At 42.9% G+C, this 288,358-nt stretch overlaps 1 protein-coding gene and 1 long non-coding RNA gene across 4 annotated transcripts; one reads left to right on the forward strand and one right to left on the reverse strand.

Annotated features, from left to right (window-relative positions):
• Positions 1-7,047: 7,047 nt before the first annotated feature.
• Positions 7,048-179,880, reverse strand: NRP1 (neuropilin 1). Of its 2 annotated transcripts, none has more exons than XM_054990732.1 (17): positions 179,006-179,880; positions 175,663-175,837; positions 110,989-111,170; positions 103,387-103,614; positions 87,949-88,104; positions 84,462-84,628; positions 53,686-53,841; positions 46,010-46,154; positions 42,806-43,131; positions 34,521-34,665; positions 33,190-33,273; positions 27,125-27,184; positions 19,938-20,075; positions 17,276-17,547; positions 16,128-16,221; positions 13,393-13,449; positions 7,048-11,427 (listed from the first exon to the last, which is right to left on the reverse strand). In XM_054990732.1, exons 1-17 carry the CDS (start codon positions 179,070-179,072, stop codon positions 11,135-11,137), a joined length of 2,745 nt encoding a protein of 914 aa, XP_054846707.1. In that variant the 5' UTR covers positions 179,073-179,880; the 3' UTR covers positions 7,048-11,134. The 2 variants fall into 2 exon arrangements, with proteins under 2 accessions (XP_054846707.1, XP_054846706.1); XM_054990731.1 differs by having other exon boundaries at positions 33,169-33,273.
• Positions 35,924-58,546, forward strand: LOC129337208 (uncharacterized). Of its 2 annotated transcripts, none has more exons than XR_008597795.1 (3): positions 35,924-36,170; positions 57,414-57,817; positions 58,101-58,546. It is a non-coding gene; the product is annotated as an uncharacterized LOC129337208 (long non-coding RNA). The 2 variants fall into 2 exon arrangements; XR_008597796.1 differs by having other exon boundaries at positions 57,414-57,533.
• Positions 179,881-288,358: the final 108,478 nt, after the last annotated feature.

The raw sequence follows: 288,358 nt of genomic DNA on the forward strand, positions 1-288,358 counted from the left end.
ATGGGATCATTTGCTCTTTTGACTCGATCTTGTTTTCACTTGTGCCCTGCAGAGTAATGTATCACACCTATGCCATGGAATTCTGTCTCTTCTGGCCTCCCTTGCCCATAGCTCTCTCCCTGCCTGACCTGCCACCTTCCTTCTCTTTGTATCTGTGTGTATTTATATTCTTCAGAGCATTGAGTGTAACACTTCCTGCATGGTAAATATATCATGAATATTTAGCATTTCATTTTAAACCTTGGGAAGAATGGTATGCATTTATTTACTTCATTTATAGCATGCCTTATCCTCCCAAGCAGCTTACACTATCCCCCTCACCTCCATTCTGTTCTTACCACAACCCTTTGAGGTTGTGCTGTCGAGATCTGTTATTTGTCTCAGAGAATCCTGTGAGAAGAGCAACAGTCCCCTTGTCTGACAAGGAAGGTATGCGCTCAGCTTCCATTTCCAGTATTAAATAGCTGTTCTGTGAGATGAATCTACTATTATTTATCCAATGCACAGTAGAAAGAGCCTGTTTACCATCCACTTTCATGGATAAGAGCAGGAGGATGCTGAAATGAGGGCCAAATAAGTCTTCCTTCCAATAATCTCTGGAGAAACTTCACCAATGAACTTTTGTAGAAATGTATACACTTTTATTAAAAGATGTGATGAATGTCTTTTAGCCACTGGATTTTGGCATAAAGTGTAACATTGATTTCATTTTAAAATGCCTATGGGTGATACTATTTTTATTTGGATCATGTTAATTTACTTCAAGAATATGTAAAATAGTGGAGTTGAAGCCACTTGCTTGTGGTTTTTTCCAGTGTTGCTCTGGAAGTATGTATGAAGATACCACGTGAGCTGGCCAATGACAAAATTTCCTCTCACCCTGCCAGTAGGAAAATGCGAGTTCTCATGGGAAGGGACCCAACACTGGTCTTGCCTCTTTGGTTCTTTCATGTACACATTTCTGGAGCGATGTGGAAAGAAAGGTTCCTACCTTGGTTGTTGGACAGTTTTAGTCAAACCGTAGTTGTAGGAAGGTATTTTAAACTGCAAAAAACTGGGGTTTTACCCTGCCCAACCTTTCCCCCCAATATATCAGGAACTGCCCCAATCAGCGAAACTGTCCTGTGTGAGGTAGTGAATAAAATTCCTCTTGGAATGACTCAGTGGACAAGTTTTGGTTTATGTTCAAGGTATTGAACACTGTATCTAGGTTCATGAAGAAAAAATATCTTTTCTCACATTATTATATGAATATCCTACCCCTATAGAGTGTGACTCATTTTCTCGAGTCACCCTGGGCCTTTTTTCTCTGCAGGTATCATTCTGCAGTGTACTTGTTCTTCTTTGAACTGGATCAAGTGTATTGATTTATGGAGAGCTGGTGTTACATGGATGACTCCTTCCATATTGCCCAGAACTGGACTGGATAGTCTTTTATTTCCTTCTAAATCTATGGTTTCATGATTTGTTTGACTCTCAGACACATCTGCCCTAGATATCTACTTCCCCCCTAGTGTTTTCCATGCTTTACAGCCCAGATATTGCCAGGTATTTCCTGCAGCCTCAAGCTGTCTTTTGAGAGCATTACCATTATCCGGAGTTAATACTTTCCCAAATTCTAAGCATGTAACTATACTGTATCTTGGCTGTGGGTCTAGTCTGGATATTTTGTTATCTCCTCCACTGGGGAGTCCAGCCAATAATTCCTTTGGTTTTTCTGCAGAGACTGTCACACCTGTATTGCTGCCAGAGCCACACCATTATTCTTAGCCTCAGAGGGTAATAAATCCTTCAGATTTTTTGTGGTCAAGTCATTGGGAGGCGGGAATGCTTGATCTATCCTACTATTCAAGATTTCCAGTAGTTCCCAAATAGTATTAATTGGGTGGCTTTAAAAGTCTGGAGGAGAAAAAAGATAAAACAGATGATGATCAAAGTGCCAAAAGATGCAGGCATTAGTTGGAAGGAAGAGGAGAATTAATAGGATTGAGTCCCCTGACAAAACAAAGCTCCAGATTTCTTTTTCTTGCATAGTGTGAATGTGTGCGTGCTAAATCAATTGCGGGAGTCTATCTAAGAGCTGAATGTACATTCCATGGATATTCACATAGAACTCTTGGCATACATACTGGTGATTGGTGCTCATAGTGGCCAATTCACACACATTTAATCATTATGGAACACTGTCCCACCCCCCTCCATGAATATACTAAAGTGAAGCCCAATATGATCACACAAATCGGTACAAATAAAGCCCATGAAGTAGCTTTAGATTCATGTTTCTGTCAGTGGCTGGAGACGACTAAGACTGGAGACTTCCCAGAAACTGGGGTGAATCCTTTTTCCTTGAGCCTCTGCACCTCTTTAGCCCTGTATACAAGTCATGAGTGTAGAGGCAAAGTGTGGAAAGGCAGGTATGGGAACCAGGCCCCCTGGAGCGAGCCCGCATGACGTCCAGCCTAATGATGATAAAAGATACTGTTGCTGTGTCCAAACAAATGGGATACATCCTTGTGATATGGAATGCATGCTGTTTTTCCAGGGCTCTTGGCTGAAGGGAGAGAGCCTGCGTGTGCGTAGTTTGTACATGTGTATGCTCTGTGCCAATATGATGAAAGCGTGTAAATGGGGAGGGGAAGTCCAGTGGTCATGATCCTGCTGCTCCCTCAACACCTGTTGCCTTACACACTTAGGTCTCTCAGACAAGGTTTTTGGAAAACTATAGGCCTTGGGACCAGGTTGCTGTATTGACTCCTGGCCTTGTTTTACTCTGGCCTGCAGTGATTGGCCACTCTTCTTTCCTGTCACTGTTTAAATCTCTCCTTTGTGTTAGCAGACTTTAACTTAGCCATCATGAGCAGCTCCTGAGGTAAATTTGTTTCTGGACTGTCTCAATTCAGACTATATGACTGAATACTTCTCTGCCCACATTTAGAAAACTGGTGTGCTGGGGAGGAGGCTAGGCTGGGGCTTCTCTCTTTCCTTTCTAGTTTTTTGAGCAGGGAATTTATTTGCACTGTGTATGGGAACCTGCAGTCTGAAGTGATACAGTTTAAATATATTTTATTTATTTATCAGCCACCTTTTCACCTTTGAGGAGCTCAAGGTGGCTTACAATAGAAAAGAAATACAAACATAAAAAACACAATTTAAAAACTACCAGTATGTTAACGAGAGGTTAAACAAAAGCCATCCTAAATTTTTTAAAAACCTTCAGCTGCCTGCTGAAATAGAGAGTGAGGGGTCCAGATGTGCTTCCTTAAGGAGATTGTTTCATAAGTCATAAATTCCAAACATGGAGCATCTCTCTCCATGTTTGCCAGGACAGCATTTGGGGAACTGATGCCTCCTGTCCTGTCCTATGATCTTGCCTTGCCCCTCAGCTATATTCCTTGGCCTAGTTCAAATACTCCTTCTCTCTTCTGGACAGGCCTTGACTTTGCAGAGGGGCACAATATGGGTTCTCCCTTGTGCATAGGGTTGCCAGGTCCAGGTCGGGAAATTCCTGGAGATTTTGGGGGCAGAGCCTGAAGAGGGTGGGGTTTGGGGAGGGGCCTCAGTAGGGTATAATTCCATAGAGTTCACCCTTCAAAGCAGCCATTTTCTCCAGGGGAACTGATCTCCTTTGCCAGGAGATCAGTTGTAATTCCAGGAGACCTCCAGCTTTCCCCTGGAGTCTGGCAAGCCTAATTGAGAAGCGATATCATGCCAGCTACAACTAAATTCACATTCCAAGATTATTGCCGTCTTTCCCCTTGTGATGATTCAGGCAAGAGTGGATAGAGAAAGCCTGCAGTCCTTGAGCAAGGTCTGCAGAAACATCAACAAGAAAATGCATGTGTCCCTGACATCAAATCAAAAGTAATGAATTGCAAAGTTTAATTTGGGTTTCTAGCAACTGCACAGAGTTTAATTAGTGTGTGACTGAAGGGGGAATTTAAAGAGACACATGCTGTCAAAAGCGATTCCTGTCAGACATAGTGTACAGGGTAACACAGCATAATTTTGTTGTCTGTGCCCTAGTGAGTGCATGCCAAGTATACAGATGTGCTTCAAAAATCTTGCTTTTTGCTTTCAACGAGAGGCTGAGAAGTTCTTTTGGTTAGGACCTTTGGCTATAGTCCATAAACATGTTAACAAGTTGCACTTCATTTTAGATCTTCCAAGGGAAAAACGAACTAAAGACGTTAAAAAACAAACTCGCTGAAAATTTTCCCAGGAATTATTATTCAGTCCTTTGTATGACAAACTGAATTCTATTAACTTTTGAATATGGGATTCTACAGAAACTAAATATCCACTAGGAAGCTGTGTTCAGGAATCACTTATGGTACCAGTCATTAATTCTATCATCCTCGTTAAGGAATCGCTCGATGGAACAATCTCTTCCATGGACCCCTGCAGAATATTCTCCAACGTTCTCTGTTCAGCGAGTCAGTAATTTTTAATGTGGTTTGCCCAGTCACTGAATAACAAGGGCTATTGGCTCCAATTAATTCCTGATACTACTGATCCTGTTACTTCTAAAAATCGATTACTACTCACAATAGTTGCGGCAATGCAAGTTTTGTGGATGTACCAAATCAGCTGCTCTGTGCCTTTGAGGCATATTATCTGGCCCACCAATGATCAACCAAGTTCCAAATGAGAGGTATGGAAAAGTCAGTTTTCTTAGCAGAATTCGGTAGCAGGCCAACTAATGGGTGGAGCATTGATGACTTTATCAAGGTGCCTTTTGACCAAACTAATTGTTGAGTAGAGAACATTGTGTTGTGTAATACTTGATTTTACAGTAGTCCTTTTATTTTATTCACTGTCAAGAGCTTTCTCCTTTGACTGTTATTGATACTGTTATGTATGACTCAGATCTGAACAAAGGGCATATACGTATGAGCCAAAACTCTTGTTTTGATCAGAGCGATTCTTACCACCAAAGAACAAAATTCGGGTCCAGTAGCGCCTTAAATGACAAAACTGTTTTTTGTCATTTGTAGTGGTGTGTTAAACATTATCTTTGTCTGCCATTTATTATCTATAATTACTTTATTTGGCTTTTTTTTAAAGGTCGATCCTTCAGTTTTAGTTTCCCTGGAGCCGTCATTTCTAAACTTGGTTTTGGCCGCTGAATACGTGTTAATACGAATGGTACTTGTAACTTGTATTACAGTTCATAATTACCATAACTTGCTCTTTGTGCCTAATACCATATCAAATCATACAGCAGTAATTCCTTGAAACTTTAATTTGTCCCTATCTGGCCTTGCCTCCAGTTACTCATAACCACAATTTTAAAAATCGGAAGCATTAACTAAATTATAATAGGACATAACTTTTACATTCATCTGCCTAAAGAATATCACATAAATTGTTGCCTGCTCTCAATTTTTCTGCTTCAGCAGAGTGACTCACACAATATCCTGATCCAGAGGTCAGAGGATATTCCAGAGCTTGCATGACGTTCCCACTTGAGCAGTTTCTCCCACTCTCTTCAAAGAGGCAGGAAGTTTGCTTGAGCAAATGTTCTGTGCGTACATTCATTTCAATGGAAGATATAGCTCCATCAGTGTAAAAGGTGGCTGCCATATTTATCAAGCTGAATCAAAGGATTAGTAATGTGCCAGCACCCAGTTTCTACAGAAATCTGGCAGATATGGAGCAGACGGGGTATTGCCTCCTTATTCTTATTCTTGTGAATATAACAACACCTGACACCCCCATAACCGGAATGAACTAGTAGGACCAACCACAAACCTATTCTCTAAAGTACTTCCTGGTCTACTTTCTGTACAGATGGCGAGACAGCTTGGACAGATTTTTGGACGTATCTCTAAAGTGTACCAGACCTCAAAATGGCAGTCAGCACCAAATAATTTATTCTTTGCACTACCATACTAGGTTGCCAGGGGAGAAAGCTGCTTTTGTATTCTCCACTACACTTCAGTACCACCACTTTGGATAGCCAGAGCATGATATGGCAGTTACCTACTCAGTAGGGGCCAGATGACTCAAGGAGTTAACAAAATACCACCTTGTCCTATGAAGTCTACAGAAATGATGAGAACACCCTGGTTTGCTTCCTTGGTCTGAGCTGCTGTCAGTCTGCCTGACCCTGATTATTCACTTGTTTGCTAGATTGTCCTCTTGTTCCCCAGCTCAACTATTTGTCTAGTGGGTACCTCCATGCTTCCAGCCTGTTGGATCTGATGGCGGTTTGCTGCTGTAGCATAGTGGTTAAGTGGTTGGGTTGCAAGTCAGCACTTCGCTAGTTTGAATCCCACTACTGCTATGATGAGCTCAGTAGGTGGCCATTCTTCTCAGCTTCAGCATCCCAGCTATATTGTGGTGATAATAATTAACACTGACTTTGGTCACTGCTCTGAGTGGGGCACTAATCTGTCTAGAAGAGCGGTACATAAGTGCAGTTATTATTATTTTTCTCCCGATCAGTGGGCTTCTGCAAACAGCTTATCTGTACACAGGAATCTGTTTCCACACAAAGACCACCAATGTTTGTAGCAAATCCAGGGCTTTTTTTCAGGGGGAACGCGGGGGAATGGAGCTCCGGAACCTCTTGAAAATGGTCACATGGCTGGTGGCCCCACCCCCTGATCTCCAGACAGAGGGGAGTTTAGATTGCCCTCCGTGCCGCCGAGCGGTGTGGAGGGCAATCTAAACTCCCCTCTGTCTGGAGATCAGGGGGCGGGGCCACCAGCCATGTGACCATTTTCTCTGAGGGCAACCCACTGAGTTCCACCACCTCTTTTCCCAGAAAAAAAGCCCTGAGCAAATTCATGCAGTTAGTGGTCTGCATTACAAGAATTTCAATTTGACCTGAACATCTGACAGCTAATGCTTATCCTTGTAATATCATGTGGGGTATTCAGAGGTAGATTTGAATGCCACTTGGTTATCTTCTGCGTGACAAGATTCTTTTCTAACAAATGAGAGTCCAAACATCTGTGCTTGTTAAAAGGTACTTTAAAAACGGGCAAGCTGTTTTAAAACGAGTACAGCTGTAAGCGTAATAAAAGTCATGGAGGTATGGGATATTTTATGAAAACGTTTAATTCAACTGTTTCTTTGGAATGTAGTAGTCATTGTTTTGGAAATTTAAATTACAATTCAATCCTATGTGTTTTTTTTTAAATGCTACTCAGTGTCCGAGAATACAAACGTCATTTAAAGTTAAGGCTTTGCTGTTCATTTTGAAATAACAATTTAAAAGTGTCATATTGTCATAGAAAATAAAAAATTTCTGTAAAAAAATTTTGCACAAAATTTTATGATGATACAAAAACATGAAGCAATTATTATACCAGTAAAATGAAATCATTTTACTACAGAAGTTTTTTATAGGTTTTTTTTGAGAAAGAAAAAAATATGTTATTTTTACACTTTCAAAATTATGAAACAATCTAAAACAATATAAACTGAACATTTTGTAACACTGCCTTTACAAATTAATAACTTTATAAACATATAATTTTTAAATATATTTATCAGTGCAAGATACCTTTTCCCACTTAAAGTTGCAGTATCGTTTTTCCTTGGTTGAAGGGCAATTTTCATTCAATCCCCTTTTGAAGAAATCTGGAATCTGGAATCCTGATTTAACATTAAATGCCTGCTATGACGGGGGTCTCCTTTGTTTGTGCATGTGATTGACGCACTCGGCTTCAGATATCTGCTTGCCGTGCTAATGTCCCCATCCTGATGTTCAGAGGGATGCAGCAAGCACATGTGCTTCACATAGGTGTTAACATGCTGGCACAGCAAGGTTTTGAAAGGAGCCAAAAGTAGATGCCAGGCACCAAGCACCAGTCTTGTACAACTTGGTTTCATTGGTACGTATTGAAACGGATGGCAGATACACAGCAGCAAATGGATCACAGCCAAAAGCATTTCTGTTCCAACTAGAACAAAACAAACAGCTGAGCCCCCCACATCTATTAAAACAAATCGAAATGTTTGATTCTTTTTTTCCAACGGGGGGTATGTGGGCGTTAAGTATGCAGAAGCCCGTTCGTGCTAATACATTTCCATGTTGTCAGCTGAGAGCTTCTTGTGATAGAATTCTTCTTATGTGCAACTTAAGATCCATGCAAGATCATTTAAAAGGATTTAGTGATTTTATGTCTTCTCCAGCACCGAACATGTCGCTTCTGGGTTCTGAACAATGCCTAGCACACTGTTTTGAACTAAATAAATGCCAAATAGTAGAGTTTGTCATTCGCAGGGCAATTTATACATGTGAATTTATCACATGTTGAATATAGCATCAAACAATTACTTGTATGTGTGAACAAGTCACAACAGATCAAACTTTCACCGCACCAGGCATCAGTTCACACAATACTTTCCAATACAGACAGTTCACACATTTCTCTTGAAGTCATCAAGTAAGTAAGGAGATAGTTATCTAGATGCATGGGTGAAACCATCCTGTTTGAATACCTAGAGGCATGCCAGAGTCCACTGCTTCTGGTATTCTGTGAAATGCATGTATTTGTGCTGAAATTTAACAACAACAATAATAATAACATTCGATTTATATACTGCCCTTCAGGATAACTTAACGCCTACTCAGAGCAGTTTACAGAGTATGTTACTATTATCCTCATGACAATCACCCTGTGAGGTGGGTGGGGCTGAGAGAGCTCTGAGAAGCTGTGACTGACCCAAGGTCACCCAGCTGGCTTCAAGGGAAGGAGTGGGGAATCAAACCCAGCTCTCCAGATTAGAGTCCTGCCACTCTTAACCACTATACCAAACTGGCTTATCCTTTCAAAGTGATGTTTGCATGTCTTAAGGTGCTCATTTGACAAGCAAGGAGACATAGATTATTGCAGATTGCAAATGAACATTACAAGAAACAAGTGCAGTTGAAAACTGAGCTTGATCTTCTCTTTGGGATAGTTAACTAGCAGGGCATCCTAATTATTGCCGGTCTGATTCTCATGATGCTTTTTTTACAGAGTGACTTTTCTCACGGTGAATAAATATTTAGGTTGAGCACAACCTTCTTGGGTGGTAATGCGGATTTACCACACCCAGAGCAAACCCTTGTTTCCAAGAGTTCATTCTGATACGGTAAATACCGACTCTCACCACGTGAGGATGCATTTTAGCAAAATATTCACCACACAAAACTGACGTGGCAAAATTGCCTTGTAGTTCCTTGCAGTTACTAGTATCATTGTCATTTATACCTGTTGGTGCAATCCAAAGAATGCTTTCCTGGGAGTAAGACTCATGAAATAGACTTTAGAAAGTTTTGAATAGACCTTTTAAGGATTGCACTCTGTCTGTCTTAGGGAGTAATCTAATTCCTAAATATATTGCATCCATTATCTGTCTCTTTGTGTGGACATACTTTTTAAACATGAAATCACCTGCTTCTAGAAAAAAGGAAGGGAAGATGATAAAATAGACAGTGGTTTGTTTTATCTAGAAGAAGACCTCTCTGGAGCCAAACTCTCATGTGGTTAACTCTGGCCTGGCATATTCTTGCATTTAGGATTTTATGGGTATTCAGTTGGTGATGTTTTAACCCAGTATAGTATGAATGATTTTTATTTAGCAAATCAGTGTTGGGCAAGCCAACACAGCACCATCTGATTGTAGCAGCATCAGCATAACCCAGTTTAGCACGAACGTTTCTACACAGAGATTATACTGGATAGCCTTGGTAGACGGAAAGAGCTTAGCAACAGAAAATCCCTTATTGCATTCCATTAATATGAATGCCTTGTGCAGAATTTTAAAAAAGGTTTATGTAAGGACTTACTAAAGAAAAAAAAAGATACTGTCACTTTATGCTGTTAACAAGAAACCCAAAGTTCAACTTTGGAGGGTAAAGTTAAGAAATCTCCCTTAGCTTTTTTTCCTTAAAAAACAAACAGAAAGTCTAATAAAATTGTTCTTGCCATTCCCAGCAAATTAAAGCTGCATTTGTCTTTCCTTGACAGTGGCAAATGCCTATGCAACAAGCTACTCAGAGACAAAGAGGAGAGTGAGAGAGAGCGCTTATATTTGAAAATACATTCTATATGAAAGAACTCTAAAAGGAGAAGGGAGGGGGAAATATTGCAGCTTTGTACAAAAATGGTCCAGAGACATGAAACTGAAGTACAGAAAGTGGAAGCATCAAGCCACCCAATTGTCAGATTTCCTTAGCCCTTGCCTTCTCAAGGTTTACTTACGTGAAAATATACTTTCTTGTTAGTCAGTGAGTCCTCAGGATAAGTAAAAAAACCAAACCAAAACAAAAGGACAAGGTATTTAACTGGAGGGAGACAAAGCTGTTAATGTTAACACAACAAGAAGCATTACAAACAAAAAGGCACTTGAGAGGACATACACTAGCCAGTGCCAAGGACTCTTGTTTTTGTTTTGTTACAGTTATAGGCAGTTCACTTGGTTTGCCGGTTGTTTCTGGATGATGGCACATATTTTTTTGTATGGAAGTCACAAGCACAAAGTTTAGTACAACACTGAGAAACACCAATAAAATTCTGACTGTATTGCTTGGTAAACAGAGCTGACACACTATACCAGTACTGATGCTACAGTACTTTTCAAAAACACCCTAACCCTTTCCTTGCCTATGCACAACACAAGCAATTATACACAAATATAGGTTCAGGAATCAACTAAGTTGCTGTTACTCCAATATTTTTTTCTGGGCACTCAGCTACAGACAGCATGTTCCTCCAAAGGACCCCCCACACACCAAAATACACTTTGTGACAGCATCTTGGATTTTTGCACAGTAAAAAATAAAACATCCTCATAGAAGGGGAAAGAAACAAACCCGGGGAAGGAGGGAAGACAGAAACAAAACAAAACACCCCCTCTTAAGCCAATCATACTTGGTCTCAACACCAGCATTGGATTATTTCAAATTAGAAACAGAAGTAGACTGTACATGATTCAGATTGTTTAACACAGATGGTTGTCCATGTTTTAGTATATCTGGTACACTCACTGAAGCTCCTGAGAAAAGCCTGGCTCAGCGTCCTCAACGCAGATTTCAGCCTGTACAGTAAAAGAAGATCCACAGTTCCCAGCTTAAGCTAGTGATTTGTCCTTCTGTCTCAATTTCTCCAAAACTTCGTCAGCTGCTCTTGCACCTTCACGCCTCTGAGTAAGTATTCTGTGTGTTCAGTTTGTCTTTTTTTAATTTCACGCCATCCACAAGTTCGAAATTGTAGTTCTCCAATGCGGATAAGTTCCTCTCCGACATCCCATTGTGCCAACAGGCGCAATACAGAATGACTCCGCAGATGGCTCCTAGAAGCACCCCTAATGCACTCATGGCTATGATGGTGATGAGAATGGGATCAAGCGTCTTCAGCACGTTGCCTGGTTTTCTGGAGATGTTATCGTTGTAGGGCTCTCCGTTTTCATGGTTCTCAGGTGTCGACCCTGCAGTGGAACAAAAAGCGGCAGCTGTGATGTGGATGGCAGCACCTCTAATGCTAAGTGAATGTGAGGAGAGGGTTGACGGCCTTGAACGGAACCTGAATGTTTATTGGCAGCAGCGGATGGAATTCAGTACACTGCTAAATAATTGAAAGCCGATTCATTTCTGACACACTGCCTTCTGTTGCTTAAAAATACCCATTACACCGTGGCAAACGGCTCTGGGTTTTACAAGTCATTTCCTACATCTGAGTATCTTTTGACATGCTCCACCCCATTAGAAAGAACAGGCTGAAATTTCTGCACACAACACCAAACAATGGTGGAAACTATACAGGCCATAGTTGTAGGGGAAAAAAAATGCTTGTATGCATTTTTAAAGCCTGGTTTTCAAAGAAAATATTCTTCAGTGAGGTGAATCAGTACTCCTGGTAGGGTGGGGCATCCACTACTCCTACCCTGGCTATGGCCTTAGATTACCTGGTTGCTCTGCCACGCCAAGCACATGCTGTACCAGAAGAGCACCTGTGTGGCATTCATGAGTAGGGCTAGCAAAATCTGAGGTTGTGTCCTTATCTAGGGAAGTTGGAAAGGTTCTGTCCCCGTATGAGGGCATTTTGTTTATTTATTTGCTGGTTTACTTCATTTATACCCTACCTTTCTCCCCAGTGGGGACCCAAAGCTGCTTACCTCCTCCTCTCCTTTATTTTATTCTCACAACAATCCTGTAAGGTAGGCTAAGTTGAGGGCATGTGACTGGTGCATGGTCACCAGCAAAGCTTCTGCAGCAAAGTGGGGATTTGAATCTGGGCCTGCCAGATCCTAGTCTGCCATTCTAACCACTACTCTTCAGTGCCTCTTTCTTTTAAATGAAGACCTTGTTTTCAGTAAAGTCCTAAAGCTGAGGGCTTAGAAGGGTACAACTTTGCTTAGGATCACACGGTTTGTCACTTAACGAATCGTAGCACAAACAAAAATGTTTGCATCGTGGCATCTAATATGGCTTTTGAGAGCTAGGCCAGCTTCTATTCAATCAACAATGCTTCCCGTCCCAGGGGTTCCTGATCACTGTAGACTGGGGATCACATTCCCCTGGTGGGGGTGGGCGATCCCCCACTTTCACCCTCCCCTCCACCACTCACCTGGCCGAATTGGGTCCATTTGAAGCCGAAATCGGCCACTGCAAGGTGCGTGCGTGCTCCTGACCCGTAAGTGATGTCACCCAGACGTACTGTCATCAGAAGTGGCATCCTCGCACACGTGTGGGGCCGCGCATGCAAAGTGCCCAAGTAAAGCATGCTGAGCCCACAAGCAACATAAGCGCCAGGTCCCCAGCCTCCTGTCAGGACAGTAAGGGGACCAGGCAACCCTACTGTAGACATTTCGCTGAACATGTAGAGGTCAAGAGTTGGGATAGCACACACAGTTCTAACCTCACAACCTTTTCTGCAAATCCAAAGTAATGTGTGTACATGGCTAGAAAAGTTTCAAGTTATCAGAGATGTGCTTTGAGAACCAGACAGCTAGATTTTTTTTGGAATCTGCTCAATGCCTCCTGAATGTGCTAAGTTTCTTCCTGTTTTTGCAGTGGAGTAACATTTATTTACAAGTATCAGAATCAGCCCGTAGGTCAGATACAGGGAAAACAAATCCTTGTTTTGGCTTTCCATATAATGAGTACTGCTCATGGTACAGTTGATTCCCTGGAGAGTATTTAGAATGATGGCACTGCAAAATCTGTACCTATTACAGCGATGCCTCTTGTCTTCTGTTGTCTGCAGCCTTAAAATCTTGTTAAAGGACTTTATAAATTTTAAACACGTATAAAATTTAACCTGCACCTGTATGCAAGTAAATAAAACTCTACCTGGGTTAATAAGAAAGATTTTATTGTAATGGGGATTGAATGAATCATGCCAAAGCTCACATGAAAATCAAGTCCATTTTTAACTAAAAGAAACTCCTTACCTGTTTGATTAATATCTGGCTCTTCTTCAGCTATTTCATTTCCTGCATCATCTGACTCTAACAAAGCAAAGAGAATTGACATTGATTATCAGGGTTACAAACACTGATTGGCCATCATGCTGGCAATAATGGTATTAAGAATTTTACTCCTGTCTGGGGGCATGGGCTTGTCAGCTTGATAGAGCTGTTCATTAACCTGGGCTCCCAAAATTAGCAAAAAAGAAAGAAAGCTTTAAAATCCCCTCTCTGCCCCAATTTGGCACAGTCTTAGAGCCCTCAGCATGAGGTTTCTTTTTCTTGAAAATGAAAATCAGTAGGCGAAATTAACATGTTTCATTCATTGTATTTATAATCTCACAGCCCGGCGCTGCAAAACCCTTAATCATACATAAGCAGCACTTAACCACAAGAAATAGATCTGTTGACTGCAGTGTGAAAAGGTGGATTTGAGCAGCAAAAAACTTTTGATATGAACTACATACAGCCCTTGACCAGAATCTTGCCTATGAGTAGCCCCCCCGCCGCAAATATGTGAATAGAGGAGAGAGCTTTCTAAGGAGTAAAAGATCTGGCCATTTCAATTCACTAGGAACTGCTTTAACATATTTTTTTCCTCATAGAATTAGATATTGTGCCCCATTCTTAATATTAACAACAGTAAGAATGGAACTAGAGTTGATGGCAGCAGATCAGTGTCTTCTACTGTGGGTCACTGCAGAACAGGGCCGATTCCAGATGACTAACCTGAAGATGCTGCATGCCGCCATGTTCCGGATCGCGATGGGGAAAACGCGAACATGGCGGCATGCAGCGCCTTCAGGTTAGTCGTCTGGAATCGGCCCAGTTGTGAAGCAGAAGCAGAAGCAAAAAGTCAAGCACAAAAGTACTGCGCGGGAAGGGGGTGCTAGATCCTCTTCTTTCCACCATGTGTCCTCTGCATTCTCTTCACATTCCCTCATTTTCAGTCTTAGGAACCAGTGACTGAAGAGGAAAAGTAGCAGAAGTGTGAGTGGAAGAAATATTCAGCATTTCCTCCACATGTGCTGCTTTTCAGCTGGTCAGCAATGCATAGGGTTGTCACTAAACTGGCTCTGGCAGGATGTCTCCTAGCGAATCTCACCGTCCCCTGCCCTCATTTAATGGTGGGAAAATGAGGGGGAACAAAACCAACCAACGTCACGATGCTCTAGGACTTTTCAAATCTTTGTGGTAAAAACCATAGTGGTTTGAAAACTCCTAGAGTGTTGTGATTAGGGTTGCCAGGCCCAGGTTGGGAAATTCCTGGAGATTTGGGGGTGGAGGCTGGGAAGGGCAAGTTTTGAGAAAGGGATGGACCTCAGCAGGTATAATGAAATAGAGTTCACCCTTTAGAGCAGCCATTATCTCCAGGGGAACTAATCTCTGTGGCCTGCAGATCAGTTGTAATTCCAGGAGATCTCCAGCTATCACCCTAGCTGTGATGTACTGTCCTGTTTTGGGAGTGTTCACACCATCAGGACACTCTAGGCATTTCCAGGTCTCTATGTTTTTTAAAAGAGATTTTAAAGTATTGTGATTCCATTTTTTGATCCAAAACTGGACGTGGCATCCTTGCAGCCTCTGCCTCCCCTACCCCCTGTTCCTAGGGATTGTCAGCTGAGAGCTGCTGATCTTAGTTCAGCACAACTCACACCTGAAGCCAGCGGTCTGTGTCGCCATCGCCTCTAGTGCCTGAAAGAATATTAGCAGACTCAGCCCTCCCAATAGGCACCACCAGGGCTTTTTTTCTGGGAAAAGAAGTGGTGGAACTCAGTGGGTTGCCCTCGGAGAAAATGGTCACATGGCTGGTGGCCCCGCCCCCTGATCTCCAGACAGAGGGGAGTTTAGATCACCCTCCACGCCACATGGCGTGGAGGGCAATCTAAACTCCCCTCTGTCTGGAGATCAGGGGGTGGGGCCACCAGCCATGTGACCATTTTCAAGAGGTTCTGGAACTCCGTTCCCCCACGTTCCTGCTGAAAAAAAGCCCTGGGCACCACTACCAGACTCCCCACCAACTAACACAGCTTGCAGGGTTGTGGTGGCTCCTTCTCGGCCATAGATCCTGTGCTGGGTCTATGGCCATGGATGCCTGGCTGGAGTGAGGTGGCTAAGGGCAATTTGGGGTATGCTGGGTCCATGTGTGCCCAGTTTGAGGGGAGCACTTCAGGATGCACCAGGAGTCTGCTCAGCTTGAGTGTGGTTCCTTAGGCCCAGGTCAGGGCACATTTGGCACAGCAACTCTGCACATGGGTGCAGAGTTGCTAGCTGGCCATGGGTGCTGAAAATCCTGTCCTGAATATGAGAGCTAAAGAATATTCTGGTGTTTAATGCCCATTTTAGTACTGCAATATAAATAGCAAGTGTGAGAAATGGACTGGCTTTAATGAAAGGGATCCATTCCATGGTCCAATCTCTGCTCGGCCTAAAGCAAACAAGCAGTCCAATCCTATGCAGAGTTCAGTGTTCATAAGGCCAGCATGAGGGACACATTTCCTATACGATTGGACTGTTACGGTCTTGGACATGTAGCTTTCAACCTGAACAGTCTCATAGGACTTTGGTGACTTATAAAGCACTTTGCATACTAGAAAAAGGCTATAGAAATAATTAATGCTAAAAGGAAATGACTCACTATGTATTTACAAAAGTGCTATAACAAGAATTAATAACATTCTGTATGAGATTTTTGTTAGCTCTTGGTGAGTTGTACTTACTTCTGCATTCCTCCTGTGCTATGTGGTTGTCAATGTTAATGTCATCCACTGCAATTCCTCCATTTCCTTTTCCTATTTCTCCTTCCACCACCACCTGGTATAATTACATTACACTGGTTTAGAGCTAATGCCCACAAGCACACCTTTGGCACTCTTAGGCAAGAAAGTCACTTAAACCGTAATTCTATCATTTGTTTCTCATTTCTCACAGTTGCAGTTTCCAGAGTTATAAACAAACAATAATAGTGATTGTGATGGTGCATCTCAGGTATGCAATGTAATCTGTAAAACGGAGCGGCCTTCATATCTGCAGTATTGTGAGATATAGTCCTGTAGGTGCATACATGCAGTTACGCTATTTGTGATGCAAACAGCAACTTGATTTTACTGCCAGATGTTGACCTCAGGCATTTTCACACTTAATGCCATAAACTGCCTTTGAGCCTTGCTTTGTCTCTTGCCGTGAAAACCCAACCAAGGGTCGCCATAAGTCAGCTATGACTTGAAGGCAAGATTTCATTTCATCATAAACCCCACTGAAGCAAGAGTATGAAAATGCCCCAAGACCTCTGGGGCCCATCAGCTGTGGCAAAAACTGGGCTTTTCTTGGCTTGTAATGGACTTCAACAAGAATGCAAAAAATAGTTGCCTTTCCTCAAGGAACAACCAGACCCAAGACAGTCCTACACCTTCAAAATTACCGTTTTCATTTTGGATCACTTTTTTCTGCCGTCATTCCTGCAAGATTTAGGACAGTGCCACAGGAATCATGGGTGACTCCAGAAGGTTTTGTGAGGTTCCGGGAGCCTTCAAGAGCTTTTTGTAACCAGGGCCTCTTAAATTTTCTGTGCTTAATCCACTCTGTTCAACACCCCTTGAAGTGCACAAATGTTGACAACTGCTAAGTCCTGGACTTATGGACACAAATGAAATAGCTGCATAGAGAGTCAGATTACTGATCCATCTAACCTAGTATACCAAACCCAGTCAGCAGGAGCTTTCCAAGGTCTCAAGGCAAAGGTCTTTCCCAGCTCTGAGGTAATTTTTACTGGCAATATCGGAGATGGCACCTGGAGCCTTATGCATTCAAGACATGCATTCTCCCTCTGCACTCTGGCTCCTTCACATCTTTTATTCTTGTTGCCTACCTGATAATGTTTCACAGATTTGTGAAGAAGAACGCGTCCTTCTTTCCAGCAGTTCCCCTGATTTCCACTCAGAGTCAAGAGGTCTTGGTCATAGTCTTCAGGCGAGGAATACCTCAGTTTAATTCTTAGAGTACCAACATGGGGACCAGACATGTGGTACCAGAAAGTCATGCAGTGCGCAGAGTTCTGTGGGTTGACGATAGGGCTGATGAGCCGTGCAACCTTGCCTTTCTGGTTTTCATCAGCTTGCGAGTAAATGAAATTGCCATCTCCTGCTGTGACGAAAATACGGCATTAGAAATAATGGCCCACTTTCAGCCTGAAACTCCAAGCGTTCCAAAACGGATCTGGCTTTTTCTAAGGATTTGCAATAGGCTTGGAAAAGGCCTAACCATGCTCCGTGCGCTGGCCTTATCCTCCCTCTCCCAATGAGCCTATAAACTTTTCTGACTCAGTAAAAGAAACACGATGTAGCATATGATCTTTCAGGTAATAGTGAAAACAGCAGGAGCAAAAATCTGGGGGCAAAGACACCTATCATTGAATGGGTAAGAGACGCTTGGAAGGACCAAGGTGCATTATGCCAGAGGGGCACAAAGGTGAAAGAATATATATTTTTTCCCAGTAAAGTAAATCCAGGTGGAGAGGAATGGGGGTGGGGATTTTGCCAGAATCAAAGGTTTGGGGGTGCTTTCTTGAAATGGTTAAGCTAGAGCCAATTTAGACACTTGGTGCTTTCAGACGAATTGGTCCTTTATCACCCCTGAATGGGTACCGGAGATAGCATGATTGACTCTCTCTCTCTCTCTCGCACACACACGTGAACACACACAGCCCACCCCCAGGGAGTTCAAATTTCTTATCATAGAAGGCTTCTAGTCGAGTCTTCTCTCGGACTGGCTGGTTTTGTGGCTGCTCTGATATGTGCTTGATTTTTGCCTTCTCCTGGGCATAGAACAAGCGTCTCTAGGGGAGGAGGCTGTGAATTTCCTGCATTGTGGAGGGGGTTGGACTAGACGACCCTTTCTGTCCCTTCTAGCTCTATGTTTCTATGTTTCACATTCATCCAAATGCAGTGCAGCTGACACATGCTGTCTGAAGAGGAGGGAAGATGCAACTCATTTCCTGCTGTCTTATGGGCTTTAAAGGTGTGTTTCTAAGCCACCTTATATGCCAACTTTTGATGCTGTCCAACTTAATGAAAGCCATCTGGATGAAAAGCAGGTCTGAATCCTGAATTTTCCATTAGCATTCGAGAACTCTTCTAGTCTGATCCCAAATACTTGTGTTTCTCAGCTTTAGGTGGGTAGCCATGGGGTTCTGCAGTAGAATACCAGGATTTGATTCCAGTAGCACCTTAGAGACCATTAAGATTTTCAGAGTGTAAGCTCTGAAGAAGACACCTGCCTGAGGAAGGGAGTTCCGACTCTCAAAAACTTACACACTGAAAATCTTGATGGTCCCTAAGGTGCCACTGGACTCAAATACCTCTGTGTTACTCAGCGTATCTGCTTCCACTTCTGGAATAATTTCCTGCAATGCCACTGTGAATGTTGGCACAGTGATTTAGAGAGTTGTTAGAATGGGTAGAAAAAAAGAACAAACTGAACTCAAGCTGCTTCTGGAAAATCCTCCAGATTACAGCTTTGGAACACAAAAGGCACCTGAAACTCTGAAGCAAGTGTGGCGACAACAAAACCTAATTTAAGGAATATAATTTTTTTCCCTTCAGTGAGAGGACAAGTTGTGCCTGTCTCCAGACACTGGTGGCAAAGTTCAAATATTTTTCATTTCAAGAATATTATTGCAGCTCCAGGTCAGGAACTCTGCCTTCTTTGTCTTAACGAGAGCTCAACTTGTGCATGCCTTTTAGATTTTGTCAGTCCTTGGCTAACATGGCTTTTAACCTCCTTTCAATGTCAGATCATACTGAGCCATTTCATTTTACTTTGCATCAATTTTTCCCATTATTGCAGCCTTCATTTCAGCTAACTGCCGTTTGCTTAATTTGATGCCATTTATTTGTACAGTGCCATTTATAGTCAAAGTATTTAAAGTTCTTTTTCTATCCCCTAAAACTAAATGTACTTGTCTTAAGATTCAATTGAAAGTGTCTCTAAATTTAAGGAGTCCAATTTTGTCTAATTTCCTTGTCATTCTCATTAAGTAAAGGGGGAGGAGGAGTTTGCAGAAAGTGAAAATTGAAAGGGATTGGGGGGGGGTCACTGCCAGCATGTTGGACTTATTTGCATAAATGAAAAATAGAACAATAATCAAGAGAAACGCAGGTCACAATATGCCCTTTGCTCACTACCTTTTCTGCTGGCGTGTTGAGCAACATACATTTCGGCAGGCTGAGTTTCTCAAGTTGTACTTTGAGGGCTTTTCAAAGCAGGAAGCCTACCTAAGAAAATCCTTAAAGTACTTTAAAATTAGCTTGATTTGAGCTTGGAAGAAGCCCTGGAAGTTACAAACAAGGCAATCGCTCTGTCATAGTAACTCGAATCAAAATGTAAAGGAGGCAGTTGTTTTGGCCAGTATCTATTTTCAAAGAATACCTAATTCATTTGAGGTAAAATGCCATTTGCAGCAGAATGGTTGATAAACACAATGCTCCCTTCATTCCCACCTACAACTGCTTCTGTTGTGAACTCTACATTACCTGTGTGGTCTTGAATGGGCCCCGTTTTGCTAGTGAGCACTGCCCACTTCAGGTCCAGACGGCTGTCATGCTCCCAGTGGCAGATTGTCTTCTGAGAACTGTAGCCAAATTCACAGTTGAAACCATATGCTGGGAGCTCTTCAGTAATTGTGGGGGAGAAAAGATATATACTTGTAAGTGAAGAACCCCGTTCTGTTTCCCTTAGCAGATCAAAATGTCAGCGCATGACAGCTCTGTTCCTGTTACATATCCACCCAAGTTGCTACTAGGTCAAGTGCAACGGATCACTCTGCATTTTTTAAGATGCAGAAATCAATGCAAAGTAGCAGGTTGTATCAGCTCCTGGTGCCTTCTAAAACATCCTTGCTTCTTCCATGGTTTTGCATGTTATAAAACTGGATCTGAAATCTCATGCAAGTAATAGCTCCTTTTTTTGGTTTTGGTAGGACTAATGCTATTAATGACCCTGCCAGGGCCAGTCATCACCTGATATCACTGATGGACGGTAAACCATGACGATCTTAATTGGGTTTTAAATGACAATGTCCTTGGGAAAAACCTTAACAAATTACGTACTTCCCCAAGTTCATTCTGTCATCTCAGCCTGGCTGCTCTGACTGTAAGTAAAGGCAATAATTTTATTTATTTATTTATATTTGATTTATATTCCGCCCTCCCCACATCAGCGGGCTCAGGGCGGATACATACACACTTTCTTGATGTGCTTCAGAGCCAATGTATAACTGGCAGCTGCAAAAAGATATCAACACTGGATGAATTTCTGTGCTGTTTTCCCTATCAGATTTATGAGATGGGTCAAGAGAGTGCTGCTATAAGGGTTTCTTTGCATCCCGCAACATTTATTCGCTGTTTTCACACATCTTACTGGCCATGCAAAATCGCACAAAACTCTCAGAATGACAGTGTCTTCCTGGTGCAATTTCATGCCATGACTCTGGTTTGTGGTGCGAATTGCGCCACAAACCGGAGTCATGATGGGAAATTGCACCAGGAAGACGCCGTCATTCTGGGAGTTTTGTGCAATTTTGCAGAGCCAGTAAGATGTGGGAAAACAGCCAAAATGTACTTTTGTGACCCAGTCCATGAGCGGGGTGAGCTGCATACAGTAGCAGCTTCCATGGGCTTGCTTCCACTTGCTGGGTAGTAAATCGGACGCATAGCTCAATGTTTGTCTGTATTATGATACCTTTTTGTAACATCTAGAGGGGCCTTTCTCTGCATGTCTTCATTGAGAAAGCTGAGGTTATGGAACAGGGCCTTCTCAGTGATTGCCCATCTGTAGTGGATTTCTTTTCCCCAGAAAGTTCACCTTGGCCGTTTCCACACATGTTGAATAATCCACTTTCAATACGCTTTAGTTATCCTTTAGAAGTGGATTGTTTGTTCCACACATGGAAAATCAGTTACAAATGTTCGCTAAAGCATATTAAAAGTGGATTATTCAATGTGTGTGGAAACGGCCCTTGTCCCTTAACTTTTGACTTTCCAAAAGCTGATCCAGACTGTTTTTTTCCACAGGTTATTTGACGGTTTCATCTCTCAATAGGTTTGCTGATCCATTTTATACTTGCTGATTTTAGGGGTTTTCTCTATTTGTTTTAATGCATTGTTTTTTATGCTCAGTTATAGCTGTAACAGTCTTGATTTTATTTTTATTGTTTTAATTTTTATCCATGTTTATTTTTATCCATGTTTCTTTTCAGTTGGGTGCACATTTTGATGAACATTCCCACTGACAGTCTGTCTCCTGTAAAGCTGGATCAGGGCATTGGTTTATGCAACTGTAGTTCACAGTGTGAAACAATTAACTCAAGTGGAAGGATCTCTGTGCAGATGCATAAGGTAGCTTCCTCCTTGTAACTCTAAGCAATATACAGTAGGAAGTTCCTTTGAATGCCTGCTTATTTCCTCCTTTTTGCAAAACCGTTACTATACTATATGGCTGCTTAATGACAAACAATCCAAAGTTTTAACATGCTTTTCAACGGGCCCACAAGATGGCAGCACTTAAATTACTACATTTGGAAAGAAAAGCGAGACCAGAATAGTTTACAGCCAAGTATAAAATAAGCTTCAAAAGAACCTCTTAAACAAGGAAAGTCTGGTATTGTGTAGCTCATTTTGACTAGGATAAGATACTATCTTGTTTATGGCTTCTGTTGAGTTCTGCCTAAATGTTTTACATCCAACAATTTATTATTTTTGATAGAACTTGATAAAGGAGGGGATGGGGGAGAATTCTTCGCATTTCAGGTTTTGCCAAGCACATTCAAACTATGCCAAATTCCTTCCTTGTTGTTGGGAACATTTTGAGTAAAATGCCCAACTTAACCATGCACAACTCTCAAATTAACAGCCCTCCACTTTCAACAAGATAGGACTAATAGGGTCAAAGCCTGAAGACATCAGTCAACCTTTTAACTTAGCCTTAGTTTTCGAAAAACAAAACGAGCTCCGTGAATCTCAGCTGCAGCTCTGAGCAACTCATGTTTGAAGGATTGTTGTGCTGTCAAGATATATTGTGCTTCGGGCTCAACTAGGAAGAATGATAGCTCAACATTTCATTCCTCTTTCAGAAACCCCATACCAGCATCATTTGGGTGACAGTGAAAACATGATGTACTGCAGTTGGTTTCAATTGGCAGATTGTGACCCACAACTGGAAGGCTGCATCACACCATTTTAAAAGTTTTTTTTTTTAAAAAAGAGAAGGTCAAAGAAAGAGAGGAAGAATGAAAGAAGTCAGACATACAGAGAGGGAAATACTCTTGTTTTTTTTTTAAAAAAAATTAAATGTGGGTAGCCTGTTGCAAAGTGGAGTAAAATATTGGTCCTGGGGTCTGAATAGGTTGAAAACTACAGTACAGATGGACTTCACTAACACTGTGATCCATCCACACTATAAGCAGGTGTGCCAGTTCTTGAAAGCTGGGAATGCTTCTAGACGCTTGGTTTTTTTTTTTTTAATTAGTAAAGACATTGCCCGAGATGAAAGACAGCAATTCCTGTATATCATTTGGAGGAATTAAAGTGAATATCCACAGTGATTCTTTACCTATTTTTTTTCTTGTTTTTGAATTAATTTAAAAAATCAGAAATATGATCCATAGCACATTTGATACACATAACACATTTGAACACACAAAATGGATCTATAAGTACTGATATTCTTATTTTATTAAATACTAATCAAATTACCAAAAGGAAACAACACAACAGGTTTCCTGTTGTTCCCTATTATAGCTCAAATAGATTCATTTTGTACGTGTGTCTATCATAGCTATATTTCATGTTTTACAGTGCAATCCTACACTCTTCTAAACTCATTAAATTCCGTGACTTATATGGGAGTAATTGTTAACAACTACAACACATTGCCTGTCAGAATTAGCTGTTCTTAAATGGAGTGAGTATGCCAACATTTAGCATTTACCGATTTTTAAAAAACCTGTTCCGCCTTTGACCTGGGCTGAATCCACACACCTGTGGAGTATCCCGGTGTTGGGCTAAATGTTCGCTAAACACCCAGAAGTGTAGCGTCTTTCTAGCGCGATTCAGAAATTGTGCTAGAAAGACGCTACACTTCTGGGTGTTTAGCGAACATTTAGCCCAACGCCGGGACGCTCTGCAGGTGTGTGGATTCAGCCCGTATCTTATAAGTGAAGAGGGCATTCTTCTCTGAGGGGAAAATCCTCTGTAAATTAATGTATAATAATTTAAAACTGCCCCTTTACCAAACACATATATATTAAAGAAAAAAAACACACAAGGAGATACCTAAAACACCTAGTTAGGTTCTTTAAAAGCAGATTTATTGCTGGTGAATGCCAATTCTAGTCCGCATAAGCTTGTTGTATTGCCTTCTTGGTTGCAGAGCTGGAACTATGGAAATCCCTCTGCTCTGGTTCACAAGAAGTTTGTTTACGGGGCCCTATTCTGCTTTGCTTGGGGACGTAATGTGTGGGGTTTTTGGTTTGTCAGAAGTCTAAAGAAAACCCGACAAATGCAGGAGTTCCGGCTGCCCCACAAGCTGTCTGAATGAGAATGAGTGATTGTTGTGTTGCAAAACCTCCCCAAGATGCTTTAAAAGCATGGAGATCCATGGCATTATGTCATTAAAACCAACCTGGCCTGTGTATTGGAATGTGTATTTCTTGGCCACATCTTTCTCACAGCTGGAATGGTTCGTAATCTACGTGATCCAGCAGTTGGGCAAACTTCTTGCAGCACCATGGAGTTTCTGACGCATTTTGACAGCTCTACTAAATGCAAGGACATGGTGTGCATTTCCATTTTGAACCTTGGGAGAGATGGAGGAATTAGGAACCTGCCTTATATTGAGTCAGGCCAACGGTCCATTCAGCTCAGTATGATCTACACTGGCAGAAAGAGAAAGGTCCTTCCCAACACCTGTTGCTCGAGATCCTTCAGCTGGTGGTTTCATGGCCTCAGCCTTGGGCAACTTTGACAAACGATGTGCCCTAGCATTGAGCTATGGCCATTATCAAGGGGGTAAATCCCAAAGTAAGTAAAATAATTGAAGGGCTAAACACAAAGCAGTGTGCTCTGCACAACAATTCACATTTATCATGGGCTTTTATTTCCTAGAATCTCTTGATGCTAGGTTTATACATGGAAGCCAGTTCAAATCAATCCATGTGGTAGCTGTCACCAAGCGGCAGCAGCTCACTGCACAGACAGGCTAATTTTCTCCATGCCCCTGCAATTATCTCCTTTGAGAGATGCCTGTGCTAGTGTGGCGAACACTACTTGATTTCAGTGAGAAGCGACTACAACGTGACAGATGCCATGCGGAGTACTATAATCTAGTGGCCCTAGAAGTTTACAGACTTCAAGGATGCCAAGAGCACATTTCAGAGTTACGTTCAATTTCTTTTTCAGGCAGGTTTCTGGGATAATTTAATTTCCTTCTCTAAAAAGGATCACTCTTGTCCAAACTTCCTGAATTTTGGACGTATACTGTATTGGATGCAGTTCTTGTTTGCTGGCAAAGTCTACCCAGCTGATCGCAATGTCACATGCTTTTCTTGTTCACTAGAAAGGAAGATTCAATTTAAGAGCTTGCTCTTGACATATGCCGGCTTTGCAATTCTTGTATGAATGGGGGGCGGGGGGGGGGGGGCGGAGGCATGCATGGAATTTAGCTCCAGCCGAACCCACAAAGCTGAGCAGACACAAACCCTGCCATACGGGATGCCATTCAGCGGATGCTAGCAGGGCAGGCTTGCCTTCACATTTTTCAACACAGACTTTCCATTTTTTTTTTTAACCAGCTTCCCCATATTGTGGAGCTAAGGGTTAGTTTATCCATTGGTAATATTGACTATGCTATACATAAAGGGCTTTAATTTTTTTTCCCGTATGAGATGCAGTGTCTGCAATATGTAATCAAATCTGCAGATTCCTGGTTGGAAAGGGAATGCAATAGTTACAAATCTGTATATGAATACCATCAAAACCCGACTCCCACATTTGTACATATTTACTAGCAAAATGCCAATCATTATGGTGAGGTTTGTGAGCAGCGCTTGCAGGAATGCAGATCTTGAAAGTCAGTGTGTTGGGAATGGTTAGTAGTGGTTAGAGGGCTTGACATACAGTGGTTGCGCAAGAAGCATGAGATTTCAGTTGTTCTTGAAAATGTGGGAAAGGACTTTGAATCAGAAAATTCTCTAGTGACACAATATTTTGTTACACACTCCAGACTGCCCACATACTGGCTCAGGCCCATTAGTAATTTCTGTAGAAAGAAGGGATTTTCATACATGGAGCATAACTTCCTCACTCCTCCTTCCTGTTGCATCCCATAATGGCTCCCCAATATCTGCTCCTGAAGGTCAAGGGGCTTCCAGGAACAACATCAGGGGGAAACTAGTGAAAATCACACCCTTGATCCCCCTTCGGAACCAAGCCACTGTAGTGAAAGGATACTCATTCCATAGGGTGGACTGCACTCAGCCATATATTGCCTGAAGAACTCTTTTTACACATTGGTGCTGTGAAAGCAGTCTGACTTATCTGTTTGCCTCAAGATATAAGAGGGCAGGAAGTTGCTCACAATAGTATATGCTGACTGAACAATCTTAGAGGAAGAAAATATTTTGAGGCAGGAGAAAGCATTCACCTTTACGACATGGAAATGCAAAGGTTAAAAACCACAACTTTGAAATTAGCTTTTTAGGGAAGGCTGATCAGCCCAACAACACTTTTGCCCTTAAGGACGCATTATTCTTACTAGTACATTTATTTTTTTGCTTGTAGCGAAACCTCTAGTGTCCTGTTGTAACGGAAATTCTCTCTCTCACACACACACCCTGTTAATAAATTACTTTGGAGGCTGTGCCTGATTGCGGTTTAATAAAGGAAATGGGAGTAACTGAGGACTGACCTTTTCACCTCCTCTATAGTTATTAACACAAAGCATTTAAAAGCGCTGATGTACAGAGTACTTTGAGGAAATCTTTCTTTTATTCTTACTTGTTTGCTTGACTTGTTGGCTTATTTTTTGTTTTAACACCCAGGTTATTCAAAATGACCAAGACTTCCAATGACTGCAAACCATGAAGATTTCCATAAAGTTATTGGCGATTGCATGGACTGAGGAAAGAAGACCAGCTGTTGCTAACGGCTTCTTTCCCCAATGCCCAAATGTGGGGTAGCACTTTGCGTAACCCCCGGTATTCCTGCACTCAGTATTGTAAAACTGTGGAAAAGGTGGCAAACCCTGCAAGAACGAGGGGGGATATAAATGGGGTGGTGGCCTCCATGATTTCTCCTTACAACCATTTCCTTCCACTGTTTGCATCCACATTTTGGATCATAGATGAGCTACAGTTTATTTATTTTGCTCCAGAAAGTGCAATCCAGCCAATGGAATTTTTTGGTAGTATTGTCACTGTTTGGCATCTACTGTTGCCGACGGGAAGCCAGCTCTGTGCTGCATATACATGTGGATGAAAGGAGTAAAATATTTACTGTACTGAGCTTGGAGACCAGATGCTACTTTATACTTCAGAGACTTTGAAGGAATAGAAAGCCAGAAAGTGCTGCAATTCATTATATTTGTCTTTGGCACAAGATGTGATTGTACAACGTACTGTATTTTAACCAGACACCTTTTTATTAAAAAAATCAACAACCCATACCTGGCTGTACTGTAATGTCTATTGCTGTCGGCTTTTCTGTTATCACTGCTGTGGTACTGCCTAGAAAAGGAATTGCATATGGTATGTCACGTGGAGCAGCGAAGATGGATGCATAAGAACAAGTTCTTTGCTTGGGGGTAGAAATACAAAGACATGCAAGCAAAAATGGCCCCCTACTGTGCATGCAGTTCTCCTTTTCCTCCTTTCTCAAGAGATCTCCTATTGGAAAAACTTAACATTGTTTTCTTAAGTATAACCTTTAAAAAAAAAATAGAAGGCATTTAATGGGTGTTATTGAATGGTTAACAAAACCCTGGGATTCTCCTTCCTTACAAAAGTTAAGAAGAAGGAAGAGTTTCTGAAAATCCTACAGACAAACTTTGCCCAAGATGAGCAGAGAAAAAATCCATCTCAAAGAACTGTACTAAATATTTGTATCAAAACAAATGTTTCCATCCTCTTTCACCTGCAAAACAAAATGAACTCTACAACAGAGGTTTGAAAGCCTTAAATGAGTGGGACTAGCTTATATTGTAACCAAGGTGGAGGTTGAAAAAGGAATACTTAATGATCTAGTGTGCAGGGCTTTTTTTCTGGGAAAAGAGGTGGTGGAACTCAGTGGGTTGCCAGCACAGGGGGCAACTCCTGGTGGGAAGTGATGCCCCTGGTACCACATGTGTGAGCACAAAGTGCGCGCACACTCCCAGGACCGCACAATGACGTCACTTTGGGTCAGCTGGAACAAGGGGGGAGTTTTTCAAAATTTAAATTGCCCTTGCTAAAAATGGTCACATGGCCGGTGGCCCTGCCCCCTGATCTCCAGACAGAGGGGAGTTTAGATTGCCCTCCGCGCCACTTGGCTGGAGATCAGGGGGCGGGGCCACCAGCCATGTGACCATTTTCAGGATGTGCCAGAACTCCGTTCCACTGCGTTCCAGCTGAAAAAAAGCCCTGCTAGTGTGTATGATCAGAGTAATTCCAGGGAGGCTCGGGGGGGGGGGGCGCGTAGAAAGTCTTTGGAGGCTGATGAACACGTACCACTCTTAGAAGAAAAGTGTTATATGTTCATCAGCCTCCAAAGAGGCTAAGCAGAGAGCCTTGTTGAGAGCAGAAGACAAGACAACTGGCATGAGGATAACCTGGGGCTTGGCCAGGAGGAAACTGCATACGTAATTGATTGGGAGAACAGTCACAATGGATCATAGGCAGTCATTCTACGTGGGTCATTGAGACCTCCAGGTTTTTACACATGCAGAAGTAGGAATACTCTCAAACTTGCTTTCTCCCAAAATACACACTTAAGGAGGGTTGATTTGTTACTAGAACGTCTTCATCTATTTGGTGACCCCCCACAATAGCTTTTCAGAGAAAAACTTTATTCTTGTAACAAACTTCCTTTTTGTTCCTCTAAATGTACAGATAAAGGAAAGAAAAGAGGGCCTCAGGTATCAAGCAATAAGTGGCTGATGAGTGCCAGCCGAGCTTTCCTCTGTCCCTGCAGGGAAGCATTTGAAGTGGTCGAGTGAATATGACTGTGATGAGGCTTAATGAAGGTGACCTGCCCAAACCGTATTATTTTCAGGCCTCGGAAAGGGTGATGTAATAGAATATGCAATGCAGGTGTGGGTGAGACATTCAAGATATAAGCAGGACAAAACACACATGCATTTAAAAAGGCGTGTCTTTGTTAACAGAAAGACTTCATTTTGCTGGTAAAGGAAGCAACTAGCGCAAAATGCGGTTGCAATTCTGCAAGTTTATTGTGATACCCTTAGATAATTGAGCTTTTAAGACTGTGTGCAATGAACAGAGCGATGTGTTTGAGAACACAGCATCCCAGCTCCTCCAGGTAACGAACAGAAATAGCCTGAAAAACACCTTTTGCTTGTCCAATCCCTTTCTTTACAGGAAATATGTATGAAGATAAGTAAATAGTATTTTTAAAAAATAATCTTTGCCTGCTCAAGCTAAAATATAGTATATTAGTGAAATAAATATAGTTTTAAGTGTCTCATGGTGATTTTTAAATTTTAAGCGGCTAAGTTGCTATTGTTGCAGAAATAATAACTAAAAGCAAATGCTACCAATATTGTTACTCATATCTGAAAAGGGCCATTCCCACACGGCTTACCTGAACCCGGAATGCTGCGCAGCATGCCGAAAAAACCACGGAAGATCGTGTTTTCTCTCACAAGTTTTGCGCGATGTTGTGCAACATCGCGCAAAACTCGAGAGAGAAAACGCGATCTTCTGCGGTTTTTTTGGCATGCTGCGCAGCGTTCCGGGTTCAGGTAAGCCGTGTGGGAACGGCCAAGGTCTAAGATCTGGAGGTTACAAATAAAGAGGCCATACAGGTTGTTTCCACATGTCCTAACATTGCACAACACTCATGGACCGAGGGCGCCTTCATGGCGTAACTTCTGACATGGCGCAATGACGTCAGAAATTGCACCATGAAGACTCCCTTGGTCCGCAAGTGTTGCACGATGTTAGGAAACAACCGCAGTCTGGTAAATGCCTCTTGAGTGGGTTTGCTGTAAGCCCACTGGGGGCAGGAGATCTTCCACCCCCAGCAGCCATTGGTGGCTCTTCAGTGGTCAGTGGGAGAAAAAAAAATTAAAAATTGCCATTGGCAACAGTGTGATGTCACTTCTGTGAAAAATCCGAATCTGGAGTCAGAACCCCTTCTAGCTATAGGGCTACAGACTGGCTTCAGGCAGTGTGTTCCAAGGACGCATCAGTGGCTGACTATGTAAAAAAGCATTCTTGTGAGCTGTTCATGTTGGCAAAAGTAACACTTAGCTGTAAACCGAGGCTAGGTCACAAATTCAAGCCACAGCTTGGCTCCCCCATGCTTTTAGAATGGAAAAGGGGGTATCACTGAGGATGGATGAGCTTATATTTGTGTGTTTCTTTTAGTTGTGGAAGTTGGGATGGGATATAGAAGAAACAGATCTCTTCTTCCCCTCCAAGTCCAGTCTATATGTATAACACTCTCTGATAGGGTTTTCCACGGGTTGTGTATTGGTTCCTAATCTGGCTTTCCATCATTTAGTCACACATCAACTACAAGTTCCTTCCTGGGAACTCAATTTCCATGTGATTTGGAATGGGACTCTGTTTGTTTGGACCTCCAAGGCAACTGGCTGGCCACTGTGTGAAGCAGTATGCTGGACTAGATGGCCCCCTGGTCTGATTCAGCAGGGTCTACTAGGGTTGCCAGCCTCCAAGTGGTGTCTGGAGATCTCCCGGAATTATAACAGACCTCCAGAGCCCAGACTATGGAGATCATTTCACTTGGAGAAAATGGCTTCTTTGGAAGGTGAACTCTATGGCATTATACCCTGCTGAGGTCCCTCCCCTCTCAAAACCATGCCCTCCCCAGGATCCACCTCCCCCCAAATCTCCAGGAATCGCCCAACCTGGAGCTGATCTTCTTAAGGGTCTTCTGCCTTTCCCCCAAGCTGTTTGCCAGATTTGGAAAAGCATGTTTGCTCCATTGAGGGGCTGCACAGGAATTGATGGACTACACATTCAGCCGTGCAGTTGGGTAAATTGCACCTCCCAGGTGCTCAGGAAAACAGGGTGGGGGAAGGTAGAAGCCCCTTCTCTGAATGTACCACAGTCCTGATCTGGGTTGGGCCCCCACACCCTTGGGAATTGAGTTCCAAGCTAGAAACTCACAGCTGATGTTTGACTGACTCACTGAAAGTCAGTGAACCTAGACACAACCCATGGAAAAACATGACATGTCATTTGGATCTGAAGTGTCAGGTAAGCAGAACTTGTACTATGAAAGAGGCAAGCACCACCTAGGGAACTGAGAGGGTTGGGAGCACATGGAAGACAGTTGTTATGTGTGGGGTTAGTTTAGCCTGGTGTTTTTCCAGACTCATAACTGTCACGAAAACAGGACAAATTACTTCACACAGTTAGAATACTGAAAAGGCAAAATCAATGGGAAATTTGGAAACAGGTTTAATACATTTTTTAAAAATCCATTGTTTTTGGCTTCTTATTCTTAACAAAAGGGCAGACTTGGACTTGGGTTGAAGAGGTAGGGATTTAGTTTTGCAATCTAGGGCTTGTGCCAATGGTTAGAGTATGTATGGCTTCCCTTCCATCTTAAAGCTGGTAACCAGAGTTCCCCCTGCTGAACATTTTCAAAAGAGAGTCCATAATTTCCCACTTGTGGCACTGAAGCAAAGTTTGTGCTTCCATGGTGACAACATTTCCCAGACTTAGGAACTTGCTGAGCTTCTAACCATTTGTGCAGCTGAATAGTATTTTGTTACTTTTGACTTACTGCTTCCATAAGAAGAAAAGGCAGCCTGATAAACTGTAATTTGAAAAGCACGCATTGTCACTGTGTGGTGCTGTCTTGACAGATTGGCACTGGTTCTGCTCTTTATAGAGCGGGGAGCACTGAACATTCAGGGAGAACAGAATCTTGCATTTGCTTCTGCAAGTTTTCCACCAACTAGCTATTTAATTGCTCACTAAAAGAGAAAAATTAAACCCACAGCAAGCCCTTGAACATCTCTTTAGTACCTGGCTATGGTTATCTAAAGCCCTTTGAGCATATGTTGCCAGATTTGATCTGTGTTGGAGACATAGCTATGTAAGCTATATAGGAAACAATAAACATTTAGCCTTCTCGCACATGAGGGAGTGATCATGCAATAACTCGTAGCAGCATGAAAATGAGGCCACTTATTCGTTAGGTATCTAGCTCTGTCTAACCGAGAGGCCCTCTTCAACAAGGCAGACACGGAGCCTTATGGGATAAGAGAGTTCCAAACAGCAACACAAGCCAGCATAATTATGGCATATAAAAGAAACAGAAATACTCTGGTCTTCATAAAAGTGAGCCCATGAGAAAGGGCTGCTTTCTGCAGCTTCTCTTTCCTTGCTGAGACTCAGCAATGTTATACAGACTCAGTTGCATCAGTTTAGGTAAAGTGGCACATAGTGAAATAGGGCAGAAGTTCCCCCCTCGCTAGCCCTAATGGTTTCATTGCTAAATGTAAATTTTAAGGTAGAATAATCTATCCCAGGTGGCAAGCAAGTTGGACTTTGGCCAAGAGACTTCTTAGAATTCATTTGCTTATAAGTTCAGTTCCTGCACAGAAAAGGACAATTTAAACGGGAAGTGATTAACCTGAATCTGTATCAAAAGAATGCTGGAAGAAAAAATCTTTGTGTTTGCTGACCCATCTATGTCTTTTTTGGCCCACCAGGGTTGTTTGGCCATTCTGTGAAACAGGGTGGTTGGACTAAATAAACCACCTGTCTGGTTTAGCAGGCACTTCTTAAGCTCTTATCAACTGTGTCCTAAACTCAACAGACTGAACAGTGAAAACATTCCATCACAACTGCAAGCTTTAATCAGTTTAACTGCTAGATTAATTGACTAATGTTTTAGATGAGGCCAGTTTTAATTAGTGGGATGAGAGGTTTAAGGCACACCTCTGTGGGGTTTTCTTAAGCTATTTTGGTTCTGGTGTGTTACTGCAAAGAAGATGGAAAAAGAAAAGATGAAAGATGAAATTAGGAAATAACAGGTATCATACTGAGTTGTAGCAGGGTTTAAATATCGGCACTTGAAAATGCAATATATCTGAAAATGCTGTTATTATATTATTATTATTTAAATAATAATGCTCATATTTAATAATGCTTATTTTAATGAAGAGTGGTAGATTCCTTTTATTATATTGTATGTACTCTCACTTCCTTTAGCATCTCAAGAAGGAACACATACTGAGGCTTTGATAATATGCAAATGTGTTACAATGTAATCAATTCATTAAGGGATCAAAGGGCAAATGAATGATCTGGTAAAAATCCTTAAGCGGGTGAAGTGTCCGATTTTCACATGCATCAAAATGGTAATGAGGTTCCAACCATGGGGATCCAACAGAAGTTGCACGCACAGGTTGCAGCTTTTTTGCTACTGAGTAACAAAGGCAAGGCAAGCATAACAACTGGGGAATGACTGAAACAAAAATGGTGCTGCAATGGAATGAGGATGGTTTCTGCACCTGTCAACTGGAAGTCATCACCTGTTCCACTGTGGCAGTTTGCTTGGTCGTCATCACACTCGTCCACAAGATTGCTGTCCGGGGTGGTGGGGACTGAGGTAGGCACTGAAATGGAAAACCTTGAGAGGCTCAGCTAAAATATGCTCTGCCAGCAGTTTCGTCAGCAAGCAAGACAAAGCCATTTGTTACAGCACAGAAGCAAGACTTTTTTTCTTTCACAGAGGAAACTTTCCTTTCTAGGCATCGTCTCCTCATTTCCTGCCCTTTGCCCTCCCATTAACATGATGTTCAGACTGAAGGGTGGGGAATGAACAAGGGATTCGGTAATAGCTTCTCTCTCTATCCATTAATTTCTTTTCTTAGCATGAAGGGAGGGGAAAAGATTTGTGGCTTATTCCTTATTCCTACCCCAAGTATGCAAAGGCTAGAAGGATCATATTGAAATCAGTTCTATGGAAGAAATAAAACCCTATTCCTTCCATATTTGGAAATGTGGTTTTCAGCTTCAACAATGGGAGATGATCTGAACATCAGATGAACTTTTTGTATCTCTTCCAAACCCAGATCTGGCAGCAGGATTTTATGTACCCTCCAGCATGGGATGTCCTTTGGACTCTCCATTCAAGCTCCCTCCAATGAATATTGTAGCCCCCATTGTGGCTCTGTCCCCTAAATTGCGGCCACTGTACCTCAGTTCTTTCTTCTTTGTGCTTCACTGCGGCTATGCTGGTGTGGGTGGGCTCCCCCCCTTGAACACCACTCCCCACACACTTTGAACAGCATACTCATGCTGTAATTCAACTGCTTTTGAAATTTCCCTCTGTAGTTTCACGAAGTAGTTTGTCATGCAGCAAAAATTCCAGATTTTTATAATCTGTATAAGATTGTTAATACTGTTGCCAAATGGAATCAAAGGCCCTGATCCAGATAACATATGGAGAATGAACAATTTTTGGACTGGTAGGGTACAGATGTCAGGCCCATTAACAAGGAAGAAATCCTATTAAAACGAATAATTAATTAATCTAAGTCCCCAATTCTCATTCGGTCCAACATTCATCGCATTTTAAACAAACCCAAAGCTGTTTTGAATTACTATTTCTCCCCCACCCCTTTGTAAACTCCAGTGCTGAAGCCAATCAGTTGGCAGTTTTAAGGAAGGGTTTGGATTTTCATCTCTCAAATTATAACTACAGTTATAAAGGGCATTACTACGTCATTAAAGGCTAATGTAGAACAGAGAAACCAAGTATTTCTTATTCAACAGTAGCATAAGCAGCTTGTGTGTGTGTGTGTGTGTGTGTGTGTGGAAACAATTAATGCAACAGTTTAATCTTACGCTGCGCAATTACCTTCAATTTCACAGCCCAGCAGTTCCATCCTCAGCCCCAACCCGCCCAGTGTGGCTCTTTCAGGGTAGACACGAATAAACCTGGTTGTTGTAGGCTCAAAAACACGAAGCTCAGGTGTGTCGTAGTTGGTGTTTCCTTCAAAAATCTGCAGAACACACAAACAAATCATTGTAAGTTCACTTTTAGCCAGCAGAGATTTTTCATGCTGCTAGTGTTTGAGCCAAGTGACAAGTAACCCAAGTCCTTCTCCTAACCATTTTATCAAGTGGCTGACACAGCAGTCTTAAATGAGAGGAAGGGACAGCTAGTTAAAGTGTCTCCGAGAAGCTGCACATTTCATTTTCCACAAATCAATCTGTCAGAGGAGTGGAGTGTTTTAATAAGATAGGTTTTAAATGAGGCTCCAATCTGAAATTTACATGGAGTAGGGAGATTTCACTGTGGACTGGATTCTGCCATATATATATAATCAGACAAACTCTCCCAGACAGAACCTTCAACTCTGATTCACCCCTCTTGTTCGGAGGCTTAGAGACTCTAATATTATTTCAAGGGAGCAAATGAAATGTAAGAAGCCATAGCTGTAAAACAGAATTTTGTAAAACTATTCCTAAAAAAAAGAATTAATTTATTATATGCTTACTAGGACATAATAACAAAAGGTCTACATTTTGGATGGTACATGGGAAACCTGGTCAAGGAAGGGATTTTTAAAATTTAGATATAATTCACTCTTGGGGATGGGGAATGTCTATAACTGAGATCTCACCCAGGCCTGATCTATGTATTTGACAGGCCAAGCAGACTCCTCAGTTAATGGTTGTAAAGGAGCAGCAAATGTAAAATAGCTCAGGATGAAGCCATTACAGCAGGAGGAGAATTCATATGGTTATTCCTTTGCTCACAAGGGATGCAAACACTTCCGTCCCTAACTTGCTTAAATGTGAGAGTACGGGCGAAACAGCAGATCATGAAGAGAAGCGCCTTTCAAAATTTGAATAACCATCTCTGGAAATGCAAGATTCAAGTCCAGGATCACTTTAAAGACCAAAAAGATTTCCAGGGTAGGAGCTTTTGTGAGGCAAAGCTCCGTTCGCCAGACGAAATCTTGTGGGTCTTTCCAGGTGCTCTTGGACTTGAATCTTGCTCTTCTTCTGCAGACCAACAAGGCTACCCACCAGAAAACCATCCCTGGAAACGTAGCTATTTAAAATTAATGTTCTGATGAATGCACATTTTCCTGTTACTGTGAAGAGAGGCAGTCTTAAAGCTTTGAGGGTGGGAACTAGTTTCTGGGTGAGGTGCAGCTGTGAGATTTTTGTTTGCTTTGTGGTTAAGAGGAGGTCATTTTTGTCCAATATACCAAACACTTTGCATTCGTGTGTGTGTGCTTAGGCTCTACCTTCAAGTTAGCTGATACAAGGGAAGAGGAAAGGAGATACTAGCAGCCAGAAGGAGACATGGTGGGAAAGGGGCTGACCAGATAAGGAGAAAAGGGCATTTACAGGCTATGTTCATTCCTCCTATTCCCTTCCAATCTCAAAGGGACCCTCCTAACCCGGCTGGTCATTCAAGTCGAAAAGTGCTGCCGCTGAGTGCCAAGTGAGAAGGCTGACCCAGATGAAGTGACCAACCTAGTGTGCATCACAGGTAAGCGGGGAGGAGGAGGAGGAGGAGATCTCTCCCAATGGTCCTCTGCATCTCCTGGTGCGACATCTTGTACAAGTAAAAAAATAAGTGGAAAGAACAGCATGCACTTGATTTTAAATTTAACAAGAGCTGGCTCGATTACAGCAGAGTTCTCTTTTGGAATCAAGATGAAAGGCAATGGTGGCATTTCAGGGAATTTCCACTCAGGCAGTTTGAATCTTTTTCTTCCTCTCCTCCCCCCCCCCCCCCGCACCTTCCTTGCTTTGATAAAAGTTGCAGCTGCTAGGTACTAAGCGCTTTAAGATGAGCACAGCATACAACAAAGAGCAGTACATTCCTCTTAAATGAACCAGATTCTGACAAAGCAGAGGGGGCCTCACAAAAGGAGGAATGCAAACCCATCTCCCCCCCCCCAGCCTGTTTCCCCCTTGTTTGCAATGTAATGGAAGGCCATGGAAAACAGCCAACGAGTGCTCTCTCAATGTTAGTTTGTGTTACTCATTGCCCCTTCAAAGTTTCTATACTTTCCAGTTTCTGTGCTTTCCAGTTTTTGGATAGGGTGGAAATGGCCATAAGATATGGCACTAAGATGTTCACTTGCTTAAGCTAGTGCCTCGCAGATTATTGTGATAGAGAGCCAAGCTACAAGTGATGGATTACACTTGCCTGGCAAGTGAACAGACTCATGTGTATTCCTCCCTGTTCACTTGCTCTCCACTTGCCCTCCACTTGATCAAGTGGAGTGCAAGTGAATAGGGAGGAATACACGTGAGTCTGTTCACTTGCCAAGCAAGTGTAATTCATCACTTGTAGCTTGGCTCTCACTCTGCCTGTTCTCACCCACTGTAGGCTATTTGAGGACTTAAAGGGCTGGTTCGCCTGGCATAGCAATTGATCTCTCTACCCTTGATTACTGTACACATGAAAACTGGCAGTTGAATGTATGTACTGAGTCCAATGAACAGCATGGCGGACAAGCAAATACCAAATGTCTGCAGAAGAAAATACACTTGTTCACACACAGGGCCTCCCTACAAGCATTTTGGTTGCCTCTACAAAGGTCAGGAGTGAGGGATGATAAGCACAACCTTGCCTTCTGTGTGTGATCAGTATAAACATCTGCACAGAGTTACTATCTCATATCCTTGGTTCCCCCTCTACAACACAAGAACATTCAGCAATTGACCTCAGTGAGTTACGACTGGCATAAACTAGAGGCAAAACAAAATTTCTATAACAGCTGCTGTTCTAAAAACCCCCTCAGACCGCTTCCATCAGCAGCCATTCCACCTCGCTGCATTAGAAGGAGAGGTGGGATGGGGAGGCCTCCTCCACTGGTCTGCCTGGGACAGCTGTCTTTTGGTTCTGTGCCTCCCAGAGCTGTCTCCCGCAGCAGCCGTTCCATCTGGTCATTGTAGAACAGTTGCATGACTTATCCAAGAATCAGTGGTAGAATTGCTTGTTTCCCCCTTTTCTTTCTGTCTCCATTGCTTTCTGGATGGAATGTCTCATATTGTACAGGTTAATTGAAACTGCTTCTAGGGTCTGGTTTAGATGCCCTACAAATTACAGTTTGCAAATCATTTTGTGCAGTCCCTCCTGTAATATATGTTCTGGTTAGTTGCTGCCTAGTTTTTGTGTTGAGCAGTCAGGCTAGGCTCTTGAGGAAGGGGGCTTAGTTCAGGCTAGCTTCCAAGGGGGATCCCCGGCTGAGGCTTTGAGTGTTGAAGTTCAAATAAAGCAGATTTATACCCTTGCCCTGGTGCTGTGGTCTCCTCCTCCTTCGGGTGAAATTCTTCTTCTCCCCTCCCTTCACAACATTAACTATAACAACGACAACAACATTTGATTTATATACCGCCCTTCAGGACAATTTAACACCCACTCAGAACGGTTTACAAAGTATGTCATTATTATCCCCACAACAATCATCCTGTAAGGTGGGTGGGGCTGAGAGCACTCCAGAGAGCTGTGACTGACCCAAGGTCACTCAGCTGGCTTAAGTGGAGGAGTGGGGGATCAAACCTGGCTCTCCAGATTAGAGTCCCATCGCCCTTAACCATTACACCAAACTGGCTCTCACACCAAACATGGCTTTGCACTACACAAACCATGGTTCATGCAAACCAGGATGCCTTGTAACCCATAGTTTGCAAAACTTTTTCAATGTTAGCTTCAGTTTCTGGTTTGTATGGGGAAAATGGGGAAAAGTTAAATTGCAGTTGAGCGGGACAACAGAAGCAGATTAAGTGGGCACAACAGAAGCAAAGTAATTTACTCTTGCTACAAAGCATAGAATCAGGAATATAAATGTTAGGAGTTCCACAGGCTTAGTTCTAAAAAAGTAGCATCAATTGGAATATAGGGAGCATTCAGTAAACACTTCTTATTAAAGGGAATTGAGAGGGCATGGATCCAATTAATTTGTAGTTACTAGAGTTTATTTTATATTTATGTGTTACTTGAAAACTCATAAAAGCCTCCTCCTGCACAACAGAGAATATGAAATGAAATGCTATTTATAGCATAGGCATAGGCACATGTTACTATGGAATCCAGGCTTTTCCATAATTATTATTTAAATAGCAATATATAATAATGGAAACTTTTCTATAAAAGGTTTCGGTACAATGTAGTGACACGCAGGCATAGAATTCAATAGACATTTAATGGTCCCTTGAATCCTAATTATACTGAACCATTGTCTTGTGTCATCTGTACAGTCTAGACCTATCTGTGATTTAATTATGACTATTCATTCATATGCCCCAATCATTTAAGTGTGGGGTGAATGGAGGAAAGAGAGCATTATTTCCTGTTCTACCGCTTACTTGGTTGTATAGAGAAAAGAGAAATTAAAAATACTTGAAACAGAAAAAAAAGTGAGTTCGTGCAAGACTAGAGAAGATTTAAGAGATTTCAGAAGCTAGTTCCAGCTAACCAGTACTTGGATAGAGGAGACGTTTGTACCAAGAGTGGCAAAGTATTGGAAGAAGAAAGAGGAAAGTAATGACAGATGAGTGGAGAGGTCAGGAAGGGGCACACAAAAAGAAATAAGGTTCATGAAGTAGACGGGTCCACAGAGGGCAGTTAGTGCAAAACCAGCTACACATAAATGGATTCCTACAATGATTAGGGAGCAGGTTTGTTGTTTTAGACCCAAAGGTCATTAGAACAGTCCAATCCAAAGCCGGGTAAAGACAAACAGTGTGTATCAGCTGATTCCAGTGGACCTTGGGTCAAGACCTCTGTGTTTGAGATAGAGGGAAAGAGGGTAGAATTATACGAATAGGAAGGATTGAAAATTGAGGTGAACCATACGGGAAGAAAAGCAAACTAATTCGTCTGAAGATTAGAGTCACAAGGGACAATAGTTCAAACTATCTTAAGGCTGACGGCTGTGATGTCAGCCCACTCTTTTTTGCGCTTAGTTCAGTGGGAGCTCTTCTGACAGAAATACGTTTTGGGTCAAGCACAGTATGCTCAGTTGTTAAGGAGTCCTAGGGGAACTTCTGCTTTCCTTTAAAGTGCAGCAGGCCTTGAAGTGCTATGTCAGTATTCCTGATGTTGGCAGAATGCCTATGCAGCAGTCAGAACTCTGAAATGATTAACAGTAACAAAAACCTTTATTTCTGGAACTAGCAAACTGGATAGAAAAGTCTACCTGCCCTGACAGTTGAGAAAGACTACAGAGTTCTAAGAGCATCATTCTGCAAACAGACAAGGAAAATCCCCTTCCGAAAGAAAGTACTGCCCTTACTGTCCTGTCTTAACTACAGCTCGCTGCCCCCTGCAGGATCGTTCCTTCTTTATACACAAGAAATTGCTATATTCCAACGTCTAATGCCACAGTCCAGACTACTGAAATGATAGGAGCAAGAGTCCAGTAACACCTATAAGACTAAGAAACTTTGTGCTAGGGCATGAACTTTTGGGAGCCACAGCTCACTTCTTCAGCTCATACCCTACCACAAATTTTGTTAGTCTTATAAGTGTTACTGGACTCTTGCTCTTTTCTACTGCTACGGACAGATTAACTTGGCTACCCATCTTGATCTATCTCCAACTGGGCCGATTCCAGACGGCCCTCCCTGTCCCGAAACGTCGCGTATCCGTCGCGCGGAAAACGCGAAATACTGCGTTTTCTCGCGCGAGTTTTGCGCGTCGTTGCGCAAAACTCACACGAGAAAACACGATATTTCGCATTTTCTGCGCGACGACGCACAACGTTTCGGGATGGGGAGGGCCGTCTGGAATCGGCCCTGGACTGGTAAGAACGCCTTGGTCAGATTCTGGAGAGTGTGAGCTTTAAATTTTTCAACGCATAAACTGGCTTTCTTGCTCATAGCGTGGGGGAATGTCCCAGTGGGGAAAAATCACAGTATCATCTAAGCACAATATTGTTTAAGCACAAGCACTGAGTAAGTGGTTAGGGCTCCCAAGGTTTCTGTGAAGCAGCTCTCCCCAAGAGCCAAGATGCTTTTGAAAGTGAACTGCATTTTGCCACTCAGGGGGTGCAAGTGTATCCAGTGTTGTTATAGTTTTAGAACAGAACTGGGGAGACTCATTGGCCATGAAGTTCTCTGGGTGAACTTTTCCATCATCATTTCTAAAGCTAATCTCACAGGGTTGTTTTAAGGATAAAATGGGAGAAGGGAGAACCTTGCAGGCATCTCTGAGCTCCTTGGAGGAAGGGAAGAATAAAAACATAATAGTTAGAAAGGAAGCTCCGCTTGGGAGCACGTTGCACTTACACACGCATAAAGCATTTATGCAGACCCTATGCCTTGATTGTGTGCTGAAGTGCATGACTGGTATCCTGGGAAGCCACAGCTTGCTTTTCACATTATTGCACCAGGGCTGGCCTGAAAGCCGAGAAACAAGCCAAGCGATTGATTGGAGTAGCAGCATTTATTAGACTTGCTGCAGCACATCTGAACAGCTTAGCTCCAGCATCCTCTTGGAGATCAGTCAGCCTGAGCCATTCATGGTACTGCTTGGGGGAGCAAAATGTCTTAGGATGTCCCCATATCATTTGGTTCATCCCTTTCAACAAAGTAGTGATTAAACTGTGTTTAATTTCAGAAACAGAATGGCTTTTAATTTAGGCTTTCCGTCAGTGGAGTTACTATTGTGTACAGCCCAGCTTGATTGACATTATTAAAATACCAAAGTCCTGTTTTAAAATCCACCAGATTTCTAAATCCCAGGAACTGATGAAATTCCTTTATAAAATGTTTCTCCCTTGTGTCACAGAAATGTTATTAAACATGTTGAAAATTTTAATAGGATTACACGTTACACAACGTCCAGGTTTTTTTTCAAAGTGCTAATCTCTAAAACTTATTTTTCTTAGCAGTGAACATTCTGAGTGGACTTAATATGTTTGCCAGCATTCATTTTCATCATGCCTGCTTATTTTGACAGTGATGGCAACTGCCTTGACTTTAATATCAGAAGGCCAAGCAGCATTAAATTTGCCACATCAAAAGCATATGGTATTCTATTCCCCGCTTCCCCAGGTTTGAAAGAATATGAAAAATATATATATAAAAATAAGTAGTTAGATCTCAGTGTTGATTCATACACTCTTCACACTTTATGGTGACTCCTTCCCTGGGTGCATCAAGGGCATTATAAAAACAGATGCACTGTTACATTTATTCCCAAGATTAATGATGAAGAAATAGTTGTTTTGGAAGTACTGCAGTGCATCAAAGATTCTGCCTAATGTTTATAATGACTTTTGCAAGGAAAGGTGTTATGCTTTTGGTTAATTTAAAAGCAAAAAGAAGAAGAAGTAGAGATGTTGAAAACTGAAGGCTTAATACGATCCCTGGCCTAGTAGACCAACTGTCAACATGGGGAGGTGTTTAAATGGCTGTGGGTAAAAGAAAGGGTATTCTCCCCAGGGTGGAAATATATATTATATGTAGAAAAGATGGGGGCCAATGCAGGATGGAAATGGCTCTTTATCTCCCTCACTTTATTCCTGGTCTCCACCCCAAAGCTGATTCGTTATTCGAAACTGACATAAAAAAAATACTGTGCCATGATACCTTGAATGACTTTTTTTTGCAGCCAATGCCACTTTCCAGAGTTTGGTGAGTTCTGATGTGTAACACCGACAGGCAAGGACTTCTGCTGCCCAAAGGATTCTTTAATGATTGCCCCGTTATGCCATATAATCCAAACACGTTTACATTAGATTACAGGATAAAGGAGCAAGGCAGAAGTTGTGAGGAAAACACACCATAAATGGGCTGATATGACTGTGATATTCTGCGACGCAGGATCCCAACTGGAGAAACACCTTTGCAAGGCTTGGTCAGTGGTGAGAAAGAAAGCTCTAGTTTGCTTGAAGCAAACCTCTCATGCTTCCCCAGGTTCTCTGGGATTCCACTGCCTTTCTGCATGAAATGGGAGTTCTGTTATACACCGATGGAGGACAACTACAGGGCGCTGTAAAGACGTGACCAAGTTTTTCTTATAAAATGCATATTTATCTACTGGCAAGCAAGTTTTCCCTAGACAGCACATAACATGATAAGAAGTCTTCTATTTAGCTTCTGCTCAAGGCAATAGCACCATCACCCTTTCTCCCCCATAGCATCACAACCTGATTACAATCTCACCTTGACCTTCCTTTTGCTTGGGTCCATAATAAATTTCCAGTCTGATCCATTGTAGCTGTATCCAATTTTGAATTTTCTCATGAAGACCTTGTTTTCTCTGTGCTTGCCTCCCTGAATAATTATGCCTCGCACGATCTTCTCCTCACCAAGGTCTATTTGGAGCCATTCCTTTGTATGAGTGGTTGGAGGGAGCGCCCAGCCTAAGCGGCTTGTTATAAGACGAGCATTTTCGGGGATCCAGTTTCGATTAACTTCACTCGATGCTGTTATCTGAGAGTCGGTGATGAGGCCAGATACCATACCCAGCATGCCAGAGCAAGGATAATCTAAATTACAACAATAACAACAATAAATATTTATCCCAGGCCATTCTTAAGTATTTAAAGCACTTCACATACATTAAACAGTGAACTTTAAAATAACCTTGTAAAATAGCATTTCTGTCCGCTGTGAACAGAACACTACTTCAACGGATAAAGATGAGACCCTCCACAGGAAAGGGATACTTTCCATAAATGAAAAAGAAACTTCTGGTTCTATACCATGATTTGGATCAACACATTCCCTTGCACTGCAGAGGGAAGCTAAGGGAAAGATGTAGAGGATTTGAAATAGGGACTTCATCATACATATTGTTACTGCAGCTTGCTGTGTTAAATTATCTACCCATGGAATTACCTAAGCGCCACTTTCCTGTGTGCTATATCTGTTTACATATTTTACGGGATGTTCTGCCTGGGCCAGGAAGGTGGGCCGTTCTGTTTCATTTGTCTTTAGAATTTTGCCAGGTCTCCTTTTCCCAAATGGAAAGCCTCCATTCATTTATACACTGGTTCCTCTGGAAGAACCTTTAATTTCCAGAGATAACGGGCGAATGAAAACAATACATATAACGTGCTTCAATGCATGGATCTATATCTAATTACATAAATTCTATTTCTTTGAGAATCATAGAAATAAGAACAGGAATGACTACGTGCTCACTACAGTTTTCAAATGTGGATTCATCAGTCTTAATTAAATAGAGGTTGTTTAGATGACATTTGATTTTAGCTAAGACACAATTAGCTCCTTAACAAATCCTCCTCTAATTATTCAGCGTGCCTGAAAATCTACATAACACCTCCCCCTGCTTCTAAAACGCTTTCTTTGTATGATGGGGGAGGGGAATCAATTGTCGCTTGTTCATAACCATCCCATCGAGAGCCATGTGCGGCACCCACAATGAAGAGCTTGTGCTAACAGATTGTCACATTCACTTGTGGGCAGTAAAATTGAATATGCAAAGGGATCTGTGTTCAGATCTTCCTTTCCACTGATCTGACTGGGAAAATCCTTAGAGGTGGGGGAATGGCAATGGATTGCTAGCCAGAAACCTCTAATAATTGCCATTGCTCTTCTCTGTACGTTACCCGTGGCCTTGATTTGGAACTTAATATCTCACATAAATACAGATATCATTCTTGTACACAAGATACCAGGCAAGGTGGAGGCAACAGCTTTGATTTGTTCATCTGCCATCCACTGCTGTTTCTCCCTACACTGATGGCCAGATACCCAGATGTCTGGGAGGAGATGAGATCCTTCACTGATTGATTTATTTCGCATATAGAGTAGACTAGATATGATTAATATTTCAGGTTGGAATAGACAGATACACTTGCCATTAAAGTGCTAGCATTTGTGTTTCATCATTTGCAGAGTTGGCACGTGTGTTCCCTGTACACATTGGCTGCCTTCAGATGTCACACAAACTCACTGTTTAGGAACCTTCGGTCTGATAAACTTTGTCTGTGTCATAGTTATTAGAAGAAAGTGCCATATACTAACAGAACATGCAGGTGCCCATATGATAAAGTTGAAACCATTGAACACATGATTACAGTGTCCCATATTTAATGAGTTGAGGGCGAGCTTAATTATCCCTCTGTTTGAAAATATGGAACTACTTAATATGAGAATTCAGGCGATGCAGTTATTATCAGATACAAATGATTCCGTTTCCCTTTCTGTGGCAAAATATATGGGGGCAATGATTAAATATCAGAAAAATAATACTAAGTAAAGTTTTTCCCATTTTAATCTCTGCTTAAGGTGATAGTTGTATGAGCAGTACCAGACAGACAGACAGACAGAACTTTGTGTGCACTCTCCTTAAGAGAAGTGCAGAACAATAGAAAAGCTTGGTGTGCCTGCCTGCATTTAGCTTCTGCATTTTCTCTTTACACCCCCTTACTTCTAATGGCTCACCAAACAAGAATGTGCTTCAGAGACTTTAAGGTCTTTCAAGAGGAAATTTAAAAGGCAGGGAAATGGGAAGGAGGGGAGATGTGCAAAAGATCTATTTTGTTTAACCTTTTAAAAGTTTAGGAATTCAGTAAAACAGTTTAGACAGGGGAGGGCCAAGAGCAAGGAAGAGGCAACTTGCCTTACTCTTTTTTGTTCCTGACCCCCATTTCCCTCCCATTTATTGCAACTGACCAATAGGTAATGGGCTGTACATGTAGTGAGGCTTTCTTAGCAGCCTGGCAATGCAAGTGAGGTTAGGATAGCATTTGGGGATTCTGCCTAGAGGCAGGAAAAGAAGCAAGCAACAGACAGAGTGGCTGGGATATATGAAGAAACTTTGATCCACACAGTGTACATCTGGTAGACTAATCAGGGTTTGGGCAACTAACTGTGGCTTCAACAAACTACAGTTCATTGCAATGTTTGAATCCATCCATTTGGTACTTCTCACGTCCTGTGTTACTTCTATGTAGTCACAGTGTATTAATCTGGGGAGAGTGATACGATACAAAGAGTAGCATAAGCAGCTCAGCTATGGAGCCAACTGATGTCCAGCAGGTCCATAATATGGGTTATATTCCTGGGGAACAGTAATGGTTGAATGTAGTTAAAGGAAAGGCATATAGCTTGAATGGCATATATCATTATCAGACATGCTTTTAAAATCTTTTGTACTACTCTGGATAGCTTCAATGGTAAAACCGACTGATATTGCGATATTTATTATTGGTTGCTTGTGCCAGCTGTATAATGATAACGTGACTTCATATAAGCATTTGTGTTTTCTAGATTATTCAGAATATGGATCAATTAATGATCTCATTCTCTGACAGTTATTTTCTCTTCTGCAAATGTTTGTAATGCAGAATAGGAATTTATAACAACAATAACAACAACAACACATGTAGTCCATACCTGTAATTTTACAGCCATATACTTCAAACCTTAGGGAAATCCCAGTTTCCCAGGTTACAGGTCTGATTTTCACGAAGCGTGTCAGAACTGGCTTGGAAAAAGTTCGGTATACCACGTCAGTTGGGTTTGTGTTGCCTGTAAACACCTACAGAAAGAGAGGAGGCGATGATGTTTGTTTTAAATGCATTTTAAACTTTTGCCTTATTTATAAAAAGGTAATTACTAATAATAAATTAACTTAGACTTTAGGGAGCCAGGAGAGGAGATGAATCAAGAAAGATCATACTTTGGTGTTGAGTTCCTGTGACTCCTTTGACTGCCAGCTGTGGGTAATCAGAATAAGGGCATAACTAAAGTGATGCTAGAGATCTGTGATCATATCTGAAGACATCTTAAATTTATTTAAAAGTAGGTGTGGTTAGGGGATTTGGATTGTGGCTGGGACTAGGGCTCATTTCGAGGGGGAACGTGCAGGAACGCAGTTCCGGCAGTTCCCCAAAGAGGTCACATGTCAGGTGGCCCCGCCCACTTGACTCTCGGCCATTTTGGGCCCGTTTCAGCCTGGGTTGGGGCCGAAACAGCCCGGATCAGGCCTCTGATGGGTGGTGGATCACTTTCCCACTCAGCAGTGGCCCGATTCTGACCATTCTGGGCCCCTTTTCGGCCATTTTCAGCCCCTTTTTGCAATTTTGGGCCCAATTTCAGCCCTGAATGGCCAGGATAGGTGATGTCAGGGGATGTGGCATATGCAAATCAGTTATGCCAATGACACACTTCCGGTGATGGCAAGGGGCATGGCATATGCTAATGAGTTATGCTAATGAGTTCCTCTAATGAGTTCCTCCAGCTCTTTTTCTACAAAATGACCCCTGGCTGTGACGCTGTGTTGAATAGGGGGTTCTCTTCTATGCTTTCTCCTCAAGAAGAAAAGCTGCTTTTAGCCAATTGGGCAGGGAAAAGGGTTGCTACTCTTCCCCCCCTACTAAGCTCAATAGCTGCTGGGGGTGCAGGAATGTTTTCTGTCTACGGTACGCCACAGAAGGAAAGTGTTAAGCACCCAGCCCAAATCACCTCTCCAACCCCATGACTCCTTTTAAAGAGAATTAAAGACATCTGGAGGTTCTGTCCTAGAGCTCAGCCATCTGATATAATGGTGTCATAGTCTATCACAGAGTCAAGTATTGCCAACCCCACTGATTTTAATGGCCCTACGAATGGTTAACTCACATCCGTTAGTCCTAAATATACATAGGATTGCAGCCTTCAGGTCCTATACAATATAAAAGTCCCATGTCTCTGTACCAAACCTTAGCCAGTTTACTAGATTTTAAAGTTTGGTCAGCTAACTTGACCAACCTTATTTTGTGTTTAGGCCCCAGTCTCCCCACAAACTCCTCCGCTTTGAGAAGCCTGTTTACCGGCATGTGAATGTGACATTCTTTTGTCTGCCACCTGATGACAAAAACTTCAAATATCTTGATCTCTTCTACATTATACTAAAGGAGAATGTTAGAAAGTGTTCTGGGGATTTCCTTCCAGCCAGTCAACCCCATAAAGGACTATATCATTCTTAACGCCTTACTAGATCTCAGAATCTCTCTACTTGAGACATCTGACATGTGAAGACTACATGTTGGGAGATGCAATGTTAGCCGGGAAGGGTAGTTTAAAAAGACAAAGCCAGCAGTAGGGCAAAGACTTTGCTATACACTGGAGCTGTGTAAAAAGGCTGTGAAATGCCAGAAGGGAAATTTCAGCCTATTATAACCTCTCCAGGTCCAAGCCCGGCTCTGGAAGGCGGCTCCAGCCCATTTCCATTCCTTGCTGCCCTCTGGTGGTAATCCCACAAAGTTTTAGGCTGGAGAGGTGAAATTGACAGAGCCTTCAGGGAGGTGAAGATGAAATTAGCAAACCCTCTGAGGAACGATCTCCATGGCTCTGTCTTTTAAAACTATGTTTCTCGACTAACATTGCAAACACAAGCCGAGGCATCTTGTGTAGAGAGGCTCTCAGGCGCTTCATTCCTCTGCATCGGTGTCAGCATCTCATTAGCATACTCCCAGCACACTGGCCATTTTCTAGTCTCTCTCTTGTTGGGTAAAGATTCTTTTTCACTTAACCCAAAGGGAGAAGCCCAGGACTTTTAAGTTCAGCAGCTCTCTACAAAATGGTATCTGAAGAAGTGAGCTGTGATTCATGAAAGCTCATGCCCTACCACAAATTTTGTTAGTCTTATCAGTACTACTGGACTCTTGCTCTTTTCTACTGCTACAGACAGCTACCCATCTTGATCCACAAGATCTCTACAAGTTACTGCAAAGATGAAGGCATGTGCCTCTATGAAGATCAGCCATGAATAGTTTATCTTTCAGTGCCTGCTGCTATTTTTATAAGTTTTTCGCTTTTTACCTGTATGCACCATGTAAATTCTGCTTTCCTTTTAATAAGAAATTTATTTTTAAACTTTATTTTGGATGCCTGAATATTTAAATAGTGACAGATTATAGGTGTCTGTTTGTGAATGGTGTGATGACAGAAGAACTCTTTCCATGAGAGCCACCACCTAATTTGCCAAGGTGGGACACATGAAGAGGAGCACAACTGATAATTTTAGTACATAGACACATTTTGTCTTTCCAGAGGTGGTGGTTCTTCAGATATTCTGGGTACCATTATCTTATAACAACAACAACAACAACATTTGATGTATATACCACCCTTCAGGACAGCTTAACACCCACTCTTGATCCACGGTTTACAAAGTATGCTATTATTATCCCCACTACAACAATCACCCTGTGAGGTGGGTGGGGCTGGGAGAGCTCCAAGAAGCTGTGACTGAGCCAAGGTCACCCCGCTGGCTTCAAGCAGAGGAGTGGGGAACCAAGCCTGGTTCTCCAGATTAGAGTCCTGCCGCTCTTAACCACTACATCAAACTGGCTCTCTTATGGATAACTCCAGTTTGCAAAATTGTTTAAGGAATATAAAAGCTCTTTTATCACCTTTCATGACATGGTCCAGATTCATTTGACCCTAAGAGGTATTCATTCCATTCTTCTCTCCTTGATGCCTGATGCTGTCATCAAGCCAGACAAACAACAAAACTAAGGAAAGATAAGATGCATCTGTTTTGGCAATTTGAGAAACTTCGACCATAAGAGAGTTAAATTCTCCAGTGCTTGAATTCAAGGAAGGTGACTAACTTCCTACTCCTTCATTGAACAATGCAAAGCTTCAATTTCCTTTTCTTACACAGTTCTCCTTTTATGGGCACTGGTTTCTTATACCTTTCCTCCAATTTCCTGCTTGCACTTTACTCAGAACAAGGGAAGCTGGCAATGTCAGTGAAAAAATTCAGCCATCCAACTTCTGCCCTTGTGCCCTTGTTTTGTTTGTGTAACTGAAACCACTATTCCCTGTCCCTTCTGGAGATAAGAAACGTAAGTATCCCAAATAGTCTCCATTTGCATTTTCTATGTCGGGGCTATTTTTGGCGTCAGAGTCTTGCTGAGAATTGTGCTTCCCTTTTTAACAGGAAGGAAGTGGTCTGCAGGAAGGAAGATCAGTAGAAATGACTAGCAAACATGGGCTACATTTATGGCATCTGTTTAGCTTATTAATATTAATTACACAGGACTGTTAGACCAAGGTCAGTAATAAAGCATGGCTCTCTTTCAATATGTTACAGGATGAAAGAGGCTGCTGTCTACATGAGTGATAACTGCAGCAGGAGCCCAGTTGTTCCTCTGCTTTAAGACTTTTTAGAAGTGATCTAAGCCCAAAAGGTACAATGGATATTTTGGGCGTCGCCTAGTTACTATTTCTGATTGTCATGGTACCCACATCAAATTAAGTCCATCTGATTCAATGATGAAATGCTGACTTCCTTTATTCAGTTTGTTCACTTTACTGAATGTGGGGAAAAAAGGTGTTACAACTTTCAAAATAACTGAACTCAGTTACAGCTCTAAGCTCTATATGGCTTGGGTGTAGGTTATCTGAAGGTCCTCCTTCTCCCAATTTCCTTCCCCCTGAGATCTGCTTTGGATACTACTAGAAAAGCAAGTTAAGGTAGCAACACAAAATGCATTCTACAACCTCACTCTAGCCTCTAAGATGGCTTCCTATCTTGACATGGTCATAGATGCAGAGGAGTTAGCCGTGTTAGTCTGTGGTAGCAAAATCAAAAAGAGTCCAGTAGCACCTTTAAGACTAACCAATTTTATTGTAGCATAAGCTTTTGAGAATCAAGTTCTCTTAGTCAGATCTGGCCACCTGGATCCATGCTATGGTAACATCAAGTCTTGACTATTGTAATGCACTATACATAGGTCTTCTGTCTAAGAGCTAAACCACATGAGACAAATTACACAAGGATGCTCAAGTGAAGGAAGACACAATGTTAGCTCGTAAGTGTAGTTTGAATTTAACCTCTTTCTACAGAGCTGGCTAGATTGCTCCTCAGAGGGTTTGTTAATTTCACCTCTCTATAAAGCCAGCAAAGATGGCTCTTCAGAGGGTTTGTTAATTTTGCCTCCCTGAAGGCTCTGTCAATTATTAACAAAAACTCTGAGAAATTATCTTTGCTGGCTCTGTAGAGAGGTGAAATTAACAATCCCTCTGGGGAGTGATATAGCTGGCTCTGTGGAGAGAGGTGAAATTCAAACTACGCTTCCTGGCTAACATTACATCTCACTTCACTTGAACATCCTTGTGTAATTCGTCTTGTGTGGTCTAGCTCTAACCTAGGAGACTCCTGTTGCTGCAAAATGCTGCAGCTTGGCTGTTATTGGGGGCAAGCAGGAGCATGAATATCACTCCCATTCTGCAGTCACTCCATTGGCTACCTATCAGTTACCATGCTCAGTTCAAGGTATTACCCTACCAAATATCACCCCGTGACCAACTAACTAAACTTAAATAAAACATTACTAAACTTAAATATACCAAAAGTGAAAAACAAACTTTATGGAACTTCTTCACATTACTCTACTTGCAGCAGTTAGCTATCCAAGCTCCAAATACTGGTGAAAAACATGTGCTTTCCCAACCGATGAAGGGAAGAACACACAATCCTCCCAGCAGAACACTTGCTCCCAGAGTAAACAAAATTATTTATATTGCACACAGGCAAAGACAGTTTAGAACAATATCAAAAAATGGTTGTTGTGGGTTTTCCGGGCTGTATAGCCATGGTCTTGGCATTGTAGTTCCTGACGTTTCGCCAGCAGCTGTGGCTGGCATCTTCAGAGGTGTAGCACCAAAAGAGAGAGATCTCTCAGTGTCACAGTGTGGAAAAGATGTTGGCAGGTCATTTATGAAGATGCCAGCCACAGCTGCTGGCAAAACGTCAGGAACTACAATGCCAAGACCACGGCAATACAGCCCGGAAAACCCACAACAACCATCGTTCTCCGGCCGTGAAAGCCTTCGACAATACATCAATATCAAAAAAGGCGTGAATAATTCAGAAAGAGACCACTGAGGGTCTAACAATGGTATAAATGCTCCCAGACTTGCAACAGACATATAGAGGTACAAAAATTACCCCACAACACATCAATTTGTGACAATAATATTTCAAAGATAAATTATGTAACTGCTGACGGGTTTGCCAGCAAGGGGTTCCTGTTTCCGGATGCCCCTTCCTCAAAGCAGTTACAAAAACCACAATTCAAACAGATGTACAATCTCAATAAATAAAGCAGCAGGTCAAAAAATATCACAGCCTCTGAAGTGCATGATAGTGGCTTGCTCAATGGCGTAAGCCTATGGGATCGCCTCTCTCCCTATCTTCCTCCATGGCACCTTCGCTCATCCGAACAGGGTGTCCTGTAGGTGCCACCTTGCACATGGGCAAAATCAACAGCTGCCCGTACATGTGCATTCTCTGTGGTGGCCCCCACCCTATGGCATGGCCTACCTGAGGAGGGCAGGAGAGCCCCCACTCTCCTGGCTTTCCAAAAATGATGCAAAACTGAATTATTCAAGAGGGCTTTTTACTCAGATAGGAGGGAGGTGGTCTCAGAGAGGTGCTTCACTAAAGAGAGAGGGACCACAGACTTCACCATTATGTTGTCTTAAGTCCTAGCTATTGCTTTAAGCATGTGCTCCTATGTACTACCTGTTGCTTTAACTACTGGGTAGTTCTAGATTGTTTAATGTTAGTCCTAGAATTGCTTATGCTCTGTTTCAGCATTTCTTCAACTCTGTACTGGATTTTTGCTAATGTTATGTCTTTGTAAACTTGCATTTATATACCCTATGGCATTGTTTATTGAAATGTCCTTGATATTCACTTACTAATCTCATACTATGTAATCCGCCTTGAGTCTCAGAGAGAAAGGCGGACTATAAATGGCATAAAAAGATGATGGGTACCAATCTGGGAATGGGATCTGTGGTTGCTCCCCATAAATGGAAATCCACCCCAGATCTTTCTGTCTTTTAAGTACTAAGTTAAGGCTGTTCTGTTCTGCTGCCTATTTAGAGGCTTATCTGTCTCACTGCTTCTCATTGCTGTTGTTTTATTAAATTTTGTTTTGATGTTGTATTGGCGTATATAATGCCTTACTGGTTATATGCCACCTGGGAAGTTTGCATGGAAAGGTGAGAGGTCAATATATTAAATAAATAAATTTTGCTAAAACAGAACACACGCAGTAAAAACATGGAAAAAAATCAAGAGTATTGAAAAAATTACAACTAGCTAGCATAAAATTTCCCCATGATGAAAAAACATCCTATAGATAACTATATAGGTGAGACGTACTGGAAGTCTGTATGTACCTTCATACTCAAACGCCTCTTAGAACTTGCTCCTTCCCTTAGTATACCCAACAAATGTTCCTGTCTCCATTTTGTAGCAATCGAATTTTTATTCTAGGAATACCTGGTCACTCTGTTCAACTTATCTGTCAATGTCTTGATATATCTCGAGTTAAAAAAGTAAAATGATTGAGAAAAAAATTGGGTTGGATCCAACATTTGGTTTCTTTTAATGGAAGGCAACTAGTGTTACCAAATCCACTTAGCCTCCTGGCAGGAGGTGAGCGGCCTGGCACTTACCTTTTTGCCAGACCCATGAGCCTCCTCGTGCATGAGCAAAGTGTGCACGAGCCCTTGCTTTGCAGTGGGCTGATTTTGGCCTCAAGTGGGCCAAAGTAGGCTCATTTGGGGCCAGAATTAGCCTGCTGCAAAACGCAGGAGCGCTCTCGGGGTGGCACAACAATGTCTCTCCCAGGAGTGACATCATCGTGCCGCTCCGGGAGCATGCCTGGGAGGCCCATTCCCATGCCTTCCTCCCCCACCGGCCAGGTAAGTGGAGGCAGGGGGCTGAGGGTGAAAGCAGGAGATCCCCTGCCCCCACCAGGCGAATGGGATCCCTAAAGGCAATAAAGCTGAACTTTCCCAACTTCCCCCATCGAATGCATTTCTTCTCAAAGGCCCCCTGTTCCCCAAGAGTAGCATTCTTGCTCTAATTCTTCAGTGGCTGGAGAACTTCTCTCTGCTTTGGATATTCTTTTATTTATTTATATTAAAATGTGTATCCTGCCTTATCCTGCATTCAAGCCAGTACAGATAATAACAATCTAAAAAGAGTAGAACAGTGAAACAAATCATAAATTGAACAATCCACAAAAATTTCCACTTATAAGTATTAGGAAAAACCTTACCAAAGGTTTATTTCCATCTTTAAGTGAAATCCAGTCTTCTCCATTGGAGCTGATATCTACACGGTATGTTTTCACATAGTATTTTTTCTTCGTTTCTTTTGAGATGGCTCCCTGCGTTCCAATGGCAGAAACAAACCGGAGAAGGCCCAAGTCCACCTGTAAGAACAGAGGGACATGCAAAGGAGTGAAAAATCAGTATTGATTCTAATATTCCAACTATCTCCCACCATGTGTGGTGGAGCCATTTAAACCAGGAAAGCAGCTGTTTTATGCATGCAAACTCCCACTGGAACCATTTGTATGTGAGAAAAATGAGCAAAGCCATTCATCTACCTTCTGTGTGCAAACTGTCAAGAGATTCTGCCGCATGTGGAAAATCACAGCATGACATCGTTTTGCTTTCACATCAGCTGGGCAGGTGTATGCAGACTACTCAGGTGGTCTACTCTGAAATTCACCAGCGTCTAGGTAACAGCTTCTACACCCAGATGCAAATAATTATCCACCTGTGATCTGTGTGCCTGATGTATTCACACTGGCCTGGATCCAGAGGTCTGCATTTAGTGTTCTTTACATTCACGGGAGTTTAAAATCTCCAGTCTGCAAATCTGCTGTAAAGGGAAGGGCAGGGCTTTTTTTCTGGGAACAGAGGTGGTGGAACTCAGTGGGTTGCCCTCGGAGAAAATGGTCACATGGCTGGTGGCCCCACCCCCTGATCTCCAGACAGAGGGGAGTTTAGATTGCCCTCCATGCCGCTGGCACAGAGGTCAATCTCAACTCCCCTCTGTCTGGAGATCAGGGGTGGGGCCACCAGCCATGTGACCATTTTCAAGAGGTTCCGGAACTCCGTTCCCCCGCGTTCCCCCTGAAAAAAAGCCCTGGGGTAGGGACACTGTGGCACAGAATTGTATGATTGCTACTGGATGAAAAAATGGAAAACTATGTTCCCCGTATGAGCACATGAGCGCACTTTACATACATGCCGCTCTTTGAATTACACTTCTTCACACACAAGTGCTTAAGTCTCTTTGGACCAGTGCATTTATGATGTGTGTGTGTGTGTGTGTGTGTAAAAAGCTTATTTTGAACAAGTTTCAATGAAGAGGGGGGGAAATCCACAAGCAATAGTTCCTTGTATCAGGAATTTGTATTTGTTTTTAGTTCTTGTATCATTACTGCAAAATCAATCACACTTCTTCATTTTATGTCTGATACGAAAGTATGCAAAAACATTGAGGTGACCAGTCAAGAGGAAAACAGAAGTCGCTGAATTTCTAAAATATCTTTGCAATGGAAAACAAAATGTTTTCTTTCCTCTTAAAATGGTGGCTTTTGAAATACCTGGTGCACGTTCCTGATGAAGTTCTCAGGACCAGCTTTATCTGCAAGCATTGCCCTGGGTGCATTAACTCTGCTTGTGTTAAATTTCCCCTGTACGTCACAGCCTTTCAAATTGTTTTTGAGACTTGCAGGATGCAGATTGTATGTCTCTAGTGTCCCACAAGCATCCTTTTTCCTGGAAGTATGTCATACACCCAAAAGCAAGAGTGGGGTGGAGTGGGTGGGTGGGTGGATTAAATCAACATGCTCTGCATTCTCTTTAAAAAAATGTGAAGGAAGCCTCATTGAAGAGAGAGGGGCTGCTATTTAGATCTGCAGGAGAAGTATACAAAACACTGGAAGTCTTGAACAATAGTATCTCTGTGGAAGAAAGGGAAGGGGAAAATGGAGCTCACTTTTGGTGCCTCTTTTCAGCTTCTTAAAGTTAGTAAAACCTATTTATTTATTTATTTATTTATTTATTTTTGTTGCATTTCTAGACCTCCCTCCCTGTCAGATGGGCTCAGGGCAGTGTGACAACATACAATTAATAACATACAGTTTAAAAACAATAAAAACATTATAAATAAACATTAAAACACTATTACATATACAATAAAAATTTCTCAAAGGTGGATATAAATATTAAAATACAGCATTTTAGGCACAGGGCTTGGTTCTTACATCAAGCCCTGCATCATATTTATGGGCTCCTGCATGGGTGGTGGACGGTCTTCAGTGGTATGGCCAGTGAGAGGACAGCCTAGCCCCCACCAAATACCAGGTGGAACATCTCCGTCTTGCAGGCCCGGCAGAAAGATAGCAAATCCCGCCGAGCCCTAGTTTCCTCAGACAGAGAGTTCCACCACTATGTCTACATTATACACCATTCACTAAAATCCCACCTACTGTGGGCCAAACTGCATGTTGAGTCTTTTAACAAGTTGGGTCCAGGTTCCTCACAACCACACAGAAGCTGAGTTCCCTCCCCTCCCCAAACCCTGCCTTTCCCAGGCCTCACCCCACAAATTTCCAGGAATTTCCTAACCTGGAGCTAGTAAACCTTTAGGGGTAGAGAGTGCCCTCAAGTCATCGCTGATTTATGGCAACCCCTAGTTGGGTTTTCCTGGCAAGCAACTAATAGAGGTGGTTTGCCATTGCCTGCCTAGTGTTTGTCGGAGGTCTCCCATTCAATTACTAACCAAGGCCAACCCTGCTTAGCTTCTGAGGTCCGACGAGATCCGGCTCTCCTGGGCTATCCCTTAGGGACAGTTATTTTCCCATTTCTGCTGTGCCATAATTACAGAATATTCCATGTGGAGCAGTCAATATGGGGAAATAATTTAGCCCCAGCATTGTTTCAGCATGGAAAATGGCTGGGGGGGGGGGCTTCCTCCTCCTGAGTGGCATTCCAAGCTCAAATGGGCTGTCCTTTATTTTTAATCAACTGTTCCCTGATTGTTTGATTTCTTTCTCAACAAAAAGTGACCTTAGAGGCTGGGAATGGAAGATCTCTACAACCCTTTCCCTCACAGCCATTTGTCTCCAGAAAATGGCCTTCTCAGCGGATTTCCCACTATTCTGGGGAAAAAATTCAGGAACCCACCCATATAGCTTTCCCTGGAAGAGAGTTCTATATCCAAAAGCAAGGATAAGGAAAATTTGGGGCATGGGGTAGGGTTTTGATTTTGAACAAACAAATGGCAAGAAGAGAAAGGGTTAAGCAGCCCCTCTCCCTGCCTCTCCTCCACTCCCATCTGCAGCCTCTGAAGCCGTTTTTCATTTATCAAAAATTCAAAGCGCCAGGGAAAGAACCATGCAACTGGAGCCTCGTGTGTTGCTGGGCCTGAACAACAATCCAGGGGCTAATATAATGCCGAGCAATCTCAGTTTAAGTCGAAATGCTCTCCAAATTGCACGTTGCTGATTGTAAAGTGCGCTGCATTTTGCGTCACGTCCACTGACTACATTGAATTCCAGGTTGAAGGACTCTCAAAAATCTAGAAGGCTGGGATAATGTAGAGCTGAGTTACTTCAATGAAACGCTTTGCTCAGAAATTCAAACAGCTCTTCAGTTTTGAAATGATTAGCATCCCAAGCTCATACTGTTCAAAGTGATTTGAAATGCCTCTAAATGGGATTTTCGTGCCAGTATTTTTGCCCCTTTCTTATCTTTCATTCTCCTCCCCCTTTTTTTTTAATAAGTAGTAAGTGCTTCAGTTTGAATGAAGTCAAGAGACAGTCCATTATAGTTTAAATTGGAAATCATACTAAAGCTTAACATTGGGGACAGGGGTTAGAATCAAGAGGGGGAAGAGAACAAAAAAAGTTAGATTTGGCGACTTCTGCTTCCCGTTGTCTGACATGCGCTCATAATGTGAAACAGTAATTATGAATTTGCTTTACAGAAGCAGCTGATTAGCAGTGCCACAGTAAGAACATTATAAAAAAACAACCCTTCCTGGAAACTGCACAGGAGATCCTGCCGTGAGTCTTGTTCGGGCTGCAGTCCTAAGTGCATTTAATGAGTAAGTCCCAAGGAACGCAGCGGAGCTTACTTCTGAACAAACTTTTAAAAGGATTATTCTGCAAGAGATCCAAGCTATCCATTTTTAAAAATAACATTACCGACCTTTGACATGTCTACAGATTAATAACAGTGTTTTATCTATTGAGAGAACAGCCGCCACTTTGGGGATTGTGTTTTTGTGTGAACCCTTGGAGAAGTCTGAATTCTAGTCAAGCTGTAGCTGGATATTTCCAAAGCATAACCCTGGTCAGATGCGGATGCTCACTGAAATAGTTTCCAGAGGTATCATCTCTAAAAGACAATAATTCTATAATGTCATTATTCCGTTAGATGTCCTTTTAGGGTGGCATTCCCTGGAATAGGTCTGCCTAAACACTGAAGTATGATCAATGGGTACTCACTTTGACTCAAAGCTCTCTCAACATAAATGTCTAAGGTGGTTGGTTCAGTTTTATCCAAACACAAAGAACCTGTCTCCAGTTGTGATAGTAATATGATTACTTGACAGCTGTTCTCCCCCCCCCCCCTTCACAATCTGACTTTTCTCTCGTTTTCTCCTGTACAGCATTCTGCACTTTGGTTGGATGACCGTCTGTTTCACATTAAGATGAACAATAGAGGAATGTGGTGATGAAAGAGTGTGCATCTGATGCTAAACATCAAATATGTTTGCAAAAAAAACCCTCCACAATTGTTTAAGCCTTTTTACTCAGCATATGTGTGTGCGCACAAGAGACAGACAGAGTAAGACTGAAAACATAACATCTGGTATTTGTTTTACGGTACTATTTTGAAAATATTTAATGGACTTCTGTGGCTGTTAACCTGAACTATTTTCTATACTTGCCAAGGCCATACTAATGACTTGGTGCTTTGTTTATTGGGATGTTTTCTTTCCTTTGATTCAAGGCCAGTTTATAAACCACTTTGTTGTGGGCATTTTTCTATCACAACAGCATCATGCATTTCAGAGTATGATGGGCTGAATTGTTAAAGATCCCAAACCCTTATATCTTTACATGCTACCATAAAGCACGAAGCTTCCTAATACCAACAGAGTGTAAAATTTATCTGTGCTTCTGGTAAACCTTTCAGACATCCTTAATGGTCAAACAAGAGTTAAGCTTGAACAGATGTGAGTGCTCTGAGAATGCAATGTGTGGATAGATGTTTTACTTTGGTACAACAAGAATTTCCAAGCACATTTTCAGGGAAGATTTCAAATACTCTCTTTTTACTTGTGCCACGCGTGAATGTTACTAACATGGGATCTAATACCAAAACGAAACTGAACGTGCATTTTAGTCAACATAACTTTTGCATTTGATCAACTAAACCAAAAGCCCATTTCAATTTCATGTGAGAAAACATCCTTGGAGCTGCTTACTAGTTGAGATGCCTGCACTGCAGTACTGGGCCATGGCGATGCAATCATAAGACTGACCAAAAAACTTAACCCTCAATTGCTGAACACCCATTTTAGGGTTTCCAGAAGGTGGCTTGGAGGGTGTTACAAATTTAAACTAGTAATACTAATAAGAGCTGCATGCAAATACTACAATGTGTAGAACAAATGAGAATTAAAATTGTTGGGCTTTTGCAGGAAAGCATACTCTGACTTGGGAAATTCCTGGAGATTTTGGGTGGAGCCTGGGAAAGGATGGAGTTTAAGAACGTAAGAGAAGCCATGTTGGATCAGGCCAATGGCCCATCCAGTCCAACACTGTGTCACACAGTGGTCAAAACCCCCCAGGTGTCAACAGGAGGTCTGTCAGTGGGGAAGGGACACTAGAAGCCCTCCCACTGATTGCCCCCCCCCAAACACCAAGAATACATAGCATCACTGCCCAAGACAGAGAGTTCCATCTATACCTTGTGGCTAATAGCCACTGATGGACCTCTGCTCCATATGTTTATCCAATCCCCTCTTGAAGCTGTCTATGCTTGAAGCTGCCACCACCTCCTGTGGCAGTGAATTCCATGTGTTTAATCACTCTTTGGGTTAAGATGTACTTCCTTTTATCTGTTCTAACCCGACTGCTCAGCAATTTCAATGAGTGCCCATGGGTTCTTGTATTGTGAGAAAGGGAGAAAAATACTTCTTGCTCTACCTTCTCTATCCCATGCATAATCTTGTAAACATCTATCATATCACCTGTCAGTTGTTTCTCCAAGCAAAAGAGCCCCAAGCGCTTTAACCTTTCTTCATAGTTCCATCCCTTTAAAAATTCTAGTTGCCCTTTTCTGCACTTTTTCCAGTGTTATAATATCTTTTTTGAGGTGTGGTAACCAGAATTGTACACAGTTTAGAGAGGGGAGGAAGTTCAGGTGGGATATGATGCCATATAGCCACTTTCTAAAGCTACCATTTTCTTCAGGGAAACAGATCTCTGTAGTCTGGAGATCACTTGTAACTCTGAGACAACTCCATCCCTGACCTGGAGGTTGGCAACTCTATCACATGAAAATCCAAAGCATATATTTTCCCTGCCCATCCCCACCCTACATACAAAGGATAGTCAATGAAAGACAAACAGTTCCTCTTACTTTTTGTGTCAACCGTTTAAAGCTATTTAGGCCCATTGGAACCAGATGCCTCTTGATAAAGACCAATTCTTGATATATTTTTATAGCTATTTTTTTAGATGCTGCAGGAGATACATGTATGAGAAAGTGACATGGAAAGATCTGCAAGAACCCTTGTGGCCCACCAAGCCAGATATGACTCTCAAACTGTAGCAGAGGTTCAGTAAGCCTCTTGTTCTTGCTGCCTGATGGCGTCTTGAAAAATCCCTCGCTAAGCACACTTTAGGACATAATACTTGCCTGATGGGTACAGAAACACTGTTCATGCATTCACTCATCTAGAAATGAATGCATGGAAGGGTAGAGCTGGGTCATACATGCTGGTCCAACCCCCCGATCTCCAAACTTGTCAACAGAACCTACAAGTGTAGAAGCAACTTAGGGTTACCAGGTCCCTTGAGTCCCCCAGCGGGGGACTAGGAACCTGGTACTCACCCTCCGCTCTCTTCGGTGTTCCTTCTATGCACGCACGTGCTCCCAGTGTGCACGATGACATCACTTCCTGGCAGTGTCGTCATCACACAGGTCAAAGGGCAGCCCAGCGTGCGCTCCTGTGCTTGCCAAGGGCTGAATCCCGCCCCCCGCCCCCGCAAGCCTGATTCGGCCCGAAACAGGCCCATTGTGGGGCACGGGAGCACACCGCGGTGGGGCATGAGAGTGCGCTGTGCCACCGTGGGGGGTGCCCTAGGTGGGGGACTGGCAGCCCTACAGCAACTGGATCCAACAAAATGTGGAAGGAGTATGTAAAAAGACATCTATTCACATAAGCTCCATTCACAGGTTTGGAGAGTGCATATTCTTTATTTCATTTTATATTTTTGTCAATGTTTGTTGGTTGTCTGCTTTGCTTTTGTGTTTGTTTGTATCATGCATTCATGCTGTACAGTTTTAAAAACACAATTTATATTTATTTATTTAAAACATTTATAGGCCACCTTTCCACCCAAAATAGGCTCCCCAAGGCCAACTATTAAAACATTTAAAACATTAAAAGAAAGGGGGGGCAAGTATGCAGTCTCCATGCACACATTTCATTCAGAAAAATTTCAGCAAGAGAATGAAGTAGCATATTTAGCTGTGTTGTAGTAAATCATGTAGCAACTAGATGGAAACTGCTGCTTAAAGAGCTGTGTGCAACTCGTATGCTGTGAAATGAATCTTCCTGCTTCCTACAATTATACAGAGCCATAAATATGAAAGAGTCATTTTCAAAATGAAAATGTCTTGCTCAATAAAACATAGTCCACTGAGACCACTGTGGCGAGGGAGCAGTTGTTGCTACCAGCTTTTTTAACACCCTCGCTCTACAGCTCTGCCTGTTCTAGTGCCTGAGAAAATAAAAAAGATGAAGGCCTGTAGCTTGACTAACAGGAAGCTTTTTGTTTGCGAGCGTGTCTTACAGCCTGGAAAGCTGCGTAATCTGTTACTTGACCCTCTACACTGAAAGTCAATATTTTTAGGGAATTGTGTTGTTTCCTTAGATAACAGGCACTGCTGTGTGTCCAGTTAGTAGTTATGTTACATTGTTGTTGCAGTGTCTGTTACACTGGACATGCACAAGATCCATTAGTATTTTCTCCATCAAGATAGCCTCACAATAGGCCTGAGTGACTAGAGCTCTCAACGTACAATATGCCTGTTGTGCCATGAAATGCTGTTTTCCCAAACCTAGTCATGTGAAAGTTGCAACATAACCTTGTGTCTGTAGCCAGAACTAACTGAAAACACAGAGGGTTAGATCTCATGGATCTTTCCCACTCCTGTGCAAGCAACTTCCCTCCCATGCAAGATGCTTTTCCATTGCTGGGTGGGATGGACCTCAATTGTATGATTGAACTCAGAAACTTTAGTTTCAACTAAACAAGAGAAGTGGCAGAGACTATGCTGGCAAAGTTCATTATCCAAGGGCACTGAGGGGACTAGGGCTATATGACGTGCTGACGACGATCAAGGAATCAAGAAATTCTAGGTCTAGACATCAGAAACTGAAGATACTGTCCCAACAGTGTTAAGTCAAAGAAAGTGGAAGGCACAATTCTTCATTAGTGAGTTACCTCAGCATCTCATTGGTCAGATCATTAGCAACGGCCTTAAATGGAAGTGCAATCAGCCAGTCAAAGTTCTTATTGTGATGCTACTTTCTGGACTAGTTGTTGTTTTTTCCTCAATCACAGGTTCTCCCTTCAGGAAAATGAAGCATTCAGATATCAAGCAAGGTTCTAGATGAAGTATGCTCTAAGCCATGAGCCAAGGGCCATTTTATGAATCACTTTTGTTTCTACAGGAGAATTGTCTTAACGTTAGGAAATGTGACATATATGATTTTCTTGCTGTGACAGCAGAGATTGAGGAGCTGCTATGCATACCATCTTTCTTGTAGCAAATATAAGTATGCAGCAAGTAAAAATCTTTGTACACTGTGATTTCATCATAGATCTGATGAAATACAGTGGAAACTTCTGGGTGGAGGGAGGGGGAAGCTGTGTATACTGGGATGCATAAGTTGCTTCAGTTCTCCTTCTTAAAAATGGGAATAATAGTAGCTTCCCTTATAGAGAAATTCTGAAGGCTAAAGGGAAAAAAAGAGGGACTGTGAAGTTCTTTTTTGCACTGGAAAGCACTAATGAAATGACAGATTACAGAAAACCAACCAACCAAACAAAAACAATCCAGTCTCCCCTGTACTGGCCTTCTGCTCCTGCCCATGGACCCACCATTCCTTTGTTGCTGTCATAGGCCTGGAAGGACTGCCCGAAACATCTGAATGGTGCCTCCCTTCTCACTTCCTTCACAACCTTTCTCAAACCCCACTGATCTGTAAAAACGTTGGTACGACACTTTGATCCGACTGAAACTAAAATGCATGCATATTTTCTCACATTTATCCCTGCTCTCACATTCTTCTCCCTTTTCTGTCAAGTTAAATTTTAGCTTGTAAGTTCCTTGGGGCAGGGACCTATTCTTTCATATTCTGTCAGCTACCATGCACACAGATGGCCCTAACAACAATAAGAAAAATAATAATGGCACTTATATGCCACTCTTCTAGACAAATTCGTGCCTCACCCAGAGCGGTCAGCAAGTTAGTGTTGTTATTATCCTCACAATACAGCTGGGGAGCTGGGGCTGAGAGGAGTGGCTTACCCATAAGTAGAAGTAATAGTAGTGTCCAATGACACCGCCGGCTGTGTGTGAGTGTTGGCACTATAAAGGGCCTTTGCCAGTTGTCAATTCAATGCACGCAAGCAAAATTGGGGGAGGGGGGAGACCTATCTCTCTGACAAGGAAAAGATAATGCTTGTGTGGGCTGTGTCACATCTGGATTCATGGCACATACTCCTACTCTTATGTTAATTTCTTTCGCATAAATCAGAAGCAACTAATTAAAAGAGAAATATTTAATTCTGACATGTTCTTTGAACTGGCATTCCATCTGGTTCTGTTTTTGAATAGCAAAATCTGCTGGAGCTGTGAAAATTGGCAAGCAGTACTCTGTAAAGGGGAGACAAAAGCAACTCAGTACAGCAGGTTCATACACTTGTGGTTCAACTTGAGACATTTCCAAAATTTGGCATACCAGAATACTCCAGCATGGAGGCCATAAAAGTTAAATGCCAAAGGGGGGGAAATGCTATTCCTAGCTTGGGAGAAGACGTCGCCGGTGGGATACATTAGTTCTGTACAATATTTTTAGTGTTAGCCTTTGAAAAAGAGTTGGGTTGAGAGTGTGTGGAATACAATGCATCCCACTGAAACCAGCTAAGTGTATTTCATTATGTGCTTTCGCTGCCCATGCAAACAATGGAAAAGTCTCCTTGCAGTTACGCCGTTAAGCTGTAGTCCATCTGCACCACTTTGAAAGAAAACAAACCTCAAGGTATGTTATTTTCAGAAGAATCTGAAAACATATCCTTTTCCCAATTCACCTCTTCCTTAGCAACATTATAAACTCTGGACACAAAAGCACGGAAAAGGACAAAAGCAGCGAGCCCCACAATCCTGAGCAATCAGCTTCTTAAGTAATTCGAAACTTTTTCTGCAGCAGGAACAGAAGCTGATTAACTCCTGGCACTTAAGAAAAAGATTGCTTTCCCAACGACCAGAAGCACGGCTTATTGTAAAATATTATTTCTCTGAAGCCAAAACCTTTGCTGCGATGCTATATTAGCTTGCAAATGCACACCTAAGACATTTCACAATCACTGAGTTGACAAAAGAAAATGTGAATGGGCTCCCCCACCCGATGCTAAAGTTCTTAGAAACCCTTGCTAAGCTATAAATTATTCAGAAACTTAATACTTTTAATTAACATTTTTGAATCCTTTTTTGTGATTTAGATTTAATTTTAACCCCACAGCTTAATCCTGCCGTTTGGAATGAACACAAGTATTTAGCACGACCTGCATGTAACCTTTCTCGGAAGGGGTTCAGAAACTACAGCACTGTGAAAGTCTCTTACTGAATTTCATTCTTGAAAAAGATCCTGATTACAGAAATTTTTAAATCCTCCAAGTAGGCTACAAGCATCCCAAGGTCTCTCTGTAAACTGCAGCGTTTCCCTCCGACTGGACACAGTTGTTGCGGCTGTTCTGCCAATACAAGAGACTTCTGAATGGCTTTCATAATAATTTCAGGACTGTATTATTCACATGAACTGTTAATGAATTTTTGTATATGACTAAACAGAACAAAAAACACAAACTGGGAGATGGGGATAGGACAGGACTGGAATTCAGCTCTAGTCTATAGGCAGCTAGTCTTGAGCACCAAGGAGTTGCTCTAGATGGGGATATACATTCTCCAGTTTGGAGAATGTTTGGGAACCAGTTTGGTGTAGTGGTTAAGAGTGTGGGACTCTAATCTGGAGAGCTGGGTTTGATTCCCCACTCCTCCACTTGAAGCCAGCTGGGTGACCTTGGGCTAGTCACAGCTCTCCGGAGCTCTCTCAGCCCCACCCACCTCACAGGGTGTTTTGTTGTGGGGATAATAATGACATACTTTGTAAACTGCTCTGAGTGGGCATTAAGTTGTCCTGAAGGGCAGTATATAAATCCAATGTTGTTGTTGTTATTATTATTATTATAGTATGATGCCTATTAAACAGTTTCTGATGATACAGGTTCAGGTGAGCATCTACTCCTAAACATATAAACCTGCCTGAATCAGGCCACTGGTCTATGCTGATTGATGGTGATTCTCCAAGATCTCGGACACAGCGAAGTCTTTCCCTGTCCGGATAGTTTCAGCCGATGAGCTTGGTGATTAAACCCAGGACCTTAGGTGCACAAAGGTTTTGCTGTGCCACTGAGTGTTGGTCCCTCCCAAAGTTATACCATTTATGACCACATACAAGCTTGCTTCTGCTTGTGATCTTCTTTGGTGGTTACAGGTAATACAGAGTTTACATTATTACGGCAGCAATTTATACTTCTGGTACCACTCTAGATGGATCAATGTAACCGTTACTATTATTGTGGAAAACAGCAGATTGCAAGAGGATGCCTCATGGATAAGAACACACATGCTTGGCAAACATGGAATAATATAATGGGGCCACAAAAAATGAATGTTTGGAGCTTAGATTAAAAATAGTGCAATGCCAGCCAAGTTTGGCAGGTGGGTAGAAGGGTGAAACTCCTTTGCCTATCTCTATTACTCATTAACCACAGATTCTTCACATTTTTTGCATATTTATACCTCCTTGGTATAAATGCTTGAGTTTGCTTGCATGGGTTGAACCTTCTCCACCAGTTGCAGGTTATGGAAGGGAGGTATGCTGTTTTCCTTGCCCATAGCATACTATCCCTCCATTCTTCTGCATGCTTAGCTTGAAATATTGCTGAGTACAAACAGAAAGGGAGGGTGGTTTTTGTGCAGAGACAGGCTACTTGCTCCACCTTAGCCTGAAGCCATTATGGCCTGTGACCAAAGCAAGGGATATAATAGCAGGCCTCCCAGATACAAGTGGTGGGGGGGACAACATAGTTGGTGTTCCAAGACCAGAGAATGGTCTAAAAACAGAGCTAGGCATGGCTGTTGTGGGTTTTCCGGGCTGTATTGCCGTGGTCTTGGCATTGTAGTTCCTGACGTTTCGCCAGCAGCTGTGGCTGGCATCTTCAGAGGTGTAGCACCAAAAGACAGAGATCTCTCAGTGTCACAGTGTGGAAAAGATGTAGGTCATTTGTATCTACTCAGGAGGGGTGGGGTTGAGCTGAGTCATCCTGTAAGAGTTTCCCAGGGTGTGGAATGCTAATGGCGGGAGGCTTCACTGTATCCTGAGGAGGTTCTTTTGCATATGGATTGGGGCTTGATGTGCTAATCTTCTCTGCAGGGCTATTGTTGAGTATAGAGTGTTTTGTTAGCCTGGTGTTTTTCAGAACTGGAAACCATGCTCTGTTCATTCTTAAGGTTTCTTCTTTCCTGTTGAAGTTTTGCTTATGCTTGTGAATTTCAATGGCTTCCCTGTGCAGTCTGACAAAGTAGTTGGAAGTGTTGTCCAGTATTTTGGTGTCCTGGAATAAGATACTGTGCCCTGTTTGAGTTAGGCTATGTTCAGCCACTGCTGATTTTTCAGGTTGTCCAAGTCTGCAGTGACTTTCATGTTCTTTTATTCTTGTCTGGATGCTACGCTTTGTGATCCCGATGTAAACTTGTCCACAGCTGCAGGGTATACGGTATACTCCTGCAGAGGTGAGGGGGTCTCTACTGTGTTTTGCTGATCGTAGCATCTGTTGTATTTTTCGGGTGGGTCTGAATACTGCTTGAAGGTTATGCTTTTTCATAAGCTTTCCCATCTGATCAGTAATTCCTTTGATATATGGCAAAAACACTTTTCCTGTAGGAGACTGTTTTTCCTTGGTTGTTTGATTCATCCTGGGTTTGATTGCTCTTCGGATTTCATTTCTGGAGTAGCCATTTGCCTGAAGTGCGTGGTTTAGATGATTAATTTCCTCATTGAGAAAGTGCGGCTCACATATCCGTCTTGCACGATCCACTAATGTTTTCATTATGCCTCTTTTCTGTCGGGGGTGGTGATTGGAGTTTTTGTGTAAGTACCGATCAGTGTGAGTTGGTTTCCTGTAGACCTTGTGACCTAACTGAAAGTTTGCTTTGCGGATGACCAAGGTATCCAGGAATGGGAGTTTTCCCTCGATTTCTTTCTCCATGGTGAAAGAAATCGAGGGAAAACTCCCATTCCTGGATACCTTGGTCATCCGCAAAGCAAACTTTCAGTTAGGTCACAAGGTCTACAGGAAACCAACTCACACTGATCGGTACTTACACAAAAACTCCAATCACCACCCCCGACAGAAAAGAGGCATAATGAAAACATTAGTGGATCGTGCAAGACAGATATGTGAGCCGCACTTTCTCAATGAGGAAATTAATCAGCTAAACCACGCACTTCAGGCAAATGGCTACTCCAGAAATGAAATCCGAAGAGCAATCAAACCCAGGATGAATCAAACAACCAAGGAAAAACAGTCTCCTACAGGAAAAGTGTTTTTGCCATATATCAAAGGAATTACTGATCAGATGGGAAAGCTTATGAAAAAGCATAACCTTCAAGCAGTATTCAGACCCACCCGAAAAATACAACAGATGCTACGATCAGCAAAAGACAGTAGAGACCCCCTCACCTCTGCAGGAGTATACCGTATACCCTGCAGCTGTGGACAAGTTTACATCGGGACCACAAAGCGTAGCATCCAGACAAGAATAAAAGAACATGAAAGACACTGCAGACTTGGACAACCTGAAAAATCAGCAGTGGCTGAACATAGCCTAACTCAAACAGGGCACAGTATCTTATTCCAGGACACCAAAATACTGGACAACACTTCCAACTACTTTGTCAGACTGCACAGGGAAGCCATTGAAATTCACAAGCATAAGCAAAACTTCAACAGGAAAGAAGAAACCTTAAGAATGAACAGAGCATGGTTTCCAGTTCTGAAAAACACCAGGCTAACAAAACATTCTATCCCCGACAATAGCCCTGCAGAGAAGATTAGCACATCAAGTACCAATCCATATGCAAAAGAACCTCCTCAGGATACAGTGAAGCCTCCTGCCATTAGCATTCCACACCCTGGGAAACTCTTACAGGATGACTCAGCTCAACCCCACCCCTCCTGAGTAGATACAAATGACCTACATCTTTTCCACACTGTGACACTGAGAGATCTCTGTCTTTTGGTGCTACACCTCTGAAGATGCCAGCCACAGCTGCTGGCGAAACGTCAGGAACTACAATGCCAAGACCACGGCAATACAGCCCGGAAAACCCACAACAGCCATCGTTCTCCGGCCGTGAAAGCCTTCGACAATACATAGAGCTAGGCATGTCTGGCTGTGTCAGCTGCCTGAATGGGAGACAGTCTGGGAACCATATGCAAGCTGCTCTGGAAGAAGAGCAGGGTATATGTGTGATAAATAAATGAACAAACTTGCTATTCATGCTGACTTGCTACTGAGCATGATTCCAACAGATGAAATCTTGACAGTGAGGGATGTTCAGATACTGTGGTACCAGCAAAACAAGTGAGGGCATTTTAATTGCTTAGTAACACTGGAAATGTAACTTAAAATCCCTTTTTCTGTGATTGGCTATATACTGTTTATCAGGCCTTTTTTTCTGGGAAAAGAGGTGGTGGAACTCAGGACTGCACAATGATGTCACTTTGGGTCAACTGGAATAAGGGGGAAGTTTTTTAAAGTTTAAATCGCCCTTGGCGAAAATGGTCACATGGCCGGTGGCCCCGCCCCCTGATCTCCTGACAGTGGAGAGTTTAGATTGCCCTCCGCGCCACAAGGCGCGGAGGGCAATCTAAACTCCTCTGTCTGGAGATCAGGGGGCGGGGCCACCAGTCATGTGACCATTTTCAAGCGGTGCCAGAACTCCGTTCCACCATGTTCCAGCTGAAAAAAAACCCTGCTGTTTATGGTACTTGACAGAGCTGATCCAATCTCAGTAAAAGATGTAGATGGACTGACACATAATTACTGTGAGTTGGATCCAAAGATCTGTTTCATGAATGATGGAGCCTTCCTCCAGTGCTTCTCATAGGTGGCGCACAACTCATCCACCAGAGGATGGTTCCTTGCTATGGAAGAAAGTTCTTTATACTAGAAAGGTGCCATCATTTGCACAGCTGCTGTAGCATAGGGGTTAAGTGGTTGGGTTGCGAATCAGCACTCTGCTGGTTCAAATCCCATTACTGCCATGAGCTCAGCATCTTGCCTTGGATAAGTCACTCCTCTCAGCCCCAGATGCCTAGCCGTATTGTGGGGATAAATAACAACACTGACTTTGTTCACTGCTCTGAGCGGGGCGCTAATCTGTCGAGAAGAATGGAATATAAAGCACAGTTATTGTTATTAGAATGGAACCTTTAACTTCAACCTGCAGTCGTAAAGGTAAAGTGGAATGGGCAATATCATTGTGGAATAGGTTAATGCCACACCTCAGTTTTATTTATTCATTTTACTTTACTTACACCCTGCCTCTTTCCCCAGCGGGGACCTAAAGCAGCTTACGTTTTTCTCCTCTCCTCCATTTTATCCTTACAACAACATGTAATGTAGGTTAGACTGAGGGAGTTAGGTTAGACTGGTCCAAGGTCAGTCAGCAAGCTTCCATGGCAGAGCAGGATTCAAACCTGAGCCATCCAGATCCTAGTCCGACACTCTAACCACTACACCGCAGCTAGACTGGGTCTAAAGCATTCAGCACAGCAAGCCACCCAGAAGAGAAATAACAGGCTCTGTAGATTACAGCTGCTTGTCAGATGTTAGGTGTAAACATCATGTCTGAAGAGAAGCCAGATCTCTCTTACAGCAGATACAAGAGATGGTCTTAAGTTTGTTTAAATCAGCTACAGCGTTTTATTTAGCTGCTGGAAACTTGTTCGCCAGACAGATGTTAAGTCTAGAACAATGCCTTTAAACTATGCATTTAAACTAAAAGGAACATCAAACTATTAAAGAATAGTGTAAAAAAACCCACACATATGTAACTGCATTTCAGCCCCCCACCCCCACCCCCATCTCTTCTGCAGGCAGGAAGTGATGGCAACAAAACCCAAAAATAGTTTACATACAGTTGAGAGATGGAACACATTGATTCCAGGAGAGGCATTTAACTCAATGAAGCAAAGTTCCTTTGACCTCCTTACCCCCCCCACCTCTGCCCCACTATCTAAAGGCTGTAGAGAGGGCAAAGTTCAAAGGAAGAATAAAGGGATGCTGTAAAACACATGGAGCAGCAATTGACCAGACAGTAAGAGGCTTAATGGCCATCCTATAGGCTGAAAAAAGGCCCATCTGGCCTCTGAACGCTTCCACCTTCTATCTCTGAACAGATGTGAAAACTAGTTGGGCATAAACACATGACCCTAAATGGGATGGCAGGATGCTGTGTAATTAAATCTGTAGAATAGCAGATGCTCTGTTATCAGTTCTCGGATCCTTACAGTTTCTTGACACCCACGTCTGACCCTCGCACTTACTATCACTTTCCCAAGCTTGTCCCCCATCAAGCAATGTTTAGATTTCAGACTCCAAAACTTGCCTGTCTTCTTTCTTGTTTACCTCTCCGACCTTGATGCTGAAAGAACTCATTGCCAGCCAGCTAGTGCTGCTTTCACCATCCTTGGCCTTCTGATCTATGGAGATCTCTCTCTCTCTCTTTTGCTGGAATAGCTTATGCAACTTTATCAGTGGTACAGCATATTTTCCTATCACTATATCTTCAAGTTAGGGAAAGATGCATCAGGTGAATGCAGTTCTACAGTTGTTAAATATATGAGAGATATGGGTGGAAAGCTTTCTGACTGCTTTTAGGATAACTCCGGAGTATGTCCTGATTTGCAAGCCTGTGAGTGACCTCAAACGTTAATGGTAGGTGCCATGACAGGAAGTGAGTCACATTTCCTGTATTTGCAGACACCATTGATGAGTTGTGAATACATGCATCTCTTAAGGAGAAGATATGAATACAGTGACTGCAGCAGAAGAATATGTATGCTCAAATATGAAAGATGTGTCAAATCCCAAATTATAATGATATGTGCAATACAGGAAGCATGACTGATGCTTTTTGTCTGTACCTCTGCACATATATGGAATCCACAGACTAGGATTTTATCTTCAAAACTGCAAATGGTCTAGTTATAGAAGCAGCTTTCATGCACGTGCAATTCTGCCTCCATTCCATCATTTATCCTTTTCTGGTTTTCAATTCTAGGAAAAATCTATACCATGCCCTAATTTCACTGTGATGATTTCCCCCTTTCATGGCCTCTATAAGGCTATTTATTACAAATTTTTACATCCCAGCCTTCCTTCTTAACACAGATCCCCAAGACAGGTTCCCCACAAATTTAAATACATAGCTATTATAAATACACAAAGATACCGCAGTTATAAAATGTACAGTATTCCAAACATAAAACTAACAGTATATAAAACTGACAACCAGATTAAAACCCTGTTCAAAGACTAAAATGATAAGAAAGAGGAAATTCAGTGGCTTCAAACACAATTTAAAAATTATCAGTAGAGACAGTAAGAATATATAAATAAAATTCAGGCAACACCCTTTAGTGAGGCCAATTAAAATGATACAAAACAAGGTGCCCGGAAAACAGTAAGACCACAGTTGAGTAGAAGCACAGATATATTTATAAATTAATTGTCCTTTCAAAAAGGCACCTGGAAAAAGAATAAAAGGGTCCGCCAAACATCCCTTGGAAAAGCATTCCAAAGTCACACTGCTGCCAGTGTGGTGTTGTGGTTAAATCACTAGGATCTAGGAGAGCTGGGTTTATATTCTTATTCTTCCACAAAGTTTGGTGGGTGACCTGGGGCTAACCACTCTCAGTTTAGTCAATCTCACAGGATTTGTATTAGGATAAAATGAAGAAGGGAGAACTGTGTTTGCTACTTTGAGTTCCTTGGATGTAAGGCAGGTTTTAAAAAGTAATAGATGGATGGATGGATGGCAATCAACCCTCCCACCTCATCACCCATCGTATTGGGACACTTGGGACATGCAGAGAAGGATCTCTAAAGTTGCTTCAGTGCATATATAGGACTGTATAGCAAAAAGTGATCCTTGAGATACTATGCTCCTAGACTGTGGAAGACAATGTAAATGAAGCAAAATGGAAGCCACATATCCCAGTGGATAACCTACCCACTCTGGCACCAGTATCTTGCATCAGCTACAGTTTCCATTAGATCAACTGCTCAATACTACTTAGCGTTTATATACCACTTCACAGGAATAACTGTGGAACCGTTGCTAACTCTTTTTTTTTTTTTTGCTGTCACGTCACTGCTGACGTATGGTGACTGAGTAGGGGTTTTAAGGCAAGAGACCAATGGAGGTGGTTTGCAACTGCCTGCCTCTGTGTAGCAATCCTACACATACATGGTGGTCTCCCATCCAAGCACTACCAGGGCTTCCTCTACTTAGCTTCTGAGAGCTGCTGATGAGATCAGACTAGCCTCCAACTATTATCAGTTATGACTGGCACCAGCTCATCATGGTCTCAGGCAGAGAGAGATCTTTCCCAGCTTCTGCCGTGTGAGACCCTTGCCATGGACTGAACCTGAAACCTTCTGTATAAAAAGCATGCGTTCTACTACTAAGCTACATTGTCTTTCTTTCAATATTGATGTAATCATTACGACAGTCCTATGAGGAAGACCAGTTTTATTATCTGCATATCACAACAGAATGGATAGTGTGACTCTGGGGGACCTGTGGCTGCCAAATAAGTATAAGGCAAATCTAAGATCTGGGACCTTTTGTTCTTAGTCACTGTATGAAGCCAACTCACTGCAAATTGCAGTAAGATCTGTCAGTTGTGTGCCTTTATCAGGCACGGCTGCTTAAAGCAAAAGAAAAGATCCCCAGCGGGAGTAAAAGGAAGGCAAACTTAAGCCTTTTTATTCCCTATTGGCACTGACTTGTGTGGTACCCATTCAGGCTGCACTACTCTGCATCGCTATTTCCTTGTGAGTAAGCCTCATTGAATACACAGAATCTGATCCAAAGTTTGGGGTTCAAATGGTGGGTGCACAGGGTCAGGCTGCAAACCTACTTGAACTCAGTGACTTTTGAATAAACATGTTTAGGAGGATTGGCTGAACTGGATTTCCCTGTACTTTGTAATAATCCCTAGGAAAAGCTTCTCATTGCCCCTGCAGAAGTAAGACAGAAAAACAAGCTTGGCAGTGTTTCTCTCTCACTTGAATTACTACTGCTGCTTATGATAATTTGCTGGAGTGGTATTATAAAATGTGAAATGGCAGAAACTGAATGGGTAACTTGCATTTTCAAAAGGGGGAAATGAATTGACAGCAACCTGGCTGACTTTCATGTCAGTGCACTCCCCAAAGATGAGTAAGCTTGACAATGCCGGCTGTGAACTTCTGCTCTCGGGCAGTCTTTCAAAGCCTGGCGAAGGCTTGAAAGCACAGTTATTTCCAGGGTTTCATCTTATCACAAGCAGTTTGTTGTGCAATGTGTGAGGACAGCGCAAGCTCCAAAAGGGGAGCAGGCAAAACAGACGTGGCTGGTTTGTGCTTTAGCATTTAGATAAGCGCCTTCAGTAAAGCCAAACTAAACAACTGCTTAATGAATAAAGAAATATACTTAAAAATTACTAACATGCTGTGCACCAGCCTGTACCCATAAATGAAAATGTTTGTGTGTTAATATGGCATGGAGACAGATAGATGTATAAGAGGAATTGCACTGCTCTATATTAGTTTTGCACACTACACCCCACCCCCCATTATGATGTTATAAATGTTAAAACAATATGGATTGCTTGATTGTTTGAATGGAAAATGAAGAAAACTCCATTTGGAGGCATCCTTTGTTCTGGAGGAAATACTCTATACCAATAAATGCTTTAAACACAATCAATATTTTTCTTGAGAGAGAGCAAAAATAGAAAAGTGTTCAGAATAACTAATGTTTTTAATCAAGGTACAGTACAATTCCAAGCAGAGTTAAGCCTTTCTAAGTAGAGGTCGGCACGGACCGAAAAATGGACCAACATTTGACACAGACCGCCCGGTTTGGTGTTCACGAACCGGTGGGTCATGGGACGGGTGTTTTTCATGGACGTGACTACTTTTGGGTCGGTCTGTCAGTCCATGAAACCAGACATGCTGGCGCCAAGCAATCAATCCCCTAGGCAATTGAGGGGACGTCCACAGACATTCTCTGGCTGTCAAACAGAGAGCTCCCATTCTTCTCCATGAGAGCAGAAGGAGTAAATTCCCCCCACCTCTCAGGCAAGTGGTTACTATTTCCAGCAGGCAGTACAACCCGGAGAAACTGCAGAGTGGATTTTTCAGTCACAGAGGGAGGTATTTGAAGCTTTTGCTTAAGATTCTGGCTGCTTCTGTTCCACAGCCAGGCTCAGGGGCTAAGCTTGTGAGGATTCACAGAATACTTTTATATATTATATTTATTAATAGTATCATTATTATTTAGAGCACTTGTCCCGGCTGGGAAGGTGCCTGGGTGGGTCAGGGCTCTGAACCACCCCTTTCCTTGCCAAGTGTGAATGCCCCCCCCCCCGGGAATTTTAACCTACATCCCCATGGGTCTTCCCACCCCCTAGTCCACCAGAGCCCGTCGCCCCCTGGCTGCATCCCAGCAGAGGGACTCATTGTCCATAGCTGGGTTCCTTCCAGGAAGATCTGACCCCCCCCCCTTGGGAATTCCTTGACACTAGACCATGAGGATCTGTGGTTTTGAAGCATGTTTTTGCTGCGTGGTGGTGCAACGAAGTGGTGAGTGCATGGTTTTTTGGGTGCAATTTGTGGCAATAGATATGATATGGGATTGTGTGGTGGATTTTAGGTGGCCCCACAAAAAAATCAAGAGGATCCATAAGGATCCGTGCTTTTGAAGCATGTTTTTGCGCTATGGTGACACCACGGATCAGTGGGTGTGTGATTGTTCCGGTGCTGTCTACAGACTAGGACAAGATCAATAATATGATGGCCTTTTTGTTTTGTTTCAATATAAAAATCTTATGCATTCATGAGGTTCTGTTTAAAATCATCTGGATCTACCCACTCCCCCTTGATCTGTTCCTAGAGATGGTTATTCTATTCTGGTGGCTGTCATTCCAGCCCCAGAGCAGTTTAGCTGCTCCCAGGGACTGTCTTTCCATTCGGGGGGGGGGGCTTCATTTCAGGCCCAGATAGGGTTGCCAGCTCCAGGCTGGGAAATACCTGGAGAATTTGGGGGTGGAGCCTGAAGAAGGCAGGGTTTGGGGAGGGAGGAACCACAGCAGGGTATAATGCTATAGAAATCTTCCTCCAAAGCAGCAGTTTTCTCCAGATGAACTCATCTCTGTGGCCTGGAGATCAGTTCAGGGCTGTCTCCAGCCACCATCTGGAGGCTGGCAAATCAAGGCCCAGAGCAGAGCAGTGCATATAACCTTGTGCAGAAATAACAGAGAACGCCGCTTCTGCAGAGCACTTTCCATTCTCAGAGGAAGATTCTCTAATTCCATTCCATGTTTTCATTGCAACTTTTTGGTGCTACAATGTATCTTAATGGAGCCAAGGCAAGTCAATTGGCATTTGCGGCTTCTATGATATCGAACAGAACTTTCCTGGGGGGCAGCTGCTTTGGGTGTCTATAACTCGGACACGTGAAACCCAATCTTCACCAAACTTGGATGGTGGCTGGAGGAGAGCCTGCTGAAGACTCCCTGTGAGTTTGGTATCTCTGAGTGTGAAGGGGCCATCCTAGGGCCCCCAGAAGTGACAGACCATGGACCAATGGTCCATAAATTGGAGTGGGTCTGTGAAAAGTTCGTGCTTCATGGTCCATGAAATGCGACAGACCATGGACCAATGGTCCATGGTTTTTCCTCGGTCCGTGCTCACCTCTAGACTTAGAAAGGTGTAACTCTATTTAGGATGGCACTAGTAGACTATTATGGGAATTAGGATTATCCAAACTACTACTTCTAGTCCAGCAACTAAGTTCTGAAGAGCCTAGAAGAAAAAGCTGGCTCTTCTGATTATCTTTGCCTTGTAGCTACTATCTGACCCAGGATTAAAGTAAAGGCAAGAAAGCCACCACAGAAGACCCAGCAGTCCTTTCCCCTCAGTGGGAAATGTTGAAATATGAGCCTGCCTCACACCAAGTTAGACCACTGGTCCACATTGTCTGGTACTGTCTGTCTGGCAGCAGACCTCTAGAGTCTCAGGTAGTTAAAAGTCTTTCCTTACTTCTGTTTGCTAGAGATTCTTCCTAAGGAAGAGATGCCAGGGATTTAACCTTGGATCTTCTGTATGTAAATTATGTGCTCCATCATTGAAACAATGCCCCTCTCCAACAGTGCCACAGATTCCATGTCCTATCATAGTCTCTAAGAGCAACTTAGCCACTCATGCACTGAATCTGTGTGTAAAAAGGAGATCTTGTTGAGTTTCTCATAGCTGGTGAGGTGAACTGCCTTTATCTGGAAACTTGTCAAAGCTTAAGTCTGGGCTTTTTTCTGCAATATGTATTTTGATTGACTTTTGGTAGCTGAGTATAAGCCAACACAGACAAGTGGAAATCAACACTTGGATTGAGAGGAGGGAAGTGATTTGAGGTTTCGTATGTTTGCTGTCTGTTGATGCTCTTGATAAAGACCCGAAACAGGAGTTAAGCTGCCCTGTTGAGCGTCGGGCGGCGACTTCTCGTGGCAAGTCCAGCAGCTTCACTACATTCTCCCGTCAGTGAAGGGGTCTCCAGTACTTCAGACAGAGACTGCACCGGGAGCAGCAAGAAGAAAACTACTTAAACTTTAGACTTTTTCGTCTGCTGGATGCCTGCCTTGTTTGTATTGGTTATATTCTTGAGCACTTGGCACTTTAATATACTATAAACCTGTATAAATTGTTAAAACTGTTGGTGCTGAGTGGTACGTTTGTAATATTGTTGGTCCTGGGATTGATTTGCTAGCTGCCCTGTGTCTAAAATCAACCAGAAACTGCTTATCTGAAGCATTGGCTCAAATTCTCAGGATATGATGAATACACATATCATGCGTGGAGAAATGTCTTCCACCATAAAATAATTCAACCATTAGGGTTACACTATGCGTATGAGTTGCAACCCAGCTGCAAACTCATAGTCAGCCGAAAGGTGTCTGGGGATGAGTTATTTTAGGGCAAATGCCTCTGGCCAAAGTAAGAACAAAAGTTTTAACATCCATATCTTGCTGGAATGTCACATTTAAATGTTCACAAAATGGGAAAGCTACCTCCATCTGGGGCTAGACAGAAATGCCTTCCTCTTGAAGCAAGAAGACCAGAATGACCCAGGGAAGGAGGGGACTATCAAAGGGGAGATTATAATTTTTCTGGGCAGGGGGAGGAAGAAACTCTTTCCTTTGGGCTTATGGTCAGGGAGGTACAAGCCATGAAGTCTTTATCTAGCGACTCTGTTTTAACCACATTATCAAGGGGCAATGGGAGAAGGCCCGACTTTGATAAATAAATTAGTGAAGGACTTTTAAATGCTGCAATTTCAAAAATTACTAGCTTATCTTAATTAAACATTGTTTAAGGTAAGAACAGAGTGTAGAATAAGAGGTCTGCTCATTTTCTCCTTTTCTTTGTATCCTTGCTCAGCCCGATGCTTGTGTACTCTTTTTATTTTTGTTTAGTACAAGTCCTTCTATTTTGAATGCTCAAAGCCTGATCTCTGCAAACACATCATGCCTAATTCATTTTACTATCCGAAGAGTGGTAAAGGGGAGGGGCAGTGGGTGAGTTCATTATACCTTGAGTGTGATCGCTCAAAATTGTGAAGGCTTGTAGGAGTAAAGCAGGAGACATGACAACCAGGCAAAGCCTCTGAATGGCAACACAAATACAAAGTGCTAGGTCTGCAAATCTGTCTAGTAGGAGGTTGATTTGTCGGTGACAGAAGTTACTACCCTGAGAAGATTGGCACCCCCCTGTCAGTAAGGGAAAGGGACAGTACTGCTGAGCAAAGAGTTGGTTTTTTTCAGCCTCCTGGGACCCAAGGGAATGGGGCTTGTGAGTTTGCCCCTTCACACCATGTATAGAGGAAGGAAAAATAAATTATTTGCAGTGGTCATTTTGATTTGGAACAGAAAAATAAGCTAAACGCTGAGAAGGAAGTCTCTGTAAAAGAAGACTTTAACAACTGGGAAGAAACCTACTACGGAGACTGAATGAACATCTCAAAATAATTCATACAGTATTTATATCAGAAGTGCAAGTGCTCTGTGTGCAATTTACAAAACTACATGTAAGTCACAATACAGTAATTAAACAGATCCTCATATCCAAACAATCATAAGTCATATCAAATTCATCTAATAGTTTATCTCTTTAACAGGGTAGTCAACCTGGCTGTAATGTACTGTCCAACCCAATGCAAGGTAAGTACACTGTAACTGAGTAGTCCAATTATATAACTTTGTTTCCTTTTTCTTTTACAGAGACGAAGATGCCATGGTAGATTTTCTTCCCACAGGACGTAATCCAGACAGGAGAGTAAAAAAGGAGTGAACAGTTGGCAACAAGCTTGTTAGTTAATAAATTCTACAAGTTGTACAATTGGACTGCTCAATTACGGTGTACTTACCTTGGATTGGGTTGGACAGTACATTACAGTCAGGTTGACTACCCTGTTAAACAGACAAACTGACATGATATGACTTTTGGTTGTTTGGATATGATCTGTTTTGTGACTTACATGTACTTCTGTAAATTGCACACAGAGCGCTTGCGCTTTTCATATAAATACTGTATGAATTATTTTGAGATCCTCATTCAGTCTCCATAGGAGGTTTCAACCCAGTTGTTAAAAGTGTTGGAACCAAACAAAGCAAATGATGCTGACTTCATACAGCCATACATTTTTGACCACAGAGATCCAGGTAGTTGGCATTCATATGTGGTTTATATAGATCACCATTTGTGTGTTAAATTTCCTTGCATACATGTGCTTGCTCTAAATGCTTCCACTTTAATGTACTGGTTTTATGTTCTTGGGTTTTTTCTCCCTCCCCAGGCTTTGTTCCTTTTTTAGTCACAATAGCACAGTGGGGTAGAGAATGCCTCTGGCTAGAATTTACTAGAGAGGGTAACAGGACAATCCAAAACTCAAGAGATGTTTGACTCTACTCAGGGAGCTTAAGGTGTTTACAAACACCTAGGTTTTTGCTCAAGGGTTTCTAGACTATGATATGAACGTTTTTGAATGCAAGCATTTCATGTGCACCGGTTAAATACAACGATTGATCCTAAATATGAATGTCAAATGTACTCTGTAAAAATACGATTACTGCTGCCAGGGCAAGAAAAAAAATCTGCCATGCGTTTAAAAGGAATGTCTTGAAAGTGCAATCATAAAATCCTTGCATGTTATGGATTTGATTAACATTTTACTCCCTTAGGATTCCCAATTGTACAATAACAGGAGTCCCTTAGATTTTAAATACCACAGACAGGAACAGATTTCACTAAAACCAGATGTGGAAACCTTGTGTTGGCCTTCTGACTAGTTTTGAGAGCTAGAATTTGGCTGGTAATTGATACCTATTAACATGTTTGCTGTTTAGATTACAGGAATAGAAACAGTATACTGGTTTTTCCCCTATAAAAGGATATGTTAATAGGGGACAGTCAGACTTGCATTTCAACTACAGTTCCATATGCTTGATTAATTTAAAGGGTCATTTGGAAAAAAAAATTAACAATCTTACCATTTCACCACAAAAATAATAATTGAAAAACAAGCAGAATGTCAAAAAAGAAAAGAAAAAGAAAGAAAAAGTAAAAGAAAAGAAAGTCAGGTTTGGTTGAAGGTAAAAGGAGCAAATAACATCCGTAATAACAATCCAGATTTTCTTCAGTTTTATTTTTGGTAACTCTTTCCCACATGCTTTACCTTGGTGACCCTATTCTGGAAAAAGGCATGCTTAATTGAGTCCAGTTGACCACCAGTGCAGTGCCCAACGTGTGGAGGGATTCTCCATGGCGTAACAGGCCCTTCTTTCTCCCCACCCTTCTCTCCAAGCCCTGTTCCTCTTCCAGTAAACAAACATATATCAATGTGTAAGAAACAGCCCACGCTATCTCACTTTACAAATGAAACTGGGGACTCGTCCCTGGATAAATGTGGGGTTTGAATCACACGTTGACCTGTACAGGAACTGAACTCAATGCATGTACAAAGAGTAATCAAACATACACTGTACGTGGCTTGTGTGTGTGTGTGTTCACTGTAAAGTGAACAGAGCTATTGCATGCAGGCACCAAGCTCTTATGACTCCTCAGCACACCTCTCATATTCCTGTCCACTCCTCCCTTCTCCATTTAGTCAAGGAACATGTAAACATCAAGGGTGGGCAGGAACGGAGTTCAGCAGTACCCTGTGGGGATCCTGCTGTGTGTAAGCACCGTGCCCACGGGGGACTAGATTAAGCCCACTTTTCTTGTAACTGGCTGGATGAAATGCAAGACTTGGATTACATCCAATTATCACTAGGGGCTTAGCATTGATTCAATAGAGGACTACAGCTGATCTAACCCACAGATGGCTGGCTGCATCTGTACAGAACTGGAGTAAGTGCCATGACTGGCCATGAATCTCAGTGGATGACTTTGTGGCAGTCACTCTCAGCCTCATATACATCTCAGAGTTGTTGTGAGAATTAAATCAGGGGCAGGGGGGATCATGTATGCTGCTCAGAGTTCTTTGGAGGAAGTGCGGGATAAAAAAGTGATCGATAACTGGTCCATGTTACTAAACTGAGACAAACTTAAACAAATACCTAGCAAACTGTCAGATGTTGATTTAGCATATTTCAAACACTTGTAAATAGAAGAATATCATAACTCTCTCCCTTTAAGATCAGAATGTGGAGTGGAGAGTGCCCTCAAGTCATAGTTGCCTTATGGCGACCCCTGGTGGGTTTTCATGACAAGGGACTAACAGAGGTGGTTTGTCTTTGCCTGCCTCTGCAACCCTGGTCTTCATTGGAGGTCTCCCATCCAATTACTCACCAAGGCCAATCCTGCTTAGCTTCTGAGATCTGATGAGATCAGGCTCACCTGGGTTATCCAAGTCAGGGCAAGATCAGAATAACTTACTCATAATAAGCATATCTGTGTGTGAGTAAAGTGTTGTCAAACTGCAGCTGACTTACGGTGACTCCATAGGGGTTTCAAGGCAAGAGATGAACTTGGCGGTCTCCCATCCAAAAGCCAACCAGGGCAGACCCTGCTTAGCTTCCAAGAGCTGAACATGCAGATCAAAAAATCCACAAAATAGGACCATGGACAAAGAAAGGGAATTTTTCAGCAAACTGAGGGAAATCTCCAAGTTTGCATAAAAACCAAAAAAGTGAGGGAGCGGGCAATGCACGTTTCTAAAAGGAAACCCTGCAGCATAATGTTGCGAGGTTTCAGATGCCAGTAGGAGAAATTGCTTGAAATGCAGCAGCAGCAATACCATATAGTTCTGAAATGACGGGGTTGCTCTGCCTTAGGCTGCAGCTATCTCTGCAAAGAATTTTCACCCTTTTTGTCGCATATATTGCATATTTGCTCCTATCTGCTTTCTTTAGCTTTCTATTTTCGAGATTAACCTTCTAAATTATTTTACCTTCCCTGTCTCCATCTCTACTGCCGCCCTTTAAACCTTTTCAACTTTATCAAAAAATGAACGTACAGGCACAATTATAACCTGCAATCAGTTTTTTAAAAGCTGTACTGTGCAGCAGTGAATATGAAATCTTATTTTAAACTAAGCGCGTGTGTGTGAGAGTGAAATGCATAGAATGCTGTTTGATGCACTACCTTTCTATGAAACGAAGTGGCAGTAATTAACGACAACACCTTCTGCTTTATAATCAAGGTTTGCTGAGCTTCCTTACTATGTATACCTTGGGAGTTAGAATTAACTTGTTTTTGTTTGCTGAGTTGAAGTGTGATCAAGTTTATCATTTACAATTAACTGGTTTTCAGCAGCTTAGGATGTGATGAGGCTTCATAATCTGGACACCTGAGAGTCCCATTGTGTACTGGAGGATCAGGAATGAAAGATTTCCCCTGGCTGATTACTACTCAACATGTTTTTAAGCTTTCTTGCAGACAGCGAGCCTCAAAGGAAACACTGATGCAAACGTTCTTATTGATGGCTAATGATGCATTATTCTTATATGTCAGTTAGATATTTCCTATGGAAAACAATAAAAGCTCAAAGAATGACCCAGTTATTTAAGCTCCTGGAAGCTTTCAATGCTGCATTATTAATCTAACAAATGTGAACGATTTCTCTCCTGGCTCCTGTTGTCATCAAGTGCATTTAGATCACAATGAAAGAGGAAAGGGAAGATTCTAATTAAAACAGCTCATGGAAATGTTCTGATATTTATTATAACCAAGATGTTGAATTTTTATCGCACTCTTTTTTCCTAAGAAAAATCTATGCAACAACCTGGCAACATTCACTTAATTTAATTCTGTTAACAATTCACATAACTAATTTTAGTGTATCCACAAATGATAAAGTATCTGCAGTCCTGGTTTTTGCAAGTGCGCAGGCCAGTATCCAGAAAAAAGAAAGAAAATCATTCATGTGCTGAACTGGTTGCTGTTTGCCTGAACTGAGTTTCTCAGTTGTGTGCTATTTCAAAGGTCCATGGTGTGTGTATGTGGTGGTGGTGGTGGTGGGGTGCAGAGAGACAGAGGCACCCACACTTGGCCATTTCTTTCTCCCTTTGCAGAAACACCACCAATTCAGAATACTATGTGGGGAAAATCAACATTGGCCTATTTTTACATTCTTTTTGAACCGTGTCTGTGCGCTCTGTGTGTTTAGAAACAGATGAAGAATAATTCTGGAAGCTACACACTTCACACTCAAACCCAGACACACCTGAACTAAATTGCACCCAAGCTGTGGCTTTTTCTTTTCTCAGCCTGAGTGTAACCCATATGCATGCATGAGCCATCAAGTCACAACCAACTTATGGCAACCCCAGCAAGGGGCTTTCAAGGCAAGCAAGAAGCAGAGGTGGTTTGCCATTGCCTTCCTCTGCAGAGTCTTCCTTGGTGGTCACCCATCCAAGTTCTGAACCTGCTTAGCTCCTGAGATCTGACAAGACTAGGCTATACCATGCTGCCTTCCCTCCTGTAACCCATATAATGCAGATATATTTCCATATGTTTGATTTGTCCAAGGATGTATATATAAAACATGATTCAGTGGGTACAGACATTCATTAACTTGCCACATTTATGTCTGTACCCATTTTGTAAGTCAGATGTCTACTCTACTAGCAAGTGGTTTAATGATCATGCATCATGTACCTCATAGGGCTGCCAACCTTCAAGTGGGGTCTAGCAATCTCCTGGAATTACAACTGCTCTCCAGAAGATAGAGTTCAGTTCCCCTGGAGAAAATGGCTGCTCCGGAGGGCGGGTTTTATGGCATCATTCATTCATTCATTCATTCATTCATTCATTCATTCATTCATTCATAGTCTGCCTTTCTCACAGAGCCTCAAGACAGATTACACAGTGTAAGTCAATACAATCAACAGCTGGAACACCCCTCCCATCCCCAAGCCCTGCCCTTCCCAGGCTCTACCTCCCAAATCTCCAGGACTTTCCCAGCCCAGAGTTGGCAACCCTAATTGTCCTTGATCCTGCCTCTCCCACGTACTGGATTTCACAGGACCAATTTTGACCAACCACATTTTAAAACTGAAATAAAAGAACTTATGAAAGCAACTTCATTTGCCCCCCTTTTCACCACAATGTCAGCATAATGTTGTGAAGTACTGAAAGAAGTAAACTCATCTCATCTTGGGTTCAATCTTGAGTCTTCAAAGGTTAAATTCTCACTCATTTACCTCTGGCACGGAGTAGCCCCTGAGTATTATTCATCTAAAAACTACCATGGGCTGTTCAACAGACCATTTTACTTTAAGTGCCTGCTAAACTAATATTGACTTTTCCCACTAAACCAAAATCTCTGTTATTTGTGCCCAGAAGACTGAAAAAAAATGCAGGAAGCAGAAGAATTAATCTTCCTGACCTTTTCCTTCTTCTCCCCCTATACCTTAGAGAGTCAGTCTATTTGTAGTACGTATCTAAGAGGGGTGTGAGATATTCAAGCAATGTTGTTTTCCATATTAAACAGAACTTTAAAACTCTACAATCTGTTGCATTTCTCTACTTTTAAAAACATATTTTCCCAGTTGCTTTCTTTGAAGTGGCTCTAGAGGAAGTTAAATTTTAATTAAATGGTTTGTACCTGTATCCATTCTCTGATGGAATCTTCTCCCGGTGTCCATCCATTTTCAGGGTAATTTAAGCGGGATCTTTCAGAAGACCAGTTGGTGCTATATTGAGAAGAGGCACTGATTTGGTCAGAATGGATTTCACCAGATTCCATTCCAAGTGGTTGTATGCACTGGGAATCTGAAATAAAAATCTGGTCAGTCGTATTATAATTTCTCCAAAGAGTCACAGCTATAGTTCATACACCTCTGAAGTCAATGCAAAAAATTCCCAGCGACATTAACAGGCCAGTATTGCATACTTTCTTACTTTGAATGGAGAAACCCAATTATTTGTTCGGTACAATCTTAAGAACACTTTCCTGGGATTAAGCCCTATTGAATAGACCTGGATAGGATTCTGTGTAGACCTGTTCACAATTGCTCTTTTTGTCTGTTAAGGCCACTTTGAGCCTTTATGTTTCTCTTTGTGCTGGCAATCTGAGGCTAGTTCCAATCCTAATTTTTTTAAAAAACATGACTGAAGATAAAACTCTTCCTAAAGTTGGAATAAAACACCATGGAAGCTTTTCTTATTCTTTATAACAGTAATGTGGCGGACCATTCTGGAATTACAGTTTGTGCCTTTAATATTTTTGAGGCAAGTTATGCAATAGTATTAGCCTAGCAAGGGTGATTTCCATTGCAAGATAAAAGAATTGGCAAAGATTATTTTGGGGGGTGATGGTCAAGTCACAGTGCCAGCAGCTGTGTGAAAAGAATTATGATGAATTCAGATCTGGCCAAACGTACAGAGAGGATTTAGACTAAAAAGTCTAAATGATCTTCTGCATTCAACCTTTCTGCCAAGTAACTGGAGCTGGTGTACATACTTTCTCTTTGGTACAACAATCCAGTAAGATTAGACAGGTTGGGCTGCAAAGGAAGACTGGGCCAAGGTCACCAAACAAGCTTCATGATTAAGTGGAGATTCTCAGGTCGAGGTCTTGCACACTACAGCACACTAACTGAGGCACTTTGTTGCTTGATGGAACTGGCCGCAGACAGAGGTAATTTCCGCACGTCCTAACATCGTGCAACACTCACGTAATGAGGGTGTCTTCATGGAGCGATTTCTGATGTCGTCAGGCCACGAAAATGGGATTGTGGCACTATGATGTCAGAAATTGCGCCATGAAGATGCCATCATTATGTGAGTGTTGTGCAATGTTAGGATGTGCGGAAATGACCAGATATACCCAAATCCATAAGAGTTCAGTTTTGAGTTTTGTTGGGAGCCCTTGAAGGGTTCCTTAGCTCCTATTGCCAGAGGATGCTTTCCCATGATTTGGTGGGATCAGGTGGTAGTCTTTACATTGTAACGTTCTTTTTCTTTCCTCCCCTCCATATACGTTGTGAAAATGCTATATTATTTTATGAATATACCTAGAAACCATGAAAATTAGTCATCATAACCAATGAACAGGATGTATTTATAAATGTATTTTGGCAATATAGTATTAATAAGAGGGGACCCGAGAGGACTTTCAGGGGAGGGGATGTTCCATTTTCCTGTACCTCACCACTGCTCCCCCGCCCCAGTTTCCAGCTTGCACCTCATAGGATTGCCAACTCTGGGTAGGGAATTTCCTGGAAATTTTTGTGGGTTGTGGGGTTAGGGGAGGGGCTTCTACAAGGTATAATACCATGGAGTCCACCCTCCAAAGCAGCTGTTTTTTGCACGGGAATGGATCTCTGTTGCCTGGAGAGCACATGTAATTTTGGGAGATCTCCAAGCTCCACCTGGAAGATGGCAACCCTACCTCCTTATACCCTCTTGGCCCTGCCCCTCTCCTCGTTGCTTCAGACTCACCTACTCTGCCGGCTCAGGCTTCCCTATCCTTTCAAATAGCAACCCTTTGAGTTGCTGTCCTTCTACCAACCCTCTTTTATCTTGCCCAGCAAGAACTGAAAAGTTGGCAGGCAGGGAAAGGTAAATGGAACTGTTTCTGCATCTTCCCCATTACCTGCTCGTGCCTCTCCTTTCCTGAACCATTTTGAGTTCTATCATGCCTCACAATGTCCATCCAGAGTGGGTTCTTTTGTGATTTCCGCACATGCAGAAACATCACTATTCATGGGGTCATGGGGTGGGGTGTTGTACCCCGAAACAAGTGTTTTCCCAAACTAAGATTTTTCTGTAAATCTGGGGGTTCTCTTGGATTTTCTAAACCCTATATTGTACCTGTGGTTAAAGGGTCAGGCTTGCTAGGACTGTGATGTGAGGAATCCTTGTCTATTAATTGTTAGTAGACACAAAAATGGTGCTGAAAAATGAGAGACTATTGTTTCACTGTATGTTAATTTTCATGGAGACAGGAAAGTTTATTAATGAAGCATGGAAAGTAAATTAATACTCTTGTTTTAAATTATTCTGGCATAGCTTTGTTGGGGAACTTGCAATGATACTGAATTTGATCTATCTGTCTTCTAAACTTCAGTCTTAAATGCTATCAATTTAATCTTCACACTCTTTTCCTCCCTTACATGGAAGATCAAACAGGCTGGTCCATTTGACAAACATTAAATTCAGCCAGGAAAGCACTAAATGTTAACAAGAGTTATGCTGTAAAATGTTTTTTAAAATCAGAAAGCAGCAGTGACATGAAAGGGTATGATTAACCTTGTATTCCCTACATTTTTAATTCTATTTGAAGGTGTCTTTTTAAACCAATGAGATCCAATTGATCAGCATTTCCCTTACGACAGAAACAATTTTGTAAAGTCAAACAGAAAAATTACAACTGGTTATTAAGAGGCATTTAGGAATAAAGTCAGACTTGTTTAAATTGAGGTATTTCCATTTAAAACAGTAAATTATAGCATTTTTCAGTCCTCAATTTAGTGCAGGGTTCGGTTCTAGAAAAGATATGCTTTGTAGTTAAGGTAGCTGCCGCAGTTCTGCCGTGCAACTGATATACATTTTGGTAAGTATTCCCTTTTCTCCCTCCTTTCTTCCTCAAAAACGTGTCCATGCTTTTAATACTCATGGAAAGACTGTTTCTTTTTTTAAAAAACGCTGGAATGTTTAAAATTACAAAAATTACATAAATGAATATAAAGTAGCTGCTTCTGCCATTGAATAGTTTTGACCCTGCGATCCATAAGGAACAGCCGTAGCCTCAAAATAATTGTCCGTATTGCATATGCTTTTTTGTGGTCCCTCCCCCTTTTTGCCAGCAGATAATTTAGTTGGATCCGACTCATTGTCTAGCTATGCTGTTTTCAGTTCCCACCAACGCTGTTCCACAACCTTAGGACTTTTTAGAGAAACAAATCTGAGAGGAAATGTCTTTTCCTGGCATTGATAATCAAAGGGTAGCTGCTTTAAAAGCAGATACACACCTACCGAGTCCTTATTTATCTAAGGTTTCTTTAAATATTTCATGTGGCACCCAGCAGGTGAGGAGACATGACTGAGAATAATCAACGTAAAGCGCTGCAGAATGGATAAACACTGACCTTCCGACACACTGTTCTGCAAGACAGTGTAGTTGGCAGAAAAACCTTCTTTTGCTATTGCACTGTCGGTGTAGAAAACCAGGGAGAGAATGCCAGTTGAAGAGCGGACACGGCCTGGTGTGTTCTGCCCACAATATCGGCCTATGTGAGGGCCAACTGAAAGGAGGGAAAAGAGAGCAAATGTAAATTATGTTTTCTGTACAACAATTGATGATGACCACAGGCTATAGACACCTGAAGAGTGGCCTTCACAGGAAATAACAAGTGTCTTGCACTGGTGATATTTCATTAGCAAAAACAATATATCATCCCAGCTTGCCATAAAATCGTTGCTCTTAATGCAATGTCTGGAAAAAAATAAATATAAATGTCCATGGTAAGTATTTTTATGAGTCTGATTTGTGATTAATGACACACAATTATAAACACAAAGTAATACTGTTAAGTGATAACAAACTGTTCATTAGAATGACAGTTCAGAAAATGAAGACAGAAATGGAACACCCAAACCACTAGAATGTAGCCATTGTGGTGTAATGGTTAGATTTTCAAACTTGGGAGAGACCCTTGGGCCAATCATTCTCTTTGAGTCTAAGCTGCCTTATGCAGTTGTTGTGCAGATAAAATGGATGAGGAGAGAACAATGTTGTACATTGCTTTGGGCCCTCACTAAGGAGAAAAGTGAGGTATAGAAATAAATTTAGCATTCCCTTGCAGTAAGGTAAAATGAAAACATAACATATATGGATACCTTCATACAGTATATGTATACAGATATATGTGTGATAGTGCTTTGCTATTGGCAATCTTTTCAAGTAAGCACACACACTAGCAACAAAGCCCATTGTAGGAAAAAATACAATGGGCTCGAGAAAGAGGAGGGCGGGAAGGCAGGAATTCCCTCCTCCTCCATTACTGACCAGATGAAGGTGGGGGTAGGTGGGCATGGTCACCGCTGCTGCACCCGATCCTGGCCAAGCAAAAGGGGGGGCATAACATTCTGCTCTGCACCTGATCCTGGCTGGGCGAATGGGGGATGGGCATTGCCTCCTGCTCTACACCTGATCCCGGCTAGGTGAAAGGGGAGATGGGCATTGCCACCTGTTCCACTCCTGATCCTAGCTGGGTGAAGGGGCAGGTCTTGCTGCTTGCTCTGCGCCTGATCCCGGCCAGTGAAGCAGGGGTGGGTATTGCTACCTGCTCCGCTCCTGATCCCAGCTGTGTGAAGTCGGGGGGGGGGGCATTGGCTCATGCTCCACTCCTGATCCTGGCCAGGTGAAAGAGGCAGGCATTGTCACCTTCTTCTTGCCTGATCCCAGCTAGGTGAAGAGGGTGGGCATTGCCTCTTGATCCCTGCCAGGTGAAGCTGGGTGCAGGCATTACCTCCTGCTCGGCACCTGATCCAGGCTGGGTGAAGGCGAGGTGTGGGCATCACCACCTACTCCATGCCTGATCCTAGCTGGGCGAGGGTGGGCATTGCCACCTTCTCTGCTCCTGATCTCAGCAGGGTGAAGGGGTGGGCGGGCATTGCCTCCTGCTTTGCTCCTGAGCTGAGCTGGGTGAAGAGGGGATGGGCCTTTCCACCTGCTCTGCTCTTGATAACAGCTGGGTGATAGCGCAGGATGGGCATTGCCACCTACTTCACTCCTGATTCCAGCTTGGTGGATCTGGGGAGTAGGCATTGCCACCTGCTCCCCTCCTGCTATCAGCTGGGTGAAGGGCAGGTGGGCATTGCCACCTGTTCTGCTCCTGATACCAGCTGATTGAAGGTGGGGGCAGGCATTGCCACCTGCTCCGCTCCTGATCCCAGCTCGGTGAAGGCGGGGGGAGGGGTGTGTGCGTTGCCACCTGCTCTACTCCTGATCCCAGCTCAGTGAAGGCGGAGAGTAGCCATTGCCAGCTGCTCCGCTCCTGATCCCAGCTGGGTAAAAGCAGGGGGTGGGCGGGCATTGCCACCTGATCCACTCCTGATCCCAGCTGGGTGAAGGTGGGAGGAAGGCATTGCTGCCAGCTCCCACTGTGGCACGCTCTCTGGTGTTGAAATATAAATAAATATAAATAAATAATATGGATTTTTTTGTCTACATCCTCTGGACTGGTGGGTATAGCTGTAGGATACTGTAAAGATTTTACACTCATCCAGTAACCTCCATCTTTGCAGGGCAAGCCGCCACGGATTGTTCAGTAAATGCAGAGAAATGCCTTGAATGGCTGCATTTGGACCACAAGGAAGGCCTCCTTGCTCCTGCTTGTCCTTTCCTACTTGTGCTTTCAACAGCTTCAAGCTACTTCTTCCCCCCTTCCCTCACAATGTGGTCTGTGCCACCAAGGAAATAATTTACACTGAGGATAAATATTTCCTCTTCATTATGATAATATCCCTCAGAGGTATTCACTGAAGACATATGCCAACAAAGTAGCCGTTAGAAGTCTAAGGACAACAAATCTTTCGCTAGTAAAAATCTCTAACATGGTTGGGTAAAGTTTCTAAGCTTAAGAGCCTCTTACTAAAATTTCCCTGTGGCTAAGAGCCAAAACATACACAGGTTCTCCTCATTCCCAGCCATTTGCTTCCCCCTACTCAAGAACAACATCAGCCTCCATTGCCTCTACACTCGTAGCATTTTGTTCCATAAGTTCTCAGCCCCATCATGGGCTCCCATTTTAATATCCTTTCCAAGATTCCAAAACACCAATTACTGCGCGATTCTTCTCTGTTGGGCAGAACCGTTAATCTTTAGGCTAGAAGCCCAGACAGGACATCTAGGAGTGTGTTACAGCACAAGAAAAACAGCATACAGAAACTGCTGTGACCTAGTTATCCTGCCAGTGTTTCTCTCCATCCACTCAAGCAAACATGTAAGAACTGATCATGCCCTTACTGTGGTGGCAGCCACCCTGCTGTGAATCATAGTGTTCACTGTACATAGCCAAAGGCTGTTACAATAAATCCCGAAGAACATAAAACAAAAATAATAATGTCATTAAAATAACCAGATCTAAAAGTTGAGCAAGATTCAAGTCCAGTAGCACCTTAAAGACCAAAAAGAGTTGAATTGCGTTCCTCAGCATCAACTTTTTGGGGGCCTGTAAGCATTTTCATACGTAGGGGTTCCTTGGGATTTGAAAAATTAATTTAGGGGTTCCTCCTTGAAAAAGACGGTTGGGAAACCAGTACATCCCTGATCAGGGCTTTTTTCTGGGAAAAGAGGTGGTGGAACTCAGTGGGTTGCCCTCAGAGAAAGTGGTCACATGGCTGGTGGCCCCGCCCCCTGATCTCCAGACAGAGGGGAGTTGAGATTGCCCTCCACGCCGCTCAGCGGCGCGGAGGGCAATCTCAACTCCCCTCTGCCTGGAGATCAGGGGGCGGGGCCACCAGCCATGTGACCATTTTCAAGAGGTTCTGGAACTCCATTCCCCCACGTTCCCCCTGAAAAAAAGCCCTGTCCCTGATCTTATGTACAACTATATAAGGCATACTACTGTGGTGCTTCTAGAGTGGTACCATTACTTTGATGAATGGAGGCAGAAAGAATAAAAGTAGCACAATGTCAGGCTAGTATGCAGGAGACCTCGACTGAATCTCCACTCTGCCACAACGCTTGCTAGATGACCTTGAGCCACTCGCTCTCTCAGCCTAACTTGCTCAAGTTCACCCAGCAAGCTTCTGGGGGTGAGTAGGGGCTTAATCTCTACTTCCCTGTGTATTCCTTAGTCTTCCTGCCAGTGTTTTTGTTCTTTAAAAGGCTCCAGGTCTAGCCTTGATCTTAGCTAGCCAAACTTGGATTAAGAACATTGCTGGGCTGTTGGAAGTCAGTGTTTTGGCAGGCTCCAGTGTCCTCTACAGCCTCTCTGTCCTGTTTTTTGCCATCTGGGATAACTGGCTGGCTGCTGTGGGAAACAGGTTGCTAGACTAGATAGACCACTGGTCTGATCCAGCAGGACTCTCTTCACATGCTTATGTTGATTTGCTGGACGCGATACCTGCACTGCACTTTGCACTCTGCTGCTCTGTGCTGAAACTGGCCGGCAAGCAGGAGAGACTTCCAAAGCAGGGATTACATCACACTTGCAGCCGTTTCTCCTTTAATTTCCAGTTTAGCCGGCAAGAGCATGGAATGATGGAGCATGGGCTATACCTTCTAACAAATCATCCACAACAGTGAGGAGTGTATATTTGCATCATGAAATTGGACAGCATTGATTTTCTTTCCCTGTAGTAGGAAGTGGAAATTGTAGGACTTCTTTTGATGGCTGTGATATAGTATCTCCTCTGCTATTAAGATAATGTGACCCAGGGAAATTTGTGTCGGTACTTGTGATTTAGCATGACTTTTATTCTAACCAACTTTGCAACTGTTTTGCTGTCGTTTGCTCATTAGGATAATGAAATGGCCTTTCCGCATTCCTTCTGAAGTGGCCCACTGGGTTACTAACTCTAGATTGTCAACTTGCACTTGTGTAATAGCCCATTTGGCACTCCTGTTCAAGCTCATGCAGAAACAGCCTGAAGACTAATGTTGGAACAGTTCTGTGTTCGGTTTTCTGCTCTAAAAGAACAGAGTTCCATATGATTTAGGGGAGGGGCCATTGCTAGGGTTGTCAGGTCCCCTTACTCTCCTGGCAGAAGTGGGGGAGGCCTGGCTCTTACCTTCTGCCTTCCACGCATATGTGCTCCCAGTGCTTGCGTGATGATGTCACTTCTGAGAAGTGTCATAGTGCCTCCTGGGAGTGTGCACCTCATGCGTTCCTGGGGTGCCTGCTGGTGCTGGGGAACCTCTGGGGGCTTGCCACCTCCTACCAATCACTGGCAGTCTGGCAGGCAAAGGGGCAAACCCCCAAGAATTTGCCCACCACTGGCAGGCACCTAGGAACCCTAGCCATTGCTGAGTGGTAGGGTATCTACTTAGCCTGAAGATGATCCTAGGTTTAGTCTCTGGCACTTTGGAGACCTGCTGCTGTTCATTGTAGACAGTACTGATCTTGGTAGACTCAGTTTCATGTTTTCATTAACTACTAGTGCTGCTATGGCTTCTGCTTCTGCTGCTAGTAGTAGTAGCAGTAGCAAGTTTAGTTCCATGTTCCAAAGCATGAGAAGTAGAGAACTGAGAAATATGGGATCTTTCTATGGACAACTTGACTTTGGAGGAAGGGCACAAAGAAACAAGTAGTGTTTTCTCTAGTTCTGAATGCAGCTGTCCCCATTTTCTGGTCTGTCCCTGATAAATAATGTCCTGTTTTGTCTTTTGGAGAGATCTGGAGGATGTTCTCTGAAATATTTCTTAGTCACAGTTAGTGTTTCCATCGTTCAGGTTTCTACCTCCTCCCTCGAGTGAAGTTGGACCTAGATGATTATATCCAGTGGGGCCAGAAACGTCTTGACTCTTAGCACATATGTATGAAAATACGTACATGAAATGCTTCCCTTCCTTCCCCCCATAATTGCCTGTCCAGGTAGTAAAAGTTGCGGAATGTCTGAGTTGCAGCTAGTCTATAAACACAACCAGATGCCAGATCTGAGACGAACCCTCCTATTGAGCATAATCACGTTTTTTAAAAGTAAAACATTATGTTTGGTTCGCTAACATGGCACGCCTCGGAAGTCGGAGCAGGACAGGCTATTTCAGACTGAATTAAAAGTAGGCAATGGAGAGCCTTATTCACCAGTCTCTAATAACTATATGGGAGAGGGAAGGTGCTCCTTGGCACAGAGAACAGAGGCGCTGCAATAGCCCAAGTGTACTTCTGTCTTCAATCATAACACAGTGGAGGTATGCATATCACGTAAACAGACCTTGGTGGCCTTCGCAGTACCTTCACATCCATAAACATCAAGGTTTCCCCCCCTACATTATTCTGTTCTTCATCTGCTTTGCTATGCCCAGCATGGTACCAATAAAACAAAATGACATCATGGAGCACACTGCTAAGGGCAGAAGTTAGCAGATAGGATACAGTTCTGTTATTATAATAATAGCGTATCTTTTAAGTGGATATTCACGGTTATTAATTCTAGGATATCCAGGGCTCATTTTGAGGGGGAACGCGTAGGAACGCAGTTCCGGTAGTTCTCCAAAAGGTCATGTCAGGTGGTCCCGCCCACCTGATTTTTGGCCATTTTGGGCCTATTTCGGCCTGGATCGGGGCCGAAACGGCCCAATTCGGGCCCAAAATGACCAGGATCATACCCAAAACAGCCAGGATTGGTCTCGAAACAGCCAGGATCCTGACTATTTTGGGCCCCTTTTTGGCCATTTTCAGCTCCCTTTTTGCCATTTTGGGCCCAATTTCGGCCCTGAATGGCCAGGATTGGGTCCAAAACAGCCAGAATAGGTGATGTCAAGGGGCGTGGCATATGCAAATGAGTTATGTTAATGAGTTATGCTAATGAATTCCTGCAGCTCTTTTTCTACGAAATGACCCCTGAGGATATCTATGAAAGCTTAACCCTATATAGACATTCTAGTTGATTTATTTACTTCATCTCTACATCCCATCTTTTCTCCTCAATGGGCTTACATTATTCTCCTCTTCTTAATTTTATCCTCACAACAACCCTGTGAGGTGGGTTAGACTGAGAATGTGTGCCCAGCCCAAGGTCACCCAGCAGGCTTCCATGGCAGATCGTGCATTCAAACCTGGGTCTCCCAGATCCTACTCTGGCACTTTAACCACGGGCTTTACAACTGGGAAGTTGTAGAAGTGCTAGGTTAACTCCCCTCAGCTTGATTCAGAATTAGGCTCAGAAAATATTTCTCCCTCAATTAAAAACAACTCATCCCTCCCCCTGCCCGAGTCTAATTCTGAATTTGTGAAAGGGTCAGCAGAGCAAGCAAGGGGTTCTTTTCTGGTTTAGATTGCGACTTGAGCTGAAGAAGAATTCTTGTGGTCATAATAATGGCAGGTAATCATTGCAAGTTACCTACCATCGTTCATAACACAAATCTGATAATTAAGCATTTCAGCAGCATTGCTATTCTGTATGGTTCTGTACATGACTGCAGGGGTGGTGTGGGGACATCTGCTGATCCAGCACCGTATGTCTGAAGCCCCATTGGCAAGGGGCCTGGAATCCTATGTACAGGTCTCTGATACAGAGCTTACGAGGATTGCCTCTGCATTGGTTCTGCACAGGAGTGGACTGGAAAATGCCACTGCTGATGAGAGGTCTGGGCCACGAAGCCCCTGAGGCTCTGGCAGCGTTGCTGCAGCTTGGCTCTGCTTGCTCCTGGCCACCAGTGGCCCCCCTAGGGCAATTTCCCCGTAAGTTAAATGCTCAGTCCTTGTCCCACCCTGGTTCTGCATTTACATTTTTCTTGACGCTCAAAGGTACACTGTGACCTTAGGCATGTGTCACTTGATGGCTATATGCAACTGGGAGGTTTGGAAAGAAAAGGAGGGGAAGCTCCCTAGCAACGTCTGGCAGTGTTTGCTAGGCTGCTTTCTAGGATCTCCCCCAAACCACTGAAGGGGTCTCCCAATTTTTATAGGGCCCAGAAGGGCTTGCTGATTTGTGGCTCTCCCTTTCCCTTACCCTCTGCAAAAGCTTTTGTCAGGTTTTGTGCAAAGCTTGCAACTGACTAATTGGCGTCCAGTCTTTACTATTGTATTTGCTCCCACTTCTGTCTGGTGGGCAAACATCTGTGCCCTTTCTCCCTCCCATTCGGTCCTTTGATCACTGCAGCCATTGACCTTAATGTGGAAGAGAAAAGAAGCCATGGCCATACCATACCTTACTCCAGGCCACCCCTCCCTCCATTTCCTGCAAGTTTCCTTGGAGATAGCCAACAGAAGGGAATTTGTTTTAAGCAGATTCACATTTTTTTAGATTCTGTGCAACCCACAGGTTTATAATTTTTTTAAACGATATGCTTGGTAATTTAAAATTTCAATTTTGGGGAATACTGCCTCTAGATATAATAGTGGTATTCTCATTTCTAGTTGCATTAAAAAAAACCCAGCAGCTGAAAGCTTTGTAGAGAATATGATATAAAGAGGTACTGAATTTTCTTACACAATATGTAAGGCTTTGCCTACTGAGCTAATGCAATATTGATTTGACCTGAACTGGATAAAAAAGAGGTTTTTAGTTTTCCTATATAAATGTAGAGCATACTTAGATTTCTCTCTTTATATTTTCAATTTTAGGCTTCCAGACATGCGAATGACAATAAATTACTTAATAATGTGTAAAAGGCACCCACACTAAATTGTTCACTGTGCAGAAAACATCTTGACCAATAATTCACCCGATTATATGACTACCTGCTTAGCTAGAAAGTGTCAGTCTTTCTTGAAGGCTCCTATTAATCTTTCTTTGCCTTGTAATTTGCGAGCTAAGGGTCAAATGGATTTCAACATAGCAAATTTACTCTTGGCTGCTTAAATTGGAATTACAGAGTTGCTGGTGCCAATTTGAAGTTACTGATAGAAAGTATTGTATTTTGTGACTCACAATATTTGGTGATGTTCTGACAGCATCAATCCAGCTTTGGATGATGAAGAGAGATTCTGAACTTTAAATAAATGGTCTAAGGGATTAAAATCATGGCAAGAGTAATAAAATTGAACACAAAATGCTGTTTGTGTTTTTTATCATTCTGATTGAGAGAATTCATGAGCTAACTACTTTTAATAAATGTTAAAAGATGGTTGTTGTGGGTTTTCCGGGCTGTATTGCCATGGTCTTGGCATTGTAGTTCCTGACGTTTCGCCAGCAGCTGTGGCTGGCATCTTCAGAGGTGTAGCACCAAAAGACAGAGATCTCTCAGTGTCACAGTCTCTCAGAGGTGACACTGAGAGATCTCTGTCTTTTGGTGCTACACCTCTGAAGATGCCAGCCACAGCTGCTGGCGAAATGTCAGGAACTACAATGCCAACACCACGGCAATACAGCCCGGAAAACCCACAACAACCATCGTTCTCCGGCCGTGAAAGCCTTCGACAATACAAATGTTAAAAGCATAGGATGTAATACAGCCAGAAGTAAGATCCATTGACTTCAATGCAAATTTATACTTGTGCATAATTTTCCCATTGAAATCAGTGGATGGAAGTGATTACGTATGCCCATTCAATTCTGTGGTCAGTAAATTACTCTATGTACCATGAGAAACCCTGTGCAGATGGAGAGTATTGCCCTTCATGGAAGAAAATGGGAAGGTTTTGTAAACACAGGGATTTGGATTACACCTATAAGGTTAAACACAGCACGACACAGATCAGCTCAAACCCATTTATTTTAATGGAATGATGCACTGAGAATGGCTGTGCTTGTATGTCCCCACCTTTTCATAGCTGTATGATGATGCGAGTTCCATCAAATAGATCTAGGCTGTGTAGAGTACCCTTATTTCAGAGAGATAGGAAACAAATCCAAATGTGTAGAGTATACTTCCTGTCCTCCCATATTCTAAAATGAATATGCAAGACTTAAAAGTTGTGTTGAACTGGGGTTTATTAAATAACATCCGAACCACATAACTATTGAAACCTTCCCAATAACTTAGTGCATGGGTCTCCAACATGGTGCCCACAATCATAATGGTGCCCGATGACAGTTTTCCTCTTGTTCACCAAGTGTTTCTAGAAAGTGGGTGGGGCCAGGTGGGGATTTTGCCAAGTATGGCTTCTGATAGGTCATTGTTGATTTGATTGGCTGTGCAGATTTTTAAAAACATTGCTTTGGCAAGAGCTGCTTCCACAGCACAAGGATCTTCACTGTGAGACTGAAGGTAAACTGCGGCAGCCATTTTGTGGCAGCCATTTTGCCGCTGCACCTACCACACTGTGTCAGAACTCCAAATGTGACCACAGGCTTTAAAAGGTTGGGGACCCCTGCTTTAGTGAGAGTTCCCTGAAAGGTGGAAAATTCCTGGAGATTAGGTGGCAGAGCCTGGGAAGGGCAGGATTTAGGGAGGGGAGGGAGCTCAGCAGGGTGCAAGTCCATAAAGTGCACCCTCCAATGCTTCCATTTTCTTTCCAGGGGAATGGATCTCTGTAGCCTGGTGATCCACTGTAATTCCGGGAGATCTGGCCAACCCTATGTGAAAGGGTTGACAGCAGGATTGTCTACATTTGGACAATCCCACCCTAGCTCTAGAACACTTTTCCATGTATGCACATAACCCTGTGCTAAGAGATGAGGACCATCACTGCCATCGACCCAAGCTTGTCAGCATAAGAATTCAAATGATGCTGCCAACATTGAGGGAGATCTTTCTCAAGTCCCTTAGGTTTGAAAGGGTTGCTGGAACGACCCCCCCCCCACCGCCCCCAGTACTCAGATGCATCAGCATTTAGTCTTAAAATCTAGTTAATTTAACTTAATTTGGTTAAGTCTCAAGCACCTAACCCACATGAATTCTGCAATTCCCTAGTTAGGGCTTGAGCACCACCATCCTGAATAAGTCCTATTTAAAAAGGCCTTTTAAAGGTAAGAATAATGTAGAACAGGTGAAAAAAAGATCCTGCTCCGAGCCAGCTGGACACAGAACCCAAAAGATTTCTCTTCAGCCCCAAAGCAACTGCCAAATCCCACTGAAGGGTAGGCTGGGTGGGCAGCCTTTGCAGAGTAAGCCTGAGGAGGAGGGGCAGCCCTTAGACAGACTCCCCTTTCTCCCCTCCTATTGGCCAGGCAGCATGAGGCAGCTTGCCTGGCTCCCGCCTACAATCATTCTGTGCCTCACAGGAGTGAAGCCAAAACTGGCATGTAGGAAAATGGGATCATCACTTCTTGTCCTGAAGAAATGGTATCTTTTGTGACATGATAAAATGCCTTTGCCTTATCGTGGGCACATGTAAAACTGCTGTATACTGAGTCAGATCATCGGTCTATTAAGGTCAGTATTATCTACTACAACTGGCTGTGCAGTTCTACAGGATCTCCATTCAAGGTCTTTTACGTTCCTTGTTACTGTATCTTTTAAAATGAAGATGCCAAGGATTGAACCTGGGATCTTGCGTATACAAAACCGAAGTGCCACCCATGAGCCATAGCTCTGCCCTAGTGAATTTTACCGTGAATTCTACCCCTAAAAGTGCACACTATGTCTTCCTAGTCTCTGAACCAGGCACCATTCCTTTAACAGCCCGTCTCTGTTCAGATATTAGCACATGATAATGTTATTCTTCATGCTTTACCTGTTGGGTTTTGCAGATCACGCTACAGTTAAAGCCATGTGAGCAGGCACAGTTCTTATTTCCCCCTGTGCAGCTGGCAACCTTATCATGCACAGGCACACAGAGAGAATTTGGAGTAAAGGAATATTTAGTGCACAAAGAAATTAGTGTAAGTACTTGTAATACTGATCACAGAGATGATGCTTAAAATCATTTGCAATAATCTTTAAAGTGCTTTTTGAGGCTCCAGTAGGCATCCCGTAACAAAGATTCAAAGAAACATTGTGTGATGAATATGTGTCATTCATCGCATCAGCTCAGTGTGGTGTGGAATGCCCAGTTTTTTTCCTTGAAAGTTATCAATGGTTAGCATTCAGTCAGCCTGTCCTTGCACATACTTTTTGCCTTTGGCAAATGCATTTTTTAAGTGTCTCTCTTCTGCACAGAAAAACCACTCATTCACAGCTCTTTTTGCTTTACTGGTTACTACAACCTACTATGTTGCTTCTATTTTCTCCTTCAAAACGGGTTCACCTCTTGTTTCATTGTCATTTGCAAGATTTATGATTTATTTATTGGACTTATAGCCAAGTTCTAACAGTGGGTAACAGTACACTAATTGTTCTGCTCTATCCCCTTTTACTCCTAGCCACCAAAAATTTAAAAAATGTCTTAAACTGCTTTCAGAAAACGTATAGGCTCTTAGCTTTGTAGCACTGCAGGTCTCCTGAGACAAAGAATTCCATAACTGAAGGGTGACCATCAAGAATGCCTCTCTTAGATCCCAAAGGCACTGACTGGAAGGAAAAAAAAAAGAATGCCTCTCTGCCTGTCCTTACAGATCTGAGTTTAGCACAGAAACCATTGCAGCTCAGCGTTAACACTCACGGTGGTATATATGGCTTAAGAAGTCTCTTAGGATAGGACTGATGGGACTAGGCCAGTTGAAGCTTTGTAGATTGGAGCCTAAGTATTTTCCTAATTATTTTTAAACCAACTAGGGTTGTGAGATCACAGGCTTTGGCCCCGAGCCAGCCTTCAGCTAGGGTTGCTAACCCCACCTTGGGAAATTCTGGGAGATTTGGAGATGGATCCTGGGTAGAACGGAGTTTGGGGAGGCAAGGGAGGCCTGCAGGGACACAACGCCACAGAGTCCACCCTCCAACGTTGCCATTTTCTTTCCAGCAGAACAGATCTCTGTAGTCTGGAGAGCAACTGAAATCTCAAGGAACCACCTGGAGATTGGCAGCCCTATCCTCAGCCCATACACTTAATGTTTTCTTTTAGACTTCTATGCATTCCTGCTTGTGACTCCCTGTATGTTTACCATAGTCCAGAAAGCATCAGACTTTTGGGGGGGGGGGCGCTATGGTCCCCTTGAAAAGACACTAGAAAATCTGTAGTATCATCTTCCAGAGCCAAAAGATAATACACTGTAGGCATACAGATCAGTTGCCATCCTTTGGTCAGCTGCTTTTCTATAGGGACTGAGCCGCAGGAGATCTTGTCCTTGTGTTTTTTCATCATTATTCTCATTGCTATTCTATAAAATTGACATTATTTTTATTTCTGTCTTCATCACAAGCGCTGTTTTAGTAGTGCTTTTCATATGCTTTTCACATGTTAAGTCAGGCATGCTTTCAAAAGAACCCACAAAATAATACGCCAACTAAGTAGTTATAGGAATCCATGCTTCAACTGTCACAACCCTGATTTCTACAGTTTAAACAAAAGATGTTTTAAATTCAAAAATATGCTGGAACAATTACTGCACTTTCTTATAATGGCTTCAATTCAGTCACTTTCTTGAACTTAGAAAATTAGTACTTTAGGGGGCAAAAAACCCTTGACAATAACATCTCTGAAAATATATATTTCGAATAATTTGGCTGACTGGTCTTTTTTCTCCACACTTCAGCTGAAAGCAAAAGTTGTACAGGAATTAACACTGGAAAGCCCTGTGCTATGGAGAAAAACCTATTATTAAATTTCCAAGCATAGTTAGAATACCATTTCAGGACTGTTCTAATAGACAGGCTGAATACTGGATAATCCTTTAGTCATTTTCTTGCCTCTTCCATTGTTACTAGAAGAGGGTGTAGGGATGGGGCCATGACCTGATGAAGGGAGCTTTGACTCTCAAAAGGTTATACCCTGAAAAATCATGATGGTCTTTAAGGTATCACTGGACTCACTCTAGCTGCTCTCTTCAGCTGTGCTCTGTGGCATGTAAAAAGTATTGAGGGCATGTTTGCATATCACTGCTTGCATGACTCCCTAAGCTTTTGAAATATACTGTATGAACCCTGAGGGGGAGTGCTCAACACAAGAAAAACCTAGTGTTACTATGAAGGACCTCCCTTTCGTTCTCCCCACTATGACACAGATTTTCCTGCCAAAATTCAAGTTTGCCTGCTTTGGCTGAACAGCCTCAAGTAATGTGTCTCTATTTGTGGTTTGAAAGTCTGTTTGTCCCATCCTGATAAGCAGCACAGAAACTTAATGGGGAGAAGCAGGAGCCATCTTTCTCTGTGTTGGAAATGGCACTGGAGACTGTATAATGTTCAAAAGAAATAACTTTATTGAACAGGCAGAGATTGAATAAGGGCAGTCAGGGAATGAAAGTGCTGAGGTAAAATTTTGTTGGTAGAACAGAATACTCTTTAAGTAACAGACAAAATAGTTTCCTTGAAGCTTAGGTCTATGTATTCTTAGATCATAACAGTGAGAGGTGTTTTATGTAATACTTTGGTTACAGCAACATTTCTTCACAGAGTTCTTTTTGACCTCTCAGGTTTCCTGAAGTTAGTTCGAAATTGACCTTCACAACACTCCTCAGAGCCAACCCCCCTTTAGAAACTGGGCAGGAATTAATCTTCTCCTAAGAAGATACAACCCTTCTTCACTTGGCTTGAAAAGGAGTCTTCACTTACTACCCAATCACTCTCGTCAAAAACATAGCCCCAATTCTATGGCATCTGTGTCAAGCAGGCTTCAGCTTAAGCTAACACTTATATTAGGAATTCTTAACTAGAATTCTTCTTCAGGAAAGTGAAGTTGCAGTTAAGGCAAAAGATTTCTCTTCCCTCACTCCAGAGAGGAACCTGTCTGACCTTCCCTGTCAGACACTCAGACACAACTCTTTCTGAAAACAAAATCTTGTCAGCCTGAAGATTTGTTCTCACTGGCCAATCAGAGAGGAGAAAACAGCCTGTCAATCAAGCTCTCATTCCAGGCAACTGTTAACCCTTTCCCTTCCAGCTGTCTGATTGCTGCACTTTGGAAACCTTCTTTAAAGAGCATTCCATCACAGTTACGTTCTCCCAAGCCCATAATAGCAACAGCAACAAACTACAGAATGAAATAATAAAATCCTTACATACCCTTTTCCATTAGTGCGAACAAGATGCAAAATAAATCTTTAGAGTCTGTTATCAGGGTGATTTTACTAAAAATAAATAGTTGTATCTTTGTTGAAATCAAAAAGGTTGTGTATCTCTTGGTAGAATTTGGCACAAGGGCTATTCCTAGAGTAGAAATGGAGAAATACAAGGCTGCTCCCGGAAACACAAGCCCTGTGTTGAATTCCTCTGCACTGGACAGCATCATGCTGTGATTTTTTATGCCCCAGATCATTGGCTGTTGCTGGCTAGGATGGGGAAATACTTAGTATAATGACACCAGGGCACAAGATGGGCTGTGGTTCAGTGGAAGGGCCTCTGCTTTTTATGCAAAGGTCCCACGTTCATCTCCAGTTAAAAAGTTCAAGTAGTGGGTGATGTGAAAGACCACTGCCTGAGGCCCTGGAGAACCACTGCAGTTTGAGCAGACAATACTGCCTGTCATGGACCAATGGCCTGATTCGTGATACGACATCTTCATGTGCATTCAAGATTACCTCCATAGCACATCACAGAGGGAGAATGCAGCTGGGGCTGTTTCTGGTAGCAGCTCTGCATTTCTCATAACTTTTTTTTGTTTATTTATAGCTCACCTTTCTTGCTGAGATTCAAGGCAGATTACAGGATATAAAGAAGTGCAGTCAGACAGCATAAGACATCTCATGGACAATGCAGTAGGACTAGGATTACAAAATTAGAGCCAGACTCAACAGTCAAACTCTTCAGACATATTTCATGTACAATACACTGAACACTTACAGAGTATTTTTTTATCTTTCACTTTTTAATGGGCTTTGTTAAAATCAAGCCAGGGCCCTTGTTACATGATATAAAGACATGATAAATGGCAGTATGCTCTATAGGGCATACTGTGGAATTATGGTCCTCTGACATGCAGTTTTTTTCACCCCCTTACCTTCAGCGAATCCATCCCAGATTTCTAATCTGTCATAACGGCAGAACACTCCCCCTGGAGGATTTGAATCTGGCTCCAGTTCAAAGCTTTCAAATTCCAGTATGATCTCTGACATCTTTGGTGCAAAGACAATGTAAGTGCATTCAAGGCCATTGGGATATTTTTCAGGGAATCCAGGAGATTTGATTACCCCACTCATTGATGTAAAGTTTCTGGAACATTCTGGTCCTGTGGAACAAAAGGAGCAAATAAAAACAATATGCTGACATAGTGCAATTCCGGTTAGCTAGAAAACAAATTAGGCCATTTTATCTTTCCAAACCGCAGACTGGCTTTTCAGTGAAACACCTCACTTTAATCGCCATATTAATCATCCAGCTAGCTTGTTCCTGTTATTGATAATTGATATTAAAATGTAATTCACATTTATTCCATGTTCTCCAATTTTCAATTTGTAACAGAGTACTTAGGAGAAAAAGGAGGAAGAAAAAACTTGTGCCAGCTCCAAAGAAGGGGGTGGGGAATTATGACAAAATCATATGGGAACAATGAAAGTGTGAACTGCAAAAATCTCGACAGCCCTAGGGAAATAATTATAGCCCCTTCAAGCTTAAATCTTTAAATCTTAAAGTTGACAGCCTTTTATTGGCAAAATAGAACATTTTGCAAGAGGAGGGGAGTGAATTCGATAGATGGAGCAAAGGTTTCGGATTCCTAGAGCAGTGACTCAGTAACTCTGCCAGATGTGACCTATGCCTTCTTGACAAACTAGATGTGAAAGGTAATTCGTACTCGTACCAAGGGTGACTGACTCGTTCTGAGCAGTGTTGACACAGGTGCACCAGTAAAAGTGTTGCTGTTAGTGAAGGCATGATAAACTGTGTGATTACAGGCAGTGTTGCTGGAAACCAACTGATATCAATGTTGACACACCACCCATACCCACAACACTAGTTGTGGTATAGTCTCTGGTGTGCCACAAAATACTCACATGGCAGAATAGGGGGCATTGTCTACATGTCTTGTCTTGCTATATTAACACCAGAAGAAGATGCTTGATATCACAATATGTCCCCCACCTTAGTCTATCTCACTGCTTAACATGTGGCTGATTTTCTTTACAGCTGATGGCACTTCTATCTTACTAAGCTTTAATATAAACTTTTGGGTTTTGTTTTTTGTCTCACACAAAACATGTTTTATTTGTTCTTATTAGCTATTCTTGCTAAGTTCACAGCCACACGGTGATGTGAATGTGCATTTCTATGCATGTTTCAATGACATTAATGCAATGCAAATAGATTGCTTCTTCATTCAGTTATACATTGAAATCTATATCTGCTTTACACTGAGCATTTTGGATATGAGTGCCTGCTTCTCTGCACTGTTCTTTTTCTCTGGATTACAACTATATTTTTGGTAACAGTAACCAAAAAAACCCCCAAAACCAAAAAAACCCCAACTCTCATGAGAATGTCGAATTAGCTCCATATTACACATTATAATGTATGTGAATCAACCACGGGGACTTGCAGCCATATTGCAGATGCGAGTTTCTAGTGGGAACTCCATAAAATATGCACACACAAGCATTCAGTGTTCATGGAGTCATATTTCAAAGTCAAAATGGGGCGAAGGCAGGAGCCCCCCCACTCCCCCACACCATGGCTCCGATCCAAATTTGTCCCCTGTGGCACTTTTAATTCCCATTGGGAGCTTGCAGCTGCATTGTGGCCAAGGTGGACTTGCATACATTTTAATATGTAGCACGGACCTAAGGTCTGTTCTTTCAGTCCAATTCAGCAAGAACACATAGTTTATTTATTTATTTAGAAAACAGGTTGTTGATTGCAGTACGGTTTGTAGTCTGAACTGAAGAAGACGTAAGATTCTCAAGCCCTCACCTGACTGGTGAGTATATGCTTTCATAAACCTGGCCAGTAATGAACCTAGAAAGGTATAAATAAGTTGTACACCCCCACATGGGACAGACTGGAGGGTGCACCTTCTGGGGACCAGGAGGAGGGGCTAAAACTGAGCGGAGTCAGAAGGTGAGGCATATGGCTTTCATTAAGGGCCTATCTACCTTTTCTTCCATAATTTGACATCACAGTCTGTGTTACTATTAGCACTTTACCATTTGCAGACATTTACAAGCCTTTCCTTTTTCTTTTTTACCTTTCTTTTTCTTTTTTACCTTTTGTGATAACTACACAAAAGGTAGTTATCATTGTTCTCCTTTTACAAATGGGAAACTTGAGTGTGATTCCCAAAGCTACATGTTCGGTATATTTTTAGCTGAGTTATTTTCTGTCTATGGCATAACACTACTTTTTTTTCAACCAGCATTATTGGTGGCTTCTTTTCAATACTTTTGTAACTCCAAAGAGATGCACAGGGAAACCAGAAATCGGTCCTGGGAGCTTTCTGAGTGACCTTGTCTGCAAGCTGTGTATGAAACACAAATACTGTTATGGTTTCATTTCTGGGTGGCACTGGACAATACAAATGTATCTGGAATAGAGTAACTGGGCCATTTGAGAGGCTGAAATGCTTTGAAAACATTGCCCAGTATGACATCTTTGCAAACTATTCTATTCTATTCGATTCGAGCTGCAAAACAAGAGGAATGCTATAAACGGCCAAAACATCCACAAGATGAGGGATTTGTACATATTACAAGAAAGAGTATGTGAGAATTAGTTTAAAACGAAAGTGTAATCTATGGAGCCCAAAATGAATTTAGGGCAGACGTGGCTATTTTTTTTTCTTTGGGGGTGGTGGTGGTTACTTCTGTAACCAATGCTAATATGCAGCACAAAATTTTTTTTGCAGTACAAAAAATATGCACCTTCCAGGCCTTGGAGCTATAGGTTGTCACACATACTGTATTTCCAAATATCTATTTTTCTGACAATGCAATCCTAAGCACAGTCGTACTCTTCTCTCTCTCTCTCTCTCTCTCTCTCTCTCTCTCTCTGTGTGTGTGTGTGTGTGTGTGTGTGTAAAGTGCCATCAAGTCCCAACTGACTTATGGCGACCCCAGCAAGGGGCTTTCAAGGCAAATGAGAAGCAAATGAGAAGCAGAGGTGGTTTGCCATTGCCTTCCTCTGCACAGTCTTCCTTGGAGGTCTCCCATCCAAGTCCTGAACCTGCGTAGTTTCTGAGATCTGATAAGATCGGGCTATACTATGCCTCCTTCCCTCCCATATTTTTCTAGGTCCATGGATTCAGAAGGGTGTGACTGCATAGAACTGCATTGTGAATTCTGAAATTGCCAGCCTAAAGCAATAGGTTTCACTGATGTTTTTTAGCTACAAACTTTCTAGACCGACTTTCATATGACATTTGGTGATGTCCAGAGGGGGGGAAATGCCTTGTTCTCTTGCATTGCATTTCCTAATGGTTTACTATAGGTGTATTACAGACAGTTCTTGAGCTCCAAAATTGTATTAATCCAGTGTTAGTCTGGATGCATTAAAATGTTCAGAAAGAAGGGAAGTGTGAAGTCTGTGTTTCACAGCAACTGCTGTTCTTAGAACGCAGATATACATGTAAGTTTTTCTGTCTACATGGCAATATCATTTCCATTTTGATATTCTGTGTAAGTGGCATAAAGCTGAGTTAGAATTACTTTGAGAGCTGTAACTTGGCATTTTCTGACATTTGTGTGTGCAAATTCCCTTGTATAATGTTGCCTTAATATAACGAATGCCTTTCAGAGAGAGATTTAAATGATCACGCATGGAAATAAATGCAAAGGAACTGCTGAGTTGCCACTAAACTATCAAGGAAAAAATGGAAAATGTTCACTATGGCAAACAGCTTGTCTAGCAGCTCTTTCAGTACTTCTCCCACTACTTGAAAGTGCAAGGCTTAATTGGCAAGGCACCAAAATTTCAGCCCCTAAGAGTCTATAACGCTTTTTAAAGCTGTCGATGTAAAAGGAAAACCTTTGTTCATATAAAAGTTAACACCCTGGGGGGTTATGTTATTCATTAATTATCTAGTTTTGGTTCAAGGGTCCTCCTGGCTTCTGAATGTGTGATTCATCAGTCCGTATCCAAGTATAGCTAAGGCTTGCGCCAAGGAATGATCTCACTACTTACATAGTGGCCAGTTACTCAACAAAGGATTTGACCACAGGGTCGGGGCCATTTGCCAGACCTTCTAATAATGGTCAGACTTTGTTCTGCTTGATGGTGTTGTCTGTAGATGCCTGCATTTAGCTGTCTTCACAGAAACCCCAGTAAGTAGAGTTAAACCCTTCTAAGGTGACTGACTTCAATGCACTTGGAAGGGGGCCACCAACCTCCAGGCAATGGCTGGAGTTCTCCCAAGATGACACCTGATCTCCGTAGCAGTTCTTAGGGTTGCATGGAGATCCCCCAGTATTACAACTGATCTCAAGACTACAGATATCAGTTCTCCTGGAGAAAATGACAGCTTAAGAGGGATAACCCTATGGTATAGCATAGATTCTAGGTGAAACCCCTCCCCCAACTACCCCTTCCACAGGCACCACCCCCTAATCTCCAGGAATTTCCCAGGCCAGAGTTGGCAACCCTATCAGCTCCCCTGGAGGAAACTGCAGGTTTGGAGGGCAGACTCTGTGGCATTACATTCCCTGAACTCCCTCCTCTTCACAAACTCCTTCCTCCCCAGGCACTAGTCCCCCAAATTCAGGAAATTTCAACGCTGGAGTTGGCAACCCCTGCTTTGGAGGGCATGGCAAGTATGTTAGACACAAGTAGCAACTTAAGGTGTTTTACTGCTTCAACCAGCACTGTCTGCCCTCTACTTACTGTCACCATCTGGTGCTGCTGCCACCTCTGGAATGATAACTGTCCTTACCTCTTTAAAAATTGAGACACTGCACAGACCCAACAGGCAGGTACCCTTCCGAAATATTGCAAGATTCCTTGTTCTCATGAGTTTGGCTACTGTTACAGTTACCCTAGCAACAGGCAACCAGAAATGGCCAAACTCTTGCGAGAAAAAGTAATCTCACAAGAGTTCAGGAACTTGTGAGCACAGCTTGCTGTGTATTTTTAAAGAGGCCTGGGGGAATCGAGAAGATAAGGAATATTATCTCCTCTGGCTCCTGGGCAGGCAGCTGGCTGGTGGGTAAGAGCAGTGGTACAATTAATTAGACTATGGACTTCTGGGTCTCATGGGAGACCTCCCTGCCTTATTATGACATCTGACTAGTTTAAGAGATCTGATGAAATTTCTTGAGCTTGGAGTATAAGATGAGCTTTCCAACTGCCAAATGCTTTTCTTGCTCTGGTGGTAAATCTGAGATTGAAGAGAATGGTTGTCTCCCCACACTCAAACATATCTGCCCTGTTGATGTAAAACAACACCGTGGCAGCTGGTAAGACAGAAAATACTGGCAGTGTATTATTAGGATCCCTCTTTCTATATTCCTTCATTTCCTTTTTCTCCTATTCTGGATATTCTGCTTTCTGTAAATTGCAGGTCCCAGAACACCTGGTTTTAATTAATTGCAGAATGCATTGGTGGGAGGGGGAAGGTTAAGAAAATGGAGGAATAAAGAAATATGGAGATAAACTGAGGGTAGGTTGGAAACCTTGCCCATTTCTAGCTTCAGCCTGCATTTGGGGACCATCGGCAGTGGCAGGGTGGCCAGGACCCTGGATTTTTGCCCCATGTGGGGCGGATGGACTCAGAAACTACAAGAGACAAATTATAGGAGGATGTTCACCTGAAGGGAGTCCAATGTTAGCTGAGAAACTGAGTTTTAAAAGATTGTAAGGCTTTATCAGTTTCCCCTCTCTAAAGAGCCTGCAAAGATCCCTCCTCAGAGGGTTTGTTAATTTCCTCTTTGCTTTACTGAAGGCTCTGTCAGTTTCACCTCCCCTTCTAGGAGGCAAAGAGAAAATAAACAAATCCTCTGAGGAGCTCTCTTTGCTGCTCCATAGAGCGGGGAAATTGACAGAACCTTCAGATCTGTCTTAAAACTCAGCTTCCCAGATAACATTGCGACTCCCTTCATGTCTTTGTGTAATTCATCTCTTGTAGTTTAGCTCTCACTGTTAATGGGAATGGGTCCGATGGGAGGTTGTTGTTCCCCAAATCTTGTGGTCTTAGGCCTCAGGTCATTTGGAGGCTGGTTCTGGCAAGATGTAAGGCTGGTACTTGATGGTTATATTAATTATTGGCTTCATCTGCCTCCCTAGCAGAAATTCTTAAAGATCCTTTCTCATCTGTTGACCATGTGGATTGAGAGGCATTCTGATCCCATAATCCTCTACGGGAATGCAGAGCAGACCACATCATTGGACTGCAAAGGTTACCACATCAATAAACATGGCAATGTTATAAATCATTCAACAAATAGTTGATACTGAGTAAAGATTTTTTGGAGTTTTTTTTTTAAAGAAGAAAAATATACTGCTGAAGCACGTCTTGTCATCAGCAGTAAAGGATCTGATTCTTCCAGCACTGAGCATTTTACCTGATCCAGCAAGTACTTAATCATATAGTTAAATTAAAAGAAAACTTGGAAAGTCTCAAAGTTGACAGGACTAGCTGCATCTCTAAAGTTAAGCATCTGAGTAACTTTGTAAAATGTATTGGGTATGAATCTTCAGAATCCTACATTTCTCTATTACAGTTTGCATGCAGAGTTTTCTCATTGTATGGTCCTAACAATAACACTGTGACTTATGAATGAGTTCACAGAGGATAGGTCTACCAACAGATAATAGCCATGAAGCTAAGTAGAGCCTTTATGGTTGTGACAGAGCTAATATTGAACACTAGATGCTAGGCACAAACAGTAGAAAGTGCTTTCCAGGGGCCTGATTTAAGGTATTTTGTCACCCATCACCTCCTAGGCCCACATTGCCACAGGCCAGGTCCAAGCCAAGTTCCTACGGTAATGCTGCCAGGGCCTGGCTTGGACCCATTCAGTAGCAGTGGCTAGGACCAGGGCTTTTTTTCAGGAGGAACGTGGTGGAACGGGGTTCCAGATCCTCTTGAAAATGGTCACATGGCTGGTGGCTCCGCCCCCTGATCTCCAGACAGAGGGGAGTTGAGATTGCCCTCCGTGCCGTGGAGGGCAATCTCAACTCCCCTCTGTCTGGAGATCAGTGGGCGGGGCTACCAGCCTTGTGACCATTTTCTCTGAGGGCAACCCACTGAGTTCCACCATCCTCTTTTCCCAGAAAAAATGCCCTGGCTAGGACCATGCCAAGCTCCTGCCAAGCACTGATGCCTCCTGATTGTGCTGCCCTAAGAAGTCATTTGAGTAGCTTTACTGGCAAGGCAGCCCTGCTTCTCACTGGCTACTAACTGAAGCACGTTACCAAATTAGAAGGTCCCCTGACCTGGTTGGGAAAAGCAGTTCTTAAGTTAAGCTGAGAGACAGAGCCTTGTCAACTGTGCTCAGTGGCTGAGCACAGATACAAATCTGTATTCCCCACATCCACGCTCAAGACTCCAGCCACTCATTTGTCATCAAGCGTGGTTCTGATTTTTCTAAAGTCAACCTTTAGATCGAAATGTCATAATAATTCATATTTTTATATGAGAATTACTTACTGCGGCAGAACGACTGTGAACAGATCTGCTTACCTTTCTTGAAAACTTCATAGCGAATGGAAAACCCTGCTCCGTGAGTTTCGTAATCGGAGACAAATTTGATGAAGAGGTATGGTCCTGAAGATACCACAGGCGGGGGTGCAATCTTGCCGCAATACTTTCCCCATACTCGCCCGTTGGCATTGTCTCCATCAATCACTTCAACATAATCGTACCTGGTAGATAAACGCAAGAAAGGAAACTTTAAACTTCCAGGAAAGAAGAGAAAGCTAATTAATTTAGGAGCCGTAGCCATGCAGCATACGTAATGAAGAAAAATGCTAGCCCGCTTGGAAGCTGCATTATGCTGAGAGATGTAAGCAAAATGAAATAATTAAAATGGACTACATCATGCCTGTAGACATCATCTGGCAATGTGGAACTATTAGGAAGAATGGCGCCCATTATGCTTACAGACAATGTCAGCTAAAGTAACCAATTAACAAGAAAAAGGAAATCTCATGAGCACAGTTCTGTATTATTAAATTGCATTCCTTTGTCTATAGCAGCATTGTTATCAATACATAATACACAGTGTTCTTTTCAAACAGTGAAGTTCTAGTCTGAATTCTAAAATGTCTTTTTGGCTTTAATTTCTGTGTACAACTCTCCAAACATAGGTCCAAAGAATAACAAAATCAAGTCCAAAGCATTTAATGAGCTATACCAATCCCACGCTTTCCCTGGTTACTGTTTGATGGACACATATGAAGCTTAGGTAAGCTTATATATATCCTTCTTGCACTACATCCAGACTCTCGAGCCTGTTTCTATCACCAAGCCACACAAGTAACGTTTGGGTGTTCCATGGCCAGCGGGGAGCACCTTTCCCAGTTCAAAGCCAAAGCACCTCTCGACTTTACGATGGCTTTCTTGCTTGGAAAACACCATACCTTCCCCTTATAACAGCTGAAGCCCAGAACAGGCATTCTGAACAATCCTCTTGCTAAGGTTTGGGTATGTATGTTCCTCTGCTTTTGAGACACACTGAAAATATAGTTGATGACAATAAAAGTAAAATGGCCAATGCCCTAATTATATACATTTTTCACTTCAGATTCGCTCTACATGAGACGCCTCGCCATGTCTTCGTCAAGTGTAGGGAGATGCAATGTTAGCCAAGAAGTGTAGTCTAAAAAGACAGAGCTGGTGGAGATTGCTCCTCAGAGGGTTTGTCAATTTAATCTTTGCCAGTATAAAACTATGTGGGATCACAACCAGAGGACAGCAAGGAATGGAAATGTGCTGGAGCTGCCGTCCAGAGCCGGGCTTGGACAGGGAGAAGTTATAATGGGCTGAAGTTTTCTTTCTGGCATTTCACAGCTCCTTCACACAGCTCCAGTGTATAGCAAAGCCTTTGCATTGCTGCTGGCTCTGTCTTTTTAAACAATGCTTCCTGGCTAACATTGCGCCCCTCTACACTTGACGAACATGTGCCGAGGTGTCTTGTGTAGAGATGCCTTTGCTGAGTTTTTCCTCTCTGAAACTTCCTCTCAAGAGCCTTGTTGTTAAAAAAAACTCAAATGTTTTTGCTATTGGTTAGTCCTGCCCTCAACCAACACATATCCTCCAAGAGATGCTCCTTGGAAGGTCGTGGCAGGGGCAAGAGGAAAGGATTTTCTTTAGCTTCACACACTTTGTTGAGAAAGCAGCAAAATGAGCATTTAAAACATGATGTGTGCTTTTGCCCAACTATATATATAGTTGCTGGCATGACTGAAATGTAGAGGAGAGGACTATGGGGAGAGAATGCAAGCAAGCCCAAGTGTATTTTCTGGGACTGGAACGGGATTGTCTGCTCAGTCATCATGTTTGAAATCCAGGCTTAATCTCTGGCTTGGAGAAGCCTGCTCCTGAATACGTAGTGCTTTTCTTGCTGTACAATTATAGTGCCCAGAAATTTCTTGCACAAGAGGTTGCGGAAACACAAACGGGGATACCGTAAGTTTGACTTAGTGCAAGCAGCTAGCTGCCACAATCTTCGTCTTGCATTTCATTCCCGCTTTCCCAAGAGCTCTAGCACAAGTGGGAATTCTGTGCTGGATCCAACTCCATGGCTGGAACCACCAAAACAGCACAATTTATTTATTTATTTAATTACACTTCTAGACCACCCTCCCCGTCAGACAGGCTCAGGGCGGTGTAACAACATATGACCTCTACATAAATGTTTAAAAACAATAAAAACACTATAAAAACATTAAAACATTCTTCCATATACAATTAAAATTGGTGGATATAAATATTAAATGCAGCATTTTAGACGCAGGGCTTGGCTCTTGCATCATGCCCTGCATCACACTTACGAGCTGCTGCATGGGTGGTGGACGGTCTTCAGTGGTACGGCCAGCAAGAGGACAGCCTAGCCCCCACGAAATGCCCAGCGGAATATCTCTGTCTTGCAGGCCTGGCGGAAAGATAACAAATCCTGCCGGGCCCTAGTTTCCTCAGAGAGTTCCACCAGGTCAGAGCCAGGACTGAAAAGGCCCTGGCTCTGGTAGAGGCCAGGTGGACCTCCCTGGGGCCAGTTCTGCCCATTCAAATATGCTTGGAGCTTTTATTCCTCTAACCCCAGCCTTGTATCCCATACTGCATAATGAGCCAATTATAAAACTCAGAAAATTTCAAATGTCATTTGTGCTCTGGCATGGAAGGATACTGTTCAAAGAAAAGGGTCAAAAATTGAACCCTTGAACATGGTGAAAATAGCTTTTTGGACCATGACTCTTGAAACAGATAATCTTCAAAACTGATATTATAGCTCTGGAAAGTTTAAAAAAGGATGCCATTTGGATTTTTAAAAAAATGTTTTGCTATCTTGAATGAATCCAGGTCACCCAGCCTTAATGAACTACACGGCTGAGTGTTGATGGGAAGTAGCTGGAGAAATGTCAAGTACCACAAGCAGTCATCTGGGAGATATGCGAGACTTTCAATAGACTGGAGAAGGCAGCAACACTCTGAGCACAAATATTCACTTGGAAATGGTGCTCATTGACTTCAATGGAATTTATTTTCAAGTGAGGATCCTTGACATCACAGCAGCCTTAACAACCAACAACAATCCACACACAATACCAGTCAGAAACTGGTGGTTTTTCATGCCATTGTGGCAGTAAGAGGCGATACTGTTTTCACATCATTCCAACTTAAGTTAGGGATTGTCCCTGGTTAGGGCTCTTCTTCCTTTTTCTTTACCAAGTGAGGGGAATGGGGCACAACTATGCAAAAACACTGGTTGAATCCAACCCCATAACTCCTAAGTTTAAGTATCTTAACATTATGATCCTATCTCAAGAACCACTGGTTCACCCATACAACCAGGGCTTTTTTTTCTGGGAAAAGAGGTGGTGGAACTCAGTGGGGTGCTCTCGGAGAAAATGGTCACATGGCTGATGGCCCTGCCCCCTGATCTCCAGACAGAGGGGGGTTTAGATTGCCCTCCGCGCCACTCAGCAGTGCGGAGGGCAATCTCAATTCCCCTCTGGAGATCAGGGGACAGGGACACCAGCCATGTGACCATTTTCAAGAGGTTCCAGAACTCCGTTCCACCACGTTCCAGTTGAAAAAAAGCCCTGCATGCAACATTTATGTGTATATGGGTCCATAGTTTCAGTGATGGAACACTAGCTGGCAACCTGGAGAAGAAAAAGCATGCATATATAAAAGATGAAATATTAAGATCAAACTGAAATACCACCCTGAAGTACTTCTATGAACCCAAGCTGGAATGCTCTAGCATAAGGCGGCTATGGATTGAGACATCTTTGTACATCTCTTCAAAAAGACAGACTAGCCCAGCCGACTATTTCACTTGAGATCCTCACTGCCTTCCTGAAGTCTGAAACCACACAACTCAGAAATCCAAATTGATTTTATTTATTGCAGTATTTCTAGCCTGCCTTTTACTGAGGCCTCAAGGCAGCTCTCAGCATTTCACAAGTCCCTTCTCTATCTGCAAAGCATCATTTTCATTGATATATATCTCCTCCCAAGTGATATTACTGTGTCCAGTAGTTTTGTGCATTTTCATTGATGTGTGATGGTGTCCAGGTGGGAATATACCCATACATGAACAGATGATGAAAACTAGAATAAATCTTACAGTAAAATCCTAAGCCGAGTTACTTCAGTCTAAGCCCATTGAAATAACTCGGTTTAGGATTTCACTCGGTTTAGGATTTCACTTTTAGAAAATCAGTTTGCTAATTACTATCAAGATAAACCTGAGAAACACTGGGTGCTCTCACAGTGACTCTTTTAGGAGTGAAGGATCAGAACTGGCATACAAATAGTTGGAATGTCATTAAATGCCATTTGATTTGTATATATTGTTCAGGGCCCCTTTAGTAATACTCGAGAACGGGCTAGAATGGTTAACCATCTATTTCTTTGGACACCAATATGTTGCCTTTTAAAATTTATCAAATGGCTTTTCATCCACACAATCTCATTTTCCTTTCATTATTCTATCATAATTGACATTAATATGTTGTTATTAATTTCTTTGGAAAGATTCAGCCTATTGCTATGCACACTGAAACATCTCAAATCATATCAAGGCATGGGGAACCATTTAAAAATGGCAGCATCGTAAACTGCATCTGACAATTTTGAAGAGAGTAAAGGGGGAAAAATGTCTTTGTGACGACCAATGCCATCTTTAACAATGCACTTCTGAACTGTCTGTGTCCCATTACTTATGTTTACATGAGATCCCAGGAGACAATTTCTAAGATGATATCACTAGTTAAAGTGGACAGCGAAAGGCTCTCTAAATTAAAAATGACATTACCTCACCGGTTAAAATTGCATGCCAGCTTTGGTATATATCAAATAGAAAATAAAGCTGACACTGATGGAACTGTAAGCATTAACATATGTGAAATATTGTGCTAACAGCATTTCCCCTTAAACATCTGATGTTTTAGTAGCAATGGATCAGCGCATTAGCTTCACTGTCCCATTTCAAAGGCAAGGAAACCAAAAGAGGAAATGTTCACTTTAGGACAGTTTCACAGATGTTTCATAAGGTTACGATGGCTTGCAAAAACAAGTTAGAAAGATTCAGGCTGTTAAGTCACCTTTACTTTTTGAAAAAGCATTCTGAACAGAGGTTTTTTTTCATTCCATTGTGTCTTAGGAAAGAGCAGGAATGCTGCATTTGAGATAGAGAGATTGTATTTCTCAGGAGGGATCTTGCACTTTCCTGGGTTGCTGATTGTTTATGAAGATCCCCTTTCTCCAAACTGTGAAATAGTTATTGAAAAGTTAACTAAAAGGAACAAGGAATACAAAGCTGCCAGCTGCTTCCCCTATTTAGCTCTTTGATCTGCAACCCAGCCGTGAAAATACTAGGAATTAAGCTGATTAAGGGCAGTTCGAAACTAACTTTGGATCAATGCATGTGCTGCCTGGACCTGCATCTCCCTCTACCTGCATTCATGATATAGCTGCTCACCACAGTTCCAGAAGCTTTATTGTTAAGTGGAAAATATGGCCTGAAGGAAGGACCAGTCTGTTCAAGCATATGCCAAATCCCCCACCAATCCACATTGCTGGCACACCGATTAGGCCATATGTTTTGCATAAGAAATTGGCACCTGGCCCTAAGTCAGGGCTTCTAGAAATTTTCCTAATAATGGGCTTCTGCTCTGAATCTGAGGCATATAGAATCTGGATCAGAATTTCATTCAGGATCAGAACCAGTGTTTGGATTCTGACTCTACGTTTCAGTATGATCCACAACAGGAGTTGGTATTGGAGCTCAGGGGAAATCTGCCCAGCTTCAATTTTTTTCAGAGGTTTTAATAATTGCCCTACATATATGCATGAGCCACTAGGTTGTGCTGTAAAGAGATGGTCCAAGAGATGTTTTGATAAAGGGATACGGACTGTAGACTATACTTCTGGGCACTGTCTGTTACTGTATGTTCCTACTGAGTCATTTCCACAATGTTTAATATGCCATGCCAAATTGCTTGTTTGTTTCAGCTCTGTATCAGATTTCTGCTTGTTTTCAAATTTCTGCAATCTGTACCTAATGGCATTGTTTACTAAATGATCCTGCTGTTTGTTGCATTGAATTACACCGTGTAATCCACCTTGAGTCTCAGAGCCAAGCTAGAAGAGACGAATTACGCGAGGAGGAGCAAGTGAAGGGAGTCGCAATGTTAGCCGGGAAGCTGAATTTTAAAAAGGATCAGAAGGCTTTGTTAATTCTCCCTCTCTACAGAGCCAGGGAGATGGCTGCTCAGAGGGTTTGTTAATTTCCTCTTTGCCTCCTCAAGACTCTGTCAGTTTCAACTCCCCTTCTAAGAGCCTAAGAGGAAATAAACAAACCTCCTGAGCAGCCATCTCCCTGAATCTGTAGAGAGGGGAAATTGACAAAGCCTTCTGATCTCATTTAAAACTCAGCTTCCTGGCTAACATTGCGACTCTCTTCACGTGCTCCTCCTCGTGTAATTCGTCTCTTGTAGCTTAGCTCTCAGTAAGAAAGACAGATTATAAATAACGTAAATAAATAAATAAATTTTAACTGACAAATATCCTGTGGACACCTGCCTCCGGACAGTACCAAAAGGAGCCAGTGGCTGAGGGTCACTTTGAAAAATGTTTGTGGAAAATGATTTTTTTTAAAAATTGTCTACCGCAACAGTCCAGGAGCATGTATGTCTCTCAGACATTGTGATTTCCATTAAACCATAAGATAAGTAGATCGCCAGTGCTGATCAAGTCTCTAAGGATGCCAGGTCTCCTTCTTTAGTGGGAGACCACCTGGCAGCAGTTCCCAACCCATGCTGCCTTCAGTGTGTGTGCACGCGCACATGCACTTGTGCATATGAAGAAAAAAACTGAGGAAGCATGGTACTCTAGGACTCATTGGAAACTCTGTGGTTTTACCAAAGGGTTACTGGTGAATCCTCAAGTGTAATTGATGCAATGCCATCACTTCCAGGTTCGCCCTGGAAGTGACATACTGTTGGAGTGACATACTGTTGGAGTGACAGCAGTTTTGCCTCATTTCCCCTTCGCCTATAGAGGGCAGCATGGGTTAGGGGCTGCTGCCAGGGCAGCTGCTGTTGGTGATTGGCGGGAGGTGGCAAACCCCCTGTGATCGCCCACCACTGGCAGGCAACCCGGAAAGATGTACACTGGATGTACTCCTGGCAGGATGCAATGGATGTGCTCATGCACTTCACTGGGTCTAATATGAGCCCCAAGCAGGTGAGAATTGGCACTGTTTGAAGCATGTGTGTGAAGAGACTAGTCCAGGTAAGTTCCAGGTCCCCCCTCCCACTAGGAGGGACCTGGGAACCTTACTGTAGTCTTAATCAGCACTATGACCAGTTCTAGGAACTCTGTTCTAATATAATGACAACCCATCTCAGTGTACTAAATGTACATGTGTTTCTGCAGTTATATTTCACTAAGTAGCTGCTTATGCTGAATCTGCTGTTCTGTTGTGCCTACTAGTTTTACTTAGTGCCTCTGTTACTCAACAGAATCTGCCTAGCCTAGTTATGAACCCAGCCTTGCACGAGAGTCTTAAGAGTTTCTCTACACAAGACATCTTAGAGTCTGTCTACACAAGACACCTTGGCGCGTGTTCATCATGTGTAGGGAGATGCAATGTTAGCCCGGAAGCGTAGTTTAAAAAGACAGAGCCAGTGGAGATCACTCCTCTGAGGGTTTGTTAATTTCATCTTTGTCTCCCTGAAGGTTCTGTCAGTTTCATCTCCCCAGTCTAAAATTGTGTGGGATCGCAACTAGAGTGCAGCAAGGAATGGAAATGGGCTGCAGCTGCCTTTCAGAGCGGGGCTTGGACTTCGAGAGGTTATAATGGGCCGAAGTTTCCCTTCTGGCATTTCACAGCCCCTTCACACAGCTCCAATGTATAGGAAAGCCCTTTCCCTTCTGTTTGCTCTGTCTTTTTAAACTACCCTTTCCAGCTAATATTGCATCTCCCGACACATATTTTTCACATGTCAGATGTCTCATGTAGAGAAACTCTTACACGGGGATGCTCAAGTGACTTACTTTCCATGTGGTCTTATATTCAAGCGTACTCTATCTCCCCAGCAGTGCACATGTATCCACAATTGGAGAACAAGTGTAAGATCTTTCACTTGATCCTATCCGTGTAAGATGTCTTATGCAGAGAGACTCTTATTGGGTTAGCTATATAGGTTAGCAAAAAATATCTTACAAATATTGCCCTTTGGTATAGGAAGGTGCCACACAACACTAGTCTATTCCACTGCAACCACAGAGTAAAACAAGATGCTTATTCTGTAGAAATAGCCTTTTTTTTTTTACAGATCGCAGATCACATATTGCGGTTTACCACATATTCTGGTATCTACTTTGAATGAACGTTACATCACAAATGCTGAGACAGCCACATGGCAACTTTTAGCTGTAGGTGAGAAGATTCAGAGCATGGCCAATGGTCTATAATCTTCATACCATAAGCTTTGCATCTAGCAATTACAAACGATGAAATAAATGCAATTCAAATTATTTCAACCCTAGGAGCTATGTTTGGAAAAAAAAGTGTTTATACAATGGGGTTTGTTTTTAAAATGAAAATGAGTATAGATCATAGGGGTCCCTGCATGAAGTACTCTTGTCATTTTAACACTTCTTTTCAAACAGTGCAAGGGCCCAAAGTGTAGTTGTCCTTTCAACCATAAAAATGTAGGGTCGCAACTTGCAAATGGCATTGTTGCTGAGAAAGCTAGGGAAGGCAGCTTGTCTCTCCCTCTGGAATCGGTACCGGTTCCACTCCGCAAGTTTGTCATTAGAAAATGCTGTGCCAGGGATGCAGTTGGCACACTGGCATTCCTCTAAGGAGACCAAATGTGTCACTTCAGCAGCTCATCCAGACTGGATTGGCACACTTCCCAGGATGCTGAGCTTGCAACTGTGGCTCTCCCAGCCAGCAAATCACTACTCTGTTATTGCTATCAGTGGCAGGGCAAATATTTTTACAACATTATAGCTCTACAGGGTCTAGAGTGTGGCTATCTGGACAAAGATACATTGCCAGGCACTGCTGAAAGCTTTGAGTTATAAACAGCAATGGTATTTGAGGAAATGGGAGAAACAAAATATGACTACTTGTGGCTTGCGTTTGGGCACATGCCCAGATTATGGTAAATAAATATACCCACACAATCACTTTTGCACTCCCTCTGTTCTCCTGAGATCTCTCATTTCTACACTGCTGAAATGCTCCCTGCATTCAAGGCAGGCTGCACTCAGCTCCCTGTTCCATGGAAAGAGGCTCAGGGGCAATGTGAGGATCTCCCCCCCCTTTCCAATTCCATAAACAGGGGCTGAACATGCTGTTACTAGACAGTCCTAATTTTATGGTTCAGTAAAACAATGTCTGAGAAAGATTCCCACCAGAATTATGAAAGAACACAGATTTCCTCTAAGGATTCTTATACGAGGATTGCAAAAAGACTGGCTCTTATTTGGAAAGAGTTGAGTTATGGCTTCAGGGGAGAGAAAAAGGGCCGTGCAGGCGACAGTCATTAAAAAGAAAAGACCACGAGGCAGCATGAATTGTAACAAGAAATAGAGATTTGAGAGAATTTCACACCCCCAGATTCAAAGAAGCATTCAGGATGATTTGCTTGTGTCTGTTTTTGTCTTGTGAATATGCTAATGATGTTGTAATTGCATTATTGCCAGCATGGCCTTTGGAAGGAAAGGAAACTTTCTGTAAAGCATTGCGCAGCACTGAAGTGATCTTCCGAACTTGTGCATGTGTAGAGTTCCATGTTAATAGACAGTAAGATGTTAAAGCTTTTGTACTGAAGTCTATCCGATGTACGATCGTAGGTAAGAATTCTTCTACCTGTCAAACCCACCATTTGGATGGACTAATGTACTTGTTGTTACACGTTTTCCTTGGGGTATTGCTAGTTCTCCCTGCAGACTGATTATACATGTTTTGCCAAAGACACCTGGTGGAGGTAACCTAGCTTTACCAGAAAGGGCGTAAAAATTGCCAGTTCTCCACACATAAAAGTTAGTGCTTAGGAGCATGCAAGGAACAAAAATAATGTTTGCACAGATACATCTTTGAAACAAAACCAGATGTGGATTTCAGAACTGGCGTTATTATTGTATGGTTTAGCTACTGGGCCTGACTTCTTCCTGTGCCACCGCCCCCCCCCCCCACAAGAAAGCATTAGATTTCAAACAGTGGATGATACTGGTCACATTACTATTTATGAAAGAAAGCATACAGTGTTCTAGCAAGTGTACTAACATTTGGGACTCCAAATAGAGGAAGTGTTGAGTTTATTACTTGTGTATCTAGAGAAAGAGATCCCCAAGATACAGAAGGGAAGATGTCCTGCTTCAACTTCCTTGATAGCCACAAGCACCAATACTGGCTGTTGTCTGAAGAATTATTGCTGTTGAGATGATGTTGGGCTATTTGGATTCCAAAGCATACAGTGTAAAAGTTGCCAAATCTTAACAGAACTCAATGCAAGTATTACCATGGGTTGCTAACAAGAGACACTCGCCGTTTTCACATGTCTTACCGGCTCTGGCACATCGCGCAAAGTTCCCACAAGGACAGCATCTTCCGGGCGCGATTTTCCGGTTCTCGTGCGAAATCGCGCCAGGAAGACGCTGTCCTTGCGGGAGCTTTGCACGACGTACTGGAGCTGGTAAGACATGTGAAGTCAGCCAGAGCTCTATCAGTTTATGCAAAAAGATAAGTCAAACACACACACATGATTTTCCAGTCTGTCTCTTATAAGATCAAACAACTTGTTCTATATGCAATTAATAGAATAAATTAAAAACAATAAATTTGATAAATATACAATAAGAGTCTAGATAATTTCTAAACTTATGGAATTAACTAAACTTATTTTAGAACTCAAATCTACACATATAGAACAAGGAACTCACACAGTTCTTATGTACAAGAGGATTCAGGCTGGATAAACTGCAAGCCCAGTGTAGAATCTGCCGTCTGAATGGCAGTCAAAACATACTTACTATATAGCCTATCCTAACAATTAGACGACACTATACTATTTTCTTACTCCCTTTCTATTATTAGCTTTTTTTCTGCACCTATCTGCATGTTCAGTAAGTATTACACATTCTTTCTATTCATGTGTTTTGAGAGAAAACCTTCCTGAGAAACTGCTTGGGCCTTCTGGCTGTGTATAATTAGATCAAATTCAGTCCATAAATAGCCACCATGTGGACAGCAGTGATACAATTATGTCATTCTGGACTCTCGACAATGGTATTATGGAGGCCTCCTTTAGGTGTTAATGTATACTTTAGAATGCAAAGCGACTCAAGAACTTGCCAGGTTGAGTTTGAGCCATTCAGTGTTCAAAGAGGTTACATGCCTATACAGCTATTGATTTAACATAAGTACAGCCCTTTCCAGATGTTTTAACCATGTGTACATGGAGCACATAAATAGGAACATGCTACCAATATGTATGGTCACCATTTCCTGTGAATAGGTCAATGCATGGATTCTCCACATGCATACGACTTCAGTACATGCAAGATAGAGTGTGGTCCCGTTGATGGTCTTCTGTAACGAGCAGCTGTAAAGTCTGAAAAGGGCTAACGGGAGCTTAGCTCCATCCTGGTATGTTCAGCAGACACATCTACATAGTACATTGTTGAAACAAGAGGACTCAGTCCTTCCTGCTGATTGTGTTAATTAGCACTAGATTCAATGATAAACCTCTAGGTCTCAAGAGGAGTATCAAGCCGCTAGGCTTTAATATAATTATGAAGATGCACGACAACAAAGACCTTTCTGATACGAAATTTTCCTCTACTGGTCTCTGCCCTTTTTGGCATTTATGGTTGGGAGTTTTTTTGCCTGGGGAAAAATGATTTCTCTGTTACATAAGAAATGGTCACAAATCCAAGCATTTCAGCTAAAGAGGAGGCAGAGAGAAGGGGACGGAGAAAACACTTAGCAGATTAAAAGACTTCTGAGTGAATAGAGTCTTCCCATGTCAAGCTGGTGAAGTTCAGCCTTCATAAGAAATTCACATGCCTTTAATTACTTCAAATCTAGTCCCCAAGTAAAAATGTGCCATCTGGAAGATATTAGAACCATTTACAACTTGTTTGCCTCCCTATTTCACTGCAAAATCTTAGTTTCTGCCAACTTTCCACTATTCTCTACAAAATAAAATATGTAGTCTGGTTTTATTGGTGGTGTCTAAGAGAGATGGATGTATTTTCAAAAGCCAAAAGATTTAAGAAATTACCGAGTCATTTTTGAATATTCTCACCATAATCAGATGAATTTAGTTATCCAGCTTCTCCCCAGTTTCATTACTTTTTTGTTTAGGCAGGTTACTTTAATCTCTGCAAAATGCTGGGGATTAATTAACAACTTTGGCTGAGCCTTTCTATGGAGAGCCGATTAAAACAGAAAAAAGAGGAAGGGAGGAGGGAGAAATGGATGGGTGGATTCTCAGTTTTATTCCAGCAGTTTGCTTCTGTAAAGGATTTACTGCCATAATTCTCAAAGCAAACTTCTGCTCTCATAAAAGAACACAGGTATTGTATAAAAGTTGTTGTCCGTATCTACTATGCAAACAAGCAGTGGACCGTTGCATACAGAAGCTCTACAGACATGTGGAGTGCACAGATTTTAAATGAGTTGCATGAGGACATTACAGCTCTGTGTAGAGTAGGGTTGCCAGGTCCAGGTTGGGAAATTCCTGGAGATTTTGGGGGTGGAGCCTGGAGAGAGTGGAGTTTGGGGAGGGGCCTCAGAATGGTATAATGCCATGGAGTCCATCCTCTGAAGTGGTCATTTTCTCCAGGGGAACTGATCTCTGTCGCCTGGAGATCAGCTGTAATTCCAGGAGATCTCCAGCTAACACCTGGAGGCTGGCAACCCTAGTGTCAAGAGTGCCTCAAAGTTAGCGAGGCATCATAATGCTCTTGCTCATAGCATTTTTACAGACAACAGCATATTTAATCAGAATAGCCGTACATCCATCAAAATAGTAAAAATAGGTAAAACATTTGCTCCTAAGAACATCAACTCTCTGTAGCTCTTTTCATATGGCAATATACAGAATGAACACATGTTGGGGGAAGGAGCACCATTGTGGTGGCCGCTGCTGCCTCTGACTGATGAAGGTATGCATATATACAACTGTATGTCTATAAGGTTCTGACAGTGCAACTGGCAACCATGAAAACACATTGTGCCATATCATGAGCCCTATGTGCATACACTTGTGCACGTATCTCTACGTGTATACTCAAATACAGGCTGGTTTTCAGCATGTATGGTGGTCTTGTCAGCAGGTAAATAAATTGGGATTCTGATATCTCTCCTAGGCTATAGAAGTGATCTGAGAAAACAAGGATGTATTCCTTGACCAGACCTACTGCTTTACAAAGTACATGTCAGAAAAGCAGATTTAATATGACATTCATAGGTTGGATGGAGCCAACTGGAACTCTATTCCTTCTTCCCGTTTTGTCCCCCCTCCCCAGAAGGTGTTAAGATGATGCTCTGACAAAGGGGATATCCTTGCAATTGTAATGGCTGTTTTATGTGTGCTTTTTTGTATGCTTTTGTATAAGTCTTGTCCCATGGTTAGCCATGGTTGTAACTTGTAAGCAAACATACTTTTATATAATTCTATATGCTCTGTGGTCTATGCATGTATTTTTAAAATAAAAAGATGCATAGGCTGGGCTAGGGCTTGCCATAATAATCACACCCCTCCCACTAACAGGCTTTCAGTCTGTCCCAAAGGCCACCTGAAAGGGATCTGTGCTTCCTATCATTTGTTTTAACTTCTAGCAGGGCTCTCATAAAAAAAATTTCCTCTGTCTCCCCATATCACATTTCTCCTTCCCCCACATTCAGAAGAACACACACAAGGTTAGACCAAGCAAAACATATACAAAGTATGTACAAAGTTAGTATATAAAAAGATAGGGTTGTACAGGGGCCTGGAGTAAGCAGAGTACTTACCCCGTGCATGCTCTCACACACACCTCTGTTGAGCTGGAAAATGACATCATCTTCCAACACAGCGGAAGAGCTGCGGGTCACACTGAAGACAGACCCATTAATAATTGCCTTGGGTATGATCGGTAGCTCCTCTGTTGTGCACCACAATTGTGCAGTGCAGAATGCAAGTGGTTCTCCCCTTGTGTCTTCTGCCCTGCTGGCAAGTTTAAGCAGGGCTGGGGGAAGCTGATGGAGTGGCAAGCCTATAAAAAGCCATTATAGCTTCAGTCCCTCATATCTACAGGACCAACTCTCTCCTTATGCCTCACCATGGCAGCTTTGCTCTTCTGAACAGGGCCTTCTTCAGGTGCCACCCTGGAGGTGGGCAATATCAGCAGCTTTCTGTGCATCTGAATTTTCTGTTGTGCCCCCCTCCTTAAGAAAGGGCATGCCTGAAAGGGTTAGAAAAGCTCCCACTGTCTGCAAACGATGCAGAATTGAATTATTTAAGATGACTTTTTTACACAGGCAATAGGCAGGGTTCCCAGGTCTATATACCCTTCCAGTGAGAACTGGGGGGCCTGGTACTAGCTGGAGTGTCCTGTTGGAGAGGCATGATGATGTCACTTCCAAGAAGTGACGTCATCACACTGGCCACAGGTGTGCTCCCACACTTTGCATGAGGATAATTCTGGCCTGTTTGTGGCCAAAATTGGTCCCAGTGACGCATGGGAGCATGGCCACAGCTGGTACGACAATGTCATTTCAGGAAGGACATTATTGCACCCTGCCAGGAGCGCACCTGGCGAGTACTTTTTCCTGGGTTGCCTTCCAGTGGTGGATGCCACCTCCTGCAGATTGCCAGAGATTGGCAAGCAACCGGACAAGCCCCTGGGAGATTGCCTGCCCCCTGGCGGGCAATTGGTAAGTCTAGCAATAGGCTGTGCTGTAAGGAAATGGTTCAGAGAGATGCTTTGGTAAAGGGATAGGGAATGTAGACTATACTACTATGTACTGTCTGCTGCTGTAAGTATGATCCTACAGTGTAGTTTCCATGTTATTTAATATGTCCTGCCAAAACGTTCGTGTTTTGTTTCACCTCTGTATTGGTATTTATGATTGTTTTCAAATTTCTGCAATACATACCCTATTATATTGTTTATTGACTGTCCTAGTCTTTAATTGTATTGACTTACACTGTAGCCTCAGTAAGAAAGATGTACTATAAATAATGAACACATGAGCAATAATATTACAGGTATGCTGCTATTCTCCCCAAGTGGAACCGTGCCTGGCTCTCTGGGCACCCGTGATGACCTGGGCCCGTGAAATTTTATATTTAATTATTTAGAAAATACATGTGCTCTCCTTTCAGAGACTTGCTAGAGGTGGTTTACAGCTTGGAGCTCTAGTCCCTTCCTCTTGGCAGTCTCAACCCTCAAGAGTTATTCTTCTGTTTCCACACTCTCAATAGATATCTTCTCTATTTTAAAACCTATTTTAACAATTTGTTCTTTAGAATTTTGTGATGTTTTTAATTGCATTTTATAATATGAAATACTTCGAGAACATTTGTTTAAAGAGGATATAAAGATGTTGGAAATAAATAATATAAAGGCTGCCCTTTAATAAGCTAGAAATATGAAAATTCCCAAGAGTCAGAATAAAGATTGCATGATGATTTGGATCTGGGCAATTATCCTTTTTAAAAACAAGCTCATCCAATTAATGCAATTTTTTTTTTGTAATAGAGTGAATACAACTGATCTGTCCATATACAATAAAATACCACAAATCCATTGTTGCTTTTGATGTGCCGGACTTATTTAATGATTGCTTTTCGACTGATATTATTAACTAACTAACAAAGGAACTAACAAAGTCCCTTAATTAGTACATATGGAATCACCGGGTTCTTTCCTTAGAATATCCTAACAAGAGCAAAGAGCAAAATTTATATCAAAAATTAGATCTCCATTCATGCTATCGTTTGGTATTCCATGAACATACATGGGATTTTATTTAAAATTCTGACTGCAGACCACATCGTGATTTTTAAATTCTTGATTAATTCGTAATTATAAATTGTGATCTCTGTGTCCATAAAATAAGGGACTCAGCTAATAATAGCACTATACTAATGCTCTTTTTTCTTTTTTAAAGTAAGATTGATGTCAAAAATAAATTTCAAGCTTTTGATATTCTTCAATTTTTATCCACTGAAGTTAAATCAGTGGCCTCTTTGGCCAGCATCCATGTTCAATAAAACAAGAGGCTAAAAGAGGAAGCAAACTGTCAGTACACTTTACAGCCATATAATGTAGTTTATGGAAATTTTCCTCTAGGGTAATCAGGTAGTGATAATCTATAAACGCAACACTATGATTGATAAGAATTCCATCAGGCAACAAATGGTAACATTCAAGACCATTAAAGCCAATGGCTAAGCACACAAAAGGTTCCATTACTCTATACCCTTACTTTGGGCTCAGCTCCTTTAATGAACTCCATCTGGGTTGACTCCAGAGTATACATGGACTTGGTCGCAGGAATACATCATTAGTATGAATTAACGACTCCCCCCCCACATCCCTGCCTCGCCAGTTTGTCTGGAATGCACACATTAGCCAATTGCCACAAATATTGCATCTGCAATGCTTAGATATTTCTGAACTAGGCTCATATTGTATTGTTTAAAATATTGCTGTAATTGTCACGTACATAATTGTCTCCCTTGATGGCTTAGAGGTTAAAAAGGTTGCAGTTATATTTTATTCCACAAACACCCATCATATAAAGAAAATACCAGCCCTAATCTAGCATTGTCTCATGTAGCCATGGCTTGCACACACACTGATGCACATGAGGTCTTTCTTCCAACAGATGACTGGCTTGGGAGTGCTAGCTCACCTCTACAAGTAGTAGGCAGTGCTGCTCACCATCTGTTCAGTATATACACAAAGGCTCTTGCGTGCTTTCCCCCCTCCCCCAGCCACACAATGCTTTTGGTGCACATGGGAATTTTTTAATTTATTGTTTTTTTAAACAATAAAAAGTAGAACAAAAATAAGAGAAAATACAATAGTGAAATAGTCATGACACAGAAGGAAAGGAATTACATACCTTCAGGTTTTACTCACTGTTTAAACAAATTGGACTTGTGTTCTTGGTTTATATAGGTTGTTTTCACATGTCTCAGCATAGCGCTAAACTCACAGAATGAGGGCGTCCTCATGGCTCAATTTCTGATGTCATCGCACTACAATTCTGTTTTCATGGGCTCATTCCATTAGTTTAGCGCTATGCCGAGATGTATGAAAACGACCATAGTTAATTGACCAGAAATCCTGTATACAAGTCCATATATCTTGGAATAAATCTAGCCATAGCAGTCTGTAATAATATTCTAATAATAATATTCTAAGTTATGAGTTGCTGCATGGTTAGATATTCTGTCCACTGCTCTAGAGAATGCTTGCTTTCCAAGACTGCAATATCACCTTTTTTGTCACAGCTACCGCTCACAGAAGAACAAAATTGGAGTCCAATAGCTCCTTAAAGACCAACAAGATTTTCAAGAGTCAAAATTCAGATACATAGGATACAGTGTTCATATCTCCCAGGAGACTGTGTTTATGCCCTATAGCAACATTCCATTAACATGCATTATACTGCTTCAGACCCTTCGCCCTTCTAAGTCAGTATTGTCTACTCAGACTGGCAGTAGCTGTCCAAGGTTTTAGGTAGAGATCTTGCACATCAGGTATTACCTAGAGATGCCAGGGACTGAATCTGGGACCTTCTGCATACCAAGCAGATGATCCTTTACCACTGAACCATAATCTAAACTAACAAGGCATTCATGTCTGAAAACCTTAGTGCCATTTCTGAGCACATGCAAACTTGATTGCCACATATGACCTAATATTTTTGCAGAAGACTGAAGCATAATAGAATAGAGACATTGTTGTCTGTGTTGTGAATACCTATCCTACTGTTGCCGATGTCTGCAAGTATAGCAGATTTGTAATAACTAAAAAACATGTTTGCCAAAAATGATGTCTCTCTTGGTATCAAGATAATCCACACTATGGTATTCCCTGTTACTCTGTATGGACGCAAAAGTTGGGCAGTGAAGAAAGCTGACTGGAAGAAAATTGATTAATTTGAAATGTGGTGCTGGAGGAGAGTTTTGTGGATACCATAGATGGTCAAGACAAGTAAGTGAGTTCTAGGTCAAAACAAGCTAGAATTCTCCCTAGAAGCTAAAATGTCTAAACTGAAGCTATTGTACTTTGGTCACATCATGAGACGATGAGACTGGCAAAGACAATAATGCTAGGAAAAGTAGAAGGCAACAGGAAAAGAGGAAGCCACAAAATGAGATGGCTTGACTCAATAGAGAAAGCCACGTCCTCCAGTTTGCAAGATCTGAGCAAGTCTGTTAATGACAGGATTTGGAGGTCTTTCATTCTTAGGGTTGCCATAAGTCAGAAATGACTTGACAGCATCTCTCTCTCTCTCTGTCACACACACACACACACCATGTTATGTATACTAATTATCCTTCCATTTCCAACTTTCTACTACTTCCAACTTCTTAAATAACAATTTCTAGCTTAAGACTGGTTGATCTTGCTGCAGTTCCCAACTCTGGCTTGACTTTAACCTGTCTAACAAACAAGCAACTTTCTGCCGCACAAGGTGACAGATCTAGTATGTGCTCTGTTTGAACCTAGTTTGCTGTTATAGAAATGTTATTTTTTTTAAAAAAGAACCCTTTCTTATGAGGGTCAGTAATAAATGCCCACAAGAAATTTTAATCACTTAATGACATTATCCATGTTATCACAATAAAACAAAGCCCTGATATATTTTTGCAAGCAGGTCGACATTTCCTCTGAACCCAGTTTAGTACTGAATTATATTACCTTGATTTTAAAATACAATTTGTTGTAACATGATACCAAATAATGGTTTCAGTATATAAAAAGTTGATCCTGCTGAGTAATTTTTAGTGCCATTTTATTGTGTGTGCTGTTTAAACTGAAATGTAAATAGAGTCACAGTTATAACTACACTGATATTATGATAAAATATCCCACAGAAATTTAAAGCCACTAAGCCCGAGTTCAGCTTCTTTGTATCATATATCCCCAGAATGTCACTGTTTTTATGAGTTATGTGACCTTGTGATTTATATGGGCCTTGAGAAATAACTATGTGTTTAAAATGGGGGAAACCAAGGCCAATAAAACTTCCCAGTAGCCTAAACGCAGGAACAGCTTGTTAGCTGAGGTCAGCTGCATGACCTATAACACAGTGACAGCTCATTGTTATGACTGCAACATTGGGGGGATTTAGACAAGAAAAAAATACCCCCCCAATGATTTTGTGTTTTAGAAAAAAAACTCTAAAAAGAAAAGCCTATGTAAGGCTGAGACAGACATGAAACAAATATGGTAGGGAAATCACAAATCCATCCCCCATCATTGACACCCTAAATAAATTTGGCCTTTTCAAATGGAAAGGGAGTCCTTCTGCCTTCCAAATGTAATGTCCAGAGATGGAACCAGGGTTTTTTTTCTGGGAAAAGAGGCGGCAGAACTCTCAAGAGGGAAATGAGGAAGAAACACACAGGATTCTTTGAAATCATATTATTTTCAAGCACTACTACTGAGTATTTTCCAGAGGTGCCATAACTCCGTTCCCCCACATTCCCCCTGAAAAAAAGCCCTGGATGTAACCAAATTCTTGTGGTAGCATACCTCAAAATTAGTACTTTGTTCTATGCAAAAGTATAAGAGAGGCAATTTCTTATGAGGCCTCCAGATATGAAGTTCCACCATCCACAACTTCTGTATTCACTGAGATAGTGAAGGTTTATCCACAAAAGCATCTCCTCCCCTGCCCCCCTCCTTTAGATTTGCCCAATTGAAATAAGTTGGACAGCCAGTTCATGAAAATGTAACATGTTTACATTGGAGTGCATGAGAGGTTCTGGATTGGGGGCAAATATATAAAGAATCTGAATAAAATGCGGTACAGCTTTCACTGATTAAATAAAAATCATAGAAATGTTGGTCTGAAAGGAGTTTGGTACTTATACTGAGTCAGTGTCGAACTCCAAATGCACCAAAAGAACATAAATTCAGGAGGATTGGGAGCTACAGCAGGTTCTGGGAAAGTCCTATTCTTAAAGTTTTGCTCAAATCCTGGTTTGTTGGATAGAACACATTGTGTTCATGTCTGCCTAAGAAAACCCCTCCTACTTCAACTTGAGAATCTTTAACTCTTGCAAACAGAGAATTACATGTCCCTATTCTATTGGAAATGTCGTTTTGTCCTATTTCAGACTTATAGGTCTTATCAGTTTCTCTACTCCCCCCAACGTAAGTCGTTAGAGTATGAGAAGGGGGAACAGAGTTTTCAGGTGGACAAAAATTCCATTGCATATACAGTCTGCTGGAACATTGTCTCTATGGGGCATACCGCATTCCATGTTTTAACTATTTGAATTTTCCTGCTTTCAGACTTTTCCACTGGTTGAGATACTACTAGACAATGTGTGTTTACCAAATTCTAACTTCTAGCTAGAATGGAAGTATTCTTTGGAATACACTTCATGCTGTCCATTCCAAGGATGCAAAGAGATTCTAATTTACGATTTTTCAACTATCAGGATATCTTGAAATATGTATATGAGTTTCTATATGCAAAATGTGCAGTATAGTGCAGGATGGGAAAGTGTGGTACCCTCAAAAACTGGCCAGTTCCATGCAAGCAGAGGCGTGTTGACCCTCATCGTAATATGACACACTGTGCTATCCTGCCCTTTGGAATTACCAGTTGCAGAAACGAAGCCTACAGCATCATTCTGTTGCCCTTCTATTTCTTGATTCCATTCCTGTTCCTCAACACAGACTCTGACTTCATGATATTAATCTGTGCCGATGCTGAGATGTCTGTAGAGCACCAAAACGAAGACGAAGTTAATGGTTAAAATTAGACATGCAGGATATGTACAACAGGGTTTCTTAAGATCAGTCAACTTTCCTTCATTTGCTCAGGAATTTAATACTGGGCTCTTCTCTGTGAATAGAGATGTATTTTATTAAGAAAAAAAAAACTCCCTAAAGATGCCAGGGATTGAATCTGGGACCTTCTGAATACCATGCAGATACTTTACCATAGAACAGCAGCCCCTCCATGCAATTAGGACATACCCTAACAAGGTGTTCATGTCTGAAAACCTTAGTACCATTTCTTAGCACTGATGGTTGCAGAAGCGAATCTGCAGCCTTTGGGTTGCTTTATAATGCTCAGGAACAAGCAAATATAGGTTGCTTTTAAAAGACAGATATCATCAGAGTAGCTATTTATTTTCATGAATAATTCCACTCTACATTAACCACTCGTCTGTTTTATGCTGTGCTCTACAGGTGTTTTCCCTGTATTACCCTTTAAATTGTTACAATGTAACACAGACCCATTTCTTCCATTGTAAAATATTCAAGTGACAGTATCCTGTTCTTTATTGCATGTCTGAACTGGTAATAGCCCTGCTTTCTCAACACAGGCAGAAATCCCCGTTCAACGAATAAAATGTATATAGTCTTCATTAGTTGTAAACTTAATTTGATGCCTTGGGAAATACAAAGCCAGGTGGGGAGAGTTTTTCTTTTCTTTTCTCTGTAACAAATTAAGTTGAAAAACTGTACATACTAACAGGTTTAAGTACAAATGGGCACAGCATATAAGATGCAGTAGTCATAATTTCAAAATCCACTTGAAATCCCTATTCTGGCTATTCTGAATTTCCAAAGTGGTTGTTTTTGAGTAAATGATTCGAAGTTGGAAAGCAAAAATAACATGCCTGAAACGTAATTATAGTACCACCACCCTGAGTCATGGTGAATATTAAGTTTGCAAAATTCACTAACTATTGCTATCTTGAAATATATTAGTCATTTCAGCTATGTTGTATAGAAAAAAGGAATGGCCTTAAATCAGATCAAAATCTAACCAGTCTAATATTTTGCTCCCAGTTACAGCCAGCCTGATGACTCTGAAAAACTCACAAGCAAAGATTTAATTTTACTTTTTCCATTGCCATATTTTTTTCAGGTGGCTTTGCACTATAGATCTCTTTCCTGTGCAGTTCCAATCTAGACCCATCACTAGAGAAGTACATTTAGAAATTAGTCATATTCTGGAGCAGATGACTTATACCAAAGGCCTTCTTCCAGTTTTAGAGAGATCTTTTTGACAATAGGCTGCTTAGAATTGCCACATTCTGAATAAATTGGTAAACTGTTTAACCCTTGCTCAATACCATTTACAAACAAGTCAAGTAGATTAAAGTCCAGTATGGACCCAGTGTGTACTTCTGTTGTGAAAACTGTCTAGTTGTCCTTCCCATGGCTTCCATTTTTTGTAACCAATTACTGATTCACTTATTTATCTCAACATCGAAATTTTCTTAAGACGCCTTTTCAAAGTGCAAATATATGTCTCCTGGTTTGCCCCTATCTATTCTTAAAGAATTTCAAAAGAATAATGAGGCATGTCTAGTTTATGTATAAACTATGTTGAATCTTTCCTCCTCCAGTCCTTGAAGTTCCTTCCCACCCCATATAATGTCAAAGAGGAACTAAATGTTGTTATAACTCCATTACTGATCTTGCGAATCCACATTGTCAGAATGTACGAGACAAAAGAGGAAGTTCAGTCCACGCAGTTCAGGCTAGTCCTTTTGCATCAAAGGCACAAGTGCTATGGAGTGTGTGACTCTAGTATGATGATTATTCTATGATTTCTTTGCATATCTAAAAAATATGCTCATACATGAGAAAGAGAACATGGGAAACATGCTTTTGTGAATGAAACCCTACTCACAATACAAAAAGTTTGTAATACAGTTTAGCGTATTAATACAAGCTAGATAGCATCTTCTTCCCCCTCGTCTGTTAAAACTATTGGTTTTTAGTGTAGATTAATATTGTGAATACAGAACTTGGAAAAAATTGTAGATACCAAATATTTTAGCTACACCTGTAATAGCACAGCAATGTTCATTCTAATAGATTTCAGAGTCCTCCTTACTGAACTTTCCAACTTTGGGCATTGAAAATTAACAACAACAAAAAAGAACAAAGAGATCATGAATACTACACCCATTTTGTGGGACTCTGTCAATGTGGTCTGTGACATAAACTATTGTGCTATCTTCCCAATTACATCAAACCCCACTATAATAAGCATCATTACAATAACATCTCTTCATAACACATAAATGCTTGGGGGCATAGACTTGTCTAGATGAACAGGGACTTACGCACATAACTCCCATTAGCGTTAATAAGAGTTGGCTATGTAATTCCCAAGCTATTGGAAAGACACTTATTGTTCTTCCGTTAGCTCTCAAAGATGGGAGTTTTAATTATAATGAGGCTGGAGAATATAGGCTGTAATGCTTGAACACTCTGAAGTTCCATTGACTTTAACATAATGCCCTCAATGAGATGTATTCATAAGTTAATGCCTGAATTTACTGTGGCTGCAATGGGATCTTTTCACTTGCTTCTGAGGGGACTTTCCAGCTGCAATCACATATGATCTAGATCAAGGTCAAGGTGTCTTACGCCTGTGGCTTCAGTTTCAATATACCTGTACCCTGAAATCGTGCAAGCTTTGTTCCTCTGTAACTTTAGCATCTCAAGAGTGTTAAATTCTGTTAGCTCAACTAAGAGCTTTTTGAGTGACACGTGGACTGCGAATCAGAAATTTGTTCAACTCCAACTACTGCCATGAGCTCCGCAGGTGGCCTTGGGTAACCCACTCCTCTCAGCCCCAGCTCCCCAGCCGTATTGTGGGATAATAACGACACTGACTTTGTACACTGCTCTGAGTGGGGGGTAAAACACTGGGTGGGGGTCTCAGAGAACTAGACCCAGGCAACTTAACTCTCTGTTGTTTTATGTCAGCTTGCTAGAGAAGGAAGCTGTTGGGTGCTTAGGTGCCTCTAATAAAGCTGAGTAGAGAGATGTACTTCAGCAGTTGTGTCAAGGGATCTACTAAGCCTCAGACTCTGGCTTCTCAAACTGGGCAACATCTTATTGACTAGGGAAAGAAGTCAGGGAGGAACACTGCTACCAGCTGTAAACTTTGAGTTGAGCATCTGTTCCCCCTTTCTGTTTCCAGGTATAAAGCTTGGGTGTGGCCAGAGGCATGATCTCTTGGGCATAAGACCAAGAGCTCCAGGCACCTTAGCTCTATGCCTGTGGCTCATGCCCTAAGACTTTGACCTAAGATGTAGCCCAAAATATGAGGCTTATAGGGTTGGGAGCACCTGGGGCAGGGCATGGGTAGGGGGAACATTGTTTCAACCCACTGAGTTCCACCACCTCTTTTCCCAGAAAAAAACCAAAGAGATTGCTGAAATTCCTAGAATGTCAAAGACATGGTGACCAGAAGAGACATTACTGTGTCCACAATATCACTTCCTCTCTATTTTTTCTTTCTGCAGGAGCAGGCAGTGTGGGGTAGAGCCAGCAAGGGCAGCAGGCAATCTGGTAATCCCAGATGGTTATTTTTTGTCTTAAATTATATTACAGTTAAATTGTTTTTCCCCCCTTATTATTGTAAGCTATTTTGAGTCCCTTTGGGAAGAAAAGTAGTAAATGGTTATGTCTTTATTTAGTTTATTTATTTTATTATTTATAGTTTGCCTCTCACTGAGACTCAAGTAAAGTAAGAAAGAGCGAAGACCAGCTGCTCTCAGAGGGTCATACTGGCTCGCCTGCTTTGTCTCCCGATTGCTAGCCCTGACATCCCTGCAGAAGTCACATACAGACATGTGAAGGAGCCACACGTGATAAAGCAACAGCTCCAGAGCCATGTAAGGACTGGATATACCATAAGAACTGTCTGGAAAGCATCTTACTAATCTTCAGCATTGACAAGCTCACAGATCATATTGTTATAAATGTAGTTAGGCCTAATTGCAAACAAATGTATAATCACAAGAAGCACATCTGTTGTTCCATATAGTACCTTAACATATGTACGTGAATTAAAAAAAATGAGTTTCTTTAAGTTGAACTGCTTAAAAGAATGACAGATAAGCCTTGTTATCTTTTATTAGCACTTCTCAGAATTGCCTAAGGCAGAGTTTCCAGTTTTGGACAAATTACTCACATTTCCATTAGTGTTAAGAACTGATTGCAAATCCTGCAGTTTGTGCATGCTTCAGATATCTTTGAATATTACATGAATATGATAAAGGTAGGTCCACATTTCCAAGTCGCTCACATGAACTGTGAAGTGACAGTGTAGCAAAGCAGAAACCCACTTTCTGAATAAATTGCCACAGACCGCAAATAAAAAGAATGAGAAGCAAAGAATGGCTGCTTAGGAGGTGTGCCTTGCTATTGTTGAAAGCAAGAGAGCATCTCAGCTAATAGTTTAAAACACAGTCCCATTGCTTGACATTTAACCATCTTTTTGATCATGCTCTCTTCTGCTTCTCTGTGTTGGGTGCCACTGTGGGGTGCAGTCCATAGAAGGTTATGGATTAAATATCATGCTTACTCTGCCAGTAGCACTTTTAGTGGGAGGGAAATGATGTGTGCTTTTACAAAGAGTGCACTCCCTAGGTGTCTGCAGCAAGAAACCTTTATCTCGAACTTCTAAAAGCTTTCCAGGCACAAACCAATCCATAAAGCTGCCAACTTCAGATTTTCAGCTATTATGAAGGCAATAACTTTTCAACATCTTTGTCAATTCAGTCAATGAAAATAACGACCTGAGACTTAAATAATGGAGTCGGGATTAAAATGTATTTTACAAACTCTATGCTCGAAATTCAAACCATTTATTGGGTTCCTTTGTCTTATAATTAGTTCACTTATGTGCCATACATAATTACATGATGGCAGTTGTATTATTTTTCAACCCTCAGATTGAGGAAGGAATATAGGATTCTATCCCTGTTGACTGCTCAGTGTTAGAGAGCACATGCTTTCACAGATTTAAGACAAATTTTTTACTGAAGACAATGAATATCAGTTGATTTGACAAGTCATACTGTTTATTGTGTCACTGATTGATAGTATTAGATTGTGATTTTAAATTTGAGTTTTTAAAAATGTATTTTTATGTCTGTTGTAAGTCACCTCGAGTGCCGTAAGGTAGAAAGGTGGTTAATTAATGTTTTAAATAAATAAATAATGGCTACGCCTGTACCACAAACTACTTCTTTGTGGTCTCTGCATCACACTGATAGGCTTGGGTGTGCGCAGAGCTAAGATTCAGAAACTTCCACAGATAGCTTTTAGGTATGGAGTTCTCCTCCCCCAGGGTTATGATTCAGACTGAGCATGCACAGTACACCCACTAGTTAAATCCAAGGTGAATCTCTTGAGATGCTGGCTTACTTTGTGCATGTCCATGCAACAGCAACCCTTGTTTCTCCACCCACCTGTCTTCTGGCACATCAATGTCTGACAAAGAGAGCTGTGGTTCTCGAAAGCTTATGCTACAATAAAGTTGGTTAGTCTAAAAGGTGCTACTGGAATCTTTTACTATTTTGCAACTACAGACTAACATGGCTAATTCCTCTGGATCTATGTTAATTGCCTATACAATTATAAAACCCCTTTCTCCGGTGAATAATAATTTAAAAATGCAAACTCTACTACGCTGAGGCTCTCTTGGGAGGAGGCCAATTGCATAAACAAGGCCACTCAGTGGCAACACAGAACATTGCTCCTTTAGAAGCCCTGCAGTTTTGCTTGGGGAACAGAACTTTGGCAGTCCATCATCAGGTCCTGCTTGCAGACCTGCAATAAGGCAGTGATGGGCCTCGGACAAAGTTTAACTATTGGCCCCACTTCTTACTTTTGATGCAGTATATATCCTGTTTTGCTACTTCCTTCATCCTTATTTATTGTGTTCTTCTCCCAAGCCTGCCTCCATCTCTTCTGCTCAATCCAGACATGCCGCCTCAAAATTTTCATAAACTTTCATAAAATAGCTGTAGCTATCCAAGAGGGATTCAAAAGTGTGTTGGATATTCCTCCAGAACAGTTCCACCTAGGCCTTGTCAAAGATGCAGGAGCGGCCTGTGAGTCCAAGCCGGCCATGGAGCAAGAAGAGGGATATTATTATAGGTCTGGAGGTGAGCCCCCAATAGCAGTGACTGGAGCAATTGGGTCCAGCAATGGGTTGAAGTAACCCTGCCTATTTGGGGATGTAAGGATTCAGCTGAGTTTTGAACTCTGATCGCATCACTGCCTCCCTGACAATTCTTGCAGGTCCTGAAGATTACTTGTAACCTGTATCCTTCACCTGTTTTGGGTGCTGAATGACTACTGCTGAAGCTCAGTCCTTTTCATACTTTGCTTTAGCGTCCCATGTGCTAGCCTAAAACAAGATATTGGCAACTTTGCTCAAGTGATCCAATATCTATGCATATTTTTGCACCTGTATATACATTATTTTTTCACTGTTCAGAATGAATATCCCCAAACAACTACACCAACTCCACTTCCATCCCATATTTCTAATAGTGAATAATGACCGATTTTCTCTCTTCTTGTTTTTTTTCAAATAACCGACACCATATCGAACTTTAACTCTCCCCCAGTCAAAACACCTCATCGCATCCTATGCCAGAGAAAACAGAGACTCCTCGCTTGTCTAGAATAATGGCGCCTCTGACCTGATCTTTCTTTCAGTGGTATAACATAGTAGCTCATTGCTCCAGAAACGAATGAACAAATAAAAAAAATCATTAATGTTTTCATATGTCAGGTATTTAAGGAGCCAACTGAGGAGATTGTGCTTTCTTTTCCACTTCTTCTCCTTTAGCCGCACAACCTTATTGCCCTTGTGGTTGCATGGTTATAAACAACAGCAGAAAAACTGTGCCAATTCCATCATGAGTGCAATTTTATTCTGACTTCCACTAGGGAGTTAATCTGGCCCATTGTGTTAAGTGTTTGCCATCTGCTAAAGCACAGAACCCACCAAAGCAAAAGAAAACCCACGCTAAAGCAGTCCGTTCACATAATAAGTATGGGAAACTATCATTTTTCACAGATGCATGCGAATCAGTTCCCAGACTTCTTGGGATAGAAGGATGAATGAAATGAGAGACAGGATATGTTAAGTGATCTGTGGATGAAGTGGTTTCCCCCTCCCCCACCCCCCCTTTTTTGCTCTTGTTGTTATTTGCTTCCATTGTCTGGAGAGGGAACGAAATTTATTTCCTGTATGTTTAGTCTGTGAGAAAGATCCCTAGAATTGAGAGAGTTTTTGCAAACACTACAATAATGAAAGCAAAACAAATGAAGAATGAGCTATTTGTAATTAAGTTCCCATAGGCTAAGCGCTTTCTTTCCTTATCTGTTAATAGCTAGATGTACCCTGAATAATAATTATGTTGCTTATTTATAGGGATAAGCCCAATAGTCTCTAAGATTACTTTCCAGCTCAACACAACAGTTGTGATTTTGGGAGAGTTAGGTTGGAGACATGCGTCTCTGGCAACAAGACAAGCAGCCTATCCCCATGGCTTTTTTTCTGCCTGCAAAATCACACTGGGTGGAAGGGAGGGAATCATAAACACTCTCCAACCTCCATGTGCATGCTGGGGAACCCATTCTCCCCCGATTTTGAAGGTGAGTGCTGGTCACATGTTAGACCGAGTTTTCCCCAACCTAACTCCTGTTTAACATCATGTAATCAGACCCCCTAGTCATTCGTTTCATTCTTCCTCAAGGGATCTCAGTCAATCAAGGGCCAAATCCACACTCACTCACCATCCGCTTATCTTGTGCAGTAGTGGCAATTGGGTTCATTCCGCTACCATGCTGTGCATCATCACTTTCACCCTTCCAGTGCATCTTCATGGCACAATCATTTCTCCACACGCCACTGAGTAAAGCGTCACAGTGAGCGGTTCCATCCTCTGCCGTCAGAATTGACAGCACATGTCACTTCCCTTTTTTTATTTAAAAAAAAGGTCAATTTTCTGGTATACCAATATTCCAACTTTTAAGAAATGGCAATGTACCCTCCCCCTCATCTTTGATTGACTCATTTTTTGCTCGTCACAGACCACTTTCTAACAATTGGCTGGTTGGTATGACGGGCAAATTTGAAATTAGATTGTCACATTAAAGGCATTGTCTGGAAATTCTGCTGCTCAGAGTGGTTTTCTGCTTTTAGTAGTTAACAACATGGATGCTCAGAGTGTGATATTTGTGATGATGGCTCAGATTGTGGTTGGCATGCTTCGCAGCACAGCCAATATGTTCCTGGCCTACCAAAGGCACATTGCAAGAAGGAGAAGGGCTGCCGCCAGACTCCTTTTTTTTCATCACGGTGATCCAGCTTTCGTAGGCAGCGCCAGACACTGCCTGCATCCACAATGCAGCAAGGATGGTATGTATGCCTTGGCCAATCTAGAGGAGCCCAGAGACTGTTAGGTGTATCCAAGAAGCCTGGAGTGGTCCTAAGCTTTCAGGAATATATTTGCTTTCCGCACCTGCCGTTTACTGGAGACAATCATTGTGGGAAACACAGGATTGCTCAGCTTGGCTCCACGCGCTCTTAAAAATGGCGGGACACAGTAGGGAAACGGTCCCCATGTGACATGTGCATACTCCGGTGACCATTTCTTTTCGTGCGCAAACCGCTGCTCACTACAGTTGGTTTACCGGTATATTGACCTTTCTGCACTGTGCAAAAAAAAATGGCGGGGAGAAAATGGATTTTCGCCACTGTCATGTGGTTTGGAAGGAAGGCGCAATTGTGGCACGGTGATGGCGGAGAACACGCAGAATGGGAAAGCGTGTGAGTATCTGCATGAACAGCGCACCGCTTGCAAAAAAGGTGCAGAAACAAAAAGGAAGTGTGGATTTGGCCCAGGGCTATAGTAATGTCACAATCAGCTCCGGCTACTTTCTGGCCTTGATACATGTTAAAAAATAAATTTGAAAAAAACATGGTCCTAGTTATAATTATCCTATGTATACCAGCACAATGTCATAGAAAAATAGCATTTAGGGCTGAGGGCAATGATTGTCATGCACGGAAATGTTGTGCTTAACCTAAGATACTGGCATCAAAGATACTGGCAGAAGTGGTGTATTGTATTGCATCAGTGAAGCAGCAACATTTGATAGTTCTGGGCCATCAATAGTCACTGTCAATGTCTCTAGCACAGTTAAGCCCAGTGCAGAGGGGCAGGCATTTGGGGGACTTATCTGAAGATTAATACCGGCAGTAGCCTAAACATATTTCTGCTATCACAACTAATATTTGCCAGAAGCTTCTTACAGTGGGACCATGAGTGATTCCGCACATGTTGGATAATGCACTTCCAATCCTCTTTATAGATCATTTGGAATGGATTTTTTTGTGTGCGGAACAAAAAATCCACCTCAAACGATTGATAAAGTGCATTGAAAGTGCATTATCCAACATGTGCAGAATCAGCCTATGAGCAACTGACAAGTGAGATAGGAGGACAAATTTGGACTGGAGGACAAGTTTGGGGAGGGGTCATGGCTCAGTGGTAGAGAATTTGCTCTAAGTGTAAAAGGTCCCAGATTCAAGCTCCAGTTAGAAATGGATGATGTGAAAGACCTCTGCCTGAGACCCCGGAAAGCCACTCCCAGTCTGAGTAGACATTCTTGACTTTGATGGACCAAATGATTTGCAGATTCAGTGTAAGGCAGTTTCATGTGGCTTGTGCATTCATATCAGCCAATTTGGGCTATGAAGCGATAGCCCACATGACTTTATGATGTTTTGGAGATGGTTCATTGGCAATTCTGTTCATCCTATCAACCTCCCTAGGGGTGTGCAATTCGGGTTTCTGAAACCTGAAAGGTTATCCGAACGTTTCAGGTTATCCGAAACGTTTTGGGAAACCCGAAACGTTTCGGGTTAATCGAAAGAAAATAACCCGAAACGTTTCGGGTTGTTTCGGGTTTTTCAATGGGAAAATGCCTCCGTCTTCCTGGACGCCTGGGGGAGGCATTTTCCCACCGAATCATCCCAAAATTGGTGGGGACCTTCCTCTAACCCCTCTCTAACAACCCCCAAGTTTCAGACCAATTGGACCTTGGGGGGCCATGTTATGGCCCCCCAAACCAGGTCCCCCTATCCTCGCATAAGAAAGGGAAGGGTGAGCATATTGTTAGCTTGCTGCTGCTCATCTTCTTCTTCATTATTTCCTCTTTCCTCTTTCACAGGGACCAGCTGGCACTCAGAAGTGTGGCACCCCTGGGCTGTGCAGAATTGCCCTGGGAAAGAGAGTTTAGAAGTTCCCAGCATAGGGAACAAAGGGAGAGGGCTGGCCTTTGCCAGCCTGTTCCTGGGGTTACGGGTGTGGGGCTGCTGGGGGTGGATTTGGGTCTGTGAGGGGCTAATGTGGGGATTTGGGTCTGTGTGTGGCAGCTGGGGGGGAATTGGGTTTGTGTGGGGCTGTAGGAGGTGGACTTTGGGGGCTGAGAGCACCTACTTGGGGAGGCCATGAAATGGCCCCCCCAAGTGGGAGCAGGCTGAGCCTTGGTGGGGGGTGGGAGTAGAGGTGGGAGAAGGGCCCCTGAGGGTTGGGGGGCATTTTGCATGCAAAATGCCACCCCTGGCAAGACAAGCCTCCCCCAGCTGTAAGTAGTAGAGAAAAGAGCACCTACTTGGGGAGGCCATGAAATGGCCCCCCCCCCCAAGTGGGAGCAGGCTGTGCCTTGGTGGGGGGTGGGAGGAAAGGTGGGAGAAGGGCCCCTGAGGGCTGGGGGGCATTTTGCATGCAAAATGCCACCCCTGGCAAGACAAGCCTCCCCCAGCTGTAAGTAGTAGAGAAAAGAGCACCTACTTGGGGAGGCCATGAAATGGCCCCCCCAAGTGGGAGCAGGCTGTGCCTTGGTGGGGGGTGGGAGGAAAGGTGGGAGAAGGGCCCCTGAGGGCTGGGGGGCATTTTGCATGCAAAATGCCACCCCTGGCAAGACAAGCCTCCCCCAGCTGTCAGTGGTAGAGATGAGAGTACCTACTTGGGGAGGCCATGAAATGGCCCCCCCAAGTGGGAGCAGGCTGTGCCTTGGTGGGGGGTGGGAGGAAGGGTGGGAGAAGGGCCCCTGAGGGCTGGGGGGCATTTTGCATGCAAAATGCCACCCCTGGCAAGACAAGCCTCCCCCAGCTGTAAGTAGTAGAGAAAAGAGCACCTACTTGGGGAGGCCATGATATGCCCCCCCCCAAGTGGGAGCAGGCTGTGCCTTGGTGGGGGGTGGGAGGAAGGGTGGGAGAAGGGCCCCAGAGGGTTGGGGGCATTTTGCATGCAAAATGCCACCCCTGGCAAAGGAAGCCTGCCTCTTCATTTTTTCCCCATAGGAAATAATGAAGAAGATGAGCAGCAGCAAGCTAACAATATGCTCACCCTTCCCTTTCTTATGCGAGGATAGGGGGACCTGGTTTGGGGGGCCATAACATAACATTACACTAGCATTCAGTGTAAGCATTAGAGCAGTGTCTCTTAGGGTTGGCTAGTGATTTTTTCTCCTATAACATTGAACCATCTGGAAATGACAATTTAATTTCTTGGTTTTCTATTAGCAAGTGTTTATAATTATAAAACATGTTACCACTAACTTCAGTCGAGAGACATGAGCACAATTAACCCGCTAGTCTGGGTTCAGTAGAAATGTTGTTAAATACAAATTGCCACACATGAAGTCAAGAGCAAGATATTAGTCAAGCCAAAAGCAAAATTCAGGTCTGGGTCAAATTTTCTACTGGTGTAACTTTACTGAACCGTGTTATGCTGTGATTCAATGGTTTTCATAGTGCAACAATTTTAAAAGATGTAGCAATAGTTATATGTATTTGAATTCATTTTCTGATATAACAAATAGGTTAGATTTACTTTCAGGAGCCAGTGTTTATCATTCTTTTATGAAAGCTTAAGAAGCGATTTAAACAACCTGTTTACTTCCACATCTTTTGAAAAACAAGATTGTTTCTCTTGCTCTTTCACCAACTGCTTTATGCAATACGCTCCTGGAGTAGTTTATATCCAAGAGGTGACTTTTCCTAAAAATTAACAGCATGTAAAGTATACAAACATCTATACAGCAGAGGAACTTAAGGTGTAGTTGGCTCCAGTTTATCTGTTCGCATCGTTTTTATTGATTGCCTAAAAATACAGAAGATGAGATTCTTTAGGTTTTGGTGTCAGGCGGCTGACATGAGTTGTAAAGTATTTGTCATAAGAAACATAATTAAGTATACAGGTTCTCATAGCTTTATCACTTACAAACAGGCAAGAAAACTGAAGCTTTAACGCACAACTTTGATTAAACTTGCAAGTACAAATTTCTACTTTTTATGAGGTTATGTCCGGCTTTCCTGTGATGTTCAGTTTTAGTTAAGGTCAACCCATTTTGCCCCCTTTCCTTGTTCTTGCAGCAGTCTAGAAATTTTCAAAGCGACCTCATGGGATAAACAGGAAAAATCTTCTTAAGACACAATGTTGTTTTTCCTTGATTCAAAGGAAGCTTTGGCATTGTTATTTTTGTAACAGAAATATTATTTCAATTTTTTTTAAAATCAGCTTTAAGTAACAGTTGATGCCATAGACTTTTTTTACAGCCTAACAAAAAAATAATGCTTGCATCGATGCTCTCCTTTATGTACTAAAAATGCAAATAATAGAAGTGAGCTAAAGGAAAATTCTATGTAATCTGGTTGATTGCATCTTGTACTTTGGTGGGAATATCTGAGTACATTTCCAAATTGTGTTTCCTATTTTGCTTCGTGTGCTGAATTGGGTCAATCTTTGATTGAGACAAAGGCTTGGATCACTACTAGACATGGGCGCAAACCAAAAAAATTTAACGAACCAGCAGTTCGTGGTTCGGTGCCGACAACGATCCCGAGATCGCAAACCGCAACGTACATTTTCCGTTGCCGAACCGGTTTGCAGTTCGCGGTTCGTTGGGTGTGGAACGGCCCCCATGGCACTTAGAAAGCCCATATTTCCCAGGAGTCTTGCAGGCTTTCCTACAGCAATCACCCAAGTTTGGACAAGATTGCAGAAGGGATCTTGGAGTTATACCCTCTCCAATCCAAGGCCCCCAGGAAACTCCCACAAAAATCCAAGCTCAATTATACTCTCAGTCTCTCTCCCCAAAGGCTAGCAAGTGGCAAGCAAGAGCTCTGTCCCACTCCACTGCTCGCTGAAAGTGAAACCGAGCCTGAGAGTCCACGGCTATTTATAAGCACAGGTCCCACTGAGCAACGCAGAAGGTCTGTGTTTGGCCATCAGAGCTGCCTATCAGGGTTTGCAGGGATGAGATTGGAGTGCCCGTGGCTACAGGACACCCCCTTCCCCCTCCCTCCCCTGTGTGTCTTCTCCCAACTTGTAACTGCTTTGGAGCTCTGTGGTTGGAAGGAAGACCTGCCGATCAAGGTAAGCTGGGCTTCCATTTGGGTTTCCAGGGCGACAGAAGGAGCGCAGACAGAGTTCAGGCATTCCCCTGGTTCCCGTTGCCAGGGGAATTGATTGCTGGCGCCTGAGTGTCTGGCTTCCTGAACCGTGGCCGAATGCACCGAACCAGGCCTCTTTTGAATGCTGGTTCGTTGGCCGTGGACAATCACGAACTGCCGGATCGCGATTGCCATTTTTGTGGGTTTTTGAAGTTCGTAATGCGGTTTGTGCCCATCTCTAATCACTACCTTTAAATTTTTGGCTCAAAATTTATTTTAGAGCCGAGCCTTCTAGTCTATTTGAAAAGGGATCAGTATTCCTAGGTGTGGTCAGCTGGAATACTGAATAAATTTAAGAATATGGGACTAGCAGTGGAGGACTTACTTATGTCTGATGAGGCCTATATCCTTAATTGTGTTAAGCAGCGTCTACTAGATTGGGAGCAACAGAAGTTATTTCCAGCTCATCCTTTTGTTTGCTCCTCAACTGCATTAGGATTGGCTACATATGTTGGCAGAATTCCGCAGTACTTTTATGATCTTGAGACCTCAGGCTGTCATAGGGCCTTTATGTTGGTCAGACTAAATGCCTTTCCCTCCAATGTCCTTCAGGGGAGATACCAGCGAGTCCCCTTTTCAGAAAGACATTGTTTGTGTGGAGCCAACTGACCAGATACCATCCAGCATATAATTTTGGAATGCCATTTATAAGTCGCGAAGAATGCTGTTTGAGAGGTTGCCAAGACGTATTGAACAACAGAACAATCTATCCTTTCGTTGTTTTCTGTTAAAGGATAATGATACAATGATTTCTAAAGTGGTTGCGGGGTTTTTAGTGGGTGTGCTTAAGATTCATACAAGTTTTGTATAAATATATTGTCTTCTGATATTTTATGTAATTTTATAGTGACTTGTTTGCTGTCTTAGATCTTTGTATGCCATTAAAGGTATTTGAATTGAACTGAATTGAGTACATCAACCATAAACTACATGTACATGTATTTTTTCCCCTCTTAAAATACATGAATGCAGGACTCTAATCCACAGAACTGGGTGTATCAGGTAAGGGAAAGGAAAAACACAGAGATGCCAGCTCTCCCGTTGGGGGCAGTGGATCCCCTTCCTCCACCACATACCTGGCCAGAGAGGGTGGAAGATACGGGGAGGCTGGCTGGAGTATGTGGTGAGATGGAGTTCATGTACTCCACAGGCTCCCAGTCACATCATTTCCAGTTTAAACTGGAAGCAATGGGGTCTCAGTGGGGCCTATTCTTTTGGAGCTGGCCCCAATCATAGCATTTTTGCTATGTTTTGGGCCAATTCCAAAAGAACTGACCCTGCTGAGACCCCATCGCCTCGAGTTTAAACTGGAAGTGATGTCATTGAGACTCCAAATGAAAGAAGAGAAGCAGTACCCTGTCAGCAGCCCCTCCCCCAGTTTCAAGGTTGGGGGTCCAATGCAATCACACATTTCAGCCTTTTTGTTAAAATCTTATGCTGGGGCAAAGAGTGCTTTTCTTCTGACCTAGTCTTTGCAGTTGCTTGGTCTATAAATCCTGAGAAACGTACAAGCACTTGCAGTTGTCTTAACAGCTGATCTAGCAGCCTGGGATCTGGGAGGAATTAGAAATGTTGTTTCAGTGCAGAACACTTTAGCTTGCTCTGAGTTCTGCTGGTCCTCACAGGAAACAATGTAAGCTGAGCAATTTGCATGGTTGGCTTCCTGTGTTCAGTCCAAAGGTAAGATGCCTTTAACTGGGACATGTCCCAAGCTCCTACTTGAGAATCATGGTGTTTTGCAAAGAGCACAAACAAGAACTCTTAGCATGCAGAAAAAAAGAGTATAGGTGGCTGCTCTTGAAGGTGCTTTGGGTTAGAACTTCAAAAAGAAATTGAACTCTAATAAAATTGGCCCATCAATTTCTGGTTGCTCCACTTGATCATAATATTAGACAATTGCTCAGGCGAGGGAAACCAAAAAACATATTTTCTCTAGACACATTATTCCTTTTATTAGGTGCAAAGTCATGTCTTGTCAACTATGCTGATAATCTTAACAGCATATTCTTTTGGTAAGTAGTATTACTTGTGGTTTAAATATACCAGCATAGCTTCATGAAAATCTGGAAACAAACCAGGAGTTTCTCAGAAATCTTGATGTTCAGGATTTTGTTTTTTGTCTGCTTCCCAAGTGAAATTTCAACTTCGACTTCAACTTCAGAGAAATTTACAATAAGATTACCATCTGTGTCATTTTATTCAGGCCAGATCGACATTTTCGCAGTGTTCCCAGGTTGCAACATAGCTTAGTTATTAGCAATTACAAACATGGCTCAGTTATTAGCAAAGGGATGTCTTCCTCCAGTTCATGTCGTCTGTGCCTCTTTTATTTATTTTGGAGGAACAATGAGCATAAAGCGTCTCTGCTGGACTCTGACATGATGTTTACAAAGGCAGATGTCTGCAGCAATCAAGGGGCGGATGGGGGAGGCGGAGAAAGGAGGATGCTGTTACAACCACTGAAAGTTGCTTTCATCGGAGTTTGACTTGTACTCAAGGGCTCCTACAACAAGGCTCTTTCAGAAAATACAAAGGGATGACAAGGAAGAGTGAAAAACAGCTTCAGACAGCAAAAGCTTAAATGCTTTTCACTTTCTTAGCCTACTGGGGTCAGAAGTGAAAAATGATTATGGATCACCAGTACGATATGTTCAACGTTTTTCAAAAAATGAAAGATTCCAGGCGCCCAGAATCCAGACTCTGTCTTGCCTCTTCAGCTGCAGGAGTGCAAGAAAAGTGGGTGGGGGTACATGGGTGAAGGGAGATTTCACTCCAGGGCCAAAGAAAGGAGACGTTATGTCTCTGTATCAGTATTAAAGTCTCCATATTGAATCTTGTCTGCTGCTGCTTCAGCCCAGCAGAGCACAGGATAATTGTCTGTGTGTCTATACAGCAGCTGGAGCAAGACTTCCTTCACAGATATACTACATGACTGAATTCAGAAGACTAGCTTTATGGGATAAGGATGTTTTTAAAGACAAAGGAGAGGGCAGATTGTTGTTTCATGCTCACAAAGCGTACTCTTTTCGAAGGCCCTGTTAGTGCAACATGAGAACCTCTGATAAAAATTAATGTTGTACAAACCCCCCCCCCTCTTCTTTGTATGGTTTTACACAAAGAAGAGTAATTTTCTCTGACATTTCAAAAGAATTCAGACTATGAAAGGCTCCATAGTAAAGTTACAGCTGTCGGAGAAAAAGGCAGACCCTTAATTTTATACGTTTTTTCTTGTACTCTCCTAAAGTTAAAACAACAGACTGATTCACTGTTGCTCAACTATCCGTAACAGAAAAGGAGGATTCTCTCTTTTTCCACCATACTCCAGCAAAACCATAATAAGAATCTAGGATCCCACATCCTCAGTGCTTTGTAGGGGGAACATTCTGTAACCCTCCTCCATACTAGCCCACCCAAGCGCTAATAAAGACAACTCACAGATGTAAAGCATTTTATGTATTTGTGTTTAGGATTAGGTTCTGTTTATGAGTACCATTTTAAGGGTGGGGGGAATAAATTGTGAACCCATAGGAGCAGATTGAACCGAGTCCTTTTCCCTTTGGAAAAAATCTGAAAAGGCGCTCCTAGGCAGGTGTATTATTATTAATAGCAGTAAAAGTATGCACTGATGTCTATTGGCAGGTACTATACTTGATAGCCAAATAGCTATCTTTGTTTGAAAATGCATAACATTTAAATGCATTTTTAGAGGTCACATTTTAGCATTCCTTGTAAGGATTAGAGTTGTCCAATTTATTGAAAAGTTTGACCCTGGTGTTTTTAGAAGTTAGTATAAAAGAGAATTAAAGCAACAGTTCAGTGCTGTAGCCGCATGGTGGGGGAACACAGTTGCACTTGTCAAAATAAATGAAACTTAAACATTCCATTTCACCGTATCCATGGAGGATAGGTCCATCAGTGTCTACCAGCCAGGGTGACTAAAAGGAACCTCCGCATTTGCTTCTATGCCCTGTTGGCCCCTCCAGGGTAACTAGTCAGCAACTATGTAAAACAGGATGCTGGACAGAAAGACTACTAGTAGTAGGGTTGCCTACAAATCAGCCCACTGTGAAGTGTAGGAGCACTCCTAGGCCCTGCATGATGACATCACTTCCTGGATGTGAAATACTCACACTGCCCTGGGAGCACACACAGGTGAACAAGGTGAGTGCTGATGAAGCTCTTAAAAATATGTTCAGCAAGTGTGTCTGATGGCTCTTTCACCCATTATAGTTTTCAAATCTGATGTGTTTAACTGTACATCTAAAAACGGAAACATATGATGGGCATAAACACATGTTTACTAACACTTAACAGGGAGTGAGGATTAGCAGTATCACCCTTGCTGAGGGCCTGCCTTGGTCTACTGCGTGAACTGGTCCACTGTGAGTTGAGGAAACACAGAATCATAGACAGAATCTTACTTAGCCTCCTGCTATAAAGTAAGGCCATTCCTTCTCTCCACTCCTCCCTAACCTCAAATTAACACAAATCCAATGCACTGTGATGATCCTAGTGACAGCCTTCTGACTCTTTATTCAACTGCTTATTGCTTTAGTGAAGGCAAGTAAAACCATATTTTACCTGGACCATGAGCCACACTCCAGATCCTCTAACTTGATCCCGTTCAGCTTCCTTTGGGTCTGCATCTCCTCAAGCACAACTACTTTGTGCTTGTCTTCTTTTCCTTAAGCACCTCACTGGCATTCATTCTGATTACTATCTTTCAGGATGGTTTGAAGAGGAACTAAGTATTTTAGGCAAAGGAAGTATCTTATTAGTAGCAAACTGGCATAAATGCACCCATCCAGTGCATAAACCTCCTTTACAACTATGTGAGAGCAATGTGAGAGGCTACCCTAAGCAATGTGAGAGGCTACCCTAATGTTGCTTACTTAGCAACCCCTCCTGCAAAAAGCAAAACCAAAGCGCAAACCAGAGAGGTCATTAAAAGAAACTTGGCACATGGTAGAAAGAAGCCAAGTGCTAGGTACTCCCAACCAGAAGCAGACCTTTAAAAACTAAAGGGTGTACAAGTTCAAACTGCCCAAGATGTCTTTAAAGTGCTCCCAGACCTCTCTGCACATGAGAGCATAGTCATTAGTGTCACTGCCGCTAGGTTCACAGCTCCCTAGGGGAACACACTGTTAATGCAGAATGGACTAGTTCCATAAGCACATGCTTGAAATTACTTGCAAATGGATGGCATTTGCTGTTCAATTTTCAGATAGAACTCAGCCTTTGATAGATTTGTCTTATAAGTACTGCCATGCCTCTTGTGAATCGGGTTTCTATTTCATTCTTTTGTTTGCATAACTTTCTTCCTTTTCTTTTTCTTCTTTAAATTACTATTGGTACAGCCCAGCATCCACAACAACAGCATGATTTTTAAAAACAAATTAATGCTACATTAGCTCTGGCCCAGTTCTGTAGCCGTTTTGCATTGCCCTCCCCCTCCAACCCTGTGTTGACAAAAAAAGGCCTTTTGCTGTCTGATAAGGCAGAGAAGAGGCAGATCTACTGCCCCTGAAAGAAAGACTTCAGGTAGGCTGAAGGGGACAACTGAAGAAGTCAACTAAGGGGCATCAGTAGGAGGAAAGTGGAATTGGTGAAGTGGTGGGGGAGGACTGACAGCTCCCTCCCTCCCAATCAACTACTTGGTCAGGGGTAATCATGGTAGCTGCCAAGTACTTTTCCTGAGACCACATGGCCTCTGTGCCTACACCTCCCAACTCACCCAACCACAGAGCAGTAACTGCCTGGTCCCCCACCCCGCCCTACCCCTCTCCATATTTTTGCTGCAGTGTGACCCATGCTTTCTTCCTAGATCTTGGCTGCTTTTTCCTTTCCCAGACTTGAGTCAAAGAGGCTGATGTTGGCTGGATGCTGCCTGATAGGGAGACGAAGAGATTGAAGAGGGGAGAGCAGGCAGGCAGGCAGGAGCAGAGCAAGCAGGCAGCACTGCCTAGGGTGGGTAGTTGTGGCAAAGCCTTTAGGATGTTACCTTCTGTAGAGGGAGGGAGGAAGGACTGTAGGACATGCTGCTGGAGCGCCTATCGATAGATCCCTGCACCTCCAAGGAGTGAAAAGGAAAGTTTATTTTTAAACTCATCTTGGCATGGATACATACTGCTGCTGCGCAAAAGGCCTTGGGTGAAATAAGCAAGGCTCTCCTTCTTCTTGCCTGTTTTACCGACCATAATCCAAAATAAAGTGAAGGGGAAAATCGGTGAAAATAAAAGAAATGGTGGGAGAGGTAATGTAGGGAGACAGGTTACTTACAGATACAGTCACATCACCGACCAAGGACATGAGAACAGAATATGCTCACATCAAGCGTGTTCTGCGGTGGCCACTACCAGGTGGACTGGCCTTCCCAAAAATGTCAAGAAGACCCCCACATTGTTGTTCTTTCAAAGGCTACAAAAACCTGAATCATTCGAGCAGACATTCCTGTGAAGTTGTGTTGTCACACTGGTCCCAGCTGTTTTCACACACGTTGGATAATGTACTTTCAATGCAATCATTAGTAACTGAATTTTCCTGTGGCAAATGATCACTAAAAGTGCACTGAAAGTACATTATCCAACGTGTGTAAAAGCAGCCTAGGTTGTGAGCTAGAATAGGTCAAACTTGAGTCTTTGTCCATTGGCTTTGGCAGGTTACTATCTTACAACCTGTTTGAGGGTTCAGGAATGTTATCCCCCTTTGCAGGAGGAGCTGGATGTAAATACAATAAACTGATAACTGCCACTGACTTGCAAATGGCTGAAAAATAGGAATGCAACTTATAGCAGATTAATTGATCAAAATGTTTGATCAATGTAAAAAGGTGTACAACTAATAAAGATGCAAATTAAAAAACCTTTAGAACTTATTTTTGTTCGCATCCTACTATAGAAAAGGCTAACCGTGTTCCAGACAACTCACTTCCTACCATGGTGTACCTCCAGAGGGTGCTGCTGTGGAGGGAAGCCCAGTGAGGCAACCCATCCCTCCAGAAAGCATGCTGCAGTGGGAAGCCCAGGCCAGGATCAGGAGTGGAGCAGATGGCAATGCCCACTGGCTGCCTTCATCCAGCTAGGATCAGGAACGAAGCAAGTGGCAATGTGGCCCACCGTCTTCACACAGCTGGGATCAGGAGTGGAGCAGGAGGCAATGCCCACCCCCAGCCTTCAACCAGTTGGGATCAGGAGCAGAGCAGGTGGCAATGCCTGCACCCTGCCTTCACCCAGCTGGGATCAAGAGCAGAGCAGATGGCAGTGCCCGCCCCCTTCACCCAGCTGGGCTCAGGAGCAGATCAGGTAGCAATATCCATCCCCTGCCTTCACCCAGCTGGGATTAGGTGCAGAACAGAGGGCAATGTCCACCTGTCAACTTCACCCAGCTGGGATCAGGCATGGAGAAGGTGGCAATTCCCACCCCTCACCATCACCCAGCTGGGATCAGGAGTTGAGCAGGTGGCAATGGCCACCCCCGCCTTCACCCAGCTGGGATCAGGAGCAGAGTAGGTGACAATGCCTGCCCCCACCTTCACCCAGCTGGAATCAGACATAGAGCAGGTGGCAATGCCAGTCACCCTTCACCCAGCTGTGAACAAGAGTGGAACAGGGAGCAATGCCTGCCCCCCGCCTTCACCCAGCTGGGATCAGGCATGGAGCAGGTGGCAATGCCTGCCCCCCCTTACCTGGCCAGGATCAGGAGCAGAGCAGCTGGCATTCTCTGCCCCCGCCTTCACCCTGCCGGAATCAGGCATGCAGTAGGTTGCAATGCCCACCCCCCTTTCACCCGGCTAGGATTAGTCATGGAGGAGAAGGTAATGCCTGCCTGCCTTCCCTCTCCTTTCTAGAGCCCATTGTATTTTTTCCCACAACGGGCTTTGTTACTAGTACTAAATAAAAGCCATATGGCACAGTTAAAGGCAATCAATCAATACATTCATCCATCACATTTAAAACACATCTATCCACGTTTTTTCCCTAGAAAGGACCCCCCCAAAATGCATCCCCCTCCTTTCTCACACAGGAAGTTAGGCATCTTCTAAGACTGTTTCTGCTGCTACGTAAGTGCATTACCTAAAAACAAAGCATGGTTTTGTTCTTCAGGAGAATTGTTTTTAATCATATGCAAGTGTGTACAAACTCAATCTATTAATTAAGCAATAACAACTCCTAAGGTTTCTTTAATTGGGTGGCAGCAGTTGATTCATGGGTCAATCTTTCCATGGTATGCTTGGAAAGATGCATGCTGCCATAACTTTGAAAATAAAACAAGAGTCCAGCGGCAGTTTAGAGACTCACAGAACTTATTTCAGCATAAGCTTTCGTAAGTCAGAGCTCATTTCAGATAACTTCACTGAAACCAAGCATGTCAGTACCTGACTAGAAAGCTCTGAAGAACCTTCTTTATGTTGCCTTGAGTTCTATGATGGAAGAAAGGTTGCCAACTCTGGTTAGAGAAATGCATGGAAAGGGTGGTTTTTGGGGAGGGGAGGGACATAAGCAGAGTATAATTCCATATAGTCCACCTTCCAAAGCAACCAATTTTCTCCAGGGGAACTGATCTCTGCAGTCTGGTGATCAGTTGTAATTCTGGGAGATCTCCAGTCCCCACCTAGAGGTTGACAAAACCTCAATGGAAGAAAGGGGAACTATAACATGAATTTCCAATTCTGCTTGTATGATAGATTGATTAAAATATTTATAACCTTTTTTTCTCAACGAAGAGTCGAGGTGATATGCAAAGAACAATACTGTGCAAAAACAATAACATGCCTAAAAGTGTACAAATTCCACATGCAGTAAATCAGCAAGATAGCCTGACCGCAAACCAAAATGCTTGGAACCCCTTCTATTTTGTTGCCCTTGCTAAAAATAGGCAGCAAGGGGCTGTCTGAACCTTCAATGGTAACCCACTCCAGAATACTGGAACAATTACAGGAAGTGCCCTGAAACGAGCTGACACCAGATACAACCTCCTGATGGAAGGGACTGCTTGGAGAAATTGCTGAGAGGAATAGTTTCAGGTGGGTAGCCATTTTAGTCTGTAGTAGAAGAGCAGGATTCAGGTCCAGTAGCACCTTAAAAACCAATGAGATTTCCAGGATATGAGCTTTCAAGAGTCAAAGCTCGCTTTGCCAGGAATGTAACTTTTGCACCAGTAATTATGTGTGCAACAATTGTGTGTGCAGCTATTTGGGGAAATGGTAATATGCTATATTTGCTGATGCAAGCTCTTCTGGCATAACAGCGCCGGTGCTTCCAACTATGGCTTTGGCATTGTCCTAGTGCTACTTTCAGCAGTTGTCCTAGTGCAGTAGGCTATCACACTTTTGTGGTGATAATTGATTTCTAGTGCAGCCACTTATTTACTGGTGTAATAACCCGCACCATTAAGCCTCATAGCTACTGTCTGGCTTTATTCCTACACAAGAAGTGAACAGGGATCTATGTGTGTTTATAAGTCTGGGCATATATAGCATTTATAAGTCTGGGCATATATAGCACTAAGCACAGCTGTTCTTCCACAATGTAAAACTTTTGAATTTTGGCTTCAGCAAATACTTAGCAAAATGTGCATGTACTTATAATATTTGGCAGCTTGAGTTGTAAAGAGAATAGCCTATGTTGTCTACTATAATATATGTAAAAGATATTTTGGATTTGAGCCCAGATGAACATACAAATTGATAAAAATTTGCAGGATAGTGACATAAAGTCCCCGAGGGTTTGGGGGGAAATGTCAAAAAACACTCAACAATTTGAAAATCTGCCTGCTGTGCTAAGACATTTTGCTCCTCTTTCTTCAAAAAATATTATGGAGATGGCTTTGATTTGGAAAGAGAGCTTTTAGCTAAAGAATTACCTTTGCGTATCCCCCCACCCATAATTCACAGCACAATCCTGTATTAAGAAGCAAGAGCCTAGGTTGAGGTATTGCAACCTGTGCCTGTTCATTTTCATGAAACATGCTATTACACTGGTGGTGTATGAGGATACAGTTGCTCATATCTTTTTGACTGGGATAATTAAACAATTCAAATGATGGAAGCAGGTGCAACTCATTTAAATTAGGAAAACTGCCTCACTACAAGACTTTACCAATGGACCAAGTTTTCTACAAGGTACTAGCACATCCTTTCCCGGAAAACAACTGGTCAGGCACACGTTAGATACAAGGTATCTGAATCAATTTTTTATGGTCCTTTTCAATACCATGATCCCAGATAGGATTTCTTCTACACAGAGTTTTGGAACAGGGAATGTATGCCTCCCAAAATGAGAGTGCCCGCTACAAAGATAAAGATCCTAAGTACTGATATTCCAATAGTGTGATTTAGATCAGCAGGTTTCAAACTTTAGCAATTTGAGAATTCCGATTTTGATTTTAAAAATGTCATGGGCCCCCTCAAGCCCTCCCTTTCTCCCTTTGTAGCACACACCATGTGCTGGATAGCACCCCTTTTCTAAGCATATGCAGCAAGCCCTGAATGCCCCATAGAGGCTTCTGTCCCCAAAGAAGTCAGTGATAGCCTTATCAGCTACACTTTAAAAGCAAGTATAAGAAAAAAAAATCCATTGTCTGTACAAGGCTAACAAGGTCAGGTTGCAGTGGACAGCTGTTTCTATAGGGCCAAGACTCAAAAGGCCTTGACCCAAATTCTAATCAGTTGCATCCCTTGACTAGAAGGGGCTTTGCCCTATAGATAGCACACTTTCTTATTTGTTAATAACTTCTAAATAGAGGCTAGTTGAACAAAAGCGGCAAAAGAACTCTGAAAAACATTTCAAAGCTGCTCATAAAAAAGGAGACTAGCATTATACAAATACCAAATGTCCAGTTTTCACTTGATAACTGCCATTGGTTATTATTGTCTATGGACACCTCTATGGTTAAAGCCTTTGCAATAGAAAAAAGAGTGGAACCAGTTCATTGTTATACCAGAAGTAATGATTATGACTGCATTAGGACTGTACTTCCTTGGTGCCACTTCGCCAATAAGAGATCCTAGCACTAAGCTTTCTGAGCATATAATGCTTTGAGTTGATCAGGAATCTAGGTGACTATAGGTGGCAACTAGAGATGGGTATGAACTGGGTAAATTCCAAACTGTGCAGTCCGTGGTTCATCGCATTTCATGAACCATGAACTTTCATGAACTTGCACCGGTTCGTGAACCAATTTGTTCGGTTCATGAAAATGCCACTTCCAGGTCAGCTAAAGGTCTGCAGAGAACCCATCCCTTCTGTTGCCTAGGAAACTGATTGATCAGTGCTAGGCTGTCTGCAGTGCTGAACCGAAATACGAACCAAATGAACTGGGCTACAATTCATCACAGTTCGTGAGAAATGAGCTCCCACGAACCGCCAGTTTGTGAACCATGAACTGGCCCAGTTCCTGATAAACTTCGGTTCGTATTTTGGTTTGTGCCCGCCTCTAGTGGCAACAGCTCTAGGATCTTTTATTCCATCCCCTTCCCGTGGTGGAAAGTTTCTATCTCAGTCCTAAGAAAACTGACAGAACTCTGTTTTGTAGCTAGCGACAATGTGGGGAAGGGAGGGTGGGGGGCACGGCAACAAAACATGCCCAACACATGCCCAAACATGCTGGAGTTAAAGGGGGCCACAAATTTATAGATGGCATGTCTATAAATTTGCCCTCTGTCCTTACAAATGATATGCTTACTCCTACAGGCCTTCAGTATGAAAACACTGATCTACATGAATATACCAGAAACATTTCATAGATGCTAATTGCTGTGTGATCAGATTGACAAAATCCTCCACCTTTCAGATTGTTTTCCCCCAGCGAGGAGCTCATGGCATCATATCTATTTCTTTCCTCTTCCCTTTTATCTTTACAACAACCCTGTAAGTTGGTTAGCCTAAAAACTAGTTGACCAACTCAAGGAAAGGATTCTGAACCATACACGTGTCTAACTACACAAAAATAACATGGCCCCAGCATGAACATAATCTGTACAAATGAGTGGTAGGTTAACTTACAGAATTACTTCTACTTGGAAAAGCATGACCACAGATGATACAAACGTCGAACTATTTAACTTTAATGCATACGCATAGCGTATTTCTTACAATATTGTACAATATCATATCCAGTATGGGTGAGCTGTCTCATCATGCTCAGTTCTATAAGAATTGGTCAAGATGTTCCTTTGATACAGAAACCAGCAATTTCTACCAACCCGTCTGGACCACCTGAGTTGGCTATTGTATTGGCTGCCAGCTCAGCACATATGTTGGCCATCATGTTAAGCGACTGGCCACCTGCCCTCATCGTCAACGACTGTTGCTACCTGGGTGAGGAATCTCACTTCAGCATGGCCTCAAATTGCATGGGTGCAATTGCGCTGGGTGCTAATAAAGAGCACATCTGGTAGGCAGGGAAATTCACCAGGAAGATGGCAAATGCAGTTAACTACAGGGGAGGAGTTATGGCTCAGAGGAAGAAAGTCCCAGGTTTCAATTAGGGTTGCCAGATCCAGGTTGGGAAATTCCTGGAGATTTAGGAGGTGGAGCATGGAGAGGGCAGAGTTTGTGGAGGGGAGGACCTCAGCAGGGCATAATGCCATAGAGTCCACCCTCCAAAGCAGCCGTTTTCTTCAGGGGAACTGGCCTCTGGAGATGATTTGTAATTCCAGGAGATCTCTGACCACCACCTGGAGGATGGCAACCCTAGGTTTAATCCTTGGAATCTCTGGTTGAAAGGATCACAGTAGGTGATCAGCAGGATTTGAGTCCAGTGGCACCTTAAAGACCAACATGATCTTCAGAGTGCAAGCTTTGGAGAGTCAGAACTCCCTTCTTCAGATACTCTTGTCTCTCTTGAGTAGCAGGTGATGTGAAAGACCTCGGTCTGAGCACTGCTGCCCACTGGAAAAGATAATACTGACCTTGTTTGACTCAAAAGAAGGCAGCGTCATGTATAAAATCTAAACCAGCCCTGAGCTACTGCATCCCATGAACAGGCCATGCATCCAGTTTCAAAGTGACCAGATATTTATCTCCCATGATGACCATTGTAATTTGCATTCAAACAATTATTTTGCCATTTAACATTAAGAACTAATTATTCTTCCTGAAAACAGAATCCATAGCAATCAACGAACCCAGAAGACAATGGAATATAATAAAAGCATAAAATCTCCTTGAGATTCCGGATAAATTCAACTCCCTTGTTAAACCAAGCCGAGAGAAATACGGTATTTAAATCTTCAGATGCCTTGCTTTAGATGCATTTTTAATGTTCTTTAGAAGCATTCCCATAGCTGCCAAAGTCAGCTGGTTTGATATTATAATCCCAGATCCTGACCTAAATATTACATCTGAATCAACTGAACAGGGACAGAGTACAGAAAAAGGCTTATTCATTATTCTTGTCTGCCAAATCACAGTCTCCTGCAATCAGGATTGATTACAAACAGCCAATTAAGAAGCATTTGGAACATGATCTGAACACTAATCCTGTCTTGTGTTCTTTCTTATACCTAATTATCAGCCTTAAGATGGCTATTATACCTTAATTACTAGATTTACTTCTGGAACTCCTGCAGAAACCAATCTATGTTTGTGTGTGTATAACACACATTCCTGCGTGCTGTTTGTGCACACTATTATCTCAAACACATACAGACATAAAAATTAGGGACTATAACAAAGCATATTGTATTTAGGTGATATTAGCAAAGCTAAGGAATACATTACTTCTATTTTTCATCGGTATTTTGCAGGCTGTCTCCTTGTAATCACCAGCAGGCGCTGGCTGAAACAAGTTAAGAGTTTAAGCAAACACACCTCTCTTTTAAACATATGGAGGAAAAGGTTGTTTAAATTAAATCAACACCAAGATGCATGATCATATGAGAGGAAGGACTCCAATTACTAAATATATTGGTTTGGAAAAAGACCCTGACCTTTGGTTCTGGCTTCTTACAACCAATCCTCCCGGTCCATGTTCACACCAGACCTTGTGTGGTCTATATTATAAACATCAAGAGTTTTGATTGAAAGATTGCTTTTCATACTATCAAACTTTTCCTCTAGCTCTGTTGATTACAGACAAATGCATTAATATAAACAACTACTTTCCCCTCATTCTGTTATGTACTGTATAAATTCCTTTTACTTCCCATGTAACTGCATTTATACTGGCTAAGTAGCAAGGGGGGTTATCGAACTCTATGAACACACTGTTCCAGTCTGAAAGTCCCAGATTCTAATAGAGGTTTCCCCCACTCAGGACAGATCTGCCATCGTTTGCCTGTCCCCCCACTTAACAGAATTTGGTATAATTATTAATAATAAAAACAGACACTTGTTTTTGTATAATTTGTGTATAAATGATATAAAAATGACGAGTATCGTATAACTGGTTTACAAACAGTATAAAGATACCATAAAAGAAACAGTCAGATAGGGAACAGCAGCGGCAAGCAGGGGTGAAACAAAAAGAAAAGAACAAGTGCATAATAATACATCCCTACTTAGTAGCCCTGTTTAAATCAATGAGACAAACTGGCTCGAATGCAAGTATGGCAATTTAAGTGATTTGGGGATTCTTAAACTCATTACAATAGCATTACTACAGCTATATTAAAATGTTCCTTGGCTCGTTCATCTAAAATGAGTGAAAGGAAATATCTGCTGAACAAATACACTTGTGGGTCAGTGTCTGGCTGTAATTCGACTAACACCTTCTTTCCTTGCAGAAGCTCAGTGTGGTCAACGCTACTCAGCAAAAAGCCACTTAAATAGTTTGACAATGGAGGCCATTCACAGCAGTCAGAAGCTTGGATGAGCAACAAAAGAGCACTTATTAAAGCCAGTAATCAGGAGGACAGTATAATCCCCAACTTCTTTCAACTCTCTCTTGCTCTCGGAGGCCTATGAAAATTACCCTGAACTATCTTTAGAAACTCTTGTCTGCAAAAGAGAAGCTGAGTCCTATAAAACAAGAGCAAATACTTTAATGCCCTTTTTTAATGAGCCAGTAGGATCCTTTATTACCTAGACACCTAGGAAAAAGCCTTCAGCAGATGACATAAGAGGTAGGCATAATCTAGAGCATATATTATACTCTGCGCACATGGGTAGATGCCAGCACGGTGGGTATAAAGAAAGTCCAGAATATAAATGAATCTGGATTATTTGAGTAAATCAAATTTCATAAATGAATATTTTAAAAGACAAGCCTATATGCTTCTTTGCGGAGGTCACCAGTCATGAACTGAGCATCAGTTCATATTCTGAACGAGGGATTCCATGGCTTGTATGTTTGGAGAGCACACCCTTTTACCTGGAGATCACACCTTCATATACCCTCAGAAAGCAGTGGTATCCAGTTGTGTTATTCAACAGTCATTCAAGTTAACAAATTACCTACTTTTCCATATCGTAAAACAGCCTCTTGTTGGAGTGAGCCTCCACAGGTCGACTCATTCTCTTGCTTTAGCAATCTTGCCATTCTGGCATCTAGCAAAGAATTTCCATGACAGCTTTACTACTTCTGGGATGAAGCTGCTGAAGACTTGAGATCCTTATGCCGCATTGTGAAAGTCATAATAGCCAGTGGTACATATTCTGGCTGGTGGAGGGAGGGTTGAGAGAGGAGTGATCATGGGAAGGGCATTGTGCTTCACATTCTGCTGCTATAGCATAGTGGTTAAGTGATTGGGCTGCAAAACAGAACTCTCCTGGTTCGAATCCCACTATTGCCATGAGCTCTGCAGGTAACCTTGGGTAAGCCACTCCTCTCAGCCCCAGCTGTAATGTGGAGACAGTAATAACCACTGACCTTGTTCATTGCTCTGAGTGGGGCACTAATCTATCTAGAAGAGTGGTATATAAGAGCAGTTATTGATATGTTCTTGCCTTAAAAACAGCAGATAAACTCACAGAGGGCAGATCTGTCACTTCCTATGATCCATCGGACCTTTGTTCAACCTGAATGTTGTATACAGAACGTAGGAATAATGGTGGCAGAAGTGGCAGCCTGCACATTGCCAGCTGTCAAACAAGCTGCCAGCTGGTTGTACTGCATTTTGTTCACCTATGTAGAGATTCATAAAAACCTGAGCCTACTGACGAAACTTCAGTAATAATTCTAGTTAGACTGTAATCGACACACAAATATGCTTCCTGTTGGTATTATTTTACTCATCCTCATTATTAATGTAGTGTGCGATATCAGTAATTGTAAAAACTGGAGCAAACACTCAAGCAACTGGGTTCCCATGGTTGATGGAAGGATTCCTTTTTTAAAAAAAAAATCTCAGGCACAAGTCAAAAGTTATTAAATCAACCCTGTTACTATCATCAGCCAAACTTTAATCTCATCTAAACATAAAATCAGGTTTGTTTGACAGGACCTATTTTTTAAAAATCAAGTTGACTGACATTAATTGCATTTTGTGTATGACATATAAATTGAAGTAGTGGGTAAATAAATGGTAAGGACAGGGCAGTAAGACAGCATGATCCAGACTGCCTGATGAGTTGGGCCCATTCCAACACCATGTTAAATACAGCAAAATGTACAGTTGGGATGAAATGAGAGAGGCTAGAATTTGAGATTTTGAAGATTTTTAGGCCCTCTGCTCTGTCTAGCTCAAAGAGGCAAGTTTCTCACAGGTCAGGGGACCTCAATGGTTCTCAGAAGGCTCAAGGCCTCACAATGGGCTGAACATTGGTGTGCAAGTGTGTGCGGGGAAGTACTGAAGCAAGAACGGACTGGACGAGGAAATGGCACCTTGCGGGGTCAAATCAGATATGGCATGGAGAGAACCATGACAAGGATTACCTCTGGGTATTTGTTTAAGTTAAAAGCAACTGTACATTCCCACAAATCTGATGGAGGCCAGAACACAAGGGTTACCAACTTCCAGGAGGGGCCTGCAGATCTCCCAGAATTACCACTGATTTCCAGATAACAGAGATCAATTCACCTTGAGAAAAAGGAGGATTGTATGGCATTATACCCTAATGAGGTCACCCCCCTCTCCACCCCCCACCCCTCCAGGCTAAACCCCACAAACCTCCAGGAATTTCCCAGCCCAGAGTAGGCAAACCTAGGGTTAACCATTTATCCTCACAGTTTTCTGGACTTAACCCCCTGCCCCAGGCTCTCTAAAAACATGAAGGTACAAAACAGTTTTAACTTTATGAAAAAATATGGATATCCTGCATGTGGATTTTCAGCGCTTTATCTAAACACATCCTCATTAAAACAGTAAATGTGTGGGGGTCACATGACCAAACATTCCTCTGCAAAAACAAAATTCACTGCCCGCAGAAAAGTGACATGTCAGGAGATGGCAGTAGCGCCTACCCTTCACCCTGACTTCATATTTTGTCATGTGCAGGAAATGTTTGTGTGGAAGAACATTCTGTCAGGTGAAACCCTTCCCTCTACCTTCAATCTGAAGTGATAACAGCTGAGACGTAAATTGAAAGTACAGATTACATAAAGCTGGAATCTATTGTCCTTCTTTAAAAAAAAAATCCAAAGTCCCCCTTGGTTCCTTGCCAATCTGTGAGAAAGAACTGGTGATGGGGAGGCTACTTCACCCTTCAGTTTTTGGGGTTGATTTTGAGCCGGAAAATGATCAGAGGAGAAAGGATCAAGCAGCCTCTCTTTCCCTCCTGCTACCTTCCTTCTCCTCAAACAGTTTGACAAGGCTGCTTTGGGGTCAACAAATGCCAAGAAAAATAACAGAGAACTCCACGCAAGTGTACTTTTTGCCATTCAGGGAGAACTAGACCAAAGAAAAAGGCTGAAGGCAGGACAGTCCATCAAGAAGGCCGAGGAGAACGAGAGCTGTAGAAAAGGCGGGACAGCAATTTGTACAAATGGGCTGCTACACATTGAGTCCCTCATGCTTAAGTTTGTCACAGTCACAGGAAAACCAAGGAAGGAATTCATCTGGGGAAGAATGGCATGCCTTTCCCACCTAACTCAAAGGTTCCAAATCTTTTATTTAAACTTTTATTTAAACTCCTGTAGTCCATTCTCTCATCATCTGCCATAGTGGTAAGCAAATCAGGGAATACTTTGCCAGTCCCAAAGGCAGCAGCGGGTGCGTCAAAAGACTTACCCACGTCACCTTAGAACCAGTTAATGAGCCAGGAAGTACAATAATTGATGGAAGTTGTGTGACCTTTGTTTGCCACTGTTTTTCCTATATGTTTGCAATATTGTTGCGAAAGCATGAGATATAAAACAGTCCCACAGGATTCCCCTTTACTCTACTTCACAATCTGGGGTGGGAAAAAAGCTAGGGCACAGGTTACAATGAATGTGTAGAAGAAAAAGAGCAGGGCTGAGTGCACTGTATCATTTTGAATGTCCACAAAGAGCCAGCACACAGCAGAACCACAAGTGACAAAAGGCACAGATAGGACACTTGTCTGCTTCCCTCAAGTTTTGATGGGAAATGTAGGCAGCTTGGCGGAATGTTGGACAAGTGACAGTTGAAAAGTCCATTGGACAGCAGTCAGAGAGCCAAGCTGCAAGACTAGGATGCCTACATTTCCCATCAAAACTTGAGGGAAGCAGACAAGTGTCCAATCTGTGCCTTTTGTCATTTGTGGTTCTGCTCTGAGAATCATGGAAGAACAGTGTTCTTGATTGCTTTAGGAGAATCTTACGCATTCACACCTTTGTGCACACATTCAATTTAGCAGTGGCACCAGAAATGGTCTCCCTGCCCCATTTTTGTAATGTCTGCACAAGAGCTTATTCTGACCCAATGAGTCCCACTCCTATAAGTAGTAGTACCAACAATTTAACTGAACATCAGAAAGAGGAGGACTGGATCCTTTCTCTGGTTAATGCACTGCTGTCAGTCGCAGCTCAACAGGGGGTGCTGCTTGAGGTGGCCACCGCCATCTGTCTCTCCTTTCCCCACCCCTGCCAGGAGCCAGAGCAGCTAGTGCTCCTTCCCTGCTTGTTCCCTGGGCATCTTGAAACCGATGTGGCAAGCTGTACATGCCTAATAATGCTTTCCAGAGTCTTGCATCTTACAAGAGCTCAGGAAGCCCCGTTGGGCATGAACAGCCTGCAGTGCTGTGTTTGGGAAATCTGAAGAGAAGGAGGCCAGGTGGTGGCAGAAGTGAGGGCAACAGAGACAAGGGCAGGACGGTATTCCACTCCCCACAAATCTGCTGCATCACCTCATCATCCATCACTTCATTATAGAGCCAGTTGTGGCTGCCATGGATCAAAAGAGCTTATAGCATATATGCCATACGCTGATGAAGTCTTGGCCAAAGTCCAGTTGCAGCACTGACCAACCTGTGAACTATTCTGACATCCTGGATTTTGATAGGGTGGCCGAGTTGCGTCTACTTCACTCCTGCTTCATCCCCAACATCTACAGTTTGAATAGCAAGATTTGAGTCCAGCAGTACCTTAGAGATCAACAAGGCTTCCAGGGTGTAATCTTTTGAGAGTCAGAGCTCTCTTCTTCAGACTAGCTTGAATGTGATCTTTGGGAAAGAGCAAAATTCCAGGTCTTCTCTGGGCAGATTCTTCAAACTGAAGGGCAAATTCATAAGACAATTTTAAACAGAAGTCCAGTGGCACCTTGAAAACTAATGAAATTTAGTCCAGCATATATTGTTGCCTCTAAAATGTCACTGGATTCCTGTTTCATTTTGCTGCAACAGTAACATGGCTACCCCTCTGCATTCAAATGACAATGTTCATCACTGTTAGTTTGTTCATTTATGTCCTGCTTTCTTCTCACAGGGCACCCAAAGTGTTTTTTGACATCATTCTCCTCTACACTATTCTATCTCTCTCGGTTGACTTCCATGGCAGAGCAGGTATCTGGGTCTTCCAGAACCTAGTCCAACATTATGACCAATATAGTATTCTGGATAGGGCCATTTAGGTCTAATTGACTATTGGTTGCAGGCTGCCCGATTTCTACTTTTCACCTTCTGTGGTTCTACCCACAGCTGTAGGTACTCTGTACATCTACCACATCATTGAATATGAACATGAAACTAGGTATCTGCTGAACCTGGATTTAAACAGGAAAGAGAGAACTCACTATAGATCTGATGGCTATGGTGATAAAGGGAAATGTCTAGCCATTTCAACATGTGATGGACTTTGCGCGGAACCCCCTCAACCTACATGAAAACATTCCAATTTCATCGTTTCAGATAGGAAGCCACGCTGGTCTACAGTAGGACAGCAGGATTTAAGTTCAGTTGCATCTTAGAGCCCAACAAGATTTTCAAGGCATGAGCTTTTGAGAGTCAAAGTTCCCCTCTTCAGATACATCTGAGAGCTCTGACTCTCAAAGAAAGCTTTGACTTTCAAAAGAAGGGTTTGTGAAGAAGGGAGCTTCGACTCTTGTAAGCTTATACCCTGAAAATCTTGTTGGTTTCTAAAGAGCTACTGGACTCAAATACCAATTTGACCAAGTGAATTGATCTTGAAACAATGCTTGGACCATAATCCAAAAGACCAAAGAACATCATGAATTTATATACATCATAACCTCTATTTTTTCATAAAGCTTACATGACATTGCTGTTAAAAGCTCCATTTTGGGCTGTCTCAGGACCGATTCCACCATATATGAAAGCACTCCTCCTTACTTGATCAAATGTAGTCTTTATGTCTACTGGTTTACAGCAAAATTATGTTATGTAGATTTCTGCACTATAGTAAAGATACTGAGTGGCTTCCTTTTTAACAGTTATAACAGTAACATCTGTTTTTGATTTTTAACCCATTGACTTCTATGTAAACAAACACATTTTGTAATAGCTCTTTTTACTAAAGAACGGTAATTGATAATAATCTCGTATACCCCTAATCTCAGCCATGTAACTAATCCCTGTTAAAACCAATTTAAAGAACAATTAACTATCAAGCCCCTCCTTCTACACTTTCAATGGGCCTGAATCTGAGTGAATTTTTTGTTTGAACTGATCTGACAACAGAACACACACACACTCAGGAATTGTCAAACAAGAACGGTATTGCTTTCTGCATTATGACCAATAAAACCAGTTCATTAAAAGCTGGTTTGTGATACTGTATCTATGTAACTCCTGTAAAATAATACAGTTAACTCTGCAGACAGAGCCAATAATTTGTCAGGAGGAAAACCACTACTTGGCTTTTTCTAGCCATCCAGTCCACCTTCCCAAAAACCTTGTCTTCTGAAACTTCACATTCATTTTCTTAATGTTTTTAACCTAGTGTCTGTGAAATTTTTATTGCTCCCTAGCTGACGACATCTGATCTGAATGTAACCACACACCTCTTTGCTCAGCAGCACTTGTCACAAACCATTATAAATTATCATGCTGATAGTTTGCATTGCTGGGAAACCGGAAGAGTTCCGTAAATTCAAAGCACTGTGAATCAGTGGCATTCTTGTTTACTAACCAGATATAAAGTTTTACAAGATTCAGGATAGCTACATTTACACAGTAGGACATCAGAGTAAACAAACGGTAGAGTATGTAGACCTATGCCCTGGAAACTTTTACAACAAGCAACTGATGTGAAAAAAATAGCAAGTCAATTTTTCATCTTTCTCCGCTTTCATTTTTAACTATATTCTGCTTCTTCACAGACATGAACTATTAATAATAAATATGTTTTCTATAACACACAATAATCCCTAGGCACATCTCACACTGTATGCAAGCAGGTTCCAAATTCTGCACTCATTCCACATAGAGCAGGCATGCAATTCCAGTGGTTTTTTAGAGCTGTACAGAATTTACTGTAGGGAATACATCCTCACATTAAAAAGAATCTTGATTGTCATGTGATACTTATAATTCTTAGAGAGTATTACTGCATGCATTATGTTGATTACATCTCTCTGTCCTTAGTTTCTTTTTTTAAATGGCATGTTTAATTAATGGCAGTTTTACCCTTACTTACAAATAATGAAAGATGACCCTTGGCTCACATGTGATCACTCATTCATATAAACTTTCAGCATAAGAATTACACGGCACAGTACATCACAAGGTTGTTTCACTTTCCTACCTAGAAGAAGCCAGTAGCTAAGGAAAAACTGGATTTCTTAATACATTTATGATCCTTGTAATGGTAAAGCCATGCAACATATTAAACAAGGGTCTAAATCTGTTAGTGTGAAACAGATCTGGATTTCCCCCCCTGTGCTCATTGTCTTACCACTGATGTAATTTCAGTAGTCGAGGAGGACTGAAGTCCTCTATTTAATATCAAAATAGTAAAGAGTCCAGTAGCACCTTTAAGTCTAACCAACTTTATTGTAGCATAAGCTTTTGAGGACCACAGCTTTCTTCGTCAGATGCATCTGATGAAGAGAGATGTGGTTCTTAAAACCTTATGCTACAATAAAGTTGGGTTAGTCTTAAAGGTGCTACTGGACTCTTTACTATTTTGCTACTATAGACTAACACGGCTAACTCCTCTGGATCTATTTAATATCAGCATCTGTAAACAGAAGGAGAACCTTCTTTTGTAAGCACAAAAGAACCTTTGTTCAAAATTGCAATACTTTCCTTCACAGTTCATAGGGCAGAACTGTATGGTGTCAGGCATATGACAGATAATGCTCGTGTGGGGAAAGAGTGTGGCAAGCCACACCCTCAGAAGTGAGCGTGAAACTGCTGCTGGGGGAGGGAACATTGGTCTGGAGAGGAAAGTCCCCCCCCCCTTCTTCCCTACAACATTTGCTGAGATAACATATAGTCCTGCCTCTCACCAGAACTTTTGTGATCCACATGATTGAATGTCGGATTTGAGTCAGAAGATCTGGATTATACCTGTGCAGGCACGGCGCATCCATGGAGGCACTGAACTCTGAAGGAGGTGCCATGCCAGCCCCTGACAACGCCCCCCCCCCACCCAGAAGCAGGCCGCATCCCTGATCACCTCTCTGCCCCTTCGCTGCTGCCGCCTGCCTTGGCTCAGCTCCTGGCGAGCTGGGTGCCCAGGCGGCATGACAGTGAGCAAGGAAGCAGGCCGCCTCCCTGTCCCTTCGCCACTGCTGCCCAAGGCCGGATCGACAGGGGGGCAGCGGGGTAGCCTGCCCCCAGCGCTGCCAAAGAGCATGGGAGGCAGGGTTGGGAGGCCCTTGCCAGCCCCGCAGATGAGGCGGCTGGCTTGCCGTGCACGCAGCACATCCCAGTCCTGCGCTCAGCCACCTGTGCGGCAAGCCAGCTGCCCCAGCGCACGCCCTCACCGCCACTGCCAGCTCCATGGCGCACCATGCACTGGGGTGGCCGGCTTGCCACGCGGGCAGCACAGAGCAGTGGGGCATGCGAACCACGCAGAGGGCCTCCTAGCCCTGTGCTCAGCTGGCTGTGCGGCACACAGGTGGCTGAGCGCAGGGCTGGGAGGTCCTGCGCACGCGGCAAGCCAGCCGGCCGCCCCAGCGCATGCCTGAGCTGCCGCCAGCTCTACAGCTCACCAAGCGCTGGGGCAGCCGGCTTGCTGCGCAGGCGGGCATGCCTCCTGCCCTGTGTGATGACATCACAAAAGTGACTGAGTGCAAGGGTTGCACTGGGTGCCCGCGCCTCTAAATCCAGCTCTGCAGCCGCCTGCCTCAGGTGAGGGGGATGCTCCTGCGCGATGGCATCACAAGTGACATCGTTGCGCATGGGGCAAGGGGCGCAAGTAGGTATCTCATGACTCGAGTGATACATAGAGAGAGGCTATTGCTTAGGCATTTGGGGGGTAAAGTATTGTTTTCTTGGTTCCTCAAATCCCCAGTTGTATAATACTCCTGACCACAAATCATGAGCTTTTTATGAGTCCTGCCTGTTAGCAATCATTACAGATATGGTAAGCTGAGGGGAACTGAATTGCCTACTCCCCTCCTCACCCAAGCAAATCTTTCCTTGCCTCTGTGTCCACCTCTACTTAGAGAGAGAGAAAAATAGCTTCATTTCTGGCAGCCCACCTGACCTGAGACATTCTAAGCAGGATGGACAAACGGTGGCATTTACTCAGCATCTTCCAGGTTCTTCCAACAGGGACCCAATGGGTGCAGCCACTGTTGCCCCTCTATTCTCCTGGGAAGCAAGTGAGAGAAAAGTCACGTGTATGACAGCAGGTTACGACATGTATGACACTGTCTTGCAGACAGTGTTGGATTAGGATCTGGGTGACTCAAGTTCAAATCCAAACTCTGCCATGGAAGCTTGTTTGGTGATACTGGGCCAGTTACTCTCAGCCTAACCTACCTCATAGGGTTGTTGTGAGGATAATGTGAAAGGGGAGAAGAATTTTGTGAGCCACTTTGGGTTTCCATTGCTGAGAAAAGTGGGGTATAAATTAATGTTCATATTTGTGACTCCCCATTAGATGATGACGACAACATTATCATGTTCATATGTTCATTATTGTACTTTGCTCAGTGAATGTCCTAGCTGTTTGATTATATTGTATTTTCACTTACACGGTGTAACCCATCTTGGTTCTCAATGATAAACAGCAACAACAACATTTAATTAGGGGTGGAACCTGAAGCAGTTCAGAGCAGAGACAACTCAGTCCCACCCACAGAATATTAATCTCTTCAAATATATTTATGTTTGTCAGATTTTGTCAGATTTTCATCCTCTGGAATATTAATTTATCACTCTGTATTTCTGCCTGCAGATCACATTAAGTACGTTTTATTTGTTTACAGGACTCGTGTGTGTTTTTACTAAAATAGGGTTGCAAGAATACATATATGTGCAGCTGTGACAATAAAACGAATACCTAGTATTAGGAAATCCAAGGTTGCTTAATGCTAAAAATCCCATGATAGATCAATTCATACATTTCACCAAATACTAGGTGAAAACAATATGTGTTGCTTAAGAGGGAAGGAGTTTCCAGACCTTGCAGAGTTTTGACAGATTTTTTTTTTAATGAACCCACTTCTTCTACAGGTATGTTCCTAAGGGTTTGGCTCAAGCTTACTTCCTCAGATTTAATGGTCAGGGCATAAAAGTCAAAGGACCTGAATTTAAAAAAGGGCACAAAAATAACACAGGAAGCATTTAAGTCATTCAACCAAAGGCCAATTTAAACTGTTCTGTCTTTCTAGAATCTGCCCATAAAATTACCCCATCCTTGCTTGACAACAAAACTGCCCAATTAGAGGGGGGAAAAGACATTAATTAGGTGTGTTTCAGAGACTTGAAGGGAGCAAAGACTGCTCTGCAAAGAGGAAGAAAAACAATTTGCTTACACCCGAGGGGAAAATTCACCTAGGACTGGCTATGAAGGATTTTTTGGTTTTTCCATGCTATATAATCAGTAGCATTTACAATTTTATTGCCACATTAATGTACTACAGATCCCAAATAAGTATTTTGTAAGCACTTGAAGACTCTATGGTTGCCAGCCTCCAGGCAGAGCCTCAACTTCTCCTGGAATTGCAACCGATCTCCAAAATCCATAGTTCTCCTGAAGAAAACGGAGGCTTCAGAGGGTGGACTATGCAGCATCACCTCTCTGCCGACCTCCCTCCTCCCTCCCCATACTTTGTCCTTCTTGGGCTCTATCCCAAGTCTCCAGGAACCTCCCAACCAAGAGTAGGCAGCACTCGAAGACTCTTGTTTAAAAAATATATAGGATTTCCTTCTCTGAACTGCAAAGGACAATGACAAAGAACTTGTAAGAACATATTCACACAACCAGTTCTAGCATATCTCTATGGGGGGGGCAGGGAGAGAGGAGAAACTCACTATTTATGCTGTGGTTCAGATTTGGGCCTCCGGTGTGCTACCCAGTAACCATACAGTAACCATGCTTATAGGCATGAGAAAGCGGCCAATATTTGGAATTCTTAACCAGCGCTGACTCTGCTTTGCAGATCTCCATTGTATGTATGTAATGATATAAACCGTGATAACATTACTACAAAATACAGTGATGTATGAAGCCAGGTTTTCCCAGTGTGGTGCTCATGGGTGCCATGGCACCCTCTGCCCTTTCAATGAAAGAGTTTCCCACAGCGGCAATGGCAGCCAAAGTAGCACCTGGGCATTCCTTGGCCTGTGTGTGGTTTACTCCCTCTTCTCTTTTTTCCTCCCTCTCAACTGGGCTTTTCTTCATTTCTTTTTACTCCCCTTTTTCAGTTCTTTTGCAAAGGGAGGAGGGAGGTGTTGCCCTTGGTGTTGCCTCCTACAGCAGCTGTTTTTGCTTCATCATCACCTCCTGCAGAATTCATTTTCGATGGTACTCACCTCCACTCCTCTCAAATTTCAAAGGTGCCCACAGGTTCAGAGTCTCTCTACACAAGACATGTAGAAGGGAGATGCAATGTTAGCCGGGAAGGGTAGTTTAAAAAGACAGAGCTGGTGGCAGGGCAAATACTTTGTTATACGCTGCAGCTGTGTGAAGGGGCTGTGAAATGCCGGAAGGGAAACTTCAGCCCATTATAACCTCTGTAGGTCGAAGCCCTGCTCTGGAAGGCAGCTGCAGCCCATTTCAATTCCTCGCTGCCATCTAGTTGCGATCCCACATAGTTTTAGACTGGAGAGGTGAAACTGACAGAGCCTTTAGGGAGGCGAAGATGAAATTAATAAGCCCTCTGAGGAGCAATCTCCGCTGGCTCTGTCTTTTTTAAACTATGCTTCTCGGCTAACATTGCATCTCCCTACACTTGATGAACATGCGCTGAGGCATCTTGTGTAGAGAGACTCTCCGAAAGGCTGGGGACCTGTGCGCTAATGGTTATATTAAATTTTTAGGGTTCACTGCCTTGGGGACTCTTTTTGGGTAGAAAGGGGGCATGCAGTTGTTTTAAATAATAAAGAAATAATAACCTTATTCTCATTCCTGCCTAAGAGAAAAGAGTTTACGATGCTTTCGGAAGACACGAGCTGGGACTTGGCTGTTCTGCAAGGAAAGACAGTTGCTCAGTGGAGACCGAGGACACCCTCCTGTGTGCTCTTGCTGTTCCATATATAGTGTTGGGGTTAGTGCCAGACTCCACTTGGGGAGACTTGGAGCAGAACCACAAGTGACAAAAGGCACAGATTGGACACTTGTCAGCTTCCCTCAAGTTTTGATGGGAAATGTAGGCATCCTAGTCGTGCAGCTTGGCTCTCTGACTGCTGTCCAACGGACTTTTCAACTGTCACTTGTCCAAAATTCCACCAAGCTGCCTACATTTCCCATCAAAACTTGAGGGAAGCTGGCAAGTGTCCAACCTGTGCCTTTTGTCACTTGTGGTTATGCTCTTGGATTCAAACCTTCACTCAGCCTTGAAGCTCCCTGTTGACCTTGGATCTGTCACTCTCATTCAGCCTAAACTTCCTTACAGAGCAATGGTGAGGATAAAATGGAGAAGCAGAGGCCCACATATTCTGCCCTCAGCTCTCTGAAGGATGGAGAGGAGAAAAGGAAATGCAAATAGATATTCCAAGATTATGCAAACGCACTTTCAAGAAGCTGCTCTGGGCAGGTTATAGTGGTCACAAGAACAAACTGTGGCGCAAGCAGACTGTGAAAGATGATTTGGTGGGATTCTTCGAAGAAGAGCCTATAGGCATTAGACAGGAGGATAAACTTTGTATTCCACATTATTGCTTCATGTGTTCTAAAGGTTTATTTAAAACACAGCCTAGTGCACTCTGCTCAAGCCAGTGTGGTTAAGGAATATGAGTGGATGATAAAAACCCAGTTCTGGGTTAAAATCCCTAATCGGACAATAACAGTGCAGTCTTAAGCAGAGGCGTACCTTCCTAAGTCCATTGAAATTAATTATCTCAGAAGGGTGTAATTTTAATTTAAGATTGCACTAAAGTCACTGGCTGACCTTGGATAAACACTCTTACATTCTCATCTATAAGTAGAAACATTATTAGCATACATCACAGGATTGTTTTGAGAAATATTATGTTTAGAACAAAGGTTCACACTGGAACTGGTCCAGTCCTCTCATTCTACTGCCTGAAGACCAGCCTAGGGCGCACCTCCCTTCACAACCAGCCTCCTCGGACCACATCAAGCAGAGGCTACTAAAACAAGCCTCACTTACGCAGCAGCAGCCCTGGAAATGAGGCTGGAGGAGAAATGTGGCCCCAAAATGCCAAGGCCAGCAGTGGGGACTGGCTGCCCACTGCACAATACTCCCCGGCCCCCGGAGAAGTTGTGCTAGATGATTATATCATTAACTGGCACCCAGGTGATCCCTGCCTTGGGTGGAGTCCAGCATCCATGGAGCCTGGTAGGAAGACCAGGAGAGGCCTTGGCACGATTGTGGCAGTGGCACCTGCCCAGGATGCCCCAATGTGACTGGGGCCAGGAGCAAAGGATGGCCTGAGCAACAACCCATCTGCAGGCTGGTGAAGGCTCCTGTGGGGGTGTGGCTAAAGCCTGAGCCAGGTGATGCTCCAACCCCTGTCTCAGGTGGTGGCACTGGTCTGGGGGTGGGGCCAGGGGTGTTGGGCTGGAATCATAAATGGGTAGAGGGAAGATAAAAGAGGTTTCTATGCCAGGCTGGGGAAAAGAACAGAGTGGACGGCCCACGGTGCTGCAGAGGACCTGGGTGCTGCCAAAAATGTCTCTTGAGCTTCCATTCTAAAGCCTGGAAAAGCTCGGAGAAATGTGGCAGCACGGCTTGGGAGGTGGCTTCGATTGAGGGGGCTACTCGTATCGACTATCAGAATTTAGTTTTCACACAGGGAGTTGCATGTTCAAATGCACTTCCACATGAAAGTCTTATGTTTCAAATTAGAACTCCTTGGTCCATTGAGAAAACACGTCATGAGTTTTTTTGTAGGCTTACTGTCACATAACCAGCTGTGACATGCAAATGAAGTCCTGTGACAATGCTATGTGACATTAGCTGATGAATATTTTAATCAGAATTAAGGAGTGTAAGGGAGCAATCCTAAACAAGTCTAATCAGAAGTCCAAGGCGAGGGTCTGTGCATACTCAGGCGTGCAGAAAAATGTGATCTTGTAAATTAACCAAATGGCAAAAAAAAAAACCCTTTAAAAGTGGCCTGATAAGAACAGAACATACTCTAAAACTGATAGACAGTACAGAGAGTTTATTGTCTATAGCCATAGGCCGTCACAAATTTTCCAAACATCACATCAACTAATAAACAGTTAACTTCCAGTATCACAATTTAATGGTAGATAGTAATTCAGGGTCACTTAAAGGAGAAGTGTACGTGTGTGTGTGTGGCCTTCTTCAAGTTCTAAGACAACAGAATTCTGGAAGGGGAGATTTCTAAATTGAGCTGCCAGCTGGTCACATGTTTCACACATCCTTATTACATTCATAAAAACCATTAAAAAGTCACATGAATGTATACCCTCTGCCCTCATACAAAAATGAATAAACTGCCACTTGGAAATGATAAAAGCACTCCATGTTTGTTTTTTTAAGTATCGTGACATGTATTCAATCACGCTTACCTTCTATAAACATTTAAAAGTTATTTTCTCTAGCCTGACTTACTCAATCTTATTTTAGAACACTAACCTTTTTTTTCTTGATTCCACCAAATGCTTTTTCCTACTAGCATAATAAAACCACACCCGCTTATTACGGTCTTAAAAATAAACCCGGTATAATGTTATGGGAATGTGTAGCTTCTCCCATCCAATAAACAGCAATCAAAAGCATGTTTGTTTGTTTTGTTTTCCTTTAAGTATCATGGCTTGACTAAACCACTTTTACTGCTATGGAAATCGAAGAGGAGCCCACAATTAAAAATGCAGAAGCCAAGGTTTATTTCTCCCCTGCTTCTCTTACACGAACATTCCCACCCCATTCCACATCATTAAATGATTTCCAAACACTTAAGAGGAAAGTTTCACCGGAAATAACTGCTAATGGATCCATGTTTCCAACAAAAAGAGACAGCAGGATTACAAGATTATATCTAAAACAATCTTACAGAGTGCCTGACACTCAGTAAGCACTTGCTTTAATATCTTTACCACAAACATATGATCCGCTCTGGATTCAAACCTCTGAGGGATTCATTTTACACACTGTTTTGCACTCATCAGCTGTTTCTTTCCCCCTCCCCACACACCACAGCACCGTGGGAGATTTGTGTCCACTAGATGGTGCTATGGTTCCCTGAACCGACTATCACACTTACTTGCATTCTCTGTCCTCCAAATCGAAGTGAGGATTGAAGTTGATCATAATTCTCTGATATGGTTGAGGAGCTTGTATCAGCCATTCACATTTTTGGCTTGGATGATAAGTATTAGGGTAGCCAGGAGAAGTGAGATACCCAGGCTCGACGATTTTTATATTTTCACCACATTTATCTGCAATGAAAACAAAATTACACTTTCTGCTCAGTTCATAACGTTCAAGTGATCAAACTTCTGCTAGGCTTTTCCGTTGACATCTCCTCTCTGCCTTTTGTTTTCCACACCTGATTTTAACAACTGTCTTTTGGAGTCTATAACTAACAAGGAATTCATTACAAGAGAATTGAACATGCCGTATGGAGCTTCAGTAGTCATTAGCTCTTATATTAGAGCATGTAATTTTCAAAAGAGAATACTTTCGCCAAACTTTTTTCATCCAAAGGAAGTCCCTTGTAACTTTATAGTACCCTCAGGTTGTTGTTAACAATGTCTTGTTCATGGCTGAATTATATTAGGAAACTGTGTTATCATTAAATAAGGTTTTTTTACACACAGAGTGACTAAAAGAGCAATGACCTTTGACCCTATCCTTAATTTTCTGATGATAACCTGCTATATGTACTTAGATAATAGAGCTTGTTTACAGCAACCCTGTCTTTCTTGTTTTTATCAGATAATAAATCTAAGCAGTTTGAAGTTATCTGTGCTCTTCAGTAATAAACTACCAGAGAACAAAGTACATTTGTCACCACAGAAGTGATTCAGTTGACTCCTTGAGGTAATCGCTGTCTCACTGTCTCTCTCTCACACACATAAACATACACATGTACTGCTTGAAGACCATACCAGAGTAATGAAGCAAACAGCAAAACACAACAGAGTTTCTTTCTTATTGAAAAGCTTGAGTAAGTTAGTTGTCTGAGCGCTAACAGTCATATCTCAAGCAACATCTGTTTGCCTTTCTCTCACAAGCTGTGTAAATGTTAATTATTAAGATTCACTGAAAGATGAAAAAGAACTAAAGTAAGCCAGCCTCCAAAAGCACTTTTTTCATAGTTATGTGGTAGGTTTGCATTAGTCACTTTTAATTATTATAGACTTTCCCCGCACTATGCACTACTTTTCAGCCCATGAAACTTTACCCAAACATCAGATAAGCAGGCATGCTCTAATGAACACATAGAAATATATCGTCTTTTCTAAGTAATAGCACATACAACTTGGTATTCTATATCTAATACAATTCTTGTGAAAGGAAAATGACATCCCTGTTCCTGACATGTTTATAAATATGCAGAATTTTATTACAGGAAAACCAGACCAAAGAGAAATGAAAGATGAATAATACATCAAAAAGGCATAAACTGCAGATATCAAAAACATTTGCCATGAATTAGAGGAGATGGGGTTAGTGTATACTAGGCACTCCTCCACATGAATGAATATTTCTAGGCTGGTAGTACAGGCAGTTTATTCCTGCCTTGACATTTCCTCTTAGAACAAAAGATGTTGCAGTTAAGAATTCCAAATTGACAACCATTGATTTCATCCGCATGCCTCCTGTGTATGGACTGAGAGGGAACCTCGCATGAGTTGCCAAGTATGGCAGACTTGGAAAAAACCCGATCCCGCCTCATTAACTCCACTCGACTTCTATGCAAACAACATGGCAGAATCTGGCAGCTGTTAAATGAGTGAAATAAACCAGAGCTGTCGCTAGTCACTTGACAGAGTCACTTCAGGAGACACTGAGGTAGGCTCACTCCTGACTAGGGTACTTTAATCGGTAACTCCTGGGAAAGTGATAGTATAATGAGATAATGTGGGGGACTTCCTAGACTCCCTGGCTCTGTGAAATCTCTCTTGCACTTGATTAAGAGGAGCAGCCTGTAATGACTTTGGACCATTAGTCCTAAACAGGGTTAATGGATTAATTTAGCAGATACTAATAGCGGACAGAGGTGGACGTGGTATAAGTGGGTCTGCTGAGTTAGGACTCTTGTATTATGTCCGCAACTACTGAGGCTCAATGGCAGCTCTCTGGTTCCTTCCTGGCAGCTCTTCCTGTACCTGCTCAGTCACCACTTAAGAGGATGATCTTAGTCATATCAACACACGACTTTGTCCGCTTATGCCATTCAGCCCTCTGCCTTTTACCATCTCCAGTGATTGGATGCTGCCCACAGATCAGTGCAGATACAAAGCATGGCCCTATTATCCTTGCAAAGAAAGATTTCAGATTACACAACAAGGAGAGCAATCCTAAGCAGGCCTACACGCTTACTCCCAGGAAAGTGTTCTTAGGACTGCAGCCAATATCCGGTTAGTTCCCAAAATAAGACCAAACTGGATCTCAGGGATGATTCATGTGCAAACATTTCCCTTAAGGGCTTCATGCTGCTTATAATCATTGAAGGAGTAGAGGAAGAACTTATTTCTTGCTAAATTAGCCAACTTCCGCAAAATATATTGGAAAAAGATTAATTCTCATCATAAAGTGTGATTTAAATCCCTCCCTGTAAAAGACACTCCACTTGTGGTCTTATTAAAACAATATACCATTCTAAGTGGAGGATGCGCTGTTCTTTTAATTACTCTGATTGAAAACCTAGTCAGAGTAAAAGTAAATATTTGCTAATTAGCTAATAATAATTGCTCAGACTTTGCTCTGGGAAGGAAAACCCACAAGAACTTTTTTTAAGTGCACTATTTAAATAAATGTCAAACACTCCTACAATTAGAACATTTCTAAAGCTGCATAATTCAGTGAGGTATTCTGGGTGCCATGACATTGTTAAGGGAAGCAAGTCCTTGCTGCTTTGGAAGTGCTGCCCAAATGCCGCCTCTAATTTCTGGGCAACGGGATGTCTTTCTTACAACCACAGCTAAGAGCAGCACACCTGAGACTGATACAGCACAAGCCATGTGGACTTTTTATTTAGTTAGGAGACAGATTAGAAAAAAAGTACCTACTGGATCCTAGAAGATGTAAAACAGCTTCCCCTCCCTCCCTAAATCCTTGCCTTTGAAGTACTCATTATCTTTCAAGTTCTAAAGCGGAATCTTGTATAATTGCCACAGGGAGGGAAACATTAAACTAGTTGTCTTCCCTCATCTTGTGAAAGCTGCCAATCCTGTACCATAAATCTGACACTGCTATCTGGAAAGCAAGGCTAACAAACTATCGTGGGTGTAACTTGGAACGAACACCGAGCATTTTAATTAAAGTTGCCCTCTGTCTAATTTCTGAGCAGCGCGTCTCATGGCCAGCCAACGTGATCAGAGGCTCAGGTAAAGGCCAGTCTACCTGCAGCTACCTGGATGCGCTTGAGTGGCACTTACCGCTCTTCAATGTTCTGCCAAGGGTGACAGTGAGGGCTACACAATGCAAGAGGAGTCCCCAATCCATGTTCCTGTCTCGCGCAGGAGGACTGAAGAAAAGAAAACACCCTCTTGCCACACAATTCCGCTTAGATCTTAAATCCTCCGGCAGGGCAGGTTAAGCTCAGATGCCGGGTCAGTGGCACAGGGGCAGCAGCACAGCAGCCAGTCCGGCAGGTAGTACGGGGAAAAGAAAACACAACACTCCTTTCTGTGTGTATCTCCTCAAGTCTCCTGCATCCTGTCATTCAGCTCCGGTTTCCTCTGTCTTTTCCCACACTTGATCCTTTCCCAAGTGTCCCTACCCCGGCCATTGCCAAACAGGCTGAAAAAAGAAAAAGCGAAGGACAAACTAAGAAGGAAGCCACAAGAGCAGGAGGAGAAAAATCCTTTCCGGCTTTCTTCGGCAGGCTGCTGGAAGAACTCTCCTAGGGAAGGGCCGGCCGGTGGAGAAGGAGCTGTCTGTTGCGCGGAGGAAGAAGGGAAAGCGATGGTGAGGAAGGAGGGGAGCGGGCCCCCAGCTTCATCCCTCCCCGCCTGCCCTCTTAACCCCTGGAGCAGCTGGCCGGTGGCGGAGCGAAGGGGCAGGCGTTCTTCTCCCCAGCGATCCCTTCTTCTGGGGGGTGAGCGGGGGAGACTCTTCGCAAGCCGGGAGACTCGGGAGGCGACGCCTTCTGCCAGCGCTGGGCAGCGAGCTACTGACCCGGCTGGGGCGGCGGGGGGTCCCAGGCACCCAGCAGCGGCACGCCGCCTCGGAGCCAGCGGCTCTCCGGCTGTCAGTGCAGGCTGGTGGCGGCGGGAGTGCCCAAGCGCCCCGGCGGCTCCTTCCAGCAGCCTGAGGAGCAGAAGCGCAACTCAGTGGCAATAAGAGCGGAGCCGCCGCCGTCTCCCCGGCCCCGAGTCCCCACCCCCACCCCGCCCTCTCCCCCCCTCAGGAAGGATCAACAAACAAACAGAACAAGCCGGAGAGCCCGGAATCCTCCCGGGGGTGGCGGGGGTGGGAAGCGGGGGGCAGGGAGGGTGGAGCGGCTGTTTGGAAGGGGAGGGCGAGGGGGAGGAGGGCAGAAGCGCGCCGGCGGGGAGAGGAGAGGAGCCGCCTCTCCTTCTCCGCTCCCAGGAGGGGGGCGGGAGTCTCCGCGCCGCCAGGTAAAGCCGGGCGGACCCGACGCGGAGCCCGAGGAGCCGGGAGGGTCGCCGCGCCCTCGCCGAAGCTTGGGAAGCCGCCGGGCTCTTGGCCCCCGCCGGGCTCGCAGACCACCCCCGCGTCCCACCCGCAGCGGCCCCCGAGCGCTACCCTCCCTCCCGGTACCAGGCAGGGAGGTGCCCGGGTGCCGCTTGGCGTCGGCTCGACCGCCTCCCCAGAAGCCACGCAGCTCTCCAGGGGCTCCCCTGGCCCCTCTCTGGCGGAGATGCTGAAGCTTGTACCTAGCCGGGACCGTCCTTAACTAACCCGCCCCGGGGCGCCGCGTTACCCTCCTTCGCCTACCATCTAACCGTTAGCGTAATTATGACTGTGCGGCGCCCTTTCGGGCGTCTTCCTCCTCCTGGAGGCGCCGCCCGGGGCTTGGGCTTGCAAGGTGCGCGCCTCCGTTCCTAGCGCTCTCCCGTATCTGAGGAAGGGAGCTGACTCTGGGAGCTGACACCCTCAACGTCTTCTTGCTCTCTGAGGGGCCGCTGCGCTCAGCCTGCTGTTCCTCTCATCAGGGCTGCCTACTGTTGCGCCTTCACCTTCAGCGCTCTCAACGGCTCGGGCTCCCCCGCCCCTCCTCAACGCCGGGCGCTTTTGCTGGGCATTTCCCCTCAGTCACTGGCGCCGCGGGGTGCCAGGGCCTGGGCGCCGCCGTCTGGGCTGCGCGCGACGCCCTCCCCTTTCCTCGCGGCTCATGAGCGGTTTCCCGTCCACACGCCGCTGAGCCGCGCGCGCCGTCGGCCTGCGCCGTGCCTACCCATTCTCCTTCAGCACCGGCCGGCGTTCGGCCCGCGCTTGTTCTCCTCCCGCCTCGCCTATTCGTTGGGTTCGCCCACTCGCACCCTTTCCCACGTCCCCGTTGCTCTGTCCCTCCGGCTGCCGGGAATGACTGCCATTAACCCCCGGGTGCGTCCTCGGCCAGTGCGGGACACCTCAGCCGCGCCCTCGCCGTGCCCTAACCCCGTTTCGCCGCGCCCTCGCCTCGTGGCTTTCCGCCGCCTGCGAGCGCTCCTTCACGCTCTCGCCGGCCGCTGAGGCGGGGTGGGCGAGCGTGTGCGGGTTGCGTGCGTGCCAACGCGTTTGGTGTCGGCAGGAACGGCGAGCCCGGGCACGAGGCGAGGTTCTCCCCGGAGCGCGGCTGTGGTCAGCCTCCTTCCGTCCGCCCCGCCGCACACGCGCGACGAAGACGGGCTGCCTGTTGGAAGAGAAATGTCACACTTTTGCCTCAACGCTTTCTCACTTGGCTCTCCGGGGCCGCTCCGAAATGAGAGCGATGGGAGTCGGAGCGCCGCGCCGGAGGGCGAGAGCCGCCAGCCCCAGCGATTAGACGCGGCAGGCTAGAAAGCGCGGGCCGCCTGCCTCCCGCCTGGCCTTGCAGCGGGAGGCGCTCTGAGGCGGAGAGGGAGAGTGGGCTTGTTCCCCGCCTTCGCTTTGGCTGTCTAAAGGGCGTCGGCTGGGATCTCGGAGGACGCGACCAGAGACGGGCGGGAAACGACAAAAGGCGAGGCGCTAGAGTTGCTGACTCGGCCTCTCCTGAGGTACACCGCCACCTCTTTTTGCCCCGGGTCTGACGGCTTTCCATTAAAGGATTTTGTGTGTGTGTATGTGTCAATTGAGGGGGTTAAAGCAATTGCAATTCCTTAAACCGAACCCGTGAGTCTCAATCAATCCTCACAGAGCAAAATAAAAGAAAAATCCAGTGGCTCTTAAAGACGAAGAACATTTATTGGTCAGCAGGACTTAGGGAACTTGTATCTGAGGAAGGGAGCTCTGACTCTGGAAAGCTCATACCTGGAAATCTAGTTCATCATTAAGATGCTACTGCCCCTGAATCTTGCTCTTCGACCACAGACCGACGTAGATAGCTACCTAAATAATAACATTCAATAACATTCAATTTATATCAATCAAACTAGATATACTAATTCATGTTGTTAGTTTTTAAGGGATCAATGGACTTTGGTTTTATTTTGGCAAAATCGACCTAGCAGACCATTTGCAATGCTCACAAAACACCTCCCTTGAGGCCCAAGCCTGACTCAGCCACCTTTCTCGTTTTTCTAACAAGTTGGTCAGCAGCAACAAGGCTGAATTTCTGCCAAGGGAATTTCCACAGAGCCTATTTTCAGCACTACCAAGCCTCAGGCCTAAGTAGGAATATTAATTATGTTTGTGTATTTACTTATAAAGATGCCAGCGGTTCTCTGAGACAACTTCTACTTCAAAGTTGGACAGGGATTCTGGAACGTACAGTGCAGCATGTGGTGTTTTTGCTATTCACCACCTGGAGCAGTTGTCAGAACAAAAAAGGCCTAGTAGAAGAATCAACAATAAAAAATGGTAGAACCTGGTTATATACAGGGCTTTTTTTTCAGCGGGAACACAGTGGAACGGAGTTCTGGCACCTCTTAAAAATGGTCACATGGCCGGTGGCCCTGCCCCCTGATCTCCAGACAGAGGGGAGTTTAGATTGCCCTCCGTGCCACCGAGCGGCACAGAGGGCAATCTAAACTCTCCTCTGTCTGGAGATCAGGGGGCAGGGCCACCGGCCATGTGACCATTTTTGCCAAGGGTAATTTAAACTTTTAAAAACTCCCCCCTTGTTTCAGCTGACCCAAAGTGATGTCATTGTGCGGTCTTGAGTTCCACCACTGAGTTCCACCACCTCTTTTTCCAGAAAAAAAGCCCTGGTTATATATAAAACACAATAGTGGCATAGGTTTGATACCATCACTTCCTTGCACCAATTCCCCTGCCCCCATAGTTCCATCCCCCCATTTTCCTTGTACTCCTTCTAGCTCACAGATTTCCTTGTGTCTTAGACCACCTTCAGCACTGATTAAAATAACGTCTATCTTCAAGCCAGTGGCTCCGTTCAGATGTCATGTGAAACCATTGTTTCATTAAATGAACTGTTCTGAGCTAATTGTCTAAAGGCCAGCCACTCTGCTCAATGTGGTTATGTTAGGGTCTCTCCGACGAGAGAGAGCATGGTTTTGATGTTGGGTTTTAGCCACAATTAATTTATGGTTTTGCATCACATACAGACATGGACATTCTAGCTTATTCGTGGGCATCACTTCGTGCACACCTTGGCTACAGAGGTGCCAGATGTGAAGGGCTCAAACCTCTCTCACCTCCTACTAGCGCTGTCCCTCACCAAGCTGAGGCTTGCAGTTTTAGTCAGTCCAGGAACAGCCAAGTTGCTTCATTTATCTTCTGCCCTGTTTCTACCATCAACTCTGCACTCTTAAAGGGGCAGAAATGCTGGCACGTTCCTTCTATACATGCCTAGGGGAGTCAGGGGGAGAAGTAATGCTGATAGATCCTTGCCATGCTTAATTACCTGTGCACTAGCAACAAAGTTATTAACAGAAACACCCTTCTTGCATTTTTTTTCCACAGAGACAATGGATCTGGAACTTTGGTGATGAAAGAAAGGAAAGAGGACAGCTCCTCTTCATGTCCCCCTACATGAGGCTCCTTGCTGCTCTTTTCTTAGCAATGAGAAGCAGCAGCATCTCTGTGCTCAGGTCATCCTCTGGTCAGTCACACTTTGGATACCTGCCCTCTGCCTCAGAAGCCCTCTTTCCCAAAAAAGCTCCATGCAAATGTGAATGATCTGAAACAACATGTGGTTTGCCTGCTGGGGCCCCCCATCCGGGGCCCCCCACCCAGAACATTGGTTTTTACCAAAAATACACAACCCATTTCCTCACTCGTTATTCCCCCGAGCACAAGGATACCTTGTTGGTCTGAGTTGCTTTCTTTGAGGAGCACAACCTCTATAAGCCATTAACAGTTATCTGTCTGCCCTCCCAGGACATCACCGTGACATCACAGATTCCATCAAAGAACTCAGCGCTCTAAGTAGCCTGGGAAAATGCATGCAAAGCAGTAGAGGGATGCCATTCATCAACTTGTGGCTCCACCCATAAGCCCAGGAGGGCTTCTACAACCTATACTGGAATGAAGGGAGATTCAACTGACTCTCCACAGAGATGGTCAGGAGGGGCTAGGACCATGCCCTGCAGCAATGCCATGAGTGGATCAGTCTGCTGGGGGAAAAAAAACCCTTCAAGATCACTACTCAACAAGATGTCAGGCATGAAATGTGCCACAGCACCTGCATGCCACCTGTCCATGAGATTCTGAGAATAAAGATTCCATTTGGAATAAGTCCCTGATGATGCAGAGTAAAAACCATTTTTGGCCTTTATCTACTTAGTAACATGCTGTCAACAAGTCTGCTACTTATTGCTTTGCCAAGAACCTGACACCTGCCTATTGAGAAACCACTATGGAGCACAGCATTTTGGTTCCTAGCTTTGGCCGTGCTTTACTTATCCCTCTGCCCTGTCCTCCTACTGGTATAAGATGTGAATTCATTGCATGCCACCCTCCGTGGCGTCTCCAGAGTGAGCCCACTCCTCTCATTATTTTTTTTAAGTTAGTCTTCAAAAATGAAAAATACTTTATCAGGCCAGTTTGTCATTACAGAGAATGCTTCATGGTTATGAAATTTATCTTGTTTCCACCCAAGAAGTGTTTCAGAAAACTGAGACAGTGTATGATATAGACATGCCTTTCCCCCCGAAATGTTTAGAGAAAGATTGCTAGTTCTGGATATAGTATGGAAAAGGAAGTGTCACAAATACATCACAGAAAGCATGCTTTGAGGGGTCTCTCAACCAGGTGTTTCTATTTTTTTAAGTGAGAAAAGGGTTAGTTTGGGCTCTTTTCTCCAGATCTGCCGTAGCATAAATCCCTCTGTACACAGACTGTAACTCTTTGAAATAGTTTTCAAACAAGTTTAACAGTTGGCAAATGTATCTACAAACATTTTGCATTTCTATTCAGAAACCAAAGGCAAGCAGCGATTCTCTTTCCTCCTCTTTTTATTACCTTAAGCCCCCAAATTTAAAGAAATTTAGCTGAGATCTGCTCCTTTGTCCTTTGGAATGATCTTTTCTTTTTTGGGAAATAGCAAAGAGTCCAGTAGCACTTTTAAGACCGACCAACTTTATTGTAGCATAAGCTTTCGAGAGCCACAGCTCTCTTTGTCAAATGCTTTCTTTTTTGGGGTACCAACAATATTCCCAATGCAGTTGGAGGTTATAAGTAAACCTAATGCATGCTCAGTGGAGAATTTAGGCATATAATCAAATATTTCCTATTTTATTTTTGTACATTACACTCAGCAGTCATAGCTTTGATGCTATCATCTTGTCACTTTCTTCCTCAAACTATATTTTCACTACTTGCCTGTGGGTTCTGTCTTATTTATTTATTTTTAGCCAGTCTCTGAGTCCATTGTATGCATTATTTGCACCTTTATATTTTTAAGATACTATATCAAGTTCCTTCTGTATCCACATCCATACAGGATGTGGATTGGTTAACAGGATCCTGAAGAAATGGCGTAAATTTTTTCTAAATAAATAATTAACATCTGCTAAACTGTCACTCTCTAAAAGAGGCTGCAGATTATTTTTGAGGATTCATATTCAAAGTTAACGTAGAATATTACATAAAGTAGGTTGTGTTTGTATGTGTGCTAAACAGTATGTGAAACTACTTTTTTAAAAGATATGCTTTTTCTTACTGAGCAGATACCTGAAGAATAAGTGTGGTATTAAAAAGTTATACCCCTCATCTGAAAATGTGGCTTTCTTCCATTTCCATTCGTTTGGTTCTGCCTTGTAGTCTCTCTAATGCTAAATGAAACTAGATGACACTAAATCACAATATATAAAGCTACTTTAAGCTAAAACCCATCTGGGTTTTGGCGATAGCTTCTCTCTTGGTTTCCTTATGTTTCCGTGTGCTTTTATGCTTTGCTTATTCTACAAAATAGCTTTAACTATAAAGACACATCTGACAAATGGTATGTCTATCATTTCAAGAGCTTTGATCAACAAAGTGATAGGACCCATTCTAATTTTATGTCTAGCATAATACTTTCTAAATGTACATTATGATTGGAAGCACAACCAGCTGCCCATGTTTACTATCCCTACAACCTTCTGATCCAGATGTCAGTAGCCACCAAAAAAAAGGAGGGAGAAAAGGTGTGGTTTATCTGTAAGGTTTTTAGTTCTAAGAATACAGGGAATTGTGATTTGTATGCAAGATGTGAGTGGAGGGAGTGATGCATTCTGAGGCTTCAAAAGTATCAAGGCTTCTTTGTCCAGAAAGCCAGTGTGGTGCTGTGGTTAGAATGTCAGACTAGAATATGGGAGATTCGGATTAAAATCCCCGCTCTGCCATGGAAGCTTGCTGGGTGATCTTGGACTATTTACAGATTCTTAGCCCAACCTACCTCACAGGGTTGTTGTGAGGATAAAAAAAGGAAAGAAGAATGGTGTGAGCTGCTTTTGGTCCCCACGGGGGAGAAAGGTGTAATATGAATGAAATAAAATAAATAAACATCAATTAATGATTTTTGATGCCACAAGTTTTGATAAATGCCACACTTTTATCATTCCTGACAAGAATGGATGCTAGCCATGATGCAAGTGGATTAAACTTTCACAGGGCGTTTTTTCTGGGGAAAGAGGTGGTGGAATTCAATGGGTTGCCCTCGGAGAAAATGGTCACATGGGCTGGTGGCCCCACCCCCTGATCTCCAGACAGAGGGGAGTTCAGATTGCCCTCTGCGCCATGTGGCGCGGAGGGCAATCTCAACTCCCCTCTGTCTGGAGACCAGGGGGCAGAGCCAACAGCCCATGTGACCATTTTTAAGAGGTTCCAGAACTCCGTTCCACCGCATTCCTGCTGAAAAAAAGCCCTGCACTTTCATTCATATGTTTTGCTGGTACTCCTATAATGTTATATGGCAGGGCTGCTCCGTTCTTTAGCATTTCTTTCATGGGTATAGCCTGTCTTGTCTTTCTTCTTGACATTACTGTGGAATAAAGTAGAACTGCCACCTGGGGGACTATTAGCAACATGAGCAAATGGACACAGGCAAAAATCTGTATGCTTGGTTTAGTTCACACAAACTTCATATAAGGAAGTAAATCTGTTTTAGGGACTGTGCCACTTCAGACTGGAGGCAAGGACTAATGATCAAGTGCACTATATTTTTAAAAATTCCGTGTACATAAAAAAAGTGGCATGTTCAGGCATGTGAGCCCTCCCCTGAAGTTACAAGTGGTACAGCCAGTGCTGTTTTTTTTTTTAAGTGCCATATATAAGGCTGCACCAATTTCCATCATTTCTCCCCTTGGTACTTGGGAGAGTGCCGGAAAAAGGTGCTGGTACTCAGTAGAGGTGAGTACCATAAAAAAAAAAAGGTCTGGGCTCAGCTAAAAAAACAAATTCCTTCTGCTTACAAGAATTAAACTTGAAAATATCAGTTGCTACTTGTCAAGTAAGGCTAGAGTATAGAATGTGGCTGCTTAGATGAGCCCATTAAGAAGTTGATCTTTGATTTACTGGTCTACACTGTAAGGTGAATTTTTCTCTAAGTTAAAAATGCCCTCAATACTTTTCAGAAGGTAATTCTTGGGAACGTGTTTCCAGCAGTGTCTAGCTCATGATACAGTGAACATTTCAGAAAGCAACAGTCATGAGTGGAAGCTAGTGCGATGTAAAGATTTGTCTTGTACCAAAGAAACAAACTCTAGAAAACAGCTGTCTAAAAGCTGGTAAGATGCCTGGTGCTCAAGGAACAAAAGCCAAAGAAAGTGCCACTCCAATATTTTGCTGTACTTAAAAAGCTCATTCAGACAAAGATTACAAAAGGATATTTTGAACGATTGGTCTAAAAGTACCTTACCTTTAATTTAGCTTTTGTGTAATGCAACAAGGTTCTTTTAAACTGTGACACTGTATCTCTTCTGCCAAGAACAAAGAGGAATGGTAGCCCAATTGCCTTCACCATGACTCCTTTTAAAAATTAGGATAAGTCTGCCCTTCAGTGCACAGCTACCAAGATGTAATTTAAAGACAAGTTTAAGTAGATTCTTCACTATGGCCTAGTGACTTGAAACCTGGGCCAAAAAAATCCGATGACATATATTCCAGTCACATTACATCAGCATTGAATGCACTATTTGAAGTAAGTAGCGTGGCTTCCAAGATGTAAAACACTGAGTGTCATGAATATCTCGGTAACAGAAGAACAATCTTCAGGGAAAACAAGTGATGTGCATTAATTTACTGTTTAGAAATGCTGTAAGCATGCAGACAGAAATTATGAGTACCATATTCAACAGAATATTCCTGTCTTTGTGATGCAAGATTTGATTCAGGCTTCCAAAGCCTATGAGAAGCAACAATTCCAGGGTGAAGGAATCTGCCAGAAGTACCATGAAATTTACAGAAGACGAAAATGCTCAAGAAGTCTAATACCACTGCTTCCAACTTTATGAGAAAGGCCAGAAGCTAATTCACCAACATTATGTATAATTCGTTATACAAACATATAAAAAGACTCATGCACTGAACCTGTATAGAAGAATAAATGAGAAGAACACAGAAGAGCCAATTTTACTTTGATAAACTTTGAAAGTCGCTAAAAAAGATATGAACCTAAATCACTGTACATGCTAGTTTTCTAAATAGGCCTAAAAATGTGCTAAACGTGTGATCTATCATAATATACCATTGTGGTATATTGGAACCGTTACTTTAAGGCCAGCTATCAGAGGATTTCTACAAATGAGAGGTTCACGTCCTGTGGTCATTACTGGAGGAAGATTTAGGAGTTATTGAGGCATAGTTGTGGCCTACTTAGTTTTTTTAGTGGTTGTATTCCAATAAACATGAGCAGGGTTGTCAACTTGGAGCAAGGATATCCCTGGAGATGGTGCAAAACTGGCATGATAGGTTCCATACAACCTTGTCGTCAGCATCCTGCAGCAGCAATCTGTACTGACTGTAAGTTCCAGTCTTCAAGGGCAGCCTCACATAGAATGCATTGCAGTAATCTACCCCAATTGTTACCAGAGCATGTAGCAATGTCTTTCCTGCCCAGGAATGGCTGCAGCTGGCTTACCTGCCAAAGCTTGTGAAAAGTGCCTCTGGTCACCACCACCGCTGCCTTTTTATCTAACAGGATGCCCAGGTCAAGCAGCACCCTCAAGTATGAACCTGGTCCTTTGGGGGGGGGGTGCAACCCCATCCAGATCAGGAAGAGACATCCAAGTTCCTGGCTGAAATTTCCCCCCAACTGACAGCACCTCTGTTTTGTCAGGGTTCAGATTCATAACAAGATACAAATAACATACAGTGCTTTCATTTAGTGCCAATTCTCACAAAGAGCAGATGAAGTAGTAAAAATCCCTTTCTCTGACAACCTCTTGGACATTACCCATAAAAAGATGCTTCTCCTGAATATATCACACTGTTCAACTGCATCTCTTCTGTACATTTTCCTGTAGTATGTAGTAACTGAATCATCTGGAATTTTGCACAGTATCTTCTCGCTGTTAGTAGGACACAATGTTCTGGCTTGCGTGGTTTTATCTGTGGGAGGCCTTGTGTTGTGGGCAGGTGGTTGACTTGCTGTTCCCTTCCAGCACTACATTACTACAAACAATACATTATACTGTTCAGCTTTGAGCTGGGAGATTTTTTTTTTTTGTATTTTCAGTGCCCTATTGAAGATTGTATGTACTCTGATTATAAGACTCCTTTCTGGAAATGTTATAATTCTGCCTTGAAAAAAAGAGAGAGAAAACCCTGCCCTGAGCTATTTCATATGATATAAAATTTAAAACTGCAAATGAAAATGAAAATAGAGCATTTTGCCATTTGAACAATGCACTTTAGCAACTTCAAAGTGTATCCTTTTGATGAACTCCTATAAACTCAGAAAAAAATAATTTCAAAATGAAGTTTGGCGAGTGATTTATCATGACAAGAAGCTTGTTTATTTGGTGTTATTTTGAAAGAAAAATACAATAAACTAAAACCAGTCAAGATATTCTTCTGCAGCAGAGAGATATACAGTGGGATACTATATCAAAGAAACTATGGGAATATTATTGACCCAAAATTAAGATGCCAAAAATGTTATTTAGAGGGTTTCAGTGTTCTGGATCCTCCCTTTGGCTTGTATCACCTTCCCCAAGCTGTGATGGCTCCCTGAACAAGAGAGACTATCTCTTGACAATTAGCTCCCTTCAAAGTAACATAGACAACTATTAATGTTCATTTACCAAAAGCCTCGAGTCTCCATTAGATGCAACTTTAGGCAAACCATTGTGATACACCCATTCACTGTCTCAGACAGCCACCTCACAACAAATCCTTCCCAAATCTAATGGGATCGCAATGAGCAGCTCAATCCTAAAGGGGGGGGGAGTGAGAGGGAGAGAACTGAGGCTTGTGTGGGCGTAAATGGCTCTTACATCGATGTAAACCCCTCTCTGCTGGTGCCCGCCAGAGGTGCATTAACACAGACAAGTTGCTGCTGGTGGGCACACCTGGCAGCCAGGTGGAGGCACAAGTATGGCGCAAGTCTCCACGCCAGCATGGAAAGGGGTGGGATGGGGCGGGGCATGAGCTAGTCCACTTCCAAAGCCACTCCAGGCCAAGGAACGCCCCCTGCAGTGGTGGAAACTTACACCACTAAAAAGGAGGCATAGCCCATAGTTGCCCATTGAATGGGTAAAACTTACGCCCCTCTCCCAGTGCCAAGCCCTGCCCCTGTGGCCCAAAGGAGCAAGGATGGGAACTACCACTGGGGCCAATCCGCATGTGCCTCCGGGGTGGGCTAACCCCACTCCCTGCACCCAATCACGTGCTCACACACCCTATAAAACGTCCGCCTATGCTGCTCATGGCCTCAGGTAGGTGAACACATGGCTGAAGGCTCTGCCCGTCTGCCTTCTGCCATGGGGACTTTGTGCACGAGGCGGGAGAGTGCACTAGAGGAGACTTAGCGGGAGAGGTGGGAGAACTTTGCATTCGCTCAAGGGAAGAAGGGCAAAGTCCAGAATGTCTGGCTAACTAACAATAACCATTCAATGGTTGTTGTGGGTTTTCCGGGCTGTATTGCCGTGGTCTTGGCATTGTAGTTCCTGACGTTTCGCCAGCAGCTGTGGCTGGCCTCTTCAGAGGTGTAGCACCAAAAGACAGAGATCTCTCAGTGTCACAGTGTGGAAAAGATTTTGGCAGGTCATTTGTATCTACTCAGGAGGGGTGGGGTTGAGCTGAGTCATCCTGTAAGAGTTTCCCAGGGTGTGGAATGCTAATGGCGGGAGGCTTCACTGTATCCTGAGGAGGTTCTTTTGCATATGGATTGGTGCTTGATGTGCTAATCTTCTCTGCAGGGCTATTGTCGAGTATAGAGTGTTTAGTTAGCCTGGTGTTTTTCAGAACTGGAAACCATGCTCTGTTCATTCTTAAGGTTTCTTCTTTCCTGTTGAAGTTTTGCTTATGCTTGTGAATTTCAATGGCTTCCCTGTGCAGTCTGACAAAGTAGTTGGAAGTGTTGTCCAGTATTTTGGTGTCCTGGAATAAGATACTGTGCCCTGTTTGAGTTAGGCTATGTTCAGCCACTGCTGATTTTTCAGGTTGTCCAAGTCTGCAGTGTCTTTCATGTTCTTTTATTCTTGTCTGGATGCTACGCTTTGTGGTCCCGATGTAAACTTGTCCACAGCTGCAGGGTATACGGTATACTCCTGCAGAGGTGAGGGGGTCTCTACTGTGTTTTGCTGATCGTAGCATCTGTTGTATTTTTCGGGTGGGTCTGAATACTGCTTGAAGGTTATGCTTTTTCATAAGCTTTCCCATCTGATCAGTAATTCCTTTGATATATGGCAAAAACACTTTTCCTGTAGGAGACTGTTTTTCCTTGGTTGTTTGATTCATCCTGGGTTTGATTGCTCTTCGGATTTCATTTCTGGAGTAGCCATTTGCCTGAAGTGCGTGGTTTAGATGATTAATTTCCTCATTGAGAAAGTGCGGCTCACATATCCGTCTTGCGCGATCCACTAATGTTTTCATTATGCCTCTTTTCTGTCGGGGGTGGTGATTGGAGTTTTTGAGTAAGTACCGATCAGTGTGAGTTGGTTTCCTGTAGACCTTGTGACCTAACTGAAAGTTTGCTTTGCGAATGACCAAGGTATCCAGAAATGGGAGTTTTCCCTCAATTTCTTTCTCCATTGTGAATTGTATGTTCCGGTGGATGTTGTTGAGATGATTCAAAAACCCCATCAATTCTTCCTCCCCATGGCTCCAAATGATAAATGTATCATCCACAAACCGGAACCATACACTAGGTTTGTGGGGTGCTGATTCTAGAGCTGTTTTTTCAAAATGTTCCATGTAGAAGTTTGCTATAACTGGGCTGAGAGGGCTCCCCATGACCACCCCATCCATCTGTTCATAGAATTCGTTATCCCATTGGAAGTAACTGGTTGTCAGACAATGATGGAATAACCATTCAAGTCTCCTTGCAGGTTATATGACTCTGAAGTTCCAGCTCAGTAAGGAGCAAGGGAACACTTACTGGTAAGGAGATGGGGTGGCAGCTAACCCAGCTCGCTGATTTGTGCTGGCTGCCCCATCACCTGAACTCACCCGACCACTAGCCTCTTCAGGTGAGGCTTGGTGGGGGAGGGGATGGTGGTGGCAGCCCCTGCCTGCCCGCCCCAGAGGCAGTTGCCCAGAAAACTACTCTTGACCGGGTGTTTGTAACTACCTGTTGACTTTCTCCTTAAAGGTAAAATCACCCCAAGGCAGAGTGCTTCCTCGTCAGAGGGTCTTGCATCAGCTGGTCACTAGCTGCACCTGTGGGGCTGCTGCTGCTGCTCTCTACTATGTGCATCTTCCCAGACATTCGAGTGTGGTCTTGGCCTTGGCCATGGACTGGGCTGGGTTACTTGCAGCACATGTTTCTCTTTCCCTTGCAGGCACGTCGTAATTTGTCTGGGAGACAACAGAGCATGTCTGCTTCAGCCCCCCCCCCCTGTAATCCTCTGCTAGTGCCATTCAGATTCAGCCCAGGGAGCAGTTTCCCAAGGCAGTCCACATCTCAGCCTCACCCCTGGGAGCGCAGAACGAGGGCTGCACAAACTGCCTTGGCTCCCTTTCCAGCCAAGGGACATTGGCAATTTTTCCAGTTTAATAAAACATGTTGAAAAACAACAAACTGTTGTGTTTGCATGCTTGCCTGACATTGCCAGTAGCCGGCCTCTCAACTCCCTGTGGAAATGTCCTCTCACACATCCCTGCAAATGTTTCAAGTGGCGCCCCATCCAGCCTTCCTGCCCCCTTCCTCTCCTCAATGTAACTTCAGGCAGTGGGGTGGGAATTGGAGTGTGGCCCATGAATGTCTGCGGGGGTGGGGGGGACTGAGGACTTTCATTCTCTGATAGTCTGAGCTGCTGGCATCTGATAAGCCAGGAAGATGGTCGCTGCATGTGGGAAGTTGCTGCCAGGGGGTGGGGGGCTGTAGTTACTGGTCATCCCCCTCCTTTTCGCTGTTTGCAGAAGCAAGGATGGACTTGGGAAATATAGCGTGGGGAAGGGCTGTCAGTCCATGCTGGGGGGGCATCACCCCAGGACTGGGGCATGGCTATCAAGGTCCAACCTGCGTTCTTGCATTGTAGAGATGCAGTGATGTGTTCAAGTGGTGCCGCTGCAAATTTGTGGGTGCTTTTCATTCCATTTGCTTCCAATCGGCATTCTGGCCTCCCACATGGTTTCCAATGGGCATTCCTGTCACTTGTTGAAGGACCCACCTCCCCCCCCCCACCTGCCTCTCCAGAACCTGGGGACTAATTAGGGTTACCAGTCTCCAGGTGGTAACAATATAATAATTGTAAAATCCTAACGAAATAAAGACTTTAAACAATTGCAAAAATATTTCTTACTATTATTCAGGTTTCCATTCAATACATATCAGTGCACACAGTCTTCGTACACAGACCTATACATAAAGTGCTAGTGCCAATTAATGGTGGAATCTCCTATGAACAAGTGCTACTTCTCAAATAAGTCAGTATTCCTGAGGTTTACTCAAAAAGTTCATGGATTCAAATTTCAAGTATAGGTCCAGGTACATGCAGGTTGGAGTAGACCATCTGATGGGCAGACCGGTTCATTTGAAGAGAGGGTGATCCCGTTTCTGAGTCTTTTCAAAGATGGTTATCTCTCCGACGTAATGTTCAGTATTCAAAAGCTCCCATTCAGATGGTTGTTGGGGGTTTTCCGGGCTGTATTGCCGTGGTCTTGGCATTGTAGTTCCTGACGTTTCGCCAGCAGCTGTGGCTGGCATCTTCAGAGGTGTAGCACCAAAAGACAGAGATCTCTCAGTGTCACACTGTGGAAAAGATGTAGGTCATTTGTATCTACTCAGGAGGGGTGGGGTTGAGCTGAGTCATTCTGTAAGAGTTTCCCAGGGTGTGGAATGCTAATGGCGGGAGGCTTCACTGAATCCTGAGGAGGTTCTTTTGCATATGGATTGGTGCTTGATGTGCTAATCTTCTCTGCAGGGCTATTGTCGGGTTTGGAGTGTTTTGTTGGCCTGGTGTTTTTCAGAACTGGAGCCCATGCTCTGTTCATTCTTAAGGTTTCTTCTTTCCTGTTGAAGTTTTGCTTATGCTTGTGAATTTCAATGGCTTCCCTGTGCAGTCTGACAAAGTAGTTGGAAGTGTTGTCCAGTATTTTGGTGTCCTGGAATAAGATACTGTGCCCTGTTTGAGTTAGGCTATGTTCAGCCACTGCTGATTTTTCAGGCTGTCCACGTCTGCAGTGTCTTTCATGTTCTTTTATTCTTGTCTGGATGCTACGCTTTGTGGTCCCGATGTAAACTTGTCCACAGCTGCAGGGTATACGGTATACTCCTGCAGAGGTTAGGGGGTCTCTGCTGTCTTTTGCTGATCGTAGCATCTGTTGTATTTTTCGGGTTGGTCTGAATACTGCTTGAAGGTTATGCTTTTCCATAAGCTTTCCCATCTGATCAGTAATTCCTTTGATATATGGCAAAAACACTTTTCCTGTAGGTGACTGTTTTTCCTTGGATGTTTGATTCATCCTGGGTTTGATTGCTCTTCGGATTTCATTTCTGGAGTAGCCATTTGCCTGAAGTGCGTGGTTTAGATGATTAATTTCCTCATTGAGAAAGCGCGGCTCACATATCCGTCTTGCACGATCCACTAATGTTTTCATTATGCCTCTTTTCTGTCGGGGGTGGTGATTGGAGTTTTTGTGTAAGTAACGATCAGTGTGAGTTGGTTTCCTGTAGACCTTGTGACCTAACTGAAAGTTTGCTTTGCGGATGACCAAGGTATCCAGGAATGAGAGTTTTCCCTCACTTTCTTTCTCCATTGTGAGAGTCACCTACAGTCACCTACAGGAAAAGTTTTCCAGGCAACAGAGATCAGTTCCCTACTATCTGGCCCTACTTTTCAGGTGATGGTGGTGGTGATGGTGGCAGCGATGAGGGGATTTCTTGTGGCGATGGTGGCAGTGATGAGGAGATTTGCTGGTGTGCCAAGCTGCAGCCACCAGCCAGGTCCTCATCAGAAATGGAGGCTGGACAGGCAAGAGGGTGGGTGTCTGATATGCACCTTCAGTGTTACCTTTGCCCCCTCTCCCCAGCAGGGATGTTTGCTCCCTGACGAGGGGGTGTTGTGAGCAGCGGGGATCGTGCCCTCCTCATTGGCTGTGCCTCTGCTTGCCCCTCGCCTGCCTTTCAGGGGAGCAGTGCAGCCATTGGCTGGTGTGAGCAGGGTTGTCAGGGGAACAGCAGGTGAGTGCTCTTGGCTGCAGCTGCACCTCGCTGAGCTCGGCCACCGGTGGGACTCTCTGGCAAAAGTCCATAGGGAGTAGTGGGGTGGTGCCGCATTTATGTCCATGCACGAGCGACGGCGCTGTCTCATGGCTTAGGATTGAGCTGTAAACCATCCCAAAAGATTTTACAAGATATCCTGTTACTAATCGGGATATAACAACTTATATGGTCATTGTATTAATATGTATCCCATTATTTCTTTAGAAATCTCAGAATGGGGGTCTCAGCGAGCTCCCATTCAGACACCAACCAGGCCCTTGCCCACTAAGCATCCATACTTTGTTATATGATTAAATGTTCTGAAGCCATTCCCAGAGGCACATTCATTTTCGAGTATTTGATTTTTTTACAGAGTTCAGTGACACTGAACCCATATAGAAGCCTTTTGCTTCAATAGCAAAATTCCCATTTGACTTCACAGGGAACAGGAGCAGGCCCTCCATAATTAGATAATTAACTTAGATAATTAGCTTGTTATTATCAACTTCTAGTTGGCTTGCTAAGGAAATTAAATATTGTGTTTCAAGGAGGCAGGCTTTATAACAAAAAGAGGAAGCCAGTTGGTGATAAGTGCAGAGCTTTCTCTGAAAATAGAGTCAAACTACACATTACACCAGAGATCTGTAAATGGAACTAAATGTCTCTGTGTGTGGATGTGCGGGTGGGTGGGAGAAGCTAGTTCTGATCTGTTATCATGCCAGGGAAGATACGTTTTTAACTCTTTTCTCATGTCTTGTTTATTATTTTTATTATTTTATTTTATTGGATTTATAGCCCACTCTCCCCACGAGTGGGCTCAGAGAGGGTAACAAGATTAAATACATAAAAAGATTAAAAAAGTGGTAGCAAATATCAAATAAATACATTGTAATAAAACATCCTAGGGCAGCACACACATTGCCCTCCCAATCTTCAGTCATCAGGGTCCGCAGGGCAGAGAGGCCAACTATACGATGGACAACAGAGCCAGGGCACAAATCTGCCCTCTGCTGGCAGGAGGCCAGCTGGGTGACCTGCCCATCTCAACCACCATAAGCCTGGCAGAACAACTCTGTCTTATAGGCCTGGCGGAATGATGACGGGTCCTGCTGAGTTCAGGCCTCCACAGACAGTTCCACCAGGTTTCCCTACTTGTAAATGACCTGTCATGTGGTTTTTATTACACCGGGAAAAAAGACAGAGGACATCAGTAGTTTTATTCTTCTAGAGCTAATATCATGCATTCCAGGGATGGTGATTATAGTTTCAACTGGAAAATGGCGCAGAGGAGGAATTAAACTTCCTTTCTTCAGCATTGATCCAGATTGTGCAGCCCCATGGCTGCTTTCGAAGGCTAAATGGCACATCAAGGGGTCCAATTGCGGATCCCTAAAGCGACGTGTGGTTGGCATGCAAGAACACGAATGCACAGAAATAATCACTAGACTAGACTGTTAGCCTACAGTTTTATCTGACAAAGAAAATTAATGTACTCCCCATTTAATCTATCTGCCTATGTACATGTATATATTTATGCTGTGCCATTATTGAGTATTATAACTCTTGTTACATACATTTTGTTTTACATAATGATGCCAGAAGGGATGCAGCCTTATTAGGAAAATGGAAGCTATCATCATGATGCGGCATTTTTTTTAATGAATCCCCTTCAGCCTGAACACAGCAATCACTGTAAACAAGCCGTTGCACTGCATTCATTACCGATCAGTTCCCCCTTTCTGTGAGTCATATTTCATCTTCTTCAATAGGTGTTCTCCATCATAATTTTATCTGTCACTTATTACAGCTGATGTTAAATGGCTTTTCAGCTAAATGCTTGTTTGTGTTATTTATTAACTGGAGTATGTTTGCAGTGGCATACTTCCATCTTTCAAACCGAAAGGAGAAGCCACTTGTTCGAGAATGCTGGGAACTGGCCACAATTTAAAGAATGATATTCGAGAGTGCTAGCAGGGACAAGTTTGAGATCTGTGCATCAATGGAGAATCTTTATTTAGGATTATAATGGTTCTATACAAATAGTAAATAAGGATTCTGATACGTTCTGGGGATTCTGTAGTGATTTTGAACTTCTGGTTGGAGGCTGTGGTTGCTGGACCTTGAGAACCAGTGTGGTGTCGTGGTTAGAGTGGTCAGACTAGAACTATGGAGCCCTGGGTTCATATCTTTGTTCTGCCAAGAAACTTATCTTGGTCCAGTTATTCCCCTTCAGCCTAATCTATGTCACAGGGTTAATGTGAAGATAGAACGAGGGCAGGATCTTGCTGCCCTAAGCTCTTTGAAGTACCAGAGTGCTTTCTTTCAGATGTATCTGAATATAACAATTGTTTCCCTCCTGGACAGTAAGGGCATTTCAGAAGTTATTTATGTCATTACAACCTTGAAGATTGACTGCTGTAATGTTCTGTCTGTAGGTCTGCCCTTGGAGACCGTAGCATTTGGTTCAAAATGCTATGGCCTGTTGGAGGTAGATGGGAACATATACATATACAAAGCTACATTTTCTTACAATTCACTTCCCAACTCAAGGTTCTAATATTGACCTTAACAGTGATTCATAATCTGTGACCCACATATCTCAGACTGCACCTCCCTCTGTATAAACTCTTACAATGATCATTTAGGCCCTTACAAAGGGGACAGAACTTTCCTTTGTTCTAGAGGTAGATTTTCAAGGGTTGAGATGAAAACTTTGGATGGCTATCCCAGTTCTGTGGGCAGTCCCAGGTGGCTGATCTATGGTCCTTTCTCCTTTGATTCAGAAAATGATCTAAGGCTTATCTTCCCACTATTGCCTCTGGCTAGTAGGGATAAGAGGCAGTAAGGAGTTGTCATGTTTGTGTATAAGGAGGCTAATTTTATGCTGCTATTTTTTCAATTCCCCTTTATCCCACACCAGCTCAAAGTGCCAAGGGGGTGGCAACATATGACTTGCCATTCATGGCTGTCGTGCGGCTAAGTGTGTTGGGTTGGGGAAAGCAATGGTGAACTACCCTGTAAAAACTTCACTGTGAGACTCTGCAGATCTCTCTCGACGCGCTATAGGACAGAAAGGCCTGGAGGGGGACGATCTACGGAGTAGCCGAGGGTCGGACACGACTGTGTGGCTTGGATCGGATCGGATTTTTTCAATTAAATGTGCTTAATGATCAATACTTTCTTTGAGCAAATTTGGAAGAACAAATATTTATAGCAATAACAGCTGTATTAACATCTTTCTTAGGCTGTAAATAGGTGTGTTAATATGGTTGAACTCAAAGATGGAGTTGGAAATTAATACACATGGTATCTTTTTGAAGCATGATAGTAAGCTAGTGACCTTCATCAGTTCTTGTGACAATAGAGTCTATAAGTAAATTGTGTATTGCCTGAAGAAGTACATCCTTTTGTTTATTCCAAACTCACTGCCAATCAGTTTCACTGGCTGATGGCAAGTTCTAGTATTTTTAGAAAAAACGAATGAGAGAGAGAACATCTTTCTCCTCTGGCTTTTAGAAACCTTGAGCTTGATTTTACAGTCATAATTTTTCTGAGTCAAATCCTCCAATTCCAATGGGAAACTGATAGGAGATAAGGAGAACAGGGGGGAAAGGGCAAAGCACTGAGATGTCCCTTTACAACTAACCTTCTAAACATATATATTTTTCCCTTTGACAAACCATTTGTATCCATGGATTTTATGATGTCTGGATAATTAAGAACTGATTTCATTGGGATCAACCAGGTTGCCATAGCAGCTAAAATTTATGCCTTTTGTGAAAAACGTTAGCAGCCTCTTGGCTTCAGTTTACCATGCAACCAGATACATTATTAGCTTAATGAAGAATCTCTTCGAGAGACTCTTTCCAAATTTGTAAGTTATCTGTCCAACAAGTATGTCATTGCTGTGCGCTCTGTTTTATTCACAGGGGCCATCTGGACAGCTTTGACAAAGGTTACATATAATTTGCCAGAGAACATTTTATTTGCATTAGAGAAAAAAAAACCCAAGTTTTTTTATATCTTTTATATCTCTCTTGGCTTTACCGTGTAGAAAGTTTTTTAAAAATTATCTATAGATTCATAAATTCCTTCATATCTGCTATTGCAGTGTCATATGCTGTCTAACATTCCAAGATTCTTTTCCAGTTCTTGTTATTAACTGTTGTATTCCAAAGAGAGCTGTAGAATCTCTGCCACTGTTCTTGAGACTCTCATCTTGGCTAGCTCTTCAAAAACCACATCAACATTCAATTACTGCCTTTGGATAGAATTCCATCATATGAAAATCTCAGTGTTTTTTTTTAAACTTGTGTACAATGTGCAAATGAGGGAGGGTGGGAACCAAAGAGTAGGTGGCGTTTTGATATAGTGGTGTTGCTTACTTGGTGGAACATGAAAAGTTGTTCATTTGCTTCCAAGCAAACAGAAGGGTAGCTTTTAATTTAAGCAGAAAATATTGTGGTATGGCTATTGGCACAGGGAAAGGACTGAGTCAGATAAAGGATGAAAAGCTGTAAGAATATTGTAGCATGTATCCAGCCATGCCGTTTCTTCAAAGGAGAGGCATTTCTGTATGTGGACGAGCAGAGGTGATGCCACCAGTTCTCCTTTCTTGTAGCAGACCCCCCCCACACACACATACCCTTTGTGCCCTGATGCTATTCCTGAGGTCCCACTGACACTCCCTGAAACAAAATTTCAGGAGACTCCAAAGGCTGCAGCTGGAAGGAGAAATAGGTAAGTGCCATTCCACAAAGTCCAAGGATGACTGGACTTATATATGCCAGTGACATCTATTCCCAAAGAAGAAAATGCTTAGAAATATCATTCTTATTCTTTGCAATACTCTCAAGAACGCATTAGAGCTCATAGTGATTAATTTATTAAATGTGGTCGGCAAAGCGATGCTGTGGCACTAAAAGCCAGCACCATTTTTGAAGGCATTGAAACAGATTTTGACATAACAAAATAAAGTTTCCAGTCACCTGTTTCATTGTCTACTGTCAAAATGTTCCTGCACTTTGAGTTCTGCTTGCATACAAGTTGTCCGGGGTCAGCAGCCCAGCCCCCGGACTTGCCGGGAGGTAGCGGCGGGGGGCAGCCGTGAGACAGCAGTTCAACTGGCTGGCAAACAGAGCCAGAACCTGCCTGTGCCAGGGGGAAGGGGCGAGGCCCCAAGGCCTCAGAAGGAGAGAGGAGACAAAGGGTCCCACCCCCCTGGGGGAGGAAAGGGGGCTAAGCAGAGCAGAGGAAGGGGGCAAGGACAGCGGGTTTGGGGACCCAGCAGTCGCCCACACAGAGCCCTTACCTGAAGAGAAGGAGCAGCAGGATAGTAGAAGAGAAGGATAGTAGCATGGCCCAGGAGATGCCAAGAGCCAAGCCCCTCCAGGTGGAGCTGCTGAAGGCACTCTGCTGGAGGAGCTGGGCAGCCAGCCAAGGGGCCACAGCTGGGCCTGCCTTCAGCAATCAGCTCAACCAGGGAGGCCTGGCAGCCAGTCAGGGGGCTGCAGCTGGACCTGCCTTTGGCAATCGGCAGAGGCAGGGAGGCTTGGCAGCCAGAGAACAAGGCACAGCTGGTGCTGGTCAGTGGAGCCAGATCAGCTACCCCAGCTGCAACTACTTGGGGCAGCCCAAGAACAGGCTGGAAGGAGGGTGGAGCAGAGAAAGGAAGCCCTGTAAAGGATGGCTGGGAAGAGCTCTGGGGTGGTGGGTTTGAGTAGGAGTGGAGTTGGAGTGGAGCAGAGCAAGAACCAGGAAGAGAGTGGATGGAGGAGAGGCCAAAAGGGGTGAGTGGCACAGGTTGAGCAGACCAGCGAGTGGATTGAGAGGGAGTCTGGGTGATGTATACTGCCCCTCCTTTCACAGAGCAGGGTCCTGCAGCATCCCTGGCACCCCTCTGATGTCAGGAGCAGACTGCCCGGTGCCCCGCCCAGTGGTGGCCGCAGCAAGCCCTCACACAAGTATTTGTTCCTGAATCTGACTGATGCCTTATACTGCCTTATTCTGAATGAGGCCATTGGTCTATCAAGGTCTGTATTGTCTACTAAACCTGGCAGTGGCTCTCCCAGGTTGTAGATAGAAGACTTTCATATCACTTGCTCTTTTTCAACTGGAGATACCTGGGCTTGAACTGGGGACCTTCTGCATGCAAAGCAGAGGCTCTATCACTGACCTTTGACACCACCTGATGATTTGGAATATGACCAATGTATGTATTGCATAATGTTAGGGGTGGTTTGTGAAAATGTGAGAGCCAGAATGAGACCATTTAGGGCAAAGTGATTGGCTTGATTTTTCCTTCGATAGCATCGTATTCACAGTATGAATTAGATATGAACTTGTTATAAAGGTAGAAGAAGAAATAAAACCTCAGCTTGACGGCGTAGCTCTGATCTGCCATGGGAAAATATGTATGAATTAACATATACTGCCTTATACTGAATGAGGCCATTGGTTTTTTTCAGTCTTTCCAAACTCAGAGTTTACCATGGATAGATTGACTGAACCCTGCCATGGGAAAATATGTATGAATTAATACAATGACTTTTTCCCAGCCTTTCCAAACCCAAAGTTTACCAAGGATAGATTGACTGAACCCTCACATCAACAATGTGATCATTTTCAAGACCTGAAAAGTAATAGTACCATTCTACTTAACACGGGTAATAATACTTCATCAGGAGTGCTAAAGACAGCACTTGCATTGAATAGATCCATGGGAAAATTAAAAGGATAATAAAAAGTCTGGAAGACAAAACAAATGAGAAAGGCTGAAGGAACGGCATATGCTCAGATAAGATTAAGGAGTTTCAGCTATAGATAAAAGTGTTAGATAGAAGCAGGGCTTTTTTTCAGCAGGAACATGGTGGAACAGAGTTCCGGAACCTCTTGAAAATGGTCACATGGCTGGTGGCCCCGCCCCCTGATCTCCAGACAGAGGGGAGCTTAGATTGCCCTCCCTGCCGCTGGCACGGAGGGCAATCTAAACTCCCCTCTGTCTGGAGATCAGGGGGCGGGGCCACCGGCCATGTGACCATTTTCTCCAAGGGCAACCCACTGAGTTCCGCCACCTCTTTTCCCAGGAAAAAAGCCCTGGATAGAAGGAAGAATGAAAGGACTTCATTTTTGCAGATGAACCTTCTCATCAACTGAGATAATCTAATGAAGCCTTTCTCTGCTCCTACCTCCTAAGAAATGAGAAGGGTTGTAACTTGTGTAATCAGAGATACTTTCTTCACAGTTATGCCCTGCTTCTGGAACTTCGCGTCCAGAGGCACTTATGTGGCCCATTCCTCATTTGCCTTTAGGCTCCAGTTGAAGATCACCTTATTTATATGAGTGTTTAACTGATTTTTTAATGATGTTGTTTTAATGGCTGCTTGCTGGATTCCTGCTGGCTTTTAAAGATAATAGTATTCACTCATAATTGTGAGAAGAATAGAAGTTCTCTGAACTGGAAGGCAGATTATAATAACTGAAACCGGTAAATAAAATAGATAAAGGAAGAGAGAAAAGCACAATTGCCGACATCTCCAGTTAAAGGATCTCAGGTAGGGACACTGGGAATGGGTCTGACAAAGGCTAGGGAGAGCCGTTGCAAGTCAGTGAAGACAGTATTGCGCTCAACAAATTAATGGATTGACTCAGGTAATGAAGATGTAAATGTTCAATTGACAGACAATCTATAAACCATGCTTTGGATACGCACTGAACTTGATAAGATGTCCTTGATTACCCCAGTTTGGCCAGAGCTCTTCAAGGCTTGGGAGCTAAGCAGGGTTGGGCATGCTTAGTATTTGTATGGGAGACCACCAAGGAAGACCAGGGTTGCTACATGGAGGAAGGCAATTGCAAAGCACCTCTGCTCATCTTGTGCCTGGAACACCCCATGGAAGCCGTCACCGTGAGTCTGTTGTGACTTGATTGCATGTTCTTCTTGTGCCAAATCACCTATATCACTTAATGCTTTCCACCCCCTTTTTCACCTTTGGTGTTCATGTGTAAAAAGCACAGAGGCAGTTTTAAATGCAATTTAATGATCCATCTATCGTGTGGAAAACAGAAAAAATGCAGTCTTAAATGCATTTGTTTTGAGTGATAGATGGACAAATGGCAACCTTCATTTACAGCTGATGTCCAGTTTTTCTGTGCTTTATAATACTCATGTGGTTTTGGTTCTTATAGAGTTAATACTCAGTGGAAAAATGTTCAGTCGTATAAAATTGCAATGGAGAAAGTTGCCATGGAATTATATATGCAAGAATAGGGTCCAGCCATTTCATAAGCACTGCAGTAGTTTAAAACAGAGATTGTGTATAAACAAAAGAAAACCTTCATAAACTGATATTCATTCAGCTTCCCAAAAACTTCAGTTTTCCCCCAGGCAAATGAAGAACAATGTCCTAGCAGCATCTACAGTATAAGTAACGCATAGTTTAAAGTGGGAAAAATGATAACCATGGAAGTATGGTTTGCCAAAGAAAGACGAACCTCTCAATGTTTATTCATCAGTACTTTAATAATATATATTACTTAATTGTCAGTTATACAAGCTCACATTGCTTGAATATGCATATGGAAGCCATTCTTTGAAAAAGGCAGTCTTAAAAATATATTGAAGAAATAGGAATGTATATTAAATTACTCTCTCTGCTATCATAGCCAGATGCACAATATTAGACCGAATGTAGCCCATGAGAGGTATCTGTGGTTCTTTGTACATATGAAAAAAGTTTTAGAAGGCAATTACTGCTGGTGTTATATAACATCAACAATTTTCTTAAATCTGATGACCCATTTAGAAAGAAAGCTCAACCATAAACTTATGGGAAAAATGATGCAGACACCCTGCAGGAACTATGGGAGGGAATTTATTAATCTCTCTTCCTTGTGGCAAAACTGATTATCATACATTTTCATCCTACCGTTCTTATTGTTGACTACTGCATTTCAATACTGTGCAGTTTTTTCCTGAATGAAAGTTCTTTGGCCACGACGATATTAACCTATTGCCCTACTGTCATCTGTAATCAGGTTCTCTTTCAGGAAGAGGGTATCCTAAACCTTGACAAGAAATAGTCCCTTAGTGAGAAATCATATGGTTAGCTTTACATTTATTTATGGAAGTGAATTTATTGATTGAAGGGAACTCTGTACTATATCTAAGTGGTATATATCATAGGTGTGTCCCATAGGTTGCTTGTTTATCTCACTGCCTCCCTCAGGTTCCCCCCCCCCCAGTAAAACTGGCAGTGCAGTCCTCCTAAGCAGAGTTAAACCCTTCAAAATCAATTGAAACCAATAGATTTAGAACAGGGATCTCCAACCATTTTGAGCCTGTGGGTACCTTTGGAATTCTGACACAATGTGGTGGGTACAGCTACAAAATGGCTGCCACAAAGTGGCTGCTTGGGAGGTGGAGTCTGCCATACAATGGCTGCCCCAGCTTACCTTCATCACACAATGAAAATACTTGTGCTGTGGCAGCAGGGGCTACTGAAGCAATATTTTTTTAAAAAATCCATTTTAGACAATCTTGAAAATTTGATTAGTACATATATGTAAGAGTTGGTGACGAAAAGGCATACCTCCCAAGCCAGTATTGAAAATTGGTTTTCTTCCATGATTATTACATTTGCATTATACTTCAGAGGTGCTTAACAATTATTTATACTGAATCATTCAGACTTAGCAATGTTCAAAATCACAATAGGCTGAACGGTTCACCCAGTCAAAAACTGCTTGTTCTTTGTTGAGCCACAGTTATGATGACCGCATCAAGTAATATCAGCACAATGTATAATAATATTTGATTTATATACTGACCTTCAGGCAGGCCATTCCACAAGATGGGGACCACAAAGGAGAATGCACATGTATGGGCCGTTGTTGATTTTGCAAATTTGTGGGGCAGTACCTGCAGAAGGATCTCTGCTAAAAGCATGCAAAACAATGCAAAAATATACATTAAAACGTAACATTTCACCATTAAATAGGGTTCTCAGTCCCCTAGTGGGGATGGGGAATTCCCCACTCCCAGCCTCTGCCTGCCCCCCTCTGCCCCTTCTGCCAGTATGGGGGGAAGGTTCTGGAAACAGGCCCAGGAGTTCTGGAGAGCTCTCCCACACATCCCAGAGCCTTTGTTGTCGTGCTAGGAATTGTGTCATTCCCAGCACGACAATGAAGGTTCTGGAAAACCTTAAATGGCATATCTTTGTCATAAACTTAGGGTTGGTGGTAGAAGACAAGAGTTCTATTGGTGGAAGTCTCCTTGTGCAGGCAGAAGTTCATTAGTTGAACTGAACCTAACTCAAAGAGTTTAGGGTATGGTTTAGGAATTAGTCATCCACAGGTTTAGAACCAGTGGCACATTTCTGTGCCACTGGATCCAAAATATGACTTCCTCACTTCCTGCCTCCTACTGTAGGTTGTTCCCCAGGCTGTAATATTTTTGATTTGTATAATATGCAGTGATAGGAATAGCAGGTAAGAATTTCAGTTTTAGAAAACTATGGGCCCCAGGAAATCAATGAGTTTTTGTGAGACTCTTGATTAGAGATGGGCATGAACCGCATTACGAACTTCAAAAACCCACGAAATTGGTGACCATGTGATCGCGATCCAGCAGTTCGTGATTGTCCTCATCCAACGAACCAGCATTCAGAAGAAGCCTGGTTCGGTGCGTTTGGCCGCGGTTCAGGAAGCCAGACAGTCAGGCGCCAGCAATCAATTCCCCTGGAAACGGAGCCGGGGGAATGCCTGAACTCTGTCTGCACTCCTTCTGTCGCCCTGGAAACCTGAATGGAAGCCCAGCTTACCTTGATCGGCAGGTCTTCCTTCCAACCATGGAGCTGCAAAGCGGTTACAAGTTGGGAGAAGACCCCCAGGGGAGGGAGGGGGAAGGGGGTGTTCTGTAGCCATGGGCACTCCAATCTCATCCCTGCAAACCCTGATAGGCAGCGCTGACGGTCAAACACAGACCTCCTGCGTTGCTCAGTGGGACCTGTGCTTATAAATAGCCGTGGGCTCCCAGGCTCAGTTTCACTTTCAGCGAGCAGTGGAGTGGGACAGAGCTCTTGCTTGCCCCTTGCTAGCCTTTGGGAAGAGAGACTGAGAGTTTCCTGGGGGCCTTGGATTGGAGAGGGTATAACTCCAAGATCCCTTTTGCAATCTTGTCCAAACTTGGTGATGGCTGTAGGAGAGCCTGCAAAACACTCCCCAGGAATATGGGCTCTCTAAGTGCCACGGGGGCCGTTCCGCACCCCACGAACCACGAACCGCAAACCGGTTTGGCAATGGAAAATGTTCGTTGCAGTTCACGACCTCGGGATCGTTGTTGGCACTGAACCACGAACCGCAGAGTCATTAAATTTTTTTGGTTCGTGCCCATGTCTACTCTTGATGTTTGAGATACATCAGTATAAATGATCCAACTGGTATATTTTGATACATGCTATGGTGACGTGTCCTAGTTTTCATAGTTGCTACTCTTAGCTGTTGTCTCTCGGAAAAGATCACTAGGCTTCCCGTGCGAAAGCAGGCTATTTTTCTAGACAGTTTACCATATATAAACAAAATCTGTTGCAATAACTGTGAAATCATTTGCATTCATAATTATAGCTGCTTTTCTCATAAATCGCAATCATATCCAAGAACACATTCAAAAATAGAAATACATTATTTATGCTTTATTGTTCAAAATGGTTTTCTGTTTTGTGAAGCTGCAAAGATAAGGAATTAAATTTACTCAAAACAAGGAATATCATGATCTGGCAAGGTGATGACAGATCAGAATAGTTATTACCATAGCTCCTTCTGCGAGCTAGAGGAGTTAGAACCTTTGAAATCAGTCTCACTTTAAATGAAAAGGAAAGTTAAAAAAAAAAGTCCTCTAGAAATAACAGCACACTATATACACGAGATGACATTATTCCAGTTGAGGGCCTCTATCGCACTGAAACATTTGAATTTTTTATAAGGTTTTACATTTTTGATGAAAATATCTTACTGAGGAACTGTTACTAGATTCAAAAAGATGTCAGAGAAAGATGCTTTTACGAGAGCTTTTGGAAGTGACGGTGGATATTCAGTTGATCAAAAGGACCTTATATAGCTCAGAAGAAAACCCAATTAAGGGGGAAAGGAGAGACCAAAGAATTTAAAAAAAAACTTCCTTGCTGTGGATGCGCTGTCATGTTTTCAACTTTTCTTTATGTCATCCTCTGTAGAGAAAATAAAATATTTTCCTGTTTCATATCTTGTGCAGTGATACTTAAGCACCATTAGTTCAAGATGTTTCTGAAAGGTCCTGTAAGTTCAAGTAAACATGTTCAAATGGAATGTGGTGTGCAGCTAATAGGTATATTCAGTCCTGGGCATAATGCTATAAAATGGATCTTTGTGCCGTACAATCTTGTCCTAAACAGAGAGACAAGGATCTAACCCGTTGACTTCCATGGACTTAGAAGGGTGTAACTGTGGCCAGGATGGCACTGTTTATTTTACTGAATAGTGACATACTGTACTAGTATTTTTAAAAACTAATTCTAACACCCATAGCAAATGGATCTATTTGACATGAATAAAGATGAATATCTGAATCACTGTGTATATTTTAGAAAGCACCCAAAAAGGCAATTATGACTTCAGTCTAACAATCTCTCTAGAAACTAGTGATTTAAATAAAATATAAGCTCATTCCAAAATCAAATGTTTGTGGATCAAGTGACAATTAATCGTTTATAATAATGTGCAAATATTAGTGAAACTTTATTTAATTTCCATGTAATTTTGAAGCCTATAAACTACAAGGATGCTTTCATGTGACTGCAAGCTGCTCTGGCCACTGTTGGGAACTGAAGTTTTGACTTGATGGATCTTTGATCTGATCTAGCAAGATTCAACATGTTCTTGTGACATTCAAGTGAGTTAGCAGCAATTCACTGGGACTTTGGTTTGATGTGGCATATAGGCATGGCACTATTCCAGCAGACAGACTAACTGAATGCTATATGTTCTGTGGATGTGTATTGGTTTAGCTGGACAGAACCCAGTTATGACAGATCATGTCTCTGCTGGTGGTAGGGACACTGTGTCATCATGTCTTTCATACTGAGAAGGTGAAAATACATGGTAACAGATAGCAAGCAATACTGTCAGTGTGTGACAGAGTCATCGTGAAATCCCTAAATATGAGTTAACTTTTATTTTTGACAAAAGTCATTCCTGTCTCCTCCTCCCCAGTCTGGAATTATTCATTCCATGTTTAAAAAAATGTGCTGAGACTATTTATGAGAGAAGTTTTGTAATCAAATGATGCTGATACAGCTCTGATGATGTCCCAATAAACACCTATTGTTTCTGTTTATCGTTTAGAAAGTATTTTTAATTTTCAAAGCATATTAAATATGGTGTTTATTGTCGATACTCATATTTCCTTTTCTACAGGCTGAGTACTAAAGTGAGATGTGCACAGCCCCACGAAGAGTCCATAGGACTGATGGGTCTTGAATAAAGATGGGCACAAACCAGGAAAAAAATGAACCATGCAGTTCGTGGTTCACCACGTTTCACGAACCATGAACTTCCACGAACCTGTGCTGGTTCGTGAACCAGTTCATTTGGTTTGTGAAAGCATCACTTCTGGGCCAGCAAATCACCACTTCTGGGTCAGCAGACGGTCACTTCCACGTCAGCAGAAGGTGACTTCTGGGTCAGCAGAAGGTCTGCAGAAAACCCATCCTTTGTTGCCTAGGAAACTAATTGATCAGCACCAAGCTGTCTGCAGTGACTGACTGAAAAATGAACTAAACAAACTGCCCTAAAGTTTGTGGTGGTTTATCAGAAATGGGCTCTGACAAACCACCGGTTCGCAAACCACGAACTGGCCTAGTTTGTGCTGAACTTTGGTTCATATTTTGGTTTGTGCCCATCTTTAGTCTTGAACCCAGGTTTCAGTTTCTACGCAAACTGGACACACCACAAAGCAGCTGTAACTAACAATGTGATCCTATACAACTTTCTAACTCATCTCCAAGCACAAGAGCCATCCAGCTCCATAGATATATAGATGGCCCTAGAATAACCAAGGAATTTCCACCCAAATAGGGTTCCCAAGGGAGCAAACATCCAAGCATTAAAACATTGAAAATATTAAAACAAGATTTAAAATATTTATACAATTTGATAAAAATATGTAAACATACAAATACAGCACAACTGTGGAGGAGATCTCATAACAGTTATTGGTGTATGTCAAACAAAGCAAAAAAGTCTTCACCCACTGGCAGAAGACAATGACAGAAGGAGACAGATGAAGCTTCCTGGAGAGGGAGTACCAAAGGTTTGGCATCATGATCGAGAAGGGCCTTTCTCAGGTCACCACCCATTTAGCCTCAGTAGTAACAACAACAACAACAACAACAGTGCACTTAAATACCACTCTTCTAAACAGATTAGTACCACACTCAGAGCGGTGAATAAAGTTAGTGTTATTATTATACCCACAATAGAGCTGGGGATCTGGGGCTGAAAGGAGTGGCTTACCCAAGGCCACTTGCTAAGTTCATGGCAGTGGTAGGATTCAAACCAATAGACTGCTTACTTGCAACCCAGCCACTTAACCACTATGCTGTAGTTGGCAGGGGAGTCAGAAGCAGGGCCTCCAAAGATGACAGAACCAAGTAAGTAGGTTTAGACATGAGAATGCAATCCTATCCTTATTCTAACCAGGGCTTTTTTTCAGGGGGAATGCAGGGGAATGGAGTTCCGGAACTTCTTGAAAATGGTCACATGGCTGGTGGCCCCGCCCCCTGATCTCCAGACAGAGGGGAGCTGGCAATCTAAACTCCCCTCTGTCTGGAAATCAGGGGGCGGGGCCACCAGCCATGTGACCATTTTCTCCGAGGGCAACCCACTGAGTTCCACCACCTCTTTTCCCAGAAAAAAATCCCTGATTCTAACCATCGTTGAGGATGTCTAGAGACAGGGTTATAGGAGTGCAGTTATATCACTTTTCTTTTGATCTTTACTTATTCCGATGTGATTTCAAAATGCTGTATGTGCTGGTTATTTCTTCATTAAATTTCTTAACAGTTTGAATATTGGTAGACTGGTCTCTGCACCCATACCATGCCCTATTCATAGATACATACCAAGGAGAAGCAAAGAGGAAAGGTGAGCAGTTGAGCCCTTCATTCCCACAGTGTGCAAATGTATTTGTTTGCCTTTACGTTAGCTGGTGTGAGTGAAACAGACTACGCAAAACTGAGTTAAAGCCTTTAGGTATCTGTCTTCCAGCAGGAGATACTTTTAATGGCTGGTTGGTGGCAGCCTGAGGGAAGTAGGGAGCAAGGAAGAAAGACCTGCGATGGCTGAAGAATTTCTAAGCTCCCACCCCAACTGTGAAACAACACGGCTTGCTATTTCCTCACAGTGAGATTCAGCGAAGAGGCACAGTCACTACAAAATGCTGGTTTTACCACAGTCAGAATTGGGGGGGGGGGGGAATAAAGAAGGCAGAATGAGCTTTTATCAATTAGAAAAGCTGCTTCTGGAGCTAAACATTAGCATGTCTCTTATATGTTGGCTCAAATATTCTAGCTGACATTAATTGCTAAGGCAGTATTGTAGAGATGAAGTTTCACAGGCTGCACATACCCGCCATTTTGACATCTTTAGAGACCCAATTTAGCATCCAAATTCCCAGGGAAGAAAAAAAGTTAGATAGTATGAAAAAGTTCTTATGTACTTATTCTGTATGGACCATATTTCATGCTTTCAATATGGCTTGACACCATTTATATGAGGGGGCGCAACTTCAGTGGAATGTTTGAAATATCTGAAATAGACCTTTCACGTCTTTACTTTCAGTACACTCTGTACTCTGGTCCAACTGAGGACCTGAAAACAGAACAAATGTACACATGCTGCTTTCACAAACGCTCAATAATGCACTTTCAATCTACTTTCAACATACTTTAGCAATCGTTCACAAATGGATTTTGCCATTTCACACAATAAAATCCACTTGCAAAGTACATTAAAAGTGCATTATTTAGTGTGTGAAGGTAATAATCAAGCTGCCTTATACTGTCAGATCATGATGTCATCTTTCACTAGCATACTAGTACAACCTCTGGCATGATAAAATGAAATCTCTACCAACTTGTCCATATTTCGATATTTATCATAGCAATGTGCTGCTAAAGTAAAGATGTTGTGGCATCTGGACATGATGAAAGTATGGAGCTGCATCTCATCATGGCTGCACTAGTTTGTCACCCCAAATTCTTTCACAACTTAGTTCAGCTTGGGGGGGGGGAATTGCAAGAGATCTGCCTCTCATTCTAGGTAGATTCCAATGGTTAAATAAAACCCTTTGATCTTCAAGACACAAAAGAACAGGAACTCTGCAGCACTCATATGGCTTGCCATTACTGAGAAAAATGGATCTCCAAGGCTGCAGATAGACTATAGAAAATGAACTTAAATCTTGCACTGAAATTTTTGGTCTTTTGAAGCTGATGGGAAAGTCAAGCCTGTTTCTGCCAGGTGTGGCCTCACTTCACAACATTGTGCTTTGTCAGAGCCTCCTCCCATTTGTTAGCACACCTTAGAATAAAATTGCCGCTAGAATTTCAAAAGGCTGGGTGGAATAGACCTTTCCTTAAATATTGGGGAAAGCATGCCATATGATGGACTTTGTGATAGGCATTTGGGTTCCCAAGATTTTCCCCCTCCTGTGCTTTTCTCCCTACAACTTGTCCCAAAGTTTCTTCAGAACTGTAATATATAACATACTTTAGGTCTGCGCATAATCCATGGAAGGTCTTCTGTTTTAAAAATCCCTTTATTTTGTACCGACCAGGAGATTTCTTCCCCTCAGAAAATCCTACAGCCTGATTAAATATCAACTGGTTCCCATTTGCACTGGGCTTCCTCCTCTGTTGTCTTTTGTTGAGTAAAGGGTCTTGTATACCATTCACTACTCAGTAAGAAATAACAATGCACACCTGGAAAGAAAGTTGTTCCTAAATCCTAGTCAACTGCTTATGCTTCCTTTTTTGTTAAATGTTAACTACGAGAGGTTTTATTCTTCTTTTCACAGGAAATGTTGCTTCTGTCTCCACAAGTCAGATTGGTTTTGGCCAGCAGAGGAGAGCTTGGCTTTTGACAGCTGTGCAAAAAGGTAGAGAGGTCATTTGTCTGCCTTCTATTTAATTCAAGGAATTCACTGTCAAGGATTAAGTTATCTTTGACTTCTACTGTAGGGCGATTTTTATTCTTCCTGATTTGTAGACTACATTCATGACCTTCAGAGTTTGCAAAGCCTGAAAAGCAATGTTTGTTTCATGTGGCATTAAGCACAAAGGTTATTTCATATATATAAGAGGTGGATATATTTTTAAAAGGCTAAGAGAAAGGAATGGTTACTGGTAGAACAATCTTTTTTGTTTGTTTTAAATGAACTCTGGGCAGCTGTCATCTTCTTTTGCAAATGGACACATACAAGGGCTGCACTTGCAGTTTTGGGCGTGAAATAAAGTGGCTTCTTTCAGTTTATTCCTAAACCCTGGATGTGAGTGCATTGCTGGTAAAGTTAGTCTGTATCCTATGTTCCTTCTGTGCAAAAAGAAATGGCAAATGAAACTAAACACAGCTCCAAGTAGCTGAGAGTATAATAAATGCAATGGAGTTCATAGTGACGTTGCACACACCCACCAATCCCAGAGTGCCAGGCAAAGGACACCCCCAGGCAAAGGACACATCCCAGCCAGATACTGATGCTGCTAAGCAATGCATGGGAATGCTGGCATGGTCAGACCGAACATAACAAGGGAGGGAAGGAACATGTGCCAACCTCTGTTGTACGAAGGCCTGTAGTATGTCCAGTAATTACCACACTCATGGGAGCTCCATAGATAGGGTTTGAAGCGGTAGGTACACACACAGGGAAGGATGCAAGGCCACCTCACCAAGAGACCTCCATAGCTCATGCATCAAAAGAATCCTCCATAGAAAGGCTATGGCCTTCATCATCGCCCAGAGCCCCTAAGGATGGGCGGTGTATAAATTGAAACATAAATAAATTGAAACATAAATCAGGCAATGGTTCAGGTCCCAGATAGGAGGCAGAATGCCTTGAGGAGGAAGGGAGACCCAGATACTGGACACTAGCACTGGCAATGAGAGAACAGACAGCTCCAGAGAAAGTATTCCTGTTACTTCTACTCTACCTCATCATTTGGTAACATGGCTCAGCAGAGAATGTTCGTGGAGGAGAAATCAGAGAAGCGAGATCTTCTCCACAAGACTTGAGCTGGCACTTGAATCCATTGTTGCCAGCCCCTCCTCCAGTATGTAGTCCTATATAATAATAAAAAAAATAAATATGAAGATGCATCCCACCAATCCAGGGCAGGCAGGTAGGCCGCTGGCTAAAAAGAGATCTCTCCTTAGAGTTCCAGTCTAGGATGGTTCTGGAAAAAGCAATGCAGAGCGGGAGACCAGTCTGCCCTCCACAACCAAGCAGTGAACACAGAGAAACATGATGGAGAGATTTAGGCAGGGGACATGGGGAGGGGGCTTGGCATGGTGGAGGAATCCAGGTGGGAACCAAATCCTGGCCACCCTGCAATCTAAAACAGTTGCTAAGGTGGCCCATGACAAGTGGTGGATGGCAGCTGGAACTAGAGTTTCCAGCTCCAGGTTAAGAAATTCCTGGAAATTTGGAGGGTGGAACCTGGAGAGGGCAAGCTTTAGGGAGGGGATGGGCCTCAGCAGGGTACAATGCCATAGCGTCCACCCTCCAAAGCAGCCATTTTCTCCAGCGGAACTGATTTGTGTAATTCAAGATCTTCAGCCACCACCTGGAGGCTGGCGAGCCTGGCTTGGCCTCCTGTAATTAAAGCATTGACCTGTAGGAGGTGTCTTCAGTAGGGAAAATATTACCAGAAAGGCGTAACTCCCTTCTCAATGGAGCCAGGACCCAATCTCTTTACATACCCCAAAGCTGCTTCTAAGAAAAACAGAAGCATTCATTCACAGATCCATTCATTAACTGTTCATAGCCTGCGTATTTATTTTTCGGTAATTCTTTTTGAAGAACTTGAAAATGATGGCCGTTAATACACAATGAATTTAACATTGATAAAAGTAGCTAAGCCACGATGAAGCTTACAGAGAAGGAATTTTCAAGTAATAATTTTAGTGTTAAGCCGTAAGCAATTGGTCTGTCCTAGGAGATAGAAACAGGATTGATAGCGAAAGCAGGAGGTGAAGCAGCGTAAAGAAAATCTCCGACAACAAGTAGTGATTTAATATGATAGGGACCAAGAGTACTCTGTGAGATGTATTAACCAATGTTCCTGTGCCATAATCTATTCTGGGTGTTTCCTCTGCAATTTGCCCCCCGGAGTCTGCATTTTTCTACCTTCCACATCCATTCTAATATGGCTCTGTCATTCTGTATTGTCCACATCCTCCTCCACAGCTTCACTTCATCTCATCTTTGCTTTTCATCAATCTCTCCCTGTCATGTTGTATTTTATTTTTGCGCACATAACAGCAACCCTTCCTTTCCTATGAGGATAGCTTTTCTTCTACTTACCCTATCTAACAGTGGCTGCTAGTGGAAGCCAGTACCAGCAAGTGACCTTCTCACCTTGTGCTCATGCTGGCCTCCACTACCCACTGAGAAGTAGAGCTGCCAACCCCCTGGTCAGGACAGGGAATCCCTGGCATCGTCATGGGCATGATGATATCAATTTTGGTGAAGACCATAGAGTTACCATAGAGTTTCCAGAGATCCCTAGAGTTCCTTGCTGTTACTTCTGGATTTTTCTTGGAAGCGATGTCATCACAATGACCCCTCCCCCACCCCCACCCCCCACCAGTTGCAAGGCTTGGCCTGGCAACCATACTCAGAAGTTGCATGTCTGCACAATACTGCTGTCATGGTTACCTCCTATAATCTACCAGTAAGGATATTTCCTTCCTCTGTCTGTGCATGGTGTTAGAGCCTGGGATATTCCCTTTGGCCTTCTCCAGAAGCTGCTGTTATCTATCATAGTTGCCTGAGACTAGAGGGGGCTAACAGGCATTAAGGCTTTTTGACATCCACATAATCTCATAGGATTCACTGAGGACCGAAAGAAAGGCCTGTCATCCTTTGGTTGCTATTGGTTTTTCTGCATGATACTCTCGTTTCCAGGAGAGAGCAGATGCTGGTCCCATTTGTGACTACAGATCCCATGTGTGTCTACAGGGGTATACAGTGATGAGGCCTGAAGGTTCCGGATCTCTGTTGCATCTGGGTTGAAAGACAGGTGAGCAGCCAGGCATCCTCCATGCATTATTCAGGTTTTGAAAGAGTGTTTTTGTACTTTTCACTCTATTCTAGGTAACTCCAAAGAGCAATGAAAATGTAATGCCAGGACCAGGTCTGGTTTCAGTACTTTGGATTTGCCCCACTATTTATTGGGCGGTTGATGGATCTGCCAATTTAATCAACATTTAGGTCATTAACTACTTTCCTCCTTCTCTCTCCCAACTTTCCAGGCAGATGACAAGTCTGACTGATAGCCTGCCTGGGGTCATTAGTCCAGCCAGTATCAATAAGGAATACTTACTGGCTCACTTCAAGTTACTGATAGGTACTGTTGGAAGGGGTGTTCTTTCCACCTGCTCGTTCAGTTCACTCCCCCTTGCCTGTCATGGGCAGGAAGCCAATTGTTTGGGAAGTAGTTTGTGTTGCTCATGAGCAGGTTCCCCCTCCATTGCAGTCTCCATTTTGCATTGTTTAAATGACAGTCACTCCACTGGCTACCTATCAGTTACCACGCTCAATTCAAGGTATTGGTTATTACATACAAAGCTCTTCACGGCCTTGGCCCAGCATACCTACAGACCACCTCCCTCCCTATGTCCCTCTATGGCAGCTTCGTTCATCTGAACAGGGTCTCTTGCAGGTGCCAGCCTGTACATGGGCGAAATCAACAACAGGCCACACAGGGGCTTTCCCTGTGGTGGCCCCTACCCTGTGGAACGGCCTGCCTTGATTCTTGGCTTTCCGCCAAGCTCTTGGCTTTCCGCAAATGATGCAAAACCGAATTATTAAAAAAGACTTTTTACTCAGATAGGGAGGAAGTATTCTAGGAAGGGGGTCTCAGATGCTTTGCTAATGAGTTAGGAACCATAAGACTTCACCAGTATGTTGCCTTGTATATTATCTGTTGCATTGAATATGTACTCCTATACTCCTGTGCTTCATGTTATCTAATGTCAGTCCTAGAATGATTATGTCTGTTTCAGGAATTATTCAACTCTGTATTGGATCCTTGATAATGTTATATCTTTGTAAAATCCTATGACATTGTATTGTCGAAGGCTTTCACGGCCGGAGACCATGAGACACTGAGAGATCTCTGTCTTTTGGTGCTACACCTCTGAAGATGCCAGCCACAGCTGCTGGCGAAACGTCAGGAACTACAATGCCAAGACCACGGCAATACAGCCCGGAAAACCCACAACAACCATCCTATGACATTGTTTATTAAAATTTCCTTGACACTGTATGGAAATGTCCTTGCTACTGATTGTACTAATCTCACACTACGTAATCTACCTTGAGTCTCAGTTAGAAATGCGGACTATAAATGGCATAAATAAAAAATAAATAAATGAACAAGACAGTAACACATTCTCAGACGTTTGCACATACATTTTTGCACAACCCCATTGGAATGCTACTTTTCCGCCTCCTGGTGTCATTTAATTACCTGACCCAGATTCCATGATCCTGGAAGAAAATCAATTTTGTTTACTATACAGGTGCAAAATCATCCTAAAGGCAGAAGAAATTAAACACCCCTACAGCTACTGTACAGCTGCAATGCTGCTCGGAATGGTGCTCAAGTTGGATGTTCATTACAATCAGCATCCCTTACAACCCTGCAGCCCGCCCCAGACCCACCACACTACTGCCATCTCTGCTCACCAGCTGCATTAGGCTGACCACAGCAAGTCAGGCCAGTTTAGGGTTGCCAGTCCCCTGGTAGTGGCTGGAGATCTCCCAGAATTACAACTGATCTCCAGGCCACAGAGATCAGTTCACCTGGAGAAAATGGCTACTTTTGGGGGTGGACTCTATGGAATTATGTCATGCCAAGGTCCTTTCCCTCCCCAAACCCCACTTTTTCCAGGTTTCTCCAGGTTTCACCCTCAAGATTTCCAGGAATTTCCCAACTTGGAGCTGGCAACCCTAGGCCAGTTGGAGACTTGAACTGCAGGTGGTCATGGCCATTGAGCATGGCGGGCTTACCTGCTGAACCAGCCTCCCACAGAGTTGCCAGTGCCCTTCATCACATCGCTCCTCTTTTTAAAGGCTGGTGGCATGCCATACTGTACATCATTTTGAAAACTGCCTAAGCCCCTGTGCCCTGGCTGTGTTTCCTTCTCCTTCTATAGAAGCTGATCTGCCCTTTGTCCCCTTTTTGTCTCCTACCTCCGTGTCTTTTGTCACATCATTTTCCTATGCTAGAAACAATCTCCTGCTCTCTATGAAACTGCTTCCTTATTCTCCTTAGTGCTAACAACAATAAAAGCAAAATCACAAAGAGAAACCATATTAGCAGCATTTTACCTAACTTATACCAAAGTACCCAACTTCTATTTTTAATGGGTGGCTAAGGATGCAGTCCTAAGAAGAGTGACACTACGCTAAGCCTCTTGACTTCAATGAACTTAGAAGGGTATGACTCTGTTTAGGACTGCACTATCAATGGTCTCAATAATAATCCCAGTCGGGTGCTGTTAAGAGTCGTAACAAATATTGGCTGTGCTTATTCTTGCCAACATTTTACAACTGACCTACTACTGGGCACCGTTGTCCTCAGACAGCCTCTTCTCTTGTCACTTGTGTCAATTCGGAGCCCTTTGCTCCCCTTTCAGTAGCCCAGGCCCCTGATTCTCAATTGCCCTCAAACAACAATAGACAGAACCAGAACCAGGGCTTTTTTTCTGGGTAAAGAGGTGGTAGAACTCAGTGGGTTGCCCTCAGAGAAAATGGTCACATGGCTGGTGGCCCTGCACCCTGATCTCCAGACAGAGGGGAGTTTAGATCACCCTCCGCGCCGCTCGGTGGCACAGAGGGCAATCTAAACTCCCCTCTGTCTGGAGATCAGGGGGCGGGGCCACCAGCCATGTGACCATTTTCAAGAGGTTCTGGAACTCTGTTCCACCTCATTCCAGCTGAAAAAAAGCCCTGACCAGAACACAGTAGCAGTGTGCCTATTGCTCATCTCAACTTCCTTTTGTCCAGTTCTCATTTTCTGGTAACCAAGAATAATCTCATTTTCTGTAATGTTAGAATATTTTTAAAGGGGCCATTTTAGCTTTTTTTAATATCGCTTTTTAATTTAAAGACAATTTCATTGCAAGCACTAGCTCCCCAGCACACTAATGGTATTTAAAAATGAATCTGCACATTATCTTTTATGGTGTCATCATGACCTGTAAGTACTCAAATGTGTCAAATCAAGGCGATGTCATTTCTTCCTCCGAACTGCCTGATGCCAAATCTGTTAATCGCGTGTGGATAGCAATTATGCAGTGTTTATAATTTTAGAAATTTGTCATAAACTTTGCTCCAATTGCTTTCTTGGCTTCTATGGAAATATTTTAAATCGCCTTTGAACTTCTACCATACTGAGCGCATGGCTTAATACATTGCTCAACTTGCACAACCAAACTTTTATTTGCCAAGTGCACTGGTGCAAACTTTATAATGTAAATGTGTTCCTAATGAATTTAGGTTAAGCCATGCAGGCTGAATTCAATATACTCACATACATTTTGATGTCACAAAAGTTCAGAGTTCATTTTGCCTAAAGCATTCATTTCTCTACGGAGGTTTCAGTGGAGTGGAGTGAAATGTGACCAGAATACCTAAAATGGGAGCAACATTTGAGGTTATCGCTCAGATAAAAAGGATTAAAATGACACTTTGAAATACAGTTCTGCATGCAGGACATAATGTGGAAAACATTTTCAAAGAAAGAAAAAGGATTTACATGCTACCTAAGGATTAAGGAGATGTTGTTAAAAGAGATGCCAGGAAGGTTATAGTCCTGCTCTCACTAAAAGGAAAGGAAGGGGTAGGGTAGGGTGGGGGGAACCTTGGGGGGGAGCCCCCAAAGGTCAAGGAGTCTATCCACAATGTAAAAAAAATGGGATTTGTATATGCTTGTAATTTGCATAAATTAGGCACATAGACCAGCAGGAAGCTTTAGAGCACAGTAAGGATAATGTATCATATAAATTAAGGACAATTTCTGGCCAAGAAACGTTTTAGAGAAGATTACAGTTCCCTACACTTTGGTTGAACATGAAACCTTTCTGACGGGATTGCACAAACAGGAAACTCAAAACATAAATGGAAAACACAACTGATCTCAGGAATAAACAAAGTTTCTTCTTATTTGCATTTCTCCTGATAAACATATAATATGTCGGCACGCCAGGCTTTTACTGTGAAAACAGTCTATAAGAGGGTTCACAAAAACAGTAGATCTGTCCCATCAACATGGCTTTGCATTCTAGGGGAAATGGACTATATTTTCAAATAACTTATCTTGTACATTTAGGAAGATTCAGTTCTACTGTGCAAATGTCATCTGCTGCCAGTAAAAACAGATGACGAATGAAGCACTATCAGGGACATTGCTGAATGGGGCTTTCCTACTTCCCCCTCTTGCTGCAGCCCATTGAGTCCCGTCACCCTCTTGAAATTTTGTTCTTGGGGTCAGCAGATCCTCATGAACTGCACGGGGGCAAAATGGGGTTCTGCTGTAGGAGTCTGAAATCCACAGAAATCACTGTGCTTATAGCCCAGGTGAGCCTGATCTTGTCAGATCTCAGAAGCTAAGCAGGGTTGGCCTTGGTTAGTAATTGGATGGGAAAAGACCAGAGTTTCAGAGGCAGGCAGTGGCAAACCACCTCTGTAAATGTCTTGCAATGAAAATCCCACCACGGGTTGCCATAAGTCAGCTATGACTTGAGGGCACTCTCCACCACCACCACTTTGTGCAAACAAAACTGCTTTGTGTTTATAAGTTTGGATGCAGGTCAGTCAATACATTTAACATTATGGCTAGTTGGCATCCAAGCAGGCACCACTGGTTCCATTCTTTATTTGTAATAATTATAACCGAGAGCTGCTGTACCAGAGTGGTTAAGTGGTTCAGCTGCGAATCGGCACTCTGCTGGTTCGACTCCCACTACTGCTGTGAGCTCAGTAGGTAGCCTTGAGTAATCTGCTCTTCTCAGCTCCAGCTTCCCAGCTGTTTTGTGGGGATAATAAGAATACAGACTTTGTCCACTGCTTTGAGTGGGGCACTAATCTGTCTAGCAGAGTGGTTATATAAATGTGGTTATTATAAGTTCTCTTGAAATTAGGAAGGCAGTATTGACCCACTGTTGGGGGAAAGATATTTTGTATTTCTATGCTTGGGAGCTTAGTTAAGCACACCTCTAATGTGTAACAGATCTCTGAATTCTAAGCTTTCGTTTAAAATAGCAAGTCTCTAGCCTCTTCCATTGCGGAGATATAAGAGGAAAGGCACGTTTCGGGAACAGAAGTGGCTAGAGATTTACTTTAAAAAATGATTTACTTTAAAATTTTACATTTTAAAAAATGAAAAACGAGAATTCAAAGAACCTGTTACACATATTTTCAAAATAGAATATCAATATAATGTTATTAAATCCCATTTTTTAAAAATTGAAAATGTCCCAACAGCCCTGGGGAGGGGAGATGGCCGCTGGGGGGTTGAAACAGGGAAATTGTGGGGAAACCTGCCAAGTGGAAGTCCCATGTTGCAGTCCTGTATAGGCAGCTTGCACCAGCAATGACAAAATCACCCAAGCTTGTCCCCATGTAGAAAGATTCTTAGTGGATAGCAAAATATTATAAAGCCTTTTTGGTGGTGTCTAGAAATTGTGGCATACTCTCCCTCTTGAGTGATCTTGCAACATATGGACCTGAAAGAGAAAACCAGCTATTTTTAGTTTTTTGAATTCACAGGTGGCTTCATGTAGGAGAAGAAGTTTGTTACAGATATCTGGAAACTGACAGCCAGTTTGGTATAGTGGTTAAGAGCAGCAGGACTCTAATCTGGAGAACCGCATTTGATTCCCCACTCCTCTGCTTGAAGCCAGCTGGGTGACCTTGGGTCAGTCACAGCTCTCTCAGAGCTCTCTCAGCCCCACCCACCTCACAGGGTGATTGTCATGAGGATAATAATAACACACTTTGTAAACTGCTCTGACTTAAGTTATCCTGAAGGGTGGTAAATAAATCGAATGTTGTTGTTGTTGATATTATTAAACTATCTGAAGAAGATATTTCAGAATGTGTTTGCATCTGTGATTTTTAAATGATGTTTACCAGGTCTCATATATTTTCTCATATGCTTTGTAATGCGGAATTGTTTTTTCTGCAGTTCACTAGTTTTCAACTATTTTTACTATTTATGATTTCGTCCATATAGTCATTGGATTCAGTTATATTTTGATGTATATTTAATGCATAACTGTGTATGTTTTCTACTCATAGGCTTTTCATTCATTTTTCCTTGTTTGTGAGTATAGGTTTTTGTTTCCCTCTATATGGTCACAAAACTCTTTCATAGAAATAAGATTGGCTCCATCTTTGTGTGTGTCCTTTCCTATCAATTTTTCTGACTTAAAAGACCAATGAACAGTTAATAAAGTTATAGCCTTTAGGGCACAGTGTCTATGAGGCATTTCACAAGATGTAATTTTAAGAATTGCTATTCTGCCCTGTCTGGAATATTAGCGCAATGTTTGTTTCTCTCACAGAGTGGTTCAGTAAGTTAATTAGCTAATTTGCTTAACACCCTAGCAAGCAGGATCCGCGGCTTAGTTCAAATTATTTTCTTAACCTGCTTTCTAAAAAGTTTAGATGTAGCACTTTTCTACTTGAACTGCTCTTCTGAATCAGCTGTTTCTTTAACATCTCTGATATTGTTTTTCTTCATTCCGGGCCTCAAATGCCCCCATTAGAACAATGTATGTAAAACTAAATAGATTGAGATTCTACAAGATTTCATATTAGAAACTTATTAAGCAATTGGGACATGTAAGAAATGATCAAGACATGAACAGCTTCACTCTTGAATTAAATGATCAGAAACCAATGGAGTGACTGCAGAATGGGGTAATATACATACCCCCAACAGGGGCTGTTTTCACACGGCTTACCCACCACGGAACATGGCGCCAAGCTCCTTGAACAACAGCGTCTTCCTGGCATGATTTTGCCAGGAAGATGCTGTCGTTCCAGGAGCTCAGCACCATACTCCATGGCCAGTAATCAGTGTGAAAACGGTCAGAAAGTGGCATTCTGTGCCAACCAAACTGTGGCATTCTGTACCAACTTAAGTTTCTGAGTAGACTTCAAGGGCAGACCCATATAGAGTGTATTACAATAATCTAGTCTTGAGGTCACTTGGCAAGGATCCCTGTGGTCAGATTGGCCAAGTCAAAACAGGGAACCTTTTTCCAGGCTAAATGAAAATGGAGTAAAGTGTTTTTTGCAGCTGTGTTAACTTTATTATTTAGTTATTTCTTTGTTTATTTATTTACAAAATTTATACCCTATCTTTCTGCCTCCGTCAGGGCTTCTAAGGTGGCTAACAGATTAAAACCATACCTAATTAAAACATGTCTTAAAACGATTAAAACCAAACAAAAAACACCATCAAAATAATTAATCCCAAGTTAAAATGTACCAACAAAAAATTATAAAATCAACATTGAAAACATACAGCAGGAAAGAGGCATCACTGAGCGAATGCCAGATGAAACGAAGAGGAAAACGGTGAGTTTGTTGGGGAGTGAGATCTAGAGTTTTGGGGCCATGACCAAAAAGGCCTTTTAAATTTGCTTCTCCATCAACAAAGCTGGGACCGATTTATAGCTGTTAGATTCTTACCCAAGTAAGCAACAGTCAGCTGAATCCCATCAAATGTGGGAAGGACAATATTACCTCTGTCTTGTCAGGATTCAGTTTAACTTGTTCACTCTTAGGGACAAGCTAAACGAAATGCTGGGCATGGGCTGAAATCCATGTCCAGTGATGCAATTTTACTTGGAAACTGTTGTTTTCAAAGACAGAGCTGTGCAGGCTCGCAGGGGGACTGGGCAAGGAAAGCGATTCCTTCACAGCCCTCTGCCTGGCTGCTACCACCTCCGCTGGCTGCTTGGCTTCCCCCCAGTTGCTTGCCCACCTCCCTCTTTCCCCCATGCTCTGCTTGGCAGTGTAGGTCATTGTGTGCCACCGTTGCCTTCCTGTTACCTTTGCTCCCTTCAGGAGTGCAGCTGTACAGTCACCCAGAATCAGGGGGAAGGAACAAAGGCAGGAGGAAGGTGAAGGTGGCAAGCCATGACCTGTGCCACTACCCAGAAAGCAGGCAGGCAAAGAGGGACACTAATGAGCAGCCAGCAGAGGCGGCAGTGACATGCACGGCTGTGAGGGAATCCCTATTACAACTAGCGTCCAAATCTGAATGTATTTGAGAGATTTTATCAGCACACAACTAAAAAATGTCACTACTAATCACCTGTTCCTTAGAATATAAAAGCTCAGATTTAGGAGTAAGCAAATGCCAAAATACCTCAAGCAACTGAGCAGGTCATGAACTAGCTGATGCAGGGGTAACAGAGAAGTATGATTTCCTACCAGATGTAGGATTTCATCTGCAGTCAGTTATAGTTCCTTTGATATTCCATTTCCTATGGCCAATGCATGATGTAATTGGCAAAAAGAGATTGCAGCGAGGGCCATCTTGCACCCCGGCAGCCTCTGGCTGTTGTAATGATGCCTTTGGGCCATTGGCAGCCAGTCCTGAGTGAAGCAACGTCCCTTGTAAGCCAACAGTCTTCTGACTTATGTCATACTACTGCCAAGCACTGAGGTCAGCATGATTATTGTCTATAGTAAAATCTCTGGAGTAACATAATCTGAGCCAGGTGACCACTCTTCATGTAATCAGGGTGCCCTGTATAATGCACAGCTGCCCATGAAGCCTCTTCAAGAAAAGGAAAAAAAAGTATTAACCAAATAATAGCTACCTTTGTGATTTAAACTATAATTTGGCTTATTTGTGTCATAAATTTTACTCTATTAACTATTAATCTTGCATAATAATAATAATAATAATAATAATAATAATAATAATAATAATAATAATAATAATAATGGCTCTGTCAGCCACAAGGGGTATTTTCCTTATAAATAATAGTGAACTCCAGAGAAGAGTGTGGAAAATTCTATGTACAGAGATTGAGACTTCAATTCTGTCTCAGTGCTGATTCGCATGACTCTGGTCTGAATTTCTGGTGTGACTGATGACTCGTCTTTGTTGTAATGGAACTTTAGGAAGAGCTTCCACGGTGCATAAATTACTGATCCTGGTTGTTTCTTAAGAAACTGAACAGTTTTTTAAAAAAATATATATAATCAGGTTGCCAGGTCCCCCTAGGCAACTGGCAGGCGGGGGCATGGGTGCACTTATCATTCTTCTCTTACTGCGCATGCTTGTGATGTACCATGTTGACATCAATTCTAATGTGACTCAGAAGTGAAGGTATTGCACCAAGGCTGATCCTTTAGGTTGCCTTGGAAGTGACATGATCAATTTTTGCACCCATTTCCCCGGCCTTCTTGCCTGGTTCTTGCCGATCAACGGGCCAAGGCTGCAGTCGCCAGGAGTTTCCTGCCATTGGCAGGAGCCTGGCAAGCCTACATATAATACAACTTGGGCCCAAAGGCCGTAACTGCAACAGCTCCAGCAGCCATCTTAATAAGAAGTCTACTTCTTCGCGGACAGCAACAGGAGGCAGATGCCATCTCCATCAATGCTTAGCCCTATATATTTACCCTGTCCAGCCAGCTCACATACATCAGCTAATAAATACAAATTTCAACATACAAAGTCCAAATAAAATCCATAATATACCTATATAAGCAACTCCCGATTCAAATCACAGTGAATTAGAACACTATATATATACTACGAGCAGCCCTGCTGGATCAGACCCGTTGTCTATCTAGTCCCGCATCCTCCTCACACTGCACCCTGTCTTACTGTGGAGGGCGAACTGTAGGGCATGCAAGATGTTGCCTCCCCCTCCCCCTAGTATCCAGACTGCCTCTGAATATGGACCCAATTGCTTCTGAACGTGGATGTTCCCTTAAGTCACCATGGCTAGTGACCACTGATAGCCGTATCCTTCATGAATCTGTCTAATCCTGTTGTAAAGCCAATGATTCCTGTGGCCGTCATTATGTCCTCTAGCAGCAAATCCCACATTTTAATAACTGGTCGCAATTTAAAACTAATCACATCGTCTCATTAACAACATGGAGGACTTATCATGCCTGCATACACATTTACACGCACAGTAGAATTCCCTGAAAGTCTGAAACATGGGGTTCTTGGAACAGCTTGGTAAATCTGCTGTGACAGAAACACATCAAAATGGCAAACCACTTTGCAAATTCATTGTCATGGTGTCAGGATGAAATTTGTGTTTGACTAGGTTTGGGTATTGGAAGCAGCTTCTACCATCTCTAATTACCATCATGCTGGAGCTGCGCTGCGTTAAAGCAGATACAGTATTTTGACCTATATAACAAGGACTAAAAAGTAACTTAAAGCCATACGTATGCTTTCCCAGAGGGACATTCTCAAAACCTTGCCTTAGGCGATTGGTATGTGCTGGAAAAAGAACAGTTTATATAACTTTCTAGTAATACCATCAAGCTACAAATTCAAGAATAGCCAGACTGGGCACAAGTTACTAGAATTTATTCTGCATAAACCACACTTGGAGAGAGAGGAACTCCAAAAGAGATTGTAGTATTTTTGCTTAGGTAGGGGAACTTCCTTGAGCATTGTACCTAATATTCTTCTGTATTGTCGAAGGCTTTCACGGCCGGAGAACGATGGTTGTTGTGGGTTTTCCGGGCTGTATTGCCGTGGTCTTGGCATTGTAGTTCCTGACGTTTCGCCAGCAGCTGTGGCTGGCATCTTCAGAGGTGTAGCACCAAAAGACACAGATCTCTCAGTGTCACAGTCACTGAGAGATCTGTGTCTTTTGGTGCTACACCTCTGAAGATGCCAGCCACAGCTGCTGGCGAAACGTCAGGAACTACAATGCCAAGACCATGGCAATACAGCCCGGAAAACCACAACAACCATAATATTCTTCTGTTTTGATTTCTGTTGTGGTTAAAGTTAGTTTATGTGGAAGTGGACAAAATATTTCCCAATTTAATTCTCAATTTAATTATCCCATTCATTACCATTGTTGCATTGGCATCATCATTTCTTATTATTATGCATTCTTCATCAGTTATTCATCTGGCTGTAGTCCATCAGGGCATCATATATAACTAAAGCAATGATATCTCAATGCTATGTGGCCATTTTCTAACACTGAAGAAAGATGAAGAAAAGTTTAGGAGTAATGACAGCTGAGGCCCATTGTGGCGTAGTGGTTGGATGAGGATCTGGGAGACCCCGCGTTTGAATCTCCCCTTTCCCATGGACACTCACTGGGTGTCCTTGGACCAGTAACATACTTTCGCTCACTGGGTGTCCTTGGACCGGTCACAAACTTTCAGCCTAACTTAACTCACCAGGTTGTTGTGAGACCTGGAGGGGAGGAGAATGATGTAAACTCTTTTGGGTCCTCACTGGGGAAAAAGTAAGATGTAAATGGAGCAAATAAATTATTAGTCACATTGATGATGTAATCTAATAGGGGCTCACACGTGGAGGAAGAGATTCGGGGACAACACATAGCCAATCAGATCCAATTATGTGCTGGCATCATGAAAAACATCAATAGGTTTAATAACATATTATGTTTAATGCAGTGACATTTTTAAAAAAATCATCAAAAGAATGATTGGCCCAAATGTTTATGAAAAGAACTCCCTTTTGGTTCAGCACTATTCATGCCTTTTTCTTGCCAGTAAGAAGAAAAATAGTGCTATTGCCTTTTATGTATTTAAATCGTTTTAAAACCTTCTCTATCCCTGAAGGCTTAATGTGAATTGCTATGTTTAATATCAGGGGTATAAAGTATGAAATTTAATGAGGAATATATGATAAATATATGAAAATAAAGTATTAATAGATGGATTCCTTGTTCTACTTACGCTCATTTGAAGAAAGGAAGCTTGCATTATTTCTGTGATGTACTTAGGCCCAAGACACATTCTCTTCTGTAAGGGGAAAGGATGGAAAAAATGCCTAACTTTTCTCCAGTGGGGAAAACAGAGTCCCCTGGTGCCATTTCAATTTAAGAAAATGGCATGAGAAGAAACCATAATCATCCTCTCCCTGTGTTCCATGATCCTGAACCAAATCGGGCCCTGCAAATCTGGGAAATGAGGGCCAAACTACATTTTATAGGAATGTCCTCATGGAAAACCCCAAGGAGATTGCCGCCATTTTATTAGTTGAGTTCCCTCACCATACAAATGCCAGGGGAGCCTCCTTATCTTGTTTGGGATCATACTGTGGAGGAAGGAAGAACTCCTTTCTCCCTCTGTAGTATTTTTAAGATCACAAATGAGCCAAACAGTGGGATGGGGTGGGTGGGGGGAGATAGGAGCCCCTCGTCCCCCTGCAGGGCAATCCCAAGAGAGATCAGGCTCCCATGGCATGTGTAAAATGAGGGAATTCCAGCAGTAAAATGGCAGCAGCATCCCCATAGCATCTAGTTTGGCTCTGACTTCCAAGAATGGAACTAGTATCACATTTCTGACCTGTGATACTTAAACTTAATGTGTAGTTTGGTCCTATGGTGCTGATGAGCCGTGCGCTCCTCTTCTGTCGTGTTTGTGTTCTTGGAATTGTTTCTGGGATACAGTCCGGCTCCAGGGGCCAAATTGTGTGTGGGGTTATGTGTGTGTGCAGCAGGGACATTTGGCTTTGGCCTCAAGCTCAAGGGGAGCTCAGGTTGAGACTCTTGATACTTTCATAAGTTTTTTTACATGCATCACATGTCCTCTTTTTACATGTATTATGGCTATGAGCCTTAAAAGTTAGAAGTGGCCTGGTCTTATCTTGACATCTGAAGGGGCTGCTGGCCCCCCATTAGGGTTGCCAGTCTGAACATGGCAACCAATGGGAGTCTTGGGGTGATGAAAAGGGGGTGTGGACATGATGTCACCAGCAGACGCTGTGCCTGGCCTGTTGGAGGCGGTGGCTGGCTGGGCCTTGGAGTACCCCAGGCTTCTGGTCTTGGGAGACTTCAGTGTCCATGCTGATGATGCTACCTGGGCCATGGACCTGATAGCCTCCATGGTGGCATTAGGACTCTCCCAGTTTGTATTGATGCCCACACATCGAGCAGGACACACGCTGGATTTGATCTTTGGGGTGGGGATACAGGTGGATCTGGATGAACCTATAGTAGTGCCATGGTCAGACCACCTCATCCTGAGGGCTTATCTGGGCACCATGACCCCCCACCTGCTTGGGCGACGAACTTATTTATGCTCGTCCGCGGAATCAAATGGATCCAATTGAATTCCAGAACACGTTGAGGGATCTGATGCCCCCTGGTGGCTCATTGGATGAGCTGATAGAGGACTGGAATGCCCGTCTGTCTGAAGCTATCAACGAGTCCGCTCCCCGTCGCCCTCTCCGCCCCTAACTAGAGTAGCTCCTTGGTATACTGATGAGCTACAACAAATGAAATGGGAGCTGAGACGGCTTGTGCGAGTGTGACGGCGACTCCATGACAAAGTGACAAGAACATCTCATAGGACATTTATGAAGGCCTGTGAGATGGCAGTGAAAGCTGCAAAGAGAGACTACTATGCAGCTTCCATTATGTCTGCTAGTTCTTGCCCAGCACAACTTTCCAGAGTGATTTGGTCTTTAACATCCCTCACACATGGGACAAATAAAAATGTAAATTCGGTAATAAGCTGTGAGGCTTTTGGAGACTATTTTGTGGAGAAGATCTTGTCACTCCGCCGGGATCTGTCCACCACAGTTGATGCAGTATGTGTACTGGAGGCCCCTTGGTCATCCTCAGGGTTGATATTAGATCAATTCAGGCCACTCTCCCAGGAGGAGGTAGGCAGGGTCCTTCATGTTGTGAAACCTACCACATGGACCCGTGCCCATCATGGCTGGTGAAAACTGGAAGTGATGGGATTTGAAGTACAATGAGCCCTTAGGAAAATACAATAACAGCAATGTCCCAAATTCATATATTTAAAGTGCTAAAGTGCTCAGTGCAAATCATTTCATCATCTAATACACATTACACATTAATACACATTATCTAATACAAATTATTCCATCATATAAATTATCTTCATCATATAAATTATCTTGTACCAAATATCAACGGTGGTATAAAGTCACAGAATTCCTTCAGACAATACATCTAATAAAGTGCTTAGAAGTAAGATCTAACAGTCCATAATAAAGCAGAGAGATTTTTCACAAGTGTGTAGTAGAAGTCTTCTCTTGAGTAGTGTACGTTGCCTACGGGGTTCGCCGGCATGCAAGAAGTCGAGTCCCATTTCGCCCCAAAGGCTTCTTCTCAGGCAAAATATAGCAAGCGTAACAATCAGTCTCATTCCACCATTGCAATTACTTCACGTTGCTAGATCGTCCGGAAGTAATTGCAATGGTGGAATGAGACTGATAGTTACACTTGCTATATTTTGCCTGTGAAGAAGCCTTTTAGAAGCCTGTGAAGAAGCCTGTTTAACTAGCCTGCTCCTGGACTATTTTAATGACTTAAAAAAATTATTATTGATTTTATGGTTTTGGGACTTTTAATGTATTTTTTGAATGTTGTTAGCCGCCCTGAGCCCATCTGTGGGGAAGCAGCATGGAAAGGGGCATTTAAAACTGCAGATCAGCTGTTTGGCGGGGTGATCCCCACCAAGCAGCTGATCTGGGCCTTCCCTTCTGCCCTGCTGGCCGCTGTGGCAGCAGAGGAGGTGGCGTGGGCCCCGCAGGAGCTGGCTCCTGGCCTTCCCCACCATCCAGCTGGCTGCTGCGGCGGAGGAGGCAGCGGCGCAGGCCCCACAGGAGCCTGGGGGAGGTTGCTCCCCCTCACTTCAGTATGCTCTGAATCTTTACGGAGCATACCAAAGTGAGCTAATTCCAGAAACCCAATTTTTTGGGGGGTACACACCCCTACTTCTGAGTACAACCTGGAAGTGATGAAGGGGTAACTCTATAGACTTTCATGTGATTCCTAGAGTTACCCTTTGTCACTTTGTGGTGCTGTAGTGACATCAGCTACATAATTGTTTATTTTTCTTCTGCCTCTGCTCTGGGCTTGCTGCCAGGAGGTGTCCCACCACAACAGGAGGCCTGGGAAGCCTACGCCTCATGTTTGGTGTAGTGGTTAAGAGTGCCGGGACTCTAATCTGTAGAACTGGGTTTGATTCCCCACTCCTCCACAGGAAGTCAGCTGGGTGACCTTGGGTCAGTCACAGCTCTTTCAGAGCTCTCTCAGCCTCACCCACCTTGCAGGGTGTTTGTTGTGGGGATAATAATAACATACTCTGAGGTGGTGTTAAGTTGCCTTGAAGGTATATAAATCAAATGTTGTTATTGTTGTTGTTATTATGTCCCTCATTTTCTTCTCCTTTCTGACTGGAATGTCACAGAGTGGTGATGGAATTCAGGATTATGCTCATTAGCTCAGCCATGCACTTGAGACCTCAAACATGTGAGGTAACATTCCCAGGAAGTGAAAATGCAAAGGTGGAATGTCAAATATGCACAACACATTGCCCATAAACGAACCACACTGCATTTGTTCACATAAGTTAATAAATTATGGCAAGTCACTCTGCATATTGAATGCATTTATTAAAATAATCTGTTCATGCACAATCCAAAAATTGATGAAAAAGGCACAACTTGTCAGATAAATTATTCATCATAAGTCATTAGCCTAGCTCCTCTACCACCCTTCTCTGGTGCTGTAGATCGCACTTTTACCATATGGAGAAATAAAATGCAATCTAATTTGTTTTCTAATAAGTACTAATTAGTTCAGGCCTTTGAGAGATCTATGAGGAAATAAAGGGTGTCCTTGTAGCCTTCCAAATAAAAGTCTAAAGCTGCAGTTAGTAGAGTCTCACACTGCTTCCCCATTGTAGTCCACAGGAAGAAATTGAAATAATCCTTCATGTAGGTTGTAGGATAAAAATTAAGCTGAAGAAGTAGAACAAACTACAGCCATTCAAAGCAGGGTACTGAATGGCTCCTTGGCTCTGGTTTAAGAGTAGACAGGGAGAAAATATAAACTGAAGCTGCCATCAGAGAAACTGAATGACAACAGTTGTGAGAAATGCTGGAAAGCAAAATATAGAAAAGGCAATTCACTTCAACTGTGAGGGACAATGAAGCTGTATTCATAGAATCATAGAGAGCCAATCTAGTGTAGTGATTAAGAGCAGCAGGACTCTAACAACAACAACAACAATAATAATGGTTGTGACTGAGCCAGCTGGCTTCAAGGGGAATCAAACCCAGTTCTCCAGTCCCACAGCTTGAAGCCAGCTGGGAGACTTTGGGTCAGCCAGCTCTCTCAGAGCTCTCTCAGCCTCACCCACCTTACAGGGTGATTGTTGTTGTGGGGATGATAATAATATACTTTGTAAACCACTTTGAATGGGCATTAAGTTGTCCTGAAGGGCGGTATATAAATCGAATGTTATTATTATGTTATAGTTGCATAGTAGCATTGCAGCATAGTAGCATTGCAGCATTATGTTATAGTTTCATAGTAGCATTTCCAACCCTTCTAGAGACAATGCCCCCCCTTTAGAAGCTTGTTTCATAGGATGGGAACTGTGGTGGGAAAAGCACAAGCTCTGGATGATGCCAAGCAGGCCTCCCTAACTGAGGAAGCAGCTAGCAAGTGTCAGCCCAAGAATTGTACTTGGCACGCAGGGACATGTGGTGGGAGGCAGTCCTTTCAATGTATGAGTCCTAGCGGTGCTGAACAGCTTTAAAGGTCATAACTAGCACCTTCAGCTGAGTTCTGGAACAAACCGACAGCCAATATAACTGTTTTAAAATAAGCACAAGGTGTTCCTGTTGGCTAGCCCTGGACAATAATAGGGTGCCGCCAGTTGCAGATTCTGAGTAGTCTTCAAGAGCCACCCAGCACTGAGCACATAACCCACCCATACTTTTGTAACCGATGAGGATTGGCATTCGGCACAGCCGCATCAACTGTGTTTTGGAACAGAGGTGAACCAAATGCAACCGACAGAAGGTATGCTCGTGGCCGCCCACAACACCAGTACAAGAGATAACAGAGAACACTATGTAGGTAATGACTGGTCATAGCCCAGTCTAAGGTTCCCATTTTGTTTGTTGTTGTCTTGTACCTTCCTGACTTTTACTGCAGCTTGTGTATTGCTTTTTACTGCTCATTTCTCTACAGAAGACATCCTCCTTTGCGCTGTTGCCATTTCCCTGGATTGAATCCAATGGTGGCCTACATATAATGCTGTTTTTTTCTTTTAATTGAAACAGCAGGCAGTTGTCTTTTTGAGTTAAATGAGTGAGGGCTGGAAGAGAGGCAGCCAAGACTCGACAGGGTTTCTCAAGTCTCTCCTACAGCCCTGGCTCAAATGTTTGACTGATTTCTTTCCTGTCAGCTTTGTTTATCACCCACCATGGTGGACTATTTTGTATGGTGCTTGGGATATGACGGCATAGCCTGAAGTTGAATTTTGAGTGTTAGCTTCCAGCCAGCCAGAGTTCCGTCCTCGTTAGTGCCACTGGAGCTGGGCTGGTTTCCTGCTATCATTAAAACTGTCAGGTATTACATCTGCTGCTCTCGCCTTACAAAGCAACTACTTCAAGCTCAATGTGGGCTTTATTATCCACTGGACTTCCCGTGTCTTGTGCTCAATGTGCACAAGCTCTTAGCAGCATGGCCCCTTCTGCAGCTGAATCGTCTCTCACAAGCAGAAAAAGATTTGCAGGCTGTGAATCTGCAGGCAGTAATTTTAATAGCTGCTAATGTGAATTAATAATTCTAATCGCCTCATTTCTGATGCATTATCAGAGTTCTGGAGAGAAGGTTGCCATGGCTGCTATGTTTTACCGTTCACAGCTGCGTAAACTGTTTTAGGCCAGCCTTAAAAAGAAACCCTTGTGCATGACTTGTCACTGAATATAGTTCTTAGAGTCCTGTTCTGGAGGCCCTCACTGGATTTTTGCCCATGTGGGAGAAAAGTCTTTATTATTAGCAGCTTAGAAAAGTCCCATTTCACAGAGAAATGGTTTGGGTAGGCAATATGGCCTCATCTTGCAATGAGTGTGCTGCCTGCATGAGATTCGTCAGGGAATCCATTAGCCCAAAGAAATTCTTGAAGAAAAGACTTGTATACTTAAGATATGTTTAGAACAAATCCAGGCTCCTGAAAATGCAATGTACAGTTAATTGCTGACAGCATTATTCTTCAGCTAGAATTCAGCTTTAGTAAATTTGACCCTGAAGGCATAATCACACTACACATTTATTTTGCTTTTTTCTTTAACTTTTTTTTTAAAAATAAAGAATGTGAAGAAATCCCAATACCGCCATATGTATATTGATTTTATGCCATATTAACTATGCTGGCTTTCCCCTAAGAATTATGGGAATTTTATTTTGGTGTGAGTGGGTGCCAAGAATTCTCTGTTGGAAATCTTTAGATCCCTCTTTATCACAGAACTACAGCATCTCCTGGGGAAATGAAACTAAAACTGTGGAAACTAAAACATAGGCTTAACTGTCAATGGTCTAGGCTGGTCTTTCTTAGAGTTTAATCCACTACTGGCCACTACCACCCATGAAGTATCCAGGGAGTGCCCCCTAAGCTCAAAGAAAAGGCTATCTAAATTCTTAAAATCCCCAGTTCTTTCTCAAGATTTGTAGATTGCACCACCAGGGGCCATTAAGAATCACTGGTCTAGGCTAACTAACTGGAGATTTGACCATGAGAGGAATTTGTATAATTTAGCAAGAGAATTTGCTGCTGCATCATTGAAATGCATGGACTGCATAGCTGAAAAAATTGTGACTGCTAACACTTTTTTGAGTTGGAGAGAACACAGAAGTATCATTCTCCTAGGAGGTTCCGGGCGGCCTATAATGTACTAGAGTGATAGGCAGGATGTTTTTGTGTAAGGAAGAAGGTTTCAGATAGGGTTGTCCAATCTGGGGTGGGAAATTTTTGGGAGATTTGGGGGTGCAGCTGGGGGAGAGTGGGATTTGGGGAGAGCAGAGACTTCATTGAAGTATAATTCCATACAGCTCACTCTCCAAAGCATCCAAGAGAACAGATCTCTATAGTCTGGAGATCAGTTAGAGGGTGTGCCTGGCTGTCACTAGAGAGTAACCATGTGCTAGTCGTGATGCATGGTGGCAAAGTCTGTTGACCCCTAATGAAGTGATACTTCGGAAACAAGCGTTTTTAATAACCAGTCCCTTTGATAACCAGTCCCTTGTCGGGTCTTTGGTTCCTTGGTGTTTTCCATCTACTTTACTCCACCTGCATAAGAAAAAAGATAATGTCTATTACTTCTTGAAAAATACCGTTGTGAATACTTACCGTCAGTTCTATGGTGAATACTTACCGTCATTGTCCGGGGATTCCTTTGGGACTGCTCTGGCATCTTCACACCTATAAGCAAAATAACTTTTTCAGAAGTTGTGATACTGATAAGATGAATTTTGTTACTTGGTGTGTTTGCCTTTTAAATGTTATTGTATAACCTTGCATTTTTCAGTGAACATTGTTATGAATTTGGAGTTTTGTATGAGACTGTAAATTTTGTATTTATTGATATTATATGCACTATGTCACTTTAAATCACAAAAAATTATATATAGAATTATTTAAAAGTTCCAATTATTTATTATATGTCTCAGTGTTCTAATAGAGGCCCTTAGATGTGGTTATCCACTGTTGGTTTGGTTGCTGACACTAAGGTTGCTTCTGTTTTTTCTCTGTCCCTCACCTCGAGGTTGGCAAGCTAGTTTTAGACTAGCTTTTTACCTGATGTACTAGTTTCCTTTTTATTTACTATGCAGAAGTATTTAATCATTCAACTCTTTCTCAGCATTTTGAAGTGTTACAGTGCCAGGATGTTTGCACCCTGTGATTCTATCTGACAGTTGCAGGTGAAACATGCCTGGCCCAGCACTTCCCTTGGTATCCTATTATTTGACTGCCAGGTTCCTAACCTTGACCTAGTTTGTGCTAGTCAGCTGCTGCTAACTGTGCTCTGGTTGCCAGGCTGTGATTGTCTGTTAAGCTTGACTGACTAGGTTGAATTATATCTGGCCTGACCGGGAACAGGATAGTTTGCTAAAAGAAGAGACTTGAGGAGAAGAAAGTGGCTTGATGGACAGACAGGCAGAGGCTATTCTTGGCAAAGATATTACCATGTCAAAAGGCAAGGAGGACAGAGTACACAAAGGACAGAAGACTAATTGTCCCATCTTGAGCAGCATTACACTTTTCTAACCCCATTGACTTCAATGGACATAAAACTCTGTTTTGGATGGCACTGTGCCTTTAAAGAATGGAAAACAAAAAAGTGTGATAAAGAGAAGCAGGAGATAAAGAATGCAATCTAAACTTTTCTGGAAGTAGGCCTCAATGAACGAAATGAAATTTACTTCTGAGTAGACCTGTTTAGGCTTGCTCTTGTCATCAGGCACAGAGTACTAACAATGCAATCCTAAACAGTTAATGGGCTTGAAGTCTGATGGACTCAAAAGGTGCATCTCTGCTTAGGATGGCACCAAAAGAGGACTCGATTCTTGAGACTGATGTGAACCACGTCTGGAACAAGAGTAAAGCATTTGGGATGGGTGAGTGGGAAGGATATGTCTACCTGAATTATCAGAATGCAAAGTTTAGGCTCAGCTCTCTTAAAATATTCTCTCTTGACCTTGTTTCTGTGAACAAAAAAGAGTTTCTTTGGGAATGTTTAACAGCTGGGTCTACTCATTTTAATAGCAATGCTGCCATACCCACACAGTCTTGCTACTAGAATTATTGTAGATTTTAAGGCCAAGAAGATCATAACAAATAGTTATACAGTAACAAACTTTTAAATTTTCAACCTTTGAGTATGCATTTTATTCAGGCTTGACCTCAAAAGTTTCAGTTCCTATCTGAATTCTCCTTGGTCAGCAAAAATGTGTTCATTCTCTCACATAACAGGCCTTTTCCTGTTGTTTTCCCATTCTTTTTATTTATTATTTATTCAGCACGTAGCCAGCGCTAAGTCCAGCTGAATATTCCCTCTCAGTTAGTTTTTTTTAAACTTCAATGTGCATTAAACACATTTAGAATTTTAAAAAATCAAACAAATTGTGAGTAACATCAACAAAGAATAATGCAACACGAGGGGACTCAAACCAGTACCAGTCCAGCACTGTAGGGCCCTGCACAATAGGCACAGCGGTGCAACTTGCCTAACAGCAGTTGCTCCTGGGCCACAGTTTCTCTCCTGGTCTGAGATCACTTGATCAGGTCCCAGCTCATGATTGAAGGAGCCAATCGGATAGCCTCAGGTCTATAAATCTTGGGCTTGAACGCTAACCCCTCTGTTTGGTCAACTTGACAGCCTCTGTCTGTGACTAAGCTTGGTGCTTCTGCTTGCCAGACTGCCTGGAAGCCAACTTTTTGTTCTTTTGCTTTGTCTCTCTGCTCCTTTCACTTTGAACTGCCCATTTATACTGATGACCCCCAGCCTGAACTTGACCCTGCTTCTCATCTGTGATCCTTGTAACTGGTTGGGCTGCTCACTTGGATTTCTTGCCCAAAGCCTGATTTCAACTTGTCCTGTACCTTGTGATACACCCAGACTCCTGACAGGGCTTCTTTGCTGTGGTACTCTTGAAATCAAGGAAAATCCAGCGCTGGTTGAAATAATACTGTAAGTCCCCAAGGCTGGTTGGAAAGTAAGTTAGAAGCTTCAGAATCCCTGGATATATCTATCTAGCAAATTTGAATTCCTCCCTTTCCCGAAGATGCTCAGGGATGTGTGCAGGGCTTTTTTTCAGCTGGCACGCGGTGGAATGGAGTTCAGGAACCTCTTGAAAATGGTCACATGGCTGGTGGCCCCGCCCCCGATCTCCAGACAGAGGGGAGTTTAGATTGCCCTCTGCGCCGCTCCAGCAGCAATCTAAACTCCCCTCTGTCTGGAGATCAGGGGGTGGGGCCACCAGCCATGTGACCATTTTCTCTGAGGGCAACCCACTGAGTTCCACCACCTCTTTTCCCAGAAAAAAAGCCCTGGATGTCTGCATGGTTCATGGCTTCCCATTCCATCCTCAGGATCTCTCCTGGAAGGGAGGTTAGGTTGAGAATATGACTGGCCTAAGTTCATCCAGCAAGCAACTGAATCCAGGTCTCCCCAGTACCAGATCTTAGTCCAACATGCTAACACCAATAATAGACTGGGTCTTAGAACCAAACTAGACCTTATGGTGGCCACAGTTCTTATCTGTCACTGCCAAATCCATTTTAGAAAGAGAATGTAGCCATTTACAAATGCTGCAAGGTGCAGAGGGACTAAGACATCTTGGTCCCCCTGCCTGTGTCTTTTCAAGTACCCAACAGCTGGTGGTGGTGGGGAGAGCTGTTTCAGCATTTGAAAAGGTGCAGGAGGGAACAAGATTGCCTGATCCTGCTGTGATATGGGCCTTTGTAGCATTTGAGGATTAGGGCCTTGTAGCATTTTTAAATGGCTAAATTCTTCTCTAAAATGGTTTTGGTGGCTACAGGTTGGACCCGTAGATGCCATAATATCTAGTTTGGCTCTCAGTTGCACGCTTTCTATCTATTCTGCTCTATCCTCAGTGTTAGTGGATACTATTTCTATAGTGCAAACTTAGCCCTCTCCTCAGAGTTAATGTTTCTGTGCCATTCTGTTTTTAAAGAAATTAACCCAGTTCAAGTTTGGTCCTTTTTCATTTCCAAAGAAGCACCAACTGGTTTAAACAAATCGGCATTATTTGAGTGCTTATGTTTTAACCAGCAGTCACAGCTGTTGAGTTGCCTTTGACTGAGACAAAACCCAGGAAAACAAGATCCATTTGAAACATCCCCAAAGAGAAAAGCAGACATTCCATTGATTATTTTTCTCTAAGGCTTAATTTGGGAGCAGTTAAACTAAGGTTTACTAATTTTAAGAATATGTTGAACTGCAAGTTTAATAAAGTTGAAACACCTAATCTGCACTAGGGTTGCCAGGCCTCTTCAACCTCCCGGCGAGGGACAGGGGCCTGGCACTTACCTTTGGGGAGAGGGGGGTGAGCACGTGTGGAGTGCACGCATGCGCCCCCACAGGCGCGATGACATCACTTCAGGAGTGATGTCATCACGCGGCCCCTGGGCAGGCCCATTTTTGGGCGCTGTGGAGTGCAGAAGCGTTCCTGCGCTCCGCAGTGCCTCAAAATGGGCCCGATCTGTGCCAAAATGGGCCCATTTTGGGGCGCTGCAGAGTGCAGGAGCACTCCTGTGCTCCACAGCGGCCCCAATCCGGGCCCATTTTGGTGCAGATTGGGCCCATTTTGAGGCGTTGTGGAGCGCAGGAATGCTTCTGCACTCTGCAGTGCCCAAAACGAGCCCGTTCTGGCTGCTCAGAGGGTTTCTTAATTTACTCTTTCTCTCCTGAAGGCTCTGTCAGTTCCACCACCCCTTCTAAGAAGCGAAGAGGAAATAAACCTTCTGAGCAGGGATCTCCCTGGCTCTGTAGAGAGGGGAAATCGACAAAGTCTTCCGATCTCCTTTAAAACGTAGCTTCCCAGCTAACATTGCAACTTCCTTCACGTGCTCCTCCTTATGTAATTTGTCTCTTGTAGCTTAGCTCTTAGTTTGACAGGGCCTGTAAGATGGAGATGTTCCACTGGGCCTTTGGTTGAGAGAGACTGGCGAATTGTCCCTCTTGACTGCCGTGCTCTATACCATGCTGCCCTGGATGCTTGTTTCATGGCTAAGCCTGTAGTTTTTATTGCAACCTTTTAGAAATTGATGGACACCTTAAACTGTTTGTTTGGTAAATTCTGATTTCTTGTAATTTTATTGTGTTATTTTATTACCATTGTGAGCTGCCTTGAGGCTGTTTGTGGGGAGGGCAGGATATAGATATGATAAAATAAAATAAATAAGTAAAAATTATTCAATTGGACTTATTCCCAGGGGAGTGTTCTTTGGATTGCAGCCCATAGGTGATATTCAGGATGGTAAGATTCAATATGGTATGTAAGGAGCTTGTCATGGGAACTTTTGAAAATACAGTTCCCGCTCCCAAAGATGCAGCGGAGTTAGCCGTGTTAGTCTGTGGTAGCAAAATCAAAAAGAGTCCAGTAGCACCTTTAAGACTAACCAATTTTATTGTAGCATAAGCTTTCGAGAATCAAGTTCTCTTCGTCAGATGCCTGATACAGAGACAGGCATCTGACGAAGAGAACTTGATTCTCGAAAGCTTATGCTACAATAAAATTGGTTAGTCTTAAAGGTGCTACTGGACTCTTTTTGATTTCGCTCCCAAAGAGGAACTCTGCATGGAAGATTGCTTCTGCACACAGTGACCTTCACCATAGACTCTCGTAGACTCTTCACAGCAACAAGCTTGGGTTTGCTACGTAACAGCAAGAATCCATGGCCAGTCCCATTTTTCTGGTAAGTATACCTATGGGCTCAACTAGATGAGAAACCGGATGATGTATGAATAGATCTCCAGCACATTCTTTCTTGGTAAATAGCAACTGCTGGACTCCCTGATTTGAGCTGGGATTGTGGGGCAGGATGATGGGCTTTAACTTTTCTCATCGGGACATTGGACGAAACTCAATGCCCTTTCCAAACTGCTATTTGCCCTGTTAGATGAAGCGTAAGGCAGTCTTATGGTTCTCCCAATAGAGCAGAGAGAGAGACAGCATAGAGTAGTGTTTGGACTAGAATCTGGGAGACCCAGGTTCAAATTCCCCACTCTGCCATAGAAGCTCACTGGGTGAGCTAGGGCCAATCGCTGTCTTTCTCAGGCTAGCCTACTTTGCAGAGTTGTTGTGAGGATAAAATGGATGAGGGGACAACAATGCTGTAAGCGACCTTTGGTCCCCATTTGGGGAGAAAAGCAGGGTATAAATAGCTAAAAAAAAAAAAAACCTCCAGAAGAGCCATTTGAGGTGGAGAAAGTTTAAGATCTTCCTTTCCACCCCTGCAACTTTACTACAACCCCCCCCACCTCCCCAATGGAGTAAATGCCCTGGAGGGATGTTCACAGATTTTTCAGTGTCCTGATGCATGCTTTCAACTATCTATTTGTCCCATTCACCCTTTTCATGCCCAGGTATAGTTTCAATTAGGTATACGTTTTAAATAAACACCATGTGAGATGGAGCTCCCTGAATCTGGAACACAATTGATGACCCTTTGGCTCCCGCAGTGGTTCTAGAGGGATCTGTTGTTTCATGTTACAAAACTGGATGTACACTTGGCATTGCGTGTGCCATTTTATGTATTCCTTTATTTAATATGAGAAGGACTCCTTATTAAAAAAAACCAAACGGCAATGAAATAATCATTTTGCTCAATATTTCTCAATTATAATTATAGGGCAACTCTGGCTATTTACATGTATACTCCCCCTGCTGCGCTAAGTATATGTGGATTAGAAGATTTTGAGATTTGGACAACTCTAATTAAATTACTTTAAACTTTTACTGGGCTCTGTAGATCAATCTCTCTTTGACCTTCACAGTTCATCAATATAAGTGAAAGGGGGTGGGGGGAAGCTTCTTCATATCTCAATTTTTAAAAATACTTTTTCATTAAAGGAGAAAAAATATTCAGATGGTTGGATTCACTCATCATTTAACCTTCTACAACATAAATTAATACGAGTTTTAAAAAACAGTATTTTCTTTCTTTTTACCCCCTTACAGTGGTACGAAAACAGACTAAAGGAAATTCCCATGCTATCTGTTTGGCTTTTGCATACATCATTTACTATCTTTCTAAAAGAGGGATTTAAAATGTAGGCTGATGCCTTTATCATCTTGACAGTTTAAGGATAAAAGTTCTGTCCCATGGAAGGCATAAAAGACGACTTTTAAAACATGTATGAAGGGTATTTTTTTTTTTTTGCATCTCTAAAAGCCTAAAATGTTGCTGGTTGTCGTGAAGAATGTGGAGAAACTAGTTTACTCCAGAGTCAGAAAACAGCATTCTGTGTTGCGTTGGGGTGTGGGGGTTTTTTGCATGAAAAGTAGTATTCTGGTCACGTGTGGCCCTGCTGCCTTAAAATAATATTCACTGGCTTATGATTTACTCTTTTGATAATGTCCATGTGTCTCCTTGTGAGTCAGCTTTAAGGAGTCTCACTAGAAATTGTTGAATGCAGTGTATTGTTCTTTTTTGCTTTAAATTTCCAAGTGTCAAGTGATGGGCCATTTTCACACTGCTTACCAGCCTCGGAACATTGTGCCAAGCTCCTGGAACAACGGCATCTTCCTGGCATGATTGGGCAGTTCTTGCGCGAAATCACACCAGGAAGACGTTGTTGTTCCAGGAGCTTGGTGCAATGTTCCGTGGGTGGTAAGCAGTGTGAAAATGGCCATGGACTGCAATAACATATACAAAATGTTAGTATTTTCATACTCATTTTAGCTTGTGTGGATTACTCTGGTGCTCAGGAAAGAGTGAGTGGGTGCAGTGCAAACCAAATTCAGATTCTTAAAATAATATCTGGACGCTTAACTGGTTCAGAACACAGTGGTAAGAGCCATGGAAGGGGCCTTCGAAGGGGGATCAGTGTTATATCAGCATTATTGGCTACCACATTTGTTTCTGGGTCCACTTTAAAGTGCTGACAATTTTTATTTATTTATTTATTTCAAATTTGTATTCCGCCCTCCCCGTGAGTGGGCTCAGGGCAGATAACAACATATTAAAAATACAATTAAAAATTCATGTTCATTAAAAACAACACATTTAAAACAGGATGGTGGGATGGTGGACAGCCTTCACAGGGAGGGTTAAGATTTATACACCCCTTTTTTCCGGGCCAGTGGAGGCCCAGCCTCAGCCATATGCCTGGTGGAACAACTCTGTGTTGCAGGCCTGGCAAAAAGATAGTAGGTCCTGCCGAGCCCTGATTTCAACAGACAGAGCGTTCCACCAGGTGGGAGCCAGGTCCCCTGTTTGTTCCCTGATTGGTATTTTAAAACCCTAAATATACTTTATGAAAACACTATCTGATGAATTTTTACAGTTTTATATTGTTTTATTATACATTTGTGTGATTTTGTTCGGAAACCACTTTGGGCAAATTTTTTGAGTGAGTAAAATACATTAAACAAATGAACAGATTACGACCAGAATACATGATGGATTGCCTTCACTTATATAAATAATATTAATAACAGAGTGATTATATAACTGGACAGATCTGTGCCCCACTCAGAGTGGTGAACAAAATTATTATTATCTTCACAATACAGCTGGGGAGCTAAGGCTTAGGTGAGTGGTTTACCCAAGGCCACCTACAAAATTCATAGTGGTAGTGGGAGTTGAACTAATAGAGTGCTGATTCAGAGCCCAGCTACTTAACCACTATGGGTGGAAATACATGTTACTAACTAAGTACCTAGGGATGCTCAAGTGAACCTCCTTTCACGTGTCCCCCCTCCTGACTTTCCATGCACTCGTTTGCATAGTCATACTTCAATTTGCTATGTGTGAATATATTCACACATTCCATATCACTTCCTCCTCAACTGCTAAATGTATCCCAGTTTCTGCCACATCCATTTATTGAAATGCAGATCTTGATACTTCCTCACAACTTAAGGAAATGCAAATTGGCAAGTCAAAGGAGCCTACAGTACTTGTTCTTGCAGCGAAAACAGAGCTGAATTTGCGCTTTGCCCTATGGAATCACTTGCAGATGTGATCACACAAAGGGAGCTCCTGTGAAAGCAGCATTCATGTGGGCTGAGCAAAAACAGCTTGCACGTGAATTGAGGACTACATATATAATCCTGCACTTGAGCATCCCTAGGTACTTAGTAATGTGCATTTCCACACTATGCTACAGCAGCCCTCTACATCTACCCATGCCTTGAGATCTCTTGGTTGTGCCCTGATGTTTGGGTTCATGTTGGTGTGCGTAAGAGCAGTGGCCAAGCAGGACAGGATCTACTAAGATTTCCAGCTTTGGGATGGGGAATGGAGCCTGAGAAGGTTGAGGTTTGAGGAGGAGCGGGACCTCAGCAGGGAATCATACCATAGTAGATGCCCTCCAAGGCAGCCATTTTATCCAGGAGAACTGATCTCTTGCCTGGAGCCTGGGAGATCTTGTAAGTCTGTAAGTCTGGGAGATCTTCAGGCCCCACCTGGATGTTGACAACCCTAGATTCTGCTCATTGATGGCACCCAAGTTTTGGAACTCTCTTCTCCAAGAAGAGAGCCAGTTTGGTGTAGTGGTTAAGAGTGCAGGACCCTAATGTGGAAAACCAGGTCTGATTCCCCACTCCTCCACTTGAAGCCAGCTGGGTGACCTTGGGTCAGTCAGAGCTCTCTCAGCCCCACTTACCTCACAAGGTGATTGTTGTAGGGATAATAAAAACATACTTTGTCAACCACTCTGAGTGGGCATTAAGTTGTCCTGTAGGGTGGTATATATATCATTATCATTATCATTATCATTATCATCATTATCATTATCATTATCATTATCATTATTAAGAATGGCTTCCTCACTCTTGGTCTTCTATAAAGACCTTCTTATTCCAGAAGACTTTTAGAGTGAGATAACGAAGATGCAAAGAGGTGGTAATGTTTCTCAGCTTGATAATTGGTGGATGACTTTCCTTGCAAATGTAAACTCTTGTGTTTAAGAGCCTTGTTCAGCAATTCAGATTGTATAAGTTATATTTTCAATTAAAAAAACAAATTCAAGAATATATCAGGCTTCACTATTGGTTTCCTGTTGTGTTTTCTTTTCTCCACTCCCATCTAACACTGCCCCTTCCATCTTTAGCCATACTTCTCTAAAGAAAATTATATAAAATAATACGTAATAAAAAGACGGAAGCTCTGAGTGCCTTTCCTCAAGCCCTGAGCAAACACAGCCTGCACGATGCAGGGCTTCTTTCCAACTTATTCCAGTACAGATGCAGCGTGCCCACACAGGCCTCATTTTGTTCTCTTCACAAAGCAGCAGCGCCTTCACCACCTCCCTTCAATGACATATGGGCCCTAGAAAACTGCTTCCAAAGCCTTGCATTTCATGAGAGTCAAGAGAAGCCAGAGGGAAAGGGAGGGAGAGATTGGTTGGTGGGCAGCTACCATAAAACCTCCATTAGTAAATGAAAGTGGCTGATAGTCATGCGAGAAGTTCAAGGACGCAGTCTGGTTAAACAGCCAGTTTGCGTACCAGGTTGTTATCCGGTGGCACAGCTTTCCAATATCATTTAGGTTTCCTGGTACAATTTATTAACGGTCTCTTTTTGAAGGGGAAAAGGAAGGATCAATGCAATGGTGATAAAAAGTAAACTCCCAGCAGGAGCTTGGTTTCAATTCATACATTCAGTGTGTAATGTATTTCTGTCCATCTTCAGGGAGCGGGAATGACTCTCTTCTAAAGTGCCTTTTCAATACTCTTTTTCATTTCATGAAAGTTTCAAAATAACTTCAACAATCAACTGTAATGTTCAAATAATACTGATCCTGGGTTGCAGGCTTCAGATTATTTGTAGGGGGCACTGCTAAGGTTGAAGAAACCTCATAATTTAACCTACCCTAGAACAATACACTTCACTTCACCCTTCTTATTTCTTCATATTTGTCCGTGGCTCCCATGTGACTGCCACTACGAGGTTAAGAATAATACTTTGAACCTTTGGCTGGCTGACCTTCTAAAGCTGGAAACTTTAAAAGAAAAGTAGGATGTTTGTTCTGGTTCCACAGAGGCTCTTGACTCTTGGAAGGGCAAAGATTCAAATATTATTGTAGGAAAAATCCAGTGTGTGGAATCTTAACAGATGGGCATTAATCTGTCAGTAATTTATATTCGATGGCGGGAAGAATACAATTAACAGGGTATTTAAATCAAACCTGAAGCTTGCCATTTGGAAATTGTGGCCAGGGTAATTGTGAAAATAGTCGTTTAAGAAAGCAGAGCTGATGGAAGTCAAATAGGAGCATGTGACCTAGAAATAATGATTTGGTTTGCACTTCTCTGAATTTAGAAGGATTGAAGGGAACAATGAACCCGAACTTGTTTATCTAAAGCAGTAAATGTAATCCTGCATTGGTTTGGACACTGTAAATGAAACTTTACAAGAAACAGACTCTTTCTTTCTCCTCAGAGACTGCATCTGTGAAAGCACCTTTGGGGGAAACTGATGGAGGAAGGGGGAGCATAAATATAGTTCTTACAAACAAGGACATTAGGGGGACAGTAAGATTGATGTGAAATACCTAATAGTAGACCCAGGCTGCTATCCTGCTCTGCTTGGCTAGTAAGAAAAGGAGAGACTTTCTCAATATGCATAAAAGCTTTCTTGAATTAATACATCCCCCCCCTTTTCTGTAGAACCTTGGCTGTGTTATGAAAAGTGACTAATTTGTTTTAATATTATTCTCCTCTGTTTAGTCTTACATTATTACAGTCTTTGTTGATTTAGAGTGCTTTGCACAGATTGCCCCCAAAGAATCTAAAATTACCTCCATCTTTTCTTACCCTGTTTGCAAACGGACTCGGCCAAAGCTCCAAAACCCTCCCTGCTTTTCTAAAAGTGGGTTGGAACCTGATACTCAGCCTGACAGGGGAAGTGAAGCTGAAAGATGTAAAGCGATTGGAACCTCGGGCGGCAGTTCAAATTATGTTGGTGTACAGAGCTTTGGATGTGTCAGTGTAGGATGTGCAGAGAAGGAGAAGTGCATGTGTGCATGTTGTTAGAAGATTTTTTAATAGAACTACTGTGATAGCTTTTTCTTTTTGAAGTTCAGAGTTCAAAAGTACACAGGGCGACAAAGCTCTGTGTAAAGTTCTGCCAGCTTTTTCAGTCCATCTCATTGCTTCACAGGTTCATGTCAATCCATCCTTCTCAGTATTGGCAGTTCTGATTGGCACTGGCTTTCTAGTCTTTCCCTGTCAGGCAGAGAAGTCTTTTCTAGCACTGGCTTTGTCTGACACCCTTTAGCTGAGATGCAAGAGATGGAATCTGGGGTCTTCTGCATACAAACCAGGTGCTCTACAATCACTAAACTCCATCTTCCGCAGCCATCCCCAGATGAACTGTGACTGAATTCTTCCATTACTGAACCACCAGAATCACCCAAATGGCCCCAAGAACAATAGCAGTGATAGAAGATGCACTTTGCCACTCAAGCATCCCATGTCACAATCCTACTTAGAAGCAGATAGTGAGACATTAACCCTTCAATCCTAAGCATGTTTCTTCAGATGAAAATCCTATTAAGGTCAGTGGGGGTGAGTGACTTACTCTCTATGAAGCGTGCTTAATATTACAATCTCATTCTTGTAAATATCACTCCCTACAAAATCACTTAATTACTTCCTCTCCTTACTGCAGTCTTAACCTCTCATGGCTTTTTTTGGGTGGGTAAAGGGGACCACCTCTTTCCCTTTTCACAGCAGAAAGCTGGTTGAATCTATCCCATGAAACTGTCTCATACCATTAGTCTATTTAGCTCAGTATTGTCTTCTTTGAGTGGCAGCTGCTGTCCAGGATTGCATGCAGAGAAATGCCGGCTCCAGACTCACCTGTGGGCTGAGTTGTGGCCCGCAGAGTGGCGAAGAGGAACAGAGGTATGGCAGCCGCCATGTGGCTTCTTGGCTTCCAAATGTGCTGTAGTGGTCTGCTGTGTGCTTTTTCTGTGCAATTCTTGTCACAACTTTATTCTAGTGGTTGGGGCATTGGGATTGGATACTTTTGGGGGGGGATGGTGGCGTGCATGCCAAGTCCTCCCAGTAAGGAAATTCTCCTAAGGAATCTTGAGAGTGGGGTATGGTGGTGTATGCCTAGAGGGAGGCTGCCGGGGCATACTCACTCCCAGGTGGCAGTGAGTCCACACAGGGGTATATGCCCACATGCCATCCCACTGGCTGCCACTCCTTGGTTCCCTCCACTCAGCTTTGGTCTGAGGGGGTGCGGTGGTTCATCAGCTGGCAGGTGGTTCAGCCGATGCTCAGGATCTGACCCTTATGCATCACCAATGCTCCATAAGCTTGTGTGTGTGTTCCAGTAAAGTTGTGTCCTCCTTTTACTCCAACCATCTGTGCCTCCCCCCCCCTTAATGCTGAGCTGCGAACACCTCTTCCCTGAGATCCTTAAACTGGAGGTGCAATGGACTGAACCTGAGACTTATATATGCAAAATGCTGAACCCTGACCTATACCTCTGAAATTTCACCTACTTTTTAATTCATTATAGATTTATAACACTCCTTTGCTTCAGTGGAAGAGCTTTCAGATGCCTCAAACTATTTTCTGCAACAGAATACTCCAGCGCAGTGCTGATCTTCCTCTTGGCTTCCATTTCTAAAAATCCTCATCACTGACCTATGGGGAAAAGTTACTGCATTTAGTTGTAATTTTGGATGGTCAATGCTCCAAATACTAAGGAACTGTGATCCTTGACACTAAATACTTGTTAACTATGGTAGCCATAGTAGCATAGTATTGTATAAACCTGAAACCCTATGGCAATTCTTTGCAGTGCTCAAGGTTTTGTGGTGGTTTTGGTATGGTTAACCTCTTGTTCTTGAGAATCACACCCGTTGTGAGTTAACCACTGGTATGCTTAACTGTTACTTTATTTATTAATTTATTTTAATAAAAATTAATACATTGCCAACAAGGCTCCATTGAGCCCTCAGGGCAGCTAACAATATTAAATGAAGATTAAAAATAGCATCAATATGAAATACACAAATGAGCAATATAACATTAATAAGCCAACAGCTATATTGCTTCTACAGTTCTCTGGCCACATATTCAAACACTTCAGTGGGAGTGGTACTGATGTTATTCTATCATTTGTCGTTGCTTTTGGCTTCCTGGACAGCAATCCAGAATGACATTGGAGGTTTTACTCAAAGAATGTCCCAGGGAGACACAGAGAGAACTACCCAAGAATTCATCAGGTGCTCAACAATGTAATACATGGATAAACACCTGACAGATGAAGCCTCCTAAGTAATAGACCCTTGGTAGTTCTGTCAAAAACATTTCCAAGTATTAAAAAAAGAGATCTCACGTTTTAATGTTACATCCTTTTTGTCACATTATGAGACGACAAGACCCTCTGGAAAAATCAATAATGCTGGGAAAAGTAGAAGGCAGTAAGAAAAGAGGAAGACTCAAAATGAGACGGCTTGACTCAATAAAAGAAGCCACATCCTCCAGTTTGCAGGATCTGGGCAAGTCTTTTAATGATAGGACATTTTGGAGGTCTTTCATTCAGAGGGTCACCTTAACGACACATAACACACACACCTCTTTTGTTTGTAATAAGTACAAGCAAATGTTTGCATGCAGTGCGATTTCTGAGCACATCTGCTCCATAACCATGAAGTGGTTATATGATGGCATCATGACTGTGATGTTGACCACTCCCAGCCTGTGGTCACTCACTGAAGATTTCCATCCCTGGTACAGAGCACAGCAATTGATAAAAGGCTATTTATTGCAATACATCCCTTGAACAGCCGTTTCCCCAACTTGGCTTCATGAGAAAAGAGAACTACATTGGATGACTAATGGTTGATTGCAGGACTTAGTCACAATGCAGCCAGCTGGTTTAGTTCCAGGCTTACAAGAACGAACAAGGTCCATGTAACTGAGCTGCAATTGTCAAACTCATTTTGCTGTACATTTCATAACATCATATGATCTCAATTATTGAGCTATATTCTTTTAGTGGAATCCGGCTTGGTCTGAGTGTAAGATATAGGTTAAAAAAAAAACCTATGACCAAAAAGAGTACATAGTCTCATGATAAACAAATGGATATACATAATTGCCCCTTAGCTAATGTACTGTACAACAGCATTTGAAAATGGTTTGTAGGATGAAGGAATACAATTATTTTTTTCTCATTTCCCACCAGCTGCTTAGAAGGGAAAACAGATCTACCTGTGACAGCAAGCATGGGACAAGAGCAAGTGATAAGATATTTCGACTAGATGCTCAATTGTAATCATGCAGTGGTTGTCTGGTGAGATCCTGATATGGCAAACAAGATACTCTAGGAGAATTCTGTGATGCATTTCTAGAAGAAAAAACCAACTTTCAGGGCCTCTATCAAAAGGGAAAGCAAGAGAACTGTCAGTTATGCTTAATGGCACCGGCATTTCACAGTCTTATGGCAATTAATATTTACACATTTGCATAGATTCTTTAAGTAGTAATTACAATAAAAACAATCATCATAATCTCAGAATGCCTGCAATGACAATGGCTCCAATTCTAAGAACACCCACTAGGAAGGAAGTCAAATGAATCACAAACAGATTTCACACCACAAGCACATTTTGAGTCTTTCCTGCTATTGGGTGTTTGTGTGTGTGTGTGTGTGTGTGTGAGAGAGAGAGAGAGAGAGAGAGAGAGAAATGCAGTTTTAGATCTATTTGTTAGTTTCACAGAAACTTGGACATGCTGGAGCCTGGCTAGGAGAAAGTGTACTTCAAACAGAAGAGCAGAAGATTGATGTATCCAGTGATGTGTTTGCAGAAAGGAAAATGTACATACAGCACAATCAGGAGGAGGGCTGAAAGTGCACAGGGAGCCAATGAACCCGTCTGCAAGTGTATCTCACAGGTACACTGGCGTATCTCTGAGATGTGCTGGTGGAGTGCCCCAGCAGTGCTGGGCAATGGTACAGAGCAAGGCAGGAGCAATTTGCTGCACTGGTGGGGAAAGGGGAGGATCCAGAGGTGTGGCAGGTGTAAGTTGGCTCTTTCTCTCCGACCCTCCCCAAACCTTAAAATATTGATCACCTTTGTCAGAGATCCCTTTCGGGAACTACCCTCCATGCTCATCCTTCTCTCCCCACCCCCGGGTTTGAAGTGAATGGCAGCTGACAGCTAAGCATGTGGTGTATAAATATTGAAATAAACTATTGGGGGAGAGGGGGAAGGTGGGGTGATATATAGGGAATGAGAGAAGGAAAGTGATAAAGAGGGGGTCGCAGTGTGGGGCGCTGCTCTGCTGGAGTAAAGGGGGAGCAGCATTGAGATCAGAGAATAGCAAGGGGTAGGGAGAACGAAAGGGAGAAGGGGGGAGGAAAGTAATAGAATTTAAAACAACAACTTTAAACCCAACAACAGTGATTTGCTCCTACCTGTCGCACAGGGACTGAAAGGGAATTGTGTGTGTCTCACCTCACTTCCTCCTTCCTCTGTGGCAGTGCACACACACAACCAGCCACTCTTTCCACCAAAAGCAGCCCCCCCCAAAAAAGCCTGAGGAAAGGTGAGAAGTAGAATTGATGCCAGCCGGGGAAGGGTAAAGGGATGTACTAAAAGGAATGACAGGATTGCCCATTGGAAATAATGGGAGAGGCTTGAAGGCCCTTGGAGAAAATGGGAGCCAGGAATGCCAATTTACTTGCATGGGCTCCATTGAAATGCATTACAACACAAAAAAAGAGCAAGAGTCCAGTAGTGAAGAAGTGAGCTGTGGCTCATGAAAGCTCATGCCCTGCCACAAATTTTGTTAGTCTTATGGGTGCTACTCTCAGGGGCTGTCATTCCATTGTGGTGCCTCTCCTATTATTTCTTTTTTTTTTTTTTAATAAATTTTTATTTTTCATAGCTACAAAACACTACACAAAACTATCACAAGGAAAGGGGAGAGGGAAGGGACAAAGGGGGGGTGGAAAAAGAAAAGGGGGGGAATGAACTACAAACACTAAACACTACACTTCAATGTTTCCCTTCATACTGTCAATACAAAAATAGCTCCATAAAATAATGATGGAGTGGTTAATCATACAGAGAATAAACATTTCAAATTCTGGTTAAACTTTCCTCCCCCTTCTAGGTCCCGGACGCAATTCTCTCTGTGCAACTGCTGTTGCGATGCTCTCCTCCTCCCCCCCCCCTCCGGCTCCTCCTTTTCTTCGTTCTTGGTGCAGCAGAGTTCTGGGTTTTTATTCTCAAAATCCTTTAGTTGATCTTCTGATAATATCTTATAGGCCTGATCTTTATATCTGAACCATATTCCTTCCGGGAATAACCATTTGTACTTTATTCCATGGTCCCTCAGAAGTGCTACAAACTTTTTATATTTAAAACGCCGTTTCCGGACTAGAAATGGAACGTCCTTCAAAATCTTGACTTTCAAACCCATAAAGTCCAAATCCGCATTGTATGAGTTATATAGGATGGTGTCCCGAATCTTTTTGGATGAAAAGTCAATAATGATCTCACGAGGCAACTGTCGCTTTGTTGCATATTTTGAAGAAGCCCGACGGACCTCCAAAATGGCGCTTTTAACCTCTTCTTTAGTCGTCCTCGCGGGTGTCGCCAGTAATTCCGAGACCAAATCCCACAGATCCTCATTTTCCTCCTCTTTCACGTTTTGGAGACGCAAAATTGTCTGCGTTCGTTCCACCTGTAGCCCGATCAGCTGGTTCTCCACCAACTTCAGGTCCTTTTTTGTAGCCTTCACAAGTGACGCACTTTCCAGAGCAGACTTTTCTGCCCCCCCCGCTGCTACCTTAATGGTTTTCACCTCGCTTTCAATTAAGCCCACCCTTTGATCAGTTTCGTTCAGCTTGTCAACAAAGGGTTTTATAGCTTCCACCACCGCCCTGCGTACCAACTCTTCGAGCGACTCCCCCTTCTGCAAGGTAGCCGAGATTGACTTACCGAGAGCGGGACTTTGCCTCTTTGCTGCCATTTGGGGGGGGGGGCGCCAACAAAATTCTGGAACTCAACGAAGGGGAAGAGCGAGTCTTCTTCAGATCAACCTCTCCTTCACAAACGCTTGTAGAACAGAAGGGATTCGCTTGTTTACAGGCTTCCGCCTGTTTCTTTTACTTGCCGTTTCTCGTTGCCCGGCGGCACTCGAGGCGCCGCGCACATCTGCCGGCCTCCATAGGGACAAACGGGCAATTCCCCCCCCGCATTGATTTCGGGGAGTTCTTCCCGCCGCGTCCCGGACCCTGGCTCCCTCCCTGGGAGTCCTGGGGGCTAATCCTTGCGGGTCAGCCGCCCGGTCAGGGTGCCCGGTCGTTTCCTCCCAGACCAGCCGAGAGGAGCGTCCGGCATGGCTGAGAAAACGAAACCGAATCCCTCTCCTATTATTTCTAATGGGCAATCCTTCTCCTCCTGCCATTCCTTTTAGTACATGGCGGGGGGAGGGGGGGAAGCAAGAAAGAAAGGAGAGAGCAGGGGCTCCCCAGCCAGCTAGAGTGTCTCTTGCTCGCGGAAGATTCGCCCAAGGCTTAAATTGAGAGAGAGAGAGGAGGAGGGAAAAAAGGGTAGAGAGAGAAACGTCCCTGCTGATGGGGCTGAACTCGAAGCGCTGGCTGAGTGGGAAGACAGGGCTGCCCTTCTGCACTCCGGAAGAAATGCCTTGCACCAAGATAGGAGAATTCCTGCACGAGCGCATGGGAGCGCACACACTGCAGGGAATGCCGGTCGTTGGGGGACGGCACAGCACCTCCTTCAGAGTTCAACGCCTGAGGCAGGGGCCAGCTCCGCCTCAATTGAAGAGCCGGCCTTGTCTCTGCCTTCAACCATCCTTACATCAGGCACAAGCAAATGCAATGATTGTTAACCAACAACAATAGCAACAATAATATTAATCACATTTGATTTATATAGGAACCTAATGCCCTCTCAGAGCGGTTTACAAAGTGTGTTATTATTATTATCTTCAGACAGTCACCCTGTGAGGTGGGTGGGGCTGAGAGAGCTGTGACTGACCCAAGGTCACCCAGCTGGCTTCAAGCGGAGGAGTGGGGAATCAAACCCGGTTTTCCACGTTAGAGTCCTGCTGCTCTTAACCATTACACCAAACTGGCTGCAAACAGAAATGCCAGTTAGGAAACTGCTGTTGGCTAATTGGTCTAGTTGGATAGCATCCTGACAGGCACATATCTTCTCAGTCACTCTCTCCCCTCACTGCCTCCCATTGCTTGGGAAACTTAAACGAGACAGCATAATAGCCAAACTGAAAAGTTTCCTCCGACTCCTGTCTGTTGAGATCCAGAGAATATACTGTGTTTATGAATGGGTGTTGTCGAATCAGGTGTTGATTTTGTTAGAAAATCTCTGGAAAACACTGGATGGGAAGTGTGAGACAGAGTTTGGAAATCTGTTTTAAAATGAGTGTGATGAAGTTTAATATACAAATGGTAGCTACATAACCCAGTCTTGAGGTGGTTTACCACTAAGATGAAACACAAGAGATCAAGATTCAATTCCATGTTTCCAATAATGTCTGAACTGAATGTCATAGATGCAGAGGAGTTAGCCGTGTTAGTCTGTAGTAGCAAAATCAAAAGGAGTCCAGTAGCACCTTTAAGACTAACCAATTTTATTGTAGCATAAGCTTTCGAGAATCAAGTTCTCTTCATCAGATGCCTGATCAAAACTGGGCAGATACAGAAGAGGAGGGGAGAAGAGAGAGAGAGAGGAAAGAGAGAGAGAGAGAGAGAGAACTGAACTGAATGTGAAATTCAACAGAATTCAAGCACAATTTTTTACTCATTTTATTTATTTTTTTATCCTAGCATGGGATACGGATCAGATAGTTCCCAGAACTTGTGATACAAGGCAATTATTCCATAAATTTATCATGTGAGCAACACTGAGCAATTCCAGTGCAGATTTACTGGAGATCTCTGATGCATGCTGGAAATCTCCTTGGTGTCAGAAAGAGTCCTTCTCATGCAACAGGAATTTATGCATTGCAGCTTTTTGTATCATTGATTTAAGAAATGGAGAGCACAAATTCTGATAACCAAATGTCATGAAGCCCTGGAACATCTAATTTTATTATAACCTGAAGTTTTCACATGATCTCAAACATACTTACTTGGAAGGAAAGATTCCAAAGGACTTCTGTGCAACAGTGTCTAGAACTGGAATGCTAAGGAGTTATTTTCCAATTATATTGTGGTGGCTGCCAGGTTGTTACTAAGATTTTGGAAACAAATTTCTGATCCTGTTACAATTGTGTTATTATTAAAATTATTTCTAGGAACATTTTCAGATGTAGACTGTGTACTGAAACACTGAAGGCTTCGTAAGAAGAGCCCTGCTGGATGAGACCAGTGGTCCATCTAGGCCAGTGTCCGGTCTTGCACAGTGGCCAGCCAGTTACTCCAGAGGATCAAAAATAGGTCATAGAGGTCAAGCCTTCCTCTGATGTTCCCTTCTGGCACTGGTGTTCAGAGGTTTACTGCCTCCAAAGGTGGAGATTCCCTTTAGTCTTTATGGCTAGTTGCCATTGATAGACTTATCCTCAATGAAGCCATCTAATCTGCTTTTAAAGTTGTCTATGCCTGTGGCCATCGCTACATCCTCTGGCAGCGAATTCCACATTTTAATCACTCATCGTTTAAAGAAGTATTTCCTTCTGTCTGTCCTGAATCTGCTGCCCATCAACTTCATTGGATACCCTTGAGATCTAGTACTGTGGGCGAGGGAGAAAAAGTTTTCTGTTCATTTTCTCATTGCTCATTGCACAACTTTCATTGGCTGCAGAGAAAACAGTATTGTAGACATGGAAGAAGATGAATACTCTAAATACTGATGCATGGCTAGTGAAGGTTGCCGAGCTACCAAAACATGATTGGTAAAATGGAAGAAGAGAAATTAGATAAAGCATTATAATGAAATAACTGCATTTATGGATTAAATAAAAAAGGAGAATGCATGTCTTTAATGTCTATAGTCTACTCTTTTGTGATATGCCTATGATGATGGATATGGTTATTGTGCTCACTCGTTTATTGCGGTGATGTGTACAATGTCTAAAATTTATAGAAGAGGTCCTAGTTCCCATTATAACCCCATTGTATCCAGGCACCTGGCTCCCCTAAGGCCTTCTAAAACTCCAAGCCTCAGTTAACATCTGTTGTTTATAAGGCATTAGGAAGGGACTTGTAACAATTATCAGGACTATTAAAAAAATCTTTATTCAGATTTTTAGCATTGCACAGCAACTTGTCAATAAAAAAAAAATAGTTGTTGAATGATGGGAGTTCAGAGTTTTATAAACCCCGTCAGCATATTTTGCTCTATATATTTCCCTTTGGAGTCAATTAAAAAAACTTATACAAACCAGTCTCATCTTAATTTAGAAGGAATATATAAACAAAGTTTGCGCAAAGATTTTTCTTCAAATTAATGAAAGCAAATTATCTAATGTCCTTGTATCAAATTGTTAACATCAATACCTTGTGAACTTATTAAACTGAAAGCTTATCCTGATGTCCTTAAATTATTCATGGTTATGCCCTGAAAATAATTTTGATGGATTTCTTACAAAATGAAAATTTGCTGCTTTCAATAACTGTGCATTTTATGAACTCCCTGCCCCTCTCCCCGGCATAATCTACCTCCTCCAAGAAACTTACGAAATATTAATCAGCTATCAGTTCAACTTCTGAGGCTAATTTAAATTGTTTTTCTCTGTAAATATCCTATTAAATTCAAAAGTTCTTCTGTGCAAATGTATTCCAGTAAGGTACAGGATTATACGCCAGAAGTAATTCTATGATTTGCTTGATTTTGGAATTTGTTCATATGACCCAAGTGTATTTAAAAAGTTATTAAAAGATGTCTTAATTAATCACAGCTCTTTGTTGCCTAAAGCTCCAACAGGTACAAGATACCCATGGCTGAGCTTATCCCTGGAGACCCTGACCCAAATATCTCAGGAGGGCCTGATCTCATCAGATATCAGAAGCTAAGCAGTGTCAGCCTTGATTAGTAATTGGATGGGAGAACTCCAAGGAAGACCAGGGTTGCAGAGGCAGGCAATGGCAAACGACCTCTGTTAGTTTCTTGCCATGAAAACCCCACCAGGGGTTGCCATAAGTCAGCCATGATTTGGCTCAGTTTGGGCCCGAATTGGCCCGGATCTGGCTGCTGTGGAGTGCAGGAGCACTCCCATGCCCTGCAGTGGCCTGATTTGGGCCCAAATCCAGCTGAATCAGGCCTGATTTGGCCTGAATCTGGGTTGAATTTGGCTTGCATTGCCCACGGGCGTGCCCCAGGAGGCATGTTTCCCTACTAGTGTCCAGGTAAGTGGGGGCAGGGGGTGGAGGGTGGGAGTGGGGGATTCCCCGCCCCCGATGGGGGACTGGCATCCCTAGGTGGGGAAGGAAATGCCATTGTCAAGTAGAAAGAGGAGGGCCTCAAGAAGAAGCTAACGTGAACCTGCTAATAAACTGGCGGTCTTCTCTCTTTGTGTCATAGCTAGTCAGCTTCTTCATTACAGTCATTGCCATAATTTGCCAAGTTCATACATAAATGGAACATAGGTAGTTTGCTATTTGCCAATATATACACCGCTGGGCCATTTGCATATTACACAGAGGCAAATCTGACTGCAACTCACAGCTACCTCTGTGACATAAGCATTTAGAAGCAGGTATTTGTCCCATTCATGTTTTATAAAAACACCCTGATCCTATGCATAGTAACTAAATTATATCAGCAAGACTGACTATTTCTAGTTATGTGTGCCTAGGACCATAGCCTTTCTCTCTATAAAATATAAATAGAACTCTAAGCCTTTCAAAGCCTTTGATTTAAACAAAATGTAAGTGTAAATTTAATATGTGAAAAGACACATAACCTCTAATGTAAAAAAACGAGGGATTCATCGTTCAATATAAATCTCTTACTTCCCCGTCACCAAGTACTTAATCCCTTCTTTTGCTGCTGGTTGTGCTTATTTGTGGGGCATGAAAACTTTCTCATGACTAGATGCTTTTTTCACTCTGAACCAAGGCTTTCCACATTGATAAATTCTAACCATATATTTAACTGAGCCCTAGAAGCTAACCTTAGTGTTTCCAAACACTCTGGGATTAGAAAAGTGTAATTAAAAGCAAAATCCCCATAAAAACTCATTGTACAATAACCATCCATCTGTTTAATCACTCAGCCGATACATGCCTACTTTCAGCCCGCCATTGCAGCAAATGACCCTCCCACTGTCTCAGGGGTCAATGAAAACAATCTTTACTATTTACACCCAGGATTAAGAACCTGGCCTTTCAGAAACTGATTCCATTATGAAGAAAGAGTTAAAATAATCTCTTTTGAATTCTTCAGTTTCATACGAAGAGCAGCTTCACAATTGTACTAACTGCGTTTTTTTGGCAGGAGAAATAAAATCTAATGAAATATAAAGTTTAAAGAAAAAAGTTCTGAAGCTCAAGATCATACGCTCAAAATATACAGGAATTTAGATCAATTCCATGTATGCATGCATTATTTTATAGCACTGCTAAGCCCGGTTTCTAAAGACTGATAGACATGATAGCTGAATGGAACCTCCAAGTTCGGAGGCAAAATGTTTCTGATTGTCATATACTGGGGAACAGGTAAAGACTGTTGTCTGTGAGCCCTGCTTGTGGGCATCCCTGGGGTTGAAAACAGTACATTGGACTAGACAGAACATTGTTCTGATCCAGCATGGCAAATATTATCTTACATCATTAGGATCTGTCACCAGATGCCTAAAAAGCTTCCACGTTGGAAACACTCATTCTTCCATTTTATTTTACTTGTGTGATTCAAACTTTTTATCAAGAATTTCAGGAGGCACTTTTCTTTTTTACTAGAGAACTTCTGCAAGGATATTGGTAAGAAGCTCTTCAGACACTGTGTAGACTTACAGATATATACAATAAAAAAGTGATGCATACAATAAACAAAAACATGCAATAAACATGAACGGCTGGTTCATGTGTCTCAGAATATTAAACTATTTTTTTTAACTACAAGGATTAATTGATAGTAACCTTGGGAAAAGTTTGGTGCTTGGAAAAAGCTTAGAGACTTACTATGTACTCAAAAATAATTCCAGTTAAAATCTGTTGTGTTTGAAGAAAAGAGTGCCCTCAAGTCATAGCTGACTTATGGTAACCTTTGGCGAGGTTTTCATGGCAAGAGACTAACAGAGGTGATTTGCCATTGCCTGTCTCTGCCTCTGTTGGAGGTCTCCCATCCAATTACTAACCAAGGCCAACCTGCTTAGCTTCTGAGATCTGACAAGGATCAGGCTTACCTGGGCTATCCCAGTCAGGGCTTATCATGTTTACTCTCCAGTAAATGTCATTGAAATCAGAACTTTTGGACAAGGAGTGCCTTCCAAGGAATGGAAATTATTGTGCAGAGTTCCACAGAGTGCAATCTTATCCCTCATGTTGTTCAACCTCTATGTAAAGCCTTTAGGAGAACTCATATGTAGTTATAAAACTGGATGCCATCAATATGCAGGTGACACTCAGCTCTATATCTCACTATCAAAATCACCACGGATGCAGTAGCGATCTTTGGTCATTGTTTGACAGCTGGGGTCAAATGACTGAGAGCAAACAAATTGAAACTGAACCTAGACAAGATGGATGTTGTTATATATTGCCTACAAAGCTATTGGTGTTTGGGTGCCAGCATGGCCAATCAGAACTGTTGCCTTGTAGCCAATCACTGTGCTGAAAAATAGATACTTATATACAGTTCATGCAAACGAAGGATTCTAGCTGCTTACATTGTATTGTTTGTTGTACAAGTGGGTGTGGTTTCTACAAGTATAAATTGGTACCTGAGGCTGAACCTGAGGCTTCAGTCTGTCTGCTTCCAGTTTTCAATAAAGATGTTTATCCTACTAAAAAGCTGTTAATCTCAATATACAATACTGGTGACAAAGGTGGGATGCAAAGGCAGGTAGGCAGCCCCGCAACGCTGAGAGCTAAATCACTCCAGGAGGGTAGGCAGCCCCACGATGCCAAGAGCTTAAAACACAACCCAGAGCTAATACACAGCCACCCTGTTGCGATTCGCCAATAGTGAATCATGACCTCCAAGGGCAATTTTGAACTTTTCAACTCAACCTCCGAGGACTGGGAGGCATACATTACGAGTTTCGAGTTCTATCTTGAGTTCTATCTCAGTCTTACGGAATCAGCACAGTCCTGATCCATCGAATGCCTGATGGACGGGAGGCCCATATCACGTACTCTTCTGGGACCTTATCATGGGCGGAACAGAACTATGCTCAGATTGACAAAGAGGGTCTTGCTCTGGTTGCTGGTGTTAAAAAGTTCCACAACTATGTCTATGGATGGCACTTTGAGATCACCACAGCCTTTTCAAAGTGGCTGGAAGTATTCCCCGTATTGACCATGATGGCCATGGTGGTCATCTGTTTGTTAAGGAATCTGTTTGCAACCCATGTCCTGCCAGATGCTATAGTCTTGGACAACAGCACACAATTCACCTCCCAGGAATTCCAGAGATTCCTCGACAAAAATACCATCCAGCACATCATGTCAACGGCGTTCCACCCATCAACGAATGGACAGGCAGAAATAATGGTGAGGGCCACTAAAGACTCACTCCGCAGATTAGGCCGACTACTTACTGTGGCAGCACATCACCCTGCATTCCACTACAGGATGGAGCCCAGTGGAGCTCTTGATGGGAAGACGGCTAACAACCTGCTCGATCGGCTCCAACCGGACTTAGATCTGGACGCCCAGAGGGAGACAGAGGTTTCAGGATCACCCAAGAGGTTCCAGCAGGGTGACTTAGTTTACACCAGAAACTATGGGGATGGGCCAACTTCGGTTCCGGCTTCAGTGCTCAGGGTGATGGGGGCCGATCCCCTACGAGGTGGCCAATGCCACCGGCAGAATACTCTGGAGACACACCAATCAGTTACGGCAGCGCTGGCTGGAGTGGGCGTTGGGATTGGACAGAGACTATTCACCCTGTACTGCTGACACAAGGGCTGAATCGGTAGTGGTGTCCGAACAGAGTGGAGATAGTACAATGGCACAAAGCTGTTCAGCAACTCAATTGAGTCTGGAGAACTCCTAGTGAGGCAGAGGCCATTGTCAATGCTGAGCCACCTGTCCGAGGACTGTCGAAGGGTTGCGTAGGTCTCAACGGGCTCGCCATCCACTGTCTTATCTTAGTGACTTTGTCTGTGATGGGGTAGCCCGAACTTAGGGGGGAGGGGTGTTATGTATTGCTTGACTAGAATGAAGGCTCCTGAGGCCTACAAAGCTCTTGGTGTTTGGGTGTTGGCATGGCCAATCAGAACTGTTGCCTTGTAGCCAATCGCTGTGCTGAAAAATAGATACTTGTGTATAGTCCATGCAAACGAAGGATTCTAGCTGCTTACATTGTATTGTTTGTTGTACAAGTGGATGTGGTTTCTACAAGCATAAATTGGTTACTGTTGTGTCTGAGGCTTCAGTCTGTCTGCTTCCAGTTTTCAATAAAGATGTTTATCCTACTAAAGAGCTGTTAATCTCAATATACAACAGAAGTGATGCTGGTTGGGAAGGCGGTGATCTTGAAGGACATCATGCTTCCCGCTTTTTAAGGAGTTCATCTGACCCTTGCAGGATCAATCAAGAGCACAGGGGTTATACTTCATCCAGCGCTACTGCTAGAAAAGCAAATTAAGGAAACTGCAAAAAATGCTTTCAATAAACTCAGCCTAGCCTGGAAGATGGCCCCCTACCTTGACATGGCTGATCTGGCCACCTTGATCCATGCCATGATAACATCAAAACTTGACTACTACAATGCACTGTACATTGGTCTCCTCTCTAAGCTAACTCAGAGAGACTCCAGTTGGTCCAGAATGCTGCAGCTCAGCTATTATCAGGAGCTAGGAGAATCATGAATATTACTCCCATTCTACAGTCACTCCATTGGCTTTCTATCAGTTGCCAAGCCCAATTCAAAGTATTGACTATCACTTACAAAGCTCTCCAAGGCCTTGGTCCATTGTATCTATGGGACCACCTCTCTCTATATATTCCACCATCGCAACTTCACTCATCTGAACAGGGCCTTCTGTAGGTGCCACCCTTCACATGGGCAAAATCAACAGCTGCACATACATGGGCATTTTCTGCATTGGAGCCCGCTGTATGGAATGGCCTGCCTGAGGAGGTTAGGAAAGCTCCCACTCTCCTGGCATTCTGTGAACGATGCAAAGCCGAATAGTTAAGAGGGCTTTTTACTCAGATGGAAAGGCTGTATTGTAAGAAACTGGCTTCCAGAGATCCATCAGTAAAGGGATAGGGAACCCATCAATAAAGGGATAAGGAGGGACCTAAGACTTCACTAATATTTCTGTAAACAATGAGGGACCATAGAGTTTACTACTGTTGTTGTAAATGGTGAGGGACCGTAGACTTCTCTATTATTTCTATAAGTATGATCTTACTGGGTAGTTCCTATGTTGTTTAATATATCAGTCACGGAATGTATCTATGCTCTGCTTCAACACTGTTAAAATTTTAAACATTTCTTTTCATTCTCCCCCCCCCCTTCTTTAAATCTTGCAAATTGCATGCATATACCCATTACATGTATATTTAAATGTCGTGATATTGATCATACTGACTCATACCATGTAATCCTCTTTGAGTCTCAGTGAGACTCTAATGACTCTAATAAATAAAATTTTAAAAAATAAAAATACAAAGAGAGAAAAATAAGCAAAAAGATACCATTGGGCAGATAGTGTGGTGTTACTTCTAATGAAAATCCAGATATCAGTCTTCACTAGGAATTGCTGGAAACACTGGTTTTACCATACAGTTTTTGGTGATTCCTAGATAGGTATGACATCACTTTTGGGTTTCCAGGAAGCGATGTCATAACTATCTAGGTGATGTCATACCTATCTACAGTTACTGATGGCTCCCCTCCATCTCTCCTCTCCCCCTCCTCCGGACTTCTGCCAGTTGCTACACCATGCCTCACAAACCTATTTGAGCCATTGGTCCGAATAGCACCGTATTCTCTCCCCTGAGAGGCAGCAGTTCTCCAGGGTCTCAGGCAGAAAAAGGTCTTTCTTGACACCTGCTGTTTGCTATCTTTTAATTGAAGATGCCAAGGGTGAAACCTGGACAGTGTACATTTAAAGCCTGTGTTCTTTCACTGAGTGACAGGACTTCCTAAAAAGAGACTTTGTTGGATCTCTGAGACCAGAAGAAGGAATATTATGTGTTAGATCCACTTACTCAGTATGAAGACTTTCCCTTATCTATTTATTTTTTTTAAAAAGAAAATAAAAACATTTAATGTCATTAATATTTGAAGTTTTATTCCATTAAACATTTTGACTTTCTTTAACAATAAATGTTTGTTAGATCTTATTTCTAGGTGGGGCTGTTGTACTGGAAATATGAATGTATGCATAGTGTAAAGGAGTTGCACCCATTAGTTAGTAACTGGACAAATATAGGTCTTCTACTCATGTACATGTACGTGTCAAGGCACAATTCAGTGAAGACTCTTATCCAGTTGAAGGGCACACCCTGGACTTACCCAGGCAGTGTCAGCATCAGGCAGATGGTGGCAGCAGCATCAAGAACAGCCCTGGCACAGATGGCCCTAAGGGAGCAGAGGACCTCAACAATGGCATCAACAACAGGAATCAACGGTACCATCTCCAGCAACAGTCAGAGGCATCCCACCAGCACCAGTTTCCAGGTGGATCCAGCCAGGAGGGGAGGCCAACCTGAACTGGCAGATCCAACAGCCTGGCAAAGGAAGGGCCGGTGAGTGGGAAATTGTGTGGACAGCTGCTGAGGGAGGTAGAGAGGAAAGGTGTTCTTCCATGAGGCACAGCTGCTTCTGGGGTACAGCTTTGGAACAGAGGCCATGGGAGAGCAGGGAGTGGCCACGTGACTGGGTATCCCATTTAAGTGACTGGGTATCCCATTTAAGGAGAGCTCAGCAGCAGGATGGTGAGGAATGGTGTACCTAAGGTGGAGAGCACAGAAGTCTTGGAAAGAGGAAGGAACCAGGTGGTGCAACCCCTTCCCCTTTTCATTCTGATGTCTTCTCTTTGGGGACTGGGCAAGACCACACAGCATAAGCCAGCCAGGCTGGACCAGGAGGAACACCATATTTCTCGCTAATTTACAATGAGGTTACATTATCAAATGGTCCACTCCCATCAAAAAAATCTTCATGAATCTAATGGCAGAGAACTTCAGTCATGCAAGCATCTATGTTTCACAACTCCTGTTTATTTCAAAGGACTTATACAGGAGAAGTCCCTAGGAGATGGTTTTCTTCACGGACACAGCCATGATTTTGCATCACTCTTTAGCTGACACATAATAAAAGAGCAATCCTAAACAGATCTACTCAGAATCATACTCAAGTCTATTCAAAGGGGCTCTCTCCCAGGCAATTTTAAACACTTTAAAATTACAAAGTAGCAAACACATTCAATTGAACTAAAAAGGGGGGGGGGATCTGTTCTTGCATTATAATCCACGATTTTCTTGTGCTGTTGTTATAAATATGTATAGTTAAAGTTCAGATCTCAATTTACTCCCAAAATATCTACGAAGGGATGCTTAATAATGTCTGTCACATGCTTCTTTTGTGAGAGAGACCCATACATAAATTAAGTTTTTCTAAGTGATGGAGCCAAACAAGGGTCCTGTGAAATGGGTTATTAGCCACACATGCACACACATGCAGGCACGCGCGCACACACACGCACACGCACGCGCGCGCGCGCGCGCGCGCGCGCGCACACACACACACACACACACACACACTGGTGGTATGTTCCATTGTTTTAATGATAAATTTTCTTCACAAAGTGGAAGAGCCTGTTGACAGACAGAAATACAAGTTAACAATGGACTATTTAGACTTGCAAATGATGGAACATTTAATTATTCTAAAATAGCATTCTACCCGTTAGGGTACGATCATTAAATCCATCATCTTTCAGTTTATATGCATGAAACATTTATCATGTCTTCTACAAAAACAGGAGTCAGTCATCTAAATATAGATTTTGGGGCCATCCATTTCATCAAGGCATTTCATTGAAAAGCCTAGAATTTCATTTATTTTCTGTTACAGAGATAAAGTGTTTGTAAATGACGCGATAAGGTCTAAAGCAGCATGGAGGGGGAGAGGAAGTAAAATTCAGCTCTGTGCACAGATGATAAACAGAATACCAACTTTGAACACTGAGATTATAGTGAGAGAAAAATGAGATATTGAAAAGTTAACACTAGGCCACTGATAAGGACTACTTTTTTGCCTGTAGGCTTTTCATTAAACTCACAGACCAATAAGGAATTATCTGAATGGATTCCTTCTTTTAACTAAGACCACCTTAGAAGATAAACAACACTGAAACATACAACTAAAAATCATAGGGATATAAACTCATTTGTATTATTCAGTCTCCAAACAGATATTTAGCTCATTTAAATTCCTTGGTTTCCCAGTGCTGAAGGCTCAGGCCTGCAAACGCAAATAAAATAATTTATGAAAGGCAAATGCTAAAAGAATTGCCAGAATAGCCACAGGTACTCAATACAAGCACCATAGTACTGAGGTAACACTACAAAACATTCTATGATATTTATTCATTTATTTATACCCCACCCTCCCCACAAACGGGCTCAAGGCGGCTAACAAAATTTTATATTCAAATCATCAACAGTTATCTAAAAATAATATTCAAAAGCTAAGTACAATACAATGCAAAATACTAAAGTGGCACCATAAACAGTAATATAACATTCAGTGATCTATTATATTCAGAAAGGATTAGCAACAGACAAACAGAAAAGAATATAAAGAGGCCTGCACTTGATTCTGGACAGATGCACAGGTAGGATAAACTAAATAATCCCCTCCCCTGTTGACCACCTTTCAACCAACCTTTTCTTGTTTCCTTTTACAAGGGATAATTCATGAGAGACTTGAGGGGATAAGTTAGTCCTAAGAGATCTTAACTGAAAGGAGGCTGAGCAGCAGTACCTGACTCATCCTTTCCTTTCTACCTCTTTGTGAAGAGAAAGGCTTCCATATTCCACACCGACTAAAACTGCAAAGGAGCGCTCAAAGACATCCTCACATAGCCAAAACTAGAGGTTATGAAGGAATGAGTGACAATTGCCAGGCCAGAACCTGAAAGGACACACCAGAACCGTTTCATAGAGATGGAGTAGGCAGAAAATGCTCCCAGCCACTACTCCAGTCTGGAATTCTAGAGATAGTGATGGTTCCACAGGCAGCCCAAAGTTGAATTGCTAACTACATGTTGGGAAATTTCTGGAAATTTCAGGGTGGAATCTGGGGCTTGGGGAGGGACCTCAGTGGAATACAATGCCAAAGAATCCATCCTTCAATGCAACCATTTTTTTCCAGGTGAACTGATCCCTTTGGCCTGGAGATCAATAGAAATTCTGGAAGATCTCCAGCCGCCACCTGGAAATTGGCAGCTTTCGCACAAGGATATGAATCTGAGTGACAGAGGAGGCCAAACCTGATTGATAATGGGCAGCTTTAATCTTCTCAGGAAACACAACCTGACAGCCAGCATTATTTCAGTCTTGTCTAGGGCTTGCTAATGGCCCAGGCTGGCTGATGATCAGAGGGCAAAGGTTATCTCCCTGCTGGGAACTCTGAAGCCAGAGAGAAAGAGACAGAGAAAGAAGATGCTATTATCAATTCCATAGAGGGTAGCTTCTTTCTGGGACCCTTTGGTAGTATGGCCTAAGTGTCTTCTCCAGCTTTGGTCCTTAATCTCTTTTTGTCATTCATTCTTACAGCTGGGACACTGTTTCAGACTGAGGAAGGAAGACATTTTGAAATGGTAATGTTGGAGAGAAGCCAAGATTCAGCACGGTTTGGGGTTCAAAGGCAAGTTTATGGATGATTCAAAGCAGGGCTGGCGTGCCCATAGAGGCCAGGTAGGCGGTAGCCTCAGGCGCGAGGGCCCTGGAGAGGCGCCGGAGGGGGTGTCGGGGGCAGAGGCATGCGCTGCGGAGCTGGCGTGGCTGGCCCGCAGCTCCTGCAGCCAGCCAGCCCCGTGCCGCTGCTGCCGCCACATGCCGCCAGCCGGGTGCAGCAGCCACAAGCTGCTGCCGGGGCGGCATGTGGAGTGTGGAGCAGCCTCCGCCCGCCACCCCAGCCATCCGCTGGTGAATGCCCTGGCTTGCGCTGCGCGATGATGTCATCACGTGATGATGTCATCGCGCAGTCCATGGTGCGCGTGCGTGCTGTGCGCGCTCGGGGGGGGGGGTGCCGCAGGCGCCAGAGACCCTGGTGCCGGCAGTGATTCAAAGTTAAATGAGAGAGAGGGAGAGAGAGAGAGAGAGCTTGTATTGTGAATGTTTTTTCTTTTGTACTTCATGAAAACTAGATCATACGAATAACTATTAAAAGACTATTGTTTTCAAGTACGGACAGAAACTTGGGTAATTCATGTAGTTGTAACGTATACTTTAGACACATGAGAAGCTAAACTTCACTGTCCAAATACTTTAGACATTTCATGGCAGTGCAGAGGTCATAGAACATGCTAGACTGATATCTCCTAAAGAATGTTTATGTTCCAAACAAGAACAGCAAAGACAGAGCTGCCATTACTCTATGACTTGTAACAAATGAGGTGAGAGGTTAGGCCATATTTCATAGTGTGTTGTTCTTAGTTGTGTGTGTAGAGATGGACAACAAGATTGCAACATTTTAGTGGCTCTTTTCTGGTACAGATCTTATTCCACTGGAATTTGGACTGAGGCCACAGTAATAATTTTTAAATATAACACTTTGATAGCTATCCTGTCATTGAGTGCACTGAATCTACTGTCAATGAAATTGATCAGCAACAGATTCAGAATGGACAGACAGAAACCAAGCTGAAGTTGGTTCCCAGTTCCCAGTTCCTTATTTGCAGTTCCTAGTTCCTTATTCGCAGAACAAAACACAAATATTGGGGGAATTAGAAAAGCTCTGTAACCCAAAACAAAGACTGCAGGAGCACATATCATACACTTCTGTATTCAGCAGACTCTCCCATCTAAGTGGACATATAGTGGGTCCTCCTACAAAGCCCAGTTCTTGAGTTAACAGCTTCAAAGGAGGGTTGGAGCCCAAACAGGATGTCTTAACTCCAGAACCAGTGTTTGGATGGGCACCAGCATCTGTCTGGTTGTAGGGGACAGTCTAGTGAGTGCAGGGCTGTGTGATGTGGAGCCATGCAAGATTGTTTGGAGGTACAGAAGGCTTGTATCTCTTACCCTACTTTGAAGCTGTTAACTCAAGAATTGGGCTTTGTAGGAGAACCCAGTATATGTCCACTTAGATGGAAGAGTACACTGAATACAGAGGTGTAGGATATGTGCTACCACAGTCTTTGTTTTGGGGTACAGAGCTTTTCAACTTCCCCCAATATTTGTGTTTTGCTCTGCGAATAGGGAACTAGGAACTGCAAATAAGGAACTAGAAACTGGGAACCAACTTCAGCCTCGTCAAACAGAAGTATTAGATATGTGGCCATATTTGTGTTCAGTTCTGGTAAATTGCTGGGGGACAAGTCTTGCAATGGCTTTCTGGTTGCCTACAAGGAAAGAAAGACAATGAAGAAGAGACATGACAGAAGCTATGAACACAGTAGAAAGCAGGGGAGAAAAATCTCTCTCATAATGTTGAGCCAGGAGATACCAATTAAAGTTAATTTGTGGTAGGTTTCAGATGAAAAGGAATAACTTCATACAATACATAACTAACATGGAATTCAGCAGCATGCTAAGATACAGTGTAGTATAATGGTTAGAGTGATGTGCTAGGACAGGGACAAATCAGGTTCAAATATCCACTCTGTCATGAAACTTACTGGGTGATGTTGGACCAGTCACTGGCCATTTCCACACGTCTTACCTTCTGCCGGGATATCACAGAGGACAGTGGCCGTTTCCACATCGCTTACCTTTTGCTGGAACACAGCGTCTTCATGCGCAAAATCATGCCAGGAAGATGCTGTTATTGCACGATTTCACGCGAGAACACGCTGTGTTCCAGCAAAAGGTAAGCTGTGTGGAAACGGCCTGTGTCTTTGCGCGCGAAATCGTGCCAGGAAGACGCTGTCATTGCAGAAGACAGCGTCTTCTCGTGCAAAATCACACCAGGAAGACATGATTTCATGCAAAAATCCCAGATGACAGCGTCTTCCTGGTGCGATTTCTCGCACGAAGTTGCTGTCTTCTGCGATGTTCCAGCAGAAAGTAAGACGTGGAAATGACCACTCACTCTCATCCTAACCTACTTCACAGGGCTATTGTAAGGATAAATGGAAGAGGGAAGAACAATATATACTGCTCTGAGCTTCTTGGAGGAAAGGTGGGATAAAAAATGTACTAATAAATAACAAAAGAGGTGGTGATAAAAATAGGCTTATGGCTTTAAAAATAATTTGGTAAATTGCTGGAGGACAAGTCTTGCAATGGCTTTCAGGCATAATAGCTAAATGGAGTTTCCAAATTCAGAGGCAATGTACTTACCAATACCAAATTGTAGGGACAGACACAAGGGAGGGTCAGCCAGTGTGGTGTAATGGTTAGTGTTGGATTATGATTGGGGAGACCCAGGTTCAAATCCTCACTCTGCCAATGGAGCTTGCTGGGTGACCTTGTATTGGGTTAAGGCACGTTAACTAAACAAACTGCACGCAGAAAGCTCTCATCCAAGTTAGAGAACTGTCAACTGTTTATTTATCTAAAGAAATATATTTACATAAGATTAGTGGAGAGAACAAATAACTGATCTAACTAGTTAGGATGGCTTTAGATTGAAAGTAGGCCATTTCTCTCAGGAGGAGACACCATTTTACCTCTCCTGGTGCATGCAGGGAAGAAGAAAGAGAGGAGGGGGAGAGAAGGGAAGGAAGTTCCCCTGGCAGAAAGGAGACTGATAGCTGCCTATGTATTTAACTAACTCTATGGTTGTTGCCTTCTTTTGCTCAGCTTGCAGTCCTCAAGGTTTGAGCAAGAGACATCGCCAGTCCCTTCTTCTAACACATTGGACCAGCTACACATTCTCAGCCTAACCTACCTCACAGGATTGCTGTGAGGCTAAAATGGAGGTGAGGGGGACAATGTAATCCCCGGCTGGGTATAAATCAAATAAGTAAATACATAAATAAATCATCTTTAGGTCCTTCATGTGACTTTCCACAGGTGTATGGCTGTTCAGTACTGAAAAACAGAATGCCATTGGTGGATAAATAGGTCTTGTTCCAACCCACCAAGACTATGATTGTGATGATGAAATTCAAAAGGATCTGATTTGAAACCCTTATTTTAGAAACAATGAGTTTGTCCACAATTTGAACGATTTTTCATCACGTAATTTTCCAGACTGTAGTTGTTGTCCTGAAATTACTTCTGTTCACAGCTGGATAGTGTAGAGCCAGTTCACACAATCAAGTCATAATGAGAATCTGAAATAAGTAGAGTTGTGCATGTTTGGCATGAGGTGAAGTGGGTCCTATAATTAGCTTGCCTTATAGCCACATGCAAATTAATAGATAGTTACCACATCCCAATCAACGTTGGAACAGATACTCTTAATATGGACTGGAATTGTGAGCTGGGGCCATGTGGAAGGAAACACAGATACACTCTGACACACCAACTTGGAGCCAGTCTATGGAGGATCTTCCTTGGAAGGAAGATTCTTTCTGCAAGAGGAAGGTTCCATCCTTAGCTAGTAGGATACAGCTGAATATGTTTGGAGCTATGCAATCTGCTACTAACACTTACTGAACAATTTTGGTAAAGCTACTAGCTTTTGGGCCCTGACCTGAATAGCTTGGGTGAGCCTGTTCTAGTCAGATCTCAGAAGCTAAACAGCGTCAGCCTTGAATTGGATAGGAGACTTCCAATAAAGATCGTGGTTGCAGAGGCAGGCAATGACAAACCCCCTCTGTTAGTCTCTTGCCATGAAAACTCTGTCAGGGGCAGCCGTAAGTCAGCTATGACTTGAGGGCACTTTCCACCACACTAGCTTTTGTAAGGGAAGACTTTTTTTGCTGCTGAATAAGGGATAAGAAAAATAAACCTAGGAGAACTGTTTGGGAATGCCAAAGTGCGCTGAAAATCCTGTGCTATTGTACAGGCAGTCATCTGGAAGAGATGTCCATACACACATCCACAGCAGATTGCTACCCTTACCCATGTACTGGATTTCTTAATAATCCGATCAATGCAATTATCGCTGAAGTGAGTGGGAAGGGAAAACAAAATTAAACTAGAGAGGATGCTGCTAACTATAATTCAGCAGCAGGTTTTAGAAAAAGCAGGAGAGCTCTCCTGTTAAAAAATTATTAACGATCCCTCAGGCCATTTCTCTTCAAAGCGCCAGTGTTCAGCCACATGAGAGTGAGAGAAAGAGATTGAGGAAATTTCATAGGATCACACTAAGGGATATGAGCAAACACTGTCTATGTTAATTAGTTTTACATTTTCCCAGCCAACTTTTAAATGCCAGTTTCCCCCTCCCCAAGACATTTCTACTTGCTCCATGTGAACAAGACAGAGCTGTATTTAGACATGGGGAACAAAGCAAACAGAGATGATGGAGCTCCCATGGCAGCTAATGATTCTGGTTCTCACAGAAAGAATTCCTTTTGCTGTTACTCCCCTGCTCCAGAAATGAGATCGCACAATCTGTCTTCCTTACCTCCCCCCCTCCTGTGTCACATACAGGCATACGTGTCAATATTTGACCTTGAACAGGGTCTCCCTGTCAACAGTCTATCAATGTCAGCTTTGCTCAGTGGTGGGAAAAGAATGAGGTAGAGTGAGGCAGGAGGACTTTGAAGGGGTTGCCCTCTCTTAACCAAGTGCACTGAGCCCTGACTAATGTTCTCACTGCATCCACTTCAGAAGGTATAAAAAGTATGCCCAGTTATGTATTATTAAAAGAAGAGTTACCTCAGTAAGTATCATGAGGGGGGAAGGACAAAGGATGCAAACAAAAAAAAAGTTGATTTATGACGGCGTAGCAAAAGTGGATTAAAAAGAAATATTCTACTAGCTGATGAAAAGGAACCCAAAGGAAATCAAGGAAAGTACCAGGCTTAGATGAATCCAGCATCCACAGTTCCGTTACATGACAGAACGCTCTGTATGAAGCATTCATAATATGAAGAGCATGCACTTTTGAGGGACCCAAAAAAAGAACAAAATCGATGAAAGGAACGACTACCCACTCACAACATGGGTGACTGATTGACTGAGAATAGTATTGCTTCTCTGAACTCCTCGGGAGAAAGAAGGGCGTAAAAATGAGATAGATACCATATTTGCCCCAAATAAGGACAACCCTGAATATAAAATGATTTACTGTACATAACTGTAACCTGTGCACTAATTTAAGATGGCCCCTGTTTTTCTTGACAGCATGTGTGAAAAAAAAATCCCCAATCTTCCTTGCCGGTAAATAGGGTAGGCAGGCAGGTAGATAATAATAATAATCTGCACTTACATACTGCTCTTCTAGACAACTTACTACCCCACTCAGAGTGTTGAACAAAGACAATGTTATCATTATCCCCACAGCTGAGGCTGAGAGGAGCTGGCTTACCCAAGGGCACCTGCTGAATTCATGGAAGTAGTGGAACCAGCAGAACACTGATTTGCAGCCCAGCCACTTCACCATTAAGCTACAGCAGCAGGCGGAGGGAATGGATTCCTATGTCCTCTTATGTATAACAGCTGGAGTGAAAAGCAGGTGACACATGGGATACAAAAGAACATGCTAGGGAGATCTCTCTGGCTGCACCCTCATGTCACCCCTCTCCTTTGGATTTTTCAAGTAGGGACAAGCTGAGAGAGCGAGAGCGAGAGCGTGCGAGCGAGCGAGCGAGAGAGAGAGAGAGAGAGAGAGAGAGAGAGAGAGAGCATCTCCCGCCATCCCCACTGTCCTCTCTACCACCTGTATGGTTTGGAAAGTCCAAATGGAAGGGGTTGACAGAATGCTTTTCTTTGTAGGTCCCTCTGTTATTTCTGTCTGTCTTTGGGCCAAGCTACACATGACGAATGACACTTGAACGGCAAGTGGATTGAGTGGAGGGCAAGTGAACAGGGAGAAATACACTTGCTGTTCAAGTGTCATTCGTCATGTGTAGCTTGGCCCTGAGTAATTAGCTGGTGGAGTGGGTAGCACTGGAAGAGGAGATGGTGGCTCTTACAGGGCCAGATAGAGCCTGTAGCCTATAGGTTGCTGAACCCTACCAGGTACAAATATATAAAGTTTGTTAATAAAAGTGTAGAAAAGTAATTGTCCTCAATTAAGGACAATACAGAAAATAACAACCCCAAACAAAGAACTCTCCTCAGAGTATAACCCAAACCTGTCAATTAGAGGTAGCCCTTAAGCTGAAGAATTTTGCTCAGGAGCCAAACTCTATCCTAGTTTGTGATTGTTCACATGTGTGGTTTTGGCCTGAGGTCTTCTCTAGGGAAATGAACAAAGGGAAGTTGACAGATGTCTCCCCTAGCTAACGGATAAAGGGAACCATTAAAATACAAAAACATATTAGTACTTTATGCCTGAATCAGTTTGCAATAAAATATTTTCCATAAAAGATTGTGTGGGGTTTGTTTTTGTTATCATCCATGCCAAAAAACCACTGCCTTTCAGAGGGGAGAGTGTGTGAACTGGCTTCTCAACTGCTGCTTCTGTCTCAACATACACTGAGTAAGAAGACAACTGGGAGATTCCTTATCATGCAGCAGGACCTGAGGAAAACCCTTTCACGGCCTGTAATCTACACTGAACCAGATTTCTTCTGGAGACTATAGCTTGGAAGCATGGAGGAAAATAGGCTGCTAAACACCCCTGGACTTCAACCTAATAGAATTCGGAAGAGGTAATTCCTGAAAGAAAGTGATCAAACAAAAGGTGGAAAGAGAGGAAAGTGTCATTTTTGTCAGGTTTGAATCTCGTGCAGGCTGAGTCCCAATGAGCACATTTTGCCAAAAGCCACATTTTCCATGCTTTGGAATCTAACTCTCCTCTATTCTACTAGATGAAAGAATTATTTGACTCATTGCCCTCAAGACTGCCAGGCAAAGTCCCCAAGCTAGGTTACTATTCCAGAGAAGCAAAGCAAGAGAGAAAGATTGTGAAGAAGTGCCTTTCAGTGTGTTTTAGGGCTTCTCCAAGAGTGGACACTTTGCTGATTCATTTTGCTGATTTTCAAGACAAAACACATGGTGTGGGCCATTTTACACAGAAGTTGTTAAATAAAATGGCTCAGTGCATGGAAACAGCTACTAGCAACATCCATGAGGCAGCCATATTTTGTGATAGCAGGCTTTCCCACACCAGCCTCACACTAAAAAATATTTAGCATTTTCATGTTTACAAAATGACAGAAGAGAAAAATTAAAATTGGCTTGAACTCAGAGGTCTCTAAGAGATTCTTCTCCCACATAGCTAAAGACAGTAGCTTTGCTTTTAAATGTGTGCAGGCCTTCTTAGAAATACAACACACAACGAGCCTATAAACAAGTTGCAAAACTGATCATATACCAAAATATTAACAAATGTTTAAATCTGAGGGCCCTTTTGAACTTGAGGCCCTGGCCTAATGGCACTCTTTGCCCATCCTCTGGTGGGCTCTGAATGTGTAAAGATTGAGAGGATGAGATCCAATTAATGTTAAGTATTTTAAAGTAGGGATGCTGCTGAAGTTTGTAATGATTTAGAATACAAATTTATCCAAACTGTAATTCTCAGCAGAATATTCTACCTCTAGAACGTGCCTCCTACTGCCACTCAGCTGGCTGACAGGGGAAGAAATGGAGGAGGGGGGAGAAATGGGAAGAAAGTTACTGGTGACTGGGGCCCTTCTGGGCAACATTGTGACTAGACATGGGCACGAACAGCATTACGAATGGAAAAACCCACGAACAGCCCGTTCATTTGTTCGCAAACAAGCCGTTCGTGAGGCTCCATTCTAAATGAACAAGTGGTCGTTGCAAGCTTCGTTCATTGCCTTCATCAGCCATTCATCAAGCCAGACAGTCTGGGGCCTTACAATCAATTTCCCGGGCAACTGCAGGGAATGAACTCTGTCTGAACTCCTTCTGGCTTTCCTTTTGGCTTTAACCCTTCAAAGTACTTCCAGTAGAGAGTTCCATTTTTGCCACTGTGAAGAGAAAATGACAACAAAGGGGGAGACCCATGCATCATGCCTTTCCCGGGGTGCAATCTCTCTGAAACTTGGGGGGTCTTCGGAGGACAGTGAGGACTATGTCTCCTGCAAATTTGGTGGGTATTGGACATTGGGAAGGTCAGTTTGTAATCTCTCAAAGTAGCTTCCACCAGAGAGTCCCGTTTTTGCCACTGTGAAGAGAAAATGACAACAAAGGGAAGGACCCATGGATCATGCCTTTCCTGGGGTGCAATCTCTCTGAAACTTGGGGGGTCTTCGGAGGACAGTGAGGACTATATCCCCTGCAAATTTGGTGGGTATTGGACATTGGGAAGGCCAGTTTGTGGGGTGCTTAAAGGTCCCTTCCCCTTGCACATGGCAGGAAAGGGCCCTTTAAACTATCAGCTGGCAGGTGGCAGGGGGGAATTCCCCCTGCCACCTGCCAGATGGTAGTTTAAAGGAATCTTTAAGGGGCCATGAAAACCAAACACCAAACATGTTTGTGAACAGGGTCATGTTCGTTACTGTTCATTGTTCGTTGTTCATGGATGGCAACAAACAATGAACAGCTTGTTTATTTTTTTTCTGTACATGCCCATGTCTAATTGTGACATTGTCAGTGATGGGATAACATCACTTCCTGTATGCCAGGAAGTGATATCATTGTGCCATTGTTTGAAGCCCTAGAGTTTTGCCCAAATACAAGAGTGATTCTGATGTGATGATGTCACTACCAGAAGTGACATTAGCACACTGTCAGTAACAGCATATACACAAGTGAGTCTTCCCTTCTGTCTGTTGTCTGTCCATGTCCCCCTATGGTTGTCAGGGGCAGCCTAGCAACCTTTGTAAAGTGAGATTATGTACAAACATGGTCAGGACAAGTACCTAAATCCAAAAGCTTTAGAGAAGTATGCACAAAAGTTCTTTAATGTTAAAACCCTTACTCTGACTCCTGTGAAACAACTTGAATTACAAAAGCAGCTGCTTTGTCGGTGTGCATGCCAAAGTGTTTGATGATAAACCCTTATTCTTACTGAAACTTTCATTAATTGACGTGAATTGCATGACCAGACCAAAAAGCCATGTATATGGTCAATATGTTCTCTATTGGGATGAATTATCTCAATTGTTCTTGCAAAAATTGTTGTCTCCCATCCCGCTCTAAAACCAGCTCTTATTCCTTGATGTGTTTGTTTGTACAGGGGGTGGGCAATTGGATTTTCAAGTGGTTTTCTAGTATTGGGGAACTACAGGGGAACAATACTGATTAGACATATGTGTGCTGCACCAACATTATGAAACCGGAGATGACTCTGGGAAATAACAACAACAACAACAACATTTGATTTATATACCACCCTTCAGGACAACTTAATGCCCACTCAGAGTGGTTTACAAAGTGTGTTGTTATAATCCTCATGACAATCACCCTGTGAGGTGAGTGGGGCTGAGAGAGCTCTGAGAGAGCTGTGACTGACCCAAGGTCACCCAGCTAGCTTCAAGCGGAGGAGTGGGGAATCAAACCCTGTTCTTCAGATTAGAGTACTACTGCTCTTAACCATTACTCCAAACCACTATACCAAAGAGATGAGATTCCATCCCCTCTTTGCCTCATTGCTTGCCACTGCTTTGAAACCCCATTGATTTCAAATGTTAGGCAAAAAAATTAACTTATCTACAGAGATGGAAACTAAAAATGCTTAATTTGGCCTAAATGTGCCCCGCCCCAATGAACAACTGAATCCTTATATCATACATTATTGTAAGAACAGACGGAATCTAGGCTGGAATTGCTTTGGCATGAATTAGATCTTTACAAGATGGCTACTCATGTCAGTGCTTTATACAAAATACATTTTGTGGGATTCAAGATGTGATTTTGTTCATCCAACTTTGGAATATTTTGACAGATTTTGTCATACTCTAGGAAGAAGAAATACATCACTCTCTCCCTAAATCACTCCAGAGGTGTATCCCCCCAGAGTTCCTGTAAGCATTAGTCTTTTCATGCCTATGTAACTTTACTGAAATATTTACTATTCCTCTGCCATCTTAGTATCTTGTTCAAATGAGAAAATTCCCCAATGTGCTAGCATGGCAATGGTTAACAAACTTCTGATGCGGGTGCTGTATTTACATAAGTTATTATAAATTGAAGTCATTCCATATATGCTGTGATTATTAATCAACCTATCCAACTATATTTTATCAGTGGCTAAATAAAAAACAGCTTACCAAGATCCTTGAATTGATGTATTGTCGAAGGCTTTCACGGCCGGAGAACGATGGTTGTTGTGGGTTTTCCGGGCTGTATTGCCGTGGTCTTGGCATTGTAGTTCCTGACGTTTCACTAGCAGCTGTGGCTGGCATCTTCAGAGGTGTAGCACCTTGGTCTTTTGGTGCTACACCTCTGAAGATGCCAGCCACAGCTGCTGGTGAAACGTCAGGAACTACAATGCCAAGACCACGGCAATACAGCCCGGAAAACCCACAACAACCATCCTTGAATTGCTTACTCAAACTGAGATTTTCAAAAGAAATATCATGGGGGGGGGGGCTATATTCCATACAATTGTTTGCTGATCAATAGCACTCAGGAAGAAACCCTTTGAATATCTTCTTTCATACATTGTCTAAATCCACCATGCAATTGTTACTTTTTTGAAAACATGGCCTTAGCTTTTATTTATTTATTTACAACATTTCTACATCTCTTTTCCATGTTTCTCAAAACAGTTTACAATAAAAATCAGAAGATTAAAAACCAACTAGAACTCTGACGTATTAACAGACAATTAAACCCAGTAGTGCTACTGTACATATACAATTTCCTGTGTGAAAGCACCTTGATGCTGCACCTGGTGTAGAGAAAGGCAGTCCAGAAACATTTTAACAGATATATAGATAAACAACCAAAATGGTTGTAAAAAAATGGGAAAGGGAGAACCAAGGATGTTTCTTTTTGCTGCAGCGGGGAGGATTGGATAAAAATATTTCAGAAAGAGACATCATGAGAATGAATCTTTCAGGAACAGAAAGAATCATAGTTAGCTGTGTTCGTCTGTAGCAAAAACCAAAAAAAAGTCTTAATATTAACACCAAGCAAAACAATATAATGTCGTACGTAGCTTTTGAGTTTTCCAGGCTAAATAGTAAAATCAGGCTGGATATTAATTTAAAAGGAAAAAAGTGTGGGCAGGCTGGCCCGAGCATTTCCGGCGCCTTAGGTGACCTCAGCCTCTCCCCCAGCTGAGGCACTCTGCTGTCCACTGCAGCAGGAAGCTACCTCTTGCTGTCCTCGCCTCCAGTCCACCCTGTGGTAAACCTTAGTAGATGGGAGGCAGGGAGCGGAGGTCATATGGCAGCACTACGCTCCCCCCTCCCCCAACTTTCCAGAGGTGTGGCACAGCAATGCTCGTCCTCCATGCCCCCCAAGTACTATAGGTGTGGTGTGGCAGTGCTCACCCTCCTCTAGCCTATGCCGACAGGACAGGAAGCGACTGCCTGCTCTCCTCCTCATCCAACGCAGTGACAAGGGAAGGAGGTTGAGGGACAGCTGGGCCTGCCCCATCCCCCAATGGAGGGAGGGAGGAAAACAGCAGGTCCCTATGACTGCCCACTTGGGCCAGGGAGCACGTCCTGAGCAACCACTTGCCATTGCAGACCCAGATGTACAGAACTGGTGGGTGCCCCTTCCATACCTCTGGTGCCCTGGGTGATTGCCTAGAGCTGCCAAGTGGACGGGCTGCCCCTGGTTGTAGGGGGCAATCTCGTAGACCCGGATCTTAAAAGCTCTTTCAGAATATTGAGTTGGATAGGATGCTGAGGCTGACATAAATGTGCTCGGGATGCATGTAGTTTCAGGTTGTATCCTTGTATACCCCAAAAAGCACAGTGTCTATGGTATCATATTGCACTACTGGCAACAAGGACAAGGTGCAGGAAAGAAAAAGGAAGAAAAAGGAAGCAGAAACAGCAGTTGAAGATATAAAGAGGACAGATGCAGATGCAGAAATATAATTCAAAACTAAGTTGACAGAGGTTAATGTAAGCATTGAGGGGTGTATTTAAAGACAAAAAGTTCCTACAGGTCATGAAAGTCCAGCCTGAGTGAATAAAGGGGCCATAAGTTTTCAGTTCTTATGTATTTGATATTTTTTTTAATGATTGAGAAATTATAAAAGATATAAGTGTTTACGTTGCCACTTTTCCCACTAGAAAAAAGAAAATCTTTGGTGTCTCTATTTTTACCTGGCCACCATACATGTTACTAGCAAGCATATTTTTTTCACCTTTAAAGGGGGGAAAATAGATTGCCTTGAGCATTACCAGCCGTTTTCAAAGAAATGAGGTTAGGTGCCCTCTTGCTTGGATGGCGATAAAGAAAAAAGTTCACATACACTCCATGTAATCCAGAGCGGTTGGCAGTTCGACTTGGGAATGGGTTAGGAGGACAGGAAGAGCTGAGATATTGAATTCATCTCACTCATCTCAGAGGGCAGTCCCCGGAGACTCACAACACGGTCATTAGACCAGCATCTCACATAAAGGTCAGTTAACGTTGCGCCAGCCAAGGATATAAAAGCAGCATCCCATAACACAAATGAAAAAAAGAGGGTAATAAAAGTTCACTTTCCATATGAGTCCCAACATACACAAATAGCTCTCTTTCTTATCACTGGACCTTGCATTTTTTATGGCTTTTGAGTCATTAGCTCTCTTGCCTGGAAAAACATGCACATTTCCCCAAAAACTTATCATCTGCTTCATTGGCCTGTAGTGAAATGTATTTAAAACATGAAGGCTGAAATCCTATGCACATTTATGTGGGAGAAAGGCCCAGAGAACGCAGTAGGGCTTCTTTATGAGTAAGTATGTATAAGAGTAATAAAGCACAATCTTTCTTTTGGAATTTGTTCCCTGAAAATAATCACATGTGTCGTTCCCAAAATTCTGTGGATAATTTTGCCTTAAGGGGCAAAAAAGAGAGAATGTGCATAGACAATTATAAACCTTTTCAAACTGTTGACTTTATGGAAATGTTGGTGTGTCCCTTCTCACTCCCCGCCCCCCCGCCACACGCCTTGGTTAAAACATTTCTACTCCACATCCTCTAGTTTCATCTCTTTCACAAAAGTCTTTGATATTTCTTACACATTTTGATGTGGCCTCTCTATCATCTAGTAAAGGAGAAGTTTTAGAAATTACAACTACCATTTCCCGTGACAAATGTTGGTCTTTTTGTCTGAAGAAAAAAGCTTGAAGCCCAATATGACGGACTCCTTATCTCCAATATGCAGAAGGAAAAAAAACTCCTCAGTGACAGGAATTACATGGAAATAACTGTGACGATCTGTTAAATTATGGATAATATAGGTGCTATATTTTTGGACCTAATTATAAAAATAATGAGCAAAGCATCAAAGAAAGTTTGTTTTTGAATGTCAATGAAGGAATCCTTTGCCTTCGTTCTGGGTCTACCTATTACAAGATGTACTGTTTAGATAAAGTCCTTGATGGAATGTAGACCTGAATATTATCGTTGCAGTTTTGTGCTGAATGAGGATCCAAAGTTCTCAGTGAAAGGCTCCACCATTGTACCTTAGGTGTTCTTCTAACCACCTGTGAACTCCCTAAAAGTAGGAAATAATGGTACATTTTATTTGATATAAGCCCTCACAACATATCTGTGGACGTAGAGAAAGTTTGTGGAAGGAGAGTAGGAAAGATTGTGCTTGCTCCGGCTGTGTTTGGAACTGAACATCCTGGCCCTTCTACATCAACTTACCCAAACATAAGCTCAGCAACTATGGACATACCAGATAAATCTGTGTGGGGCAGGGGTTGGGAGGTTGTCTCACTTCCCACCTGACCATGCTGTCACTCCAGGACAATGGAACAAATTACTAGTGTGTGTGTGTGGGGGGGTGTCACATGAGCCTTTAAAGGGGTCTCTCGGGGGAAGTGGCGAATGGTCAGATGGTTTTGCCTTAGTCCCCTCATGAGCCTACCACAGGCTTTATACCCATCCTTACTGGTTCAGGACAATGGATAGATTCATAGATCTCATAGGTCACATGAACCCCTTAGGGCCCTCTCAGTGGTGGAGTTGGGGGGAGCTATTATGGCCCCTCATTACTTGACCATGCCACGCAATCTTAAAACCCCTTCCTATTGATTCAGGACACTAGGACAAGTTTATAGAGAGATCATACTACCTCCTTAGGACCCTCATGGGGTGCACTATCACTCCAACTTTCCCTGAGTCTGCCAAAGGCTCAAAATGCCTCCCCATTAGGGCGGCCAGGTCCCCTGCTGGGGGCAGTGGATCCCCCACTCTTATCCTCTACCCCCCCACACCACTTACCTGGCCGGTGGGGGGGAAAGGTAGAGTAACAGGCCTCCTAGGCACACTCCTAGTGCAGAGCAATGACATCACTTCTGGGCGTGACATCATCACACCGCACCGGGATCATGTGTGAGTAAAGAAAAAAGGTAAATGCCGGGTTCTCCCCTTCCCGCCAGAAGGGTAAAGGGACCTGATAACCCTACTCCCCATCAGTCAATAAAGTCATGATGAGTAGAGGGGTCACATGTAGAGATGGGCATGAACAGCAATACGAACCCAAAAAAAGTCACGAACAGCCCAATCTGCTGTTCATGAACAAGCTGTTTATGAGGCCCCATTCTAAATGAACAAGTAGTCATTGCAAGCCTCGTTCATTGCTGTTCGTCTTGCTGTTCGTCAAGCCAGAGAGTCTGGCACCTGCAATCAATTCCCTTGGCAACTTAGGCAGAGATTGTCTGAACTCTATCTGAAGTCCTGCTGTTGCCCTGGAAACCCCAATCTAAGCCCAATTTAGCTTAATAGGCAGGTCTTCCTTTCAAGTGTGGAGCTCCAAATTTGTTACAACAAGAGAGCAAAGACCACGGGAGAGGGGGGCTTCTGGCTAGTCTTTGCAGACAGTGGAGAGGGAGAGACAGCTGCTGTTGGCATTTTGATAGAGAGAGTGCATTGGAGCTTGAATTTTCTTTGTGCGTGGTGGGATAGGGATCTACCCCTTTAAGTTTCAGTGCTGCCGCCAGGCTCTGAACCAAACTATTATTTATTATTGGTACCTTTCCTGCTGCCTGCTCAGGTAAGGTTTCTGGGACTGGTGCAGTAGGGATCTACCCCTTCAAGTTCCAGGGCTGCTGCCAGGCTCTAGGGCCAAGCTATTATTTATTATTGGTACCTTTCCTGGTACCTGCTCAGGTTAGGTTTCTGGGAGTGGTGCAGTAGGGATCTTGACCAAACTTGGATGATGGCTGGAGGAGAGCCTGCTGGCCCCCACAAACAGCCAACCACAAACATGTTTGTGAATAGGGCCATGTTCATTTTTTTTTCTGTTCGTGCCCATCTTGTAGTCACATGGCACCTTTAGAAAACTTGGGAATCACACTGGACCCATTTCATCCCCCCCTCCATGGAGTAGATATTCTGGGGCAATGGGAACAGGAACCCCACCCCAGGGAAGGGTGGCGTACCTGTCACTTTCTTTGTGATGAGGAGATTTACATCCCTTCTTTTCTTTTGTGTGAACACTAAGAGTGTAGTAAAAAGCTGCTTTTGACTATAGGTATAGCAGGAATTTTCAAGATGTTATTACAGGAACATTTCTGTTATCAGTGATTAGCGCACAGCGAACTACCCAGTTACTTTAATGTGCAGTCACAGACACAATTTGTTGGTGGTTGCCAAATTATCTTGTTCACAAGGAACAAGAAGAAGAAGAAAGGAATGGGGCTAAATTTAGTTATAAATAGAAATGAGCACAAATGGGAAAAAAAACCCCAAACACCCTGTTTGTTGTTCGGTGCCATCCACGAACAATGAACATGGACGAACACGAACTGTTCCCGGACATATTCGTTGTTCATTGTTCATGGGGGCCAGAACCTCCCCCAACCCCCCCCCCCACTTAGCCCCCCTCCCCTCAAACCCACTTACCTGGCCCTTTAAAGATCCCTTTAAACCATCAGCTGGCAGCCAGCTGATAGTTTAAAGGGCTCTTTCCTGCACCCTGGGAAAGGCATGATCCACGGGTCTCCCCGTTGGTTGTCATTTTCTCTTCACAGTGGCAAAAAAGGGACTCTCTGCTGGAAGTCCTTTGAAGGGTTAAAGCCAGAAGGAAAGCCAGAAGGAGTTCAGACAAAGTTCAGTCCCTCCCTGCTTCCGGTTGCCAAGAGAATTGATTGCAGCAGGTGCCAGACTGTCTGGCTTGTCCAAGGGCTGCTGAAGGCTAGGAAGGAGGCTTGCAATGACCCTCTGTTCGTTTAGGATGGGGCCTCACGAACAGCTTGTTCGAGAACAACAGATTAGGCTGTTTGTGGGTTTTTTCTGTTCATAATGCTGTTCGTGCCCATGTCTAGTTATAAATACTGATCATGAAATGAAACAAAATGACTTCCCCCTTAACAGTTTGGGGTTTTTCTCTGTGTGTGTGTTAACCATACTTTGATGCATTCAGGCCACAGTGACATATACATGAGATATCTGTGTTATCCCCCTCAAACTCTACTCACTTTGATATGCTACCCATTTTTACTGATTCATAGTTGGTTTTAAAGCTTAAACAAAAGTGAGTGAAATTATTCTGCAGGAGCATATGAGCTGCCACAGAATAGCAGAAGAAGCCATTATGATTTTCCAGGCAAGTACATATTTTGAGGATGTTATAACCATTGACAATAGACTTCCTAGAACAAAACAAGATTCTTTGGAATTGATGGAATCTATTGTGCAAGATTTTACATTATTTGCTGCATAATTCTTTAAAAATACCAGTGACACCCTTAATACAACATAATAGTACAGCTACATAACAGCACACAGTTTTATGATGTGAATATATATTTACTGAACAAGTTAAACACATACTCCCACTTTCCTGGAAGCAGAACCAAATCCTAAAATGAAAAACATTATGGAGCTTTTCCAATGGCCTTTTCCAGACCAAAACCAAACTCCTTTCGCAGTGTCAGTCTTCGGGGAATTCCATTATACCACCCACTAGTGGTTTTTGTCTACACCCACAATGTTTCCCTCTATTTATTTATCTAAAACTTTTCTATCCCACAGGCTCTTTGCCAAATGTGGCTTTCAAAGATGCTTAGAGACATGTGTGAAAAGTCAATTGTGCAAAAAGTCAGTTGTGCTGTAGTGTAGTGTTAAGGAGGAAACAGTGAAGCAACCTGTTGCATATTGCCTTTTTAGGAGGCTATCCCGGTAGGTCTCAGTGCAAGTAAGAGTGTAGGAGGGACATAACTTCACTTGCCCTGCTAGAAGCCTGCAAGACTGCAGGGCCTAGCAAAAACTCTTCAGAACCAGGCCAGGACAACCCTGGGCCTAGTGGACAAGAAACAGCCTTTAGTTAGGTATTCTTATATCTTGTCTTCTAAGCCAAGTTACTTGTCTTGCATTTACTGTTAATAAAGAAACCTTCAGATTTAAGGAACTGGGTGTTTCATTGTTTGCTTTACTACACAATTAGGGTTGCCAGGTCCCTGTACCCTCCATGTGTGTGAGTGTGTCACCAGCATGTCTGGTGGCACATACACAAACACAGTATTTACCTCATGCCACCAGCATGTCTCTCCTCCTGCATGCTCGATGATGTCATTTCTGGATGTGATGTCATTGTGCCAGCCATGTCAGTACTCCCATGCTCTGTGTGGGGCTGATTTGGCCCCAAATGAAGTGCAGGAACACTCCTGCAGCTGGTACAATGATGTCATTCCAGGAAGTGATGTCATTGCATCCTCCCAGGAGCGTGCACACTGCACGTATTCCCAGAGTACCTGCTGGTGGCCTATTCGGCTGGCAGATTGGTGGACAAGGGACAAGGGAGCAAATCCCCGGGAGTTTGCCCACCCCTGTTGGGCACCTGGGAACCCTAAACACAATACAGTCTACCTGTTGAACAGCCATGAATGGGTCAGCAAACAGGCAAACAGTCTGTCCAAAAATTAAGTCATTCACAGCTGATGAATAGGATTCAGGCATCTCTTGTCCTAAACCATTTTGGACTTCAAAGGACAGAACCAGTACTTTGGGCAGGGTTTAGAAAGAAATTGTCAGCCAATGTTATTTATTTATTTGTTTGTTTTATGTTAATTATTAATAGGACCTCTTTCTTACTGGGTCTCGAGGCATATTATACATAATAAGTCAATACCATCAACAGCATGGGCATCCCGCAAACAATACAATAGGATTAGACTTGTGAAAACCAGCAATATGAAACACAGGTGATGCCAAAAGTAAGTATTAACATGACACATTAAACGATGCAAAAATTGCATAGTTACTTATAGTAACAAATAGTACGAACTATATACAGTAGGCTATACTCCACAGTTCCTAACCTTTTACCACAAGCATCTTTCTGAGACATTTTGTTACAGAGCAACCCAGTTTCTGGTATATAAAGCCTTCTTGAATAATTCAATGTTGCATTGTTTGCGGGGGTGGGGGGGGGAGGGATGGAGCCTTCCTAACCTCCTCGAGTGGGGGCCATGTCAACAAAAGCACATGTGGGCAGCAGTTGTTGATTTTGCCCATTTGCAGGTTGGCACTTGCAGAAGGCCCTGTTCAAATGAGTGAAGCCCAAGTTGGTTAAACACAGACCTGGACACTTCTATTACCTGATTGTCAAGCGGCAGGGCCAGGGCCAGTAGTTTCCAGCTGCAAATGCTTCAGGTGCTGCTCATCCAGAACAGGTTGAAAATCTAATCCCAGATCAACTATATTTTCTGCCACCATCACCTGTGCTTCCATCTTGTCTTGATTAAATTTCAGTTTGTTTGCCCACGCCCAGCCATCTGATTTCTTCCAAATGCCAATTTTTCTATTGTCTCCCTGGAATTAAATGGAAAGGGGAGACTAAGCTGTGTCTCATCTGCATCTCGTTGACATTTACTCCAAATCCTTAGCTTTCTAAGAACACAGGTATATTTGCATTTGAATATTGATGCTGCTGTGAAGTCATCACATGGATGCTTGCATTTACAAATAATCAGACCATCTCTTGCGGAAGTGGCCTAATGGTTCACCTATAACATCACCCTGGTAATCAGCCTTGCAGTACGGGCATCGTTATCCTCTAATCGCCTTACGGTTCCCATCCGTGTCAATTAGTAAAATTTAAAGAGCTCTATGAAGCCTAGAATTGACTTCACCGAAGGACGACGTGTCGAAGGGGGCCTCTTTCCCCAGCTCAGCTGAATCTTACTCCTCGTTCAGTCTGCATGCTAAAGCAAACAGCGGCCTGTCCCTAACTTTGAATGCCCTTGACAGTCTCTTAAAATACACTTCATAAAACAGAGAGACTCCAGCAATTACCGGCAGATCACAGTACCCCAGCAGCAACATAAATATAACAAAAATTTAATTAACCCTACCAACAAAATCACTGGCTTCATTGCAGGCTGAATTTGAAATCGCTGGCTTACAGATGAAGAAGTCAATGTTATGGGTAAGGTTCCCAGAGCCCTGATGTTATGAGAGCAATATTTATGGAAGAGGCAATTTATCATATAAAGACAATAAAGGCCGGGTCTAAATTCATAGGCTGAGACTGATAAAATGGTACGACAATTATTATGAGCATCTTGGCAGCATACTACCAATATACGATGCCGATATAGCTGTAGATATATTTAACTGGCAAGGAAGTATATATGCATCTGCATCTAAAAACAATGGCAATAAAATGAAGGCTAAAAGTAAACCAATGAGGAACATAGATCTATATGTAATGCAGAGTCCAACAGATGCCTCGTATGGAAAATCTGTAGCAGATTATGCAGAGGAAAAACATTTCAATGATCTTACATTTTTTAACCCTCTCACAGTCCAAATCTACCATTTTAAAAGGGAATTTCTCTAGGCAGCAATCATATGCATGCTTATTTGGGGAATAATTTTATTTAAACACAGTAGTAACTTCTTTGAAGTAAATATGCAGAGGATTTGGTTTTGGGTGCCTTTGTAAGTAAGCAAGAATTCAGGGTTGACTTGGTCATTTTACTTAAAAAAAAACTTTTTAAAGATTGCCACCAACTACACAATACATGCACCTTTTCTCAAGTTTCAGTGGCTCAAACGTGATAATTTAGCATGATTCTCTTTAAAAAACCCAGAAGAAGTAACCATAAAAAGAACTTAACAAAATTTTACATGAGCATAACCACAAGTGGTGTATATATGCTGTGGGTGGCTATCTGTATTTATGTAACATACAGTGAAATGCAAAGTAAAAATTTATTTACTTACTCAGAAAACAAAGAGGCAGGAGACAGAAAAACTTGCCAAATTCACTTGAAAGGTGCCATTAGCTAACTGCTCATCTAAACCAGTCATCATACAAATAGACCTCAGTGCAAACTCTTCTCACCTGATCTGAGCTGGTGGTATGCTGCCTTGCAATTTGTATTGATGACAACACCCCAAATTATTTGTGTGCTTAGCCTGTTTGTACTTTTAAACCAGCGGTCTGCCATAACCACACAGCGATCAACTGCATTGGATGGCCAGTGAATCAGGCCATCCAAATATCCTATCTGCCCAAATATCCTAGAAACGTGCTTCAAGGAATTCACAGCTTTTTCTATAGATTTGGGAACCCGGCCTAGGCAGTGTAAAGAAGTGGGTAAGGCAGAAAATGCTAGCTCAGAAATCAAGACAAGTCAGAAGTGATATAGTTCAGAAAAGGTCAGAGCCAAGAGGTCAAAATGAAGTCTGGGTCAAAAAAAATAATCAATTAGTGTTGATGGCTTCATTGTGGAAGTGGAATTTAGGCACAAGGGAAGAAGAGAGCAGGTCAGGGGCAGTATTCGAATATGGGAAGCAAGGAGCAAGCTAGGAACCACTATATTATGCTGGCATCCCAAGAAAATGAATGTGGTATAGTAAACAGGGACGCTGTGAACTTCTGAGAAACAGTTGACAGTCAAATGTATCAAATTTCTTGTTTTTATGGCATTCAAACCCA

The sequence above is a fragment of the Eublepharis macularius genome, chromosome 11 (genome assembly GCF_028583425.1).
Source record: "Eublepharis macularius isolate TG4126 chromosome 11, MPM_Emac_v1.0, whole genome shotgun sequence".
NCBI lineage: Eukaryota > Metazoa > Chordata > Lepidosauria > Squamata > Eublepharidae > Eublepharis > Eublepharis macularius.

What these genes read in the sequence shown, in the direction of transcription:
- NRP1 (XM_054990731.1), bottom strand. Translation starts at nt 179,072, where the DNA reads ATGGATTGGGGACTCCTCTTGCATTGTGTAGCCCTCACTGTCACCCTT. An exon ending in TTGGAGGACAGAGAATGCAA is followed by an intron (nt 111,171 to 175,662) that starts GTAAGTGTGATA and finishes TTTATCTACCAG; the next exon opens with GTACGATTATGTTGAAGTGA. An exon ending in AATCTGTGAAACATTATCAG is followed by an intron (nt 16,222 to 17,275) that starts GTAGGCAACAAG and finishes TAATTATACCAG; the next exon opens with GTGGTGGTGGAAGGAGAAAT.